General features: G+C 41.1%; 3 protein-coding genes and 1 long non-coding RNA gene across 8 annotated transcripts in view; 1 reads left to right on the top strand and 3 right to left on the bottom strand.

The window, feature by feature from the left end:
- The window catches only part of MEGF10 (multiple EGF like domains 10), a 108159-nt gene extending 8653 nt beyond the window's left edge, over positions 1–99506 (bottom strand). Inside the window, exons 1-22 of the mRNA XM_074856295.1 lie at positions 99427–99506; positions 71139–71272; positions 68274–68375; positions 66751–66851; positions 57801–57893; positions 41645–41891; positions 40903–41023; positions 38898–39034; positions 35238–35450; positions 29231–29405; positions 28358–28478; positions 25844–26007; positions 23428–23530; positions 13550–13696; positions 11090–11224; positions 10586–10714; positions 6668–6796; positions 4903–5031; positions 2975–3103; positions 2210–2446; positions 783–910; positions 490–613 (exon numbers count right to left, since the gene is read on the bottom strand). Coding sequence (XP_074712396.1) covers positions 490–613; positions 783–910; positions 2210–2446; positions 2975–3103; positions 4903–5031; positions 6668–6796; positions 10586–10714; positions 11090–11224; positions 13550–13696; positions 23428–23530; positions 25844–26007; positions 28358–28478; positions 29231–29405; positions 35238–35450; positions 38898–39034; positions 40903–41023; positions 41645–41891; positions 57801–57893; positions 66751–66851; positions 68274–68375; positions 71139–71254 — 2980 coding nt within the window. The 5' untranslated portion in view covers positions 71255–71272; positions 99427–99506. The remainder of the gene's footprint in view (positions 1–489; positions 614–782; positions 911–2209; positions 2447–2974; positions 3104–4902; positions 5032–6667; positions 6797–10585; positions 10715–11089; positions 11225–13549; positions 13697–23427; positions 23531–25843; positions 26008–28357; positions 28479–29230; positions 29406–35237; positions 35451–38897; positions 39035–40902; positions 41024–41644; positions 41892–57800; positions 57894–66750; positions 66852–68273; positions 68376–71138; positions 71273–99426) is intronic.
- Positions 99507–133517: 34011 nt separating this feature from the next.
- Positions 133518–243954, top strand: MARCHF3 (membrane associated ring-CH-type finger 3). 5 transcript variants are annotated; one of them, XR_012627125.1, is made up of 12 exons: positions 133518–133630; positions 134604–134720; positions 138901–139021; positions 139965–139996; positions 142360–142416; positions 143189–143235; positions 196045–196255; positions 198438–198645; positions 214867–215076; positions 216596–216730; positions 225798–225851; positions 227263–227322. XR_012627125.1 is itself a non-coding variant. In XM_074856379.1 (10 exons), the coding sequence occupies exons 3-10, from the start codon at positions 138905–138907 to the stop codon at positions 216611–216613; spliced, it is 900 nt and encodes a 299-aa protein (XP_074712480.1). In that variant the 5' UTR covers positions 133518–133630; positions 134604–134720; positions 138901–138904; the 3' UTR covers positions 216614–219399. The 5 variants fall into 5 exon arrangements, 3 of the variants coding, with proteins under 3 accessions (XP_074712480.1, XP_074712479.1, XP_074712481.1); XR_012627126.1 differs by lacking the exons at positions 225798–225851; positions 227263–227322 and adding an exon at positions 243906–243954 and having other exon boundaries at positions 216596–216710; XM_074856379.1 differs by lacking the exons at positions 225798–225851; positions 227263–227322 and having other exon boundaries at positions 216596–219399.
- Positions 171553–176301, bottom strand: LOC141938089 (uncharacterized). The gene is made up of 2 exons (XR_012627165.1): positions 176229–176301; positions 171553–172578 (listed from the first exon to the last, which is right to left on the bottom strand). It is a non-coding gene; the product is annotated as an uncharacterized LOC141938089 (long non-coding RNA).
- LMNB1 (lamin B1) lies at positions 237883–273939 on the bottom strand. The gene is given in 12 exon segments (XM_074856377.1): positions 237883–238820; positions 240046–240156; positions 240895–241014; positions 241454–241487; positions 241489–241556; positions 243847–244072; positions 250985–251123; positions 251126–251201; positions 253108–253233; positions 256735–256888; positions 273381–273477; positions 273480–273939. Coding segments are annotated over 12 exon segments (1422 nt in total). The 5' UTR covers positions 273721–273939; the 3' UTR covers positions 237883–238790.
- Positions 273940–288358: the final 14419 nt, after the last annotated feature.

The raw sequence follows: 288358 nt of genomic DNA, 5'->3' as shown, positions 1-288358 counted from the left end.
AGAGGAGGTTTAGCTGGGAAGATGCCCCTAGAATTTACATCTGAAGCAGCTCAGAGATGAGAATCTACTTTTTAAAGCACTGATTCCATTTGGTGGGGATTTAAAAAATGGATATGCAAGCTCTCATTTGTTTAATAAGAATATGTAATTTTGCCAAAGCAGACCTTTATTGTACAATACCCATTGTTTTATGAAATTAATTAATATGCAAATCTTTTTATAAAAATAGTACGAGATATTTTGCATATCATGTCTGCACTAGGCATCAAACTGATTCATTTTTCCTCACAAGGATTCACTTTTTTATCTCCAAGGGTACTGCCTTAAAGGAAGGTCAAACCCGTAACTCTGAACCTCATACACAGTCTAACAAGCCTGGTATTACCCTGAGTGGAGAACCAGGAAAACAAACATCCCTGCTTTCTAATCCATCCCAAACAGAATGAATAGCATTCACATTCTCCTTTTATTTTTTTTTTTTTTTGTTACCAAGCTCATTGAGGTAGCCACCATGTTTCCAGTCTGCAGGCAGTGTTCCTGTGTAGTCCATGACAGTCCCTCGTTTTCCAGGTTGCACATTTTTAAGGTTCACAAACAGCTGATTGTTTTTTGCCTATTTCAAAGAAAGACAGGTAACAGAAACTGAAACTGAAGGGAAGTTGCTGAATTTCCAGATTATAATCAGGGAAAGCAAAAATAAACCAAATATGAAACATTAGGGAACAAAGTAAAATAAAACAAATGCTAATTTACACAGAAGCATCCAGATTTTTATGCTTTACCTTTGCCAGGGTCAGTCTGTCGATGTTGTTGACATGAGGTGGGGTAGTGCATTGAGTTAGAGTATGATAACTAGGGTTAGAGAAATAGTGACTGTTAGCATTTCCACCATTACTGTGAGGGATGGTTTCTGAAAAGAAAAAGAAAGGGAAATGAACAACTAAAAATAATATGGCAATTCTTTCATAGGTTATGTTTTTGACAGTGCTGCACTGATTTGAGAATCTGATTTAGAGTTTCTTGAAAAAAAAATCTAAAAATCTTGCATTCATTTAAAGAAATTAAGAGATATAGAGCAGTAACTGACTAGTCACATCCTCACTTTCAGCAAAGAGCATTCACAAGTTCACTTGCTAACATCTCTTTCTGCTGTGGTCCCTTGCCCTCTTTTGCCTCTGTAGTCATAGCATTGTCCTAGTTATAGACACTTTTACCATCACGTTCACAGCAACGTTTTCTGGTGCTGCAAGCGCACCACCACCTTTGCCATCAGATATCACTCCAACAACTATTTCTGCTGGCTTCTTTGCCTGCTGCCTTCCTTAATAGCTGTGTGCCAAAGACAGCATTGCCTGAAGTTTCTTGTACTCATTGCATCCCAACTCACATGCACTTTCATAGGTCGAAAACTCCTGTTCTGTTTCAAGAGCACTGCTCCTTCCTTTCATTTGTTTCAAACCCCAGCCACTCTGCTATCTGCCTCTCTACAGAACCTTGCCACAGCTAGTGTGAAATTCTGATTTTCTACAGTTACAGCAATCTTTCTGTATTCAAGTGGTTGGCATTAAATTTAAAGTCTCAGTAGAAACCACATTTTGCCACACTTTCCAATTCTGTTTAAAAATAGGCACAAAGGAATAGAAATGTCCCTACTTCCAGTGTTTAATGCAGAAAAACATTTGAGGGTGCAAAATGTTTCACAGTAAAGTGAGATGCATGGTCACTTTTTCATTACAGTTAACACATTTTACCAGGGTAAACCACCTTCATAGTATCAAAAGCAGTGATTAAAACACTATGATGCAGAACAAACTAAGCAGCTATAGATGCTGGAGCAGAATCCTTCTGAACTTGCATGAACTGTCTCTGATAGCTGTAAGGTAAGCACCCCAGTCTACCATCACATCCCACTGGTCTCAATGTTCCCAGTTCACCAGCACCACTGTCAGTGTGGTCTCAGGGACTGCTCTCCTGTGAAAGGCAGTTGAGAGCAGTGTCTCAGTCTTCTTCTTACTGGGCAGAACTGTAGAAGACACCCTTTTCAAAATCAAGTATGTTTCTGCTCACAGCAGCCCTCACTAATGTGAAAAGGTGAAATGTGCACATGCAAGCCCTGCTAGGGACAGATCTGAACCCCTTCAGAGCTTGGCTAAAAAAGCACAAAGTCAAAAGATGGAGGAAAAAAAACCCTGTTCTAAATGTTACTTACCTGAAATGGTATAATCTGTATTGATGACCCTCATAGCGGGGGTATAGGTCACTGCAGGCATATTTGTTTCTTTTCCTTTCTGCTTATGTCTGTAAATGATGAACAGCACTAGCAGGAAAAGCACAACCAGGACAAGAATGATGATGCCTGCTATAGCTCCTATCTGGTAAGAATCAGCAGGGATGGCAGTACTGGTACGACTTAAACTGTTCAAGTTTCCCACTATAATTACACCAGCTGAAATACAAGAAGAAATTAAAATAGGCAGCATAAATTCAGAAGTTTATGTGTCAGGAGCAGAAGACAATATTTCACTTCTAAATTTTTCTGCTAATTTAACTGTATTTAATAATGCCAAAACAGAACTATGTCAGAAACAAATGTGAAGACAATCCTAGCCTTAAGAAAAAGCACAAATCTTCTTCACAGAAAGAGGTATTTTCATGGAGGTGAAAAAGTAAGGACATTCTTTAGGCAAAAGCAAAGAGAAGGTAAAGCACATGCTCTATCAGCAGCTTTGGACAGCACAGCACTGTAAAACATTTCATGCAATCTACACTTGAGTGCTTTGCTCCAATAAACTATCACTGAGGCATCTAATGCTTACAAAATCTACAGAACATACATAATTTAATAGAATGGACTATTTAAAACACACATGCCTTATCAGATTAATTTAATGAATGATACAGAGATGACATTTAATAGGTTAATCCAAGTTTCATATAAAACAATTATAATAATTTTATTGTATCTAGGCTTTACCTTGATCACACCTGGCCCCTTTCCAGCCTGGGCTGCAGTAACATGTTCCCGTGATGTGGTCACAGGTTGAGTTGTTCAGACAGTCACATATCTGCCGGCATCCATACCCATATGTACCTTGAGGACACTCTGCACAAAGTAAGTGCAAATAAAAATCAGACATAGTACTTCTTAAATGTTTTGCTGTTACAGATCTTCAGCACCATAAATGCTACCATTTGTTTCTAAAGCCACACGATTTTGTACGTGGCCAGCAGATGGCAATGTGTTATTAGTGGTAGAACTCTATGGAAAAGATTTTCTTAAGACGACCTCTCTGTATATATGTGTGTGTATATGCAGAGGAAAGAAGGAAAAGGAGAAGGAAATTGTATTCCGGAGTGATTTTCCTTTACCTGTAATTTTTCTGCCACTAAGGCAGTGAAATTAGGAAGGAAAAAAAAACAGAAAAGATTAAAAGGGTAGAAGACAGTGAAAAAATGGACAAAATGTGAACAAGGTGCTAGTTCTACACCAGAATGTTAGGACTCCCGGGTTACTCAGATCCCAGTGCTTGAAAAATCACGTAATCACGTGAATGGACCCAGATATCTGGCTGGTGTCATGTCATATGACAGATACGCTGATGTGGTAAAAGAGCAAGAGATAAAAGCCATAAGAATGAGACTAATATACGCCATGCATTTATATAAAAATAAAACTGGTCCTAGGCTGCTTGTAGCATACTTTGATACTGTAATGTATACATTGAGAAACCACCTACAGTACAAAAATGCTAAATTATGAAAAATAAGCTAATTGGAAGAGTTTTACTTGATTTTTTTATCTCCCAGAATTATTTGCATAAATTAGCATGGTAGAGAATTATCCTACAATGATAAAAATTATTTCTTTTATAGTGCCACCTCTGTTACTGTGTGGCTAGTTACATTATTGTAGTTCTGATGGTTTGAGGAAGTGTGGTATTTCTTCACCTTCTGAGACTCAATTTTCTGAAATCTCTCAGGAGTTTGTGACTGTATTAATTTGGTTTTGGCTTTTAAAAAAGTGTGTCTATAGGGACGGTAACCTTCCCCCCTTCTGTCACTGTGCTCCCAGGTGTGACACATGCTATCTTGCCCACTGCACAACCCTTCACATTCAGATGCAGCTAAATCAGTCCTGGTTATAGGTAGTAAGTAATGTCCTCCACACATCAAAAGCAAAGCCTTTTGCACAATGCTGATGCCAAAGACAGGTTTAAACCTTCACAATAGTGGGTTGAATGGATTGCTTTGCACTGAAGCATAATGCATGAAGTGTGGGAGCACCACTCTGTAGTGTTAGCAGAAGTTGGGACTAACAGTTCTGTGCCTATGAGCCTGATTATTTTTAATGTTGTACAACAGTATACCACCACTGATAACAGTGGTGTTTATTCTTGATTTTCTTGGCTAAAGAATCACACACATATGAAAACAGAATGCCATCTATTACACTTTTATAATCCAGTCGTATTGTAAAACCACATCGCAAAGATTAATTTTATCTACTAGGGTTGATGTGGTACTTCTTTAGTTTTCTAACTATTAGTTTTCATTGTGGTTTATGCTAATGACAATTACTTGGATTCATTTGTTACTTTTACATGACAGAGTTGTGGGGTTTTTTAGCATCATGTCCAAAGCAACTAGAATGTAGTACAGATGCCTCTTATATGTAGACACAAATTGAAAGAAACAGCCATCACAATCATAATCAGTCTGAATAACTAATTCTGCGGGCTTTTGTCTGTTTGGAAAAAGCCTAGGTCCAACTCCTGAAGCTCTTTCCCCATCAAAATTCCCACTGAAGCCAAGAGGCTGTATCACAAGACTGGCCAAAACAACAGAGTCAGCTCTGGGTTTAGTATTTGCTATCAGGCACAAACAATTCCTGTCCCTACTCACTCTGCTCGCAGTGCTTCCCCATGAACCCTGTGCGGCACGTGCACTGCCCACTGATGTGGTCACAGTCGGCTCCGTTCTGACATTGGCATACCAATGCACAGTCCTTCCCGTAAAACCCTAGGGGACATCCTGCAATACAAGGAGGGGGAGGGGAAAAGGAGTGAAACAACCGCTCTAGAAATAAAATACAAATACTCTGGTTAAGTGTGTTATTGAGAAGTCATTTCTGTAGCCCTGCTACTCGGCATGGCATTCTATAAACATTAGGCAAAAACTACATAAAAATGAGGTTGAGAAATTGTGTGAACAGCAGATGTTGAGAAGAAGGCAGCAAGAAGGGCTCCTTGAAGACATGGGTTTAAGAAGATATTTGAAGGATGAGAAAGAGAGAGGGCAGTTTGTGAACCACAGCAGGGAGTCTGTTCAGTGATGTATGAACCTTTGGACATATCTTCTGCACAGTTAATGTTGAAGCATAAAAAAATAAAAATAACAACATATTGTATCTCAGCTCCTCACCAAGATACCATTTCAGTATGAACAAGACATATCACCACAAAGAGATCATTATTCACCAGCAGGAAGCAAAATAACCATGATAGGTGACAGCTGAACCAGTATAGTGAATGTCTTACAGAGCTGCATCCATATGGCCCTATAATATATCTGTTACTTCCTGCCACTATGGCATTATTCAGTTGAAAAAGGAGAGTTCTGATTTTATGAAAAACATGTAAACAATGAATGCAAAACACATTTAGCAGTCTTATTTTTCTTGAGTTCAAAGGTAACGGCTGTGCCCAGATTACAGACAGTGGGGGTGTCTGGATTAGAGATAAACCAATTGAAGCTGTAATATGATAAAGAAGACAACTTTATCAATATCTATCTCTAAGAAATGTTTATTTCTCAAACTTTTACTCAGCATATAACAAGTGCCATATACCTACACTCAGTCAGTGCACAGCTTGTATTTTTATTTTAATGAAAAGCTCTTGGAAAAAAAAATCATTAATGTGTTAATTACATGAAGAAAATTCCAAACCAAATTATAACATTACAGTCTAGTGAAGTTAAATTTCTTAGTTCCAAATAAAGTAGCTTCTATATCAGTATTTGAATTATGGGTGCTGAGCTAGAGCCGTTGCAATTGCCCCCAGGAGGTAGCAATTACAGATGCAAGATGTACTATATGACCAATTTGCAGTGACAACAGGGACTTGCCTCAGTGACCACAGCCACAGCTAAGCCAGAAGCTATTCTCATGGCTTCAGTCAGCTCTGCGTTACCTTACAACCTTGGTTGTTGGGTCCCTGCTGCTAGAGTACTTCTTGGGGAGGTTTCAGAGACAGAAGGAATTAGATGGTACCATCATCCCACCCTGTGGGGAAAGCCTGCAGAGCTGACACCACCCATGCTTCGAACTGCAGCCATAACCACACATCTGCAGTGGCAGCTTGTGAATGTCAGAGTCATTCATTCTGCATATGTACATGCCAGACTCTTTCACAGGGATGCCTGGCTGCAGCCAAAAGTTGTCTTCCTCCGAAGGCTGGCAAAAGGGGAGCCCAAATGTAGTGCCCAGCACTCTCTCAATGCTTACAAAGGGGCCTCCCCTGCAACCATGGAGGTAACGTGTTGCACCTTCTGGATCAAAAAAGGTTCAGCAGCGTGGGAAGAAATCAATGAATAAAGTGTGAAAATACTGACGGAAAACTCTGTCACTGATTTTTAGACTAAGAATGGGTAACAAAAAGTCACTTACTTTGTGTACAATAAAGACCAGTCCATCCTGGGGTACATTTGCACTCCCCATCATAGGCACTGCAGTAAGCTCCATTATGGCAGTTGCACGTGTGGATGCAGTTTGGTCCCCAGTGGGAAGGTGGGCAAGCTAAAACAACTCAGAGCAATTAATGAATCTCAAATGACAAAGATCCTTGATACACATGAATAGAGCTACTTACATTCACATATGAGCCCTGCTTTTGTTTATCTTTTGTTGTTTGTTGTTTTTCTTTTAAACACATTTTTTTGGTAGCTACAATTCTGAGCAAATAGCCTCAGATTATTTTTTTTTAACTAAGGAATCATTTTACTCTAAATAAAAAGTGCTGAAAAAGATTAAATGTGTGGAAGAGTGATAAATACTTGATACTTAGTAACCAGGACACACATAGCATCTTTCTCATAGAGAAAGCCATGTAAGAATAGTAAGCCAAATAGAATTTTACTGACTGCTTTGAAAATGTCATCGTGAATGAATTTGATACTGTGTGCTGCCATTAGAATAGTGAAGTGGTTCCAAAATGCTAATTACTATTCAGAGACAGCAAAAGATCATCACAGAATCCTAGAATGGTTTGGGTTGGAAGGGATCTTAAAGATCATCTAGTTCCAACCCCCCTGCCATGGGCAGGGACACCTTCCACTACATCAGGTTGCTCAAAACCCCGTCCAACCTGGCCTTGAACACTTCCAGGGAGGGGACAGCCACAGTTTCTCTGGGCAATCTGTTCCAGTGTCTCACCACCCTCACAGTAAAGAATTTCTGCCTTATATCTAAGCTAAATTTACTCTCTTTCAGTTTAAAACTATTGCCCTTTGTTCTATCACTACTTTCCCCAATAAAGAGTCTCTCCCCATCTTTCCTTTAGGCCCCCTTTAAGTACTGGAAGGCTGCTAGAAGGTCTCCCTAGAGCCTTCTCTTCTCCAGGCTGAACAACCCCAACTCTCTCAGCCTGTCCTCATAGCAGAGGTGCTCCTCTGAATTCGCTCAGGCAGGTCCTTGTCCTCCTTATGTTGGGGACCCCAGAGCTGAACACACTCCAGGTGGGGTCTCACGAGAGCAGAGTAGAGGGGGAGAATCACCTCCCTTGACCTGCTGGCCACACTTCTCTGGATGCAGCCCAGGATACAGTTGGCTTTCTGCACTGTGAACGCACACTGCTGGCTCACAGTTAGTTTTCCGTCCACTAATACTTCCAAGTTCCTTCTCCGCGCATCGCCCAGCCCGTGTTTGTGCTTGGGATTGCCCTGACCCGTGTGCAGGACCTTGCACTTGGCCTTGCTGAACTTCATGAGGTTTGCACAGGCCCACCTCTCAAGCCTGTCAGGGTCCCTCTGGATGACATCCCTTCCCTCCAGCATGTTGATCGCACCACACAGCTTGGTGTCATTGGCAAACTTGCTGAGGGTGCACTCAGTCCCACTGCCCATGTCACCAACAAAGATGTTAAACAGCACCAGTCCCCACACCGACCCCTGAGGTACCCCTCTCATCACTGCTCTCCACTTGGACATCGAGCCATTGACCAACAGCTCCTTGAGTGCAACCATCCAGCCAACCCACCAAGTGGTTCATCCATCAAATCCGTTTTCTTCATGTCAGAATATCACTAAGTGCAGAGAGTACTGTAAGAATAGCCCCTTTCTATTGATTAGGATTCACAGCTTGGGGTCTTTGCTTCTTTAGTAAAGAGATGCATAGTTTAAGAATAGTTTTGTGGAAGTACAGCACAAGGAGACAAGACACAGGTCAGACATGGAAGCCTTAGCTTTATTTCTGTGTAAATTTAAAAAGGGCTGATAACTCCTTGTTGTTTACTGATTTGGTTGTCCAGAGACCTGTCTGAGAGCAATAAAAACTCTTGAATCCTTTAAATATTTGCATAATGACTCATCTATGTGTGGGCTGTATTTTTGCAAAGTATTATCTTTGCCCAAATTTCACTTCATTAAGAAATATGCTATGTTCTACTGAAAAAAAAGTATTGTTTGTTTTTTGTTGTTTCCACTTCAGTTGTGTCTTATAATGATTTTTATTATAGTTTTGTGTTTGAAATTAGTGGTCAACTAAGAAGGAATGTAAATCACATACAGAGAAAAGGTCAGAAGTTTCAAAAAGGTCACTAGTTCCAAAAGAAATTAATGGAATCATTATTTTCCATGTGAACGAAAGGCCTTTATACAAAGCGAATAAACTTCCTCTGTTACAGTCCATGAGCACAGCCTCAATAGACACTTCCATTCATATTGCTGGCACCATTTTCTTGTTATTGATTCAGTGAGTAAGTCCCTCCTCCTCCTAAATACCCCTATTCTGCTATGCTCCCAACTACCTACTTATTTTACCATAAAAACAGGGACCTTTGTTGCTACTGGCTTCCACAGGAATAGGCCCAAGATTTATTTTGGTATCATATTGAGTTGTGCATGCTAATCACTTTGCAGAATTTAGCCAGTAAAGTTTTTTTTCCAAACTGACCAGATGTTACATGGCACTGGTACAGAGCCAGTTAACCTAGACAAGTCAAATCGTAAATTATATAAAGCAATGAGGCATGTTATTAGCAAATGCACCTCCCTGGAAACCCCAGCACAATGCCTTTTGAATTTTGACATATCAGGGTCTGGTGCAGTTTCTTTTTTTCATAAAAATGGGTTGACTGAAATTTTGGCATGCATGTGTTTCAGACTGTATGGATTTTGGTACCTTATGGAATTGGGTATGATTCTTGTGAGAATTTTACTTCATTTATTTATTTATTTCCTGACATTAGTAATTTGTATAGACCCAGCAAGGCATCTGGAGAATGCCTAATTATTTAATAAAATAAGTCTATGGGACACATGCAAATTAGCGCCTAGCCCTTCTCCTTTTTAAGTCAGGAATGAAGTCTTCACTGAGTTTAGCATACCAAGACAATACTCATTGAGTGAGGTAGAATTACACTAAAAATGGGTATCTGGTATTTATAAAAGGAAGAAAGAAAAGGAAGAAAGGAAGAAAGAGAAAAATCCATCAGAAAGTTATAAGCACTTAAGAAAGTAATATTGAAAAAGCTCGTAAAAAAATGTTCAAATGTTTAACAAAAATAAGGATAGTGTTGCAGCCAGAGCACTAACTTCTATGTGAGAAAATGTTGGCTTTGTTCTGAGCCTTGCCAGTAGGTCTTTATGGAACTGTAGCAAGACAAAACACCCTGTATTTCAGTGCCTCAGCTTCTTATCTGTAAAATAGTACCTCTGTTATTCATAAGACTGTCCTGAGGATACAAGCCCTGGTATGTTCACAACACTACTGTGATAAGACTAAACAATTACAAACACATAAACAACAGGTCAAGAACCCTCTCTGCAGTGCAAGATTCATCAACTCGCAGACTTTTTCATGTTGGGAGAGACCTCCAGCATCACCTAGTCAAACACCCTACTCAAAGGACCTTCAACAATGGTAATTTCACAACCTCTTCCAGGCTGGAGACTTCAGAGCTCCTCTGGACAGTTGCTGAGCTTGACCACTTTCACAATAAGGAGTTTTTAACTTGTATCTAGTAAAAGTCATCCTTGCTGCAACCTGTGAGCACTGCCTCTTGTCTTTTCACAGTGCACTTCTGAAACAAGTCTGATCCAGCTTCTCTACAACTCTTCTTTGGGCAGTGGAAGACTGAAAATTGATTGCTCCTGTTGTATGCTCCAGTCCACTTATTAGAAAAATCATAATGCAAACGTGTTTCTGATAGTGCCGATGAAATGCAGAAGAGTTTAGGATCTCTTCCTTATATACTATGAAGTCCTTATTTCTGACTTACACAGTGTTTCTTTAGCAAAAAGTAGAGAATTTAAATAGCTACACCGTGATTAATTGTTTTAAAAATAAAGGAAAAAAGCGGATACTCACGCTGAGAGCAGTCACTACCAATCCAGCCAGGGTAGCACTGACAGGATCTATCAATAGGATTACATGTTCCATTATTGGTGCAGGTACATATTCCAATGCAGTTCTTGCCAAATCTGCCACTGGGACATACTGAGAACAAGTTGTCAGAGTTAGAACTCCTTACTAATCAGAACAAGATTGCATTTTCTTTATTTCAAGAGAAAACAACTGACATTTATATCAAGAAACATATCGATTAGTATAATGTTAAAGTAAGGCATTAGAAATTCTGGTAAGCCCATCAGACATACTCATTATACAAATAATAAAAATAAGAATACAGTGGGTTTCATACTTAAGGATCAAATGTTCAAACAGCTTAAACCTGCTTAAGAGTCCTTATTTATAAACTGCGCATACTACAACAGAAAATATTTTTGGTTTTATAGTTTCCAAGTGATGGAATGAAAATTATTACAGTGCTTGGTCTCTGCATCCCAGAAAAGTCTTTATTACGACTTGTACCTTCATTACAGAGGGCTCCTGTAAATCCAGGTAAGCAGTCACATAAGCCAGTAATATGGTGGCAGGGACCACTACTGTGTACACACTGGGGGCATGTCTGGCTGCAGCGGTGTCCATAAAACCCAGGGGAACAAACTGGAATCAGAAAGAACAAACTGTCATTGCATCCTGCACTTTCTATACAGCCAGGAACTACTCTCCAGTGCACTCGTTCCTGACTTTGAATTAGGTCTGCTTTCTGAATACACAAGAGTTGCAGTGGTGGTTGTTATTATTCACTCAGTTCAATGCTTGACACTCAAGAAAGGAGATTTGCTCATCTTCCTCAAGGGTTTACTATATTCTAGTTAGTAATGACCTAATTGACATTCTCTTATTTGTCTGGCCACACTGTACTTTGGCTATGTTTGAAATGCTTATATACTTTATAAATTATATTATACAATACATATAATAATATATAATTGGTATATAATGGTGTAATCTATTATAATTATATAATTTTATATATATAATTATAATATATATAATATATTATATATTTGGCTATATATTATACATCCTCTACAACATGAACATTTTTTAAAGCATATTTGAAGAAAAGTAATTTAAAAAAATAGAGTGGATAGTTTTATCTGTAGATGAATAGGGTCATTCCAGACCTTAACTTCTTATGTGTTTCCTAATTTGGAATACAAACAGCCATTACTTCACTGAGAGAAACGTACAAATGTTTTCCAATCATCCTTTCATTTAGGTACTCACTGTATTCATTACGTGGTACAGACAGCTACGCATCACCTAACTTTTAGAGAAGCTGATACCAGAAATACAGAGTTGTCCACTTAATTCTTATGCGAAAGGCACTAGTTTCTTAAAAGAAAGAAAAAAATGGGAAAAAATAAAAGGCTGTTACATAAAATTTCCTTCTTTGTTGCTCTAATCCCTTTTGGTGCTTATTTCCTGATAAATTAAAATATTAGGTAATGCATCAAGAGAAATACCTGTTGCAGAGCAGCAATTAGCACTGATGAAAACTAACTTGGAATCTTTTCAATATTTTAATTTCATTCAAGATTCAGTCTTTTAATTATACACTTGATACAAGTCATGTGGCCAGATCTCTCTAGAGGTGAACTTTTCCAAGTGAAACAGTGCCAAAAGGTCTTCCTGTTTACTGAAAAGGCACTTTCTGACCAGGATCCAAATTATTCGTATGACCTTTGTCTTCCCAGCCTCCAGACCGTGCATCAGAGAGGGGCTCTGAGAGCCACCGGACTGGAAGCCTCTTGTCCAGGTTATAGGCACAGTTCCAAAACACAGGGAACATTTTTACATGTAGTGTTAGTCTGCCTTTGGATTAGCTGATTAACTGCGAGGCCTTAAGAGATTAGATAGTGAGAATAATTACTGCACTTAGTTAGAAATGCTTAAGGAATACTAATGCCACACTAATGTGGTATTTAGTAGTGTCATAGGCAGTCACATTCTTCAGCTTGAAATCTTGCCATTCCTGGACTTTAGGACTTCATCCTCTTCTGGTTCTCCTTCTACTGTCTAGTAATCATTTCATGTTGTCTCCTGCCTTTTAAGCCTCTTTTGGAGGATCTAGTAGCATCTCTACATGGCCTTACTCCACCTGCTTCTTAACCCTGTTTCTGGGAGACCTCCTCTGAAAACAGGATTACCCTCCAGGTGCAGAGGACTCACATTTCTCTTCTCCGAACACTTTTCCATCACAGCTTCAACAATTCAAGCTGAAGACAGCTAGACTGCTGGCAAACCGTGACAAATCTTGGGAAGATAGATATTGTGCACACCATCTCATTTTTGCCTCCCCGTTTCTGGTATGATTTGCCTCAGTTCATCTGTATCTCTCTTCTTGTGACATTTAAATTTTACAGAGACAAATTTTTCAAATGCAACTGTGGGTACCTACGATAACCTCTACTTACTGTCAGGCCTGATCCCACTGGCCATTCTTTGCTGTTTCAAAATAAGTGTTTAAAAAAGAGCAATAAATAAGCCAATGATTCCTACCAGATTCAATGTGAAGCTAAGATTTCTAGCTTGTAAAACTCATGTTATGTTATTTACCTACCAAAATATGTATTACAAAATGAATGTTCACCAATGACATTTGGAAATGCTTGCCTTTAGAATAGAATCCTCTACCAAATTTGTTTCTTAGAAAGTCATGTGCATAATGACATAATGGGACAGACAGTGAATAAAAGTGAAGTTGTACCATAACAAGAGCAGAACTACTAGTTGGAAACATTTCTTAATTTCAGATGATACTTATTTCCATATATTCATATATTTTGACAAAATGTCCAATCAAGGAGTGCTTCACAGTACTTCATACTACAATTAACAAAGCATTATGGTATTATATCACATGTATTCCAAGTAAGGGAGGGAGAGACAAAGATTTTAAAGCATTTATTTTGTCCTTACTTCTCTGACAAGTGGTGCCTCTGTATCCTGGTGCACACTCACAGATTCCATCATCTGGAGAGCAGGATGCTCCATTTTTGCAGTAACAAGATAATGAGCAATTTGGACCCCACTGTCCCTCAGCACACACACTGTCACAGTGAATGCCTGCAACCATAAATAAACCAAACCGTCAGCCCCTGTAAAGAACTCTTATGCATAGTTAGTTTAAACCTTTGGTCCTTAAAGGACTTATTATTAAAACACAGTTCACAAAACCTGTTTATGAAAATATCACTAACAACAGGAAAATAGAACAAGGTAAACTTGCATCTCTGCTCCTGCCTTCCCCAAGAAGTGTGAATTTCTTTTCTATTCCAGTTCTGCCAAGATGTACATAAGGGCTGATCCTGAGTTCTGTAACAAGAAAGCACTTCTGCAGATTTACACGGAACATACAAGCTCCATGGGATGCTACCCCCAGGCTTCCTGCCTGCCAATACTTTAAGGTCTACAAAGATAAATGCAAACCTCTCAATACCATAAAGAGTTCCATAATTTTTGAAGACCTTTATACATATAAAAATAATAAAAAAAGGTCTTTTATTCCTTTCACCACCGGTATCAATAAAGAAAATTGAAAGTAGAGAGTCATTCAAATGCAGCAAAATAATGACTTTTGCTTCCTCCATAATGGCTGTTTCAAAACAGCAAAAGCTTATTTTCGAATTTTGTGTTAAAGAAATGGCATTTGCAGAAACTTTTCCTTCTGAATGTAAAAATTCTTAAGGTCTGACATAATTTTGTGTAAATATGGGGTGCAGGACACAGAATGATTTCTAATTAGTAGTGAGCTGATTACTGCTCAGCCTCATACCAAATGGAAAAACGTAGCGCACACAAAGGGTTTCTAAACACACCATGTGAACATTCCAAAATGCTTAGCTGCAACAGTGTTAAGGATGCTGGTCAGTCAGTGCTTTGTCTAACCATTTTTGGCATAAAATTGATTATAAAATGGCCACAACCAGAGCCCCCACATATAAATCATAACACAAACCACTAATTATAATCATCCAATCATGGGATGTTTTTTTTCTTTGCAATGCAGCAACATTAAACGTAACTTTCCTGTTTGTTTTTTCCACTACCTGCTTTTAAAAAGCATGCTGCATGTTAAATGCCAGCAGGCACCACTGTGGAACTCAGACCGTATTGTGTCTACAGTACTCTGCATTAACAATTAAGTATTATTGTAGCGTCTCTACTGAATGAAGCCCTTCACTAAGGGAAAAATGGACTGAATCCAACCACAAGCATGTCTTGCTTTGGAAGTATTTCCAGCAAAGTGTGTCACAGGTTCACTGGCTGCCAGAGTCCTAAAAAAGCAAGTTTCACATGTGACAAAAAAAAGGTCTTTTAACTTTGAAGAGCAAAACCTACTGTTTGTAATACTGAAAAATCATTACACTGTTTACTGATAGACCAGACTCTGATGTGATTCCTCAACCCCCATGGCATGTGCCTTCTAAAGCTGCCTATATCCAAAGACTAACTCTAATTAGAGGAAAGGTGAAACTCCAGACTCTCAAATTGTTTGTTTCTCTGCGAGACAATCAACAGATTGAATAATCAAATATGTGGTTCAACAGATTGCACCAACTAATGCCAGCAAGAAAGAAAACACTTGCCTTTCAGAATCCAGATGCTAACCAGCAGCAGACACTACACAGCCCACCTAAAAACCCTAATTGTACAATGATCACTGGTTAATAATGACCTAAAATAAATTTATTTTTAAAAAATGAAAGGCTTCTTATATCATAACTTCTTCATTTTTGCCTGCATAGGCAATGTCATTGTCCTATCTTCATCTACATTTGAGAGGCAGTGTAGACTTGCTGCTTCCCAGTAGCCTGGGTCAACTTTTTCATTAGCACCCTATTTGTGGATAAATAGATAACAGAGAGTGTTTTGATTTTGAGAGATGTTGATGCACATGAGTGGGATGAGATCACAGCATTTTTTTTAGAAACAAGTCCACTTATTTCAGATGGGTAAGATTGTTCTGCTTGAGGTTCCCAAATTAGAGAACTTTGGTTTATAAGTCTGTGAAAGCACAAGCAGACACATGCAGAGCATTTCAGAATTGAGCCTGGCATTCTGTTCACATGAGTGTTATCTGTCATATCATACATAGCTTCGCTCAGTGAACCCTGCTACAGAAAAGACATTTTTCACAGAGTCTTAATGGGTTTCAGTGGGCTTCAGTATACAATGGTCACTATTAACAAGTCAGGGGTTGCCAAGAGTTACCATAGTGCATTATCTGAAATTATGTAGACCAGTGACATACAATAACACCAGGCTCAATTATATCATCTCGATCTGTGCACAGAGGGTGCTTTATGACAGCATGGTGTCAAAGGGTGATACTGGGCACACTGGGATAGAAAAGACAATGGGCTCCATGCTGCGTATAGCCACGATACTTAAAAGAGCCAGCAACTACCATTAAAAATGAAAAAGTTCCTCCAGTACACATCAGGAAAAATTATGCATTAGGGAAACTGAAAAAAACACCTTTTCATTCCCACTTTCACCCCTTATGAGGAAGCAGTCAGGTGAAGAATGGTATCCCCTCTACCTAGCAAAGAAACAGTGTATCCTAAATATCATTGAATAATAATTATGACAATATAGCATACTGGAAGAGTGCTGAGTATTACTTCTGTTTCACTATAAAAGGAATTTTATTATATTCACTACTGATTATAAGCAAAATCAATTTCACTCCTGAGTTTGTCAAGAATGAAAGTAGCAAAGCAGAAATACTAATTCATTTAGTGATTTATTGCATCTCTACTTTTAAATCTCACTCGCTCACTGTTATTTGGAGAAATTCACAAGGCACTTAAAAACGAGAAACTGAGTTTCACATCTTACAGCTGTAAAAATCAAATATATGTATTTCTGAGAAAGAATAAGTTGGAAATATTAAAAGGCTTAAAAAATAAAAAAATAATTTTCCACACTGTGATGCTTTATATGAAATTTCAGCAAAGAAAGATATGCTTTTGTAGAAAAGCTAGAAATTAGTGAGGAAAAAGAAGTATCTTTATTAGAACTTGCAAAGCAAGATTAGACTCAGCTTTTACAATGATGGTATCAACAGCGTACTAACTTACAATTGCCACAATTTCAAGTGCGTATTAATCTCTTATGCAATAAAATTGGTTTTGATAAGTTTTCATGTTGATTTTGATACTGATAAGGATATCTGTGAGGAAATGTTTTTGCCAGAGCTCTGGACAAAGAGCTCTTTGATGGCCTTCACAAGTTGCTAGGCAATAGCTGAATGGTCATGATAAACTTCAGCTAAGCTGCTCTGAAGAAATGCTCATGCATTTGATGCCCAGTGCTTTATGCTGGGGGCCTCCCATCTAAATCAGCATTCCCCCTGCATTTGTAATTGCATGAATGAAGTAAGTAATTCTTTAGGGATACCAGTGTTTCTGTCCATGCTAGCAGAGTGTTTACATACTCCCTATGCTGTATTTTTAAGTTGAGACTCAATGATCCATCCAAGTCAGATCAACGGAGAGCTAGTTTGTTTTAGCATTTAGGGGAAAAAAAATCTCTTATGATCTTCCCTGGCAAATTTATTATTGGACTAAGTGCTATTTTCCATCTTATTATGTTTCCCTCAGTCTGATAAAAAATCATCCAAACTTTAAAAAGAATTATTGTTTTCTATAAAGGATGTGTATTTGCTATACAATTTATCTTCACAACACATGGAACTTTCCAGTATAGTCTCCCAGAATTAAAACCTATTTGTATGTTGGTGTACTTCCCAAATGTCAGAGCTAAATTTGATACACAACAGCCTAAACAATAGAAGGATCAAGCCCTCAAAACGTGGGGAAATCTTGGTGTCATTAAAACTAATGATACATTTCTATTATGTTCCAAGATCTCACCCTTCATATTTGAGAGAAATAAACACTAGATCACTTCTGTTCAAAGAAGCTGAGATTTTGAGGGTGAGAATGGCTTCCTTACTTCTCTGTCAAATGATGGATGAGCAGCCCAAGGAAAGGGGAGATATTGCACAGGGAAGTGGTGAAAAACTTCATAGGCACTACTTAGAAGTACCCTCATTGTCTTTAAGGGAAAAGAAGTACCTTGCTCCCTAGCTGAAGATAGAAAGGAGACTAATAAAAGTGTCTCAAATTAAGGAACTAATGAAAGGATCAAAGATTTTTCTCTAGAAGTTCAGACTGCTGCTTCCTTACTTGGGCAGCAAGCGAGTTGGTGCCCATAAGTTTTGGTAGGAAGCCAGCTACAAAATCTTGTCAACAAAAAAAGTGCTGTATCAAAGGCAAACATCACCATCTGCAAATTTTAGTGGAAGACTCACTTTTGAAATATCCCCTGTATCTTTCTGAAGGCCATACTGTTGCTGCATATTGTCATCTACTCCAGTAGTGCTCTTCTTTTTGTCTACCACATTTTAGGTAGCCACAAAAAAATACTTCTCCTTTACTAAGCTTCTTGATAGGTAGAAGATAAATGTACTTAATCTATAGATTTAAAATTCTTCTTCTAAAAGAGTGATATTTCTTCCACATAAAGATGCACCACAATGCATAGGCAATAGAGGTAGAGACACAATGAAGTCCAGATATAACGTAGGCTAAACCTCTTATTGAAGAATTCATCTCCCTAAGTTTGGATAGTAAATACGGTGTTTATCATGACACAGTGACCACATATGATTTCATTTTGCAGCACACTGACTATTCATGACTTGGGACCTTGTGCTTTAGGAGCCCTGGGGTAATCGGCCAAGGTAGAGAGATACCCATGCTCTTGCAAGAAGTTCTCTGCTTAGGTGCATCAGGGCACCAGCACCATGCATGCCATTCCAGCAGCAGATTGTTTCTCAGTCTTAAAGTGAGGGAGACCCATGACAGTACTCTTTTATGTCTTTTTTCTTCTATGTAGTAGGGGAAAAAAATGCATACACATTAAAAGCTAAGGAGCAAGGGAGAGTTCTAGTTTGTGCTTCCCAGGGGACGTGGTTATTTGCATCAGTGGGGCAGGTGTCAGTTGACAGTCCTCCCTGTTAGCACTCAGCAACAAATGTGCCTCTTAGAAATAACATCAGAAGCACATGGAAAGACGCAGCACTTCCTCACAGAAACAACACATCTGGTGATGGGCAATCTGACTAGCATCAGCAGGTGCCCAGCACAGCAAAAAGTCACCAACCCCCTATCTGCTGTAGCATATGGATGAATACTGTGCACACTGGTAAAATGTAGGCTGATATTACTGCATCTGTCTTTTCCATAAACCAATGCTATTGTTTTGGTACAGATAGCAGACTAGTGGTATTTCATAATCCCTGGCACTGCATAACCTTTAAATTGATTTTAAAAATAACTAATGTCATATCAGTATGACATGACATTTCTTCAAAAACAGAAAGGTCCGGCAAAACTGCACCCAAGAAAGCAGAACAGTAATGTGTTATCAGTAACACCCACATTACTGTAATACAGTAATACACTGTTTGGAGAAAAAACTTTGCCCTTTTTACAATGCTTTAATGTGAAATCTCAGTTTGCGAGAATATGGATTCTCTAATCTTTTAGATGATTTGGAAAAATTGTGTTTTGACAGCTGCTTGCCGAACAGATAAGATTAAGGGATGAAATGAACAGTTACCATGGTGCTTGCTGGACTGTGGTCATTGACAGAAGAGGTAGAGGTAGCTCTTTAATGGAAATTAACTTAAAGTTTTGGTATAAACTATTAGGAGAATTACTTATCATTACCTAATGGGGGAGTACATTTTCTTCATCTTTCTTCTGCTTTCTATTTTAATGGTTCTTACTCTTCCTCTGTCTAGCTATTGCGTTCCCTTCAAATGAAGAAAAGTTATTTATAAGATAGAGTGAAAATGTCAAGGGACGAGAGCATTCGGGGCAAACATCATCCTCTCTGTGTGGGCGGATATTTCTCATTTGTGCCATCCTGTCATGGGGCTCCTGGAACGTGATGGAATGGTCAGATTGCCAGGAAAAAAACATTACCTTTAACTCTTGCTTTTCTAATCAGAATTAAACTGCTGTATAGAGAGCACTTGGTATAAACTACAAAGACGGTAGGATTTCTAACAGGAGTCCTATAAACAAAGCCACTTGTTTGATGAAAAATCTAAGTATCCTCCTAGGGAACAGAACCTAAATTAAAACCAGAAATCCTGAATTAAAACAGAATCTAATTAAAACCAAATTTAAGTATTTCTTGAGTTTCTTGAGTCTTCATGACAATTCAATAGTCAATAACTGAACTTACACTTTCATTCATAACTAGGACCTAAGAAGGAAAAGATAACACATTGGGCATGTTCAAAAATAAAGGAAAAACTACTTAAGAAAGTGAACCATACAGCATCTTATTGTTGACCCAATGCTCAGCTACAGCTGTATCTTGAGAATAAAGTAAAGGATAGTATGTTGGCTAGACTGCTCTTTGATACACGACACTAGCACTTGTGCCCACTTCATCAGCTTGGAGCTACCTCACTACCCAAGGGAGCAGGCCCCGTACCACGCCAGTGACCTTCTCCTTCCCTGAGCAGCATGTTTCCTTTTCCCCAGCATTATGGTACAACTGTGTCATTCAGTAAAGGAAAAATCTTCCACCCTTATTTACTTCTGCAAAGTTATATAAACTATTCCCTCTGACGAAATTCCCTACGGAAAGGGTAGACAACTGCTCTGTTCACCAGGCTGAGAAAAACACTACATCTAAAATATCTTTTCATAAACTTTGTATCATTTTGGTGGCATCAAAACATTTGGGGAAGTTCAGCTTGGATTCATCAATTTATTCATGTTGAAAAAGAAAAAAGACTCACAAGTTCACATTTTTAAGCTTCTTCAAATGTTTTTATTTAACACTACCCTCCCAATGGTTTTTAAACAACTAAATCATTCATTTGGGTTAGATAAACATTAGACTGATCCAAAATCAGTTTCTCCCTCTCTTTGTTTTTTTACGGTAGGTAATATTAACCACCAAAAACTATTAAGTCTGATGGTTACTTTAACAAAACTATCAGAAAAAATCTAAGCTGTTCTAACACAATTCGTTGCATTTTAGTACCTTCCTATATTTTCACAAAGCCTCCATCTGCTCCTCCACCTATTATGCATACAAATATGTATACAACTTCTCTTCTTAATCCTACAATCTAATGCTATCTCTGCAATGTAACATTACAGTACAGCTATTTAAGAACCTGTTTCTAAAGTATTCTCTCCTTTTTTTTAATCATTCTAAATATAAGTATCTACACAACCACCAGATTCTTTATGGATATTGCTCTGACATGTGAAGTGTGGGAGGAGGATTTTTCCAGACACAGAGTATAAAGCAAACTATGCCGTTTATGTCATACTGTGTGTCTAGACAACACCAACATGTTGAAACTAGTCTGTTAACACACTCTGTTGTGATGACATCCTCCAGGGACGGATACGCAATTTTATCTATAATCACACATGAAGTCTCTTTCTAGTGAAATCTTTTTATTTTCTAAATATGAAGACAAAGTAAGATTTCACTAAAGGCAAAAATATCCTTTTCAATACCTGAGTTCAGGCACAGTCAAGGTTTGTGATATGCTTTGCCATACTCCAGGTTAGTTGTATCACACTGACTAGGTAATTTTTATAACCTGTTATAAAAAGTTGCTAGATTTTTAGTATAGCCTTTCAAAACTACTTACTTTAATCTGGCTTCGTTCATTTACATTCTTTTGGTCTCTGATGATTTATCCCTGTTTTAGAAAACTCATAAGATGTATTTTGAGCAGTATATCTGGAACTTGCGAACTGCCTACACCAGGTTGCTGCAATGTTCACATATTTTTAATGTGGGTATTTTTTGCTTAGTACATTTATTAATTTAAGAAATTATATTTTGAGCAGATCCAAATACAAGTTTGAGAAAGTGTCCAAACACACACACCAGACACACACACACACACATACAACTCCCTGAAATTACCACCCCCCGCCACACACACACAATTCCCTAAAACTACCTGAACAGTCAAAGGCCATGAACATAAAATGAACACAAAACCAAAGTAGTGTCTCACAAAGTAGATGGCATAATGCTAACAATATTTTTTCAAAAGTCACTCAAATAACTTTTATTATTTTTGCACTCTTGTGGTAGTCATTTCCCAGAGGTATCTGAGTGGCTGATGGTAAGTCACACGGCAGCTTGTGAGAAGAGAACAAAACCAACAAACTCCCAGCTCAGTGAGGTGAGCGCTGGCTCTGCAAGCCTTTCCTTTACACTGTTGTCAACAGGGATACCCAACAGTGAGACAGGCCTTCTCAAAGAAATTGGCAGAAGCTTGATACACAGACAGATTGCACAAATATTAAATGGGTCTGGTCTTCCAAAGCAAAGCAGGAGCCCTTCCTGCCCACATCTGTAACCCCTAGAGATTTCCACTTCCTACCCTATAATTATAAAAGTCATGTTCACCTGAACAGAAAGTAGAAAAAGCACCAGATAAGCTATAATCAGCTGCAACTAACCAACCTGAACTGCAGACACAGAATATTATGTACTTTGAACAAAATCCCTGTGATCCATCTACAGAGCTAGAAAAAAAAAAAAAGCATATAAAAGTCAGTTTGGGAAAAAACTCAGTAAAGACTCTGATGAAGTCGTAAGCTCTACATTAACTTTGTGAGCACAATGATTTGCTAAACTGGTCAAATAAATGACCTGCTGCAGATTTCTCACCTTCACCTACTATGTCTGGAAACACCAGAGAAAAAAGAAGACATATCATGAACCTGCAAGTCAATTAGGAAAAATAGTAACTTACAAATGACTGAGTAGATAATAAAAAATACTAGGTTATCTCTGAAATCACAAAAAAAAAACCCTCATTTTTTTTTTACAGCAGAAACATGTTTTGTTCATTTAAGGTGTGTTTTTCATGTTGACTTCTCACTACTAAATGGAAGGAGTCTATACTGACGGGTGACATGAAATCTGACCCTTGCAACACTACTGTATCACAGTGAGACACAAAGTCCAGAACACTCCATGAAGGGCAAACCTACAGTGTCAATTAATCCTTACTGAAGATGGAAGACTTTTTCCCAACACTTACAGCTTAGAAATCTACGTGAGAACTAAAACTACCTCCTAGAGATAAAGGGAACATTTCATGATAGCTTGCCCTTCTTCATAGTTTCACCATGTTTTCAAAAAATCTTGCTTTCCACAAGCAAGAGTGTGCAACAACAGCATCAAACACAAATTTTAATGAATAATTAAATATATATAGTTCTTAAAACCACAATGAAAGTGCTGGAGAGACTTTGTGAAAAAAGTGCAACAATTTTCATACAGAACAAAGTATGTGCAGACATATGTAATTTTTTCAAAACTTTAAGAAACTCAAATGGCAGCACAACTTCTGCACAATTTATCCTCTTTTCAGCTGCCTGAGCAAAGCATTCTGAGTTCCTGGATGTGATGCTTTACCTACCAAAGCTGCCAGCAAAGCTCTGAATATCTACAGTTATTCACCACTTTCATAAAGAAATCATACTGTGAAGGCACCCTCGTTTTAAAATTTCCCCTTCTATTCCCAGTTTTCTGTGAATCCCATGCTCAACGCAGTTTCCACACCTGTGAATCACAGAGGAGACACAGCAGCCACAGAACTGGCCCTTTTCTCCTTCCAACCCCACGTATTCCTCCTCTACCCACAAAACCAAAAGGCAAGACCAAGTCCCACCATAGCAAAAACTCTTCATTGTCCTTCATGACAGTCTGTTTTGTACCTGACCATCCTGGTAGACAGCGACAGTAACCCGTGGTGGGATGACAACCATCTGCATGGCTGCAGTCACAGCGTTCAGCACAATCCATACCATAAGTGCCGTCCTGTGGCAACAAAGAAAAACAACCCAGAGATGATGACAACTGAGAATTAGAAAAGAACAAGTTCTGGTCAGTCCTCAAAAAGCAACCACATATCTCCCCTGAATCCATAATCTGCTTCCTTAATATAAAATGCTTCTGGCTTTTGGAACATTTTAGCATCCTACATTTTAATTCTTTCACTGCAGAGGGGAGACAAAGAATTAATTACATTATCTTGAAAAATCCCAGACTAATGGAGCTGGAGATGGTGATTCAGAACGCAGTAACCTACACTATCAGAAGCTGCAGTGAAAGCTTTCTTGTACTGTCCCTCTAATTTCCCTTACAACTGAGCTCCTACTCCAGGACCTGGAGGTTCCTTGATGGGAAAGCAATTCAGCCTCCTTTCTGTCTCAGATCTTGAGCTTTCTATGTATTGCTCAAAAAGGATACCACATAAAGCCACAATTCCTTAAAAAAAAAGTAGTAAAATGTTAGATTAAAATGTATCTTCAGTGTGAAGTTTATTGTATGAAGTCCAAACTTCAGTCAAATCTTGAGAAACAATCTGGGAAGTGTACTAATTTTCTGAATTTATTGAAACAAATTGAAATACATTGATTTAAATAAACTCTCTGCTCAAACAAGAAAAACATCCAGACAACACTGAACACATTTGAAGGAGTTTTCTGTTTATTCTCCTGTTCTGGTATTTTCAGGCAGAATATGCATTTGAAATATGTAAACACTTATGGACATCATTTGACACAGAGAGAAAGGGAGAGCAAGACAATGAACATAGGCATGCTAAATTATCTGATATAGAAATGCTTTTAAGCATTATTTTGCTAAATCTGGAACAGTAAATGCCATGAAACAATACCTATCTTTTTTAATGTCAGTTTTGGAAGAGCTAATGGAGCTTGGGATATCTCATCATCCTTCAGAATCAGACACTAAGTGATAAACAAAGCTGCTTTAGAAAGAAAAAAAAAATAGTCTTCTGATGGAGATGCGCTGTTGGAAACACTACATAAACGTGCACAGATGGTACCCTGATCAGCTTTCCAGAATACTTTAGAATCTGCTTTCCACTTCACCCACTATGTCAATGTATGCTATACCTCATCTTAAAACCAAAAACAACCCCAAAAAAATTACTCGAGTATTCTGAGAGCAGCTCAACAGAAAAAAATCTCATTCAAAACAGAGGTGTGGTTTCCAGTCTTACATTGTAGTTCAGCTACTCCTATCATGTTATGGCTCAGCAGAGCTAGTCCAAACTGACAGAGGCTTGAATGCTGTATGGGAAGGCAACTGACAAGGTTTATGTTCAGTTCAGGTGATTCTTTACAGTTGCATTAAACCAACAACCTGCTATGTAGATAGTATTGCAAAAGTGAAGAAAAGAAAGTGGAGCAGAAAAGTTGAGCAGAGAGTTGTTTATTAAAAAAATGAAGTTTGTTAAAAATTTCCCAGAAAATTGAAGTCCATCATTGGAAAAGATGGACTCTGGAAAACCCATCTTTTCATAAAATATTTCTTTTTTTTTGTATGAAACGTAATTGAAACCAAGCATAATAAAACCAAACATAATAAAACAAATCAGTTTTGAATTTTACAATTTTAAAAATTTTGGAATTATATATTTTTATAGCTTCCCCAAACTACAGATTACAAAGTGGAACAGAACTGATGAGAAGCGTGCCTTTGTCAACACAATGATTTCTAATTTTGGATTTCTCAAAGTCTGGGAGATAGGGGAAGTCAGACCCCAACAGAAAGGCAAAAACCTGTCATGGGACCGGGTAGTAAGAGTGTCTTCTCCTGTCTGACTGAGGAGGAATGAAAGTTCTTCATTCATACTGAACCATAGACATAAGCTAATTTAATTAAAATTACATTGTCTGATGTGGAATATATTTTTGGTACCTTTTTTCTCTCCTCATTTCCACTTAAATAAGTTTAACAGAAGCAGTTTGGATAGCATTTGATGCTATCCAAAGTGAAAAATTTCATTCTGTGTTTTTCAACAAATTCTAAAGGAGCTGGTGAAAAGTTTGACGTCCAGTTTTAAAGTGGGAAAGCAGAAAAAGCGTTCATCTGTGCATCTTCATTTTCTGTAGTCACTTTTTGTGTACTTTGGTGTGCTGCACAGTAGAGTTTTTCCAGAATTGTTAGTGCACATCCTAGGTCTTGAACCCAATTGTATATGGGCTACCAGGTGCAGTGCTCCTTAGTAACTTATCCCCATGAATTCAGAAGAATGACACAGGTGCCCCTGCCCAGCATTATCCTACAGTGCAAAATTCAGTGAAATTTAAATTAAACTACCTGGCAAGGGAGTTCACATTTTTCTCCTCTCCAGCCCGGGGCACAGGTACAGGTTCCATCCAGAGCATTGCAAGCCCCTCCGTTAAGACACTGGCAAGTTAAGTTACAGCCAAGTCCCCAGGTACCACTGGGACAATTTATTGAGCAATCTACACCATGCCAACCTACCAAAAATAAGAATTAAAGTGACAAATTAATCAGGCTTTCCCCCATTCCTCTCTGAGGACATATTTCCCTCTGCCTACCATGTGGCATCTCTCAAAGATGTGCAATACCAGGGTAACGTTAAATGAAGGCTAGTATCAGCAGTTTCAGCTGAGAACTTGCCCAGGTTTGAACAAAGGTGCTCAAGAGCACCTTGTAACATCTGTGCCCAGCACACATTTGCAGATGGGTGCCAATATATAAAAGTTTTTGATGGGAGATCTGAAATGAAAACAGCGAGACACCTTGAAATTTCACTGAGAAACACTACACTGTACTGAAAGTTTTAAGCTATAGCCTGAAAAAAATTAGAAATGTTTTCTCTGCTGCCTTCATAATTCCTCCACGAGTGTTCAATACAGACAGTTCTGCAAAATGGTTTTAACAAAAATCTTAGACACAAAAAAAAGAGAAAACATAAAAGTAGTGCATAAGTTGGATTTCTCCAAGGATACGCACAAGACCTTTTAGATGATTTCTGTACTTCTCTCCAAATACAAAACAGAATATAATGGAAAATTATCCTGAAATGCAGGATTCAGCACTGATTATGCCTGATAGCAATGATTCGCAGACTGCACACTGGATGGATAGAAAAGTAAATAGATTTTTAAAAATGTGATCATCTATTGGATACAAGAGAAATAGCATGGGCCAGTCATATGTTATCATCAGCAATGACATAAGCCAAGTTTCTAATTCTGTACCTTGTTTACAGTAAGCAAAGGGAAAAATAGTTTTGCACTGAGCCTAATCAATAGACTATGCAAAACACATATACTGAAATTAAGTTACCTCATGCCCTGGATTGATAACTTCGAATGTAGGGGTCATTTCAGGAAAAAGAAGCTATACTACACTAGGTAGAAAATTGAGACACATTCTCTCAAGTGTCTTTCCAGGATTTATAATTTTCCTTAATTTATGTGACAAGTTTAGTTTAATTTCACCATTTGTTGTCCTTTTTCATGATAGTATGACTACAACTGCATGATGCACAAGAAGATAGGATTATGCATGGCTCAAGGAATAGTTTTTCTCCTCAAAACCTAGCTACTTAGCAGTAGCTACTTAGCTACTTTAACAGAGTTAAATCAGCTCCACTGTCTGTGGCAAGAGTAGAAGCTGGAAACTCTCCACATCTGCTACATGACCAATTTAATTGTATCAGTCCCTGACAAATTTAGTTGCTATTTGTCTAGGTAATTCTAACACTTCTCCCCCATTCTCAACCTTTGTGTATTTTTAGAAAAACATTTTTAGATGGGGGAGTCTGCAACGTAGGCTGGGCACAGGATTTGCTGGGGAGCATTCAGCAGCCTGCCTTTCTCTTTCCAGCAATCCAGCATCACAGCTGAGGGATGCTGGACTTTAAATCCTTCCTCACAGCAGAAGTGAAAAAGAGAACAGGTGTATTGCAAGAGTGGATGTTTAAGTGGAGTTTAGTAGCATATTTTGGGTTGAACAGGAACACCACACAGACCTGTACCTTTATATGGGAAAAGATCTCTGCAGAATCAGTGCTGGAGGATGTCTGAGATATCTGTTCCAGCCAAAGGCATATGCTACTGGGAGATGGAGAGGTGGGCAGGCACATACAGTTTTCAGTAAAGATACACTGACCATCAAAATTACTGTTTGGAGGAGAGAGCCAGGCAGAGTGGTCAAGGAGCGTGAATCCACTCACACTAATACTGTGAGATTCAGAAAGTTTCTTGTGGAAGCAGGGAACTAGCAGGAAGTAGAGCGCACAGTTGGAAGGGTGTTAGGCAAGGTTTTGTCAGAGAATTGCTGAGGAAAACATCATTGGAATAGAAAAAATTGCCAGTAAATATCAACATCAATTCTAAACTGTCAGGAAGAAGGCTGTGTCTCTGTGATGCTGAGAGGGACAAGGGTGGCAGCCAGAGGTGGTGCTCAGCCAGGCTGAGGGGGAAAAGGGCTAAGTAGGACTAGGAAGGCTGACATCGGATAAATGGCATATCAGTAGTTCTTCTTAGCAGACCACAGCACTGCCACAAGAGACAAGTGGTGGCCCATCTCAGGGTAGACACTAGTAATTCACCCAGCCACTGTTTTCAGCCCACTGAGAACTGTGTTGAGGAAACATGAACACAAGGTTTGCACATTCTTCTCTGAGCAGATGTTTTCCTAGTTTTCACCTTCCAGAGCAGCAGAAACATAGTCTCAAGCGATACAGCCTTTAAGGTGGTCAGCTTTTTATTATGTTTCTTTCTTCTTCTCCACTTCAAAAATTCAGTTTCATTTCATGATTACAGAAAAAGAAAATTAATTTGAAGAGACACTTACCTGCTTTGCAGGCACAAGAACCATCTACGGGTGAGCAGATGGCTTCATTTTTGCAGTTGCACACAGAAGAACAGTTTACTCCATATGTCCCCGGAAGACAAGGGGTACCACAAGCAGCACCCTGAATTAATACAAAAAGAGAATCTAAAAACTATTTGAGGAATTTCAGACAATACAACTAATAAATAACCTGAACTGACTCAGGTGCTACAAAAGCCAGAAAACATACAGCCCATGACTGTCTTAGGCTGTCACTAAATTTTCCTGAATTTAGGGGAGAGACAGTATGTTCACTAATAAAGAGCCCTTTTTGAAACCAAAACACAGTAAGACAGCAGTTTAACATAAAATAATGTGGATATGAAAATATTTTTACAAATTAATTTGGCTGAAGTTTTCACAGTTATTATTCTTAGAAGAACAGTCATACTGTAAAATGTTTTCTATGTTAGATTAGCATTCAATGCACAGGTACCAGAAAACATGTGTAAAAGCTGCAGAATAATCTGTCTTGAACTGTAAAAACAAATTCTAGTTTTTCTAGATGGAGCATGAGGAATTGGTGCAACAAGATAATGACTAAAACCTATCATTCCTCCCTTTATTTACACCTCAACAGCACACCCTTATTCTTATGATGTCTTATAAAGCAACTAACTTTTCTTTCTTAAAATGGCTTCATTTCAGCACTGAGAACCAATCACAAATTTTGCCTTTTCAGGTTCCTATCTTATAATACACCCAGTGGTACCTAAATATGCTTACACCTCTTTTACTGTGGAGGAGAAAGGACACTCTGTCATCTTGAAGAATTTGGCACCTAACTAAAGGCAGTGGAGTTGAAAATGGACTGTGAAAGTGAGACTTATTTACCTTAAATCCAGGGGCACAGGTGCATTTTCCAGTCACACTATCACAGTCAGCACCATTTTGGCAGCTGCAGATCTGCTGACATGACTTGCCGTAGAATCCCGGGGAACACGTCTCATTGCAGTAGAGTCCAGACCAGCCGGGCTTGCAGGAGCATTCCCCAGACATAGGGTGACAGCTGCCAGGAGGGTATGAAAGGACAAAATAATTCAGGACTAAATGGGACATCATTTTTTTTTTTTCCCCAGAGAACAAAATGCTGTTATAGATAGGTTGTGTAAAGGATCTTGCATGCTATGCTTAGAGATGGTTTTACTTCCCAAACCACAAAGCAAAGGGTTCTTTATATGTATATATAAATGCATGCCAATTAAGATAAGAAATGTAACATCATACAGTGTATAGACATTTTGGAAGGACATGGAAAGAAAAGAAGAGGTATCATTTTTCTGTAGCTAGTTGAAAATAAACCTATCTGAAACACAGTTTTTACCATAATACAGATACCCATGGTTACAAATATTAAGGTGATGAAACCATTAAATTCCCCAAAATGTATTGTTAGGTTTCCACTCCAAATATAATAGCATCGTTTTCATAACACTGCCCAAACTCAGCAGCATATTGTCTGAGAAATATGGTGCTTTGGTAAAATAGAGTGGCATCCAACACAAAATAATAACACAGCACCCAATGAGTAGCAAGCATGCTCTTTTCTTTAAATCTTTGGTTGAAAAGAGGACAACTGGCATCTTTCTGGGAATGATACACAATCATTTGCATTGGGCAGAAGACAGATATACCATCAGACTAGTGACCTTTTGGAGAGTAGTGACCTTTTGGCCTGTGTTGGCCATACCTGGTGGCATACCAGACCAGCTGTCCCTACCTGGAACAGCAGTTTCCTTGAAGGGCCAGTCAGACAGCTGTTGCCTGCTAACAAATGGACATCATCTGCTGTTCAAAGATATATGTGCTGGAAAAGTGGACACAATGGGGTACTCTGTAGCACTCTGGCAGACAAAGCACTTGCTTAATTCTCACCAAAGGAAAGCCTTAATACCTAAATCCCATATATTTACAATGGGAAGACTGTTTAAAGATACTTGTCCACCACTGATTGAAGTGAAGTTTGTTTAAGTGTGCTGGGAAAAAAATGCCTTTGTCCAGATGCATTAAATGACCCATGTCAAGAGCCTGATTTTGCAAGATTTTCTGACTCCTTGTCTGGGGGTGTTACTGAAACTGAGTATTTTTCTGACTACTTGAAAGTTTGAAAAAATTCCTACTGCACTTTTAGGTGCTATAACATAAGTAACAACAATATTCTCTGAAAAAGTTGCAACATAAAAAGGGAATGCAATTTTAGTTGCAACTGTTCTTGGACTCAAGGACTACTCTTGTCAAACTAAGAGTCATATTGCTGAATGCAACCAACTGACAACATACTGCTGATCAAGGAATTACAAAGGCTAGATTCTGCTTTCTATATATTATTGCATACACTATGACATCATAAGAATTTGGGGGTCTTGAAGATACTAAAATCTCTTTGACAGTATTAAGCTGGTTTACATAAAGTGAGAGGAAAGGTCTTTTCAAAAGATATATGCAGAAATGGTTCAAAAGTCATGGTGTTCATAGTCGATGGTCGTGGTTATTTGTTCAGTTATAAGTGTACCTGCCATGAAATAAGTAAAATGGAACTATTCCCATATAAAATACATGCAAAATTACGAAAACACATGATGCAGCAAGATAATCAGATTTGTCCCCTATTCCTAATTCCTTGTAGGCACCCAGTGGCATTTTGTATTCAGTCACCATGTTTTTTATCACTGGAAGAATACAGGGCAGGGAATAGGAAAAGATTTTCAATCCACAACTGAATAGTCATTAGGATATGAATTAGAATATATTTATAACATAAAATTAGTACCACTGTCATTTTAAGACATAAATCCCAGTGTTGTTTGTTACTGGTTTTTTTTTCCTTTCAAGAGAGAGGGAGACCACCACTGGGTATGAAGCAGAGGCATTGATATTCTTGTGCCCCCCAGTGAGTGTTACTAAGGCATTCTTGCACATATATTGATTGACATCAAAATTACTATTCTGTAATTTGTAATGAGATGTAGGAAGCTAGAGCACTTCTGAAGCTTTTTGATGGGTTCTCATGCAGTTATCCTAATTGGCAGTAAGATTTAAATATTAAGATAGGGAAATAAAGAGATGTTGAGAGATACTGCCAGTATCCACTTTTATTCCTGGCCTTTTGTTCATACTTTTTGGAAGTACAACCCTACTCTGTACAGAGACAAAAAAAAAAATACTTGTGGGCAGTTGATGTCATACATTTGAAGGACTTAAATGAACTTAATGTTTTTCATATGATTTATAAAGGTGCTTCACTATTACAATATCCAACTAAATTCAGTAGCACCCTATGCAATATAAAATTTCCACAAAAACTCTTGCACATGTACATACAAGTCCATTAGAAAAATACAAAATTGCAAAATGCCCTAATCTTGACTTTAGAAACACACCCAGACTATATGAACTAAGCATTTACCACACCATAAAATTCCACTCAACCCTATATATGTATCTCAGACAAGCATGAGACAAAAGAAACCCCATTAGAGCTCATGTCATGAATATACCTCTAATTCCAGCCTGAACTATACCAAATTAGTTGGTGATACACAATGACCCCAGATGATCTTACCTACAGGTGTGAAGCAGTGGTAGATCACCAGAAAGAGCTTACAAGAAAAAAAAAAAAACCAGGGACATCTCAAATTTAGGTTGGAGATCAACCTGAAACCAGTGCATATGCTGTAACACAGGTGTAACAAATATCCTTTGAGCTAAATATGCAGCTAGAGTCTGCCCTTTTTACATCTTCTGAATGATCATCAGGTGTCCCTTTAGTAAAGTCATGACAAAACCCAGTCTAAAAAACAAAATGACAATGCTGACAAAGGCAGATCAAGGTCTTTTTCGCTCATTCCTGCAAACTGGATTTTCAGAATGAGACTTTCTGTAAGCCCCACAAACTGTGGATGGCGGGGACACATGGATCTGCTCACAGCACTGCTGATGTACATACTGGACATAGTATATGTAAAACTCTGAGGAAGCGTGTTTTATGTGGTCTTAGTCTCAGCCAGCTAGCGCTCACTCTAGGGCTTTTTTTTTGCTATCAAGTAAAAAGGGAAAAATTGATAGTGTCACCTAGTCACAGAGAACAGAGGTCTCTGTCTGATTTGCACTCTAGCTCAAATCCTTTCATATATATCAAAAGATGCAATAGAGGAGAACCATTTGTGAAAAAGCTCTTGGCACAAGAGGGTTGTTACCTACTGCTGTCCTCTGAGCCGCTCAAAAAGAATAAAATGTCACAAGTATATCTATATCTAACCCTTTATGAAGCATTTAATAAAGGCTGCTGATACAACTAAGAACTTCAAGGATGGGCTTGCCTTTCATCTCCAGGAGGTGCCATCAAACAACAGTAGCAACAAAATCCCTGTATATTAGCTTACCCAAAATGCAAATTATGAATTATTGCCAAAGCTATTTTGATGCAATTTCCTCAATCACAAAACAGTAATAGAAATACATATACATTTTTGAACTCTGGTGTATCATAATGATTTTGTATCTTTAAGTATTTGAAGAAAATGGCTAGACACATACTTGTATACTGCAACTTATGTACACATTTTACAGCACTATTTTTTGGTGTTAAGCATTTTTTAAACTAACTTTTAGTTCATTTCCATCTCTATGAATACTAAGAGTGTAAGAAATAACCTAGGGCTCTAAGTCCAACAGCTCCTCTTTGAGGATATCTAAACTAGTGGTCATACCCAGATGAAAAAAGCTTTTATGATGGAAGAAGTCCTAACAGAATCCTAGGCCTACAGACACACGAAGTGTATTTGAAGAAGGAATTGTACCCCCTTTTTTGTGCCCTGGGATGACTGGTTGTTACATTGCTGCTAAATGGGTTAGAGCTATGAAGAAGATCCTTTGGCTACAGGCAGCCCAAACAGTACTTGTGTTAGGCAAGTAAGGAATAAGGATATTCCCTGATGTGCTTAAAAAGTTGTCTCCTGGCTGACTGATATTTAGTGATAGATGAAGACAGCCAGACACAACTGGATTCTCAAAAGATTTTCAAAAGCATAAAGTGTCCGCAGGGAGCTTTGTCTTCTACACCATTACTCAGATGCTCTTTGATTTCTGTTATTTGGTGGTCTTAATCACCTTCTAACCCAGGGCGAAGGAACCTATATATGAAAAATATACTTCTGTAGTCATGAAAATCTTTGTTTTCCTCACAGATCATTCTGCCCTTGCAAATATGCTCCCACACCTACGGGACTGTTAAACGCCTTTTGGTTTGTCATGCAGAGGGGAAAATGTTCAAAAAAAGACCAGCCGTATGCTGCTGTTTACATGTGAACATTTGTGATCTGATTTGACCACAAGCTGTCTTCCAGCAGTATAAATGAAGCAACAGCTGTGTTGAACATGAACCAGAAGTAATCCCTGTAATATCAGAAATACTATACACTGTAATGCGTTCCTGTCAAAAAAGGCTGCCGCAACAGTCTGCAGACAGATTTTTCAGAAAAGCCATAATTCATAATACAATAGTATTTGGTCTACTAGCATAATTTGAGAGACAGATAGGTCAGCATTATTGTGCCATTTATTCTTGAACACATTGCACAAAGAATGAATTGCTTGATTTTTATGTCAAAAACTCTGCATTTTTTCAAAAGGCATTTCAAGTAAATGGCATAAACAGAAGTGCAAGCAGACAACTATAAAAGCATATGAATGGAAAGGGAAAAGAATTCAGTTTGCTGTCACAGGGTTTGTCAATGAAAGTTATGTTGAACAACTCAGACAATCCACAAAGTAATTTTTCATAGAGGCCTAACAATAGGTATTTCCACATATGTGCTTGAGTGCTTTAACATCACTGCTAAATTCTGACTAAAGGCTTTTGTTTTATCTACAAGGAAAAGTGTATCTTATATACAACACATCGCAGCATTCTACACAACAGTCAACACTTTCTGCAAATTTCTTTCACAGCTATTTTCAACAGCAAAAATTTAGATTATGCTCACAAACCTTACCTAAGGTACTGTGATTAGTAATTCAATTAAGTGTAACTGAACGTGTAAGTGAATGCACAATGACCAAAGTATTTCATCAGAAGAACTGTGTTTTGTAACAAGAGAAAGCTGTCCAGAATTGTTCTATAAATACATTGGCTTGCCTCAACTGACATCTGACATTCCTCCCTCACATCTGAAAGTTTGTCTCCAAATAGCTAGTTTTTAGATTTTCATAACAATATGCTGAAACACTGCAAAATCCACAAAGACACACAAAACTCAAAAAATAAGATTCATTACCGCCTGAATAAGGAGACATGGTAAAAGGTAAGCCAATTGGAAACTATTTTCACTTGATTTCCAGGGATCAGCTTTTACTTGCCTTCTAGAAAAATCATTTAAATGACAAAAAAAATGTATTTTTGAAACCTAGATTTACAGCTGGCAAGGCTTCAGAAATTTTTTTATTTGTCAATACAGTTCTCATCTACAGTACACCAGAATATGTGAGGGATGTGTGATGTATACTGACTGTATATGCTGAACAATATAATGATTTATTCATGTGGTAAATACAGACGAAGGTCACACTTTATCTTAACATTTATTTCATGGGTCAGAAGCCAAGTACAGTGGTGAATATTAAGATCAAATATAGTTGCAAGCACTAAAATTCAGAAGCTCTTTCGGGTTGGTATTTTCTTTCTTGATATGGTTACACAATACCAAATACCCTTACAAGTCTTTAGCTTCTTCAGTTTGCATGAAAGTACTAGAAAAATCAGGAAATATTTATTATCAGATTATATTCAGATTTCTATGTTCTATACAGAAAAAGAAAACAGGCTAAAGGGTGTAAAGCCTACCTCCAGGTATTGGGCATGTGGCAGGGACACTTTTTATCACACTTGAGACCATAAATTCCCTCAGGGCAAAGCCTTGTTTCACAGTGCTCTCCAGTGTATCCTGGTTCACAGAGACAGGCACCACTAATATGGTAACATTTCCCCCTATTCATACACTTGCAGGTCTCAGCACACTGCACTCCATAAGTCCCCACTGGACACTCATCTTGGCATCTGTGAGAAAAACAAACAAACAAAAATTAGTTTTATTTCCCATAAACTACAGCTTTTGGACATTTAAGGGAAATATGGTTTATGAGGAATCTCTTATACTGGTCTAAAATGCCTCTTAAGTAGAGCAGAAATGTATATAACTTTATATTTAAAAGGGCCTGTCTCTCTGGTTACTTCTGCTGCTCAGCTGGACAGGCTTAGAAACACTGGCTCTGCAAATTCCTTTGGAAAAGGTGTCCCTTCTCTCCAGCAAGTCAACGTACATACACAGACCCTTGCACTTCGCATTCAGGAAGCAGAACAAAACTGAACACTCTTAAATCAGACCTGTAGTATGAAGGAATAAATTTTCCAAGTATTTTGTTTCAAAAGCCATCCATCTGTAACTTTGTAAAGTGATCTAGATTCCCCACTTAGCAACAGTGTGGATAGCCAGCAGACACCCACGCCCCTGCAGATGCTCATGTCAGGAAGTTCCCTGGCAATCACACTCAGCAGTCTCTGACAAGAATATTTTCTAAATGTGTTTCCAAACACGTGATGTTTCCAGAACCTTTCTTTTCAGAACTTTGCTCTAAACCTATTTTTTTGTTGATTTTTGTCTTCAAAAATTCATAGGATCACATAGAAAAATCTTCAGGAACCTAAACCCCTTCTTCTCATCTGACTTTTCTAAGAGATGAAAGTGAAAATTAATAAGACTTGACTTTAACCCATATGGGAGAGTAGCAATGATTTTTGTTGCTCCTTAAGGAAATATATCCTAATAAAGACACTTCTTCACCAAACTTTTCCTCTTTCATTCACAGAGCTTTTAGAAGATAGCTACTTTATGTAACAGTCTTATTTCCCTAATGTTTTACATATGAAAGATGTTATTTAACCTAAAGATCAGACTGTATGTTTAGCTGTCCAGCCTGACTACTAAAAGACAACTTTCAGTATTCTGCTTCTAAAACTTGCAACTCATTTACTAATGAGTTTCCAGATAGCAATTTCATTTGGTGATGTATTTAAGAGTTACAATATGAGTTTGATGTTTTCAGCTCTAATTTCTCTGTGGTTTACAAATGAATTGTTAAAATTCAGAATGGCAGTACTACTCCAGCACTACTAAAGGCTCCAGCACTAAGTGCACTTAAAATATTTGATTGTATGTATGAAAGCAGACCCCTCAGCTCAACAGGTTCATGCCTCAGAGCCAAGGATGACAACATTTCATAGCTTATGTGTCAGGGAAATCCCCACATTTTTCAGTATAAGCATCCTATAAACTCTGAATTATGTTGACACAGACAAAAAGACAAAACAGCTAAATCCCAAAGCTTTAGGGCCAGAACATGCTGGCACTGAAGACCTGAGGTATGCTATGAACTCAACAGGTGGTATCAGGCACATAGTATCTTCCACAATTTGGGGACCTATGAGATTTACCAAGTTACAGATTGTACAAAAATATGACTTGATAATACGGCTCATTATTAATGGTTTTATCAGCTTATAACCTGCTCAGTTCCCCAGTCCTATGAAAGAATTTCCTTGGTGGTGTCTTTCCATTTTTCTTATATGCTTGCCTTTTTTTTGTTTGTTTGTGGGGTTTTTTTGTATGATTGGTGGTTTATTACAGGAGAATTTCAAAGACACATGATACAAGGCACTGCAAAATGTAATAGAATTTAGCAGAGCCCTCTGACTGAGGTAAAATGGGTATACATGTTCATTTCATGCTTCTGCAGTATTTGCCTCAATCTGACACTGTTATCCAGAAGTTTCACGGTATCTGTAACTCTGCCCCGACTGAAGACAGTAACAAAATCCCCTTTCCTTCAGACGTGTAGCATAGTAATAGAGCTAGTAACCCTGTTTAAATGTTTGCTAATGAAGTTATACAAATAAAACTGAGAATTAATCTTGTCCAAATTTCAATCAGTAATCCCAGCCAAATTAGACAAAATTTAACCTTGCCATTTTTTTTTTAAATTGCATCTTCATCAGCTTCTGAAAGACCCTATTCCACTTCATGGTGAGGACAGGAATCAATCAGAAAGTATTAGGCAGAAGAATTATAAAGGTAGTTTAAAGTAGATTCCCTTGTGTTAACTCAGATGACCTAGAAACTTACATGCTCTAGGATTCCTCTTTTTCTTGCAGTATGACCAAGTTCCAGGAGTCACCACCACACCAAAATATTAGACAAATACTGTTAAGTTACACACAGAAGTGGAGAATAGCTTAGCACTTTTAAAAACTGTCCTTTTTGCTGTTGGTATTCATGTGCTATCTCAGCAAATGCCCACACATTTCTGGTAATGCTTCTCTACCTTGCCAGTTCACTGACATGAAATAAGAACCAGGTCTACAACCTTGCTTCTGATCCACTCCTGCCCTTGGAGTATCTTCAAAAACAAAAGAATTGGAAATACAGCCTGTTTTGCAGGAAAAGAGGGAGTTCAGACTTTCAAACACAACCAAAATGCTGCAGCCTGTAAAGCATTTCAAATTAAAGTCAGATTTAAATTCCAAGACAAATTTCATTGCTTTTAGAAACACCAGTGTGGTGCAGTGCATAGACTCTCATATGGATATTGCTTTGATTTTCCTGCTGACTTGTATGTGTCTCTTTAAATGCATCTACCACCTTCTGCACTGTTTCTTCACAGACACAAATTTAAATTTGGCATCCAAACGGCTCTGGACTAGTTGTTTCTCTTCTTCATGAGTTTTTTTTGCCCCTTATGTCTGGCACATCTCTCCACATTTCCTGTGAACACTTGCGTGGGAAGGGCATATGGTTATAATGCCTTCTACTGCTGACAGAGAACCCCTGGACTGACCCCAGTGATTAAGCTGCTGCTGACTTCAGCAGATAAGTTGTGTGCTGTTTAAAATATACACAGAAAACCACTTCTTTCCACACTTTCCACTGCCTTCAAAAATAATGTCTTGCTATATTATCTTTTCAATCTACCAAAGGTGATTTTTTAACAATCAAGTCAGAAAATAAAGAAGTTTCACTTCATTTGAACGAAATACTTTAGAAGACAACTCTCCAGCTTGCTCACTTTGAAGAGGAACTGAATGAGCCTCCCTTGCTACTATGACTGCCAAACATCTGCACAAAACCAAGAGCTTCCCTCCTCACCCCTTCACCATACCCCAAACTGCGTCATTCTGCAAGCCACTCAAGTGAAGATGCACAAGACACTGCCAGAGCACCGGCCACAGCAGGAAAATCCTGAAACCAAGCAGTTCCTCAGAGAAGGGTAATCACATAAGCACTTTTAACTTGTGACTCAGCAACAGGTGGGTGGCACGGCAAACATTTCATAAGACTCTTTTAACTGTATCACAGATATTTTCATTCTGCTTTTTACCAGTTTCCTAACTTTTTCTCTCATAACGGACCACTTGCAGGTTCAGCAGTCTGGTAAAGTAAGTTTTCCTTACCGTTCTCCTGTGTAACCTGGGCTGCAATGGCATTGACCTGTCGCTGAGTCACAGGTCCCTCCATTGTGGCACTGGCACTCCTGGGAACAGTTTTTCCCATAACGACCCTCAGGACAAGGCTGACCACAGACCATGCCCTGCGTGTGCAGAAAAAAACATCTTAATATTAGATTTGGGATTACAGCTTGAACGGACAAGGAAGAAAGCTTTGTAATGAAGGAAGATCAAGGAGATCTTGTGTCACTTGTCTAGGGCTGATCTTGGAAATAACAGACGCTTCTCCAGCTTTAAACATGGAGTTTGTTTCAGCACTGGAGGAATAATCTTCTAGGATTTCCATTTTGGAAGCCAAAGCTAATGAAAAACACTATCTCTAAGCAACAGTGAAAACACTTAGACTAATTGATGTCAAGCTCTTCACAATTTATTTATCAGGAGTAGCATATATCAAGACATCCGGAAATGCCCTTCAGTGAGTAGTGGTGTAGAAATCAGTAATTGCTGTAATGCCCCAATTATACTACTTTATGATAACGTGGTTTTTTCTGATGAAGAGAAAGAGCTGCTTGTAATTTCACTGAAAGCAGCGTATCTTAAAAGCTTAGGTAGGATATCTGCTTCCCTTCAACAGGTTTTGAATTTCTGTAGTTCTATTTACATCCTTGGAATTAGTTACACCTGTGTAGTGAGGGAAGCATCAGATCTTAAGACTTTTAAGAAGTCATTTGAAGAAAAGCATAATTACAGGCATTTCATCAGGTAAGAGAACTGCAGGTATTTCAGTTAACATAAGATACTGCAGAATTTATACCTGGCTACTTTAAACCTTCCTTACATGAAAAGCAGAAAAAGTTATACTGACAAAATTGTGTTTCACAGAATTGAAAAATCTAAAACTAACAAAGACTTATGCTTAAATAATTACTTGGAATGGAAAATTAGTCAAAGGGCTGAACACTGATTTATTAGTGAAGACACACACTAGTATAAAATTTCTGTCACTGCTTCATATGCTATCTCATTTTTCATTAGCTGTATTTAGGCAGGTAAAGTGAGTCAAGAATTTATGTAAACATTTGTATTCTATTCTATGACCAATTATTTCATTCTTCTAACATGAATTACAATAAAGATTAAAAATGGCCATAATCCAAGTTAGGTAGTCAGGTGAGTGGTGCTATTCAAACACACAAACAGAGATAATCATTTATAGCTATGTTCTCTAGTTAGTGCAAAACTGACCTCTTCCACAGGTTATCTCAACAGAATATCTCAATTATCATGAGATAATTAAAAGTTCAGTAAATGTGGATTTTTACCCAAAATTGACATTTAAATAGAAAACATTATTAACAAATATTACTGATAAATAGTATCTACAAATGTATTTAAAGAAATTATTTGGGCTTTGATAACCTTCCAGCCTTTTGATCATTTTCCAACTCCATTATTTGCCAACTCAGAGTTGGCAGCCTGTTAGTAGGGGAAGCTACTTGCAGCTCCGAGGTCAATTCTTTCCCTACCCCCTGATAAACAGGTAGAAAGTCTAAAGATAATGTCACCATTCTGATGTCCCATTTCCATCACCAAGTTTAACACAGTATCTAAAGGTTTGGGGTTTTTGCCATGCATACTACACATATGAAAACAGGCACAAAACCCACTGCTAAAATATGTAATGGTGTCACCTCCCTACAACATTAAATTATATCTAGAAATTAATGACTTCCAGACAAGATCTAAAGGATGCTGCCTTTTCATAGTACAATTCATGTCTTTTGCTTCCCAGAATCTGATATGGTTAAAAAGGCAGTGCAGAACTGGAGGATTTTCAGTAACAGATGGTTTTGCAAGTATTTTATTCCAGTCCCTTATGCTAAAATACATTTCCCATTGGTTCTGGCTACAGACAGAGTGCATTTGCTATCCTCATTCACTACCCTTTTCTGATGCTGCCCAAAATCTACAAATATGGCATTGTGTCTATTTCAGAAAGTGCTTTTACCATCCATCCTGATGGGCAGGCACACTCCCCGGTGACATGGTGACAGACGCCTCCATTCTGGCACGGGCACCTCTCCTCGCACTGCGGCCCATGCTTCCCAGGGGGACAGAGGTCCTCGCAGCTGGGGAAGTGGTGGTGTACAACAGAGACAACTGTTACTTCAGCACACGCTCCAGTCTCCAGCCACCTCTTTATTTTTAATGCTATCATTAACTTTTCTGGCCAAAAGTATGAAACAAAAAGCAGTCCAACATAAAGAGATGCACACTGAGTATTGTATAGCATCCATGCAACAAATCTGAGGAAACAGACCTAGCAATCTATGAATTATTTCTTCTTAAAGATATTTCTTTCTACACTGGTTGGTGCTCATTCGTGGTTACTGACAAAAGCTCAAACTATTCTGGAATGACAAAGCCAAGTAACTCCCATGTTTCAATGCAATTTTTCAAACTTGTAGCCAAACCGTTAGCATGATGTTCATGAAGAAGCTCCAGTTGACACTTTTTGTGGCTTTTACCTAGCAGTCCACACCAAGAGGGATTTTTCTTGGCTACACACCTGAATGTGCACTGCAACATGGTTTGCCCGGCTGCTTCTTAGCCATCAGCCTTGCCTCCCTGCATTATATAGCAGCCAGAACAATAGCACAGTGTTAAAAGTTAATCTAAACTTAATTTCTCTTGTTAGCGCTACGTAAAACTTGTATCTCTCCCCCATAAATAATATACCCACTGCTTACAAGGCACCAGTGTATCCAGGAGGACATGTGCACTCTCCAGTCACGTGGTCGCAGGTGGCTCCATTTTGACACTGGCATTTTTGATGGCAATCGTTTCCATATGTCCCTTGATCGCAGTGCTCCTCACAGCGCCAACCTTTGAAACCTGATGCACAGTGGCAGGCTCCAGTGATGGGGTTGCACAAGGCTCCATTTTTGCACTGGCAGCGGCTGCTGCAGTGAGGCCCCCAGTGGTCACTGTCACAAGCTGAAGGGGTAGAAGGAAAAATTTACAGCAGTTTTATAATAGCTCATGTTACAGCACTGAAGATACTATGAGTCAACTGTAAGAAAAAAAAAGTTATAAAATGGAAATAGTTATGTAGTACATCCTCAGTTCTCCTTGGTCCTCAAGGATCTTGGCAGGCAGACAGAACCTAATTTATGAACACAAATTAACTTCTTAAGCATAAAAGCAAACACTTTAAAATGTGAAGCTGTGAAGTAAATGCAAGTTCTAGTGTCTTCATTGTCAGAACTCTTCATTATGACTCTCTGCTGTCAAATAAATCATGATTGCAGTGAGCTTCCATTTACACAGGTCTTGCTAACTTAAAAAAAGTAAAAAAAATGTAGTCTAAATCCATAAACAACTGTCTGAATCCTACAAGGAAGTTGCAAAGCTCACTCAACATAAGATTATGATTTTTTTCAAATCCAGAAGTTCCTACTTGTCTAGATAACTGCAAATATTCCCTTTTCAATCCTGTAATATACCAATAGGACAAAAGAAAGCACAAGAAGTGTTTCAGCAAGAAATAGAAATTAACAACTATATGGTTGAATTTCATCGGGATGTTACAAATTTGGTTATCCAACGTGTCCTCACAATCATTCAAATGCATCTTTTCTTGTCTGCCCCAGTGCAGTCCATTAAAATCCTGTAAGAAAACCACTCAGAGGTTATTTCAGTATCAAAAGAAAAACCTTAATGTTAAGGAAGAAATTCTTAAGAGAGAAACATGGGAGTTCTGTAAAAAGCTAGAAGATTAAGGTCACCTAGAGTTCAAAAGGAATGTCATAATCATATGGTCAAGTGATGTGATGTTATTTTTATGTTCTGTTGATAACAGCAGTACAATGGGAAAACCTCAATTGCAGCAACTGGAAGCCTGGGCTCTCCTCTTGGGAGACTGACAACCATTGTCCTCCCCATCTTTTCCCGGGGCAAAAAAGCCAGGCAGAGAACAGGCACACTTTCCTAGACTAATGCCAAGTAATTCAGGAATCCTCCTCAGGGTAGGAATTATTCAGCCAGAGGAGCTGTTCACTCAAGCTACACAAATAAAAGGGGATTAAGGTCTTTTAAAGAATCTACTCCTTAAAATTACTTTTTTTCCAAGAGAGGTCACTAGAACATGCATCCATAATGGAGATATTGTGAGCACCTACAGACAATAAAATACAGAGAGACAGAAAGCATTGTATATATTATAAACACCCAGCAATACTGTCAAACTGACAGAACAACTGTTCATCTTGTTATTGGTCTCTCTCTTTGAAGATGTGTGGGTCTTGTTCTGACTACACTACAATGCACTGCTGTCTACAGCACACAGCACCTCACAGGTTGCATTTCCCCATGATAACCCACATTCATTCAGAACTGCTATATGTTTATTTTCAACATGTTTGCATGGAACAGAAAGTGTAATCCTCATGCTTAACCAGTCCTCAAATTGCTGTCAGCAAACCAGCTACTTTGGGATATATATAAATATATGAATGGGTGGTGAGAGGTCTGAGACAGCCATATGTTCTGTCATGATTCAGCAGACACCCCTACATTTTTTTTTCCTTAAAACATTAGTCTGGTTTCAGACAACAGTCTTCCTCCTGCTCCCAGACAAAACAATTTCAACTTCAGCCATTCCTCACAGTATAACTAAAAAATTAAAAAAACCACAACCAACCAAACAAAAAACCCAAACAAAGAAAACCCTGTCCTGGCATGTCTGATAAGCAGAAGAATTCAGACTGATCACCAGACCAGAACTGTTCCAGTGTAGAGCTCAGTCCAGGATGAATGTGGCCTGAACACACTCTAGATATAAAGACATGACAGGCAAGAGAAGATTTCTTGGTTGCTAAGTGTCAGCTTGTGTTTTTTCACTAATAGCTGGAAATGAGATATTTCGTGCAGTGCAACAACATTCATGTAGCTGCTTGAGAACCCAGCGTAATGAGTCTCAGAGTCACACAGACCAGAAACATCTACTTACCATGCATCTGCCAGCACATCCAGCACCAAGGCACCATAGAAACCACTTCACTTGTGAAGCAGCGGAGGCCTTGTCCTCCCTCTGCTCTTTCTACAATCCCATCCCCAGTCTGCCTCCCTGGGATGTGCCTTGCTGTCTTCTGGAGATTTGCTGATGTCCGAAGTGAATTTGCTGTGTCTGTGAACTTGAGCCTTTCTTGACTACTTATTGTAAGAGCATGTACCACACAGCACATAATAATTTATTAGTTTCCTGGTGTGATCTTCTTATTACGTCTGCAGGAAATCATTAAAATAAAAAGCAACATAGAGCTGCTAATAAGATTTCCAGTCTCATAACCATTCTCCTGACAACGGCCAGGTGGGTAACAAATATTGACTATGCAATTTTTCAATACAGCACAGCAGTGAGGCATTCCACCAGGACAATGGTGGCCCATGTACGACTGCACGATAGTCCTTTACGCAAGGTCTGTCACCATTTGTCATCTATCTCTACGTTATGGACAGAACTGTGGAGAAGTTTGCAGGACTAATGGGAATAAATAATAATTTTGAATGAGACGGATAAATCACATATTTTACCTCTGTGTCTGCTGACTGATAATCAACAATGTTCCCCATAGGAAAGTAAAGCAATTTTTCAGAAACTGATGCTCAGTTTACTATTAAAAAAAAGCAGAGGGCAAAGGGTAGAAATGTTTCCTGTAGTGAGTTTGATTTATTTTTAATTAGTGTTTGAGGCTAAATTTACCAACTATTACATCAGACATTTTCTGCTGCTTCCTAGTATTCAGACACTAAGAAAGCTGGGCTGGAAGTCACACAGCTGTTAATCTGTGGAATGGGATAGCCTTTGAGTTAATGACTATCGTCAGGTTACAGACTGTCAGCTGGAGTTTAATCAGAATAGCGGCTCTGACTGTCCTGACTGCATCAAGGTCACAGGCACATATGCAAATACTACATGCATGTACATGCAAAAGGGTCAGCTACTGGCTTCTGAACAGATTTGGAGCTGTAAATCATCTGTCTCAGCCCAGGTTATATGTGAAAAGGAAGCAAAGTATAGAGACAATAGCCCCATCCTCAGAATGGTTTCAACACAAGGATGATGCATCTCAGCCCCAAGAACTAATGGAAACAGTCCGAGTCCTGCACAAATGCAAAACCCAATCAGTAAAGCAGCATTAATTTTCTGTACTGATCATACAGAACTGGCCTAATGCTGCTCTGTTTTACATGAACCACCTTCCTTACAAAACTCGTTCTCCTTCCCCTTTTCACATATGTTATATTCACCCTCAGAACCACCAGCTGGCCACACTGCTCCCTATCAGCTTTCGTGGTAGACTCACAGGGTCCTTTCTGCCTTCACCTTACACTGTAGGGGAAAAAAAGTTAATCAAAGTACATGTTTAACAAACAATGTGGTATTAATGCCACATCTTGTTTCATTTTTATTTTCATATATTCTGTTCATCTGGGAGTATCTTTTTTGTCACTGCAGTACGTGCTGCGCACATCACACAATGCTACAAATACAGGACGGAGAACTTTTCTCTCAAAAGGCTACTCAATGAAAGCAAAAGTTTGCCTTTGGGAATAAGGGCACTGCACTGTATAAATGCTCATTTAAAGTGAGCAAGTATGGTATGAAACTCTAATACAATACAGGTCTACCATCATAAAAAGATGCTTGCTGAAACTGAGTGCCAAACAACAACTTTAGAAACATAGGATTCAGCAGTGAAAAAATCAACTTCAAGAAGAAAGTGAAATCTGTGATGCCAATTGCTATCATTCTGAGGCTTTTTGTAGCATCTTTGAAGATTTAAAGTTCTGTATTTCCTACATAATAACTTTAATGCACATCATTATTATGCTGGGCTAGATGTGGTTTTACGCACGTGGTTTCTGTGAGCAGCTGGTGATTTGCAAATTGGGATGGAAGGAGCCCTGATATTTTATAGCACAAGGTATGAATTTTTATAATAATCTGAAGCACATCTGAAGAATTGGTAACTCCTTTTTTGCTCCTTATAAACAAAGACATTTTTAACTAAATGTGGTCACATACTTCTAAGGGGATTTTTCTTTCTCTCTTTTTTGTTGATTTCATTAAAAGGCAACAAAAAGTGCAAACGAGTCTGAGTTTATTCCTGACAAACCCACCTTGATGACCCACAGTTCTGTACTTCTCTAAAGAATGGCATATAATGAGAACAAAATAAGACTATCAAATCAAGTCAAAGAACATTTCAGAAGAAAAACCTCCTTAGAAACTCTGACTTATAACTATCTTTTACATATGCTACAGTTTCCTTTATAACATGATATTCAAGTCAGACAATGTTTATTACAATGCTTTTTTTAAGATCTTTCTTCTCTTTTTGTCTTTCTTTTTTGCTAATGGAGAAGTGAAAACGAAGATCACAGCAAAACTAAGATTTACTCCTCTTGCTGTCATGTTTTGTAGCTGTCTTATATGTAGCACCAAGACAATAGAATGAGATTTTATTCTGCACCTTTTCTGCAACACACCCTGCTGTGTGTTTCTGGAAATATGTACCACTGTTGCCAAAAAAAGAGGAGATTCTTACCACAGCTTTAAGCTTATGTATTTTTATGGCTTTTTAAAACAAGTGAAAACAAAATTCCCTACCACAGACAGCAGAAACAGAGTGAACATTCCCTCACTTGGAAAGCAATATTGTGAAGTACAAATTTAAAATAAGCAAACAGTGGCAGAATTCCTCTCTCTCAGTCTCCTCAAGACTCCAACATAATTTCTTCAGATAGGTTCAAGGAGCAACAGCCTTTATAATTGAAAGTTGATTTTCCTTGCCCAGCATGTCAAACAAACTGAAGTTGCCCATAACTTCAACATCATCTTTGGCTGACCTTTTTTCCTTTCTAGGTTGTCACATCAAGGATAAGTCTAAATATTTGTGCCTTCCTTTGCATCCCTCCTTTGACTCTCAGATCTCTATTGCCTTGTTACTTTCATGGCCCTTACAGTCTGTCCCTCATCTATCATTTCTCATCCAGTATCCAAGTATCAACCTCCACATTTCCATCACCCGTGACATTAGTCCCTTTGTTGAGTTTTCAGACTATCATTTTCCCTGTTTCTTGTCAAGTTGCCCCTACAACTTGGCACAGTTCTCCATAACCCAAGCCATAAAACTTCCATGATGTCCTCCTCAAAACCCCTACTTTCTAACTCCTCCTGCCTGTCAAGTCCACAAAAAGTTGATGTGACAAGTGTGTCAAAACCACTACCTGTCACAGTCATTTATCAGTGTTTGCCTCCTTCCTCACCTCCTACTTGTTTTCAGCTTTGTTAATCTCTTTTCTTTTCTTCAACTACAAGTTCTCTGGGGCAGAGGCAACTTTCTATATTTTTACTTGCAGAACAAGCCCACAAATCCCCAGCAGGGACAGCCATGAGGTCCACCAAGGAACAAGAATGTCCACCATCTACCACTAAAAGTAGACCAACTGTAACATGCCCTGTTTAAAAACTATTCCAGTCTTTTGGAGCAGAGCATATAAATAAGCAAAGAGTAACATTTCTAGGCAGGCCCACAAGTGACTTGCATTATCAGAGAATAACCACCACTAACAACCAAGCACAGCCAGTGTAAGTAAAATAGGCCAATATTGAGAAAACTTTGATTTATCCAAAGGAGAAGCCCACTGACAATCTGTTATCATAAATTGCCCTAAGGTTGTCCAGAGTTTAGCATTGGGAAGAATGACTCTTCTGTCTATTCCAGAAGCAAGAAACACACTTAAGATAAATATACATTAGTGGAACTAATACTTTAGATATTTAACTGCCAGTAAGTAGAATCTGATGAATCTCAGTAAGAATTTCACAACAAAATCAAGAAACTTTTTATGAAGGCTGCATTTAAATTCATAGGTGAGAGGAGCCACTCACCTCAACTCTTTTTCTGATAACCTCAGTAAGGAAACACACAAGTTTCCTTGTCCTTTCTTTTCTCCACCAACAAGGGAAGCCCATCTAACTTTCAACTCTCAACAGAAGGGAAATCTAATTCTAATTCATGTGTTAGACAGTCTTGTATTTTGCATACCTGAGTGTTTACTGTTTTGCCCAAAGAGAGTGCCATAATTACAGTATGAAGGCTTACAAAGACATGGTGTACACCACACTCCACATTATAAAATTTTGTCAGAAAACTGGACTGATGTCCTTCTTGACAGGAAAGAATATATTTCACATACCATGACAACAGTCAAATACGTCATATATTACATTAAGACATCATGTACCTCTGGTCTACACAAAACTAAACTTGTATAATACTTTATGGATCCTCAGTTACTCTTCACTGATAAGGACATGAAAAGTCATGGTCATGTAGATGCTACTCTTAATGATCTTCATTTCTGAGCATGTTTGTGTTCAGAACAACATTCATTGATTCACTAAGAAAAACCGTGACAAAAATATGGATGTTGTCACTAACCTAAATCCACATCATCTTTATTGGAAAGTTTAGAGAGTATTCTTGAAACTACTCTCTGATACTATGATTTGGTTAGCTGCAGCTCTAAACTGGTAGCATTTGTTTCCCTTAGGATATTCCTGCAGAATAGGAAACAGATAATAATTCTCCCAACTAGAATTTATACCAAATGAAACTAAATTCCTGCTGATTCTGAAAGTTATAAATACTCAATTGTGTTCACAATTCAACAAGATGCATTAAGCCCCTTGTGACATCAATCTGTATGTCAGCCTGGATTGCAAGACAATAGATGTGGAACATGGCAAAGAAATTTCAGAGATGAATCAAAAAAGCCAGAAAACAAAGCCAGCTATTCTGAAAAGTAGAATAAAAACATCCTTTAGAAAAGTTTCAAAGTCTTATTTAAGAAAAACATAAGATTATTCGCCATATATTTTTTTATATGTGCTGTTCTAGTCACCTCAGCATGTTATGAAAATACATGCACATGCACATCAAAAAATAAATATTTTTTCCTTTAGAGAATCATTCATAATAATTATAAAATATCAATGCCTTTTAGTAAAAGACTTATCTTACCTTCATCCCACACAGAAATGCATAGTAGTGTTTTTTTCCAGAGCACACTTTATATTAAATCTGGATTTTCTTTGAGTCTTTTGTTTCTATCTGATTTTATTTGTTATACTCTAGGCTTTTCAACCTGTGGCGTATTTTTCATTCTTACTTTTTGTTTTCTGCATAAGAAAGGACCTTTATTCCAAATGCTAAGCTTTAATTTAATTTAGGGATTTTTCTTTTTTACTTCGTAAAAGCCTTTTGATCTGTGAAGTGGAAGAACAATGAAAATGTGTTTTTCAGATCCTATAAAAGACTGAAGCTATATGCCTTTCATATGCCATAAATTTCAGAAGCCTCTTTAAAGTGCTTTGGACATCAGAACACAAGGTTTGATAACTGCTAAGGAAAACACAAACACATGGTTCTTGGGGTTCATTTTACCTTGCTACTGAGATAAAACCCATTAAAAATAATCAGTGTTTTAGGAAAAGTTATAAAATTAAAAGAATCTGATTGTACTGTATAAAATGGACTATTGTACATGATCCTGATTTTGCACAGATGCCCTTGTAGGACCACAAATTAGCCTTTTTCCTTTTTTCCAATGACTTGAAAGCCACCTTAATTTTTAAATTAGCAACAAACCTTATCCCTCACATCCTTGAAAATCTGCCAAGTGAGCCATGATAACACATAAGTCCACCAATACGTAAGGCAGATTGAAATCAAAACAATACTAAAAATACTTTTTCACTGACTAAAAAAAATAATTACACAGATATTATTCAAGAAATCAACTTAGGTAAACACCACATATATACTACGTTTATGAGATGGTGAAAAGCAGAAATGAAAAGCTTCTCTGATTCAGAATATGTTTATAAATCAGTAAAATTATCACTATTTATTGCGATGTCTTCCTTCAGTAAATCTCATCATAAGTAAATTTAATAACTCAGTTTTGTAGAAAATATATTTTTGTTTCTGCTTTTGCTTAAAGATTGGAACTGTAATTCAGCAAAACACTGAAGCATGTTCACAAAATCTATTCATTTCCCTAGAACTTCAAAACCAAAATACTTATATGCAACATAAGAATAACATAATTTCAAATACATTGTTGTACTGAACTCCAGAAAAGCACAGCTGCTATGTAGCCCTGGGAATTTTGATACCACTTACCATAGTGACACTGTAGTGACTCTGTCAACAGTGAAGGTGATGGCAAATTCCATTAGTACCTGTTTTCCCTGTTTGCACTTGATCTAACTTGCTGGTAGGTTAGTTTCTCAACACAAAGATATTCAAGCTTCTTAGAAAATCAGCTGGCAAAACTGAGAAGTCAGGGGAATTACAGAAGTAATAATTACAGAAGAATTAAGGGTAGTGAAGAGTATGGGGAAGACAGATGTAATAAGAGAAGGTTAAATTTTAAACAGTTTATTACCTGCTGTCATTTTTGCTAACAGGATGCATTTGCGCATGTGGCTGCTTGGGAGTTGGGGTGGGAGGCAGTTCTGCATTACCTGAATGAGCTATTTCTCTGCATTTTCCATAAAAGCAAATAGCTCTCTGTCAGGATACTCTGCAGTTTCACTTGTGTGTTTAGCAGTTTCTCAGTTCTGGGAATCAAGCCCTTCTGGTGCAAGCACGTGGTTAAAACCAGAACCTATTTCTACAGCCTGTTGAATGGCTTGGAAAAATTAAGGATGAGTTAAGTCTCTAAGCATATCTTGCAAGCTCTGTTAGTCAAAATGCTTTTGACAAACAAAAAGGAAAGCAATGCCTTGGTCAAAGCTCAACTGAAGATTCACAAACTGCACCATCAGAGTGTACAAAATGCTCCCAGGCACCTTGCCTGGTACCTCCACCAAGGGGGTTGTTTCACTGGGGATGCAAGTATGTCACATCTACCTCTGCAGGGTTAATGGAAATTATAAGCTCCACTGAGAAACTCCAGTGCTTGTAACTCACATGAGTGTCTCACACAAGTTATGCCAAGGGATCCAGTTTCTGCCATATTCTGCATCTGTTAAGTCCCACGAAGAAAACAGTAAGATTTTTGTGGAATTTGCAAACTTTAAAAACACCCATGACAGTAAAGGAAATCTGACAGTAGCAGAGCTACTGTACCTTAAAAGTTTCCTTAACAAGTGTATTTAAAGGTAAGAAGATGTTTCTTTGAGACCCCAGCTTTAAAGGCTCAGCTTAATATATTAAGGAAAAAGACAGTTCTCTTCTCATGCTTTATAAAACCCTGGAGCCAAATTACACCTTAGTGCCACTTGTTCTACCCCCATGCCCTCAGACTATAGTCCCAATGAAACTCTATTAATCACCAACAGAATCAAATTACAAATTAAAATCCAGTGATAAAAAAACATCTCAGATTACTTAAATACAATAAAACCAGAAAATGCCTATTCACATTTCCACAAACAATCCTAACATACTTGTCATAAACCAAAACCATGTCATTCCTTTTTTTGCTCTACTACTCAGGCCAGCTGGGGGATCATGAAGGCTATAACCTTCGCAGACGAGTCAGTGTAATATTGATTTTGGCCTTTTGTCTCTGCTCCAGCTTATTCAGAAAGTGTCCTATTGATTTTGAAGGAATTATTTGTGGACTACTAGGCATGAGAAGAAAAACAAAGCGAATGTCCTGATTCCTTAGTGGCGCTCCATGTTAGGCTGCATGTGTATCTCTCTTGCACATGCATTCAAAACTGACAATCAGGTACTTAAATATTACAACAAATACTGTTGTACGAGTGTGAGCAGAAAACAGGCAGAAAACATATTTTACAAATTTAAAACATGGCTGGATCATCTCTACACATCTAGACTGCCAACTATCACTATGTGTAGCAACTTTTACAGAAGACTGCTTTATACACAACCTGTAGTCAAAAATGCTCTTATAACATGTATCAATCCAATCTGACACATGCAAGTTAAAAATTTGATATAAGCAATAATCCAGTTTGGGGGTGAGAGGTTGTGCTGGTTGGTTTGTTTTTCAACAGAACCTGTTTACATTTTTAATCTACAAACATACCTACCTTTACCACTATGTCCTTTTTTCTAAATTTTGTCCTTCTCCCCAGCCCAAAACCGATCAACTTATACTCCTGAAGTTCACAAACACTTCTTCAAAGGGTGCTGACAGCTGATTCACTCGCTTCAAGGCATAGGTTCAACACGTCTTCTGTCCACTCATTTGTCATTGACTACTGTGTTAGGTCAATAAATCTTTATTAGAATAACTTGTTTCGCTTGACTGTCATCTCTCCTGTTAGAATGGAAGTGTTCTGCGAATGAGTGATCTCTCAATACAAGTAGTATTTCTTTTCAGATATATGTACAGTATCATCATCTCCTTCATCAGTTCCCACTGAAATTCACTCCAAGCAAACACTGCCTAATGCAGTATATTTCCTTTGACTAAGGCTCATCCTGAGTACCATCACACAACACGTGCGGGACAACCAGATGATCAGGCCCAGTCAGCATGGGTTTATGAAAGGCAGGTCCTGCTTGACAAACCTGATCTCCTTCTATGACAGGGTGACCTGCTTATTGGATGAGGGAAAGGCTGTGGATGTTGTCTACCTTGACTTTAGTAAGGCCTTTGACACCGTTTCCCACAGCATTCTCCTGGCAAAACTGGCTGCTAGTGGCTTGGATGGGCACACACTCTGCTGGGTAAAAAACTGGCTGGATGGCCGGGCCCAAAGAGTTGTGGTGAACAGACTTAAATTCAGTTGGCGGCCGGTCACAAGTGGTGTCCCCCAGGGCTCGGTTTTGGGGCCACTCCTGTTTAACATCTTTCTTGATGATCTAGACGAGGGGATCGAGTGCACCCTCAGTAAGTTTGCAGATGACACCAAGTTGGGTGGGAGTGTTGATCTGCTCGAGGGTAGGGAGGCTCTGCAGAGAGACCTGGACAGGCTGGAGCGATGGGCTCAGGCCAACTGGAGGAGTTTCAATAAGGCCAAATGCCGGGTGCTGCACTTCGGCCAAAACAACCCCCAACAGTGCTACAGGCTTAGGGAGGAGTGGCTGGAGAGCTGCCAGTCAGAGAGGGACCTGGGGGTGTTGATTGACAGCCGGCTGAACAGGAGCCAGCAGTGTGCCCAGGTGGCCAAGAAGGCCAATGGCATCCTGGCTTGTATCAGAAATAGCGTGGCCAGCAGGGCCAGGGAAGTGATCTTACCCCTGTATTCGGCACTGGTGAGGCCGCACATTGATTACTGTGTTCAATTTTGGGCCCCTCACTACAAAAAGGACATTGAATTGCTCGAGCGTGTCCAGAGAAGGGCAACGAAGCTGGTGAAGGGCTGGAGCACAGGTCGTACGAGGAGCGGCTGAGGGAACGGGTTGTTTAGTGTGGAGAAGAGGAGGCTGAGGGGAGACCTCATGGCCCTCTACAACCACCTGAAAGGAGGTTGCAGAGAGCTGGGGATGAGTCTCTTTAACCAAGTAATAAGTGATAGGACAAGAGGGAATGGCCTCAAGCTGTGCCAGGGAAGGTTTAGACTGTATATTAGGAAGCATTTCTTTACAGAAGGGGTTGTTAGGCATTGGAATGGGCTGCCCAGGGAGGTGGTGGAGTCTCCATCCCTGGAGGTGTTTAAGAGTTGGGTTGACATAGCGCTGAGGGATATGGTGTAGTTGGGAACTGTTAATGTTGGGTTGATGGTTGGACCTAGACGATTCTGTGATTCTGTAAAAAGGCCTGAATAAAAACTACATTTCACACAGGAAATTTTATCCAAGGCAATATTAGATAATTACCCAAATTGTGAGACCAGAATTCAGGTTTTACTGACAGAGGAATACATCCAGTCCTATTTTCCTCTCAGGTGGATGTAAAGTTTTCAGAAAGGCAGAGGATATGATGGAGAGGAGAGTTATGGGTTGGGCTAGAATTAAGCACTGAAAGAGGACAGCCTCAGCAGTGTAGTCAAATCTTTATCTCTCCCCTAAACTGAAAGCAGCCACTGATCTAGGCTATTAGGAATTGGATAAGACTTATCACAAAAAGGAGGTAATGGTCGCTACAAAAGGAAAAGGGAGTCTCCCAAGAAGTTTAGTCTCTAGAAGGGTTATTAGGCTAGAGCACGCAGTCGTATGCAAAGACAGGGGAGGAAGCTTGCTGCTTCAGCTTTTAATGCACAATGCACAAATTCAGTCCATGCAATCACACTGTCATTTTTGGAAATAACATTACAGTGTTTAGGAAGCACTTGTGTGCAGTTACCACCTGGAAAGCCACTGCCACATAGAAGCCATGGCATATGGTTTAAAAATTTATTTTAAACACATTGGGTAAATACAGCTGAGAAACAATAGACAAAATCAAGCTTGGGGTTGGTAAATGGACAGATGCTGCAATAGGACTAACTATGTTCTCAGATACTTATCGATTAAATTCCTTTGTAAGGAGAATAATCAATCCTAACAGAGAAAGGATAGTACTTTGGAAGAAAAAACTTAGTTCTACAGTTTTACAAAAGGTTTAGTGCTTAGGTAGAACAGTTGCTTCCAACATGTTTGTGTCCATGAAAATGAACAGATCACTAAATCTGGAAGTTTGCCTAATATCTCACACTTTGAGAATAATCTCTCCCTTTCAGTAGCAGTATTTTATCTGGTGATCAGTAACCATTAAATCCCTAAGTGCCTGCCTTACAAAACACTGGCCTGCCTTGTAATCATTGTTTTCCATTATTCAGTTAAACAGTCATAGAGTTAAAATGTTTATATGGTAGACATTATTACAGTATGGCAATTTGCATGTATTTTTCAACAAATAATTTGCCATATAAACAAAATTATTTTTTTTAAAAAAGGATCTCTATATTTTGTCTATTCTACCTTTCTGTTACTAAAACTAATCAAGTTGGGAATCATGCAGAAAATACAGTTAAAGGCAAAGTATGAAAATCTCCTACATAGGGCAAGCAACAATAATATTCAGTGCCAGAGAGTCAAAACCCTATCATTTACTGTCTTTCCAACACTATCCACTGCTCTTCAATTCAGTTTGATCTGCGCTGTAGTTCTCAGACACATGGGTAAGGAAATCATGCACAGCTAGCGGCAAACAGCAGCACTCAAACTCAGAAGGACAATCTGGTGAAAGCAAGATCTTTCTTAAGTTTGTCCACATGGAATGGGCTAAATTCCAAAACAAATTTCCAGGTAGCACATGCACAAAAATATCCTCTTCCTCAGCCTATCCTCCTTGTCCTAGGACTACACTAGTGATCCAAAACCAATTTCAGCAGTTCCAGTTAGCTCTAACATCACGCAGAAGCTTTTAGAGGAACACCAACCTCTCCAGAGATCACACTGTTCAAAGGTACATGGACAAAGGCTCTTTCAGCTTTGGCCTGTTGTGTATGCACACCAGAAAGTATTTTTGCTATTGAGGCTGCCGCAACAAGTAATGAAAGGCAACCAACTAAGGAAGAAGCAGAGTGTGGTGGTTTAACCCCTGCCGGGGTCTGAGACCACCCGGCCGCTGCACCTCCCCCACAAAGGGAGTGAAATACAAAGCCCCGGGGCTGAGATAAGGAGAGGTTTAATAAAACAGTGCAACAGCAACACAGCAAACAACAACAACAACAATAACGATAACAGTAATAACAATGAATAGAGCAAGGTATGTACCAATACAGCAGTGAGAGAACCGGCTGCGCCAACCCACGCGATCACCGATTCTTCCTGCGCTCTGGCGCCCGGATGTGAGGTCAGCATGGTATATGAATAACCCGGCTAGAGCTTCCCCCCACTGCTGGGGAAACTTAACCCTATCCTGGCTAAACCAGGACACAGAGGAAAAGAGCTGCACATGTATTCAAAACGAATTATACCAAACAGGTAAGGGAAATGGACTCCAGACAATCCCGTGAGAGGAAGGATTATTTCCAAAGAGATTTAGAGGTTCCTGTCTTATCTAAAGTGCCCTATCAGTGAGTTTCAAACTTGGAAATCTCAATAAATAACAGTACCTCCCCATTCTACGTTGTCCAGTGATACACATTTCTTCTGCACATTTGATTAGTTACAGAAAAGCTCACTACATAAGGCTCTCTGAAAGAAAGATAACATTTTTTGACAATTTCTTCTGACAATTCAGCGCACTAGATTAAAATCAGTATTAAAGTAACACTGCATTGCTAACTCTTTTCAGTTTTATGCCTTACACAAAACTTGGTGTTTCTTTAGAGCTATTATATAAAAGAATCACATGTAAGCATATACAAGGACTATACAATAAATGTAATAATTTTAAAATGGTTAGGTTCTTCCTCATTTAATTTATTAGTAATTATTTTTACTCACTCTTTCTCTCAGATTTCACAGAATATGCTGCCAGGACAACAGAGCAGTTCTACATGAAGAGACACTATAACACCTTGTTTGCAAAAAAAATTTCCCTATTTTCGTTAAGCAGAAAAAATGTGGGTGAAAATACAACCATATTATTTTTGTCCTGCTGCTGATCTAGGTTTTTTACAGTTGTTATTTTTGTATCAATCCCATTCTAAGTAACCTATCAGCATAAAATCTTTGCAAGACATCAAGCTCTGGTTTATGAATTAGAATTTTATATGGTCTGTGAAATTTAAATTATAAACATTTTTTTTTATTGTTGACTAAAATATGTTCCTAGTGGACAGTCACTAGCAGTGACCCACTTTGAACTTGACTGTAACCAAATATATGGTTGTGATGTTAACCTAAACATTACCTTCCCAAAGACCTTACAAAGGGGAACAGAAAGATGGAATAAATAACAAATTATAACAAATAAAAAAATCAGTAATTACGCCGAGAAACTCTCTTCCAGACAAAAGGAAGAAAAAATAACACTTCATGGTCTGCACAAAAAATTACCTTTCACACAGGAATGGATAGTGCACAAACACACCAGCCCTGCCACTGAGGGGTTTCTGCCCTCTGCCCAGACCTTACTGCAGCCTGCAGTGCCTGGTTTTACACTCAAAGCATCTAGAAAACAGCAGCGACTAAAAAGGTCATGAACTGATATTATTTTATTACTTCACTTTGTGGTTTCGACATTTTACTATGTTCTTGCCTCCAGCATGTCATGGCCTTATCTTCATCATTTCTTTATTAAGTGTGACCACCTGCTCGCTGGGTTGCATGTGACTGAATCCACACGCCAAGCAGGAGAGGTGCCAACCTGCCCCTGCCTCCCACTGTGTGTATCCCTGATACTCCTATCTTGCCTCCCGTATCCTGCACATACTTTCATGGCAAAGAGGAGGAGAAGAAAGTTGGAGAAACTTGAATAGTGAGAGCAAAATAGAAAGAGATTGAGCAGATGGAGCAACTAATAATGCAAGAGGGGAACACAGTGAGGGGAAAAAAGTACAAGTTAGTGGCAGAGTGATATAGAAGGACAGGTTGTGAGGAAGGCTTTAATCATAGCTTTTAAACATGACCTAGCATCACCATTCTTTATGTATTAGAAAAATAAAAAATTAGAGATTTTCTTATAGTTAAAATATAATTTTATTTCCTTTACTCCAGATACTAAGTTCCCAATTATATTAATTATCTCCATGTTTCTGAGCACAAAACAGCTCATGACATTCAGTGCTGCTACAGGGTAATATTGTTTGCAAGTAAATGAAGAAAAATCAGGTCACGCAGAGTAACCTGATAACTGAAGAGCAACCCCCTGACCAGCAAGCAGGAGCCCAAGCACAGAATCGACAGTAATCTGCCCAAAAGAGAGGACAACACCATGGAAAGAGCATGAGACAGGCAGAAGCAGGTGGAAACTCACCACTGGAGCAGTTGGGTCCTCCCCAGCCAGGCTCACACTGACAGGTGTTTGGAGCAATACACCGACCGTGGACACATTTATCAGCACAATGAGCTGTCAGAGAAGGAAATAAAAAAAGAATTAAAGAACTCCTAGCACTAGGAAAAATATTATAAAATTATTCCTAATCCAGATCTTTCATGTCTCAAATATCTTTTAAAAGCAAAATAAACTTTAGTGTATTAATGTTTGATGGTATCTCTTCGAAATCAATTTTCTCCACTCTCTTCTATTTCTCCTAAGTTTGAAGGCTCCAACTAAAACCATGTTGGTGCTACTCAAATACTTCTGCATTTAACAAAGAGAAAACTGTCCACGTTTAATGAAAAAAGAATCATAATATGATTTAGGTTGGAAACCCATCTGAACATGGTCCTGGACAAGAGGCTCTAGGTGGCCCTGCCTGAGTAGGGCAGTTGGAGAAGATGACTTTCACAAGTCCCTTCCAACCTCAACTATCCTGTGATTCTCTGAAGGAAACTCTCACACCAAGAAAAAGAGGGGAACTTCTGCACACATAAAAAGAAGGATTCTTTTGCAGCAGCATGGATAAAACATGACTTGCAACACATCAGTATTTTAATATTGATTTTTCTGAATGGTTGCACAGTTCAAATGAAGCACAACAAAACAGCTATGATGATTAAGGTAAGGCATGAGATATAAACCCTATGGATCACTACAACCTTTATTCTAAGTGCTAAGCAGAGCTGCTTGAAATTTTTCTTTTTTTTTTTTTTCTGTTTCTATAGTTAAGGCTTATTTTGAAATAGAGCTTTTATTTGAAACTTTTAAGAAAAACTTGAAATGGCTTTGATACCCAGCACATCGATGTAACTGACTCAGAATACAATACACTGAAGAGGAAGAATCTGCAACCAGCTACAGATTGCTGGCATCATATTCATTACTAAATACCCTTAACTTTCCAAAATATATACACTGTAATACTTTCCTCCTAGTTTGAGCAACAATAAAACTTTAAAAATGTCCACAAGATAAGAATTTTCTTTGTGCCAACAGCCATAGGAATCTGACTGGTATAGCAATGAATACAAGGTGAACGACGGGAAAAAACCAAAGAAGTTGGTGTTCGCAAGTTTAATGGGACTACATGTGAATCATTTCTGAATGGACTGAAAATGGTCTATGGTAATTTGGAAATATACCTGCAAAATGTACTGGTTTTTTTCCTAATTAAACATGATGAAGCATGCTGGGTGTCTTTGTATTTTGTGTGGCCAAGAAAAAAGAAAGCCACATAGAGATCAACCATATGTATTATTAAAATCTTTGGCTATCTGGGATCCCAACCATTAATTCCATATTTTTACAGCCTTTAGTTTTCATTCTCAACTTTTATTTCTAATAAGCTATCTGTCAGATGTGCATTAAAATGATCTTCATTAGAAATCAACAGGGAGAATATGAATTTTTAAATGTTAGATGATACAACATACTATTACAAAGCTATTTCATTGTTCTCTATTTATTTAGTATGGTAGAATTACTTTAAATAATACATCATGATTTTCCATTAGTCTTAACTAGATTAATGGAAAATCTAGACTTTTTTAACTAGACTTTTCCATTAGTCTTAACTAGACATTAACTTCTTGTGTCTTTGAAGATTCTTGCCTAGTAGGTGCTGCCTTGGGCACTGAAGCCCTCCTTAAGGCAAATGTGTGAAAAATCTTACCAGTAAACCATAAGACAACAGACAGTAGCTGCACACATATATGTCTCTGCATGCACACATGTATGAATAACTGAGTGAATACCAACACACTGAACCCAAATTCCTAAGCACTAAGGCTAAATACAATAAAGTAGCATTCCATCACATACTCTGTGAGACAAATGAAAAAAAATACAAAAATCAAAATGTTGTAAGAAACTGGAGCAAGAAGCAGCTCTTTAAGCATCTCTTTGCACTACCCCTCATGCCATGCTGAGCACATAGGTTCTCCCTACAATCCCTATGTAACAGCACATGCTATGGCTCTGTGCAAATAATCATCAATTATTTCCAATAATAAAACAGAGTTGTCTTAGAACAAACATACAACAGATGAAACTTTGGGTTGTCATGTTTACAATGCAGAGTCATCTTGCAGATTAGAGCTGTATTCTTTTCTTAGCCACAATAGCATAAATCAACAGTAGCTTCTCTTCAGCCACTGAAGCGGTGTTTCAGTTTTCCAGTAGTAGAACATAAACACAACTCTTCAAAACAGGCTATCACTACTAAGTCTCTGTAGAAGTTATCTATGGGTAACAATGCTGGGGGTTTTGACAGCTAAAACACTGCTGACTCTAATGACAATTAAATATGGATAAGGACCACCAAAGGAAGTTGTAGAATATAAACATTGCTGCTTCCAAATAAATTCAGTGAAGATCAATTAAAATTATATATATATGGCATACAAATACACAAATTTCTTTCTCAAAAAAGGGGTATTTGCAATTCTTTGAAGAAGCTAAACTAAAGCCAGAAACATTTTAAAAAATTTTAAAGATATAGAGAAGAATTAAAGGCATCCAGTTATTTCCTTTTTTTTTTTTTAAAAAAAAGTTTCTTAATGCCCCAAAATATATCTGATCAAAGAATGATTTCTTTTTACATTCTGGATATACATTAAAAACCTATTTTGTAATCAAAATAAATTATTCTCTGGTCCCCTTATGGGCTAACTGATTCTGGGCAACTGAACCCTAGTTAACATCCCTAAGAGACATAATCTGTAAAAAAATTACCACACTGAACATGGGGATAAGAGAACCAAAATTTTACATGACCTACAAAAGAGTGTAAGGTAAGGACAACACAAAAAGCACTATAACATGATGAAAGACATCAGGGACAAAGAGTCTTATTTTCTCTCGGTTTTCTGTGGAATTGTTTGACATGGTATAAGAAAACGATGTGCAAGAGCAGGTGAAAAACTCAACATGAAGTCTTTTTGATACTGAGCAGTGTAAAGAAGCACCAAAAATTCACTGGCAGCAGTAAAGTTCATAAGTCATATCTTCTTTTGTAAGGGAAAAAATCAAACATCATATGAAAAGCAATCTGAGCCTACTCTTGCATATTTCTTTTTGCATCTTATTTCCCCTTTTCTTCTATGTCTTGTGGTTTCCTTCAAAACCTTCTTTAAAATCTTGTCTTGTCCAACTTAACAGTTCTATTTCAGTGGATCATATCCTTTCATCTTCTTAAAAAACAAAAGGTAGACTTGCTCTTTCTGATTATAGAGTATCAGCCAGCTTGAAGTATCTATAAAATATCTGCTGCCGTGTGTGCAATTCCCTGTAGCATCCCCTTCTGCACCACAGGAGGAGTTGCCTTGTCTCCTGGACACAAGTCCACCAGGCTGCTTGAGCTCTGTTCCCACCTCAGCTGCAGGCACTGATACTTCTGTAACCAGCTGAATGAACATGCCCTGCTGAGGAAGCTCAGCAAAGTGAATCAATGTGAAAAGGCATGTGTAACCCACCCAGGCCATCAACACCATTATTACAGCAAGCTGAAAGTGATGTGAGGCAAGGGCTTGTCCACCATGCTCACAGACATGCCTGCATACCACAGCTTCAGGAGGGGAGCTCATACCAGGGGGATTAAATCAGTCATATTAGAGGCATAGAATGTGTAACACAATTTTAGGCCAAGTTGCCACTTTCAAACACTAATCAAGTGTCTCATACAGATACCAATGAAGAGAGGGAGATGGTGCTCCAGCTCAAGAGAAGACGGCAATTCAAATGCCTACTTATATGCTGATGGCCTCCAGCATATCCCCTGCAGTGCAAACGCAGATTGCTCCTCCACTGCTATATCTACTGAGTGGAGTAAGTCCTGTGCCTCATATGACCTCCACTTCTGAACTAGAGCATATATGAAGAGTGGAACATTGCAATACTTGAAATTTCTGAATGGCATTTTATGAATCTGCTCTCTGTGACTGAGAAAGTGACATAAAGTTAGTTCATTATAAACCACCTCAGAGGACACTTAGACAGTTGTGCACTGCATTATCTGATGTTAAAAGATGATACAGAAAAATTTAAAAGAAGATACAGAAAAATTTCCAGTAATAACATTTGAAAAAAGATTTTTTCATCTTTAATGAAAGTTTAAGCATGCATTTTAGGATTTGTTGCTTTTTCATTTTGAAAAGCCAGACACAAATCAATTAACATAAACAAAGCTTGAAATATTTTGTCTGTAATTATGAATATAAGTAAATGACCAGGAGAATCAACTATGGTTCCACAATTACACTTTCACCTTTTAAACAAATTAATCACATCATCAAATGAGCAGATACCTGATTTCATGAGATTTCACACCTGATAATCTGTCAAATAAAATTCTTATCAGCTTTACAGAGAATTCATATTAGGAAGACTGAAGTAGTATCTGAACTGGGCCTGCTTTGGGATTGTAAGTAGATCTCCATATTATAACTTTCAGATAAATGACTTCCAACAAAAGAAGTCATACTATGTGCCTGACTGTGCTTTGTGTTTAGAATTTCTGCTAATACCACTCCATCCTGATTCGGATACCTAGACTTTGAAAAGAGCAAACTGAAGAAATACATCCATTTAACAAAAAAAAAAAAGCTTCTTTAGCTCTTAAAAGTTCTCAGAATTTTTTAAATTAAATTTGAATGCACAAACCACTTAAGACTAGAAACGAAAAAAAGCTCTTCAACTTCCTCAAAATTAATTAAAATAAGGTCTCTCAGCACTTATCGTGCAAAATAAATTTTAAATATCTTTTGCACTACATTATAAATGTGTTTTTTCAAATAAATTCTTGACTTCCTATAATAAACTCAATCTGCAAGAGAATATATCTCTATTGGCCAAAAGTTACACAAAAAAATGTGTCTAATATTTAACATCGTTTAAAACCTCCCCAAGAGGTTCCCTGGAAAGCTTCCAATGGCTGCAGATGGAGGCTGACTTCAGATGCCACTTTGTTGCTTACTAATAGTCATGTAAATGCAGTATCATTTCAACAAACTCAGAAACACTGGAAAAACGGTTATCTGAGTTGCTTAACAGCCTTTTTTTAAAAACTTATGATGGCTGTAGTGGGGTAGTCTTTTTCATAAAACTCTTAACAGATACCTACTTCTAGTGTGACTGTCTTCTTTTTATCAGTGGTATTAGTCAAAAGAAGAGGATGCTAAAATTTTGCATCAGGAGTTTGGACAGTTTACACTACAACTGTAGGCTTGTTTGTATGTTTTTTATATATATATAAGATATATACATGCTGAACCAAAGACAAAACACAAAAGGAATTTTCATCAAAAAATGAAAACATAACACAAGTTTCACCTATTGAAAGTCTTCAGGAACAAGTAGGGAGGTTAGAATCACAATTCCACAGAAATCTTGTATCTTAAGATTAATTCAAATTCATCTGTTCAGACTGGACTCCAAAAGATTAAAAAAAACCCCACTTACATTTCAGCTCGTGCTTTCTCTGGCTGTTGGTCATTCTTTTCCTTTGTGATTACAATATTTACAGATTTTAGCGACATGAGGCTGGCACATTCTTGAAATTCTTTATGCAGTGACAAATAATTCTCTTTCCACTATGCGCAGTGAAGTAGCATTACCACTAGTAAGTACTACCTCCAGGGGAACAGTGACTGGTGAGTATTCGCACTGTAGATTCCTAATTATATTTTATCACTGTATGCACTGAAGTGTTGAGTCATACCAAAATCAGCTACCAGTAGAGTTTTCTAAATGAGCCTTCTAAATTAAGACATCAAATAAAGGAACAAACAACAAAACATCAACAGCACCACAAGTATTTTAGCCTTTTAGAAGCATCCTCCACTAAGTAAAAAATAATATATACTGCATGGAAGATAAAACTACTGTAATGGAAACACTGTGCATTGTGGAGCAGCCACAGCATAAAAGAAGATACTCACAACACTTCAAGTGGTTTTGATTCTCTTCTGTCTTCAAATATAAAAAAGGTGGGATGTGTATGTGTGTTTTTCAGTGTGGTCACCATTTTCTGGCAGAAAAATATTTTGGTTTGGCTTTCTACCAGTGATATTTCTGCTATGACAACACAGGAGAAGAGTCCTCCCCATACCACTACCTCTTACCATTTGATGTAAGCTGACAGCATCACACTTGCTTTCCAAGTTAAACTGGATGACTAATATTGTCACAGTGTATGGAGGCATCATCTACTCTAGTACGTACAAGTTCACTACAAAGAATGCTGGTTGAAACAATGGAAAGCATGATGTATTTGCTGCCTTCTGTTAACTACTGAGCTCCTCCTTTGCCCTGAATCCTCAGCTCCAGTTGAAGATCATGAGGACTGAAGGTCTCACAATGCCTTCCAGGGTCAACCATTACAGAATCAAATAAATGCAAAGTTAGCTCCACTGAAGGATCTTTATTTTTACATATTTGAGGTCTGAAGCATTCCAAAATTGCTTCAAAAGTCAGAGCAGATATGTCCTGAATATCAGCATTTGGCATCTTTTTATGTAGTAACAGTAAAAAATTAGTGCATCCAATGTGATCTGAATTTACTAGGTTCTGAGTATTGCTGTGTTAATATAGAATGAATTTACTACATATACTATAGCTATGTAAAAGCTGTAGTCACATAAGAGACTCATCATCACACTTCTCATGATCAAACTGTTACATATTTCAAAAAGTATACTAATAAAAAATTAAATATAATATATGCTTAAAATAACCAAATGTACTTTGAAATTGGTTCTTATAAGTCTAATACATACACAATAAAACCAAAAAAGGTTAATAAAATTGCCAATCTGTTCTCAGATAGGACCATTTTTTTAAAAAGTTGTTTTTTCAAAGTATCATTTTGACCTTGCTTTTTCATGTGTGAAAAACACTTTAAACCAAAGATCTTACTGCTGCATTTTCAAATTCCAGGAAGTGCTGTAAAACAAAAATATGAATGAAGACAGTGTGATGTGTTATGAGATTCACAGGGTATAATTTTCCAAGGATACAAATAAATTCTGTCGGTCACTTTCAGTAGGCATCTCACAAAAAGCAGAAAGGCACAAATTGAGAAACTATTTTGCATTTGTACTGAATAAATAAATTTAATGTACATACTGATACTGATTTTCAGACTCTCGTTTATCGGTAAAGACCAAAGACTTATCCACCACACTGGCATCTCCTAAACTAGGTTGCAAAATCCAGTGGTAATGACAAATCCCTTGTTATCCGTTACTTCACAGAATGTTTTCCTGGTCAAGCTTCTCCATACCTTGATGGCTATGCTTCACCATTGTAATTACAGCCTTAAGGTAGACAATAAAGCAAGGAACGTATCTCCATTTTTCTAACTCTCAGCTGAGAAAAAAACACCAGGTAAAGCAGAGTCCCTTAGAGAGTTCAGCTGAAAACATGCTGTTAGAGAGCCTGCCTTTTGTACATGCCTTGGTCCAGGTCTCGGTCCTAGGAGTATGCCAGCAGGCTCCGTGCACAGCCCAGATGAGTTGTGGTTTGACTCAGGGACATGATGCAGAGCTTCACATGTGAGGAGCCAAAGCAGCCGCTGTTAACAGCCCACATGCCATGGCTTTTCCAGTAAGCTGGGCTTTTCACTTTTTTCTCTTGGCAAGGCTTGCTCATTGGTTGGTTACCTGTTCAGAACCTGGGCGGCAAGCCCAAGGGTAGCCCCTGCAGTCAAGAGGCTCCAGCCCCTTACCAGTCTGCTCTTACAGGGCCCCACACTTCCAGGAGGAATTCAACTATACCACCTCAATCCCTCTGACTTGTTCAGTAAGGTTCTGCAGGTTTTTTAAATCTCATTAGAAGAGCTGAAGCAAAACCAAGGAATGGATATAGCTGTTTTACACTATAATGCATGCCCTTTCTGCCTCCTAAAACTAATAAAAGTATACACACAGGTCAACATCATGATGTTAGAGACAAAAGATCATCCCTGATGAGCCCAGTTTTTCAGGGAGATGAAAAGATTAAGAGATTTGGTTCCCTGACTTCTGAAAAACTTACTGCTGCAGTCCATGCTGTGCATGTGCATTTACAGGGACAAATAATTTTAAATACTATTGAATTAATTTCATTTTTAGCCCTACACATTTGCCCATCTCCAACGATATGCTATCCTTCACAGTTCCTTACCTATCACAAGTTCCCTGCTGTCAGTCCTGCCAACTCGAGCATCTAGCTACCCAACCCACTGTCTGACTTTGAACAACCCTATGTTAAACTACTAACCATACACCTCCAGAGCTCTGGATGAACACCTCCTCTATTTTCATTCTGCCTTTCTACTACGCTCTTGAATTAATACTATTTTAAGAATCAGACCTTCCTAGGTCTGTACAAGGCTGTACAAGAGGGAGAAAGAGAGCTGAGCCAAGGCCACCCTCAGGCTCTGGACACAGTTCTTCCCTCTACAGACTTAGGAAGGTGTGGAGACAGGGCATATGCCACACAAAAAGGCACTGGTGCCACCTTCAATCAGTTGTTACAGATCTCTGTATCTGTAAGAGAGGCTAAGCGTGGGGATTAATTGGGGCCCACGCTAAGGAGAAAAACCTTGTACTTCCCTCCTTGTTTTGAACCTCATTATTTATTTACTGTGTTGGAAAATGCCCTGACACTTGTGCTGTGCATTTTCCATATGATCATCAGTTAGAATCACATCAAGGCTGGTTACTTAGACATCTAAGATCCAATTATCCTGTCATTTGCATATGCATAGCACCAACTGACTTCAATGAAAGCTGCACATGCACCACTGGTGAATAACTGAGACCCCATAACTCAGCTTCCAAAAGCTGCCCATAAAAGCATTCTGATAACTGTATGGAACTTCAAAGCAAAAAGAAGCTAAACTTACGGATACACATTTCCCTGCTTTCATAAAATCCAGGGCAGCACTGGGATTTACGCCTGTACATTGTTTTTTCACCATGTCTGTAGGCAGTACGGTAACTGATCCTAAAGAAAAGAATGAATGGTTGTTACATACAATTCATGGTTCATAAACAAAACAGTATGTATTCTTACAAAAAATACATTTTTTAAAAAAACATTCAGGTATCAGTAAGAGGAGAGAAACAAAGCTCAGAGACCTTGATTTATCTGTTCTGAGTTCAAGAGTCCTAATGGTTCCCCAACAAGCCTTATGTCCATGGGTGGCCAGACAGCAGGAAAAAATGTTAAGGATTTTGGCTACTTAACTAATACGTAAACCAGAGCATCACTGCCTTTGCCATTAGCATCTCCTAACGGAGGCTAAAGACTGACAATACAAATCAGATTGCGGGATCATTACAGCCAGCAGCTTCCAAGGGAAAGACTTCTGGGGATCATCTTCCCAAGAGTCTATCAGTTTTCTAGGGGCAGAGTTGCTGTGAGAAGTTCTGGTTAAGGCAAGAGACGGGAGGGCTCAAAGGAGAGCTTGGACCTCCTGAGCAGCAGGTACTGCTGCATGCCTCTTGCCAGGGCGGCAGCTGCATTTTGCCAACTGCAGCCCTGCAGGGCAGTGGTGAACAGCACACAGAGAAATCCGCACATAAACCCATCAAGAACTGCAGAAAATACAGCTTCCTCCTGACACAAGCAGGAATGATCTACCAGAAGTGGGCTCTCCCACTGCTCTCTCCTCTCTGCTCCTCGTGGTGCCCGTAAATCTCATTCCCCAGCCCTCCTGGCTGCTGACCATACACTCCACCAAGCAGTAAACACATCTCCACAACACCTGAGACAGTCTGAACTCCCAGCAAAGAACAGCTTGTATATAAATGGTGTCACAGGTAAACAAAGTGTAATCTCTCTTTGAACTCAGTATTTGCTTTTTACATACTATCCATAGTGACCTGCCTCCTCCAGCTGCTGTGCCCCAGGGAGTCTTTCCCACTGCTGATGGTTCATATGCATGGGCATATTCCTCTGAGGAAAATGCTTTTTACAGCTGTCACCAGTTTTTAATCATTCACCCCTTGTTTGCTTTCTGCAAGCACAAGGAGTTTCTTTTAACAAATCCTTTTATTTTCCTTTCAAGTAGCATACACTTTCCCCAGAACACAAGATTGCAAGCAGCAAGGGGTCTCTCATGACATTTCTGAACACATACAGCTCACAGGGTCTGAGGAATTTAATTTTGCGCACTGCACGCTTTTCCCAACCTGTTCATTTTCTGTTAGCACTCCGTGGGATGACACACCCCCACCTGCTAATAAAACATATGCGACATTGCTTGGACAAGCATTTTCCAGTTGACACAGACCATAGGAGTTAGACAGACTAGTCACTATCGCTAAAATATCCTACATATCATTCTTGATTTTGACAGACACAAAATCTTTACAGATATCTACAGTATCAGCAGTTTGACAATATTAATTAATCATACATCACCTGTGTCGTGTGCACTTAAACCAGTTTAGGATGTCAGTACAACTGGTGTAGTAAATTTGATCAAAAGGATGAGGATATGACTCTTGCACTGTAACTGAGTAACTGGGGAGAGAGAGAGAAATCACACAGATTATCAAGCAAGAACAGTCTGATTTCAGTAAGTCTTTTACAAAGTGATGGTATAGAAAGGAATAAATAGAACAAAACACTCATGTGCAGCAAAAACTCACAGAAAGTTCAAGTTTAAATAAAACATGAACCAGCTAACTTTATAAATAAACAGATATCAATTGAAAGGTTCTTCTTCTACCAAGCAAAGAAAAAACATACATGTGGAGAGCCATTATGTCTCTACTGTGTAATACATTTGATGACACAGTACTACTAAACATTTAAAGAAAAGTAATGTAAGCCTAAATTTAAAAAAAATACAAACGAACAAAACACCATGTCTCAAATGAGCTGCAAATTGAAGCAGTATGTAGTATGTCTTTTTCTGTGGCAATAAACTTTTACTAACATCACTGGATAGCTGGAAAACTTGTTAAGAGCCAGAAAACAAGGTTTCTGCTGTTACCATACAAAACAGAAAAATCTCACTGGATCTTCTGAGTAATTTCTTTTAAAACTATAGCTGTATCCATAGCAAAACATCTGCTTTGATAGTAGAAAGGTCTGCTAGTGTATTTAGATACTAAGTGGTTGTTAGCACAGAAATACACCTAAGCAGTAATTACTGAAAAATGATATAACAATTATGCCATCAGTCTATTCAGCAATCAGAAATTATAAAATATTAAAGTCCATAGCTAATTTTTAACAACCTTTTTTTTTTTTCAGAAATACTATACCAAGGTCCTATTATTATTTTCTGCCAAATTATAAGCGCAGTGTCCTAGAAATAAATCTATGCTCCGAAGTGCAGAGCCTCCAGAGCTGTCAGCAGAGCCAGAAGAACAGAGCCCTGTTGCGAAAGGGGAAAATATTGAATCATCCTAGAAAACTCTTCAGCAGGCTGTTTGTGCTGGCAGTCAGTCAGTCCTTGCACAAGGGGGTTAGAAAATATGGGAATGCATGGCAAGTTCCTGCAGTAGGACTAATTCCCAGGACCAGACAAAATACTTGTACGTATGTAGTCCATCCAGCTTTCACTCACTTTCACTCACGTCCTCTTTGACTTCTTAGCACCTATTGCAGAGTAACAGCCACAATCTCCTTTTCCTACTGTCATCACCTATACTGAGGGAAAACACATCCAGACCCACTTACTCTAACTGCCCAGAACTTACTCCCTGTTTTTCCTATGTCCCTATTAAGGCAAGCAACCCTAATCCATTCAGCTGTCTGACCTAGTCCAACAAAACACTGGTGGTGTGCCAATGCTTGCCTGAGGCTCTGCGCTCTGTTCAAGGCAGGGGACACTCTACCCCTTCTCGCTGTGATTGCGGTTCCTTTGTAAAGACCATTTTATTACTGGCTGGGGCAGATTTATTTAAAGCATATAGCATGGCCAGTGATGGCAGCATGAAGAACTCGTAACTGGGGTTTTTACTCTTTCATACTTACGCACCTTTGTCACCTGCTCTGAGCAACAGTGTGAATATTTCGGTACGTTTACTTGGAGTTCCTCCCCATTTCTGAGACCCAGCAGAAGAAAGAAAAGAGTTCATGCAACAAAATGGGTATATTTTCTAGATATATTTTTCCTTCTGCAGACTTTGATTAGTTTGCTTTAAAATACATTATGCAATGTAAATAGTTATATTTGAGGTTTTCCCATTTTGCTTTTGCTATGTTGTAGCTTCCCTCAAAACCACTTTTATCTGTAAAAACAGTAAACAAAGCATACACAATAAAGATCAGTGTCCAGTAACATCGTAGACACGTGCCTGAATACTGTAAGCAGTTATTTAGTACGGTAACTACTTCGTACACACATTGCTGTATACAACAATTGTACACAACAGTGTGGGCAGAGACTCCAAATGCTTCACATGAAGCTCAGATAAATTCTGGGGAAGGTCCTTAAGTGATTTTTTTTTTTTTTCATATAGAGACTTTATAAAGAAGTAAATACAAGCTTCACTTTCTTTGTAAAGATTCAGCCATAACAATCACAAATAAATGTATGGTGGCTTAGCAGCATCCCAGTGATTAAACTTAAAACACAGTTTACCTTAAATGCACGAAATACTGATGTCCTCAAGTGAACAGTTAGACTGTCTCAAGGACTAGCTGGACAATCAGAGGCACAATAATAATGACACAATAAGGCTTCGTTTCACTACTGTGACCTTAACACAAGAAAAGTACAGCAAATGCTTGTTGCCCAGCCTCTCCAGTCCATTGTGACACTCTCCTTGCAATTAATGTGAAACTGGGTGAACAGACCAACTAAATTGATTAATTTCTTTCTGTATGTTATAAATTTCTGAACATCATCAAAAAAATTAGCAAATCTTAATTCAGATTCTGTGAATGTGGAATAAGAAAGAATCAGCATAATCAAATTTGGCCACACTCCAATGTGGTTAATTATATTTCGCATATGTAAAAGCTTCTTTTCACTTCAACTGAAAAAAGCTATTTTTATTCACTTCTTGTACCCAGACGGTTGTGTAACATTCCAGGTGACACTGTAGGGTTTTTTGTATCCTAACCCCTACTGCAAATATGGCTGCATTTCAGCCTAGTGTGAAATAGTGTTTTACTTATCCATGAACTTACCTTGCCCATGCAGTAATGTGAATTTTTCTTCCCCGTTCATTACTCAACTAAAAGCTTTAAATCACTTAAAATGTGCCAAGTAAACAGAATTATTACAATCAGAATTCATGTCCTGTATTTTCCAGAGGAAAATATTACCTTTCCCAATGGCTACACACATTGGGATCTTCCAGATTCAAAGACAAAGTTGTCCCCATCCAGTTGTACAGGAATATGACAGGGAAGCCAAAATAGGAATTCAAATGAAGAACCATCTTTCCAAAAAAAGGTGGCTGTAAGAAAAAATATTTAGAATGCATTAACAATATTATACAAATGATAAAGGAGATAAAACTATTGACCCATATATAATCAATATATATGATATAAAGCAACAGGTACTTCAAGAAACACACACTGCTTGCTGAGCAGCAGCAATATCATGCCCAGTTTGGAGTAGCTTCACGTAAGTGGTAGGGTGGTCAGCCAGTGAATAAACCACATTTTAGAGATCCCACTGTCCCATCAAATTGCATGCAGCCAGGCTCAGTCTATTTAGTGATGGTTTCTCCACACTAAATTACAAGAGGTGCAACTTAAAATAAAGGCTGGTATTTGCTCAAGACACAAGAGTAGAACGGTTCAGCTGACAGCACACATTGAGAAATCCTGCACATCGCTTACTCACAGAAGGTGTTTGTGCTATTCCATTCACTGCCAGCAGCACCCCCAACGCCTGCAGCCTACATGGACCTCTTAGAAACCACAGATGCTGCCCCATCTCAAGCAGCATCTTTCTTAAAAAATTCTTCCCCAAAATTACACACTGGCTTCACTATGTGGCCTCCCTAAGGATGCCTGAGTACCTGGACCTGTCAGCAAGAGGGGAGATGCCCAGGGTCTGCGTGGGAAAGGCTGCACCTTAACACCTGGGCACTACCTCAACCTGGGTATCTCCATAAACTGTCCTCCTGCAGGGCCCAGGCAACAGCATCACACGAAGAGATGCAAGTCAGAGGGACAAAAAGCAATATAAAGATATTCTGCAGGACCCAGGGGTGGTGGTGTTTATTTTTTGATGCAAACATATAAATGGAATTGTACAGATGCATGAACACTCCCTATCAGTTCTTCAAGATGCTAAACACTATTGGAAGGTGCAATGTGAGCTCAGGACTTGCAAAAAATGGCACGGTGCTTTTACTAACTAACGGATAATTCTCATGCAAACTAATAAATTAATTGGGGAAAAGATTTAAATGACTTTGCTTTATATTGTTGACACAGTTTCACGTTATCCTGCATTGCTACTGCTCTTTAAAGTTGAATTTCCAATACAGTTTGCAAAAATAACCCCTCGTCTGCCAGTCATACAATTCCCAAATAGAATAAACATTCTGCTCATAAAAAAGTTATTGTAATAACATAAAAATCTAAAGGATTATCCTAACACTTTGACTAGGTCTATCTTTGTTTTCAAGCAATTATTTTTAATTTGCATACTGAAACACTTCTGATCCAACCTGTCATTAACCCACAAATGCCAGAATGAATGCTAGTAATAGGCAATCTGTAATGATTTAAGCTGCTATATTTCCCTTTCAGTGACCTTATATCCATATTTTCACACAATTTAACACTATGTGGCTACAGAGATCACAAAAAAAAATTACATTGAGTCTAATCTGTAGTATAATAATTTCTAATGAATGTTTTGAAATAATACAAATACTTTTAACAAAGTGAATTAATCAGAAATATAAATTTCTTACTTTAAGTATTATGGGACAGAATAAAGAAAACCACAGCAATAACTTTATTTTAAAAGAAAAAAGTCCACCAGGCCATGAAAAAAGATTAAATAGTCTTAGTTTACAATACCTTCTTCAGAAGTCAACATAAAAAAGCTCACAAAAAGAAACTACTGTATTTAAGATATCTGAGGATACAGAGATGATCCCATTTTGCTAAATCCCTCTTGAAAAATCAGGGCTGCTGAAAGACATTTCATGGTCTGTAACTGTTTCTCTGCATGCGCGCTGCATAGCACAGTAGTCAATGTGCCATTGTTTAAAAAGCAGTAAAAGCATCTGTATTTTCAGCTAATAATTTCAACAAAGTGGTGACTTCTCTCATTGAAAATAGTCATTTTGATTATGCAGACTGTAAACTGTATTTCCTTTTTTTTTTTTTTACTCTCAACTTCAGTAACTTTCCTTTTGGACACCTTTAACAAAATTTAAAATAAAAAAAGAATCATTTGCATGAACCCCCTAGTGTAAAACTTGATTGCACTCCAGATCTTTTGCTTAATTATTAAGTAAAATCAAAACAGAAAATCAGTACAACTGATTAGCATTGCTAAAGTGTTTATATTAGCAATAAAAAACGTAGATGATTCATTTAACTCTTGCTGTGTACAGTTTGCACTAAGATACACTGTTCAGAGACTTACTTTTCTCATTATATATTGCTTAAATTATCTCACCCAATAATACATCGGTATCTTTTCTATCTACATATACATAGCACCTGTGATTTAGGTACTGAAAATACCCATGTTGGCCAACACCTTCTCTATGCAAATTAGTGGTTACTAGATGTATGAGAGTAAATAACTCATGCTAAAACAGAAAGATCCTCTGACCTCCAACAGCATATTGTGTAATTTATGTTCCTGAGCTGCAAACAGGAATTTTGCTACCAGGTGTTGAGGTTTCTACTGTGAGTAGCACCATTGACCTCCATGAAAAAGAACTTCAAAGAGGCAAATGGTTGTTCCCAAAATGCTCTCCAATACCCAGCAACATGTTTGCATATATACAGGGCGGGGGGGGGGGGCGGCACAGGGAGAGGCATTTTTCAAACTTTATATGGGAGTTAGCAAAATAATTTTTCCAACCATTTTGATTGTTACCCAGATGTACAATTCTTTCAGTGCAGGTGAAGTCTCTGACTTCACAACCCGACTGACCACACAACATATTTAACCTAGCCCATGGCGTTTTACTGCCATGTCTTTCCTCCACTAAAGTACATGACAGAAAACGTATGTCTCAACAGAATGCTAAAATCTTCTTGCCCCTTAGCAATTCTTATACTATTCGAAGCAAAAACTTCTGCTGGCAAAGCTGCACCTTTAATCTCATTTGGGCAGGATCTTTAAGGCAGGTCCTGTGCAATATAGGGTCTGTTTAGCTCACACACTTCTGTGTTTCCCTAGAGTTTAGTGCAGGCCCATGGTTTAAAAATGTTAATAAGAAAGCAATGCAGCTGCATGAAGCAACTGTGGACTACTCCCCTAAATTTCTGTAATCCAATTAAGGAAATTTAGTTCATTATACATATGTTATATCAAAGGAAGATATTAATAGTCATCAGTAATAATCATACTAAAAAATTAATCTGATCATCCCAAGGCATATTATAATTACTAACAGGCTCATTTTAAAATGGTGTAACAGGTGTACAGGTATCCCAAAAATATACTCCCATCAATTACAGGTACTCCTAAAATACATTTTAATGTGAGCAACTACATGAACTACATTAGTCTTGCTAGTAAGCAGATGAAAAAGCCTGTATATGCACGATATAAACACAGACAGTTAACCATTACTACCCATCATCTGAGATTTGTAGGCACTTTAACACCACCAACTGTGTTGACAGTTTTGCACATATTTTGCTTTAGTTTGGGTTTTTTTCCTGTAGAGTTCAGGATCAAAACCAGCGAAAGAATAGATAACTAAAAAAGGCAAACAAATGCTTCTCCTATATGTAATGAAAATTGAGACATCTCTCCACCCACCCAGAGCAGAGCCACAAGCAGAAGGCAGGGCACACAGCTCTCCCTCAGATTTGTCATAACAAAAGGTAAATAAATATGAGTGGAACTGGGGGAGCAGGGGAAGGTAAAACATTGCAAAACATAAAAGAAGTGAACGTAACTCAAGGCTGAAAACAAGGTTTTTTTGGTCAGCAAAATCAAGTGCTGACAGTGAATTAAGCAGCATTAGAACTGCATGAGCTACAGAGAATAGTACGATACAGTTGCTAACATGACATAATGGACCCAAGACCAGAGGAAATGCTGATGTAGCTTTTTACCACTGCAACATAAAAAATGCAACAGAAACATGCCATTTAGTTAGAAGACAAACTTCAGAATAGTAAGACCTTTTCATACTCTGTATCTTTTAAGGTTTTACAACACTCATTTCTGCCTTTCTGCAGTGTACAGCACAGGTTATGTTGAACTGTTCTCTGTGTTGTAATCCCATGGGCTGTTCTTAATTACACTTACATTGCATTAACCTGCACATAGAGCAAATGCTATTTTAAAAAAATCTTCATTCTGTCCATCGTAGTTAAACTTTCAGACTACATTGTAAACTACACAATCATTACTGCAGAGTCCCTTGCTGGTGCCTCTACCTTCACACTCTCCAGACATGACAAAGCCAGCACCCCACAACAGATTTACTGACTGCTACCCACAACTGGAAATCATGTCTCCTGATGAGATAAAGGCTTTTTCTAAAGATTTTGTGGTGCAGATTTGTTTGGTCTTTCATTTCCCATGTAGTGTTTTTCATAGAATTATACTCTCCTCACTCTGAGGTTCAACTCCTTTACCAGGACTATATTCATTTGTAAAATCATCTCTTACACTACCGATGTCAAATGAAGCAAAATTTGAACCTGACCTAGTCTTGTCAATGATGATTAGTCCCATGTTAACTTCTGTGAAAAAAACTGATTGCTTTTATTGATTAGATAATTATTGAGTGAAGCGCAGAAGGCGTTTTGTAAATCAGTTTGATGCTGTGTTACATGAAACCTCACTCATAAACCAAATATGAATTAATGTGAATAGGAGTATTATCACACAGACCCTAGACTCTCTGAAGAAATACAATCACAGCAAATGTAAATTAAGTGACAGGTCTTTCCTCCAGTCCTCAGAATATGTCACTCTGAAGGCATCATCCCCAGTTAGGGGAGCTCAGAAGAGACCAATATGCAACCCACCTGGAAAGGCTGAAACTCTGCTTGACAGAAAATGTTTGGGATCTGGACAGCTAATATGACAGTTTGCTAAATGATTAAACCAATAGTGCCCTAAATTGAATCACCCTGTCATGCTCCCCACAGTCAGAGATTTACAAGGGCCCTTCCTGATGCAGCTTCATCAATTCTGACTGTTTTAGCCCATGTTTCTTCACTTTTAAACCTCACTGCTCATCCAAATGTGTGCTAACGGACAGATATTGCCTTAGCCATGTACTCACTGACAACCTGACCTGGCTGGATAAATTTGCTAAATATATGACTAGCCATAAACTGTACTATTCCAATCACTGAGCACTCCCTAAAAACAGTATTAATTTCCTTATTTCATACCCTAGCATACAAAAGTAACAGCCCCTTCAGTTTTCTTCTTCCAACATTTATTCTTCTGCAAGCTTTTTCACTCCCAAGGTCCCTCTGGGCATGGCAGCCATTTACGCCAATCAAGACAAGTTTAGGCCTACAAGCCACATCCCAGACTTCCCTACTCAAACACTAGCAGGTCTTGCATGAAAAAGAGATTATCCCTAAGTCACTGAAAAACAGTTATACCACAGACATAGTCTCAAATTCGAGTTAGTATCTAAGATTCAAAGTGAAACAAACTGCACATATGAAGAGTCCAAAGGCACTTAAGATGAACTAAGTGCATGAAATGGAAAAACAATTGATTTGGACTGGTACCAGAAAAATAACCAAATCAGAGGTTTCTTTATGGGGACAGACATACTGCTACTTTTTCAAGTGCCATGTTATTAAGAAAAAAAAATCATTCATGATTTGCCATTTTTCTTCAGTTAATACATTAAATAATTTTTATTTTTCTCTCTTTAATTATCAGAGGTTTCTAGGAAAATGAGGTTTATGTAATCACAATGTTTGTGTATGTGTTCTGGTCTCATGCCCAATAATTTCCAAATCCATTGGCCATTTAAACTGGAGTTAACAGAGTGAAGAAGTCTTGAACTGTCAAGTTCCAGAGAATCCACCGATAACCCACGAATCTGGAGGAGACGAGGCTTTATTTGCCCATAAATCATGGAAATACCTGTTTTGAAAGCTATGGCATCATGATCATTAACTAATTTTATCATCTCACAGGCTGCATATCTGTACCATTCCTTCTAAATATAAGTGCAATAATACATGATCTGATCTTAAATAACAGAGAGCACCTGTTAAACTGCATTTTGGGGAGGCATCTTCTACTTAAACACAATAACTTTCAGGTGGAAACCTGGAGAGATTGTGAGCTGTCACACTGCACGTTGTTTTACAAGTGTCAAACACAATTGTAAGGACAGCCCCATTTCCAGAATGAAATAAGGTAACTGCGAACACTGGAGGAAACAGAAATCTTTAACTGTCAGCAAACATCTAGCCTTATACCAGCAATACCACCCAGTGCTGCAGCACAGTCCCAGACGTCTGGCCCCTCCACAGCATGGCATGCCCCAGCATCACGCTGCAGTACAGATCGAAAAGCACAGTGCTATTCTATCACCAGCACAAACTGGGTCTTCGAGGACCCCATATTTCCCTGCAAGTCACTCAGCAGTATCTTTTACAAGATTTGTTCTTACTGTAAAAGACCAGATGTGAGTTTCCTTGGGATCTTCTGGACTCTTGAAAAGCAAGACACTTTTTGGCCCATCAACTTCACTTACTGACATACAACACTCTCACCATACAGTGAGTTTCCATACTCGCTAAGCTGGCAGGTATGATTTATCCATTTATCAGCCCTCTTCTCCCTCAAATCAGTATTAAAAGGAGAGGGAAAGAAAGTTCAGCAGAAGTCAAGTTTGCATAAGGCAAGGAGGCAGGGTAAAGGCAAATGCAAGCACACCAGATCCTTTGCTGATGGACTCATTATTCTTCAGGGGCAGGCTGCCAAACATCACAAGCATGGGTCACTTCACTGTAGCTGTCATTGTCCACTAAATCAGAGCACTGTTCACATTATTTTTTTTTCCAGGCAGATAACAAGTATAGGTCTTGAACATGCAAACCTGTGATTGTTAAGGTTACCCACAGCACGTGGTACTGTATGTTCAAGTTATTCACACGGGAAGTTGACAAGATGAACTGTTAAAAAAAATCTTTTGGCTAAATGGGCTGTCCAGTTATTTTCCACCCAGATGAAAAGTTACCAAATAAAGACAGTTAAAGCTGTCTAGAATCCAAACTAAAGTATCTGACAAGCACACTCTAACAAGATGAAACCCTGATATACTTCTTTTACCCAAGACACTTTAAGTGAACCATACAAAACTATGTCAGGTAAGAACACTTACCTATTTCTGGTCTGGGTATTAGTGGGCAATAGTTTATTGCTTTAACTTCTGGCTCTCACACCAAAATAAAAAAGGGAAAATTCCTCAAGATGCTTAGTGTTCCTTCATCCCAAGCCAAATAATGAAAAAAGAATAAGCAGTGGACAGAGAAGCTGTATGTGAGATGAGGAAGGACAAACAAAAGGAAATTGTTTCTAAGAAGAATTTATAAAAAACCAATTTTGTAAACACAAGACCACTGAAAATTTTCACAGGGTGTGTCTGTACTGTTGATGGTAGCATTGTCCCAGTCATATTTTTTGTGTAATGGCAACGTGCAGCTTGTCACCAGGTGACAACTTGGGACCAAGAGTAGTTCCCCCTTCCATGCATAGGGAAGGGCATGCAGAAGCCTGGTTTTAGAAAGGCCACCCTCAACCACCATCCCTTTCTCTTAAGCATGTGTAGATCTGAGGTCACTGTTTTCCAGCTGACTGCGCATTTGCAGGAGAGCTATAGCAGCTGTTTGTTGGCTGCACACTCCAGCCAGATCTTCAAGGTCTTTCTCCTCCCCTTTCAGCCCCTCACCACAGCTGCAGATTGCCCCTGGGCTGGCCAGCTGCCCCCAGGGAAGCCACAAGTCACATTTTGGAAGAAAACAGTGGTGGGATGCAGAGACACGTGGCAGCCAGGGGCTGGCTGGTGATGTCACCCAGCTGGGACATGCTGTACCAGCACAGGGACCAGCAGCTTTCATTCTGTACACAGATGGCACTTACCAGCCCTAGGCATCTTTCCAGGGTGGCTGTTGACAGCTAACGGTCAGTTAACAGTAATGAAAGCAAAACCACGTATTTTAAGAGAGGCTATACAGCATTGGGCTTGATACAAAAATCATATCCACACAGACTTCCTTTCCCCCGTCTTCCCCTTTTCTTTTCTTAATCAAATAATGTATTCCTTACTGGACCATCACGCTGTATATTGCTTCCAGGACTGTTTTAATAGTATAGGTGAAGGCCAGAAGGCTAAGAGTAAAAATGGTTGGATGCATGTGTTTAAGGGAAGTTACTTCTCAAGTTAGATGTTAGTGCAACATATGAAAACTGTTTATTACAGGATAACATGATAAGAAATCTGTATCGAATTTTTAGCATAGTCCCTTAAGCAGATAGCATCACCAAACATCTGATATTTTTTTTTTTCTAATGGGAATCATAGGAAAGGATATTATATTCATAGTTGCAACTGTGAAAACTCTGTGGTTGCTGACAAGTTGCCTGGGACAATCCTGTGGTTGCTTAAATACACCAATGTCCTGGTCTCACTGCTGCGGAAATTCTCATTCATGGTTTTACCCTCTCTTGACTGTAGCTTTTGTGACCCCTCTTGTCCTTTTATCTCGAGTACCAGCCTTCCAGACACTGTGTCACTTCCAGTTTATTGCCAGCACATAAAGGAGTACAATCACAAGACTCAGACAATTCCTTTAGCTTCCTATGCAATTTAGGATCCATTTCATGCCTGCCTTCCTTTAAAAGTCATCTGTTTTCTTGTTTCAGTCCTCTTCAAAGACCACCTCTGTCTCTCTCCTTCCTCCATTACATGCATATTCTCTTTTTCCACATACATTTCCATCAAACATTAGATTCTTCCCTTTCCCAGATACAATCTCCATTATTGTTGGCAAAATTCTTCAGTCTGCAGCTCCCCACACTTGTCACATCCTTTCACTGGACCCTTTCATTACAAAAATAAGACCTATGAACACCCTCATTTATCTGTAGCTTCTACTTGCTAACAAGTTGTTATAATTTGTGAACAAATTTGCTGGTAGCACTGCTTCAGTATATTTATCTTTGTAAATCATCCAAGGAAATGACATTTTGCATATAACACTCTACAGAAAATAAAGTTGTCATTCCAGTTAGCTCCTGTTTTCATGATTTAGACTGAACATTTCACTTCTATAAATCCTTATCACAGTACTTTGTTACAGATTTCAATTTTCAAATTATTTGCTTTTTTGGAAAAAAAGTTGATTTACTCTGATGCCATCTCATTTTAACAGCTTCTGAACATTTCAATGCATTACTTCCCAGCTTTTCTTTCCCACCTCCAGCAATCTAGTTCAAAGTGCAATGATTCATTGCACAAGCCTCCCACATCCTCTGCAAAGTAAATCCAAAACATTCTGGTAGGAATGGGGAACCCAGAAGTGTTCCCTTTGACACTTCACTCATTCTCTTCTTCCATCTTTTATTTTGGCATTGGCAAAGGTTAGAATGGATGTAGCACTCCTGCATTCTTTCCTCAAACAGGAAAATGGAAGATTGTAATGCAAAACCAAAAGAAATTGGATAATTCTAGTTTTTTAACAAAACCGCAATTAAAGGGACAAATCCTATTCCCGTTGAAGTCAAAGGGAATTTTGCTCTGAACAGCTTTCAGTAAGACTGCGATATAACCTGATGAGGCCATCTTACAGACTGAGCAACACGTAAGACTGGTTTTCACAGCAAATTGGCTCAACAACATTGGGAGATCCTTACAGTGTATCATTTGGAGTTGCTACTAGCTGGAATAAATGGAGGGAGCTCTATAGATCAACATGTACAAGACCAGACCCATTTTGCCACCTACTCATTTCATTTCTCAGCCATCTCCCTGTCTCTTTCCACCACAGTTAATTTACTACTGCTGAAGGCCCTAATGAGATGCCATCAAGTTATCATACTGTGTCCATTTATACTGGTGGCAGTTGTATATCATTGCTACTGCCCCAGGAGAACTGAGGCAAGACTGAAGTTTTATTCTAACTGTATACCTTTCATAATACTTGTTAGCATACACAGTTATGGAAAAAATGTTATATCTACAAGCCTTCTCCCTGGCCTTTACTTACTAGCTTGTTTGATTTGCACTGCTCCTTGACATTACAGGTTGACAGTTTGGTCTCGTTATCTCATATGTGCCCTGTAAGATCTACAGACGTAATATGAACAACAGGCCAAGGAGTAGCTGAATGTTTAGGACATCAAAACTCAACATTATATTCTTTTTAAAAAAATATTACAAACTTAATACCATGTTTGTAGTTGTGTAATTTTAGTGCTTAGTCTCCCCATCTGTCAGCAGAGAAAAAAAAAAAAATATTCTTGGGGAGAAATTCAGTTTACCAGGTGCCTATGTTGTCTACAGGTCTTCCCTCTTTCATGTGCTTGTGTGTGTGTATGTGCACATGTGCACCTGCACACTGATGCATATATATATACACATATATGCAGATAAATGTACACAGACCCAGACAGATACAGTATACTCCTAAATAGTTGAAGCTGTAAGTCAAGATGCTGTTTTAGTGAATAAATAATACCTCTAAGAAATAAAACTGCTACAAATGCTTGTGATGGGCAGTAAAAAAACGTGTTCTTTCCAACGATGACAAAGTAAACAACTTTGTACTTTATCCATAAAAACACTTTGATACTGAGTAATTTCATATCAAAGCTACCAGTTCTGATTTATATCAGCTTCAGTTTTCTCTTACCATATTTTTAAGACATCTCAAATCATTCAATTCTTAATTTCTTTAAATAATGAATCAGACTCTCCTTTAAAAAGAGTGCCTGGTACGTCATTAAAAGAAAATAATGAAGGCAAATGCCTTAGAATGTCTAACAATCAATAGAAGACATTTTTGGTTGCAATTTATATCTTTTTTCAAGATAATTTCTCTTACTAAAATATGTTCATTTACTTTGGTTGCAGGTTATCTGAAACCTTCCTAAACGTCTGCTGCTAATTCCAGCTGAAGGCAGTGTAATTTGAACGCAGAAGAATAGGACCACATTTTTATTAACTTGAGCACAAGGCCCTAAATCCCTCAAAATATTATCCTGCAGGACATATGTTGCCTTCTTTAAACCTGTACCTCTTTGCAGTATGGGTTGTAAAAGGACAGCAGTAGCACGAGGACGTATCTATCACTATAAAAATGGTCTATTCACAGCATTGTCTGACAAAGCACCTTTAGTAACACGGCACCCTATTCAGAGATCTAATTTTTGCAGACATTTGTATGCCAAATTAAAAATATCTCTATGATGGTGGGTTTAATGAGGTACTTTGTTATTCTCTGTAATAAAAATTAAAAGAGAGAGACAGAATTCTTCAGCTTAATTACCACATCTGTTATTAGGCACTTTACTGTGATTGACTGGAGTGTATGTGTCAGAGACTGTGCCAGAAAACAGGCCAACTTTGTAAGAAGACTTACAACTTACAGCCCAACTGGCATTAGCAGCATCTCTGTTACAACTTCTGCTGCCGCTCAGTTAAAACTACAGGAATGTTGGCCTTGGTTCAGTCATTCATTAAAAATAAAAACAAGTATTGCGAACTGCGCATGGATTTTTTTAAAGGGAAATTAAAAGCATTCACTGTTTTCAGAAGGAAATGCAGTGGTCATCTGGATGTGTGAATGTGTCTCTCTTTAACAGATGAGAGACATAAGCAATCCAGAGTTTGGAAACCACGGGATGAAATTTCATGTTCAGTAGTACATCCGCTGCTTTATTATGCTAGCAGACAAGCAACCAGCTGAGAAGACAGTGAAAAACAGCACAGCATTTGCAGAGGGACTGGACGATCACGGTGAGGGAGCTGCTGGGAAGACTGAAAACAGAATGGATGCTCTCCTCTGATCTCCATGGAAATTTGGGATGAAATCTGAACTCACTCATGAAACTGCTTGTTCTCCCGGAAATCCAGAGCAGTGCAACAGCTCAACACTGCCAATTTGCCAGGTCACCTTGCTGGCCACAGCAGGGACACTCCAGGCAGCTTAGCAGGGCGCTTCATGCAGAGACAGCAAACCCAACTGCAGCTCCCTGGCAGCAGACAGTGCAAATGAGTGGGAGAAAGCAAAGCCGACATAAGAGGAAAAGATCAGAGGAGCCACCCTGAGAGATCTCATGATGCCAGGAGGAAGCACATCCCTCCTTCTGCCCATAGCTGTATTCTGGGTGGTGCTGACAACGGACCTTTGATGACTGAATACTCAGATTCACTATCACGACACCTAGTGAAAACTCCATGCTTGGGCTGGGCAACAACTGCTATTGCATGGTTTTTACTACCAGCTAATCTTCTTTTGGCTCTAAAAACCAAACTCTTAGAATCTACCAGTCCCGACACAGCAAAACAACTCTGAGTTTACATGCACTTACTCCCTCGACTAACTGCTTCTTTCCAATTTCACACAGGCTTTCTACTAAGAGCGCAGCAATGTATGTTCCTATTGTCAGCAAGGAAGACAGACAGGCCAGCTGCCATATTGCTTAAAATTACTTCTCTTCATCCATTCTGTCCAGTAAGGAGCAAGGGATTATTTGACCTTCCCTACTGATTTTCTGCACTGCTCTACAGAGTGCAAAGAAAGGTAGCAATGTGTAGAAGAGCAACAAAAACTGCACCAATATCCACTGCATCCACTCCTAAAGGCAGAAAGATGCCCTTGTGTTGAAAGCTAAAGCATATTAAAGTCTATCATGGGCTGGGGCAAGCAACGGGTGCTTCGTCTGACCCAGCCTATCAGCTGCCCAGTGAACTAATCCATGAATAAATCTTTCTTCTCTCTGGAGGGCAGACTGTGACATTAATTCCCTCCCTCCAGGAGAGCAAGTGACCATTTTCTGGAGAGTCTTCCCCAACGGGTGAGATGAGCCAGGGCAGATGGTCTCTGTCACTGTCTAAAGGTCTTTGTTGTGCTCTCAGGACTCCAAGGCTGCTCCACACTGCAAAGGGTTCCAGAAAGTTTCCATATGCCTCTCTGTCCCGTCTTGCCTCCCGTGTGCCTTTTGCAAATATCTGATCTCCCTCAACCCCTTTAATTTAGCAAAAGATAAGATTCACTTACTTAAGCACCCTTCTTTTTAGGTATATGTTATGCAATAATCTCACATACAGTATTTTTATCGACATAACTCCCTATAAGATCTACAACACTTTTTCTAACACTATAAGCCTTTTTGTTCTTAAGACTACTCTTAATAACCACACTGTATATGGAAAGTATTTAGACTCCTGTCTAAATGTTTTATTTCATAAAACAAATCAACAACAGAGCTGAAAACAGAATTTAGGTCTGCTAGTCTCCATTTCAATCCTACTCTTAGGACCCATGCCTCCAGTTTGGTATTTTGCCACAGTGGCTATAAGATGAACATCATGCTTACAGTGCTTACTGTGGCTGTAGTGTCAGAATCATGAAATACAGACCTTTGTGTCTTAGACATTTACAAAGAAACCACCACACACAATATCATGACTGGGAGAATTTTTAACAGATTTGGACCACCTCTGAAGAGGCCAATAATGCCCTCTAATCTGGATGCTTTTTCATTTCTTTGTTTTTCCCATTGGTATTCTTGTTGTAAACTGCAATGAAGAAAAACACATGTATATATCTAAGAGAAAACCTCAGTGTACTACAACTTTGTATTTCCCTGTAGAGGTAATTTTTGGAAGTGTAGTGTGAGAGACTCCCATAGGAGAAGAGGAGGAAGATTAAAGTACATCCTAGGACGCAGCCTCCAGAGATGCTTCTGCATGACACCAGCCATTTTTGGAGTGACTGTAATGGCTTTCTACTTAATTCCAAAAACTTCCTACTGAAGACCATGATGCAGCAACCTCAGACTTTTTTTACATCTCCTCTCATTGCTAGATGAGAAAAAGCATTTCCTCTTTGCATCCCAGCACTACTTTAGCAAACCAACCCAAACCAAACCAAAATCTACTTTCTGAAGTTGATCCACTGGCAAAATAAAAACTGACTTGTAAAAGGGTGTGATACACACAGAAAGGTTGACAGTCTGCAAAGATACAAAAAAATACTTCTGTATTTTAGCGGTGCAGACCAGAACCCCAAATCATTGCCTCCTCTGAGGTTCACTTACCATGAACACATATCCTGGCTGTCATTATTTGTACATCATGCAAATTGGCATGAACTAGTGTTCAGCAAGAAAGAATGGATCATATCTTAAAAGTGCATTAAAGTTGCAGAGGAACAATATTGTTACAGAGATGAGATTAAGTCTCCCAGCTGTCTGAAATGGGTTATGGAGATAGAATAAAACTACTGACAGCAGTGGGGATACTTAAAGCAAGGAAACATTTCTCTTGTTGTGTTTTTGTTCCATTTTTCAACAACTACTCACCCAATCTTCTTACTCAGTAATTAAAAATGCACCTTTTTGTGGGGTCAGAGTTTAAACAACTTCCCCGGAACTAGTGAAACTCGTATCTATTCAGTACCAGCTTCTGTCTTAAACTGATGAAGCCCTGTGGCATACCTGCATAGCAGTATTTGCAACGTGTAGTGCCTTTAATCCAAAACAACCCTAAAGCATAAAGAGCACTAACTTTGCCATGCATTCTCAGCAGAGTCCATTACAGAGCTGGAATTTAGCTTTTTCCTAAAAGAAAATTTAATAATCTATTAAAAGAGGCCAGTTGTTCTGGCTTTGATGGAGGTGGCTTTGGGATATCTGCACAACACAGACATGTGTGTGTTCACAGATCCTATAATGCATTACCCAGGTGATGCACAAGGGATCCATGTTCACACACCTCACCTCAGTTACTCTGCAAGTCCACTGATTTCACTTGAGTTATTCCTGGTTTACTCAAGGCAAGTAAGAAAATCGGGTCTTCAGCTTCGGTTCTCTTATGTCTCTTTTAAAACAAAACATGAATCTAGCTAGAATTAATTTATAAAAAAACATAAAGCACATTCTTTGCACACAGCTAAAATCTTCATGAAATCTTCCCTTCAATTTAAAATACATATTTCAATCTCTCTGGCAGGTACCCTTCAGAAACAGTTGTTATTTACCAATATCACTCTGGGGACAAAAAAAAAAAAAGATTAAAAGATCAAGTTACTCTTCACTTCCAAACAAGCCTGGACACAGCTGTACATCAGCTTCCGAGCAACTGCTTCACAAAAACACAACAGGGCTTCTGTCTTCCCACAGGGTTTGCTCAGGTCATCCGCATGTGGCATGGATTAAAGCAACACTAAAGCTTCATTACACAGCAGGCGGAGCCACGACCTAAACGCACAAGCCGGGGGTGCTGCTGGTGCCACTGGTAAATGCCCCCGTCGTCGCGTCAGGTGGTCTGCCCGAGAGGACTCCTCCAGCGCCAGGAGGAGACCATGTACAGCTCTCACACAATCCGCAGCCAGGATGGAAAATAAGGATCTGAACGATTTTTCTGCTTTTACATTTTCACTGTCTAAGCAGAAGGAAGTTGGAGGGAAGTAGACAAGTGTGTTAAGAGGGGTGTTTGTAGGCAAAAAGAGGATAGGGAAGAGGCAGCCTCAGATTTCGGTGGTGATAGAGCAGCGGAGTCAGGCAGCCTGTGCAAATTGTAAAATTTTCTTTAGAAACACCATTGTCAAAACTGAAAACAAGAGGAAGGCACAGTCCCCATGTCAAACACCTGAGTATGCAGGGCAGAGGCTCCCCGTACACAGATGCCTCCTCAACCTGATGGAAAGCCAGAGCTCGTCTCTCAGCGCCTAGGTGGGCCACAGATGGAGTGCCCAAGCCCACAGAAGCCTATACCCTGGCCAAGGTTTAAGACCGCAATCCCCTGCACAGGAGGGGGATGAGACAGTTTTACCAGGGCTGATACACTTGGTAGATCATCAGCCTTCCGGCACCTCAGCACACAAGCAAAACAGTCAGCAGGTATGGGGAGGTGGGTTTTCTGCTCCTGGACTTACAGTTCCTTGAGAACTTGCAGAGTGTTAAGTATTTTTTCTTTCGTATGGCTCATGCCAGGAAGACAGTATCAGAGCAAAGCAGTGGCAGCAACCATCCAGCCACAGGTGCCCAGATTTTTGTCATGGCAGGAAAAAGTCAATGTCTTACTAGCATTCTTATGCATAAAAAGCAATCATGTGGTTAATCAGAACCCACATAGATAGATAGATAGATAGATAGATAGATAGATAGATAGATAGATAGATAGATAGATAGATAAAATAGTGCACTGCAGCCAGTGAAACACTCCTCAGCTGCAATATATCAGTAACTCCTACCAAAGGGCAAAGCCACACTGAATAATTGCACCAGGCTTTGTACTATGCCTCTCCTCCATGCTATCCAATCAACATACAGCCAACGCGGACAGGTATTAATTACTTCTCAGTCACTTCACCTTTCATAGAATCATAGAATTACAGAATCATTCCGGTTGGAAAAGACCCTTGGGATCATCGAGTCCAACCATCAGCCCTACTCTACAAAGTTCTCCCCTACACCATATCCACCAACATCTCATCTAAACCACCCTTAAACACATCCAGGGATGGGGACTCCACCACCTCCCTGGGCAGCCTATTCCACTGTCTGACCACTCTTTCGGTGAAAAATTTTTTCCTGATGTCCAGTCTGAACCTCCCCTGTTGGAGTTCAAAGCCGTTCCCCCTTGTTCTGTCACTAATCACCTGTGAGAAGAGACCAGCACCAACCTCTCTACAATGTCCTTCCAGGTAGTTGTAGAGAGTGATGAGGTCTCCCCTCAGCCTTCTCTTCCTCAAACTGAACAGTCCCAGCTCCTTCAATCGCTCCTCATAGGATTTGTTCTCCAGGCCCTTCACCAGCTTCATTGCCCTCCTCTGCGCTTACTCCAGTACCTCGATATCTCTCTCGTACTGAGGTGCCCAAAACTGGACACAATACTCCAGGTGTGGCCTCACCAGTGCAGAGTACAGGGGGACTATCACCTCCCTACTTCTCCTGGTCACACTATTTCTAACACAAGCCAGGATGCCGTTGGCTTTCTTGGCCACCTGGGCACACTGCTGGCTCGTGTTCAGCTGTTTGTCAGTTAGAAACCCCAGATCCTTCTCTTCCACACAGCTCTCCAGCCACACCTCCCCAAGCCTGTAGCGATGCATGGGGTTATTGTGGCCCAAGTGCATGACCTGGCACTTGGCCTTGTTGAAGCTCATCCCGTTGACGTTGGCCCACCGATCCAATCTATCCAAGTCTCTCTGTAGTGCCTCCCTATCCTCATGCAGATCAACACTCCCGCTTAACTTGGTGTCATCTGCGAACTTACTGATGATATACTCTATGTCCTTATCAAGATCATCAATAAAGATGTTGAACAGAAATGGTCCCAACACCACTTGTGACCAGCCACCAGCTGGATTTAACTCCATTGACCACCACTCTCTGGGACCGTCCATCCAGTGCTTGACCCAGCAGACCATTCACTCATTCAGGCCATGAGCAGCCAGTTTTTCTATGAGAATCCTATGGGGAACTGTGTCAAACGCTTTTTGAAAATCCAAGTAGATAATATCCACAGCTTTCCCCTCGTCCAATAGTCGGCTCATCTTGTCATAGAAGGAGATCAGGTTTGTCAGGCAGGACCTGCCTTTCTAAAACCCATGCTGACTAGGCCTGATCCCCTGGTTGTCCATTATATGACTTGTAATGGCACTCAAGATGATCTGCTCCATGACCTTCCCTGGCACCAAGGTCAGACTGACAGGTCTATAGTTTCCTGGATCCTCCTTTCTGCCTCTCTTGTAGATGGGTGTCACATTTGCCACCCTCCAGTCCAATGGGACCTCCCCAGTTAGCCATGACTTCAGGTAAATCATGGAAAGCGGCTTGGCGAGCACATCTGCCAACTCCCTCAGCACCCTTGGGTGTAACCCATCCAGTCCCACAGACTTGTGTGCATCCAAGTGGTGTAGCAGGTCTCTGACCACCTCCTCTTTAATTGTGCTGACCTCATTCTGCTTCCCCTCCCCATCTCTCAGCTCATGAGGCTGGGTGTCCAGGGAACAGCCAGTTCCACTGCTAAAGACTGAGGCAAAGTAGGCGTTAAGCACCTCAGCCTTTTCCTCATCCTTAGTTACCATGTTTTCCTCTGCATCCAATAAAGGAGGGAGATTTTCCCTAATCCTCCTTTTGCTGTTAACAAACTTATAGAAACATTTTTTATTATCCTTAACAGCTGTAGCCAAGTTGAGCTCTAGCTGTGCTTTGGCTCTCCTAATGCTCTCCCTGCATAGCTTCACTACATCTTTATAGCCTTCATGAGAGACCTGGCCCCTCTTCCAAAGGTCATAGATTCTCCTTTTCTTCTTGAGATCCAGCCAAAGGTCCCTGTTTAGCCAGGTTGGTCTCCTTCCCCGCCTGCTTGTTTTTCGGCACACGGGAACAGCCTGCTCCTGTGCCTTTAAGACTTCTCTCTTGTAGTATGTCTAGCCTTCATGGACTCCCACATCCTTCAAGGCAGCCTCCCAAGGGATTTTGTTAATCAGTCTTTTGAACAGGTCAAAGTTTGCCCTCCGGAAGTCTAAGGTGGCAGTTTTACTAACCCCTCTCTTTGTTTCTCCAAGGATCGAAAACTCAATCATCTCATGATCACTGCACCCTAGACGGCCTCCAACCTTTACCTCCCCCTCAAGCTCTTCCCTGTTCACAAGAAGCAGGTCCAGGAGGGCACCTCCCCTGGTCTGCTCACTCACCAGCTGTGTGAGGAAGTTATCCTCCACACATTCCAGGAACTTCCTGGATTGTTCCCTCTCTGCTGTGTTGTGATCCCAGCAGATACCCGGGAGGTTAAAGTCCCCCACAAGAACAACGGCAAGTGACCGCGAGATTTCTCCCAACTGTTCATATAAGGCTTCATCCACCTCACTGCTTTGGTTGGGAGGTCTATAGCAGACTCCCACAGCAAGATCTGCTTTATTGGCCCTTAACCTAATCCAAACACTCTCAACCCCGTTACCACTATACTTGATTTCTGAGCTTTCTTTGCTGCTTCAAGGAACGTGGCCTTTGTCCGGAAGAAGGGACTGTGAAGTAGCAGCAGGGGACACGCAGTCTCTGATGAAAGAACCACCCAGGGTTTGTGGATATTCACGTGCTCACTCCCAAAGCATGTGAGAACTCATAAAGGATGTGAGTAACGGCTCTGGAAGTAACATCACAAAATTAGGGGCAAATAGGACAATAGCACAAATGGGCAAATGGGACTCCCATTTAGGAGCTCATAAAAACTCTGTTTAGACTTAAGTGTCTGTTTATTCCTATTACAATTACTTAGATTTTCTATGAAAGTAAACAGTACTCTAGAGAGGATCTAAACTAAGACTTGTTGAACTCAACTGATGTATCTCCTTCCCATCTTTTCACAAAATCTTCTTGAGATGTTTAGATTCCTGAAAGTCTCCTAGGAGCATTGTAAAAAACAAAATTTCACAAGTTGCAAAGCTCCCATATTTTGATGTCACTGAATACAGTAATTTGGATGCTACCAATGCATCAGAAAATACCAAATGGATGGGAGCACCTGACAACATCAAACAGGACCATGAGAGCTTACATCATGAGAGATAGTGACACCTATACCAAACTATATCTAGCAGGCAAGAATCATACAGTACCATCTCTACATTAAGTCCTACCCATTACTTTTAAATTACATACTCAAATGTCTTTGTCTTTTGTGGTCCCAAAACCGAACATTGTACAGGTGGATGCGATTTGAATAGTAAAGCACACCCAGAACATGAGTTCATTTGTACATTAGTACTTGGACATAATTATTTCCTGCACTGAGTAACAGGGCCACATGAGAGATGGGATTTCAGATTTGGAGAGGGTGTTTGCTTTGCTGTCCTCAGGAGACAGACAGTGTGCTGTTTCACACGACATGCACTTTTAGGACATTCATAGTGACATTATAATTTAAGAGATTCTTATGCACAAAAAAGTAATTATATGGGTAATTAAAATCCACTGCTGTCATAAGGCTGTGCAGTGGCCTACATCCTTTAATGGCAGCACATACAGAGATCACAAGTATCATTTCCACAGTGTTTGCAAGAGAGAAGGAAATTCTACCTTCTATGCAGTCTGGCACCATTCCAACACAGTTTTAAAAAAAAGTTATTAAGAACTGATCCTTTTCTTGAGGACTGTTTGAAAAAAACTCTCTGTCTAGCCAGCTTTACCCTCAGCAAGCATTTATTCACCTGACTTTCTCAGGCAGATCACTGAATTTCTTAGACCAACAGCTGAGTCTCCCCTCCGACACCAGCTGGGCTGTATCCTCAGTATGTCCTTCCACTAAGAAGATTAAGGTAAACACTGGAGGAAGAATCTGGTCGGGAGTCTAACTATGCCAACCTTGCTGCCCAAACAAAACACCTCCTGGTTTTTTTTTTTCCCAGGAGCAGTGGCACTCTTCAACCACACTCAGGTTAAAGAAAGAAGCAACAACCACCAAAAAAACACCCAAGTGTCAGGCCAAAATTGGCTGGGATTTTTACTAGCATGTAAAATTCAGACAAAATCACTAAACTCTCAAGTTTTGATCCTCAACCACAAGCAACTTGACATAAAAAGGAATTTGTGAGCAAAAGTGCTAAGTTCATACAGAACCTGCAACAACTCCTCAGAGTTCTGTTTTTGGAGCGTGGCGGGTGAGTGTGGGGAAGGGCTGGCTGCCGGGGGCAGCCCTCAGCACATGCTGGATGGGGCAGGACTGAGCATGGCCCTTCATTGATGCAGGCGGGAGCAATAAAATCATCGGCTCTTCAGGCACTTGTGTTGTGTATTTAAATAGAGCTACCCATATACCATACTTCTTGATTTATTATTTGTACCTCAAACACAAAATACAGCCTGACCTTCTTCAGATTAATTTTTGATGACACAGATCTCTTAATATAGGCATAAGTAATTTTGGTGATCATCTCTCCCAAAAGTATAGACAAAAAAACCCTCCAAAGAAAAGCCTAATGATGGGGAACTGAATAAATAAAAAGATACATTATTTAATACTACTCTGTCACCAGTTGCAAAAATGCTTTCTGTTCTTCTTTGCAGTTCAACAGCTTCTCTAAAGTAAAATATTCACTAGGAAAGTGCAAGCGAAGTAGGAAAAATGTGTCAGTATAAACAAAACACAACTGCAGAATTTGAAATAATTTTATATTTTGAATTTCTGTATTCAGAAAGTGTAACAGTCAGAGCAAAATCAAAAAACGTATTTGAACCTTACATGAAATTAAGGAAATTGAACTCATTATACCAATATACCAACAAACAGACGAAGTGCTCTGTAAATGACATGTTTCCCTTGAGCTATGTGTTTAGGAGTAAATACTGTTCAAAAGCAAACACAAGTTTAATAAGATCCTCAATCAGAATAAGAAAATAGAAAAAGGAAGAGAGGGAAGGGAAAGAAAAAGGAAGAAAAAAAGAAAAAAAGGGAAAAAAGAAAAAAGGGGGAAAGGAAAAATTAGAAGAAAAAAGGAAAAATAAAAGAAAAAAAGAAGGAAAAAAGAGAAAAAAAGGAACATACAGCAGTAGCTAGGGAATGAGTCCAAAGTGCCTTTGCTGGGTAAGACCACCAGCGGCCATCATTGGGTGCCACCTCTTGTGCACTGGAGAAGACAATCCAGCCCTCAGGGCTGCAAAGGCGAAACAGTTGATTTTAAACAAATATATTTCTAATTGAAGAGCTTTCCACTCCAGATGCTGTATCCTATTTTTTAAATAGATTTACAATGACTGACGCAAGTATGCTGCCTTTGGGGCCAAGACTGCTGCAGCTCACAAGCTGTCAGGGACATTTCTTTATGCATCAAGTGCTCTTCATTCTTGCCAGTGGTCTTGAACCCTCTGAAGAGGGTTTATAAATCACCAAATAAATGCTTCCCACAAACACACACTGGCATTATTTGCACCTAAGTTCCAGTGATCATAACATGTGTGTGTTAACACACCAGTCTGGTCCAAAATTTTGTAAACACTTTAGAAGAAACTAGAACTCAGTTACACATGCTCAAAAGCACAATGTAGGAAGCAATCTTGGAGCACAGAACAAAAGAACTGGAAGATCTACTTGGCCTGTTGACATACTCTGTCTTATTACCACCGTGTCTGTCCTCAGTGCTACATTAAACGTTTTCTGCTGATTCCTGACAGCAGCTTCCAAAAAAACATAAACAAATCAGTTATGTCAATTTGTACTTACAACTTAAACAGACCTTGGCGCACACATACACATACGCGTGTGCGCGCGCGCACACACACACACACGTCTTTTTTTTTTCTTTTTTAGCATGCAACTGCTTCCAGTGTATTCATGTTCTCAGGGTGACCAAGCGTAGTCTGACTATTGGCTTTGGGAGGATCTGATGCCAGTCAGGCGTGCATAATGGCCTCTTTGTCTGGCTGTCACATGAACAGCATTGTGTTACAATCACTGTCACTCCTGGCTTAGACTGCAAGGCATGCTTTCACACAAAACATTCGCTCTGGGAGCTCTTTTTGACAGAGCCCTGTGATCGAAACTCTCTCGCTCCTCTTTAATTAATCAGTTCAGCAATTCCAAAACCTTGTCAGGATTCAAAAGCTCTCACCCAAATCAACTGATTCTGAAACTTCTCTATGGGTCACATGAAGAAAGGGGCAAGTAACTTAAAATAGCCATCATCTAAATCACTATACGTGAATCAACACCAAACTGAAGTGTTGAGCAACACAGTTAATAAAAAATAGACTGCCATAGTACAAAAGGTCTGAATGAAGCCCACAACAGTGAAAACATAGAAACAAATTTGATTTAGTTCACCTTTGCAGTATGTGAGGTCAGAAGGATACCAGCATGGTAGTGGGATCCCCCCAAAACCCAGTTTAGGAGAAGACAAACACAGCATCACAGCCACAAATTCCTCCTTTTTGTTCCACCAGCTAGCAACCTCACTGTTCCCACCTGTGTCTACAGTGGAAGCCAGATGCACCCTGTAACCCTGATCTTTAGATATGAATTAGGACGATCAAAACGAGACTGCAGTGCACAGCTTCCTCCAGCACATGCTGGCTCCCAATGGGAAACCCCAACGCATAGGCAGAGCCAGAGCTAGGCAGCTCTTGGGCAGCTCCCACGTTCTAGGTTGGCATGGCCGCAGAGCTGTGGCATGACTGCAGAGTACAGGCGGTACGCAGCACTGCCAGGTCCACTGTGAACCACGGATGAGGATCTCGTCATGACTTTTCCTAAACCCTTTGACAGAAGAGTATTTTGTTCCAGATGACAGTTGGGGACAGGAAAAATCTCAAGTCAAAGTTATCTCCACCTTGAACATTTTTCTCCTGTGCTTCAGAAAAATGTCTGCAAGATAAAATCAAAACATTTCCACAAGACAAATATGAGTAACTTAACAGGTGATAATGTTATTACTTGCTGTCTAAATCCTTTAAATTCACCAAGTGCCCCAAAAGAGTCCTGAAAAGTAGATAAACAAGATTTCTGTACATGGAGAAACTTCAAAAGATGCTGTGAATGTGCTGAACTCATTGAGACCCTGCACAGATGTCTTTGTTTTCATTAATGAAAAATATTCTCACAGGGCTAAGACCAAAATATGTTAAGAATGATGTCCTTCTGCCCTTACTGTCTCCCTGAATCATTCTGTGCTGAATGCATTTGTCTTGTACAGTTACTTATGGAATACAGTGCTACTCACTTTGAAGAGGGCTTACAGGATTTACCCCTGAAGGAGATAAGCATGATGCAGCACAAACTCATTGTATAGTGCTTGCGATATACAGAAGACTTTACAAAGCAGTGGCATCTTTCCAAAAGAAATGGGGGTGTGCATGGAACAACAAACTACCAGCTTGCTTATTGTTTTCTGTCCAAGTCATTCTTTTTTTCTTTGCAGTCCATCAAAGTAATGTATCTTCTGCTAAACTCTGGTTTGGTGTTCCACCCTGCTGCTGCTCACAGATGTGTCAGTCACCCTAAACTCACATTATCGCTCTCTTGATCATTTTTTCTTTCCTGAGCAGCCTTGACCAGCCATCCCTTTTCTCTACATCATCCACCACTGTTTCAAGCACTCTCTTCCAGAGCAGCACTGCCCATGGGAGACATCACCAGGCTGGGTCAGGGCCCCCCTGTCTCATGCCTGGACAACTTCACCCACACCACAAAGCGCTGCTGGTCTTCTCTTGTCCAGCCTGATAAATCCACCTTCTGCATTGCCCTAAGGTCATGGCTTGTCCAAGTCTCCCCTTGCCTTTCATGGGTCTCTTTCCATGCCCAACATTCCTCATACTCAACAAGATGTTGAGCCCTTCTTTGGCAGGGCTACGGTACTATCATTGATAATATACTGGTGTTTCAGAGAAGTAGTTCTACATCGTCTCCTACTTCAAGACTCTCACCTGAAAAAAAACTATCATTAATCCCTTTAAACATTTTAATTTCCATGATTTTTGATTAATAATGACTGGGGCTTGACAGTTGTTTTCATTATTTCATTGTCCTTCCTTATTTCCTACTTTCTTTTGTCTTAAATTTTAGACTATAAAAGGCAAAACCATTTTTGCTATTATTTCTGTGCTGTTGTACAGCTCCTGTGACTGGAGTGGTGGGACACTTACAGCTGTAAGAGCTAGTGTTTCTATTTTAAATATAAGACATATTGTTATGAAGTCTTCATATGCAAGTGTCTTTGCAAGAGTAAATTGGCATCTCTGCGTGTTAAACAAAAATAATTCGGTAGGCTTAGAAGAGTGTTCTTTTACAGCAGCAGAAAAAAGATTAAATTTCTTTCCTGAGGTCACACAGCAAGTCAGTGTCAAAGTTAAAATTATGCTTTCTGCTTCCCAATCTATATTCTTTCATTGTCTTGCACATCAAAAGGGCTCAGAATTAGCTGACTATGGGCTAATTTCTCTGACAATCAGATACAAAACATAGATAAAACATGAAGAGCTGGCTGTCTACATTTTAATATCAACCTAATGTGTACATCCAAAGGCATGAACCACAAATCCTTACACAAGCAAAACATCAATTAAAGACCGGACAGTTTGAATGGGTTAATTAACAAGAATGCTGACACAATCAATAGAGCTATTCTAGTAAAGCAAATCCCTCCCCAGAATAGTCCTCCTATTTTTCTGACAGATGGCTTTACATTATACATACGCTTTTCGTAAGAAAAACATTTGGAATATCAAGACACAGATTCTTCTCATAGATGAAAAAATAATGCAGTTATTTCTAAGTTCATGATATGCTGATTCTAGCATATGTTTCAAATCTTCAAAGGGAAATATGAGTATCAACTACTGGGAAACCCATCTCTTAATATTAAAAATCAGGGTCAAATTCCACTGCTGACAGTGAGCTGGTAACATAACTACTATATAGTGAAATCTGGTGCCACTGGCATCATTCATCAAGGAAGGCACTGCTTAGTGCAAATAAGGACGTAAGTTCCACTACACCATTCCACCCCACATCTAAAAAAAGGCTTGTAGTGGATTTTCACTGCTCTACGCTGTGTTCCATTTAAGACATGAATATTCTGGATCACATGCATGTTATGGTATTTTGTATGGAAGAATCAACGTATCTTTGAGTAAAATTGTAGCACATATGCAAAGAATCTGTTTATTTTTTTCCTTCCCCAAAAGCCACTTACTTCCCTTAATGAGAAGAATTGAAAATGCCTAGACAAGAAAAAGGTGTGTAGAGACACAGTGCAAACTCCTGCCAAGTAATCTGAATATAAATTCAAGGGATCCTTACCAGCTGCAGTCAAAAGCCCACTCCAAACTCTGTCAGATGTTAATCAAACTTAAGTGTGTTAATGCACGGTTTGCACAGATGAGTCAACTGCTTTTGTCAAACAGCATTTGCTTCCCTAGGTGCATGCCCCCATAGAGCAGAATACATGCTTTCATGGAAAACGTGGTTAGGAGAGTCACCACAGGACTGTTTACTTGGTCAAACTCTTCTGTTCAGCTGCAGGGTAGGAACAGCTCATTAACACTGTAACCGCTGGAAAAGGTCCTCCCAGTACCCACCCTGTGAGGACACAAACCCACACCTCCAGTCACATTCAAAGTGTTGGCATATTTCAGCTAGAGCAGCTAAATGGTAAAATTTATGGTATACGAAGGGCTAAAGCATCATGCTATTGAGGCAAAGGCAGTACAGTTTCTGTCTAGTGGGGCTGCCTGGGGGGAGTTGAAACTGGCGTGCACAGCCATGCCCCTGGAGAACAGTGCAGACTTTAGACCCTTTCACCACATGTTACTCAAAACAGGGGAAATTAAATAGGTACAACCATTTTACTTCACACAGGTCACTGAGCAGCCAGCAGTTGAGAATCTTCTGGCAAGACACAGACTGTAATCAGTGAGCAAGGCACAGAAAATTCATTGCCAGTCCTGTGAACTGCTCATCTTCTAGCAGAGACTTCTAAACACTCCAGACTTACAACTGCACCACCTTAAGAAGCCAAATGCAAAGCCATGTCATCTCCACAGCATATTAACAATCAATACTAACATGATGCAAGTGATCCACCTCTTGTGGGAATGACACACATTTAAATTTGATTGTATGACAAGGCCACATGGTGATTACAGTTGTCTGTGTAAGAAAAATTGTATAAATTTTACTAGATAATGCTCCATGTTTTGATGCTGTGCAGGTGCATGACTTACAGGAGCAAACAAGTAGAAACTTGGGCCTAAATTACGTTGTTTGTCCAGTTTATTAAAAATCTGGAGCATACCTGCCCAGCTGGCCTTTCTGACCTAAAACAGAAAATCTGCAGGGCCACTGAGTAGCAACCGATACAGATAATTTGGCCACCCAGGCTGTTATTTTCCTAAATTCTGTCTCCAGCTCAGACAGTTCACGCCCCTCTGCGCTTCAAGAAGAGCGCACATACCTAATTACGTATGCTTTCCTCCCGGTATTGTGTTATTGGGCACAAATGCCATTTAGGGGTGTTGACAATGAAACCAAAGCCTGAAGTCAGCTTGCAGTTTCAGTCTCACATCAGACATGCTGCTCGGTCAAAGCATCTAAGACTTTTCAGCATAGGTCTGTAGCTTATCTGCTGGGAAACAAATGTGACTCTACAGACTTGGCTTTTTGGGGTTTTTTGTTCTTCCAAGTTGCTGGATAAAAACATTTTTCCTAAATAGAGTCATTATGTTAATCTGCTTTCCAAACTGCTCCTGCCAAAGCTCAGTTACAAACCTGAGAAAGTATGCCATGAAACATCTCCAGTACTGGCAGCATGTTCCAAACCGAGGTTTTAACTCACTCTATAACCAAAAGTTGGCACTTGAGAAAAACTTCAGAGCTGTACACAATGCTGGGAAATACATGTCTGCTTTGACTACATTTAAGTACTCAATAACTGGCAGCTACATTTAAGTAATATGTAAGATTACCAAAAAGCCTCATTCTAGGAAAAGCAGCTGCTTATTTTTCCTAATTGACTTGTGCCTACATTTCCAGATCTAGCCTACTTCTTGGCTCAAACACAAAGTAGGAAATATTTACACTACTATGCCCGTCGCCAAAAGAAAATCTGTACAGGATACCACACGACTGAGAATTTCTCTCGGCAGCTTCTGCTGAAAGACACATGCTGGAACGAAGTTAAGTTATTAAACAGATGTGCAGGTCATGCTTATTTACATATACACACAAACATCCCTCTATCTCAGTATGTACCCTCGTTCCATTCTCCGTTTCGGACTGCCAAAAGCCTTCCGTGCAAACGAACGGTAACCTTTAGAAAAAGATATTTCTCGCAAATCCTTTGCTCTACGGAGAGCCTGAACCGAGCCGTCCCGGCTCCGGACCGCTGGCGCGGAAGAGGGAGGCGGTGCGAGCTGAGGGGAACGGGATGAGCCTGCCCGGAGCCCCAGCGCCGCCCCACCAGCCCGGTCACTCCCCAGCGCCAACGCGGAGAGAAACGCGCGGGCGCCCGGCTGCTCTGCCAAGGCGGCGGTGCCGACGAGCGGGGCAGACATCCCACCGCCACCCCGAGGGCGCTTCTGCCGAGGGCGACCCCCGCTCCGCTCCACGAGCGGGGCTCCCCCGCCCCGGGATGTCGCCGCGCTGCTCCGCCGCACCCGCGTCCGGCACCGCGGCTTGCCGGCGCCGCACCTGCGGGGCGGGGCGGGGCGGGTCCGTGTCTACCTGTCCCTGCCTACCTGTCCCGCGGGCGCCCTCCCCGTCCGAGCGGACGTCGGCTCCCGCCGCCGGCTGCCGCGCCGCCGCTGCGCCGAGCCAGGGGCGGTGTGTGGGGCGGTGTGTGCGGCGGCGCTGCCGGGGCGCAGCCTCTCCCCCGCCCGGCCCGCCCCTGGCCCCTGGCCCCGGCCCCCGGAAGCGTGGAGCCACGACGGACACGCAGGCAGCCAAACGGACGCTTAACCACTTACACGCTTATTCGGGCTGGTGTCGCCTGTGGGCCACTCGCCGGCGCGGATTGCTGCTCTCCCCCGCTCCCCCCCTCCCCGCCCGCCTCAAAATAGCCTCCCTCCGGTCACTTGCAGGCAAAGCGAAAGCCACGTAGGGCCCTCAGCAGTCATTTTGTTCAGCCCGGTGACGGATGGTACCGACCCGGCTGGCGACCGAGGAATAAAATCGCCAAAAGCTCTTTAGGTCCCACGAGCAAGAGCTGGTTCTCGGCTCCGTCAGGAGACCCAAATCCACAGAAAAACAAACGTCATGTGCTCCCCTCCAGTACTCCTTGAGAAAGGAGGGGCAACATCAGTTTTACGCTTCTATGTATTTCTGCATATTTAAGTGGAGATAACTCGTTATTCCCCAAATATTTCAGGTAAATCAGACCTATGAGCCTGCTTCATGACCAAAGTTGCAGCACGGAGCACAGGAAGGAAAATGTTTTGGGAAAGTAAACAACCACTGCTTGTGTCTTTAAACAAAAGAGATTCCAAAAGAGAGAGATGTCGCCCATTCCCCCCTCCCCCCGAAAAGCCTCTGGACGATAAACAAGTATGTTTTACACATGAAAAAGAGGACAGTAGCTAATCTACCAAATTAGCTTTTGCAAGGGGCAACCTGCCTTGCATAACCGCAAATATTATTTTGTCTGTAGATGGAATTTTGCTCTTTGCACTTCACGCAGTAGGAAGTTGTGCCACTAAAACATCTTTTTCTTTCCAGAGGAGCGGGTGGGTGTTACCGCTGCGGAGGGCTCGGGCGGGGCGCGGTTGGGCAGGGCAGGGCAGGGCTGGGGAGCGGCGGCTGCCGCGGGAAGCGCTGGACAGCAGAGACCCCTGGTGTTGCTGCGGACCTCGGCGGCGCCCCAGTAACGCCCGCAAGCACGGCACGGCAGCTGCACAATAGCTGTAAGAATATCTGCAGGTAGTATCTTCGATTTACAAATAAAAAATTTTAAAAAAAGGCGATAACGCAAATTTTCTGTCACATAGATTCCTAACCCCTGTAGCTAACCCTATTAGAACTAATGGCGGTTTTGCTCCAATCTCAAGCCTAAAAGCTTAAAAAACGCTAAAAAACAGCACTAAGATGGGAAAAACAAAAAAAAATAAAAAAATCCGAGCTGATTGAAATTAAGTATCCTAATTACATTTTTAAGATTTTTAAGGCAATCCAGGATGAAATGGCAATTGTCTGCACAAGGAGCTGATCCAGCCAGCTGAAGGTAACCAGTGTCGGTTGTATGCTTGTTGGTTAAATTTGGTTAGCTTCATGATCTTTCATGGGAGCATGTATCTGTTTTCTCCTTCTCAATGTGTGTGCCTTGAGACTTATAAGTGGTTTAAAACATTACAGTTTCTCCGAAGTGGTAAGTTTGTATTTTAGTTACACATCACCTTCCTGCAGTTTGGTGTCAGAAATACCTCCCCCAGCTAATATATTGAATGAACTTACGCCAATTGTGTGTTACTCCTTTTTGACAAGTTGAAGAACTTCCTGTTTAATCATTCGTTCATCTGTAATGTATGCATATAAATGTAAAATAGTAAGAAAACATTTATATTTTTCATCCTCTTTCACACCGAGAACCACATTCTTCTGTGAATTGTCTTCAAGGGAAGTTGTGGAAAAATAGGAAATTGTATTATAAGAACATGGCCCTAAGTGTTCATTTGAAGATAACTTCCTATGTAGTACACTTGTCATGAAAATACTCATACTAGATAGAAAATGAACCACCTTAGCAACAAATGATGTGTAGAGAAGGTGTTCCACCAATTAACCGGATCTCCTTTAATAAAGGAGTTCATTTTTTTTTTTTTTTTTTTTTTTTTGGGGGGGGGGGGTACCTCTTCAAACTAAGAATTGTTTTACAGATACACAAGAGAAACAAATCAAGGCCAGAGCCAAAACTATTTGCTTTAGAAACCAGTTTCCACATCTCTTCTCAGTCTAAAAGTCCTCACAGTTTCCTGGCTATTTGGAATGTTATTCTCAATGATAACAAATGGAGAAAACAGCATATCTTCATTTCCACCATCCTAAACTAATCTCCTTAATCAAAGTTTAAAACACTGTTCAGTGAATATGCTCAAAACCAATCTGAAATACAATTCAAGTGTCTCTATAAAAAAATATGAACCTGTAGAGGATCAAACATTATACTAAAATGTAGTCATCCCTAAAAGTTAAGCATCAAGTTAAGCTAGTCATCATTGCAAAGGGCAATTAAGCTTACCTGTCTTGGGATGGGGTGAACTAGCCTCTAAAGATGTTTGTCCATCACTACTGACTAGACATGACTTAGATTAGATACCTTGACTTTTAGACTGTGATAGGTGACATGAGATGAAAGCCACCCTGTGTTGCATACTCAGGGATGTGCTGGGTAGTGTATCCAGATTGCTGGCCAGCAGCACACACTGAGCTGCAAAGCCTTTCTATGAGGAAGCTGTCAAAAAGTCATGATTCTCAACAATAAATTGCAACAATCAAGAAGTAATTCCTGTTCTGAGTGCAGGAGAGTGCTACAGATCTTGAATATTGTGAGATGATAAAAATGTCTGACTCGTTAGTGAAGCCTGAATACTCTTAAAAATTTTCAGGACTACAGGACAAAGAATGAGACTTACTATGTCTGCACGCTGCTGTTATCACTAGCACCCTTCAGTTCAGCCAATAAGGCTTAATTTCAAAACACTCTAAATGTTTTAAAATATTATGATGCCCGTATATGGCCCACATAATTTATATGTAAGCATGATTATTTCTCCACACCAGTAACACTTTAAAATAAGTAATAGCCAGCCTCATGCTCTGAGTCCCTAAGAAAAATTAGTTGTATGATGATGTCTTTGATCTGGTTTCTCTCTGAGTATGGAAAACTTCTAAATTTTCGTGTGGAACATCTGCATTCTAGACATGGACCAGAAATCACAGGGGGGAATTGTCTTTGACCATATCAGCATCTCAAGGCCTTTGAGTATACCTAAAGAGGTTACGAACACACATAAATAACACTAGGTAGTAGTAATGCTTCAAAAGGAAGAGCATAGGTCCAGAAGAGGAAAGATGTTGAACACTGCTGAGAAAAAGAGTTATACAGGCATAAAATATGCATGTATATGAACAGCACAGAAAGTGTTATCTACAGATATACCTATCCAATATTTTCCACTTCTGTTTACCACTTTGCCAGCCAAATTATTTGATCTGAAAATAACTAGATGTGAAAATATATAATGACTGATCCAGCTGATACAGAGAAACGTTGTTGCATTAGAACACAAAACTTGCACTCACAGTCCACATTGTGTCGACAATTTCACACTGTCAGGAATTCAGATGAGCTATTCCTTCTCAGAAAATGAGGTATGAAGGAGAGAAGTCATGTGACTACGGATTACAAATGGTTTCATCATTCTTTAACTTTTAAGAGACAGAAACACAGAGTAACACTGTTGCACTCCCTAAGTGCCTCAGCCATATGCTGTCTTTCAGTGATAAGGGGAGTGCTGTTTGCTTTCAAACTGTAATTGCAGAGGAAAAGTGAAAAAAGGGGATCACTGAAATCAGGATGACTCTTCTTATGTGTGCTTTGGCCTTCAGAAGGCAAAGGTGAAATGAAAGGGTGATTGTAGGCTGGCCCTACACTTGAAAGTAAAAGGTTCTGAGGCATGGAGACAGGAGACTGGAAGAAAAAAGTTAAAAAAAAAAAAAAAAAAAAAAAAAAAGAAAGGAAGCAAGTGGAAAAAATACAAAGACAGTAAGGAGAAAAAGCCAAAATAATAAACAGAATGAGGAAGGAGAAAGGAATAAGCAAAATAATATGAACAAGATGATGCAAGAATGGTTTTTGAATTGTCAGGTTCTTCAAAGACATCCATCCCACATTTCAAGACAGGCAGTATTTTTAACCATTCCTTGTCATTTTATAAGACAAGTATTTAGGGCCTAGCTCTGGTCACGAGCACTGGTGGTAATCCTGCTATGATATGTGATAACAATGTGGTATCAGAGAGAAACAGGACAATTTAAAAATCACTAACTCTCCATTTCATTTTGGTGTGGCTTTGGGGACATATCATGACAGATTTTCAAATAAATCTATATGTGAAAAAAATGATGAAAACTTAAGTATGAAAATGGAACGATCTATGATTTGAAGACATAGGTAAAAAAGACATTCAGTATTGGACTTCATAAGTTTTCCACTGTGTAAGAATTAAAATACATTTTTGTTTACCTTTGAAAACAATCTTTCTTCACTTTAAAATAGTGACCAGGGACACTATCAGGTGGGAAAAAATACATGCTGTGGTCAGCAGACAACTACTAAACATTCCAAGCACAACGAAATACTCACAGCAGACACAAGTGGTCTTGTAAGGTCATCTCATGGCAACAAATTAAACTGAAATAAGGTATAATTTACAGTGTTGGCTTTTAGAGGTGTACAGCATTTTCTGTGTAGAAAAATTACCTTTACATCACAATGATCTTCAGAAAAATAATAGCATCGCCATGCTTGTGTTATTTAATGTAATGTAATAGCAAAACCCAGGATTGTTTGTCTTACTGCCAGTAAAAGGGCAAACAAAAATAGCTTAAATATAGTTCTCCAAAATTACTCTTTAGTCTTTCATAACACTATTTATCTAAAAATTCTCATCTTTTTGCAAGCATTAGTTCAGTGAGTGTTGAGATATGTTTCTCATATACATTGGTAAACTGAGGCTCAGACTGGCTGACTGGCAGAGCCTAAAACAGGCCCTAGATGTTTTGATTCATGGTTCCCTACTTGCCAGTACCAGACGACACCCTTAAACTGCTCCAAATGTAACTTTTCCCCCAGAGTTTAGAATTAGTTAGTCTTATGCTCTGAAATCTCGGGATTAAATTAATTGCCTTGTGTGTTTCTCAGCAGAACTGAGATTTTCACACACTGATAGAAGGAACAGCTCTAACAGAATCTTCAGTCTTATCAACAGATGTACACTGTGTTTAAAAAAACACTACAGCAACCTAATGGGAATGGTTTATTTTTTAAAACAAGATTTGGTTGTGTAACTCTCCAGTATGCAGAAATTTTAAATGCCCAGGAGAGATATGATACTCCATTCAGAAGCAACACCATTCAGGGGCACTTCTACCCTGCAGCAGTCCCATCCCTGTTGGACTGCTCTCCACAAGGTTTTCCCTTCCTTATCTTCTCACCATCTTTCTGCTATTAACTTTATGAAAGAAGAGCACTGAGCAGTACAGATCACTTTCACAACAGAGTAAAGCCTTTCCACCAGGTTACTGCAGCTCACAATAGTGCATAAAGAGGCTGGTGACAGAAGACAGAAAGTGATATCTTCCTACCACTTCAAAATATGTCCAAGAGCAGTGCAGATGACAAGCAAGGACGCTCTAAATACATCAACATAATATTGCGTTTATCTCCTTTAAGAGGCTGGCAGTGATAGAATAATCTGAACAGCTAATCTCAACACTAAGCATGGGCTCTGTTAACAATGCTTCAGGTCTTTCAACTCTAGCAAAAATGTTTAACTTTTCTGTTTCTTTTTTTTGGTCTCAGACTAAAAGCACTCACTTCCCCTTAAAAATCAAAGCAACAGTTTTGAAGAACATGCAATATGCAGTGTAATATATTTTCTCTATTCTAAATGATGATGCAGTCCCAAAGCATTCAGATTAGCCAATGTTCTGTTGTATCACAACAGAGCTACAGCCTACCTAAGAAAGAGTTTTCACAGAATCACAGAATCACAGAATTGTCTAGGCTGGAAAAGACCTTGAAGATCATCCAGTCCAACCATCAACCCAACATTAACAGTTCCCAACTACACCAGATCCCTCAGTGCTATGTCAACCCAATTCTTAAACACCTCCAGGGATGGGGACTCCACCACCTCCCTCAGCAGCCCATTCCAATGCCTAACAACCCGTTCTGTAAAGAAATGCTTCCTAATATCCAGTCTAAACCTGCCCTGGCACAGCTTGAGGCCATTCCCTCTTGTCCTGTCGCTTGTTACTTGGTTAAAGAGACTCATCCCCAGCTCTCTGCAACCTCCTGTCAGGGAGTTGTAGAGGGCGATGAGGTCTCCCCTCAGCCTCCTCTTCTCCACACTAAACAACCCCAGTTCCCTCAGCCGCTCCTCGTACGACCTGTGCTCCAGACCCTTCACCAGCTTCGTTGCCCTTCTCTGGACACATTCGAGCAATTCAGTGTCCTTTTTGTAGTGAGGGGCCCAAAATTGAACCCAGGAATTGAGGTGCAGCCTCACCAGTGCCGAGTACAGGGGGAAGATCACTTCCCTGTCCCTGCTGGCCACACTATTTCTAATACAAGCCAGGATACCATTGGCCTTCTTGGCCACCTGGGCACACTGCTGGCTCCTGTTCAGCTGGCTGTCAATCAACACCCCCAGGTCCCTCTCTGACTGGCAGCTCTCCAGCCACTCCTCCCCAAGCCTGTAGCAATGTTTACAGCAACGTTTACAGTTGTACAAGAACTATTTTTAATACAAGGTCTGAGGTAAAAAAGAAGTCAATAAGACTTCCTGTTGATTTACTATTTAGTCTCTGAAATCTATTTAATGCAAAAGCACAAGTTCAGTTTCATTCAAATTCAGTATTCCCATATAACATACTGAAAGACATGTAGTCGTTTTTGTAAGCTGAGCACCTTTTGACTTACTTGATTTGTTATTTTTCTGTGCTAGATTTTCAACCAGTTTCTGTTGTGTAGAACAGGCACGTCAATATAAACAGAAGGTTTGTGTGAGGAAACTAATTCTAGTTTATGCAACCAACCCAGCTACATCCCTTGCAGCAGTTAGGCCATAAACAGCACACAATCACTGACATAATCAATCAGATGTGCTTTACCACATATTTACACATACTGTTGAAAGTAAAGCTATCATATCTTCTTAATTTAATAGCTGGTATTATCACTATCTATAAGTTCCAAACATTCACTGGAATTTTATTTTAGGTCATAGGAACCCAAGATTGTGTATGTGTATATATATGTGCATATATATATAAAAATATTAGTTTTATATATCATTATATATAAATATTATTTATTATACTATAGATGAATACATGCACAACATTTCTGCAAAGAATTTATCTCCCCATCAATGCAGCATCCACAGATTTCAAATATGCTTTTGAATTCAGAGTTGTGATATAGAAAAGGAATACAAAACACTACCACTTTCAGTAAAATAGCTACTTAAACACTAGCTAACCACATGCAGGAAACACACAATCAGAATTTCAATAACTTTTCTGGCAATTCCTATTTCGAACATGTCAGTTTAAAAGCTTGTCTCTGATGGTACTTCTTAGTTTAAATTCCCCTTTTATTTTAAGACATCATCATGTAAATTAACAGACTACTGAGTAGAAATAAATACAATAGATTATCATCATTGCAGAAAATAAAAAGACATATTTTTTCATATCACAATTTCCCAATATCACATCCTAAAAATACTTTTTCCCCTCATTACAAGTAAATTTTGGTGCTTTGAAAAACAGCCCAAAATTTCTGATTGCACTAGGCTCTGATAACCTGCTATTTCAAATTCTTGAACGTTGCTAACAAAGTCTTCAGATTTTGTTTCTGGGAACATATTTGCTCTTCTGCAGCAATAATTGTAAGTTTTCAGCCTGATACATTACACGTGAATGGAAAAGAATACATGTAAACATCAGCCATATGAAGACACATCTCCAATCCAATAAAGTAATTTTCATATACATGATGACAACAGATGAATGTCTGCTCTCTGTACTTAGAAACACAGGATCATTTAGGTTGGAAAAGACCCTTAAAATCATCAAGTCCAACTGTAAAGAAATAATTAAGTGTTGTCTGCTCACTTACAAACCAGGGACCTTTTGTATGTGAGGCAAACATGATAACCACTAAACTACAGAAACACTCCTTATGTACTTGCTCACATACTCTGGGAGAAGTATCTATAGTCATGGCATACAATTTTATTTATTCAATGTCTAGTGTAAAACTATAATGTCTCCTGTTCAAATATTAGATCCTATGTGTATGAATGGTATATATTAGTATATTTGTTTGAGGTGACAGAAATAAGCTCTATAATTTTCAGAAAGTTCATTAATGTGTCTCTTTAACAGTTTTCAATTCAGAATCTGAAGTTAGTGCCATATTTGCATTTAGATCCCACAGCAAGGAAAAAAACCCCATTCACATAAATTAAGAGTTTTATTTGAACTTAGATCTGATTTGTGCAAGTAACATTTAACATATTTGTTGCACTACATAAAGACAAAGGGATCTCTTGAACCCACAAGAAGAGATAGTGCTTCTCTTGCAGTAGTACCTTATAAGTATATATCTATATTCTTATAGAAGTATATTCTTATATTAATTTTATATTCTTATAAGTAGTACCTTATAAGAATAGAAAATTAAATTTTCCTGTTCATTGTGACCTCTTGATAAGGTGGATCTCATTTGCATATGGAAACAAAGGAAACAAATTTGGTGGCAGAGGAATTCACATAAAAATCTTGACATGAAACTCCACTACAAAAACCCTGAGGTTGGTATGTTGAGCAATTTAACATTAAAGAGAATTTAGAAAAGAGATAAATGAGGCAAACCCATTTGTAAATTGGTGGTTGAGAATTTCTTCAGTTTATGTCTTTTTAAAAATCTAATCTGTTTTACAGAAAACTAAAAACAAAATAATAAATTATACACTTTTAGACAAATTCACCCTCAGAGTTTCGAGCTGAAAATTAAGGTGTTCAGAGCCTCATAAAACTAAGTGCAGTTTAAATCAATCACACCTCTTATATGCAGCAAACAGAAGAAAAGCATCACTCAATTAGGTCCCAGTGTCTGGAGCGCTATGAGCTGCCTGGCTCTGAATGCTGCCCTACTAACTTGCATCGGGAATTGTCAGAGATGCCTCATGTGTTTAGCTCAGAAGTTTAAATGTAACAGATTCTGTAGCATTTTAAAAAGTGGAGGGTTTAATTATCCCTCCTTAAAGATTTAGTGTTTTCTTATTTACTTTTTTAAGAAAATTGTGTTTTGGGATTACTTCTTTTGAATTGCAAATTTAGCTTAAACAGCTTATTAGTCTTCCTTACTAGAGGGATATTATTCAAAGTTAATGCAAGCTGTATCAGCAGCTACATTTTCTGGCAGAGCTGGGAATTTGAAAGACTGGATAGAAAAGCCTGCCAAGCTAGAAAAACAAAAGTGGGGAATACTGCCACATTACTTCCAATATAATTCAGTAGCCTGAAGTTCCATTGGATGCCACCTTTATCTGCTACCAGCACTTTGCTTTATCTCAAGTCCTGAATGCTCCTTTCATTATGGAGTTGTGCATTTTCAATTTTTTAACATGGGCATCTGGAAGTGTGGTCCACTGTCCTGAATGCAGCATACCAGGGATGGTTGTGTTGCAAAGGGTATATGGAAATAGGATTGAAAAAAAAAAAACAAACATGCAGATGTCATCTGCAACTTGAGACATTGTGGATGTTTAGCACAGCTCTCCTCTTCTGCTGCACACATTGATATCTAAGGGGAGAGAAATCAATAAGGCAATTTTATTTGCAGCTATGCAGTCTTCCCAGCAAAATCCCTATGCTGTTGAGGACAGTGGATCAGGCACAGAAGCTTCAGTGTGTCTCAGAATGGACACAGCAGCTCAGTATGCATTTATAGCATTATTAGTTAACCTTTTGGGTTTATTTATGGTTTGTTTTTTTTTTTTTTTCTTTTTTAAATTATGTAGTCTACCCTTATATCCCACTGGAAACTAGACCACAACCTTTGCTTCCTTCCACATAATAAAGCAGAACTGACAAATTATTTTTAAGCTTCAGCATTTGAAAGACGAAGAACCTGATGTGGTGCCTGTTAATGTGTGGTCCATCAATCATGTTGTGGAGCCACAATCAGAAAGGGCATAATACAATATGAGGGTACTTGCACGGTACTTTATTCTATAGTTCACTGCACTGTATCAAGACCAATCATAGCCACTCCAGACACTATAATGCATTTAAGTACACATATCAGACAAAGTAAATGGAAACCACAAGTCTTAGGGGCAAAATAGAGTCTTTCTGTAGTTTTTTCCAGGAAAAAGGAGTCAAGGCTATTGTGCAGTTTTAGGCACTTCTAGAGGAAATATCACTTCATACCCAACACTGCAATCAAAAACATCTAATGGAGGTAATTATGTCAGCATGAATATCTGTGTATTGATCTTTAAGTTCAGGTGACCTCTACTGAAAGCCAAATTTTAAATTGTAATTGCTCTCCTCTGCCTTTGCAGCACACAGTTAGGAGTGCACTGGTTGAAAGCCAGAGATACTCAGGCAGCAGCGACTCTCTCCGTATAATTTCTTTCTCCTGGCCACATTCTTGATGACAGTTTAGACAAGGCTAATATACGGCTACTCAGGGTATGTCTGAACGACATCTTTAAGCATTGTGTAGATTAAATCAGGCTATACACATCAGTGTAGAGCTTTGCAAAGGGCACCATCTGCAATGGGATATATTTATCTAAGCAGAGCATCAGATGAAAATGAAAATTGTTAGTATGCAAGAATCTGCCCAGAGCTGTCTGAGGTATGTATGCACGGCCCTGAAGTGACAATGGAAAACATTCCTTGATCCCTGTCCCTTGCTAGGGGACCAAGCAAAGCAACAAGCATGAGCTGAGCTTGGGTCAAGCACTTGCAACAGCACTTGCCTGGTAAGGAAGCCATGAGTGCCCATTTACTCAAAGACTCATTTTGTCACAGCCTTTTCCATAATGTTAAAATCTGAATTTTAAAAGTTACCTCATGTCCTGGACCTTTGGCCTGTATAGCTTCCAAAATACACTTCAAAGCAGATGTTCTTATCTCATGTAGAAGTCTAGGTGAAAAAAAGGTATTTGAGAGCAAGTGTTCTTATTTTGAAAGACATTTAGCATTTTGATACCTACAGCAAAAGGATACTTATACAGCTTTAGTCTCTGTTCTCTGCAAGAGTTTATGAACAGAATATTGCTACTAATAAAGAAATATATTAGAGCTTATAAAATCACTGTTATGGTGAAGCAGGAATGAGTCTATAGATAAAATTATACTCTGTTAAGCAACTATTTACATTTTACTATTACAAAATAAATATTTCCCTCCTGATATTTCTGATGTATAGACTTCAACTGAGTGAAGTCCTTGTGGAGGGATTTTTTAAGTTAAGACAAGACTTTTCCAAACTACCAGAGTTTAAGTTTTAATTTTCTCCTTCAGAACAGTTTTCTGTGCCATATAGTATCTAAAAAGAAAAGCTGCTTCTGCCTAAAATGTTTCTGTGCTTTACACAAACAGAGTTTCTGATGAAACCTCCGTCTTTTTCATTCAGTTCATTGTTAGCTTTCCTAAAACTGGATGTCCAGACTTGAATGATGAGCTACTCTCCACAAACTAGTATTTGCAAGTATTGTAACCCATACAACCCATTTACAACCAAATTGGTGAGATGGTGATACTTTACATACACCAATATTTTTTTTCCATATAATAACATGTTCAAAAAATAGCTGAGATTATGAAGGAAGCAAAAGTAATACTCTTCAGTTTTATCATTAATCAGGAAATTTTCAGAGATAACGTCTAAGACAGAGTAAAATTTATAAGTATTCTTTCTATTATTTAAAAATGCTTGAAGGTTAGAAAGCCGCTGTTAGGTTTATGGAATGGAGATAGATATAAAAATCAGATTATCATAAAATATTAATATTTTTTCAGATAGTAGGTTTACATGTTAGACAGCTTAAGAATCTTTAAGTTTCCAAAAATCTAGCCTCTCAGCTAGATACCCCTTGCAAGTTGTACAGCACAGGAAGCAGTACATACCTGTAAATGGTACAATATCTTTTAAAATTAAATGCATCACATATTTTGGGGAAAAAAAAAAAAAAAAAAAAAAAAAGCATACATCCTACATACCATATTTTGAATATTTGGATCCTTTTTTTTAAATTTCAGTCACTTTTGTACATTTTAAACTAGACACAAGCAGATTTTACCTAAAACTTTTCTATGCTATTTACATCATTTTCAGACTTTTGTTAATGTTGAAAGGACTTAATTATAGAGGGTCTTGAACCGGTAACAACTTCATCCCACACTAGCTACAGATAGGATATAGCACAGTTACTGAAATGTCATACTGACAGGTTTCAGTCATGTTTTCTCCTGATGTGTTAAAATCATTACTCTGTTCTGCATTAGAACTTAATTGAGTAAATAATTGCAAATGTAGTTCTGAAACTTGATGTTTATTTCAGAGGCCAAAATCATGTCTTCCTTTCAAAAATTCACTTGAAAGGTCAGGACAATGCAGTATTTTCTCAAGATCTCCTCATTAAATTTTCTGCTATATAATTGTATCATTCTAAAGGAGTTGTTTCCTAAGCCTTTAACAGAAGGTCTAACATCTCAAACCTGAACGACATTATTGGCATCATTGAATATTGATACTATGTACCCATTAGTACTATTGATAACAACACTAAGTAGCTATAGTACATAAATGTGTCAGTTAACTTCTCATTAGGGCAAATTCCCCACTGAGCTCTACAATGATGTAGCTAAGGTATTCAGTGCAGTCAGTCAGCTTAAAGCAAGCTCAGGTATCTCTACTGTGTTGCTGTCATTTTTCTGCATGGAAGGATAATCTGATAGATAGCTGTCAAAATTGAAAAACAGAATAAAAGGATCTTCTTTCTTCTCATTCATGCACAGGTACATCCACCAACCCATTTTCTCTGCCCTCTTCCCCTTTGTTTTCTTGTATTTGCCTGTCAAGTTGATCTGGGATTTCTTGCTTCAGTACTGTCACTTCCATCCCAGCCACAACCAGACTGTCAATTGCTCACTCTGAAATGGTAGTTCTCATTTGAATGTATCTGAGAAATAATGTCGGCCAGCAGAGGCTACTCAGTTGTTTTTTCAATATCTAAGGCAAACCCCTGAAATATGGGTGCAAAATTATCATGCACGGGATGTGAAATATGAAATAAGCACCTCTGGCATTACCAATATGTAAATGCAACAACAACAGATACTACTGGAAGTGTTTCAGAGGCTGGCCTGGTTTTGGGCAGCATGCCCTAGTTAAGCCCTACTTTCACCCATATAACCAGAATTCCACCCAAACTCAGTCCAGCTAACATCTTTTATACTTCTCTGGGTGCTTTAGGTGTACTTTACTTATAGAGAAACACTGCTTATTGTTTATACTGCATGGTCAAGATAGGATTTATAGGTCTGTGTTGCTGGAACAGATTCTATTACCTGGAACTTCTGTTGTTTGAGCCCTGCTGAGCACTGAAAATTTGGTGGATAGCAAAACAGAAGCACGTCAATGTTTTCGTTGTTTTCCAAGTAGAGCACCAATTTCTGATTTACTAATAGAGGAAGATAATCACATAGGTTGTAAAACAACTAGTGATTTTAGGGTTGATTTACAAAGAATAGATAAAACAATAGAGTAAGAGTACAAACAATGGCATCCTTTATGTCACTGCCTTACTCTTGTGGCAGGTGTGTCAGGATTTTCTCAAAATGCCATGAGTGACAGTGACACCCAAAGGTGTCACAGATCTCCCAGCCCTGGTCCCAGGGGTCAGTTACACAGGGGCACAGTAAGTGTGATACTGGAAGGTGCTCAGAATACGGTCTCATTGTTACTGATTTGTTATTAATTGGAGCTTATTTTAATGATTTTTTGGTGATTTGGATTTAAATCAGAAATGATTCAGAGTAACCACACAACCAGTTATGCTGCTACAAAGTCCTTTGTAAAGTCCCAGGCTAAGACTGCGTAGGCTGGTAATAATCATTATCCAGATTTCTATTCAAAGAATAAGACTCATGATGAGGTACCATTGTTAGACTGTTCAGCAGGGACGATTTATTGCCCTGTCGACCAGGTGTTCTAAAAGTTACATTGTGAAAGGGCCTCAAAGCATGTTAAAATTGCAATGTGAGCCAAAGTCCTTGAGTCAAGGACATTGGAGGGTCTTTTTTTGAGTCAGTAGTCCGTGGTGGTCGTAAAAGCAGCCCCTCGACTCATTTCAGGACTCAAATGCACATGACCGGAAAGAGGTGGGAATAAGAAAATGAGTTATGGTAATGATCATGTTTATGTATGAGAACTTGTTTATTATGTATTACTGTATCCTTTATTATTAGCATGCTACATGAGTTAGGTGTGCGTTAATAAAGGAGTGTCTGCCATTAATAAAGGAGTGTCTGCTTATCTGCATCACATTGGTGTCGATAAGTTCTTTTATCCCATTTGGTAACATTGTTATTGAGAGTCCTTTGCACTGGCAGAAAGAGGGGTACACGGGGCCTCCAGAAATCACTAGCAGAGCCCTTATTTCAGAACTGAGTTAAAATAATGCATATTAGCTTTCTAAATATCAGGAGACTAGGTTGACAAAGCCCTACCTGAGGCACTAGTTGAGGTTCAGGTCAATTTCTTTCATTGTAATCCATATTGTCAGATACATACAACCCTGTATATGATGTCAGTGACGGCTTCATAGCTTTGTGTGAATAACAAAAAAAAGTAGACACAAAGTAGTGAAGGTTAACAGCAGAGGGTGCAAGACAGATTTTAACAATTTTTCGACGATGGCGTCATATTCTTGCCCCGATATACTCTATCTCATATGCAGAGAATCAAGGTTTCTAAGAAAAAATCGACCATCTTTCATGAGCTAAAATAAATTAATTATTTTCATGTGTGTTATAATAATAACCAGCATGCATCAGGAGTCAATCAGAAATATATTCTCCTGGCATTCTCCTGGTGAAACTGGCTGCTCGTGGCTTGGATGGGCACACACTTTGCTGGGTAAAAAACTGGCTGGATGGCTGGGCCCAAAAAGTGGTGGTGAACGGAGTTAAATCCAGTTGGAGGCCGGTCACAAGTGGTGTCCCCCAGGGCTCGGTTTTGGGGCCACTCCTGTTTAACAACTTTATTGATGATCTAGACGAGGGGATCGAGTGCACCCTCAGTAAGTTTGCAGATGACACCAAGTTGGGTGGGAGTGTTGATCTGCTCGAGGGTAGGGAGGCTCTGCAGAGGGATCTGGACAGGCTGGAGTGATGGGCTCAGGCCAACTGGAGGAGTTTCAATAAGGCCAAATGCCGGGTTCTGCACTTGGGCCACAACAACCCCCAGCAGCGCTACAGGCTTGGGGAGGAGTGGCTGGAGAGCTGCCAGTCAGAGAGGGACCTGGGGGTGTTGAACATGAGCCAGCAGTGTGCCCAGGTGGCCAAGAAGGCCAATGGCATCCTGGCCTGTATCAGAAATAGCGTGGCCAGCAGGGACAGGGAAGTGATCTTACCCCTGTACTCAGCACTGGTGAGGCCGCACATTGATTACTGTGTTCAATTTTGGGCCCCTCACTACAAAAAGGACATTGAATTGCTCGAGCGTGTCCAGAGAAGGGCAACGAAGCTGGTGAAGGGTCTGGAGCACAGGTCGTACGAGGAGCGGCTGGGGGAACTGGGGTTGTTTAGTGTGGAGAAGAGGAGGCTGAGGGGAGACCTCAATCGCCCTCTACAACTCCCTGACCGGAGGTTGCAGAGAGCTGGGGATGAGTCTCTTTAACCCAGTAACAAGCGACAGGACAAGAGGGAATGGTCTCAAGCTGTGCCAGGGCAGGTTTAGACTGTATATTAGGAAGCATTTCTTTACAGAACAGCTTGTTAATGGCCTCAAGCTGCCCAGGGCAGTGGTGGAGTCCCCATCCCTGGAGGTGTTTAAGAGTCGGGTTGACATAGCGCTGAGGGATATGGTGTAGCTGAGAATGGTCAGTGTTAGGTTAATGGTTGGACTAGGTGATCTTCAAGGTCTTTTCCAACCTAGATGATTCTGTGATTCTGTGATATTACTTGTAGGATTTTAAATGTTGCAAAGCAGAGTCAAGCACAAGCCACACGGTGCCGCTATTCTCACTGTCAAATAACCATCATTTTGTGCCTTTTACTTGCTCAATAGATTTAGGACAATAGGAAAAATTGTAATGATACCTAGAAATGCAGTTAGAAGATCTGAGGAATAATTTTGCATCCTGATGACTCTTCCTGAGGAATTACAGGGTACGTTATGGTTGCTTCACTGCAATCAAACCCATTAAAATGATGAATGAAATTCAGCATGAACAGAATTACAGAAGGGACTACAATGCAGAGATAGAGCCAGACAAATTCCAAATGACTCTATGTTTCATTCCACTCCATCATCACACAAAGTTCTGATCAGGTTCTTTAGTCTATGGTGTAATTAGTTTGTACTGTATTTGGACAGACTCTAACATTTTGGAGTTGATCTCCCAAGATCATGGTGCTCCACCTGTTACAGTATTATGCACAGACTTCTCCTTAATTCAAAATCTGTTTCATTCTTCATCTGCAAAAGCATTCTGGTAGTCTTGTCCTTCTGTACCTGTGAAATATATGAGGTTACATAGTAAATGGCTCTTTCCAGTGTGTGCTTCAAGAAAAAATTGGTCTGCACTGATTGGTTTAAAATCCATAATGAAATGGCCTTGGCAGAGATTAACTTTCCTTAATCTATAGAAATTATTGATTCATTTCCTTTGTAAGTAAAGTTGCAAGTACCTTGTTGAGGAAATTATAATGCTTTGCAGTTGCTTCTTGCAGTAACCCAGAAATGTTGAGGTGCTTGATGAAATCTATGCTGACTTTGTAATAGCTTGTGGTGATAATTCTCAAGAATAACAGATTCTCCTGGCTTTTAGTAGCTACCTTACTGAGGAGTATTATTTTCATCTCCATCAACTGCTGTAGAAACATGACAAACAGAAGACTGTCCTACTTCAGCTCACTGTAGGACTAAACTTTTTTAAATTTTTTTATTTCTGTTGCTTACACTTCTTAGTTCTCAGCTAAGAACTGGAACCTATCTCCTATACCTTTTTCTGAGGTTCTAACATATGAATGGAAACCAGTCATCAGCACCTCCTCCTGGCAATGCAAAACCAACAGCAAAGCTAAATAGAAAATTACATATCAACTACCTTTACTACAGGTAGAACACTACAATATTTATTTCCAGAATAGCTGCTAGGAAGTTGTCATGAAGTGCTGCAGAGAGAGATTAGCTGGATTAAAATATAACAAAGCATCTAGGTAGGATTTGGTATGAAAAAAATTAAAGAGTGGTAAACACTATATTAAGTATTGAAGCATAAACAGATAAAATTATTTTAATGTTGTACTCATTCCTATATAAATATACAATAATCTTCTTTACAAACTTCCCACCTGTCTGCGCAACTACATAAATATCATTAAGAGAGCCTGTTCTTTGATAGCATTCAGTATAATACAGTATTTCCAGTATCATTTAATAAAGTTGCCCAGACCTCCAAGCCTATTAGATAAATGTTGAGAGTATTACTACTAATAACAAAAGCAATAGCCCATTAGGTTTTCTATGTGCACACCATTTCACTATTGAAAGTAATCAGGGATGGAAGATCAGTTGGTATGAAAACTGTTATGTCACTGAACAAGAGTGCTTACTATATTAGCAAACAAGATCAAAATGTCTCTAAGAAGGGGTGGACAAGTACAGTGAAGACAGGGTGGACTGTCTTTGCGTTAGAATCAGGGGGAAGGCCAACAGGGCAGATGTTGTAGTAGGAGTCTACTATAGGCCACCCACCCAGGACAGAGAGGTGGATGAAATATTCTATAGGCACTTAGGAGAAATCTCATAATGGCTTGCCCTTGTTCTTGTGGGAGACTTTAACTTCCCAGACATCTGCTGGAAATACAACACAGCAGAGCAGGACCAGTCCCGGAGATTCCTGGAATGTGCTGACGCAGCTGGTGAGAGAACCGACCAGAGAAGATGCCCTGCTGGACCTCCTCTTTGTGAACAGAGAAGGACTGTGGTGGATGATGTGGTGGTTGGAGGCCGACTAGGGCACAGCGATCATGAAATAATAGAGTTCTCTATTCTTAGAGAGGCCAGGAGAGGGGGCAGCAGAACTGACATCCTGGACTTCCAAAGGGCTGACTTTGACTTGTTTAGGCAACTACTTGACAGAAACCCTTGGGAGATGGTCCTGAAAGGTATAGGGGTCCAGGAAGTCTGGGCACTCTTTAGGAAGAAAGACTTAATGGCACAGGAGCAGGCAGACCCCAGGTGCTGTAAGAGAAGCAGGTGACAGAGAAGACCACCCTGGCTAAACAGGGAGCTTTGGCTGGAACTCCGGGAGAAAAGGAGAGTTTATGGCCTTTGGAAGAAGGGACTAGCCACTCACAATGATTACAAAGATGCTGTGAGGCTATGCAGGGCGGAAATCAGGAGGTCTAAAGCCCAGCTGGAAATTAATATGGTTTCAGCAATCAAGGACAACAAGACATGTTTCTGTAAGTATGTGAGCAGCAAAAGAAAGACCAGGGAGAGCCTCCATCCCCTGCTAGACGCAGGAGGAAACATGGAAACAACTGATGAGGAAAAGGCTGAGGTGCTTAATGCCTTCTTTGCCTCAGTCTTTAATAACAAGACTAGTTGTATTGAGGGAATCCAGCCTCCTCAGCCAGAAGACAGAGACTGGGAGAACGACCCCCCCCACAATCTAGGAGGGGATAGTCAGTGACCTACTGCATCACATAGACACACACAAGTCTATGGGACCAGATGGGATACACCCGAGGGTGCTGAAGGAGCTGGCTGTGGTGCTCGCCAAGCCGCTTTCCATCATTTACCAGCAGTCCTGGCTGACCGGGGAGGTCCCGACAGATTGGAAATTGGCCAATGTGACACCCATCTATAAGAAGGGTCGGAAGGATGATCCAGGAAATTACAGGCCTGTCAGCTTGACTTCGGTGCCTGGGAAGCTGATGGAGCAGCTCATCCTGAGTACCATCACACAACACGTGCGGGACAACCAGATGATCAGGCCCAGTCAGCATGGGTTTATGAAAGGCGGGTCCTGCTTGACAAACCTGATCTCCTTCTACGACAGGGTGACCTGCTTATTGGATGAGGGAAAGGCTGTGGATGTTGTCTACCTTGACTTTAGTAAGGCCTTTGACACCGTTTCCCACAGCATTCTCGTGGCAAAACTGGCTGCTAGTGGCTTGGATGGGCACACACTCTGCTGGGTAAAAAACTGGCTGGATGGCCGGGCCCAAAGAGTTGTGGTGAACGGAGTTAAATCCAGTTGGAGGCCGGTCATGAGTGGTGTCCCCCAGGGCTCGGTTTTGGGGCCACTCCTGTTTAACATCTTTCTTGATGATCTAGACGAGGGGATCGAATGCACCCTCAGTAAGTTTGCAGATGACACCAAGTTGGGTGGGAGTGTTGATCTGCTCGAGGGTAGGGAGGCTCTGCAGAGAGATCTGGACAGGTTGGAGTGATGGGCTAAGGCCAACTGGAGGAGTTTCAATAAGGCCAAATGCCGGGTTCTGCACCTTGGCCACAACAACCCCCAGCAGCGCTACAGGCTTGGGGAGGAGTGGCTGGAGAGCTGCCAGTCAGAGAGGGACCTGGGGGTATTGATTGACAGCCGGCTGAACATGAGCCAGCAGTGTGCCCAGGTGGCCAAGAAGGCCAATGGCATCCTGGCCTGTATTAGAAATAGTGTGGCCAGCAGGGACAGGGAAGTGATCTTGCCCCTGTACTCAGCACTGGTGAGGCTGCACCTCAATTACTGTGTTCAATTTTGGGCCCCTCACTACAAAAAGGACATTGAATTACTCGAGCGTGTCCAAAGAAGGGCAACGAAGCTGGTGAAGGGTCTGGAGCACAGGTCGTACGAGGAGCAGCTGAGGGAACTGGGGTTGTTTAGTGTGGAGAAGAGGAGGCTGAGGGGAGACCTCATCGCCCTCTACAACTACCTGAAAGGAGGTTGCAGAGAACTGGGAATGAGTCTCTTTAACCAAGTAACAAGCGATAGGACAAGAGGGAATGGCCTCAAGTTGCACCAGAGAAGGTTTAGACTGTATATTAGGAAGCATTTCTTTACAGAACGGCTTGTTGGGCGTTGGAATGGGCTGCTGAAGGAGGTGGTGGAGTCCCCATCCTTGGAGGTGTTTAAGAGTTGGGTTGACATAGCGCTTAGGGATATGGTGTAGTTGGGAACTGTCAGTGTGAGGTTGTACTTTTCAAGGTCTTTTCCAACCTAGATGGTTCTGTGATTCTGTGACATCCAGCTTTAAAAGGGCAAGCTTTCACAGATCTTAGCCTCACTTCTTAGATTTGTAAAGAGTGTACATGGTAAACCTTACCATACAGTTACACTATATAAAAAAATCTGAAAAACAAACAAGGATAAAAAATCTGACCGTTCCCAGGATGGCTTAGTTTTAAAGGGATCTGATTTTCAGACAAACTATTGAATGCTTTGTGGAAATCACTCTTGAAAATCTCCAGTAGATACATGGAATTCAGGAATTCCTTATTGTGACACGGAAAGTTTTCTTCAAATTCATGGGTAATATTTATTTTTTTTTTAATTCAGTAATGAATAATGATTGATTACTTATAACATGCAATATTCACAGGGTCTTCATGAACATCAGATATGTCAATGCAGTCAGTGCAATTACTGAAGAATGTGTTTGAATGAAAGGATTGCAGAAATGTTGGGCATAAAGTACAACTTACTAACATGTCCTGAATTTATGTTAAAGCTTTATGATGTCAAAACATTTTTAGGCATATCTTTCTATATAAGAATTTTAAAAGGAACTAATATTGGATAGTTAATCAAGTTTGCAAATGCATTTAAACTTTCACTTCTGCTTGGGCTACTTTATACTGTTTTGGCAAGGACACAAATGAAAATTTGCTGATCAAATATCAGGGTGAGATCGCTCAACATGAAAGGAGAACTTTAACAACTGTCAGACAGCTACAAACCTGTTATATTGCCTATATGGATTCAAATATAGAATTAATTTATGTCTCAGGAACAGACTATTTTGTGAAACTTCTTTTCACCAGATCACCTGCATCACAGAATGACCTGCAAGTAGATGTGACATATAAAAAGACATTGTAAAGGTACTGTACAAATCCTGAAGTTGTAGTAAGTAGGTCCTGCAAGTTGCAATAGGAGAAATATGTAATCTCTTTGTAGTTGCCATTTGAAGACTTTACTTACAAAAACTTTCATGTAAATAGTTTAATGTTAGCAGAAGAATAAAGTAACACAGTAACATCTCTTCTCTAATATGCAGTGTTAGAGCAGTAAATGTGGGACCAATAAGTAAGCCAAAGCTCAGATTTTCCGCAGCTTCTTTAAAGAGAAGACAGCAAATGGCTAAAGACACTTTAGGCACAAGTACTAGTGCATAAAAACCATTGTTCAAAGAGTTGGAGTTTTGCAGCCAGAGTATCTTCTTTCACAAAACAGTTTTCAGAACATTTCCCATTTCGGATTATATACCTATTGATTTGATATTTTTTATATAAAGCTTGAGACTTCCCATTTTCTTTTAATTTGTCAACTGGTCTACTTTGTGGTTTAGATTGAACTCTTCAGGCAGAGACCCTGCATCTGAGTTTGTTTGAAACACTGTAATTTGTTTTGGATATTTTCCACAAATCTAAATAACAGTTTCCAGTGATGCTACTGAACTTGTGATTTTATGTATTAAAAATAAGAATTCAAAGACTTTCAAGATTATTTCATTCCCAACTACTTAATTGTCCCATTTTTCAGACAATGCTACTTTATAACCAAAGAAAATGTCTGCAAGTCTGATGTCATTCTTTATCCATACGAGCACACTGTAATTATGATTAAACCTACGATTAAAAGTACTTAAAACTTTATATGGCTTTGTGAAAACTCAACAAATATGAGAAACATTTGGAAACTCACTACATGAAGAATTGTTAATTAAAATGAAATATTACACCTGCAAAATTTGATTGCTTGTTGCAAAGTCTTGGATGGATTTATATTGCCTGGCTGAAGAATCATCGGCACATTTTAAAAGACTTAGATCTGTACTGACTACAGCCTTTGAATCATGGTGTATTGTTCTGTTCTGACAAACTGGAAGCCCTTGAACAGATAACTGTACATGAAGTCTTGAGGCTCAATTTTGCCTCCTGACAAGCACTCCACTTAGCTGAAACCATATATTCTGAATCAAAACTGAACTTCCTTGAAACATGAGGAAAACTTTTTAAAAGAGACCCTGAATGCTGCATCTCACTCACACCAGTTGAGTTTTATTTTTCAGAGGAAAGTGACTACAACAAATTACTAACACTGCACTTCAAGTTTGTCATCATCATCATAAATCCAGATTTGTTACTTCATCTGTTATTTCATTTCTTTGATCAGTAATATTATATTAAGCATGTGAGTACTCATGCTCTATCCTTACATATGTAAAGCTGCATAAACTCATCCTGTCCATATTTAACACTGTTTTCCCAAGATACTAGTTTTCCACTGGTTAACAGGAAAATAGTAAAATCAGGCTGGAGTTCTTCACCTTTTACCCAAAATAGCACCTGAAGAAGTAAGTTTTGCAGCGTGTCTGAGATTAATAAATTAGATAAATCAAGGAAGTAAAGAATTTCTCATGAAGAAGCTCTGATGGGACTCCTTTTCCATGTAGACTGACTCACCAAATCCCTATCTATACAGTCCCACTGAAGCCAAAGTAAGAGTTATACATTTTCTTTTAAAAATTTCTGCCTGTACTGCTCAGATAAAGCTAGTTTGTCCTTTGCATTGCAGGACTAAAACCAAGTTACTTAATTATCCTTCCCTACTTAGGAATATTTTTACCTTGTTCAGAAGAACTCTTTCAGTATCTTTCCCTCTTTTTCTCTCACCAAAAATAAATACAATGCAACACACAATACGAAACAAAGTCTCATAATATATCTTCAAGAACCCTCTGCAGGTATTCTCAGAAATCAGTTTTGTTTAATATCTACTGTATTATTTAGATGCCTGTGCAGTATGCAGTCACATTCCAGCAGTGCTTAGCATCATACAGATGTACCAAGAAGACAGCCCCAATTTTTCTTGAAGCTACAGGCTGCCTGACAGCAGGATGCTTTTTTTCTTGAATATGGAACAAGAGTTGAAGGCAGTGGGAAAAAAAACACAGAAAATGAGGGCACGCATATGAATATGAAGGCACCAACTGACTACATGTTATGTGTCCAGTTAGTGTCTGAACTAATGAAAATAGCTGTCTGTGGGAGAGAGGCAAGTTGACATCGGCCTGTCAGCTCTGCGCAGCCCCTGAGAAGCAGCAAGGCTTTGATGAAAAACAGGCCTTGGGAGAAAGGTAAGAAACTGCCAAGTTCGCCAATGTGGCAGGGAAAAACAACGGACAGCTGCAACACTGAACTGTGAGAAGTTACCGCCGCGTGAACAGTGTGTGAACGAGAAGTTGATTGGTCTGCACAGCGTGTGTTAGAGTGGTCTTATGCTGATAGGAGAAAAGGTAGATAACTGTCTAATTGCTGATTTGCTAGTTATGAAGTAAGAGCTTTAACTATAGCATAAGTACGTACTATTGTAATAATAAAGGGTCTTTCCTTTTGCACTTCATGGAGAGTCCGTGCCTCAATTGCCACAAATGGTGCCCCGTGTGAGGTGGCGATAAGCGTGACCAGCTTGTATCACTCCGGTGGCAAACTCCTTGGAACTTAAGAGCTGCTGAAAGGAAGCAGGAGCCGGCATCAATCACCGTTGCAGGGTGAGCAAGGTGAGCTGTGGGGAAGCGATGGGTAGGTCAATACCCTTGGAAGAAAAGCCAGTGCTTGCACTGATGGAAAGACTGTTAGCTAAATATAAGGTGCATATTAACTCTCATGCCTTGAAGAGAATTTTAAAGTGGGTGGCAGACGTGGTTACTATATTCACTGTTCCAATATGGGATAAAGCAGGAGTAAGATTGTGGGACTGCGCAAAACGAGGGAATCGGGTTGGGGCAGAACTCTTGCACGCATGGAGAACTCTTTTTGAGATAATAAAAAGACAAGATAAGGAACGCAGCCAGTCTGTTAAGACAGAGGATAAGGACATAGAGGGTGAGGACACATGTTCTGAACCCCGGCGGCAAGCTTTATATGCTGGGTCTTTTGACTGCGACAATCCTTTAGACCCTTCCTAAAAGAGAATCTGGCTTGTGTCCTCCTGTAGCTGGGGATGATCCGTGGGTAAAAGTGAGGCAAGAAGCCTTGGCGCAAGGGGATGTGGACATGGCGAGAAAAATTGTTGCTCCTGTAATTTATGAACCGGGATGTCAGCCACATTGGGAAAGACTGCATTTTTCTGTTATTAAAGAACTACAGAAAAGCGTTAATGAGGACGGGCTTCAAAACTCATTTATAACAGGTATACTGGAGGCAATCGCTCATGGATATCAATTGGTCCCATGGGATTGGCTGGCACTTAAAAACGGTACTAACGCTGGCACAGTATTCTATCTGGAAAACTGAGTGTGTGGATCTCTGTACTCAGCATTTGTGCCCCCCCACCTGCTAGCACAGAATTGGCGGCAGCAGCCCCGGGCCTCCCCGAGCCCCACCCCCGCTGCGGGGCGACCACCTGCAGCTGAGCTCAGCACCATGCCCCCGGCCCGCGCCCACCCACCTGCCTTCCCCGACCACCAAAAGTGGCAGTTTTTACAGAAGGTGCTGACACTGTCATGTGGCGTCCCTTGTCTGTCACCATGAGAAATAAACTAATTAAAGTTGTCCCACTGGCATATAAAAATGTAATCATACCTCTTTTGATTAATAAGACAAAAATCCCCTTCTAATGTGGTAAAAAAAAAAAAAAAATATACAGCAGCTGAGTGACCTTGGAGAGTGCAGCCCCTGAAGGAGTGCAGGGAATTGAGACACTTGAGACAGCCCTAGCAAATATATACACAGAGAGGGCTGAATAGTTCTGAAACTAAGGATCCAGAGACAACTCAGCCTATGGCACCTCTTCTCAAACTGCAACGGGACCCTTCATCTGCTCACGGAGGGCCCCAGTGGGTGGATCAACAGTTCTGGGGGTGAAAGAGGATTGGGCATCGTTTTCTGACTTGTACTCTTTGCAGAAGGCAAGGGAGGGGAATCAATATTACAGTCCCCACAAACTGTAAATGCCCTGATTGACGCTGGAGCAGAAACTTCCTTAATATATGGGAATCCCAGGAAATTTAAAGGACAACCTCTAATTATCACAGGCTTGAAAGGAAAACAAAATTAAAGCTGTACAAACACAAATAGAAATGAAAATAGGAAACCTCCCAAGACAATTGTATTCAGTCATGATTCCCCCCGTTCCTGAATATATAATAGGTATAGACATTCTAAAAGGACTAACTTTAAATCTTTCTGATGGTCAGTACACTAAAGGCCTTGATTTTAAAACAAAAAAGGGACATAATCAACTGGCAATGGCTTTATATACTCTTAATTTCTTAAACAGAAATCATTTTTTTTTGACAACAGCAGAACATCATTTTAACACCACAACAGACTCTACAATTAAACCACAGGTCTTGTATAAGAATCATGAAGGAGACCCGACCTGGAGAGGGCCAGTAGACCTGCTGGTATGGGGGAGGGGGTATGCTTGTGTTTTATCACCCGCAGGTCCTCAGTGGATACCAGCAAGGAAAGTCAAGCCATATCGTGAGCTGGAAGGAACAACCCTCCAACCCGATGCCACAGACCCCTCAACTGATGATGCAGGAATCGACACACAGCCTATGTTCCCCTAGGAACTTGGCGACTGCAGCTATCACTTGGAGAAGTCTCAAACACTGAATGTTATCCATTATTAGTTCTTGTTAATTAGTAAAATCTGTATTACTATGAGCATTAGTTATTAGTATTTGATCATTAACAAAATATATAGGCTTACTAGTCACTAGTGAAAGATGTAGCTTAGACAAAATGTAGTTATTAATAAGGATGAAATGCTGTAAGAATGTCTGTATTCAACTTCCTTTGTTTAGCAATATTAAGAATTAAGAACCCAAGTGTTTAATCTTATTAGAAACTCCCTTGGTTTTCCCCCCTTGAGTGGTGGCCAGGCTCTGGGTGGAACTCAACAGGAGGATGAAATCAGATGTTTCCACTCAAAGAAAAGTGCCAGTTATTTTGGCCTGCTGATTTAGATATATGAGGCTGGACCTGCTTGCAGCGATTTTGGACGCCTCACCTACCGATGGACGCATCGCGTAGGATTTCCAACTTGCAAGGAAAGGTACTCCAAATCCTCGTTACACCAGAGTTCCACAGCAATCGCGGATCTGAATACTAGTATCCATTAAGTAAGTGTACTATTCTGTAGTTTCCTTACTGTTTATTTTGTAGTATTTAGTCATATCCTTTAATTATTGGCAGTGAAACCAGCCTACTCTTTTCAACTAGCAACTGTAACTGCTGTATTGTTTTTAGCCTTTTGTGGAACTATTTTATGTATACTGTGTTTTTTGAAGTTTGTCTAAACCTTAATTGATAAAGCTTTGAAGCAAGTCTTGCAGGTGCAGCTGTAAAACAAAGAAGGGGGAGATGTGGGAGAGAGGCAAGTTGACATCGGCCTGTCAGCTCTGCGCAGCCCCTGAGAAGCAGCAAGGCTTTGATGAAAAACAGGCTTTGGGAGTAAGATAAGAAACTGCCAAGTTGTGCCAAGATGGCAGGGAAAAACTGCAACACTGAGCTGTGGAAAAGTTACCGCTGCGTGAACAGCACGTGAATGAGAAGTTGATTGTCTGCACAGCGTGTGTTAGAGTGGTCTTATGCTGCTAGGAGAAAGGGTAGATAGCTGTCTAATTGCTGATTTGCTAACTATGAAGTAAGAGCTTTAACCATAGCATAAGTATGTACTATTGTAATAATAAAGGGTCTTTCTTTTTGCACTTCATGGAGAGTCCGTGCCTCAATTGCCACAGCTGTCTTCAATAAAAATAGTCTGATCTGTGGAAAGTCCTTCTAATGAACTGCGTCATTGTCTTAAGCAAAGTTGAGAACTGATTGCTGTTACACTGTCAAAACATGGATGTCTCTGTTGGCTGTCAGTGTACAGATAATTGCGGGAGTGTCAGCTCTGTGCAGCTGTGGGAGATTCAATACTTAAGAGCCAAATCGACATCGGCTGGTCAGCTCAGTGAGAGAGCTCAGCCAGAGAGCTCTGTTTGGGGAGCTCGGCGAAGGTGGAGAGCTCTGCCCAGAAGAACTCTGCTTGGTGAGCCAGGCAGGAGCTCTGTCCTGCGCTGGCTTGGAGAAGCGCCATCTCTACTCTGCGCCAGCCCGGAGAAGCAACAAGGTTTGGAGGAGAAACAGGCCTTTGAAGAGAGATACCAGGCTGTGCTAGTGCGGTGAAGAAAATGACGGGACCGAGACTGCCTGTGTGGTATGGAACTGTTTGTGGGATAAGAGTGTTGATGACCATCTAGCTGCTGATTTGCTTATGATGAAGTAAGAGCTAAGGTAGCGAGAGCATAAGTATGTACCATTTTAATAATAAAGGATTTTCCTTCTGCACTTCAATGGAGAGTCTGTGCCTCAGGTGCCACAGATAATATTATTCATATTAACATTACTGTAGCAGTTTTGGAGACCTAATCAAGAGTCAAGGCTGACTCATTTAAAAGGTCCAACATATGAAGTATATTTGCTACAAAGATCTAACCTAAGCATAAGGCCAGAGATAGATATGGATAGTTGGATAAGCTTGGATGATTAGTATGACCAAACCGGCCATCATCACAGCAAAGTGAATACTGGACCATATATAAAAATATTAAATTATATTAAAAATCAGAGATGACAGGTAAGCTTTGAGGGTTGTGCAAGTAAGGAAAATATTTGGATTTGATATGGCAGAGAACAAGAGTCATGGACTGAATGAAACTAGACAGGTGACATGATTAAAATAATAGGCTAAGGAAATTATATTTACATTGAGAATAGATGCATAGAAAACAAGACCGCATCTTTCTGCTTCTCAAGGATGAAGAAAGGCCTTTTTAGCAACCAAGTCATAAACTGGGATCCCAGACAAGAATCTTAGCTGCATAAATAAATAGGAAAGGCCACAGATTAGAGATGTTGTATGACAAGATCGAGATAGATCAGAGAAGTAACAACTGAAAAGAGAGGTCTGAGTTGAAGAGTTAGCCCAGTTACCAGCCTGAGTAACACACACTGTGGTGATATTTCACAGGGACAGAGAAAAAAAGGTGGCAGTGGAGAACCTGAAGGGAGATTGATGTTGTTTTACCTGCAGAGCTAACAACTAAGCAAACAGAAAGGGGAAAAAAAAATACTTAACCAGCTACATTTTCATTTGGACAGTAGAGAGAGGTCCAGAATAAAGAATTTTCTGTTGGAAGCAGTAGCTGAATCTGTGTTTGAGGATTTAGTCACTCGCAGAGAAACAAGGTGTTGAGAAAGAAAGAGGTGAATATTGTGGGACACTCCTTCCTTTACCTATTTTCAACCCGCTAACACATGCACACATGCACAAACACACAAGCTGATCAGGAGTTGAAGAGCCCAATGCTGAAGGAGTGATTGAAAAACAATAAATTCTTTCTCCCATTCTCCCTTATGCCTACTAAAAATCAGCCTTGCTGAATCTTATTTTTGGATAAAATCTTGACTTCTGAATAGAAAGGACAAAATGCCCACTCTGTGAATACGCATGCTCTCTTTTTAAGTTGTAGGATCTCCAGTTTAACCTAACAGTTCAAAGAAAGTACTGAATGGAGTCACAGAAATACTGTGAAATTAAGTCAAACAGAAAGAATAGGGGGGTTTTATATATCTGCATTGGTTAGGAATAGAACAAAAACCTCATTGTTGATAACATCTCTGCACAAATTACCATAGAATTGCTTTAATTGGGCAATGCTGCTGAAATAAAGCTGACATCCTTTCTGGATATTTATTTTACGAAGATCCCAGAGCAGCTGATAAAGCACAAGAGAAGCTTTACATCAGTAGCAATAATCCAGTGTCGCCATCATTGCACAACTTTCTGCCGTGGGATCATAATTACAGTAACACCCAAAGTATAAGTTAGCCCATCATATGTCTCTCTGTGATATCAGGGGCAGTACTGGTCTGCATCCTAGGGATATACCCCTTATTAGAAGTTTAGCTTTGAATACAGTTTGAGATCAAATCCACTCAGTGATCCACACAGCATACCATAACTGATTTTCTTCTGCTTTCTTGAGATGTCTGGATGATGCAGATCATATAGCTCAACATGTTTTTGGTAACACAAGCTTTACACAGAAAGTCAGCCCTCATCTATGAAAAAATCATAGTAACATTCAGCTAGATCACATTATATCGAAAGGCATAAAACAAGCAGCCTTTTCATCTAGGCAATCCAATTCCTTTAAACACACCAATAATAAGTTTATCTATATGGCTGTTGCCAAAATCAAGAAGCAGAGTAAACTTGAATGGGTTGAACTCATGATAGATCTGCTACAAGAGCCAGACAGCATGATTCAAGCTTGTCTGGGCATCTTCAGGCTAAGGAAGCTATTGCTGTGCAGACATCCCAGAAGACAGGCTTCTCCATGAACCCTGAAGCAAGCTTCTTCTTTTCTAGTCTCCCCTGCCTGACAACACCACATTAATGGTCCCCAGTTTCTGCAGAAAGGCCCATGAATTGTCACCCTGGGATCCTGGCACACTAAAATAGCTGCTGGGAAAAACAAAACAAAACAAAACAGAACAAAACAAAAGAAAACAAAACAAACATTTTACAGAGAAAAGCCCAGCTAAAGGGCCCAGAAGAGACTGATGAAGACACTTTTCCATGCCTTTAGGTACCTACTTAAGAAAAGAAGAGTAAATCCACAATGTAAGCATTCTCATGCCTTGGAATAGTTCTATTCAGGAGACAAGCTCTATACAGATTTTGAAGTTGCACACTTTTCCCTTTGTTCATCTTCCATCTTTTGAATGGAAAAACTTTTATCATAAAAATCATGCTTGTCACATCCCTAGACCTGGAAAACTCTTCTGCAGTTGAACTACTGTGAATAAATGTGGTTTATTCCCATTACCTCATCTGAAAACAAAGAACATGTTCTCTTTTTCAGAGAACATGGCTCCCTGCACTGTCCCTAGCTTACGTGCTCACCTGCACGTACCTTGCATTATTCAAAAGAGTTCTAGAAGACACATTCCTCAAAAAAATTGAAGAGTGAGAGCAAATGAGAAAATGTTATAGCCACTTGTGTGCCAATACTTAACGCTGCTGCTGTGGCTGAGTTTAGTTTAATGGCATTGCCACATCCCAGCAGTCTCACATGGAGGCAGCATGAGTGGGGCTGGCAAGGAGCCATGACTCTGTGGTGCAGACAAGACTGAATGACACATCCACAAATTAAATGCTGAAGGGCTTGGAGAGGGGATGTTTGCTTGTTTGTTCAGTATCGACAAGCATAAATGGAAGAGAGCACACACATCTACTCCTAAGGATCATGATCCTGAGGCTCCTATGATAGCTGCATGGCATCTTAGTGCTGCAGTTTGTATGACTCAGTATTTTTATTACAAAATGGGAATGTAAATGAATGGGATTACCGAAAGATTAAAGTGAAGTCCACATTGGATGAGCATGTTGCTATATCAGAGTTGAACTCCACATTGTTCCCCTATGTCTTGCAATTTTAAGTTTGAGATCAGTTTTTAATTGATTCTAAATCAACACAAAACACAATGTTGCTGCTGTTATGAACAGCACAAAACACTTATCTAAAGAAGTCCAAGGCATCAGAGGGGATGAGTTACAACACACACTAGTAGTGAGTCAATTATTTACTGTATAGCAAAGGAGGAAACAGTACTAAGAAACAAACCATTGCTGAAAAAAGATGTGAATAGAAGCATTTCTATGCTACATACAGCTTTTAATCAGGTTTTAGACTTAAAATAATGATAATTTCAATTGTAAAGTCACTGCTTTACTTTTTTACTCAGATGGAATTCAAAATAGGGAAGAATTTAACACTTTCTAACATTTCTTATTAGCTTTTTGTCAAAGGGACAGAATATGTTTGATTATAAAATGATTGATTGGAAATAACAGCAAAAATGAGCTTTTCCATGGTAGTAACTATATTTTGTGTGAATCCGAAAGAAATGTGTTAACAGTGTAAAGATACTGGGAGAAGACCTATTTCATTTAGAAACCTGTGTTATCAGAGAGAAAATAAAAGCCGCACATTTTATATTAGGTAGTACATCATCACTTAATAATTAATTACTTAATTACACAGTATATCATTACCCTGAGAAAGAAACTGTTTTTTCTTGATATGATAGCTGAGAGAAGGATACCAGATCTTCACATTCAATGGTTTTTTTCTCATTTTCTTTCAAACTGTACATGTTTTTTCAAGAGATGAGTGTTGCAGTGTGATACAAAGAGAAGGTCTTTTTGATACTGGATTTTCTGATTCTGACACGAAAATGAGCAGCCAGTGTCAGCTGTGAGCATTGCATCTCTGTTCAACAGAAGTGTACTGGGTCTGGCTGAGCCGGAATTGGTTTCCCCCTGTAGCAGCCCTCCTGGTGCTGTGTTTTATGTTGGGAGCTGGCAGGGTGTTGATAGCACACTGGTGTTGTGGCTACTGCTGAGTGGTGCTTACACAGCACCAAGGCTCTTTCTGACATTTCCCCCCCACACACACACAGTGGGACGGGAGGGGGCAAGATCTTGGGAGGAGACACAACCAGGACAGCTGACCCGAACTGACCAAAGGGATATTCCATACCATATGACGTCTGCTCAGTATAAAGCTGGGAGAAAGGAGGAAGGGGGTGGGGTCACCCTTGGTCCTCCGAGGCAACCACTACCCATATTGGAGCCCTGCTTCCTGAGAAGGCCCGACATCGCCTGTTAATGGGAAGTAGAGAATAAATCTGTTTTCTTTTTTGCTTCCACGTGCGGACCTTTGCTTATATTAAAACTGCTTTTGTTTTACCCACAAGGGTTGGTTTTTTTTTTTTCCTATCTTATTTTCTTTCCCCTATTTGCCCTGTTGAGAAAAAGAGGGGACGGGGGGGAAGTGACAGAGCGACTTGGTGGGTACCTGGCATTTAGCCAAGGTCAAACCACCACAAGAAGGGATTAAGGTAGTGGTTGAAAATGAATCACTAGAATCCGGAGCTGTCTAATCCTAATGTTAGTTTAGTCTGCTAGTTAATTAGATACATCATGTCAGCTGGGTAAGACTGCTCGCCTGGGGGCCCTTCCCACTACATGCTGTTGTACTGCTCAAAGCACAGATGAAGAGGGGAAGGTGACTTGACTCTATACCCCAGAAGATACTCCCACTCTCAGCCTAGGAACAACTACAAAAGCACAACCAAAATCCTGATGGAAATACAGCAACTAAAAGAACATGAGCCTACAGCTTTCATTCCCCGGAAGTGAACACCTCCTATTTTTTATTTAAAATACTTTTCTGGAGAAAGGAAAAAAAACCACATCTGACAACCAAAACACTGCGCAGCACTCAGAGCATCAAGAACAAAGAGGTTACTCTTTACTCAGGGCCCTCTCCCGTGGTCAAGTATCTGTCTCAATGGAAGGGCAAAAAACTCAGAGTTTCAGACAAGATTGTGGCAATCCATTTCAGCAGGGAAAGAGTTGTCCCTGGGACTGTCAGCTTGAAAACTTCTTTAAATTAATCTCTTTCCTGCTTTTATTGAATCCCATTGTGTTAATTTGAGCCTATTTCAATTTTAATTTGGATTTATTCATATACTCCAAAATGTTCTTGTTTGATCCCAGTTTCATATTACTCACCAATTTGCTTAGAATATGTACCATGTAATGCTTCGAGCTGTTAATGAAAATAGAATATCATGTTTAGAACAGATGTTTGTAGTCTCCCACTCTTTTTCCCAATGTTACGCTCAATCATGACTCTATTTGCAGCCAGCATTAAATTCTTAAATGTAAAAATTTTTAAAAAGCAACATATCACACCTTCGATAAAAATCTATTTTATCTACATTGCTGTTGCTTCACTCATATTGTGGAAGTGGAAAGTCTCACTAAAACTGAAATATGTACTGTCAAAAAGACAATCTAGGTCCATTGCTTTCTTTTATCACATTAAACATTGCAATTTCAAAGGAAAGAAATTAATGACCACTTAATTCATTTGAAGTCAATAGAAGCAGCATGAGCAAAAGAACTGCAGGACTCGCCTTTTGCTTTGGGGAAATTTCTGCCTTTCTACCTGTGCTGCCTGTAATTTTTCGTGTATTTTCCACACAGCTTTCGCTTATTATCCCTATGTGCTTTGGTTATTGTGAACCTTTGTGCTTTAATGACACACTCTAACAGTGGGGGGGTGGGTATGTTCCATTACATCTAAAGGTATTCCTTTGTCAGCCAGAGCGGGTGGCCAAAATCCAGGTCCTGCACATCCATCCAGGATGGAGGAAGGGATGACGAGGCAGGCGGCTGGCTTCTTTTTGATACACAACTCCAGGGCAACCGCCTCCACCGGCGAGACCTGCGAAGCGTTGCTTCTCACGGAAGGGAGGCACAGCTGGAGGGACATAGGTCCGGGGGCACCTGGGCGCCCTCACACAAGGGCCTGCGGGCGCCACCTCCGCTGGGGGCAGGCCGCGGGCGGGGCGGGCGGAGGAGGGGGGGCGGGCGGCCAGCAGGGGGAGGCGGAGCGGCGGCGGGCGCTGCCTCCCGCCGGGCCGGGGCCGCCCAGACCGCGCGTCTTTCCGGGGCGGGCCCCGCCCGCCGCCCCTCGGAGGTCGACGGGAGCCCACGCCGCGCCCCTGCGGGGCGGAGGGAGGCGGCAGGCGGCCGCGGCGAGGTGGGTGTCCGCAGCCCCGGGCCTTGCCGCCAGCCTCGCCCGGTGCGCGGCGCCCGCTGAGCGCCCCCGGCCCGCCCGGGTTAAGGCCTGCTGGTGCCGAGCGCCGCGCCGGGCCGGGCCGCGGGGGCCTCCCCGGCGCTGTCGGTGCAAGCGCGGCGGGCGCTGGGCTTACGGGGAGAGCGGGGACACGGCCCCGCGCCAGGACCAGGCCTGAGGAGGCCGTGCCGGAGGGCGGAAGGCGGGCGGAGGGGGGCAGGGGGGCGGGGGCGAGCGGGCAGCCGGCACTGGCGAGTCTCTGGCGCCCTCTTGTCTTGTAGTGGGCTTTGGCTCTGTGTAGGCGGCATTACTGATTTAGAAAATAGTATCAAAAGAAAACATTCTCATTGCAGGAGCTAATAGGACGGCCTCTGGATACACTCTTTACCCGATTTGGCTCGCCCCCGGCCCTGGGGGGCGAGCGGATCATTTAGCTGAAATGTTTTCAAATGGAGATGTTTAAAACAGGCTTTTAAACTCTTATCACAGTTTTACTTTATGATAATGTCCCACTGTGTATGCCAGTTCTTTAGTCTTCGGGAATGGTCTCGTGGCCTTTACCGCAACCTATTGAATGTTTCTAGATTGTCTGAAATTTGGAGTATGAGCCCCAGACCAGAGTCTAGAATGGATACCTCTGGAGGGATTGCTAAACAAAATTTGTTGCACTTTAGGATGAAATTATAATTTTAATCTTTTCTGAGATGGAATGCAGTGGGTTTGTGGCATTTACCCCAGGTTACTGCAGTTTGGAGGAGAAGATGTATAGAAATAGGCATTGATTGATATATAACATCACCTCACAAGTGGTATTGATGACATTTCTGAACTTTGAGTTGATGTAAAAACCTGATTCTTCCCTAAAGACCTTTACAGTTACATGTGTTTGCAAAAGAAGTTCAAGATTTTCTTCTATTTTGCATGCCTCCTCTGAAAGGCTGTTGGTGTAAAAGCCTTGCAGGATCTCAACAACTACAGAATTTGGTGTCCCTACTTACGCATGCTCCTTGGTCTCTTGCTGTGGCACTGTATTTCCTTGTTCAGCATTTCCCTGGTAAGTAATCAAACTGACAACAGCAGACTGCCAGCAGGTTTGCTTTCCTTGATGACAGTAGCTGGTTTTGAGTGGGGGACAACAGAAGGCGGCTGTTTTAAACTACCACTGACTTGGGCCGTCAGCACATATTCTTACACTTGCATCTGCTTACATTCCCCGTTCTCTTTTAGTTGATATTCCTTTGTCATACTAGAATGAGGATCAAGTGGAGGGTAGGAGTCAGTTTACTAGACACTTAGAAAGTTTGTTTAAGACAAATAGCTATGAAAATGCCGTTTTCTAGCTCTTTGTCTCAAAGAAACTTTGTAAGTGTCTGTTAGACTGAATGTCTAGGACATGTTCATGTAACGTTTTCCATGTTCCTGATGTGTTGCTTTTACCTTGGAGAAAGAGGTGTGATTTGTCCCGGCAATCCACATCATCTGTCAAACCCAGGTTAGGGTTCCAAAATCAAATACTACATGAATATAAATTGTATACAGACAAATGCCTGCAAGTTCATAATAATTTCATCTTTCTGTATATGCATACAAATCCATAGAAAACAGGACATAATCCTGTCCAATATGTTGGTGATTATGCATATAAAACATTCAGAACCACAGAGCAAGAGTATATTGGTGACTTGAAGCTGAGATTATTTAAGAGTATCATTAAAAAGTACACAGTTGGAGAAAAAATCAGCCATGCTTGTCTTTCCTTTATTAGTGCTTAGATAAGGTTTATAAAGATAATTATCTCGTCTAAGTAATGGCTAGTTTTAGTGTCACATTTTATTTTTCCAGCAGATGAGGATTTATTAGGTAATGGAAATTCTATTGACAGGAAATGAGTCCAGTTTGGCTTTGCAAAATACAGCATGGGCCAAGTCCAGACTCATATGTGTCATTTGTTAAATTATTCTGTAGCACTGTAGTATAGGGGAGGGTGAGTTCTGAAGTTTGCAAGCATCCTTCTTTACATTTACATATTAATTTTGTTCCTCAAACAAATCTTTATAATTACTTGGGGGTAGGCTAAAGAGAGCTCCAGGGTAATCATGTTGAAAGATTTTGTGTGTGCTTTTAGTGTTTCAGTTTCTTCATAACAGAAGACATATATGATACAGATGTGAGCAGGACGTGAATGCCATGGGGCATCTGTGTGACACTTTCTTTCTGTCAGTGATGAAATTGGCATGGAAATGACCTCTGAGGTTGGAGCTCTGCATTCCAGAAACGTGCTCATCTTAGCACAGGCCAGTGTTTGGAACCCGCTTGTTCACACAGCAGTAGTGTGTGTACACTAAACACCCATGTGTCTCTGGGATGATGTTCAGACAAATCGAGCTGCTGCAGTAGAGTTTAGAGTTGCCTGATGAGTGATTGGATATTCACTTTCATCAGCTCCTGATCAATAGCAACTATACTTAATCCTTCACAATATTAGAACTCTTCAGTGTTTGTGCAAAACCACTGCTATTTGGTTTTATCCAATAAAATAAGATTAGTAAATTCTACTGATTTAGAAGCAAATCTCTATGGGGGCAGAACCTTAGTTGTAGTCTGGTGAAGCTGAAGTTGCACGGTGTTTTAGCCCAGGTTAAATGCAGCAGGTCTGACTGATGATGCTGTCTGGCGACTTCAGGAGTGTAGGGAAGTCAAGCTGTATCATCTGTACTGATGATGCCATCTGACAGTGTCTCACCCTCCCTCAGGGCTAGATGTCCCAAGACTGCTTTATGGTGATGGAAGAGCAGAGCATGAGAGACTGGCATAATTTTATAGAGCAGGATTAGTCCTTCGAGTCTTTTTGTAACTGGCATTACAATATGGCCTTAGTATCATTCTACACAGGTGAATAAATTGACGACCAGAACTCTGTTTTCCTTATTTTTTTTTATAAAAACTTTAAGCTGGTCTCACACTACCTCTGGAAAAAGCAGACTCTTACTTCAGTAGGAGTACTGGTCAATGAAGATTTCCTCCTGAGTTCCAGAGACAGTGTTGCTTATAATTACTTGAAATTTGTAAGGAAGTAAGACACTGTGCTAGCTTGTTTCTTTTTGTGAGATCTTGAAGCCTAGGTACTGATATTGTCATATTCATTCCCCTTCAGTTAATGTTTTGGTAGGAGTTGTCCACAGGAGTCAAATTTACCAGAGGGTGGAGGGATCAAAAAAGGCAGTATAAAGGAGAGAACCAGACCCATTTTATACACGTATGTGTATATATGGGAGAATAAGATATGTGGAAATCTAGGCTTTATTCATTTCACTGTTCACAGAACAATTTGGGGACATTTTCCTTGTTTTGAAGGCAAAAAATTTGGCTTGCTAGGTTAAAAAAATTGCCAGAGTGCAAACTATTTGTTCTGGCATTTTTATCTTGCATGTGAGCAGTCCGACATGCTGCAATTTTTTTATGCCAAAAACGCATCCATTCTGGGCAGCTATTTACTGTGGACATAAAAATTGCTAAGTATGACTGAGGCTGTTTACTGTCATCCATATTTGCATTTTTCAAAAAGGTTCCAAGCTTATTTTTGTGCTTATTATGTAAAATCCCAGACAATTAGGCTTCCACCTTGCTAAGTAAAACCAATGTGGTAGCTGCCAAGGACTATGACCAATGTCAGTGTGTGCCGTGCCAGTCACCTGCAACTTTGCAGTGACAGCAAACGTACCACTCCGCCCCTGCAGCTGACTCTTACTGGTATCAGGCCTGACACGTGCAAAGGATGAATCCTTTCTGTCCCAAACTGAACAGTAAATCCAAAGCCTGTTTGTTGCAAAATACTGTATTTTAGACAACTTAATTTTTACGTGGTCAGAGAAAAAAACCCTGATTCTTTCCTAGCATCTAAAATTTTATAATTAAGGCTGTAATTTTCAAAGTGTAATACCTTTTCTTTGAATTTGCTGTGTTGAAACTTCTTCTGGAAACATGGCAAGTTACCCTTACCAGAGTCCTCTGGAAGAGAAAAAGGTGTCTGACGGTGCAGTAAGGCTGGTGGGGCAGTGTCATGTCACCCATTTGTTTTTTTCTTGTGGTTGTTGCTTAGAAACATACAGTTAAGTAGCTTTAAGTTCAGAGTCCGCTGCAATGTTTTGTTCCTCCTTAGAGGTTATGCTGGCTAAGCTGTCTCTTAAAAAAAACCTGTGTAATATTGGTACTGAGGAATGCACTAGGGTCTTTTTTTTACTGAACATCCTAAAACATGCTTATCAGTTGCAGTGTAGTTCTGCTCACACTTAAGTTGTTTAAACTTGTGCCATAACATTGTGTGTTTGTGGTTAACTGTAGTTAGTTGAACTACAGGTAAGTCGTGCCTGAACAGAAACTGAAGCATTTTGGCTTTATGTAAAAGGGACTTGATTTTCCTGGTGTAAATTCTGATGTCGAGTGTCACATCTGCTGATAATCTCCATGTAGACACCCTTTTGCTTCTGGTTTTTGCCTTTCAGTCCTAAAATCCCTTGTAAAGGTCCCACTAAGACACAAATTTGGAGGAAGCAGTGTTGTTATTAGTGTTATTATGAATAGGTAACTTCAGGACTCCAATATGGCACCCTTCAACATCACTAAATTTACTTTAACTCTACCAAAGAAATCAAATACCCATAAACGTCTTCCGTAAATTAATTTGCTGTTGTAGGAAGGACTCAGGGCAATGTGAATGCTTTTAATATTACCAAGTTAAATCATCTTGGATGCAGCTTTTTATTTACTGCAGAAAGCATTGTATTAATGTTCTGATTAGGTACAGATTAGTTTTTGGATGGAATAATTTTAAGTAAAATATGTCGAGCACTGCAGCAAGATTACTGAGGTTCAAAGCACAGCACTTCTTTGCTTTTTTTTAATATCACATAATTCTTACTGGCATCTATGCAGTTGAAATGGCATAATGCATTTATGTCAGAATTTGTGTTAGGGAATTTGAAAGAGGCATTTCAGCAAGAAAGCAGGGTTTTTTCGAAAATGGAACTACACTTTTTGATCTATGCAGTGTTTCTGGCCTGCTGCATAGTAAACCATTTTTCTGATTAATGTGTTGATAACGTGAACATAAACATCCTGGAGAGATGGTTTGATTGTGTTTTAGAACTGCGATTGAAGTATCACGTCTTAACATTAAATTTCATGAGCTATAACTTGCCACAAAACAATTAAACATTTTATTATTGCTTTAACAGGACAATGGTGCTTTGTTTTCTGAGCAGAACACTGCAACTAGCAAGACATTCATCCAGTCCACTGGGGAGACAACTCTGTTCAGCCAGCACAAATAAGCCAGTGTTGACTTTATTCACTAAGGTAAAAGTTGTTTACAGAATAAAGCTAGGCAAGACCGTGTATTTATCAGCTTTGATATACGTGACTCCCAGATGAAATGGCTTGGCCATGCTTTTTGTCTCCTTTAAATTTGTGTAGTATTGGGCATTTTACTTTGGGGGTGTCTTTTACACCAGGCTTTGCAGCACAGTCTCATTGTAGCAAGGAAGTAGTTACAACCAACAAATGAAGGTTAGTTGTGGCTCAGTGATGCTGCAGTCCATTTACTAGTAAAAATTGTTCTCTAACTGCCAGTGTTTCATTCTGGAAATGGAAAACAAAGATGAGTTGTTATACATAATCTGCCCAGGACAGGCATCGACAGCCAAAGTAGGCTCTTCAAAGTGCTTGTGTTTAATTTCAGCACTACCTGTGAGACGGAAGATATATCCAAGTAGTGCTAGTAGTGCACAAAGAAGTAGATTGTGCTTTATTGCTTTATATTTTTTTTGCTTTATTGGCCGTGTAACACTCATGGGGATAAAATGCAGGCAAAGGTTTGCCTGTGGCATGAGCAGATAGGATTCTTAAGTATGTTTGGAAAACAGATGTGATGAGCAGGAATGGCCATTTGTGAACTCTCACCTTCCATGAATTATCATCAAGAGCCTGTGTTATCTGCAGAGGTCTCCTGCACTTTTACATAGGATGGCACACAGTGAGCTGTGCTGCATTTATATGGTTGATGTAGCCTTCAAGAGGGGATTAACTAGAAATGCAAAGCATCGAGAGTGTTGACATCAGTATGGCGGTCCTGCACAATGTTTGTTCATTCCATCCCTAGCTGTAAAGGAGTGTTTAAACTGTGTAACTTATGAATAGGTTAAAAAATAGAAGGGTCACCATCTGTTTATTAATCAGAGCAATGCATGCTATAAGAACTGTACTTTAAAGTTACAGCTCTCTCTCCCTCTGCCTGATACAGCATCAACTCATTCATAATCCAAATGTGATAAGGTAGGGAATAATGAGCTTACCTTTGGGTTAATAATTGGAAAAAAGCTCTTTGTATGATTTTTGTGTCTTAAAATTTCTAACTAGTAAGACACTGTATGAAATCACATTTTCTAATAGCAAAGTTCAGGTAGTTCTCTAAAGTGGCGTCTTGTTGCATGTGTTTTTAACTTAAAATGTTTTTCATGACTGATATCACTGGCAATTGCAAAGCAAAATGCAGACTACTTAAATCTAATCTGCACTCTTAGTTTAGGCTAACTCCTTTTTCCTTCCTTCCAATTCTTAAGAATAAGGAGAGAAGAGGAGGAGAAGGCAGGAGGAGGCTATGACTTCTGCAGCCACTTCAAACTGATAGAAGCTAGCACTGCCAAATGGCTTTCCCCTCACAGGCTCCTTTTATGCCAACACAAGCATTCATGCAACAACTGCTCCAGGTTAAAAGAAAAACAACTCTTTTTTTCTTTCTGCATGGTTACTATTAACTCAGATCAGTTCTTCTGTCTAGCTCTACTGTGCAGCTGTTTTGAGTGCTTATGCCAGCACAGAAGTGACATACAGCACAGTGACAGGAAGATGGGTCTGCTTCCTTCAGCATCAGTGCCAGCTTAAAATGACCACAAAACTGCAATTTAAGTATGCAGCGTAAATGGCAATTATCGGTAGAAATAAAACTGTTCCTTCCACCACGTGTATTGTCTAACATAATCTAGCTATCAGCACAGCATATGTCACTTTGAGAAGGAACTTTTACTACCTCAGCAGTAGGAGTCCTTTTTGCCACTGCAGTATACACCTGAGAGAGGTTGTCCAAGACAGCTTTATCCAGGCAGCCCTATTACAAATGAACATAAAGCAAGTGATGACAGAGACCTACTGTTGCACTGTTCTGTGGAAAAATATGTCCTAATGTAAAGTATTATTACTATAATAATATTGTAATGCTATTCTCTGTTTAAACAGATTTCACTGTTAGTTGAAATAGCTCCCTATCTGATTTTTAAACCAGTTCCAATCTTACTAGTACCGTGTAGTGCTTAAACTTGCCATCAGAGCAGGAGTAAAAACACATTCTTTGCTAAGAGTCAGCTTAGTTTGTCAGATGCTTTTATGTGACTGTTATGTTAGAAAGCTCTCCCCAGGCTAGGGGAACCGAGTATGTCCTACTTTAACTGTAAGAAGCCTGGCATGTTACAAAACTGGCGTTCAGGATTCTGGGATGTTCCTTTCAGTCCCTAATATCAGGCATATCAGTCCAACCAGAAGTGACAAGAACTAACAAGAACGCAGCACTGTTGATCTTTAGCATGTTGCATAGGTTTTCAGAGCATAAGGACTTGTCTGTGTAGGAAAAACAGATTAGATGTGAATTAACATATTTAATCCAAATTAATTCACACGCAGGAAATAAGAAGTTCCTGTTTCAGATTAACTCCATGTTTAAACAAGCCTTAGGAAGACTTTAAGTGTGAGGGAGAGGAGAGGGTCTTTTCCAGCTATGAGAGGTATTTTGTGGCAGACGGACAGAGCCATCACCTTCACCACTGTATACTTTGCTATGTGAATTGTAGGCCAAATTCTGCCATCACTAACACTGAAGGAATATGCCTTCATGTGAGTCACTTCCTCAGGTATGCACTGCTCTAGTGATCATGATGCATGATCAGCAGAAGTCAGCTGTATAACTGTAGTGGAAGACCAGGGAGTTTTCAAAAATTAGAGGTTTTCTTTGACCCCATCACAGGTCAAAACACTGCAGCTATTTGCCAGTTCTCCCTGCAGGAGGTTACTGTTCTCCCAGCTCTGCCAGTTGGAGGACCATGCTTAATTCCTTTCAGGCAAAGTCAGCCAGGTTATCTTAAATCACCTTCTTTTGCTATTTGAACTGAACCAAGTGACTTGATCTGAAACAGATTAGAAATTACTCATGTGACTTCCTCATTCCCCTTCTATCAAGGGAAATTCTTCTATCAAGAGTGGTACCCACAGTTGTTTTCAGCTGGTGATGACTATGCATTGAATATTCATTGCTGCTGACCGAAAGAAGAAAGAAGTCATTGTGCATGACCTTCCACACCATGCCCTTGAATCAGCCTTTAGAAGAGATGTTGAAAACTGTTAATTTGCACCATGAGAAAAATAATAGCAAATGAGAAATTAATTTCTGTGGCTGAACAGTTTATTTTCTTTTCATCCATGCTGCACTTATACAGCAAAGATTTAGAAAACAGTAAGACAGGATGGTACAGGGGAGAGAACCCACATTTACAGTAACAATCACTCCTGTCTGTGTATGTTACTTTATAGTAGAAATGATCTGTGTGTTTTACTGTATGCTTTAAGATGGTCTGAATATTTTCCTTTAGAAACCATGCCCTCTATGTGATGATGCAAAAGAAGTGCTTGAGCCATATAAGAGAAGGGTAATGTATTGCAATACTGTATACATTTTTTATATAGAAAGAACAGATAATCAGCATGCTTTCTTTGTAAAAGAAAATTGCTTGGATTTATTTGCATGCATTATTCTTTCAAGGATGACCTCTTCAAGATAATTTCAGCACTGATTTGCATAAAACTCATTATCCAAAAGCATTTTGCAATAATGCTACTCAAATAAGTATTGGCAGACTAAACCAATATACACCTCGTTCCAATAGTTTTTACACCCACTGCTTTTGTAAATAGTATTGCCTTGTCTGATAGAGGAGTTTGCAACTTTTATGAGGTAGGTAATGATATCATTTGGGAAGGATGTTAGTAAGTGGGGCTTCAAATATACAAACTATATGTGCTTGAAATTTTTGCTGTTCTTCAGCCAGGTTTTGATCTCTTTCTTGAAGGAAGAGACTATTAACAGAAGCATTAAGAGGTGTTGCATTCAGCTGCCTAACAGGCAGCTGTTGTGTTGCCAGCTGCATATTTGTTGTGGTTGGTGCTCACAGGAGAGTGGTTTTTCACAGAGGATCAAGAGTATTGTCCTGGACTAGGGAGAGAGTTCTTTGTGGACACATAGCCAAGGATTGTGACTACATAAATTTTGTATCCACAAAATGAGCAATTGTCTACAACATGGAAGAACAAATCAAAAAGCACCAAACAGCCTTGCATTTCTGAAAAAAGTACCGATCAAAAGACAAGCAGGTAATTGTTTTTCAGTGTCCAATAGGTACTAACATTACTTTTCTGTCACAGTTTATTTTGCAGGAGGTGGATATTACCCTTCCAGAGAACTCGGCATGGTATGATAAATACAAATATGATATACCTGTTTTTCATTTAAATGGGAAGTTCCTAATGAAACATCGAGTAGACATTCAGAAGTTTGAGGACCAGCTTATGAAGCTGGAGTTGCAAAATGATGGAAACCAGTAAAGAAAATGCAACTGCTCTCGTGTGGATCGGAAAGGACTGTGCAATATAAATTGTGTGAAAAAGTAGGATTTAATATCTGGCCTTACATTTCTTAGAACATACGGTACCAGTGTCCTGAAAACTTGAGTGACTTGTGTTCTATTTTGTATTAATCATCCACCAGCAGCAACATTTTCTGTACCATTCATTTGTTGCTATCCTAGGCTGGCTTTTCATTGATAGAATAAATGCTGCTCTATAAGAGCAGGTAAACTGAAATGTGTTTGGATTGGCTTTGCATGGCAAAGTTTTGGTAGCAGGGAGGCTACAGGGGTGGCTTCTGTGAAAACCTGCTAGAAGCTTCCCCCGTATCCGATAGAGCCAGTGCCAGCTGGATCCAAGACGGAGCTGCTGCTGTCCAAGGCTGAGCCCATCAGCGACAGTGGTAGTGCATCTGGGATAACTTGTTTAAGAAGGGGGAAAAAAGAGACCTAGGCAACTGCAGCTGGAGAGAGGAGTGAGACTGTGTGAGAGAAGGAACTCTGCAGACACCAAGGTCAGTGAAGGAGGTGCCGGAACAGAGATTCCCCTGCAGCCCATGGTGAAGACTGTGGTGAGAGGGCAGGCTGTCTCCCTGCAGCCCATGGTGAAGACTGTGGTGAGAGGGCAGGCTGTCTCCCTGCAGCCCATGGAGGGCCCCACGCCAGAGCAGGTGAATGTCTGAAGGAGGCTGTGACCCCATGGTAAGTCCACGCTGGAGCAGGCTCCTGGCAGGACCTGTGGACTTGTGGAGAGAGGAGCCTACGCTGGAGCAGGCTCCTGGCAGGACCTGTGGACTTGAGAGAGGAGCCCACGCTGGAGCAGTCTGTTCCTGAAGGACTGCACCCTGTGCAAGAGACCCGTGCTGGAGCAGTTCGTGAAGAACTGCAGCCTGTGGGAAGCATCCACATTAGAGGAGTTTGTGGAGGACTATCCCGTGGGAGGGACCCCATGCTGGAGCACGGGAAGAGTGTAAGGAGCCCTCGCCCTGAGGAGGAGGGAGTGTCAGAAGCAATGTGTGATGAACCCCCATTCTCTGTCCCCCTCTACTGCTGGGGGGAAGGAGAAAGAGAAAATCAGGAGTTAAGTTAAGCCCGGGAAGAAGGGAGGAGTGAGGGGAAGGTGTTTTTAAGATTTGGTTTTATTTCTCATTATCCTATTCTAATTTGATTGGTAATAAATGCCAATTTCCCCAAGTCAAGTCGGTTTTGCCAATGATAGTAATTCATGAGTGGTCTCTCCCTGCCCTTATGTCAACCTATGAGCCTTTCATTATATTTTCTTTCCCCTGTCTAGTTGAGGAGGTGGAGTGATAGAGCAGCTTTTGTGGGCACCTGGTGTCCAGCCAATGTCAATCCACCACAGTGTTTCAAGACTGTTAGTACTTATAAGCTGTAAATCTGTAAGAGACTTCCTTGAAGAAGTCTTGGGGTCTATCCTAAGTGCTCATTTGAAATGGAGAAGAGGGCATTTACTGTTAATGAAAAGGACACTTGATTAAAGACAGCACACTCTCACTGAAGCAGAGTCATATCTGTAGAACAACATCACAACTCGATACAGCTGTTACATTAACCCTGAATAGTTTGTTTTTCTTCTAATGGGATGATCATATGTTGCACTTAAGTCTCTTTTATCTACTACAGCAGGCTTTGAGCTCTGTAGTACTTGAGTCACAAGAAAAAGTAAAAATAGAGTGAATTATAATTGAGCCAAAAGAACCAAATCTGTAATGAAAACAGCATTTATTAGCAAAGCATTTGAGTGTGATGCTTTCCCCATCATGAGAAAAAAAAAAAAAGGCAAAATTTGAAATAGCAAGATGCTTCTTGAATAGTATGTTGCAGCATAGCTTTCCCCTATTCACAGTGCTTTTCATCACCATTGACAGAACAAGACCCTAGAGACAAGAACTATACTTCCAGCAGTTCCTAATGCTACAGTCAAACTCTTAAGTGTACATAAGTTACTGTTAAATAATAGGTCTGAACTACCTCTGTATCAACAAGCAAGCCTTTTGCTTTCCTTCTATAATCTGAGATGGTTTCAGAAGGCCCAGGTTTTTCCTTACTGAGGTTTTGTAATAAAAGAACTGGCATACAGCACTTCTCAACCATAGTTCAAGTGCTTTTCTGAAATACAGCAATATTATCTCAAAGATATGGAGGACAGAGGTCATGTGAGCTTGCCCCATTTCCCAGTATACATCACTGACAGAGGCTGGAATAGCCACTAGAGAACGATTTGCCTTTGTTTTATTTTTAATAAGGCCTGTTTTGGGAAGAAAAAAAAAAAAGGAAGTTAAAAGCAAACTTCTGATCGTATAGGAGACAATGAATCCCCTGTTCCCTATTCATTCAGACTGTGGAGGTTTTCTTCCGTAGCCAGTGTCAGATTTTTTTTACCCCCTTTATTTTGTAAAGTGAATGATAACAGGGTTTTTATAATAGTTTTTGTCTATGGTGTGGCCTTTAACAGTGACATGGAGGTTTTACATTATTTCTAGCTGTGAGTGCTAGTTGCATATAATGTACAGAGAAGGAGTGGCTGCTTCTTCCAACTCTTCTGGTGTACAGTCAAACACAATCCTGCATTGTGCATGCCTCAATCCTATTTTCCTTGTCAACACAAGCAGCAGATTCATCTGTGTAAGAAATGTCATTGTAGACAAAAGTGCAAGCAACAGGCCTGGACTCCAGGGTGAATGTATGGAAACATCACTGACAGACACTCCTCTCCAAACACCTCCCTGTCCTTCCAAAGCGAAAACATGGGATATACTGCCAAACCTTCCAGTGGTATCTGAGAAGATATTACGGTTCTACTGTTTTAAGGGAGTGGAAGCCCTATTCTCATCAGTTTGGACACAAAGATAGGAGATGGAAACATGTCAATATGGACTGTTGGCGGCACATCTCAAAGAAGGAGCTGTGCTATAATCATTTCCAGATAAAAGCACTGCAGGACAAGGTGATCAACAAGAGACTGACAGTTCATTTTGGACCGTAGGTGCTACTGCAGGTTTCTTGTTGCCAAATTAGGTTGTGTCAAGGTTGCTGAGGATTTTATTCCCTTCTCTGTGACCTTCTCTGAGGAATACAAAATACTGAAGTAAAAACTCCAGGAGGCCACCTTCTCTTCTGAAGCCAGTGGCTCTGCTCAGTGGAATAATAAGGCATTCAATGACTGTCTTCACATGTGAACACTTAAGAGTTCACATCTTCTAAGCAGCAGATCAGAGAAGTGTTTCAGCATCATCTTCCATTTCGCTGCCATTATCAGTCCTAAAAATAGTCATACTAATTTTTGATCCCATAGGCAAAATAATTTATTAACCTCAATGGGATGAGAATTTTACCTCAAATAGTTAACTACGTTCCATTTCCTTTGACATGTGGGGAGACTGAACAAGTGCTTGTGTGACTTGGCATAACTAGCAGGTCTGCCACCTTCATTTTCCAAAAACAAGAAAGTATGAATCATAAGTAAATTTGAGGGTTTTTTCTTCTTTTTGAGTATAATAAATGCAGCAGGCTCCCAGCACATGCATCTCTCTAATCAAATGTGTTAAAGTATAACCTTAAAACGAGAAGGCATATGCCCTGCTGAATATATATTTATGGAGGCATATGCAATTTTGTGAAAATTGGCAATTTACTCTTTTGACAGTGAATGTTGGCAGGAGTGCAAAGCTCCATAATGTACTATCCGTGAAATGTAAAAAGAGCTTGAATACAAGATGAACTTATCTCCTATTTCTGGCCAATTAAAAAGCACATACACAATGTCCTATCTTCTTCCAGTAACCATAAATAACAAATACACACCAAGCTTGCTTGCTCATATGTTCTACTTCTCCAACTATTTGTGCCTTTAAATTACACACAGTACAGAGAAGGGATTGTCTCATTTCTTTAAGCATAGCACTCCTAGCACAGTGTCTTCCCATCCAAACTGGCCTGTGACACATAATCTCAGATTGCCTCCTAGCTCCTTAACGCTCTTTCTGTAAAGTATGGTTCTCATTTATCTCTCTTATGTGCATCTAAATCCCCACCCCCACCCCCCCACACACACACACGCGCGCGCCCCCCCACCCCCCCTCCTTCCTGTAATGAGACACAACTACACCCGCTATTTCTGCGGAGAAGATGAAAGAACAACATGGGACATGTATTACTGGAATGTACCTAGATACTGTGGTGATCAGGGCATACCAAACTGTCAGCTTTAATTCAGGGCATTACTATAGGCCATATATTTTCAGCCTGTCTCCTGAAGAAATGAGACTTGGACTGTGTAATTATGTTATCAGTCCAATTCTTCCCCTTCCCTGCTCCCCTTCCTCTCTGACTCCTTCCTAGGAACATTTTACCTGGGGACCACTTCAACAAAGTGATCCAGCTGGTTGGTTGGTGGTTTTTTTTTCCACTATTACATTACTACAGGTTTCCTGAAGATCTGCTCCCAGGAAGGTGACAAATTTCTCCATCCATGTCCCCCAGTGGGGAAAAAACTGTGCTGAATGAAGCCACCATGCATTTTGGCCAGCTGACTGCTCCCAAGCAAAGAGCAGAAGTGTAGCTCTGTACTGACTGTGACATTTAACATCTCTCATCCAGAAGGCATATGACAGCAAATATGCCAAGGAGCCACACTGCTGCAGTGGAAGGAAGTTTATGGGATAAAGGACACCAATCCACTGGTAATAAGTCTCATTAATTTTGTTTCTCCCAAAACAGTCTGTTTAGTTGTAGACAAGTGCTTGATGAGCATCACTGCAAAATTCAGGCACTTAAAAAAGTGGTCAGAAACCACCTTTATACACATAGAGTTGATGTCTGTATAGGTCTAGATGCATATTTAAGCTTTTACTTGAAGAGGTGATGCATCCATTGCAACAAAATCTCCATGGTGGTAAGGGTTGTCACTGCAGATCTGTTTGCAAGGCTAGGATCCAAGTGACTTTACTGATGTTCCCACTCCAGTGAACATCTACATTTCTGCTTAATTTAATTTGCCTGCCTTTTGTCAAAGTTTACTGAGTGACTCCAACAACCATGGCCCTAACCTTTTAATACACAGGTAGCACCTGTATGCAGCTTCCATTTCTACACGGAAGAGCACCTGTGTCACTGGGGGTAAACACACATCCAGGCACAAAGATAGGTGGGGGTTTTTTTGCTCTACTGATGGGAAACCAGATCAGAGGCAAAACTGCCATGTGATCAGGCTTCTAGAAAAATTTAAGTGTATCTTGGTGTTTTAATGTGCAGTTGTATGGAGACAACACAGCAGTTTCACCCAAATACAGCAAAATCGATACTATCTCAGCCCTGCAATATTCATTTATTTTTGAACAAAAAAAGCAAGGTTGCTTGAGAAAGGCCATGAAACCAAGAATTAAGCAAACAAATATATTGGCATTCAGGTTATTCCTTTAGGTTACTCGTTGCTATTTTAGGAACTTTAAGCTGTGATTTTAGATACAGCTTTAACTGATTTTCAGTGACTCGGACTTTTTCATTGACATCGGTGTGAGCTTCACAGGCACAAATGTGCAGCAGGCTTCGGAAAAGCTGCTTCTCTCAGACTGCCGTGAAGTAGGTATTTTGAGGTTCTAACTTGTGACAAGAAACTGATGAATTGTTTTTCCACGTTTGTTTTTTGTTTGCTTGTTTGATGTTGGTTGGGGATTTTGCTTGGCAGTTTGTTTGCTGTGGTTTTTTGTAGATCTAGCCTCGGGTCTCGCACTGTCCCCGTTAACACCAAAGACTTACCGGCGGTTTTCGCTCCCTGGCGGCTCCCCCCCAGCCTGGCGCTGGGCACGGGACGAGCCCGCGTTTAAAGCCGGCGCAGGGGCCGACCGCGGGGCGGGTGAGGCCGGAGGTGGCCGGGCCGGGCGGCGGCGCTGCCGGGCGGCGGCGCTGCCGGGCGGAGGCGGGACCGCGCTGCAGCCCCCGCCCGCCCGGCTCCCGGCGGAGGGGGAGCGGGAAGGGAGCGAGCGCGGGGCGGCGGGACGGGCGCCACTCGGGCGTTCCGGCTGCCTGGGAGGCACGTCCCGTGTTTGCAGGTGGCCGCGCAGGTCACGGCGGCGGGAGGCGGCGGCCCGGCCCGGCCCTGCCGCGAGAGGCGCCCGGCCCCCCGGGAGCCCGTACGACCGCGGGAGGCGCGGTGCTGCTGGACGGCGGCGGCGTGACCGTGGCGGGGTGGCGGTGCCACCGCTCTCCGCGTTTCTGCCCGCGGATCTGCCGCCTCTCCGTGCAGCCATCCGCGGCGCGGCAGCCGTCCGCCTCCCCGCGCACCTGTCCGGTGTCCCGAGGGGGCGCGGCCGCCTCCCGAGAGCCCGGCTGCGTCCCTGAACTTCGCCAGGGCTCGCCTCGGCGCCCGTCCCCGCCGCTGCCTCACAGCGCGGCTGTGGAAATACGCCGCGGTCACGGCGGGGAAGGCCGGAGCAGAAGGAAAAGACGCGTCCCGTCCCCGCGAGGAGCGGGGCGCGGTGGGGCTGTGTCTGTGCGTGAGCGTCTGCCCGCGTGTGGATCGATGGCAACGAAGCCCCGTGCCGCCAGCGGAACCGAAGGCACGGTACGTGGGTCGGTGGGGTGTTGACGGCTTCTGGTCGTGGCTTCTTTGCAGTTTGTTTGGCTGTTTAGTTTGTGTTTTGGAGGGACAGCTTGAGGGTCCGGGTAAATGAAGTAGGTGTAATTGGACACATGCAAATAGAAATGTCTGGCTCGGGGAGGAGGGCGTTAAGGTTTAATTTTAACTCTTATCATCAAAAAAAATCAAAACCCAGTACCAACAGTAAAAACGTCCAGCTAAAGTGATCTAGCTGGACTCTTTCAGCCAGAATTACGTTGAGGACTTTCCGGGGTCAGGATCGGGGAAGAAGACAAGAAAGACAGTTTCTTTCTGTTACAGAGGTTGTGACAAACCCTAGCTATTTCTGAGATTCAGCCATGGAGTTTCGTATCTTTTTGCCTGGGGTTTTTTTTTTGGTGTTTGGTTTTTTTCTTGTTTTAATAGTCACGTGTTGTATGGTTCTTTGCAGATATAAGGGATTATGAAACTGCTCAGTAATAATGCCTGCATATGTCAGAGGAGTTAAACTTCCAATGTCAACAAATTTTTAAAGTTAATTTTAACCCTGTGTTGAACTCATTTTCGGATGTGGGCTGTTGATAGTGCATACAGGAGGTATGCCGAGTAATGTCTCAACTCTGGCTGTACAGAGTAATTTAGCCATTTCAAAGTCAAGAAACCAGTGAAAGCAGAGAATATATATCTATTAGAAATTACTCGTTTTGTCAAGGATATTTACAGCTCATGCAATGCCCGTTGAAATAAACAGAAAAGCTCTCACTGCTGATGACTCATGTCACAGAATCACAGGTTGGAAAAGACGTTGAAGATCACCTAGTCCAACCGTAAACCTGAAGCCATGTCCATGGGCTTCAGACCAGGCTGCCAATGCACGATGTTGGACACCATCTGGTGCTGATCCTGGGCACAGCAGTCCTGTAGGTAACTCTCCTATGGTCCCCACGGTTTGTAAAGGGAGTGGGATAAAGTGGAGAGCGGCAGCTTGAAACAACTAGCGGGATTATGGCTTGCTTTATCTAAGTGTGTTTGCCAATTATAAATAGTCTGGGATGTGCGTTCTACAGGGTTTTAAATGTCATTGACCTTTAATTAATTGCTGATGTCTTAGTCTCTTGCTGTCTGTTAGGCTGATGAAGCAGCCGACTTGCAATTTGTCTTTCCGTGTTAATGACTGTTGTGACAGTGTCTCGAGGTGTATGATGTATGTTTTGAAACCTCCAGATGATGGAGTACTTGTGTGCGGTAGCTACAGGTTTACTTGGGCAGTAGACTCCTCTGGGAACATATGGATTAGCTGGTTGCCAGATTTCCTAGCCGGAAGGGACCTTGTCTCTTCTGATCTCTTGTGGCCTATTACAGGCCACAGGATTTCACAGGTAAATTCTGTATCAAGCCCATACTTCAGTGTGGTCTTCACTTGCCATTAAAGATGGGCTTCATCTGCAGCGGGAGTTCAAGCATGTTTCAAACTGCCTAGTGGCTCACAGGCTTGAGCTCTGAGTGGGTGAGTAATATCTACTGCTTCAAATGTCTGTAATTAGGATGAGAGCTGTTTTGGTCTATCAAAATGCAATTTTGCTTATTAAAACCCATCAGGGTAATTGTACTTCTTGTGGCATACTTACAGAAGGCAGATCCGCCTTCTCCTCTTTGCATGAAGATGAAACATTCTTGGGGGCTCCTCAAAGTGACTTTGGACTTGCCATTGGAATACCTTGGTTTCTGCTGGTTTCTTCTGCTTTCCTGAATTTGCCTGTCATGCAACAGTCAGATTCTGGTGGTGCTTTCTGCAGAAAGAGGAGAAAGTCCTTTGGGTCCCACTGAAACTCAGCCCTGCATAGGGTTGGGAAGGTGGGCTGCTTCTGCTATCCCGTGGCACGCTGCTGATGGCCGTTGTGGCTTCCCGTTAGATGTAGTTTGTAAGGTGGTTCCCACAGTTTTCCCCCCTGGGATGAACCCTGCTGTAGAACATTCATCTAAGCAGACAGGGTGATGTAATACCACCTCTATATGAGCAGATAGTTAAGACTTATTGGAGCACGTGGAAATGGCATAGGGCAATGGGTATTACCGTACCCAAGAGAGCTCCTTCAAAGATAGCACAACTAATTAATGGAGATAGGATAGCACACTCTGTGTTGTAGCTGCAAATTTTCTTCTAAAATTCCTTCTTCCACCACTGGTTAGCAGCAGATACTGCGGATACTGGCCTTCAGGACCCTGCCTGCGACTAGTCTGTCTGCAGTGACTGGACAGTAGAGTGGAACACTATTTATTTTGCATCCTCTTTTGACACTACTGGAGCTGGATTAGCTTCAAATGTTTCATTGAAGATTAAAGAGGTAACAACAGCTGTATAACGCGGCCCTCTGGCAGAGTCCTGCCAAGCAAATATCACAACCTTGTGTCACGCTGTTGCAGGGGACAGCCCTGACTGTGTGAAACAGGAGGAGAAAACATGGAAAATAAGGGAGACATCAGGGAGACAATTCTCTAGCTTGCTCAGTTGCTCTTCTGCACAGCTAGGGGCCAGCATGGCATGTGGATGAAGTAGGACCTCCTGGAGAGAAAAAAAACCAGTCGTGCTTTGCCAAACCTCTGGCTGCAGCACTGGGTAGAGATGGACAAGCTCAGGTACTGGCTGTGCTTTTACCATGGTCTTCACACATGCTAATTTATCCTCTGTATTAATGTGCCTACACTGTTTCTGGTGTCTCAGCTGACTCCTGTAACACTAGTTGTAATGTGTATGTTCACAACCTGCAGGGTTGCCCTGGAGAACATCAGAATGAGAAGCAGGAGAGAAAGAAAAAACAACACAGAAAGTGGGGAAGAGGAAATCTGGCATGTTGCTGCTGAAATATGTGGTTTATCTAAAAGGAAAATCAACATATATCTGCTGTCTTCCAACACCTTCCTGAATTTGTACAGAGTATTACTTGTTCCTTCTCTGCAGTAGACAGAAACTCTTTCAGAGATGTGTGTAGTATTAGAAACTTCATCTACACTTGGAAACACAGCTAGCATCTGCATAGCTTGTTCTGTGCAATTATTTTTTTCTCCAGGTCCCTTGATACAAATTTTAGAAGGTGTGTTTTTGCCAACCTTCTGAATGGATTCATCCTCAGACTGTCATTGATTGAATGACATATTACCCTAAAGATGACTCCAGCTAGCCAGGGCAAGCCTGGAAGAGCCAGTGTGGGCATCCTTTGTTTAAAATAGAACACAGATTATAGACTGAGGAAAAATATGTGAGAGCATTACAGAGGTAGGCACAGCAGATTTTCACTGCTGAGGGGGATGTCTTCCTTCTGGAAGCTGGCAAGAAGAAATACTGCTGCTGCTTAGAGCCACAGTCTTAAAGGAAGGAAAAATATTAATGACACTGTTCAGGAAGGCTTGTCACAAAATCGAAGTACTGAAAATCACCAACGTGATAATACAAAGTAGAACGCTTATCAAGGAATTCTTGCCTTACCTGTATGTCATCCTTGCTCTGTCAGTCCACTCAGTGCTGTGCTATAGTTATTCCTCAGTTCCCTTACTATGATACACCAATTCCCACAGCACAGTGTCTTATATCTCTCTTTCTTCTGATTACTGAACCTGTTTTCAAATTAATCTAAAATAACAGGAAGGGGGAAAGAAGCTGGTATCTCTCGCTTTGCTCTCAGTTAAGCTTCATGCGAGGCACTATAGACCAGATTGAATTATTAATTACAATTATATTTTGTGTCTTGGATATATTGATGATATTTTCAATTCCAGATTGATGCCTCTCCAACTTCCTTTTTTTTTTACTGCAGAAACAAAGACAGCAAAGCTCTTAAACACATGCCTATTTTTAAGCCTGCCAGCAGTCCCTTTGACTTAATTCAGCTGAATGGCCCAGTGTGGCCGAGGGGAATCATTTAATATAAAATTCTCGCTGGCCTGATAGCAGTCTAAGTTGTGGTTATGTTGGGGTTTTGACAGAGGAGGAGGAAGGGAGAATGGGAGGAGCTTTTTCTTCTTAAAGACTCCCACGACTCTGGTACAGCTGTCCTGGGTAAACTCTCAAAATGGGGATTCTTGTTATGATAAAAATTCTATCTTGTGTCCTGGTTTAACCAGGATAGAGTTAAGTTTCCCCAGCAGTGGGGGGGAGCTCTAGCCGGGTTATTCAGATACCATGCGGACGTCACATCCTGGCAGGTCACATTTTCCTGGCGCGGAGCGCGGTGCACTCGTGGTTTTGTACATCGTGCTTCAAACTGCTGTATTTGGTAGCTATTTTGCTCTGTTCATTGCTGTCACTATTACTGTTATTGTTATTGTTGTTGTTTGTTGTGTTGCTATTGCACTGTTGTATTAAACCTTTCCTTATTTCAGTCTTGGGGCTTTGTATTTCACTCCCTTTGTGGGGGAGGGGCAGCGGCCGCATGGTCTCAGACCCCGGCAGGGGCTAAACCACCACAATCTTGATACTTGCTTCCATCCTGAAATTAAAGTCTTTGGTAGGAGAGTAAAAAAATGTCCCCGTGGACATATCAGAACATTTTGGTTTGGCATTTCTAAAGTGAAATGTTTAGCTACCAAACTTTATGTTTGAGGTCACAATTAATCACAGCACAACTCCATCTCGGCACAACAGGGTGCTTCTTGAGTCTCTTGAGTACCCTTGGTGTCCCCTCCCAGTAGAGCTCCCAAGGAGGACTGCCTTTCCTGTGGAACACTGGGATCTTACAGATTGATGGCTCCCAGAAACTAAATGCTTAGATTCAGGTTAAGACTTGAGATGAAATAACTCAGTAAGTTCTTCCCAATATAAGGATGTGATATCCTGTGGGGGGACTTCATGTTGAAAAAAACCTCAGCTTTTGACATGAGACCCATTCATGCAAACTAGTTTTACCAGGCCTTGTTCATTCCCCTTGAAAAATCAGAGGAACAGCATTATAAGATGGAATTTAAGATGGTAACATCCACACAACACTTAATTGTAACAAAACCACATGTTAAATCAGTCTCAGGAATGTCTGTTTCTGATCTGGAGTATGTCTGCATCCCCAGTCTTGGCACTTCAGCATCCTTCCACACTTCCTTCACCTTTTTTCTGCCTTGAGCTCTTGCGCTTTCCTGTTTTTCCATTTTGCTGGTATGTACCCTGCACTTTTTGTTTCCTTGCTAGCCTTCCCCTTCTAAAATGGAGGTGGTAGAACCAGTATATTTGCCAACATCATCATTCTGCCTTTATGTTTTCCTTCTTTTTTGCTCAGTGTCAGCCTGTGCACTCTAAACAATTCAAGACAAAGATTTTAATTGCACTTCTGTGTTTGTACAGTGCCTGGTGCCATAGGTCCCTATACTTGGACATCAGCATGCACTACTGTAGTAATCATGGTGATATCTCTTTGATTATGTCAGGGAGATCAGTAAAGGAGATAAACTTCCATGTTCTGTATGTGTTTGCTATATTTCCCCTCATTTACAGATTGTTTTGCATTGTGTCCCCTTCTCAGAACAAACAAACAAAAACTTTTATTGTGTGGAGAAATGGCAAACACAAAGCGTGTTGTGCTTGGGGCTATTGAATTAGAGAGATTTTCAATGCCCAAGAAATTTGTACTTGTAAGATATGAAACAGGAATGAAACAATTTGGCATCATGAATTGACTGAGGTCAACATACCTGATTAATACGTGGCTCAGAGAATGGTGCCACCATCGGAATTTTGGGTTCTTTGATCATGGTGAGGTTTATAAGGCACCTGGTCTTCTGGCAACAAATGAGACAGGTGGGATGCAGCTGTCCCACAGGGGGAAAAGGATTCTGGGGCAGGTGTTAGCAGGGCTTATTGACAGGGCTTTAAACTAGATATGAGGGGGGACAGGGAGATAACTGGGCCTGTTAGGAATAAGCTCAAGGGAAGCATGCCAAAACTTGGCAGATGGTGGACTGGTGAGGGCTCTCCCTCTGCCACTTCGTTTGAGAGAAGGGAAAGATGTTTAGGAACCATAGAAGCACCTGAGAAGGGTCTGGTAGGGAATGGGGCCCACACTAACAACAAGGTGTTGGATTCATTAGCTCATCTCAAGTGCATCTATACCAATGCACGCAGTATGAGCAACAAACAGGGGGAGCTTGAAGCCATGATGCAGTATGAGAACTGTGACATAGTAGCTATAACAGAAACGTGGTGGGATGCCTCACACGACTGGAGTGCTGCAATCGATGGCTACAAGCTCTTCAGGAGGGACAGACAGGGAAGGAGAAGTGGTGGAGTGGCGCTGCATGTAAGAGAATGCTATGACAGCTCAGAAATCAAGAATAGTGATAACGGGGGTTTAGAGTGTTTGGATTAGGTTAAGGGCCAATAAAGCAGATCTTGCTGTGGGAGTCTGCTATAGACCTCCCAACCAAAGCAGTGAGGTGGATGAAGCCTTATATAAACAGTTGGGAGAAATCTCGCGGTCACTTGCCGTTGTTCTTGTGGGGGACTTTAACCTCCCGGGTGTCTGCTGGGATCACAACACAGCAGAGAGGGAACAATCCAGGAGGTTCCTGGAATGTGTGGAGGAAAACTTCCTCACACAGCTGGTGAGTGAGCCGACCAGGGGAGGTGCCCTCCTGGACCTGCTTCTTGTGAACAGGGAAGAGCTTGTGGGGGAAGTAAAAGTTGGAGGCCGTCTAGGGTGCAGTGATCATGAGATGATTGAGTTTTCGATCCTTGGAGAAACAAAGAGAGGGGTTAGTAAAACTGCCACCTTAGACTTCCGGAGGGCAAACTTTGACCTGTTCAAAAGACTGATTAACAAAATCCCTTGGGAGGCTGCCTTGAAGGATGTGGGAGTCCATGAAGGCTAGACATACTACAAGAGAGAAGTCTTAAAGGCAGAGGAGCAGGCTGTTCCCGTGTGCCGAAAAACAAGCAGGCGGGGAAGGAGACCAACCTGGCTAAACAGGGACCTTTGGCTGGGTCTCAAGAAGAAAAGGAGAATCTATGACCTTTGGAAGAGGGGCCAGGTCTCTCATGAAGACTATAAAGATGTAGTGAAGCTATGCAGGGAGAGCATTAGGAGAGCCAAAGCACAGCTAGAGCTCAACTTGGCTACAGCTGTTAAGGATAATAAAAAATGTTTCTATAAGTTTGTTAACAGCAAAAGGAGGATTAGGGAAAATCTCCCTCCTTTATTGGATGCAGAGCGAAACATGGTAACCAAGGATGAGGAAAAGGCTCAGGTGCTCAACGCCTACTTTGCCTCAGTCTTTAGCAGTGGAACTGGCTGTTCCCTGGACACCCAGCCTCATGAGCTGGGGGATGGGGAGGGGAAGCAGAATGAGGTCAGCACAATTAAAGAGGAGGTGGTCAGAGACCTGCTACACCACTTGGATGCACACAAGTCTGTGGGACTGGATGGGTTACACCCAAGGGTGCTGAAGGAGTTGGCAGATGTGCTCACCAAGCTGCTTTCCATGATTTACCTGAAGTCATGGCTAACTGGGGAGGTCCCATTGGACTGGAGGGTGGCAAATGTGACACCCATCTACAAGAGAGGCAGAAAGGAGGATCCAGGAAACTATAGACCTGTCAGTCTGACCTCGTTACCGGGGAAGGTCATGGAGCGGGTCATCTTAGTGCCATTAAAAGTCATATAATGGACAACCAGGGGATCAGGCCTAGTCAGCATGGGTTTATGAAAGGCAGGTCCTGCCTGACAAACCTGATCTCCTTCTATGACAAGATGACCTGACTATTGGCTGAGGGAAAAGCTGTGGATATTGTCTACCTGAATTTTTGAAAAAGCATTCAACACAGTTCCCCATAGGATTCTCATAGAAAAACTGGCTGCTCATGGCCTGAATGAGTGAATGGTCTGCTGGGTCAAGCACTGGATGGACGGTCCCAGAGAGTGGTGGTCAATGGAGTTAAATCCAGCTGGTGGCTGGTCACAAGTGGTGTTGGGACCATTTCTGTTCAACATCTTTATTGATGATCTTGATAAGGACATAGAGTGTATCATCAGTAAGTTTGCAGATGACACCAAGTTAAGCAGGAGTGTCGATCTGCATGAGGATAGAGAGGCTCTACTGAGAGACTTGGATAGATTGGATCGGTGGGCCAACGTTAACGGGATGAGCTTCAACAAGGCCAAGTGCCCGGTCCTGCACTTGGGCCACAACAACCCCATGCATCGCTACAGGCTTGGGGAGGTGTGTAGAAGAGAAGGATCTGGGAGTTCTAATTGACAAGCAGCTGAACATGAGCCAGCAGTGTGCCCAGGTGGCCAAGAAAGCCAACGGCATCCTGGCTTGTATGAGAAATAGTGTGACCAGCAGAAGTAGGGAGGTGATAGTCCCCCCGTACTCTGCACTGGTGAGGCCACACCTGGAGTATTGTGTCCAGTTTTGGGCACCTCAATACGAGAGAGATATCGAGGTGCTGGAGTGAGTGCAGAGGAGGGCAACGAAGCTGGTGAAGGGCCTGGAGAACAAATCCAATAAGGAGCGATTGAAGGAGCTGGGACTGTTTATTTTGAGGAGGAGAAGGCTGAGGGGAGGCCTCATGACTCTCTACAACTACCTGGAAGGACATTGTAGAGAGGTTGGTGCTGGTCTCTTCTCACAGGTAATTAACAATAGAACAAGAGGGAACGGCTTTAAACTCCAACAGGGGAGGTTTAGACTGGACATTAGGAAAACATTTTTCAGAGAAAGAGTGGTCAGACTGTGGAATAGGCTGCCCAGGGAGGTGGTGGAGTCACCATCCCTGGATGTGTTTAAGGGTGGTTTAGATGAGATGTTGGTGGATATGGTGTAGGGGAGAACTTTGTAGAGTAGGGCTGATGGTTGGACTTGATGATCCCAAGGGTCTTTTCCAACCTGAATGATTCTGTGATTCTGTGTCCTTTCTACATTGCAACAGAGCTGGGCTTCTGGGGGTGGGAAACAGGCTTCCTGATTTTCCTACATGAGGAATGCCTTTTCCTGTTGTGGGGAAACATACACAGGATATAAGCTGATGGGGAAACTGATGGAAGATGCTTGTACCACGAGAGCAGACTATGGCTGTTCCTTAATCTGTTCCCCACAGACTCCCTTGTCTTGCTGTGATGGAGCCAGTCCTGCAACTTTGTGCGAATTTGAATGGAGGGTGTATGCCAGACTTCAGCTCTATGCTCTGAGTTTGTCTCCTCTCCCTGTGAGCCAAGGGAGCCTTCAAACATCATCCTGCTCCAGGACACCTCCACCACAGCTGCCTAGAAGGTGACCCTCCCTCCTTTCCGCCAGGTGCTCAGTGGGGCTGGAGCAAACTTGCTGTGCCTGAGGCTTTGCAGAGGCCAGAGGACTCACAGCATTGCTTGCAAGAAGCAAGCTGGCCCCTTATAAGAGGGAAGGAGCCTTGTCAAAGGAGCTGATCTGGAGAAATGGGCCAGGACTGCTGCTCAGCTGGCTTAGTGGTGAGCTGGTTCAGAGAGGTACACCAGCAGAAAACTGCTTGTTTATTTTCTAATAGGACTAATTTGGGGATAATTCAGCACCCAGAGTTGGATCATTGTAAGTTACCAATGAAAGGGAGGGAACGAGAATCAGTACCATGGTTAAAGGGGGGGAGGGAAAGGAATGTAATCCTAACACGGCCATGATTTGGCTTAAATAGGGGAACTGTAGCCCATGTGGTTTGCTGAATCTACCTAAAAAATTTTTCTCCTGGGATCATGGTGCTTTAATCTCTAGCTGCACCTTCCTATTCTTTTTTTCCTCTCAGTAGTGACGTTATTTAGAGTTGAGTTGGTGCATGCTGACAAATAGAAAGCCTGTTTGCAAATTTATATTGCACAATGCAAAGTAATGACTAATAACATCATCCATATGGTATTCGTGGATAAGGTGGCTAACAACCTGACTGCTGAAACTTAACGAGCCTTGCCATTTCCACTTAGCTACAGAAAGCAAGACTGAGAGGTGACAGCCTCATAAGTCCTATGTATAGGTCACTCAGCTCTACAAACAGCAGCTGTCTAACGAAGTTGAACAAGCTTGGGCCCTGAGTTGGGGTTAGGCTGAAAGCGGCTGCGGTGTGTACATGAGCTCCTGACTTACTCCTCAGGCCAGTTAGATTTTATCTACATAGGAGTGGAAATAGTGTTTATTTGCTGGTGAAAACCACAACTAGGCTTCAGGTCTTCTGCAAGGACAGTGTGTCTATAAGACTGGTGGGTATGGGTACATCCTCAGGTACCGGCAGGCATCTGCTCACTCTCACTCCCCGTGCTCAGAGCTGCAGAGAGACGCCAACTCTGTTTCAGAATCTGTATAGCTGTGCTAGCATGCAACCCAGACCCATGTAATGGGTCCTCAGGGTACATTTAAGGATTTTTTGCAGGTAGGGGCAAAATTGTTCTGCCTCTACTGCAGACTGCATTGGAGTTATTACCTCATACTTGCCCACATGCCAAAAACCGGTCATACAGTTCTGGCTTGGTTGGGAGCATTCAGTAGAGGTTCCTCTTTGCCCTCAAAGCTTGTGTAAGCATAAACTCCTTTGTCATCATCCCTGCTGTGGTGTCCCACAATGACCCCAGACTGGAGATTTTCCAGGGTCCAGTAGCACCAGAGCAACAAGCAGGTATGCATATGCCCATGAGCACCATCCTACAGTTGGAGGTGTAGGGCATTTACCCTTTGGAGATCATGAAACCCTGCTAACCCTGTTGTCACATCTGGCTGGTCTAATGAAATGTACAGTAAAGAGATGGGGCAAAAGACAGCCCTGACCATAAACAGGAGAAGTGACCATTTTAACTGTAACCAAAATGTAATTTTCACATCCTGGATATATATCCAAGATCTGCAGCATGCCCAGCAACGTGTGCATATGGATACAACACTGAAATATGTAGACAGAGTTTTATAGTTGTCACAGCAGCATCAACGTATTTGGAGAGGGTTCTCCTGCAGAGACACACAAGTTGATGTCTCTGCACCTGGGACACCCAAGACTGGACAAAGCCATAAGCTGGTCTGAAGCATTTTTTGGGCCCTGCCCCAGCATACATAAATTGTTCTGTTATTGTGCTTTTCCTAGGGTTATTTCACTCTGTTATTGTTGGTTCTTATGAGACTATTATAAGCTGATTTTTTTTTTTTTAAACAGGCCACAATTGTGTAAATGTTATTTGATATATCAGTATTGTAACAAATTCCTATCTAACAGCAATACATTCATTATGTTTTGTTCTGAGAAGTGCTGATTATTGGCATGCTTGTTTCCTGAACAACCAGCTTTCTCTTCTAGTTGTCACTTAGTTTGATTTCCTTATACCACAGTTAATCGTTAACAATATCAGACTTATTCCTGCTGACAAAACACAGTGCTTGACTTCATGATATCTCAATATAAACAGAAAGGACGAGGGATCTGTTTATAAAATAGATTATAGCCAAAAAATTTGTAACCAGTATGGACTGACAAAGAAAACAAGGCATACTTGAAAGAAGCGATGACAAAGGTGTCCACAGTTTATCAGTCTTTAAATTCAGTATTTTCATAAATGGAGATTATGAACAAATCTGTCCCTGATAGCTGCCACGTTTGGTAATACGCACAAATACCTGTTAGTCTTTTGGCTCATTTGTAAAATCATATTCAGGCCTGAACATTGAAGCTATCAACATAAGGTATCTGTGTTCATTTTAAGAATATCTCCATTCATTTTAATTAAATTAAAATGTTTTTTGCAAATGGAAATTATTCTTCTGGGAACATTGTTCTTCTAGGCATGCAGATTTAGTGTTTTGCCCTTTTGTTCCACAATATCTAGCAGACTGAAACCATTTTTTGTGACAGAGAATAGCAAATGCATTTTTCCAAATCTTGACAAGTGGAGTATTTTCACTTCTCTCCAGGTTCTTGAGCTTGCTGCCAAAAATGATTGTATACTTTTCTTACTGTGTCTGTCAGAGCAGTTTAAGGAACAGCCTCTTCTTCATGAGGGTCATAATTCTGGGAAGACTGAACATAGGAGGAAGAGTTAGAGCAGATTGTCTCAACCACACATATTTTGTGTTCTGTGATGTTATGGTTTGAACTCAGCTGGCAGCCAATCACCACATGGCCAGCCGTTCACCTTCCCTCCCCAGTGAAATAAGGGAGGGACAAACAAAGAAAATTTGTAGGTTGAATATATAAAAAAAAGAATTTACTAATAGTAACAAGAAAAAACTGACAAATGTAAATCCAAAATGGGTAAAACGCAGCAGTAGCTTACCGAGCGTGGCGACAGGCACACAGCCCACCCCCCGCCAGCATCGAACCGACCGCACCAGAAAATCCCGCCATGCCAACGGAGAAACTGAAAACGGTGTGTGAGAGAGCACACCTCTGCCTATATACACTGAGTGTGATGTCACATGATATGGAATACTCCAGTGATCCATTGGGACCCAGCCCTTCACCTGTGCTCCCTTTCAGCTCAAGGAAAGTTAACTCTATCCTGGCTGAAACCAGGACATGTGTAATGCATATTTCTTGCTTACCATGTTTTATTTGATATCCAGCTGTCACATCAGAGCAAGTTTAACCAAAGGGCATTAGAACTTGGTGTAATTTGTATAGGTTTCTGATCAGAATTTCCAGTCATTAAATATATTATGTGAACAGTTTTAAAACTCCATTTCCTCATGAGTTTTGTTAGAAAAGACAAATACTGGTGCACTGGTAAGAAAATGGTTTTCTGAAGAGGACGCCAGCCTCTATGTACATGTCTGCATTTCCGTATCTGGTAAGATGGCCCTGTAAAGTTTGACAGGAAGGTGTTTTCACTTTGCAGCCTGCATGGGTGAGAAACAGCAGGAGCTGATGGAAAATGTGTAGCAGAAGCAATTGCAATTAGAAGGAATCCATGATGGTTACACACACATAGCTGAAGTAACACAAGTGAGTACTCTGCTGGAGCCAGAGCTCATCATGCGCTTTCCTGTGCGTGCACAGTGTGCTTCGAAAGCTCTTTTGTGATCCACAAAGGCAGCTGCTTTCTGGCAGAATTGGCCCTAGGTGTATTGCAAGCTGCTTCCATCTTGTTTTGAAGGTTTGTGAGAGTGGAGTTTTGGGAATGCATTTGTGCACTGGCAGCAGTGGCATGGGAAGTACAGTATCGCTACTCATTCACAGTGAAGTAGTAATTTCTCAGCTTGCTTAGGGTCTGCGGAAGAAAGCTAGCAATAAAACACAAATTTTGAGTAGGCTTTGCTAGATAAGTAATCAATATAACTTCAGCAAGTCTTCAGAAAGGTAATTTGCGTTCAACCAGGTATTTAAAAGAAGGGGAGGAATATTTCTAAACTACAGTTCTTCAGATGACTCTGATAAAAAGTATTAGCATTTAATGCAGTCTTTTAATGCCAGTGATTAATTAAAATTAGTTTTTAATCTTGTCATTTTGCTTTCCAGGATTGTAACTCTTTCTTTTCTTTGTACTTCTGCCCCTTTGGATTGAATTTTGCTGTCTGCACTTCCAATGACTGCGCAAGGAAGTTTGCTTTTGTGCAGCCATATCTTATGTAATCCCAAGGAACAATTTTAAGAGTTTAGAGTATTGTGCCTATAATACTTTTTATCAAAAACACGTGAAAATAACAATTCTGCTATCTCCGTGAGGATAATATTAGCAGAGTTCTCATTGTCTTTACATTGTGCCTACTTGAGTCTTCGCTTTGTGTTAAGAGCTCTTGTGGAGGCATTCCATACAATTGAATGGCAATTAAAACTAATTGGTTCCTGCATAAGCCACTGTAAAAATTTGAATAATAAGTTGAAGAAATTGTCTTTCTATATTTCTTTTTTCCTGCTGTTGAAAAACTGTCATGGAAGAGTTATTTTCCTCTCCCCTTTCTACAAGACTTTTCATAATAGCAAAGATCATTCATTATATGTTTTTAAAAAAATAAACAATGGGAATAAGAAGTGATGTGATTATTAAGCATCATTTATATCCCCAAAGTTTCAGTGATGCAAAAGCTAATTACAAGAGCACTTCCAGTATCTCAGATGAAAATTTTACTGGTACATACTGATACATAGTGGGTTTCTGGTCAAGAAGTAGAGATGATGTAAAATGCAGTTTTCAGATTCCAGATCTGAGCTTTAGGCTTTGAAAATCCCATGTGAATATTGAGCAAGGAGGTTACTCAGTAGTGTAACATGAGACAGAAAACGTCACAGCTTTTAGAAGCCAAACCAATGCATCTTGCCACCCTTGCTGTTGTCTATTGTGCGTATCTGAAAGACTGCGTGGTCTGAATTTCTTAGTTTAGGAAGAACTTTAGGAACAGCTTTAGAAAGAACTTTTTGTTGTTGTTGTTCCCTGTTGTCTCCAGACAGCTCAATTCCATAGTGAGAAAAAATTAAAGAGTTGTGTAGGTTTGTCTGCTGCCGACCAACTCTCTATAGCAAAATCTTCATTAGGCCCTCTCTGGTTTTAAGTCTTCTCATCTCTGTCTCTGTTTCCTTGTAGGACAGCTGAGCCTTAGTATTCCTATCTGAAAATACATTTAGAAGGAATTAGTTAATGCATGAAAGTCCAGACACTTTTGAAATGCATAGCCTTATCATTGGAAATTAATTCTGTGCCCGTTAGGAATAGTTTTTAATTTAATCTACCCATTATGAAAAATATGGAATATGATATCAGAGGAAAAATTACTTACATCTAATTGCGTAAAACTTATGTAGCTACTTTTACTTAAATTCCCAGGTTGCCTGACATACTGTTTTACTTAACTGATCTTAACTGTTAGCCTTCTGTTGCCCACCCCAAAAAGATGGCTCATGTGTTTAAGTTGAACATGATGACTATAAATAATTTGTCAGTGTTTTGTTTGCTCATTGTTTAATCAGAGAATCCCATAATTTTTTTCTGTTTTTTTCTTTAAGATGTATGAATCTGTTAAATGGAAATCCTTGCTAAAAATATTTTTATATTTAATTTCCATAACGGACTACAAATTGACCTGTGAGCCAGAAAAGGGAGAGGTAAGAGACACATACTTTCACAGATCCATGTGAATCTTCAACCTTCTATAGGAGAATCCTCAAGCTTTTATAGGAAGGGAAAAAAACCTGACTCATTTATCTTTGAAAATTGTAATTCTTAAAAAAAAAAAAAAAAAAAAACAAGCAAGCTTGATATTAACTTAAGCAGAACTTTGGAGCAGAACAGAAAGCTTTTTTGCATCCTGTCTACTTACAGGAGTACATTTGCTAATGCCAGACTGAGACCTGGCTTTGATTACTGACAGGAACCATCTCCTCATGCTAGATTAAGCAGTTGGATACATGCCCAAAAAGCCTAGGGTTTGGCTAAGTAGATAGGCTCATGCAGCGATGATTGAATTTGAATCTGTTAAGAGAGCAAGTATTCACTCACTGAAAGTCCTGAGCAGAAATAACCTAAGCTTTATAAATACAGGGTATACCATGCAGATGGCTGCTGCAGTAACGTGCAGAATCTTCTAGGCTCACATTTTCACGTACAGTTCTCTGGATTAAACACTTTTAACTTCAGGCAACAGGACTCAAATCAGTCTCTCACAGCCTTTTGAAAGGAACATTCAGGGGATGTTTTTCTTGTTGGGGAGCTTCCAACGGCATGAAGCTCTTTCGTTAAGTTTCAGATCCATAATCTTTGTTAGGTCTATAGGTGTGACCTGGAATTCCCTCCATCTCCAAGCAACAGATTTGTTTTAGGACTGTTAGATGAAGCTTGAGGTCCGACAGAAACAAGTGTGGTACAGGTCATAAGCGACAGTGGGATTTTGCTGCGTGTCTGTAGTAATTAGGCTTCTCTCAGAGAAAATAGGAAGCAGGTCAGTGGTGCTCTGCCCATGAAACTCATGTATGGACTGCCACTGCCTTGTACCACTCCCTGTGTGGTGCAGAACTGTGGTGTGTGATACAGCAGTGCTCCCTGGACACAATCATCCTAACTGGGATGGGGCCACTGTAATCACGTCTGTGGCTGGCCAGTCATCTGCAGTGAGGTTGTATGCTACTTCGTACTGCTTTTCATGTTTGTACTGGGTCTGGCTCAGATGGAGATAACTTTCTTCATAGCAGCCTGTAAGGTGCTGTGTTTTGGGTTTGTGGCTAGAACAGCGTTGTCAAGGCTTTTGCTCTCTTCCCCCGCTGCCTGCCCTCTGCCCTGGCCTTGCAGTGAGTAGGTTGTAGGTTTTTGGGGGACGGCTGACCTGAGCTGGCCAAAGGGATTTTCCATAGCACATAGTGTCATGCCCAGCAATAAAACCTGGTGTATGGGAGGGTGGAGTGGAGGTGTTGTGGTCCAAGGTGGCCATTGCTGGGCATCCGTCTGCCTGTGGGAGGTGGAGACTGACTGCCTTTGCATCACGTCTTTCTTTTTTTTCTTTTTCCCTCTTTCCTTCACCTATTAAACTCTCTTTATGTCTACCTGTGAGTTTTCTTGCTTTTGCTCTTTGTGTCCTCTCTCTCATGCCCCTGGGGGCAGGTGTGGTTGGGAGTGAACAAACCTGTATGGGCATGTGGCTGCTGGGCAGGGTCAGTCTACCACAATGCTGTACAAAGGGATTAAGAACAGGAGCATTGGGCGGGTAATAGTATTGGTCTCCCAGGAGGATGCCACTCTCTTTGCTGATGTTTTTTTCTTAATGGGACAGAAAGCAGTATGGATGATAATGTCATTTGGGTAAGGTAGAAGGCTCATAGTATCTCCTTGAATGCAGATGTGGAAGTCATTGGCTGGGGGTAGGAAGCACATGGGGATTTTTTGAGTCCTGTCCCATGATCCAGTGCCATCTAGGATCTTGCTGGCCTCTGCAGCACCTGGGAATCACCCTGGGAACATGAAGACGAAACAAAGCTTTGACTTTCTTTGCTCTAAGTGCTACTGGCAAACACAAGCTAAAACCTGTTTCTGTTCTGTGAAGTGAGGTACTGGATGACAAGTAGTTACATAAATTAGTTAATTTGGATGCTGTCCTACCTAGTGTAAATATACATTTCCTAATGAGGAATAACTAAGTTCTCCCTTTTGTGTATACTGCAGTTACACTTATTATTTATAAAAGATACAACAGTTTTGAGTAACTGTGGCTATTTAATCAACTCATTTTTTGATTTCCCTATTGCAAATTTGCTTGGAATGCAAAAACCAGAGCCTTAATTCGCGTACTTTATATGAGGCTGCAATGAAAGAGTGACTGATTGAATCGGTGGCTTGGGCTGCATTAGTGATCTCTTTAAGCTTCATCAGTGCCTTCATTCTTCCCCAGTTTTTCAATGGGAAATTTCACCTTAGCTAGTTTCGTTGTTTTGACCTCCTAAAGCATTTGACATTGTCTCCAGTCCTAAAAACAGAGTTGCTATCATTAGCCAGAGGCATTTGTTGAATGAAAAATTTGTTGCACGGTAGATGAAGATGGCAAAGTAGGAGAACGAGTTAAAAACAACTGCTTCCTCAGATAAGCGAAGACTGAGAAGTTGCAGACTTGTGTGCTTTTTCCTTTAAGAATATACTAAACCAAGAGATAACGGTTTGGTTAGATCACATAAAAGGAGTCCCCAAAGCTGAATTTCTGATGTTGGTGTCACCAAAGCCTAATGGAAATCACTCCATTTTAAACTAAGGTCTTAAATGCATTTTCTAGGCAACCCTTACCTTTTGGTCCCTCCTTGCTTCATTGAATGATATTTAGCTTCCTCATCATATTGATAGGAGTTTCTGGGGTCCTCTCTAGACATCCCAGTGTCTTCTCTTTTAACAGACTATCATCTTTCTTTTTCCCTTGGGTCTGTAAATTTGTCAGCACTCAAGGATAGACCTGGTTTCCCTTGAAAGAAAACTTTGCAGGCAGGAGGGGTAGTGCAGTGAGCTCCCAGAGGTGCCCCAGGGTGACTGGCCAGCGTGGCTGGACTATGGGTAGTACCTGTTTCATCATCAGGGTGTGCTGGTGCGTGTAGAGACTAAAACTGCAAAGCACAGAAAAGAGCAGTTCTGCCCTGCTCTGCAGACACACTCTGTTTTGAGTCCTTTGTGGTCCCATCCCTTGCCCTCCACTATCTTATTTTAGACGACCCCTGCAGTTGTCACTAATGAGTACCAATTAAACCTGTCTCTCCTTTCTTGGCATTTATCCCTCTGTTATTTCCTTATTAGCCCATCCCTCTGAGACTTTGTGAGTGAGGGTGTCTAAAAACTGGAGCACAAAAAATTAGACCACTTATCTTTTGCCTTGTATGTGAATTTGACTACTGATTTGTTTCTCCTTATTCTCAGTCTAGCTTGTCAGACTCGTAACCAAGACCTGTAATCTCCTGCTCAGTTGTACTGCATACTGAGAGCAGTGTTTTTAATTCTTCTTCCATGTTATCTGTGACTGTTCATTTTCTTTCTGACCCTGTCCTGCAGGCAATTAACTGTGGATTGCTCTAAATTTATTCTTCCTGATGTCCACAGCAGTCCTTGACACAGATTTGTCACCTCCTCTTTGGGTGTCTCCATGGAACCGAATTAAAATCCTCTTCAAAGTCCCACATAACTTTACCTCCTTGATACCTGTCTTCTGTAGTATGCTATAGCCACTTCTATCATCTGTTGACCATTCAGGCCTGCCTCATTACATTGTTTGACCGAGTCTTTTGTAGTCATGTCTGTGTTTTCATTGTGCTCCCATATGTGGGAAGCTGTTCATTACTTTGTCCTCAGAAGGTTCTTGTCTCTTTTCCTCCTGACCCTTCTGGAATATAAATGCCTGCCACAATGCCTACAAGGAAACTTGCTGACTATTAATGACACTTGAAGGGTAATTGTAAATAGTTAATATATTCCTGCTGGAACTGGGGGGATGGACAAGATGACTTCCAGAGGTCCCTTTCTACCGCAGCCCTTCTGTGATTCCACTTGGAAGAGCTATCCTTGACCACTTACCCAGTAGTTTTCAATCTTACCTCTACATAATTAGAGCTGACAGTCCATTTTAGTTAAGGAACAGCCCTATCTCGTGAATAATCACTGTAGCACTATAAAACATGAATTATCTAGATGTGAGCACATTTTACCTAAATAACTCTTCTTATTCTCCTCTAATTTACATTCTGTTGCTTTTTTATATTTGGATTATAAGTGCTTTAGGCCAAGGAGTTTACCTATTTTTCCTGTTTGGAAAGTTCTTCGTATATTAGCACAACTATTAACAAACAAACAGTAAATCATCTTTGATTATAAGGACACTATCAAGACAGACTAAGTAGCTGTGGCATTCCAGAGGAGTTTTGCTGTAATTTTGCGTGTGGTGTCCTTGTTATCACATGCTGATAGATTCTCGAAAGCCAACACAAAACTGCAGCTTCAGACCTAATCAAGGCTGAAGGTCTGCATGTGCACTGTTACCCACCATGCTGTCAGATAACAAACTGCATCAAACCAATTGGGTATTCTGAGGCTCTGACTTCATATGTTACCAAGAGGAATGCCAAAGCTAACAAAGACTGATACACATTTCTGCAAGTGGTAGTTTCCTCTTACTGTCTAGAAATTTGAAAAGTCGCGGAGGAAAAGGAGGATGTAGTTTAGGAAGAGTGACTTCATGTTAATGTATGTGTCCTACCCTAGGTGCCTAATGTTTTGGATAGTAAAAATGGCAGGATCTCATTTAACCTGAAAAAAGGATGATTGAGTTCTCTCTGAGCTGTTGATTAGTTGCTTTAATATTTGAGATTGTTAAGCAGCAGCATACAACAGAAGCATAACATTACTTAGAAATACAACTTTCGAGGCTATTCTGTTGACTTCCCAGCAGCCTGTTTTCATTAACTGTACTGCAAAAGGCTGAGATTAAAGTTTTTTCGCTGAGGGGGTTTGTAGCCTGAGGGTGTCTATAGGTGATCAACTGTAATATGAATATTCTCTATTCTGTGCGTATTCTGTAGAATATATATAGTGATCTGTAAACATGCGAACACAGCTTTTCTTTTCTTTTTTTGGTTCACTTGCTTACTATAATAAAAAGGTAAAAATCATTATCTATTTGCCTTCCTTTCTGTACTTGACAGTAATACTAAAATCAATTTTGACTTGGTACTGTTTGTACTAGATTAGTTTTCGGAGGGGAATCCTTATGAACATAATGTTAGTACTGGTTTTAGGATTTAATATATTTCTCAGTTGCAGGCATAATGTTGAAGAATACTCACAGTATCCCTTGACTTTAACTTGAACTGTGGATCCCAGACAACTTCCAGAGCTGCACATTTATCACAGTGTAATCAGCATTGTCAAGCAGAGATCAAGGGTTTTCTGGGCATTTGTAAATAAGGCAGAGGAGAGTGCTCTTTTATCTTGCCTAGAGAGTTTGCAGTGGAGCCATAAAAATCTGTAAGAATTTCAGCAACAAACCTTTTCTGCAGTGTCCTTGCACGTGTGAAAAGACCAGTTTGTGGCCTGAGTTATAGATACTTTGAATTTACTGTCACAGCAGCTGCAAGTTATAATACAAATAGACTGATATGCCTCACCTCATTAAATGAGCAGTTTTGTGTGTTGTGTAATCCAGGTGGTCTATTAATCAAACCCTGAAACTTCTCCTCTTTTGTGTCAGTTTATTTTTGTGCATTGTATTGGAGCAGCCGCCAGAGAGTCTAGCACCAGAGACAACATGGGCTTTTAAAGTGGGATACAAAATCTTGTTCAGAGAAAGTCTTTCAGAAAACTGTTAATTAGTATAGGAAGAGGCTCTGTGAACAAAACAGCCCTATTCTCCAAGGAGAAGTTAAATTCTGACTCTCTCTGATATTTCCCACAATTTGTCATGGCTCTATAGATATGTGGGAAACAGCAAAATGTAGGCGTTTCTCCTCTAACCTGTGGTATATAAATATTCTCAGCCCTCTCTCTTTTCCTCTCTCTCTAACAAGGGAAATTGCCAGTATTGAATCTAAGCCTCTGCAAATTTCTTTTTCATACATGAAGTGTAGTGGTGGATATTTTTCTTCTCTAGCCTCTTTCAGTTCTGAAACTGAAGCTTCCTTTTGGGAAAGGGCTTCAGATCAGACATGTGTGATTTCATCCTGAAAGGAATCTGAGGAAGCATGTACAGACAGGCTGGCATGGAAACTGGAGTTTAAGCTTAGCAGCAGTGAACATGAACTGTGATCAGTAAAATTTCAGGTCAAAAGCAAGGCTCTGCCTATAGATGCTTTGAATTTGACTCTAACATTTGTTTCACAACTGATCTTAATGGGATCCTGTGCCAACATTTGGTTGTGGTGTTTGGAGCACAGTGCAGGATGTGTGTGGTATGTGGTGCTCTGAGGTGCAGCCAGTGAAAGTGATGCTAAATCGTCCTTGTAAGTTGAAACAGTCCTGCTACTGTATAAACTAACTTACTTTTACACTTCAGTTGTACTGACTATTGCTGCTGTGGCGGCCTAGCCTCTGGAGAGAGCAAGTTCAGCCTAGTAGTTAAAAGGGGAAACTTGGCAGCCAAGGCTTTCTATTTCTGCCATTCCCATTCATTCTGTGTGCAAGTGGGAGAAATCCAGGCAGTACTTCATTTCACCTTGGTTTTATTATTTGTAAAATGAAAATGACTGCTTTAAAATAATTATTTGAGTAATATTTTAGTACTGTTATAATTTGCTAGAAAGGCATGTTAGATTTGCATGCTGCATATAACTTCAGTAAACTGACAATAGCAGCGTTGTTTGTCTGTGATGGTTGAAGGATCAGATTCTGTCAGGATGTCTTCTAAAGTTGTACCAGCTATGCTGATTTACTTCAGGTAGCCTGTATGACACATCTGTTGGTAGATTATTCCTTTTGGCAGTGATCACCAATCACTAGATTTTCCTTAATGATAGCCAAAGAGAATAGTGATTTGTCTTTTTTCGAGTTTTGCATTTTTGTTTCCTATGATGAAGCAGTTACGCACTTCATTCCGCTTCAAGGTGGCTTCAGTCTTCTACGTAAAAGATTGTGACTAAAGCTTCACTTCAGAAAGGAGTTTGAAAAGGTCATTAACAAGGACAGAATAGTGTTTCTTGATTTTGAAGCTTTGCCAGCCCTCACTTTATTTTCATAGTCTTACAAATTTATTTTCCCGTCCAGAAAAAGCTTTGTTTTTTTTTTTCTTCCCCTGAATTCTGGTTCGGCTTTTGTAATTGATGAGTTTCTAATGGTTGATTGCCATTTCTTTGTCGTCCGTTTCTCTCTGTATCTTCCTTGTTTTGTTACCTGCTTTCTTTACTGCTTCCCCTTATCTTCTTCTCTGCTATCCTTGGTGGTCTTTGAATCCACACTCCTCAGGGCTTCTTAGCATCAGCTACTACTAGCATCTTTCACTTCTAACTCCAGTAATGCATGTTGGCTAGGTGAGCAGTAGAACAAAAGGCTGTCTGCAGAGCCTTTGCACTGCATTTTTCATGCTGACAAAGAGGTTCTTCAGGTGAACATGGCACTCACCCGTAAAGCTAGTTGCATATTCAATAAATAACAGGGGATAACACTGTGGTCTTAATGTCTTGGACTCTTGGAAGCAGAGCTCTGGAGCAGTATGCAAAGGCTGTTAAATTACACCTGGAAAAATAAATAAATGCAAGTTGAAATAGCTTATAATTTATCTCTGTTGTTAGCTGAAATGAGACAAAAAGTCTTTGAAGGTTGAGGAGAATCTGACAGTGAATATCAAAGGTAGCTGACACTAATGATCTGCCTCTTTAAGAACTCAAGATGCTCACAGAAGGGTATTGATGTGTTTTTTGGCTTCAATGTGCACACTCTGTGAGAACAGACTGGCAAGATGGAAACCTACTCTGGAACACTGAGTAAACCTTTTTTGTAGTATATGCTAGTGCCTTATCCTGTCAGAAACACTGTGGTAAGCAGAATTTATTTCATTATCCATTGGGGAAAAAAATTGTCCTCTATAGCTGTCTCCTTCTGATAAAATCCAGTTATGGATCTGTGGACCGTTCCAGACTGAGGAGTAGAAATATGAACACAATGTCTGCTTCATTTAATGTGGTCATAGATCTGGGCAACCCTCCATAGAGAATTCACTATTATGTATGTAAAACTCCAGCCATCTGCGGTAGGTCTGTTCACGTTGAGAATAGGTAAGACTCTGTTGTCACAGAGTAGGGATTTGGTCAGGTAGAGAGGAAGCCAGTAGATAAGGAAAGCTCTCCCAGCAGACCTCCTTTTTGTCAAGAGGGGCATGTTGCTTGTTATACCACCTTTGCCCTGAACTGCTGATAGGCTCCAGAACTACGGGCTTTTTCACCTGAAGGGGGGAACGTTGCATGTAAGGAAGGAATGATATTCTCTCTCTAAGGCTGCCATGAGCATACACTGAATCCTTATATGAGAGGGTTAGGCTTTTGGTTTGTAGGTTTAATTATTTTCTCTCAGCACATGTGCAAGGTGAATTTGTCCCATTGCAGCATGCAAATGGAAAGCTTGGTGCAGTATTTGTCATGTTATCAAGGTCAATTATTTTTCTTACTGCATTTTGAATATGAATTCATAAAAGATGACATTTTAAGTAGTGAACTGATTCTTGAATCTCAACCTTACAGGCCTCTCCTCTTGTGTCACCGTCATGATGCATACTCCAGTACAGAGGGCAGGAGAGCAGAATCTCCTGCTCTAGCAGGTGTTACCAAAAGTATTTGGGTACTACTCTACTGTGATGCAGTTTGCCTAATGGTCATTCAGCACAAATTGTTGAAGTGTATGACTGATTATCCAAAGGGAGATGATATTTCGAAGAGGTCTTGAGTTGTTTTGAGTTATTTACAGGAACAAGAATAACACTTATAAATCCTAGGCTTTAGAGTTGTAAATAAGCAGTAGCATGCACATGGTGTTTGGTTACATCTGGTTATGGATCTCTGACTGGAAGTTTGTCGTAGCTCTATAAAGAGCCAAAAGTGAAGTAATTAGCCTTGCACCATGTGCAGAGGTAAAAGTATTTGCATGCTTGTATTGCCTGTTCTGGCTCAGTAGCAGGAATAGAGCCATTTCGTTACAACTGTAGGTGTTGGATGAGGAACTAATGCTTGATCTTTTACACTGAGTAAACAGTTTTTCTAGAACCATTAGTGTTTTCACAGAAAGTTAGGTACATGGCTTCTCCATATTCCACATGACATGAATAAAATACCACTGGCAGAAGCTATAAATTAATTCAGAATGGTCATTAGTACACAGAAAAATCTAAGGGGAGTTATGCTAGTTTGGTGTGTTAAGGCTGCACTCTCCTAGGCACCTTGGTCCCTCTGGGGAATGTATTTAACAAGGAACATAAGACAGCACTAATGAATATGGGGGAAAGCAATAATGGAAGTAGCTGTCAGCTGTTAATTTTTGTTATTTAAGAAAGACAAGTTTATATCATATTAAAGATTTTTAAAGTGTTATGCAATAATACAGGAGTGTTTAAAAGTGTACGTAAGGATGCTGTGCTGTTGCTGACAGCATTTCCTTAACAAAAGAAATATTTTTCTTTCCCTTTGTGTTACGTTTTATGGTTTGGTTCACTTTATCAGTGCTACTGGCAGTTCTCCAAACCCTGCACTCCATCCAGAAGAAACAGCCAAAACGAAGCTGTGCCAAACCAGAACTAATTCAGTGTTGGTTTGTTCAACTTCCTTACAGGTACAATTTACAGTATTTAGCAAGCACTCATTCATTGACATTCACAGCAGTGGCTTTCTCAGTATATATACTGAAATTAAAAAAAAAAAATCAGGAGAGGCCTGTAGGAAAGTCTTGGACCTTAGTACTACCTGTGTCTTAGATATGATCTGAACCTGAATCTAATCCATGATTTTGGGTCTGTTCTGCTTTGCCAAGGGAGGAGAGATTTTGGAATTTTTTTTTGACCAGACTCCTTCCAAAAGCTCATTTTTCTTGTGTTTGATAAGATGGTATCACTTGTAACGTTGGGGGAAAAAGATATTGCTCCCTTAAATATCTTTTGTTCTACCCCATGTCTCCATCACCCTGCTGCTGTCAGAAAATAATAGGGTAGGAATATGGATCAAAGGCAGCATATAGTAAATTCTTTTTGTTATTTTTAGTAATAAAAATATATCTTGAAAAACACACTGACAGGTTTTGTCACAGTTTGAGAAACTAGTCAAAATATTTGTACGTTCACATCTGAGCATTTAGTATCTGTGGATTATTATATTTTATTTATACAAAGCTGTCTGAGCTAATTTAAGGTAAGGAGGAAATATACTCAAAATGGATACATGGAACTAAAAAAAGTACCTCTAAATAAAAGTATGATACTTAATTCACAGATTGCCTGCATCTTTGTAATCACTGTGACAAGTGCTAAATGGCACTGTGTTATACCTACTTTTCACATAAAGGGTTATGCAGAGATGTGTCAATAGTGGCTCTAGTCCAGTATTTGTTCATATAGAAAGTAGCAATACTTATATGAATAATTAAAAACTATCTTCCAGCAGTGTGAAATAATTTTATTTTTAACCACTACTCAGAATTGTAAATTGATGCTGATTTTCTTGTTATTTGTTCCCCTCCTTATTTTTTTAAGTGTGTAACCTTCGATAAAGAATGAATCATTGCTGTTTCTAAAATGTTTTTTCTTAACACACACCCTCACCCCCACACACCATACCCCCCCCCCCCCCCCCCCCCACTTATCTTTAAACCATACATCAAAATACTTTAAACTGATTTACAGGATGTCTCAGTGTAAAATATGGGGAATATTCTTGATTTCCCATGAAGTCCTGATCCTCATTGAGCTTATTTTTTTTAGAGGCATGGAGAGGGTGTCACGGATGAAAGTATTAACACGGTAATGATTTGACAGGAATTTTAGATTTATTAATAAATAACAGCAATTGATAATTCACAAAATAATTTAAAAGATGTTATAAAAATAGTGACTTATTTACAGATTCTAGGATGACAAGATTCACACTAACTTACTTCATGGTATCTTAATTTATACATATGTACATGCTCATACAGAAGCACAAAACGTACAAACACACATACAGAAACAGAAGTATTTGGATCCAGTAGAATGAACACAAAACGTACAAACACACAGAGATAAAAGTATTCAGATCCAGTAGAACAAAGTATGTACCCACACACCAGTAAGCAGAGAAAGAGCGGGTGAAAGAGAAGTTAGCCCAAAGTAAATTTTCCATCTTCTCAAGTTTAGAGTAAATACTCACAATGCCTTGGCATTCCTCAACGGGCTTGAGACTCGAGTGGGTTGACTTCGCCCTGGCCTTCGGTCAGTTCTGGCAGCAGATGACACCTGAAGGGTTTTGGTACCTGAGAGGCGTCCCAGCTCAGGGGAGGTGCTGGTCACAGGCCCGCTGCGATCCAGGAGAGCTCACAGGGTCTCCCTTGTGGTCACAATTTATAGGGTCCAAGATAATTGACTTTTGTCAGATACCTTCTGGTGCCTTCCAGCAGTTGCACAAGAACTTGATGAATGTGCAACTCTGTTATTGTTCCCATTTGACCACATCCCAGGCACAGGTGTGCCAGGCCCTTAGGAGTTGATGGGCCGTTATAACCGTTTCGCAATCGGATGGGCAGGAGCCAGGCTTGTTAACGTTATCAGTCCTTATCTCCACAGATTGGTGTATAGCTCGGGGGATGTGGGTGGAATCATACCTAGCACCAAGCAGCCCAACAAGCAGGGGAGAGGAGGGGTATGAATTGCACCACCACAGAGGGGAGAATAGCTTGGATAGTAGCAGATTTTTAGTACATGCTACCAAAAAAAAGTGGCATTCTCTCTACATGCAGACACAGTGCTTAAAGGAGAAAAAAGAATGCATTTTGTGTCTTCCTCACCTCCTATGCCTGAAAATATTTTTATTAAACATCTGGGGAGTAGATGTGGTATTTCTTTTTAGTCTCCTCTTGTATTTTTTATTGTCACTGAGGGTTCACTGAAATATTCGGAAATTGGAGTAAGAGTTTGGTCAGCCTCTGCTTGCAAGAACAGGGGAGAGTGTCTTTCATAGACCTTTCTGTGTCCTTTATTTTTCATTACAAGCTATTCAGATTTAAGAAGTGCAAACCCAGTGTTTAAAATCCTTCACCTCTTATTTGTTTGGGTGTCATCTTTAAAAAGTTACAGTCAAAGTAATTTGCTGAGGTTTCCTGATTCAGAAACAGAGAAGTCAAATGTCTAATATTTCTAAAAGCAGAGATAAATACTTTCACAGTGATAAAGCTGGGTCTCTCTGTGTGAAAAAAGAGACTGAGTGCACGAGCACATTTTCCTGTCATTTGTGCATCTTTTTAATGGGCTGAAATCCATACTGGCAGCCTCGTGTGTCAGCCCAAAGTCTGGGTAATTTCAGTCTTGCCTCACCTCTGTTTTCCCTGGCAGTGTTAACATTTGTCATTACTGTAACAAGGGGCAGAATCTTTCAGTTGTGTTAAAAGTCTTCTGATTTTCACATGTAGCTTTTGAAAAAGAAAAAGCAAGGGGTAACTTTTTAACATAGAAAGATTTGTCAGAATGCTTTCTGTGTTTGCAGAGACTACTTTCCTTGTGTGATGAGGTCAGGCAGTTACATCTTTCGGAACCCAGCTCATCCCTTCCCAACATCTCTGTAAGATATTAACTAAGCAACAGTAAAGATTAACAGGAGTTGCATGTTAGAAACATGATGGCAGCAGCAAGCCTGACAAGAGGCCAGTCATTCCCCTACCTGTCCTTCCAGCTAATTGTGTCCTCCTCCAAGATGACCAGTGTGGAGCTACCATTAAGCTGAAATAAGATCAGCAGAAGCTGCAGAAGCTGCAAGTTTCATTGTTTTTAATCATTCACAGGGAGAATGATTAAAACCAGGCTGGGAGAAGGCAGCATGGTGGAGGCCTGTCCCCCCCCTCCTGTGGTGACCAGGAGATTTCGTGATGGGAAGGCAGGGCGGGGGAAAAAGTGGAGAAATAAGTGATCTGTGTTGCAATAGTCACAATGTCAGAGGTTAATTTTTCCTGGGAAATTCTCCTTCCTAGCTGGAGGGTTATGGGAAAGAGATTTCTACAAAAAAAAAAAAAATCCTTGGATACAGTGTAAACTGAAAACCTATTTTTCTTTTTCTAGAACTAGATGGTGAGAAAGAGACAGCTTTACAAATGTTTTCAAACCTCTGTTTTCTCACTAGATGAGTTGATTGAGCTACCGTGTTCTTAGACGCCACCATTTGTAGCTCTTCTGTGTACAGCATGTATGGGAAATGGGTGGAAAGAATAGCTGGTTGAAGATCAGAGGGGAAGAGAAGATACCCTGCAAAAGATACTTACAGCAAACTGAGATGAAGTTTAAGCTTAAGATAGGAATGATCAGGGAAAAGAGAGGGTACAAAAGTTGTGTGTATCTAAAAGGAAAAGATGAAACACACTGAATTCAACTGGGAAAAAGCCCCCCCCCCCCCCAAAGTAAACCTGGGAAGAGGAGTGAGAAATGCCAAGGTGATAAATTGATAAATTACTTATCTCTTTCTGATTTAAAGAAAGAAGTTATTTACACTGTGTTGTTCAACAAGTTACGAAGAAGCCTTTAAACTTGGAATTCTTTTAAGGATTTTGACCATTAAATAAAGAGCAGGGAAGATGTCGATAGGAATGGCAACAGAGATGATTCTAGGTGCTTTCTGATCTTACTTTCCTGGAGTCATAAGTCCTGAAGTTACTCAGTAGTCCTAGTCTTCCTGTTCACTAGTCCTGAGTGTTGTATTGTTGATAGTACTTCAGGTTGTTTTTAAGTACGTTTCCCTTTCTGTGTGTTGTAGGGGAAGGTTCAGGTGTGACAGTGCTCAGTGCTCCTCTCCACAAGAGATGAAACATCATTGCTTCATTTTTGCTCATCTGCTGGGTAGAGATGTTGTACAGAGCAGCTGTTTCACTGTGCCTTTAAATTAGGTGCTGACATTTACCAAGTGCTGGCCTATCAACATCAGGGGAGATAATGCTGTGTATGCTTACTATTCTTTAAAATAACAATTTGTTTTACCTTGTATCTGGGATTTTTCTCTCCTTCTTTCAAAGTGAGAGACAAAGAATGACACTGAGGATTATGGCTTGTTTTACAGTATAGACTTCTCATAGATATGCATAGCAACTTTTCATCTGAACTTTTTTTTTTAAATAAATAGCCACCTCAGAGTAAACTATTACTACTTGCTGTTCAGTAGCTTTTGCACTGCTTAACGTTGCAGGATAGGAAATGATTAAGAGTGCTATACCTGCTCTAGTCCTCAAGGTAGCTTATGGCAAGTGAAAATAGCTGTCTAAATTACAAATTAAAAACAACATAAAGGTTAACAACATATTCCTATGAAAAATTCTTTGGCCATAAGTAGTAACAACTCATTGTGTTGTCTGTTTGTTGTTAAATGACCTGTCAAAGTGAGTTCTTCTGGTTAAATTCCCATCATTCCCACCACTATACAGCACCTCCTGTGTTTAAATATATGAAAACACTTAAAATCAGGCTTTTAACAGCTGAAGCTATGTGTATTTCCAGTGCTTTTGGGATGTGTTCGCAGTGTGTGAGACAGCACAGATTCATTCAGTTGCTAGAAAATACACTTTGGAGCTTGCCCTCTAAATCATGCTCTGTGTAAGTTACTGTCATGTGTGCTGGCTCAGTGGCTAGGTTATAAGGAAGGTAGAAGACAAATGCATTAAGTCCTAATGCATTCAGTAGTTTTCTGCCACTGGAAGTTATGCTGACAAACATGTACATTAGGCAAGCTCCATACAGCAGGTGAGTCTCTCCATTTGCTGGAATGCATCTTTTATGGTCTCAGTTAAAAGAATAAAGGTTTTGCAGTCTTTTTCAAGAAAATATGTTAACTTTAAATTTCTTTTAATTTTGTAACTTGGAGCTGTCATGCAGTCATCTGTGTGATATGTACAGTCCTTAGCATGATAGATCACCTTGATTGCTACTGGATGAACAGTAGGCTGTAACAGTAGGTTCCAAAACGTGCTCTGAGGCTTTGGGGATGAGTTATGGACAGGGAAGAGACATTATGAAGAGGCTGAGAGAAAGCAGGGAGGACGGGTTTTAATTTGCTGTTCAGACTGGCTAACATGACTTGTTCTGTCGGGGTGGTATGACTTGAACAGCTCTGGTGTAATACTTTGGGTATGGTATGACTGCAAAATATCTAGTGATGAAGGGGGGATTTTTTTTTGTTTTTTTTTCTTTCTAGGTGGGAAGGAAAATGACCAACCTCTATAGACAATGATGCTAAGAGATGCACTTACTCTCTACGACAGAGAATGCTACATTTGTCTTTTGCCTTTTTATGGCACTCTTTCTGGTCATGCAGTTTTCTTAATGGAGTCACACATCTGATCCTTTCAGCTGAAAGAAAAATTGCAGTATTAATGACTAACAAGGAGGTAGGGCTTTGCATGTGCAAGTGAGAGCTTTAGGAATATAGTGGAAGACAGCTGTAAATGCTCAAATGATTGTGGCTCTACTAAAAGGATGAAAATTCTGTAAAGATGGAAGAGGGTAACAAAATTTGAAAGTGTTTAATGGAATAGAACAAGATTGCAGCTGACTTATGTGGGTGCATCACAGACATCTTTGGTTTATTTTTTTTAAATATTTTTTTAATACTAACACAAGCTAGGGATCCAAAAGAGCGTAAAAGTGCTCCCAGCTGGAAGAGTGTGCTCCATTGTTTCATCAATTCTGTCCTTTCTGGAGCACCTTATAACCAAACCCACTGAGCTGTTAGTTAAGATACCTGTGAGCTAGAAGTGATAGAAAAAGTTATATAGTAGTAAGCTGTTTCAAAATCCCGAGTTATTTGGAAGAGTGATGCATTTCACAATGAATTACTTTTTCTCTGTTTGAGTACCTCTGTGGGAATAAGTTTGCATGCTGTACAGTCTGTGTGCACAATTAGTCATTGCAGACAATTTAAAGGTACATTTTGCCAATTTTTTAAGGTACTTAATTTGTGAAGCAGCGTGGAGAAAGTTAAAAAAAAAAAAAAAAGAATAAAGTTACCAGGGAAGCATATGTTTGTTTTATGAACTGCTAGCATCCAAAGGTCCACAGGGAGCTATAGCACAGGTATTGTCATTTTGGGTTTAGAGGAAAAGAAGAAAAATAAATCCAGGGTGATGCCCACTTCTTGATTTTGTTTTGCATGTATTGCTGTTCAGATATTGAAGTATGTGACTGTGGTTTGGAGAGCAAAGGATTTGTACACAGGATTTGTATTTGTTCTTTTAAAACTTCACTATATGAAAGAAAATGGGTTATATGCAGTCTACCAAGATATCTGAGAGAGCACAGGGTGCTGTTTCTGGAAGTGGAAGGTGCTCTGTTTTTAGGCATGCTAAACTTTGAAATCTCCTTGCGAAGTTTTCATACTAATTGTGTCAAGATTCTGTGAAAGTAAATGTAATAATAGCTTTGAAAGACAGAAATCACAGTTACTGATAGCTGCAGCATTTGAAAGTTCAAAGCTGAAGACCAGACAGAGAAATAATAGTGATGTGGCTACATGGCTTCACTAAGGGGAAATCGTGCCTGACAAATTTGGTGGCCTTCTACAACAGGGTTACAGCATTGGTGAATACAGGAAGAGCAACTGATGTCATCTACCTGACTTGTGCAAAGCATGTGACACTGTCCCACATGACATCCTTATCTCTGAATTGAAGAGACTTGATGGATGGACCACTCAGTGGATAAGGAATTGGCTGGATATTCACACTCAAAATGTGCTCAACAGCTCGATGTCCAAGCAGAGAGCAGTGACGAGTGACATTCCTCAGGGGTTGATATTGGGACTGGTGCTGTTTAACATCTTTGTTGGTGACATGGACAGTGGGGTTAAGTGCACCCTCAGCAAGTTTGCCAATGACATCAAGCTGTGTGGTGTGGTCGACACGCTGGAGGGAAGAGATGTGCCATCCAGAGGGACCCTGACAGGCTTGAGGGGTGGGCCTGTGCAAACCTCATGAAGTTCAACAAGGCCAAGTGCAAGGTCCTGCACATGGGTCAAGGCAATCCCAAGCACAAACACAGTCTGAGCAAGGAGTGGATTGAGAGCAGCCCTGTGGAGAAGGGGGTATTAGTGGATGAAAAACTGACTGTGAGCCAGCAATGTGCACTCACAGCCCAGAAAGCCAACTGTATCCTGGGCTGCATCCAGAGAAGTGTGGCCAGCAGGTCAAGGGAGGTGATTCTCCCCCTCTAGTCCGCTCTCATGATACCCCACCTGGGGTACTGTGTCCAACTCTGGAGCCTGCAGTATAAGAAGGACACAGACCTGTTGGAGCAAATCCAGAGGAGGCCATGAAGATGATCAGGGTGCTGGAGCACCTCCCTTATGAGGACAGGCTGAGAGAGTTGGGGTTGGTCAGCCTGGAGAAGAGAAGGCTCTGGGGAGACCTTCTAGCAGCCTTCCAGTACTTAAAGGGGGCCTATGGGAAAGCTGGAGAGGAACTCTTTGTCAGGGGGTGTAGTGATAGGATGAGGGATAACAGTTTTAAATTGAAAGAGGATAGATTTTGATTAGCTATGAGGAAGAAATTCTTTACTGTGAGGGTGATGAGACCCTGGAACAGGTTGCCCAGAGAAGTTGTGGATGCCCCCTCCCTGGAAGTGTTCAAGGTCAGGTTGGACAGGGCTTTGAGCAACCTGATGCCCCCCATGACAGGGGGCTTGGAGCTAGATGATCTTTAAGGTCCCTTCCAACCCAAACCATTCTATGATTCTATTGTATAATGTATAAGCCTATGTAAATTTGACTACCTATGTATCATCTAATCATTCTCTGTGTTTTGTAAAGGCTCCATTACACTGTGTCTGCTCATGCAATATGCAATAACTACAAAAGTATATTTCTTAAATGCTCAAAATTTGGGAGGGTGGATAGGGAAACAAACTTGGCATGCTGATTTTTTTAGTTCAGAGTCTCCATGGAGTTGTACATGCTCTCCTCTTGATTCTGTTTAATATGGGCAGGAAACACTTTTCCTGTAGACATTAATGAAAAACTTAAACTAAAATTCTCAAGATGCTTTTTCAGGTTTGAGGTGTCCTTTGTCACCTGGTAATTGGTAACCACCTCATCCGCTCAGAATTATAAAGAACTCCTGCTTGGGTATGTTTCTGAAGCTCATGTGAAAGGATTGGAGAGGACACATGCCCAAAGTATCAGACAAATGAGAGTATTAGATCCTCTCCTGGTAGAAAATGGTACCTCTAGGTAGGAGAGGATGGGTTTAAATTTTGTACATTGAGTAGTTACCTATGTGTTCACAACATAAATAGGAACTCTTTATTTGAGCTTATAATAATCTTGAGAAAACAGTATTTTGGGGGTGCAAAGTTACACAAATCTAAGTGAAGGAGAGATTTGTGCAATGTTAGTGTAGGCATATGGCTCTGTACTCCTACTCAGACACAAACTCAATGCTTCAGAGTTTGGGTTGTCAGAAAAATCTTCTGGATACATTTTACTTGGTTTTAGTAAATAAATACTTGCTATAATACTGAACCACTTAATGCTTTCCTTGAGTGCTTGGAATTCAGTTAGTGGAAGAAGAAGCCCCCAAAAGGCAGCCCTTGTCCACAATGATTTCGCAAGTAACTTGACTATGTTTAGCCAACAAGATCTCTCTGCGGTTTTGTGGGAAGTGCTAAACAACCTTTTGATTTTACCACCATAAGTTCAGAGAAGTCATTTATCAAGGATGGGAATAAACAAATGGGTTACGAGTACTTGGTGCTTTCTTTTGCATCACACAGCTGAGTGCACTTAAGCTTCGGCAGAATTGAGTTGGGATGTTCTAGTAAAGCAATGCATTCAGAAAGAGAGGTACTGATAAGTTTAAGTCATTTCTGTTCTTTTCAACAAGCTATGGTCAAGCAACAGTACAGTTCATAGTTTCCAATGCTATTCCGAAGCTCCATTATGATTTCTAAACAAAACCAAATATCAAAAAACTGTATGTCAGCTTTTCTTGTATTAAAACTTTAATAGTAAAAGGGTAGCCAGCTGTTCAAAAAATCTGTCTCTGTGGCTTCATGTTTAAATAGTTGCTTCGAGTGTGCTAGGGTAACGCGTCACACAGAAGTCTGTTCTTCCATAAGCTGGTCTAATGGTACGTTAAGTTATAACAAAACGTTCATCCCAAAGCCTTGAAATCTTGTGCCCTGTATCACATCATGATCCATTTCCTTCTTGCATTCACTCAGAGCTCTCTTATCAGTCTGTAACTTTGTAAAATGGTTGCAAGACTGTGATGTTTCAGGGTTTTTTCCTCGTGTGTCTTTTTTTTTTCTTCAGGCTTTTCTTCCTTTCAGTTCCTTCCTTTCCCTTTCCTTTCTTCTGGTATTACAGAGCAGAGGGTATGGAATTGGTCCCCTGAGAATGGAAATTTGCTGTCATTTAAGTACCCACAAAAGTTCATGCTGTAAAGCCTTTGCCAGTGGAAGAAATTATTTCTCCCCAACTATATGTATGAATGTCAAGACATTACACTAAAACAGATTTCTCTTTTGGATCCAAGAAATCCAATCCTCAATGAGATGGAGACAAATAAAACTTGTACTTCTTCCTCTTTAAAATGCCTCTCATTTTGACTTTGAGTGTTTTATTTCTTTAGCTAAGAGTCAATACCATATTATAATATATTAATATAGTCAATACCGGGGAAGCTGATGGAGCAGCTCATCCTGAGTACCATCACACAACACATGCGGGACAACCAGATGATCAGGCCCAGTCAGCATGGGTTTATGAAAGGCAGGTCCTGCTTGACAAACCTGATCTCCTTCTACGACAGGGCGACGTGCTGATTGGATGAGGGAAAGGCTGTGGATGTTGTCTACCTTGACTTAAGCAAGGCCTTTAACACCATTTCCCACAGCATTCTCCTGGCAAAACTGGCTGCTCGAGGGTTGGATGGGCACACGCTTTGCTGGGTAAAAAACTGGCTGGATGGCCGGGCCCAAAGAGTTGTGGTGAATGGAGTTAAATCCAGTTGGAGGCCGGTCACAAGTGGTGTCCCCCAGGGCTCAGTTTTGGGGCCACTCCTGTTTAACATCTTTCTTGATGATCTAGACGAGGGGATCGAGTGCACCCTCAGTAAGTTTGCAGATGACACCAAGTTGGGTGGGAGTGTTGATCGGCTCGAGGGTAGGGAGGCTCTGCAGAGAGAGCTGGACAGGCTGGAGCGATGGGCTAAGGCCAACTGTAGGAGTTTCAATAAGGCCAAATGCCGGGTGCTGCACTTTGGCCACAACAACCCCCAGCAGCGCTACAGGCTTGGGGAGGAGTGACTGGAGAGCTGCCAGTCAGAGAGGGACCTGGGGGTGTTGATTGACAGCCGGCTGAACATGAGCCAGCAGTGTGCCCAGGTGGCCAAGAAGGCCAGTGGTATCCTGGCTTGCATCAGAAATAGCGTGGCCAGCAGGGCCAGGGAAGTGATCTTGCCCCTGTACTCAGCACTGGTGAGGCCGCACCTCGATTCCTGGGTTCAGGTTTGAGCCCCTCACTACAAAAAGGACGTTGAATTGCTCGAGCGTGTCCAGAGAAGGGCAACGAAGCTGGTGAAGGGTCTGGAGCACAGGTCGTACGAGGAGCGGCTGAGGGAACTGGGGTTGTTTAGTCTGGAGAAGAGGAGGCTGAGGGGAGACCTCATTGCCCTCTACAACTCCCTGACAGGAGGTTGCAGAGAGCTGGGGATGAGCCTCTTTAACCAAGTAACAAGTGATAGGACAAGAGGGAATGGCCTCAAGTTGTGCCAGTGAAGGTTTAGACTGGATATTAGGAAGTATTTCTTTACAGAACGGGTTGTTAGGTGTTGGAATGGGCTGCCCAGGGCAGTGGTGGAGTCCCCATCCCTGGAGGTGTTCAAGAGGCGGGTTGACATGGCGCTTGGGGATATGGTGTAGTTGGGAACTGTCAGTGCTAGGTTAACGATCTTCAAGGTCCTTTCCAAGCTAGATGATTCTGTGAAATTCTGTGAAAACCTCTCCTTAAAGTCAGTAGATTCAGACGTCTGCTGTAGGTGCTGGATCAGAGCTAGTATTTTATACCTATTCCAAGAGAAGGGAAGTTAATGATGGAAGATGATGAGGCCTCAGTGAGAGTTTTAGGAAAAAGCTGTTGCACAGGAAAAGCCAGTGAAAATTAAATACCACCTCAGTGGCTGGATCTAGAGGATAGGTGGAGAGCTTACCACCTGCAATCTAGATACTGCTTCATGTCATATGGGGTAGAGCCATTTGAGCATGTGGAAACTTAATTAGTGCAGTAAAAGTGAAAACTTTCTTTTTATTATTACTTTTGGAGAATGTTTAAGGTATGTTAATGTGCTGTGCACCAAAGATAACTTGAATGTGTAACTGGGTCTCTCACACCTGGCTCAGAATAGGGGCAGTGCTGAATCCATCATGTTAATTACAGGCCTTAGTGACAGCAATGTGTTTGCTAGGAGACTTATCATTTCAAATGCTCACAATGGCAGATGTGCTGAAGAGTAATACCAGGACTTGATATCAGTGCCTCTTAAATTAGGAAAGCAAATGGCTGGCAGCTTCCTGCCGTGGTGCTCACACCACATCCCTACAGGAACAAACAGCCCTGAGTGCTGCTGGAAGTAGATGGAAGGCCTCCTGGTGAAATATCTAGGCTTTATATGCTGAGCCGGTCACCAGGAAAGGATGGTTTTCTTTCTTCTGCTTTTGTTACTGTATTGGATTTGCGCCTGACTAAACTCTCTACTGCTGAGCATGCCTCACTGTCTGCTGCTGTGCTTTGTTCCTGTCACACACTTTACAAAGATCTGGGGTTTTCCCAGTCTGGAGCTTTAAAAAATGCTGTCGTTGTTTTCAGGGGTTATGTGGCTAATGCTGTTCTTGGGCCAGTCCAACAGCATGTCACAGGACAAAGCTGCTGGGTCCCATTTGGTTGCAATAAACTTTGGAAGCAAACATGTCTGTTGTTCTATATCACATTTTATTGTATGGTGCCTAGGGATACAATTATTTAAAAATATAAAGTCTGAAATTTAAAATAGCATTCTTTTTATTAACTTCAGCCCTTGTGGAAAATAAGTAAATACTTACATATTTTATTTAAGAGTTTAAGAGTAGAGTCAACATAGCGCTTAGGGATATGGTGTAGTTGGGAACTGTTAATGTTAGGTTAATGGTTGGACTGGATGATCTTCAAGGTCTCTTCCAACCTAGACGATTCTGTGATTCTGTGAAAAATTAGTTAACTGTGGGCAGAAACAGCCAAACCGAAATTGCCCGATATCAGTGGGGTTCCATATTACACTACTTTCTGTGTGTTGACATGCTTTAAAGTGAAATCTTGCAAGGTGTGTAAGTTTACCACCCTCCTCAAGATGTAAACAAGTATTACATCTTCCTCTTGTAGCATTCAATTGTCTCTCATAGCACTTTGGGAGGGTTTGGTGGTGGTGATGTAGTTGTTACAAAGTAAATGCTGTTGACCAGGTTTTATGGATTCTTAACAAAGCTGTTCTTCAACATCCTTCTCCTGTCATCATGTCCCAGAACTGCTGTACCCCGATGCTGGTTCCCCTCTGCCTTTCTCACTGATGGCTTGGCTTGATGCCAGTGAGTGCTTTGCACCTCCATACTGTACAGGTTAGGCAGCATCCTATATGTCCTCCTATATACTAAGCCACATGTAACTATCAGATGTAGGAGTTATTTCATCTTCTTGAGTTGCAGAAATTAATTTTTTCCTCTTGAGAACTTAAGGGTTTTATGTGCACCTCCTGCGGAGTTAAGATCTTTTTGCTGAAAGTTTCTATAACTTTTTATTTTCTTTATTTTTTAACAAACAGAGCAAGTGTACCAATTATACTGATCATTACATCTACCAAGGTTGTAGGCAAGATGGCATTTCCCATTTTGAGTTCTGGGCTTAGCTGCTGTAAAGTCTTACTTCAAAGAACAATCCTGGTACACACGAAGGATCACACAACAAGACTGGAACTGTGTCCAGAGAAAAAAGTAAGAGTAGCTGATGAGTTGAGGTCTTGGGTAGTCAAATGCAGAACGGACAGGGCATGGCCAGATGCACGCCACAGGGAACAGGAGCAGCAAGTTGAAAGCCCAGAGGGTGCCCGCCCTTCAGGCATCTCCCATGGTGCAAGGTTCTGAAGCTGTAATTATCAGCTGATAGCTGCCAGCTGATTTCTAGAAAACATACTGAAAGAAGTACGGACCTATCCCCAGTGTTGGTGAACAGTGTCTAGGGCTACAGCTGGAACAGCCAGTTACTCCATTAGTTTCTTTATTCAGTAGCCTCAGTGGGATTGAAAACAGGAGGGGATCCATGCAGCTCTGTGTGGTGGAGTGTGAAGGGAAGTATCGAGAAACATTTAAAACAGTTCCAGCTATGAATGCCTTGGAACTGACGTACAGAAAACATCTTCACGAGTGTCAGAATTAGTAAAATAAGAGTTTCAGGTGTCCGAGAGTGTCTTAGAAAGGTTCTGGTCATGCCATCTTCACAGTACCCTGTATCATTTCTTAATAGGTAAAAAGTTTAGGAAGTTTCACGGTACTCTGGAGTTGAGAATTTTGGTTCTTCTTTTGTATTTTTCAGTGGGAGGGTGAATATAAAAAATGTTTCTATAAATCCATTAACAACAAGAGGAGGATTAGGGAAAATCTCCCTCCTTTATTGGATGCAGAGGGAAACATGGTAACTAAGGATGAGGAAAAGGCTCAGGTGCTCAACACCTACTTTGCCTCAGTCTTTAGCAGTGGAAATGGCTGTTCCCTGGACACCCAGCCTCATGAGCTGGGAGATGGGGAGGGGAAGCAGAATGAGGTCAGCACAATTAAAAAGGAGGTGGTCAGAGACCTGCTACACCACTTGGATGCACACAAGTCTGTGGGACTGGATGGGTTACACCCAAGGGTGCTGAGGGAGTTGGCAGATGTGCTCACCAAGCTGCTTTCCATGATTTACCTGAAGTCATGGCTAGCTGGGGAGGTCCCATTGGACTGGAGGGTGGCAAATGTGACACCCATCTGCAAGAGAGGCAGAAAGGAGGATCCAGGAAACTATAGACCTGTCAGTCTGACCTCGTTACCGGGAAAGGTCATGGAGCAGATCATCTTGAGTGCCATTACAAGTCATATAATGGACAACCAGGGGATCAGGCCTAGTCAGCATGGGTTTATGAAAGGCAGGTCCTGCCTGACAAACCTGATCTCCTTCTATGACAAGATGACCTGACTATTGGCTGAGGGAAAAGCTGTGGATATTGTCTACCTGAATTTTTGAAAAGCATTCAACACAGTTCCCCATAGGATTCTCATAGAAAAACTGGCTGCTCATGGCCTGGATGAGTGAATGGTCTGCTGGGTTAAGCACTGGCTGGATGGACGGTCCCAGAGAGTGGTGGTCAATGGAGCTAAATACAGCTGGCGGCCGGTCACAAGTGGTGTTCCTCAGGGCTCGGTGTTGGGACCATTTCTGTTTAACATCCTTATTGATGATCTTGATAAGGACATAGAGTGTATCATCAGTAAGTTTGCAGATGACACCAAGTTAAGCAGGAGTGTCGATCTGCATGAGGATAGAGAGGCTCTACAGAGAGACTTGGATAGATTGGATCGGTGGGCCAACGTTAACGGGATGAGCTTCAACAAGGCCAAGTGCCAGGTCCTGCACTTGGGCCACAACAACCCCATGCATCGCTACAGGCTTGGGGAGGTGTGGCTGGAGAGCTGTGTGGAAGAGAAGGATCTGGGGGTTCTAACTGACAAGCAGCTGAACATGAGCCAGCAGTGTGCCCAGGTGGCCAAGAAAGCCAACGGCATCCTGGCTTGTGTTAGAAATAGTGTGACCAGCAGAAGTAGGGAGGTGATAGTCCCCCTGTACTCTGCACTGGTGAGGCCACACCTGGAGTATTGTGTCCAGTTTTGGGCACCTCAATACGAGAGAGATATCGAGGTGCTGGAGCGAGTGCAGAGGAGGGCAACGAAGCTGGTGAAGGGCCTGGAGAACAAATCCAATAAGGAGCGATTGAAGGAGCTGGGACTGTTTAGTTTGAGGAGGAGAAGGCTGAGGGGAGACCTCATGACTCTCTACAACTACCTGGAAGGACATTGTAGAGAGGTTGGTGCTGGTCTCTTCTCACAGGTAATTAGCGATAGAACAAGAGGGAATGGCTTTAAACTCCAACAGGGGAGGTTCAGACTGGACATCAGGAAAACATTTTTCAGAGAAAGAGTGGTCAGACAGTGGAATAGACTGCCCAGGGAGGTGGTGGAGTCACCATCCCTGGATGTGTTTAAGGGTGGTTTAGATGAGATGCTGGGGGATATGGTGTAGGGGAGAACTTGTAGAGTAGGGCTGATGGTTGGACTTGATGATCCCAAGGGTCTTTTCCAACCTGAATGATTCTGTGATTCTGTGAATCTGAGAGGCAAAGCAGCAAGCCATCCAGTCACTGCAATGCCTGTTCTGGACTCTGGAGCATCTTAACATAGCTGCAGTGGGTTGGGGCTTAGTCAAAGGTAACTTAATTGCCTAAGTATTTAGCTTCTCACAGAGGTTTACCAACCAGTCCTGACTTCTGTTTTCCTGTAACTAAACCCCCAATAGTAGTTTAATTAAAACAGAGGTCTTTTGTGCATAGTGGTTTATCTCTATAAGGATCGTGCAAAGTAAGGATAACTGGAAGTTGGACATGTTCTATATTGAGAAACTTTACAGTGTAGAGGTAGGATGGCGTAAAAATAATGTCTAAACCTCAGTGATGGATAGATGAGTTCCTGTTTTCCATTTCAAAAAACAAAGCATATTATACACTGTAATACTTGTTTAATAGGTTTGAAGCCAGTGAAGAACACCTTTTTCACACAGCCTCTGATAACTATATTAAAGACAACTTTTGAAACTGGTAATTTGTTCATTAGAGTGCAACAATTTGCATTCTGAGTAATGAACTAGGATTGATAGAAGAAATAAAGGTGGAAAATGTTTCTCCATGAGGTGCACCATTCTTCCAGATTGCAGTACAATGCAGAATTTTATCTATGCTCCAGATCTGCTAACCTGTCCTGAAGTAAAAATCTGTCCATGAACACAAGGCACTGGGGGCCAAACTGCTACAGTAATCTGCAAAAGTGATTGGTTTGTACCTGCAAAATCTGTTGGGCAGACTGAGGCGGTTGTGGGCCCATGTAGGAGACATGGTCCTATCAAGTCATGCAATATCACTGCATGGCTTGGTTTCATTTCTGGCCTTCAGGACTGGTTTGCCATTTCTACTTGGTACTGGATTGTAATTTTAAACACTGGGCTGTGGATAAAGTGAAAAAGAGAAATATTCTTCTGGCATGTGAAAGTACATAAATAGGAAACAAAAATGCATTTCCAAAAGCTGGGGCTTTTTAATAATGGCGGTGATTTTTTATATAATGCAGTATTTCTTGGGAAAATGTCTCCAGATGGTAGTGGGTTTTCATGCGTGTTTTTTTTAAGTCTTGAAGCTGATTGATCCATGCTTGAGTTGCATTTCTTGAATGTAATAGGGAATCATGGGAATGTAGAATAAGAAAGGTGAATGGATTTCCAAGTTTGAAACTACATGACTATGAGACATGCAATATGTGCTATTCTTAGCAAAGATGCTGAAAAAAAGGAAAAGCGAGCAGTTCACACACAATCTCTACATGAATATTTGTTTAGCTTTTGGAACTCACTGCTTGAAGTGTAAGATCTTTTTGTGTCATGCAAATCTAAGCCACTCACAGCTTCAGCAGAAAAGCACCAATGCTTAAAAAAGTCTACTGTGATAATTTAACTCATCAGCATGATAAAGCTTTATAGGTTTAAGAAATTAGGTCAGTTCACCACACTAGAAAAGAGTGCAACAAGGATTCCAGTTGTAGGTGCTTATTGTAAATGCGGATGGCTTCTTCTTTAAATTCCTTTGCAGGGCAGTAATGCTAGTTTTTAACATCTCAAATTTAAGTGTAATTCAATAAGACTAGCAGTGCCTTACTCACTGGCATTTGTTGAGTCTCATGGTTTCTCTTTGATACAGAAGTCTTAAATCTCTTGAAAAGAAATATAAGCATGGGAAAGAAGATATGCTATAAATACCTTGCAGCATATAAAGAAATATTTGTTGAGCTCAGTGGGGACATATTATTAACAATAATCAGCGGTTGATTAAGCCCGGAAGTAGCTTGTCTCTGAAACAAAGATTACAAGTGTTTAGTGGCATTTGTTTGTGGGGCTAAGCCACTTTTCCAAAATATTTTAATTAATTCATATAATGCTTCCAGATACCTCTTAACTATTGAAGCACTGGAAAGCACTCTGGACTTTGGAATTATTTTAAAAATGGGGGGAAAGGGCAGAGAGAGGCAAGATATTCAGATTATGTTGATTTATGTTTTAACACTGTGGGTAGCAGCCAACAGATCAGGAGAGGAAAAAGAGTGTAGGTTATTCCTAACATTTGCTACAGTAGCATCCTATAAATTACTATGGGGCAAAGGATGTAGGTTGCACTTGAATCTTCTACCCATCTCCAACATGACCCACAGATAATTTGCTTGAGTACACTGCATCTGATTTCATTCTGTAGTTTCTTGCTTCACAGTGACAGCGAGGTTTAATTTACTAACTGAATATTTACTGCCTGCACCTTTTTTGAGGAAATAGCATAAATAATCGCAAACTGCTGTGATCATCTGCATCTGTAACTGTGTAAATTGAACAAGGGAGTAGACTTGTTATTATGAGACTTGTGCTTTTCATGTCTGTAAACCAGAGCTCTGAATGCAAAAGTAACAGGAACATATGTGAAACTTGCAGTGTTTGCTGAGGGATATTTACTCCATAAATCAGTGAATGAAGCAGAAGGCATAACTCACAACTAGGACACTCTAATCAGCGACTAATAGAATGCAGTTCCACTATGTCCTCCCACCAGGAAAATCTGCACTGACCTCCTCCCAGCATGGAATTTTAAATTTCTGAGGACATGGAACAGCTCTGAGAATTTAACAGCTTTTTTTTTTTTTTTTTTTTCCCCACACACTTCTGGTACAAAGAAAATACATTCCATATCTTTACTTTTACTCTGATACCCATGAACCCATATATATATATATATGTATAAACTGCTATATATATAACGCTAGAAAGTAATTTATTCTTACCTCAGGATTTTTCAAGTTGTGATCATTTAACAACCCTGAAAATGGAATTTTTATATAGCTGATTGAAGTACTTGCACAAGAAAGTGAAGAGAAGAAACATACCAAGAACTATACACTTACCAGTGATGTTTGGAAGATAGTGCTGAAATTGGAAAGTAACTCTAAAAGACAGTTAGACTTTGCCACTTCCCATCAGAAGATCTCATGTTACGAAGGTGAGAAGAGGGAGTTCAGAGACTGCTACCACGGGCAAAGCAGAAAAACTAGAAAAAGGAGAAGATCTGGTTTAAGTATTAAAATAGTAACATAGTCTTAAAATAGATTTTGGATAGACAAGAGACATGCAAGAGGAGTGGGTGTAGTAGCACAGAAAAGAAAAAAAGAGCTAATTACTAGATTTCTGCAAACATAGACACATCATGCCAAATTCAGCCACTTTTCTGTGAATTTTTGGGCATCTGAAATAAATGTTGATATTCTGGCTTCCCCCATTTAATAGTCCATCTCTTCCTAAATACCATCTAAACACATCTTCCTGCTTTTGTTCCTCATTTTTCCTCTTCTGTCAAGATATTTGTGACAGATTTTTCACCTCTTTCAGATGAAAAACCTTCTGACAGAGCATAATATGGGTAAATTGTGGTTGATTTTGTGGATATTAAGATTTACAGTTCCTTAATGTCAGCTTTGACATCAAATTTGCTTAGTATCTCTGTGCTTCTCAGGACAATTAATCTTCATTATTTACCACTGGGTTCAGTATTAAAGCATATATTATTTAATTCTTTAATTGTATTACTTTCATGCATATACACTGATTTTGTGTGAAAATGATTCTTCTGAAATCAGGAAAATATGCTAAACTTCCAACTTTCTTTGGAAAAAAAGAGTTAGGTAGAAAGGTGTTACATATATTTGCTGTGTCAAAGTGGGATATCAATGCAGTACTGTACACAGAAATTTGAATTAACATCATTGCTGGGATACAGCTACATTATTCTGGTGTGCTTTAAAGCTTTGCACTTAGTTGCATCATCTGATGCATCAGCAAATGCTTTGAGCTCATCAAGTGGCTGATGGATGTGTTTGTAAAGGCTTGGATGGTCACTTTATATGCAAGGTAAACCCGCTGTTGTACTTATGAGGTCAGTGAAGCAACCAGAAAGAAAAATATAATTCTGTAGCATGGGTCTGTAAACATGGTGCTACCTAGGCTTTTTACGTTTAATGAAGCAGCTACTCAGCTGCTGAATATTCTTGTTAAACAGTCTCAGCATGGATTTTAAAACTAAAATGCTGCTGATAGCATGGTCTCCTTGGAGAGTCGTGGCTCTTATTCTCTTAAAAAATCTGGTTTTTATGTGTTAATGGTTTTGAAATCAGCTATTTGCTTCATTTTCATTGTAAATGAGGGCCAGAGTCTGATTTCCTTCCCCATTCTCTGAACACTATATCCCCTGTGAGCTGTCTCATTGGCGTCCAGTTTGCTTTCTGGGGTATGCATGGTCTGAAAATAGCTGAAATAATCCTGTAAAACAAACACTTTACCAAGCATTTTCCCATTTTAGATGACTTTCTGAGAATATAAGTCCCTGTGTGAAAACTTGTGTGATACAAGTAGTCCAGCACTTGTATCCCCAAGTAGTAGTCCCCCCAAGCACCAGTAGTCCCATCACATCCTCACATGCTACAAAGTCTTACTGCCAAAGACATCCATTCAGGAGACTTCAGAAAGTTAGCACTGCCACTTGCTCAAATCCAGTGAGATCATATTACAAGATTTCTTTTAAAACCCAGAGTGGGTTAATGTTTAATTTTTAAAGATTCTGTTTCCTGCTGCAGTACTGGTACTACACAATTAACAGAGGTGTTAGCACTTTTTTTGAGGGTTAAATGCAGTGCAGACAAACATGCCTGATTTTTCAACCTGTGAATTTTGTCACAGTAACCCATAGCATTTATGTGTGACTGTAGCCAAGTGTCTCAAGGCATGCCAGGAAGTCTTTCTCACCTTTTGCAGAGAGATTAATCCACCCCATACCTGTGCTGTTGGTGACCGACCTGGAGAGCAATCCTGCAGGCACATAGCCTGGTGTTCTGCCTGTTGAACCACACAGCCAACTCTCACCAACAAGCACAACCAGTAAGGAGCATTGTATGAATGTATCAGGAATTTATATTCCTCATCTCTTTGTTACCAGCATAACCCTTGCTTTCCAATTACTGCGGTTCAAAGAATCATACAAAATACACTGTAAGTGATGGGAGAAAGAGCAAAGCAGAGAAGACACAAGGCAAGCTGTGATTTCTACCTCACCTCCTGGCATAAATTATTACTGCATGGAGGCTATTATTAAGCAGGTCTGTGTGACAAAAGCCTTGCACAGGATTATTTGCTGGGTCCTTGCTCTGCTGTGGGTTGGTGATGGAAGGCATTTAGTAACAGTGGAGTGTGTTCACAGGGGATTTGGAGCTGATCGGCCACTTTCTCCTCTGATACATAACTTTTCCTGTTGGTGAACAGGGGCAGCCTTTAAGTTTAAAAGCACACAAGATGAAGATTGTATATTCCTTTGCAGCATTTGGCAGGGGAGAGACAAAAAGGTTCAGTCTTTCCATGTATCACACCTGACTTTAGGAGTCAGCGGAGAAAAAAAGCAGCGCAGAGCCCTGGCTTTCTGTTTCTGAGACATAGAGACGGGGGGATGTTTTTTCTCACACCTGGTATCAATCAATGCAGCAGAGTTGCAGACAGGGAGGGACGTGATATTTCCCACCGCCCTGTCCTCCCTTCTCCCTAGATGGGGACCTGCTGCCCACCACCATGAGGATGAGCCGCTGCAGTCATTTGCCAGAAGTCCTGCCAGAGCGCCCACGCCCACCAGCACCTGACGGCAAGACCCTGCCTGGTGGCAGCGGCCCAGCCGGCAGCTGCCCGCAGTATGTCATGCAGGTGTCAGCCAGAGATGGGCAGCTGCTCTCCTCCGTCGTGCGGACGCTCGCCATGCAGAGGTACATGGGGGATGGTGGAACGGGCTGGGATAGGCCTCTTCCCTGTGTGGGCTCCAGTGCATCCTCCCCAGCTGCCATCCACAAGTCCCATTCGGCTCTTGAAGGGAAGATGTAGCAGTGTGCTTTATGAAGGCTGACCACGGTGCACTTGTAATTAAACCCTCATCCAAACTTTATAGTGATAATGCTACATATGTAATTAAGCCCTCACCATTACTTCTTCACTTGGTGAAGAAGGGGGAAGGAAGCTGTCTAGGGATGCTGCTGCTCAAGTGCACCAGCTGCAATAATTTGCCCTGATAATTTAGCAGGAGGCTTCGGCAGGCACTGGCTGGTACAGGATGCTGTGTTTAGCCTGCGTGCTGCTGCCAGAACTTCTGCAGCACATTTCCTTCACACCTTTCCTTCACACTTCCCAAGCCAGCACACTGAGCAGCCAGACGAGCTGTTTGTAGCAGAGGTGCATGCACAAGTGTTGCTGTTTCAGCCGTCATCCAAGTGATTGAGAGTGGCTCTTTCTGCTGTCAGTTTAGAATGGCAGATTAGTGGTGAAATATACATTTAAACTATACCCTTCAAAACACTAGTCTGCTTCAGGTTTGCTTTGTTTCCATTAGAAGCAAGAAAGAGGTTGCTATGCCTTGCCCATATCCAGACTTGATACTTGGGTCAAAATGAAGTTCCAGTTCACTGGTATGAAGCTGGAAAGACTGCACGTGTCTGAAGTAGCCCTGGATTTTCACAAAGCAGCAAACATAAACTGATCCACTGCACCGATGTGAAGAGCGAGATAGTCAACTGCTGCTGCATGTGTTATGTGACAGCCTGAAAGGGCCATTTCCCCTTTACTTGTAGCATCTTTTTTAAACCCTGTGCATTTTGTACAGCTCAGATGTGTGTGTAGAGCATGAAGCACAACTTCAAACTGTTTCACCAGGCAGGTTGAAAGGAGCAGACTGGCTTCTTTACACTTTGCTATAGTTACACTTAAGTGAGGTCTACGTGGGGCAGCCTGCAAAGAGCCAGAAGAGGAACAGAGGGAACATCTGTGTGCCACCATACACTATCTGCTAACAAGGTTTTTGTCAGTGACAGTAACAAAACCAGCTTTTCTGATATCACCTGAGGTGGCATATGAGGTAGGAAGAGTTTTTGTTTCCAAGACCTCAGCCAAGAGGCTGACCTTGTCAGCCTTGGCAGTTGGGGTGCTGAGTTGAAGCTACAGTGAAGTGGATCCATGGTTCAGCAGCACTGTGCTCACAGCCTGCTCCTGCTTTCTGCACGCTGCCCTAAGCCCGAGCACTCTGGAAAGCCACATGACTGCTTTGCTCTTTCCCAAAAGATTCCTCTTTAAAATGGAGAATCTCAGTAATTAAAATCAGAGTCTTTAGGTTTTCACTGGCAGGAGGAGCATCTGTCCCCCTTTGCACTTTAGCACCCCGCCAGCAGGAAGGTGGGTGCTTTGGGAGAGTCAATACAGGAGAAATAGCCACAGGCAGCAATGCAGGAGGGATGTGTTTGGCACACTCCTCCTTTTCATTGCTGTTAATATCACTCATTGAGCTGCATGTGGGGTGTTGTCCCAAAGAGAGTGAAACCCTCCCCAGGGACAGGAGCTTCCTGCCTGCACACACCTGCCTGAAGTTGCAGCCCTGCCTTCACACCGCTACAGGGCAAGGTGCTGATGTTTTAGATTCAGTAATCCTGTGCTGTTTATCACCAAAACCAGCTTACGCTATAGGTCAGGGGTTCATCACTAGCCTAAGAGATGCTACCCCATAGGTCAGGAGTGATGGCATAGATCATCACTAGAATAAGAGGTGCCCAGCTGAGGCAGGTTTAAAAATTCCCTGATGCATTTAGAGATTTCTTGAAGTGGCTGCTCTGCTGCACTTTAAAGAGGTGGGAAATACAAAGGTACAGGAGCACTTGGTTGTCTGTCTCTCATGTGCCACTCTGATGTTTTTCACTCTCCACGTTTTTCCCCCCACAGAAGAGGTATTTTAAACAAGAATACCAAGGTGCCTGCAGCCATTACCCCAGCAGCTTTGTGTACTAACTACAGAGCAATGTACACAAGCTGCAAACGTTTCCCACATTGTTAATTTGTGATATACAGAGAGAAAGCGAGAGAGACTACATCACAGCCCTGTATACTGACCAGCAATTTTCTCTTCTCCAGCAGTGCCTTCAATGACCGGCCGATGTGCAGGATCTGCCACGAGAGCAGCAGTCAGGAAGACCTGCTTTCTCCCTGTGAATGTACAGGGACCCTGGGAACTATTCACCGCAGCTGCCTGGAGCACTGGCTGTCATCTTCAAACACCAGCTACTGTGAACTCTGCCACTTTAGGTTTGCAGTGGAGCGCAAACCCAGGCCGTTGGTGGAGGTCAGTATATGGGGCACATCCTCAAAAGCTTATCTTTAATGAGCAAATCATGTTTGTTTTTATATAGGCATCGCAAAGCCTTTGCAGCTCCGCCAAAGCAAGCTGTGAGTTTTGGACTTGGCAAGATGAGGGCAGGAGCTCAAGGAAAGGGCAGGAATAACAAAACCCTTATTTTGAACTAAATCAAGACAAGCGAGAAGAATGGGCTCAGTGAGTTTGCTTCACTGTAAATGTGAATGAAGATTTGAGGAACAGTGTGCAGCTAATTCCTAGTATACCAGCCAGCTTAGTAGAGGATGGCAGAGAGGTAACAGTTTTTGTGGAATGTGAGACAAGAGTCAGTATTCAGCATGTTAAATATAGGTCAGGAATATATTTTTTTTCTTACTTTTGAGAGAGAGGTAACAAGCTGAGGAGCCTTTGAAACCTAGTTTCCATGTCAAGCCCACAAGAATGGATTGTTCTTGCTCAGTGTCTGGCATGTTCAGCCATTTGTGAGTGACCTTTTGGCCTCCTCTTGCCTGTGTACCAGACTCAACAGTGAATTGGACAATTGTTTCTCCCTTATCAATTAAAATTCAGTTTTTGCCAACTATAGATGCTATAGTGGCTGCATGAAGTTTGCCAGTAGGTTTTTTTTGTCCTCAGGAAACGAGGAAAAAAAAAAAGAAAAAAAGACAAAATCATTATCTTTATACTGTTAACGATCTTTCTCTTCTGCTATTTTAATTTGGAAAAATAAAAATTATGATTCGTGTTGGGATTAAAAGTGAATTACAAATAATAACATTTTAGAAAAGTAATGAGAAGCATCTTATTGTACCAGTTGGTGACACAGGTGCTTACATGCTGAGCTTGGGTTCAGGACAACATGTCTTTCCTGTGCATCTTCATTGTTTCTGTAAACTGTAGCAGAACTGTTTGAAGGAGATATGGTATTAAAAGTAAGGGAGCTGGGTTTGCATCTTGTTTTGCTCTTACTCACAGATGAGAAGATACAGGGTAAAACTGACTGCTGAGAAGTGGGTCAGGGACCTGTGCAGAGAGAAAATGAGCAGTTATTGAAGGCTACCAAATTTTCTTTATGCTGGATTAAGTTAGGCATGTGCATTTTGTGTCTAGGCCTATCTTCAGCAAAAAAGAGATACATGACATGGTATTTAGCCCAAGACTGGTAGTCTTGTCAAGCCTTAACCAGCACAAGCCTAGGTCAGCTATGTTCATTTGCCTCTGGCGTGTTGTTTGGTGTTTCTAGGCAGGACTCCAGCCTCTCTCAAGAAGCTGCAGTTTGAGAAACACTGCTTTTGAGTGTTTTCAGGCTGGCTGCGACTGAGCATCAAAATCTTTATGACTGAGCATTCTCCAATGAGGATGATAACATCTTCATTCAGCCAGCTGCTCCAAGCCTGCGCCAAGCAGTTTTTGGTTGTGGTTTTGGCATGAGGACGATGCCACTCTGAATTTGCCTTCTGAAAAGAAAGATGCTGGGACAGTGCAAAGTAAACTGTTCGATTTTAGAGTCCAGCTTCTTCAAGTTGTTCCCTTGCAACAGCTGCTCGTGAGGCTTGCTGTGCACAAATGGGACATGACATTGTTCAGAGCTAATAATGATTGAAGAACTTGAAAGCGAAGCTAACCCTGCCCATCATTCCCTGATCAATTGCGGCTTCTTTCTGGAAAAAGCAGTAGTAAATAGTAGCAACAACAACAATAATAATAATAACAGTTATAATGATAAAGCTGTCTTTTGTTTCTCAGCTGAGGACAAGTGAGAACCAGGTGCAAGAACATTTCTGAAACATAGTACACACTGTTAATTGATGTTTTTACTGCCTAATCTTTTCTTTCTTCTTAACTACTATACTCACAGTATTTTAGTGCAGTAATTAACAATTTAAACAAAAATTGCTGGTTGTTCAGCCATATCCCTTCCTCCCCTGTGGACATTATTATGGAAGTAGCAGAGGATTTCTTGCTGTGCTTCATGATTTGATCAGAAGAAGCTAGTGAATCCATAGGATATCTCCCTGCCCCCCCCCCGCCATGTTGCTAGTTTGCCATTAGTTCATTATGAAGTGAAAGCAAATGCTTCATAAAAATTTTTTGCAAGATGGCTTTTTGCCTTCTTTTAAGCAGTTGCCCATGTTCACACTAAGAATGCGGCCCCATACATTCAAGCAGGAGATCTTTAGCTCAGATACATCTCTACATATCAACAACGTAGATCTCTACATCTCTACATATCTATGCCTCCTGCATACATCATGCATAGGATGTAAAAATGCAGGGAGCTCACATTTGCTTTCTCTCCCTAACTTATGTTATGCACAGCAGCCTGTTTTTCCCTTGATTTCTTTTGCAAGGAAAAGCAAAGGAAAAATAGTATTCATCTTGACCTCCAGTTTGTCTTTTATCCCTCTTATCTTTTCTCCATCATAAGCTCCTCCCTGGTCAACTGAATTTCAAACTGTACTTTGCAAGGGAAACATTCCTTTATCTATGCCACAGGACATGTTTTTGTTTTCTGGGGGAGATGCGTCTCCCAAGAAATGTACAATCTGTTATTAACTGTTTGACACCCGAAACCCAACCAGAGAGGCAGAAAACAGTACAGTCTGTCAGACAGATCCATCCTCTCAACATTGCATTTGTGAAGCTTCAGACTTTCTTGATCCACTTCTTTTTTTTAACTCAGATTGTCTTCCCCAGAAGAACTTTGTTTCTGAACCACAAATCAGGCATTACAGTGGGGACTAAACCCTCCTTCAGTGTTTGAGGAAAGTGATTTGTCCATTGCCATCCACCATTTATGTCTTTTGCTTCCTAATGCATTGGGTGGAGGAGCTCTATGACTTGTTCTTTGTCAAGTCAGAGAAGGACACACCAGGGAATGCACACATTTCACCTCCTCCACAGGTGTTTTTCAGAGATTGGTCAGCCAAAAGGAGTGGTCCTCTTTACCATTTTTTGTCTCCATACTGTTGGCCTGCATGTGTCAAATGTGCCCTGTGTGATTTTACAGTTGTGGGTAAGAATTGCTTTCTGTTGAGTCTTCACAGAATTTGTTAAATGGGTGGCTAATGTGCTTCAGGTAAGTGCAGAGCCCACTGATGGCCTACCTCATTTTTGGCAGTTACACTGCCTTACTTATGGACTGAGCTAACTGGGAACTGTCACACTCCCTCCAGATGACCCTGCTTCTGGTGGGACTTATGCTCAGAGTCTGGGCTGATGCTCCTCAGCTCTGCCTTGGAACCTGGGACTTCCTCACTTCTCAGTCACTTGTGAACTTGTTCACAACAGCTGCACTGGAGAGAATGAGATATATTGTTGTAAAAGAGCAAGAGATGGATTGTGATGAAAAAGGGTTTTTCATACCAAACATCACTGAGTCCTTCTGTTTGTCTCCCGTCTGGAGGGCACCCAGCAAGCTCTGGCACAAAAAATTGAAACCACCAACATAAATCAGATATAATCTCTTTGTCATAAGCTTTCTGTAGCATCTTTGGAACTGCCATTTGAAGTCACATTTTTGGTAGACAACATGTTGCTATGAGGCACTTGGCAGGCATCAGTAGAGGAAGTCTAGTCATTTCCCGTGATTTCAGAGCTCCTCCTTTAAATAAGGGGATTGTTTGGAGACATCCACAGCCCTGCAGTGAGTTAAAAGGAGTTATTTGCCAGTAATCCAAAAGATGCTGTCCATTTACACATTACCAATACATGCACATTCCCCTCAGTCCCAGGGCTCATGATAGTGCAAAATTCAATTCAAGAAGTACAGGCAAGGTCTGGAAGTACCTCTTTTACTGTGTGCTAGATGCACAGCAGCCGTGTACTGTCTGCTGGAAATTAGAGGTATGCAGGGCATGCTTGGGTGCATGGATGTCTCATTATGAGTGTGTATTAGGGATGATGCATCTCGAATTAAAAAGCAACTGCTACTGAGTAGCCCTTCTTCTCTCTCCCATGTCTTGGTGACCCCACTGCCAGTGAGATCCTGGCTACATTTGACACAGAGGACCCAGGCTGAACCAGCAGAAACTCTAGACAGCAGAGGAAAGAAAAGTGCATAATATGGTGGTTGATATGCGTAGACATGATGTTCTTTGTGACAAAACTGGAAGGATCTCAAAGCAAACACGGTGAAGTCAAACTGCAGTAGTTTCAGTTAGTGACTTTTATAGACTTTCCACTTTTATATACGCTGCTTTTTTAATGCTGATAATCTACAGAAGGAAATCCACTCTAGAAATGTGTGACATGATTCATGTAGATGCTTTTGCTATGTTTCAGCATAAAGACTAGGCAAGCTTTCTATGAGTATTATATGTCATCTTCATTTCAATTTCCATATTGCATCTATGTTGCTTCCACTTGTCTTAGTACAGAAGCAGACACAAAACATGGCAGTACAACTGTATTTATGTGCAATAAAATGTCGTTAGAAAACAACTAGCTACAACATAAATATGGTATAAGAACATTATGTGACCATATAAGTCAGGCTTGTATTGCTTGTAAGTTATTTACATGTTTTAAACCAACCAGGATTTGGTATCTGTTGGTTCATTTTTTGCAGACAACAAACAAACAGAAAGCACTTAATTAACAATATAAAACTTATAAGGAAAACAGCAGAACTAGGAGAAGAAATAAAGTCAGGATAATCATCACAATATTGGGCAGAAATTAACTTTAGTTTTTCCTAATCTATTGCTGGTAAAGAAAAGTAAATCTTAAAAAACCCTAAAACCTACATCTATGCATGAAGTAGTTAAGATGAGCTTACATTATAATTTAAAACTTCCAGAAGCCTTACACTGAAAAACAAATTTACTTTTTGTGCAAGACTTTGAGTCATACTGGTTTTATCTGTTGGGATTATTTTTACTTATTTTTCCTCTTCACTGATCAGTGAAGCAAGTCATTAGCATTAATTACTATAATGAAGAGACACACCAGATTTGCTGCACATAGTGTGTAGAAGGATCACTCTTAAAGCCAGAAGGAAAATGGGGACTCTGCATAGTCACCACAAGGAAAACTTTCTGAATCTAAATTTGGAGTAACTGCAGCTGTCGATACAGCAGGTTAGAGCTGGGAGCAGATAACTTAAGTATGTACATCCCCCCTGCCTTATGGACCCAAAAAGGGTAAAATAAGAAGGGCAAGGTGATGGAGATGCTTTTGTACCTTCAGCTGCAAAAATGCTCCCCCTGAGACCCAAGTCACACAGGAAGAATTTGAAGCACCCATGTAGATTTCCAGTAGAAGTATGAGTTAAGAAGGTATTGCAAAAATAATTAATAAACTCCCCAAAACATACAGTTTTAAAAACATAACCTCTTCAAGATGCACCTTTTACACCTAGAATACCATATTTTATTCACAGAATCGCAGAATCATCTAGGTTGGAAAAGCCTTGAAGATCACCTAGTCCAACCATTAACCCAACACTGACCATTCTCCACTACACCGTGTCCCTCAGCGCTATGTCAATCCGACTCTTAAACACCTCCAGGGATGGGGACTCCACCACTGCCCTGGGCAGCCCATTCCAACGCCCAACAACCCGTTCTGTAAAGAAATACTTCCTAATATCCAGTCTAAACCTTCACTGGCGCAACTTGAGGCCATTACCTCTTGTCCTATCGCTTGTTACTTGGTTAAAGAGACTCATCCCCAGCTCTCTGTGACCTCCTGTCAGGGAGTTGTAGAGGGCGATGAGGTCTCCCCTCAGCCTCCTCTTCTCCAGACTAGACAACCCCAGTTCCCTCAGCCGCTCCTCGTACGACCTGTGCTCCAGACCCTTCACCAGCTTCGTTGCCCTTCTCTGGACACACTCGAGTAATTCAATGTCCTTTTTGTAGTGAGGGGCCCAAAACTGAACACAGGAATCGAGGTGTGGCCTCACCAGTGCAGAGTACAGGGGCAAGATCACTTCCCTGTCCCTGCTGGCCACGCTATTGCTGATACATTCCTAATTCATTCCTAATTCTGATTCATTCCTAATGGGGAAAAATCCAGAGACCAAAACAAGCTGTTCTCGCTCCTTTGAAGATAAGTGAAATAGTTGTTTTATGTTCTTTACAGAAAGTTTTCCCAAGCACAAATCTTTCTCAGTACTGACAGCAAGAGTGCAAACAAGACCAACCTACCCACTGAAAAAAAAAAAAAAAAAAAGAAAAAATTACTTGTCAGTGAACAGACTGTGCATTCAAACCATCACATCTGTAACTGCTGTTTCCTCAATTTAAAGGACTAGTGATCACGGGCAAAAAATGTTGAGGAAGGTTCTCAGGAGAAAGTAACTGAACAATCGGAGAGGAAATAGATGCTTTGGAAAAAGCCAAATGCTCTTTTTAAAGGCCTAGCAAGATGAGGGAAGTTCCTGTGGGTTTTCAAGGGTACAGCTATTTTTATTTTAGATAATGGTATTGGTGACTTTTCTTTGGATATCATGATTCTGCAATACATTTCTAAACTGCCTGGTTATCCTCTCTGCCCTGCTGGTAGCATTTCCTACCACCAGTAGGAGCCAGTCAAAGTTTGCTTTTTCTATGAAAACCAAAAAGTGCTAAGATAAAAGAGTTTTATTGCATCTTTTTGGAGAGCTGCTAAGGGTTTATTATCTATCATGTCTTTAGTTTCCATATATTTGAGCTTGTAGATAGGTCATTTGCAATGTGTTAAAATATGTGTTGCCAATAGCAAATCTGCTTTGCTTTTGATTTAAAATGCAAAACATTAGTTTTGTTGATTGATTTTCTTGAATGCATACATTTGTCTGCCTAATTGGGAATACATTAATCCAAAATAGAATGGGAGCTTTGATAAACATAAAGATAAAAGGAAATACTGCTTCTCCCAGAGTTCCACAAAATCTTTTTTCTTGACACATCTTGAAATCTTTTACCTGATACAAGCATTGCCTGAAATATAAACTAGAAGTGGATAGTAGCAAAACAGAATAGGAGTACAACAGACTAATATTAAAGAATACCATATTGTTTAATTGGACCTGCAAGAAATTTCATAGGTTTTTATAGCACAATTTAGCAAGCTTCATTGTTTGTTTTCACTATCAGAGAATTACTGATCCTGGCTTTAGACAACAAAGTTGTATAATCCAGAAGCTGAACACCACATCTTCTGGCCACTGCATTATGGCTACTTGGTGCAGCATTCTGTACCAAACTCCTGTTTTTCAGCTGGCAAACTACCCAGGGTCTAGACTGCAAATTCAGTTACGGTGTGATAGCAACAGCCTGCAGTACTCTCCTTAACACTTAACTACCACCTAAGGTTGGTTCCTATCTGCACTGTGGTTTATTCTTTCTATAAAACAAAAAAAAAATTAAAGGTGTATCATACACCACACTTACAGTGAATAACATATTCTTTCCACTTACAAAAATATGCAGATAAAATTTATTTGCTATTTCAAAAAGTATCTTTGGCTCATTCAGACATCTACAATTAAAATATTCCCTGAAACCTGAGTTAAAATAAGGGTTAAACTTAAATAAGAGCAGACTCAGTTACAAAGAGTCCATAACATTAGCACTGTAAAGTTACAGAGATAGATCGTTTAGTTTCTAGCTGTAAAATTGACAGGCCTCTGTCTCAGGGACCAAAGGAACATCTCTGTGAGCTGTCGCTATGGCCTTTCTAAAAGCACCCACTGAAAACAATAACACTGTGCCAGTAACTGAATGTTTGATCTAAGCAGGAAAACAAAAAACTGAAAGATGAATATTTTTTCAACTGTAAAGTAACTATCAAATATTTGTTTTCCTTGACAAAACAGTAACCCAGAAAAGTTTTGAGTCACCTGAAATGTTTCATTGCACTGAAAACAAACATACATACCATTCTGGTCTGGGAGACTTTTTTTTCGGTTTTAGACTGTTTTGCATGAAAACATAAGTCAGTTTATATAGTTGGACAAAGAAACTGAAAAAGGGGAAGTAACAGAGTGAGGGAAAAGCTGAGAGTAAGTCCAAGTGAGGGCAAGACCGGATTGGCCTCCATTTTTGCTGTTAAGAAGACACAAACCCGACCGTTGGCAGCAACCCAATGGGTCCAGGGATAAACAGAAAAATGTGCCATACCGGACCTCACTATGGCAACTGGCTTTTTCCCCTCATTTTGTGTGTTGGCCTCGTGATGGCTAAAAAGGGTCAAAACACTACCAACTTATATGACCCCTTTGAAGAGAATGAGTTTGTTCTGTTAGCAAAAACTATAAGTAAAACTTTCAATTTAAGTCATTGTTGGGTTTGTGGGGGACCTTTAGGATTGTCAAGTTGGCCGTGGGTTTCTGTACCGCTTTCCCCATCACAAATTGTAAGTAACTATAGTGATGTTAATAATACTACCTGGGAAGATAGTGAAAAATGGCCAGTTCAATTTCCTAACAAGGGTAAATTTTGTCTGAACCGAACTCAGAAAGGAGGAGTTGATGTGGGAGAGAGTAAGTGTCAATGGACACTTACACATAAGTTAATTAACAAAGATAGAGGTATCTATATATGGTTGTGGCTTAACGAACAAGGACGCAGCAAAGGATTCAAGGGGTTCTGGTCAGACAAAAATGAAACCGAATATGCCAAACTACAAGGAAACAGTTTTTATAATCGAACTTGCGAATGGAAAAATGACACTGGGTCCTGGTATTGTACTATACGGATAAATAACAATTTAAACGAAGTTTTCAGCCCTTTGGGTGACAAAAATATTCCATGTTTTATTAGATTGATTCATTCAGTTGTTCAAGGGATGCAAATCTCTGCAATACCAATGGATCCTGAATTAGCCAAAGGAGGAGAGGTACACCCACTAATGATAGTTAAAATAAAGAAAACAGAACACCCAAATCCCGTACAACAAACCCTAACACGTTTTGAAACCGAAACACGAATCAATTTAATAAAACAAAAGGCGAGGGATTGTGAAGAATGTGGTGGTGATTCGTGTTAAAATATGATGACTTTGTTAAGAATTTACCATGTACATAAGTTAAAGGAGATTTGTCATGGTTTTATTGTTAAAAGGAATTTGGAGGTTTTTTTCCTCAGTGACAGGTGCTAAGTAGGTGGAAAATTACTGGCGGGACCCCCATCAGAAGTCCCCAGCAACACCGGATTGCGCAAGTAAAATATGATTGAAGGAATCCCGGCCAGGAGCCCCAGCAACATCAGAAAACCCGGGAAAGTTTGAGGGACCCTGCTGCGCATGTGAAGGAGGGACTATAAAAGAGAGTGACGTAGCACCACCCGGTGCTCGTCGGTGCGGAGTGGGAAGCCCCCCCCTGCCCCCCGGCGTGCCTAGTTTTTTTTGCTTGTTCTTATTGCAAATAAATTTATTAAAGATATTTTCGCCTCTGCCTTGGCATTTATAACAAAACCGTTTCACTGAAAAAAGTTAAAACAAATTTTTCAAGTAAAAAAATATTTGAACAGAACTGTTCAGATGGTTTTTGGTTTTTTTTTTTGACCAATAGATGGTCCTCCTGGTTCATTCAAGAGAAACACCCTAAAAAAAAAAGGCAATATCAGTCTTTCTTTGCTTAAAGCCCAAGGCAAAATGCTCCCATTGGTCACTGCTGGCATGAAACCAGAAATGACAATAATTGCTAGCAGTTTTGCTTGTGTACAGATTGCTTTCTTCAAGAATCACTGCAGAGCTATCAGCGTGAAAAGAGTGAAATGAACTGGTATGTTTGATGTGTAATAAGCTATTTTTAGTTCAAAGGGAAACACATTTAGGATAGACAATCACTTTCATATCTCTGCCCCCCCCCCCCCCCCCCCCCCCCGCTTATCTTTAACTAAAAAGCAGTGTGATGGATTTTCTTAATACTGTGTGGAATCTTCTTTGCTGCTGGTATAACTCGAGCAACAATTATGTAAAATCAATTTTGCAAGGAAAATGTAGTGAACTGAAAAGGACTTCCCTGTAGAAACAGGTTGTAGCCTTAGGATCTGATCTGGAAAAAACTATGCACATACTTTACTTAGCATCTGTGAGTCATCTAATTGATGATAGACCTACAGAGGTAAGTCCTTCCAGGATTTGGCCTTTGGCAATGGTGAAGTAGCTTAAACCTGTGGAAGTGTTTTACAGCAGTTTTCTGCTGGCACCTCATTTTGGTTAGGTTAAATAATTTCTCAGTCTGAGCCTCTCCAGGGTGTTCTGACCCTTGGTTGCTGCTTGTTCTGATGATTTTCTTCTCCAAATGTAAGTCTTCGCTTTGCTTTGTGGATGCCTCAGCCTGTCTCCCCTTTCAGATGAGCAGTTCTCCAGTCTCCAGTTATGTTTGCTTATGCCAGATGAAGTAAACTAGTTAAAAGGAAACTGAGCCCATTTGCTCATCTCAGGAGTCTAAAGTTTCATATTATTTGACAACATCAAATAAAGATCTCTATACATTTGCACTGAAAGGGGATTTTGGACAGTTTCATAGATCTGGTTTTGCATGCAGTTTTAAATATCAGGCAAAATTTTGGAAGCCAGTAGTGGGCTCATAGACCAAAAGTCTCTCAGGACTGTTGCAAATCCACATTAAGTTCCTGAACACTAGAGTTTGTGTTCAGTTGAAGAAAGCATGGACACCCTCTGATGAAGGTCAAGAGATCAATTTAATCTTTCTAGGGCAGATAATTTAAATTCAACTCTGCTTTGTGAAACAAATCCTTGTATGTGTATTACACGTGTCAGCGTGAGGGGTGAAGGAGCCTCGGGTGTGTTAACAGTGTTTTCTCAGGTCCAACGTGGTACATCAAAAATCCCTTTCACAATGTAAGCAAGTTCCTTCATAAAACTGTCAGCTTTGGGGGTTTTAGTTTACACAGCTCTTCTTGGGAGGCTGTTCCAGAGCTGGATCCTCTGAAGACTGGCAATTTTTCTGATTCTTACCCTAAATTTATTTATGGCCAACTATTACCCATTTGTTCTTAAGCTTAAATGGCACTTTTCCTTCACCAATGCCCCCTTCAGTTCTCCCTTCTTTTGGCCATCCCCAAGATACATTTAGAGCATGACTTTGCTGGGATAAATGAGTCAAGCTTTTAAAATTCCCTCTTGTGGTGTGGACTTTCCGTTTTCCTGATGCCCTTTCTGTTTTCCAGCTGAAGTGATCCTGTCTGAGCACAGGAGGAAATCACCAGTGTGTCTCAGAGGAGCTTTTGCCACTGCCTGCAGGCTTAGGCACACATTTGCTGGGCAAAGATACATGTGGCCAAAGATGTTGCCCTGCCCAGACCAACTGCCACAGCTGCCCTTTGGGGAGTGCCCATTCCCTGGTGGACGGACAGTCTGGGTCATTTCAGCAACACCTGCCCAATTTAGCTGAGCTTGGCTGAGCGGAAAGCCCCTGGTGCTGGAGCAGTGTGTATGGTCTGTACAACTGCAGCAGCAACACCCACTGCCAAAGAGATGGCGTAGACAGCTGAGGGAGCAGAGAGATATCATGCAGCCAGAGCCATTAGCTCAGGCTTTGGGGGGTGTTTTGCTTCTGGGCAGTCCCCATTTGGTATGTGTCACCGTGAGGGGCAAGGTGGAACCCCACGTTTCTGCAAGGGGCTGGATTCTCATCAGGTGTGTATTAGTTTCCAGACACAGGGTTCCTTTGCTTGTGTCAGTTATGTGCCAATATTGAGTTGTGTATCAGGTGCTGCACTGACCTGTTCTTGAATTCCTGCTTGCTGCCATTGCTAAAGTCAATTCATGACTTGTTACTCTGGCTCTCCACATGGGCCATCCAGGAACAGGAATTACTGTTCACTGTAAGATAGCATTTGATAAAATAGTGCTTTGCCAGGCAGGTCAGCATTTTGCTTCAAACATAATCCTTTTCATGACCTCTTTTTTTTTTTTTCTTTTTCCCCAAAATGGAAATTATTACTGTGAGAGTCTCAATTTATTGCCGAAATAATTGACCACATTGTCACATTTTAATAGGAGAGAATTCAGAGTGTCATAGTGCAGGTCTGACAGTTGCATCTGGCCTTACATCTCATTCTTTGCCAGCAGAGTAGTCCCTACTGTACTGCCACAATTAATCAGCTCAGCACTTTGTTGGGATCATTGTGTGGGTTTCAGTTTCACAAAAAGATTTGCTGACTTGTATATTCAGCTCTAAAGTAACAGTGCACATTTCCAAAACAGAAGACTGAAACCTAGAATCTAAACAGAAGCAGATTTAGAAACAGTATGCACTACTTCAGGAGAAAAATACATTCTGTGACTGAAATCCTTACAGACACTGAAATTACTTATTCATTGTTTCTGGATTCCACTTCAGAACTAAGTAATGAAATTTCTCCAGCTTTTAAGGTTAGACTGTAGAATGGTGGGGATTTTATTTGTTATTTAATACTACCCTTGTCTGTGCTAGACTTATCTAATATTTGAATGCTTGGGATTGATTCTTTGTTCATACGGGTCAGACAGGACATAAGGAGGACAGGGAGCCATCAGCCTGTGAAGCAGGATTTAAGACCATAAAATGTGGTCTTAATTCATGTGCATTGCACTGTGTATCATCAAAGTCATAGGACAGAGATAGCAACACATGCCTTAATGAGCGTGCTTCCTCACATGTATGTATTCTTGCTTCTCATTTAGGATCAATAAAGAGTATTTCTTGCACTAGCTGAGCTGCATGGATGCCAGAAGGACTCTGAAATGTTGCAGTGCACTCATCACTGCCCAGTTACAGGGGGGACAGCCACCACATAGCACTGAGATAAAGAGATACTGGCATTTTAAGGGCTGCCCTGGAAAAGTGGTGAACACCTGCAATTCCCATTGAGATCAAGAAGTGCAGGTGCTTAGTTACTCTCTTGCAGGTCACCTTTTAAACAAATACTTTTCACAAAACCTTTTCACAGTCATCTTTAAAAGCAGAATCTCCACTACCAGGCACTTTTAGTTCTTCTCATTTTCCTGTCAGTTTCGCATTACAGGGATTACTGGAAGTTGAACAAGGTGAAGGTTGCCTGTCTAGAAGCAACCAAATATAACCTGAAACTGTTATGCATGCACCCTTGCGGATGTTTCTCTAAGTAAATGGAATGAAAGCCCAAGGAAAGTTGTGTGAGCCTTTCACATGACTTTATAGTGTTCTCTATAAAGTTACAATAAAATAAAAAGCTATTCAAATGTAAACATATGTCTCCTTGTTTTGTACAAGCTCTACTGAAGCAAGCTCTGCTTGCAGCCTCTTCCTGTTCTCTCCCCCATACGAATGGGGTGGGGGGATGAGCAAGTGACTGTGTGGGTGCTTAGCTCCTGCTTGAGGTGAACGCACCACACCCGGTATTCTGGTATTTTAAATAATCTTGAGTTTGGGAGAATGCTTGAAAATGAAAAAAAAAATATTGAGCCTCCCTCTTTAACCAGTGTCTTCCATTACAACTTCTTGCTTATAGTAGCACGTAACAGTTATGAAGCACTTCCCACTTTCTTAGGATTTTAGAAGTATTCAAGCAAATTAAAAGACTACATCCTGCAAAAAATGTTTATTAATATATTTTTGTGCTCTCCTAAATTTCTGAGTCATACATGAAAATGGATCTTAGGCTGCTGAGTTACTGTGTTGCAGTTAAACCTCACAAAAATCCTGTGAAGCAGGTAATTTATTATTTCCATCTGAGAGAAGGTGAGGCTGAGGCAGACTCATCTACTCATTTGTGTTTTTCTGCTAGTGCCAGATTAGTGACTACCTGTTCCTGGTTGCACTCAATTTCTTGACTGTTGTTTTACCCATATGAAGAAGGAGAAATAAATGCTCTATTTATTTTCATGGTGGGGGCAAAGCAGGAAAAGATGAAGCAGGATCTGAAAATAATAGAGGGGCAGGATACCTAGGTGAGAAATATTCATTAGCTGGCACAATGCTCTTAGCCTTACCTTCTCTTGTCAAAACTTGAGTCCTGCTGTTCCTCTGGGTCATTGCTGTAGCAGTGTAATAGGGAAGAAGAAAAAAACCTGAGGTATCTGGGAACAAAGGGCATTAACTGGTAAAGGGATGAAGTTGCCTCCCCAACCTTAGTTTCTGAAGCTAAAGAGACAGGACTTCTACTGCCCTGTATAATACACTGGAAGGAAAGAGAGTTTAAGGATGCATGAGTCTGTTACCATAAATTCGGTCTCAAAAGAACCCCCTAAGACTTAGTTTGAAGTTTTAGAAGGCAGGCATTCTTTATTGCAGCACTGGAAGCATGGGGGAATCATTCCACTTAATGTGCATGCCCAAAGACAAAAGCACACTTGTTATATACAATAAAAGACATGAATATTCATGTAATTTCCGAGAAGTACACACCTATTTCCAGAGGATCTAATGCATCTGTTAATACATTGCGCAAGGGTACTAAAATTTGGGGAAGGGTCTCTGAGCGGTTTCCATGGGGGTTTTCGGTGGTCTGTGGTGGTCCCTAGTGGTTGTTGAAGAGGTGTCTGGCACAGAGCTGCAGTGGCTTTGGTTTCTTATTGTGCCAATGACAAATAATGCAATAGCTCCATGGAGGAGCATGTTTTTTCTTACCTTCAGCATGGCCTCCGCACTGAGGTCCAGGGGCTTGGGAGGTACATGCCAGACTGAGAATTGATAGCCTGCCCTGTGCCCAGTTCCAGCTGTGAGAAACGCTCAGTTGCCAATTATCCATAGCTCAGACAGGATGCGGTGTGAAGCACTCTTTATTACGTTCTTGCAAGACCGGGCGCCCCCATCAAGTGGACGCACCTAACAGCCATCGTGCAATGGTTTATATCCCTTTCTCCCAACCGCCAGTTCCCTCCCCTGATTCCTCACTGGCTGAGTACTACAGGGTGTACAGGCTTCCCGAACCGCCTACCGATACGCCCCTTCATGTATGTGTTCATACGTCGCATGTTCATGGAAATGAACCTTGGCTTTCTCCAGGGCGGAGAAGTTAATATGCATGAGCTCATCACGCAAGCGTACTAAGACGGAAATGTTCGAAATTCAGGTTCACCGAGTCTTTCGGTATCTGCATCCATCTAAAGCCAGTTCCAAGTACTGGGTCATCACAGTTGACGAAAAGACCACTTGTCTTCTAGCTCTAGGCCAGGGATTTCAATGGTTGTGAATTGCTCTCGTTGATTGCTTTGGTGAATCGCTCCTGCCCTTCCCATCAGGCTTATTATGCGAAAACAACATTCTTTCCCTTACACAGCCATGCCAGCAGCTGGGGTTATGACAGCCACTCTACTTCTGCTGTCCATTCCCAGCTTTGACTCCTCTGCTTAGATTGTGGACTGTCTGGGGAAAATGCAGTCCTGTGCAGTACATGGTGTGTTTGTCCTTAGTGGCTAGGGTAGTATGTACAGCTTCCAGGCTTGTTGCAGTTCCTAGGTGCCACAGGAAGAAATATTTGCTATTCTTGGTAGTACGATGCATATGGTTATATGCTCAAAGAACAAAAAAAAATAAAAGGATGCTGCAGACCAGTTTCGACCAAATCCTATGGCTTATATTGGCAAAAATCGCAGGGCTTGGTGGCTTTCCTGTTCAAATATTGAGTGATGAGAGTTTTTTATTAAAAGGTCTCAGTTACTGAGTTTCTGTTGCAGGCTTACTTCTTTCACCTCTGCTATCTAAAATCCTGTTTATAGAAACACGGGCATGTCGGCTTGATAGATGTTCAATCAACCTTCATTTCAGCAGCTGACTTTCAGAAACTGTTTTGCAAAGTTAATATCCTTAGTAACCTTGTGTGCATTCAGCTGTGCTTTCATGTGGATATCTGAAAGCAAGTTTAAAGTGGCTTTGCCAATATTATAAGTAGAATGTAAAAAAAAATCTTAACATACAAAATATTAACAAACAGTTTCTGCACTCCTGAGTTGTCAGGAGTGCATGTGATTCTTTCCACATTAAGAAGGGAGTTTCTCATACAGTTCGAATGCCAGGGGCTGTCTATGCAAAACACTTCCCCTTATCAAGCAACTTTTACCTCAGCTGAATAAATGATACAGTAGGTACGCATGGCTAGAGGTGCACGTCAGCAGACAGCAAGGGGGAGAATTTCTGGTGGGAGCTCTCTAGGGACAGCCAAAGCCATGTCCTGCGTGTGGTCCATGTTCCCTCCTCAAAGGGGCAGGCCTCTGTTTTGCAAGCAAGCAGCTCATCTCGGGTAAAACATCCTCCCTGTGCTGACACTTGTTTTGTCTGCGTTTTGCCTGCAGTGGCTGAAGAACCCAGGCCCCCAGCATGAGAAACGGACTCTCTTTGGAGACATGGTATGCTTCTTGTTTATCACGCCGCTGGCGACCATCTCTGGCTGGTTGTGTCTACGAGGAGCAGTGGACCATCTGCACTTTAGTAGTAGGCTAGAAGCTGTTGGCCTCATTGCACTCACTGTCGCACTCTTCACTATTTACCTCTTTTGGACCCTAGTAAGTACTAGTTTTCTATTCAACCCACAGGAATAAGGGGAAAGAACTGTTATCGTAAATTCGGTCTCCAAAGAACCCCCTAAGAATGAGTTTGAAGTTTTAGAAGTCAGGCATTCTTTATTGCAGCACTGGAAGCATGGGGGAATCATTCCACTTAATGTGCATGCCCAAAGACAAAAGCACACTTGTTATATACAATAAAAGACACACCTATTTCCAGCAGATCTAATGCATATGTTAATACATTGCGCAAGCGTACTAAAATGTGGGAAAGGGTTCGGGGGGGGGGGGGGGGGGAGGGGGGGGCTTCCATGGGGGTCTTCGGTGGTCTGTGGTGGTCCCTAGTGGTTGTTGAAGAGGTGTCTGAGTGTCCTTTCCATGAACTCTGAGGTTTTTTTCATATAAGGCCTCGTCTTGGCTCATTGCTCTGTCTGTAAAGTTTCTCAGCTTTGTTATCTTTGACTGCCACAGGTGTCTGTTGGTTTCTCTGCCCTCCCCAGGATGTACCCATCACAGTTACAAAAATTATGTCCTTGGGTACATTCTTGTCTGAGGCGCCTTACAGCAATTAGCACCAACTGCTTGCAGGCATCAGCTAGCAGGCATCAATTCCCCCCTTTTCTTGAGACTTTGGACTCATAAATCCAAGGTCTCAATACTTAATATCCATGCCTTATTTTCATGTAGAGTTTGCTACAACAGCTACACCACTGAATCATAATGCGAGTTAAGATACAGATGCAGACCACTACTATTATTATTACAAACAGATTTTTAACCATACCCAATTCGGTAGCCGTGAGGTAAGTTTGTGCCATGTATCGTCCTTGGTGGCAAAACCTTGGTCCCACATTTCTGCCAAATCTGTGGAAATTCTACCATTCTGATCTACATATACACAACAGCTTATGTAAATCACAGTTAATTAATCACAGACACCCCCTTGTGAGGCCAATAGAAAGTCAAGGTCATTCGATTTTGTGATATTACCTGAAATAAACTGGACACTTCAATTTGTAACGCTTGTCTTCTATTTGGACTTCTTGTTGAGTAGTCATCTTAGCACTGCCCCACTGAAAGTCCGTACTCATTGTAATGTGTATGTAGCTCTGGCCTCGAGTAATGGTAATATTATCATGTAAGGGGGTATTGTCAGGCATTGGAATCCCCATGTACTTTGGTGTTCCTAGAGAGTGTTCTGGTAAATGTGTATAGACCCAACAATCACTTCTATGTAGTATCCGAGTAATTTGTTGTGTCAAAATTAAAGAGAGATTCTGATTCCATTTTGATTCTGGCCAGACTTCACCCATGGCTATCATAATTGTCACAGACCAAACATAAAACTCTATCATGATCTCCTTAATTTCAATTTAAGAGGAGACTGCTGCTCCACTACCCATGGGGTGGGAGCTTTCTTGATTCTTGAATAATGAATCCAAGGGCCTTTGCCCCAAACCTTGACTGCCGTATAGGTAATTAACAAAACTTGAAACAGTCCTTTTTACTTTTCTGTTAGAGGTTCAGTGATCCATGAATTGACGTAGACCCAATCTCCAGGCTGGAAAGGATGTGCTGGTGTGTCAAGTTCCAAAGGTCTATTTGTCGCAACGTATTTCTGGAGCTTCTGTAAGGTATTCCCTAAAGATGTCCAGTAAGTTTTAAAATTTAGTTCTCCCATGAGTGGCGCATGGCACATGCGGAGCCTGGTACAGTCATCCATATAATAGCTCATATGGACTCAAATTACCCTTTCCATGGGGCTGGATTCTAATTCTCAGCAACACTAAGGGTAGGGCCTATACCCAAGTCATAGATGTTTCCTGACAAAGTTTCCGAAGTTGCTGTGGTTTATAAGGAGTGTGGTAATCCCAAATTATAGACAAAGCGTTGCTCAACTGTTTCACAGTTCCATCAATAAAGTGAGGCCCATTATCTGATGACATACCCAAAGATGTAACAAATTGCGGGATAATTTCTTTTAGCATAGCTTTAATTATCTCTTTTTCTTTGTTGGTGTGACACGGGAAAGCCTCAGACCACCCAGTAAAGGTATCAACTAAAGCCAAAATATATCTATACCCACCTTTTCTAGGTTGTTCAGTAAAATCTATTTGCCAATAATCTCCATAAGAATTTCTTCCTTTGGTAACCCTGAATACTAGTTTATTGCTAGTGATCAGGTTATTTCTAAGACAAATTTCACACTTCTCTGTAATGGACCGAACAATCTCTGTCATAGCTCTTCTCACAACCATTTTTTGAAGGTGTTTCACCAAATTCTCTGTTCCCCAGTGTACTTTATTATGTTCTTTCCTACCAGTTTCTCTCATCAAAGAGGGTGGGATAATTACCTGTCTGGTGGACAAAATGGCCCACCCATTCACCTGCTCCTTGGCCTGTAATTTAGTTATCAACTTACCATCCTTTTTATCATACTTGGGTGGTGTGTCTGGTAAAATTGTTTCTTTTTGGGGTACCAGGGCTAGGATGCCTTTTTCTGCAGCCTCCTTTGCAGCTTTATCTACCAATTGGTTACCCAGTTCTGATGCTGTTTTACCTGTCTGGTGGGCTTCACAATGCATAACCTGCGATTGCCAATTGGTGTTGGTTTTTGAATGCTTTCCAGTAATGCTTGGATCTGGGGGGCATGTTTAATCAGTTTCTGGTGCTGATAACAACCCTCTTTCTTTCCAAATAGCCCCATGGGCATGGACTACCCCAAAGGCATACTTGGAATCTGTCCATATGTTGGGTCGTTTTCCTTCATTCAGGTCTAGTGCTCTCTTGAGGGCTATTAATTTGGCTTTCTGGGTGGACACCTTTGAAGACAAAGCTCGTGAATCTACTACCTTTGTCAACAGTGGTTATGGCATACCTGGACATTCGCATTGCATCTTGAACAAAGCTGCTTCCCTTGGTGTACAGCTCCCAGTCCGGGCTCTCTAATGGGGTGTCCTTGAGGTCTGGTTGACTGGAGTAGACGTCTTCGATAGTCTGCAAACAGTAGTGCTGTGGCACTCCTTTTACTTGGTCAGTTGAGAGAAACACAGCAGAGTTAACAACTGAGGTGGTTTTAAGCTGAATATTGTCCTGTTCTAGCAACACCACTTGGTACTTTAACATGCGGGTGGGATCCGGCCAGTGCCCCCATTTTTGTTTTAACACAGTAACCACCATGTGTGGAACATACAGATATATTTTGGCTTTAGTTGATACCTTTACTGGGTGGTGCGAGGCTTTCCCCTGTCGCACCAACAAAGCAAAAGAGATAATTAAATGTCTCAAAGTAAACTTGCGGGCTTCTGGGATTAGCAATGCTGTTGCTGCTATCACTTTAATTGCTTAAATGTAGTTCTGTCGTTATCAGTTCAATCAAGATACTTATCGTGGGAATCTTTTAACATCTCATCTAGAGGTTTCACCAGTAATCTATAGTTAATGATCCATAGGCAGCACCATCCCACCACTCCCAGGAGTGCTCGTAATTCTCTCAGTTTTGGGCTCAGGTAGGTTGCAGATGGCCTCTTTGTACTGGATCCTAGCTGTCTCTAGCCTTCCAGGATTTCAATTCAAATCCTGGGCCTTGTCCTCTGACACTCGCTATCTGCTGATGCCCGGGAAATTCAAAAGGCTTATGGTCAGGGCAAGACAGTCTCTGCTGCAATCAAAATATCATCCACATACTGTAATACAGTTCTTTGGTGATTTTCTTTTCTCCAAATTTCTAACTCTTTTGCCAATTGATTTCCAAAGATTGTCAGGCTATTCTTAAAGCCTGGAGCTAAAACTGTCCAGGTATATTTCGATTTTCTCCCTGTTTCTGGATTTTCCACTCAAAAGCAAAGAGCTCCTGACTAAGGGGAATGCAGGAAAAGACATCTTTCAAGTCTGAGGCTGTGAACCAAGCATGTTCTTCAGTGAGGGTTGTTAACAATATATATGGATTTGCCATGACAGGATGAATATCCTGGGTTATCTGATTTATTGCCCTCAGGTCCTGGACCAACCGGTAATCCTTACTTTTGGCCTTTTTAACCGGCAAAATGGGGTGTTGTATTTTGACTCACATTCTACTAATAACTTGTACTTTACTAATTTCTCAATTATTGGCACCAATCCGTTTCTAGCTTCCAGCTTTAGAGGATACCATTTAATTCTTACCAGGGATGATCTTGGTTTAAGGTCAATTCTTACTGGTTCTACTCTTTTGGATTTTCTTGGGACTCCTCTGGCCCATACAATAGGAATCACAGCGTCTTCTACTTCTGAAGGTACCTCCTGTAAGTCAGCTTCCCGCTGTAACATAAAGACTTGGGCATCCAAAGCTTTATTTTCAGGATTATGGATTTAGATTTTCCTTTTTTCAAAAGTGATTTATGCATTCAGTTTACTTAATATGTCCTGTCCTACTAGCGGCATAGGGCAATCTGGTATATAAAGAAATTGATGGGTTAACACCCTGTTCCCAATTCTAAACTTCAAAGGCTGGAAAAACAGCTGTTTTTCTTTCCACCCTGTCGCACCAATCACTGACAAAGAATTTGCTCATGGGTCTTTTACAACTATTTAGTACAGAATATGTTGCCCCTGTATCAACAAGGAATTTGACCGTCTCATTCCCCAGCTTAACTGAAAGTGGGGAGTTTTAATTCCTCAACATCTGGTCCCTGTCAATCCAAGTCTTCTGTATCAATCATAAATAAGTCTGCCTCCAGAATGGGTGCAGACAGGGATATCCAATTAACTGATTGTCTCTTTGGGCATTCATTTTACCAGTGTCCCTTTCCCTTGTAGATCACATACTGATCCCTGCCCACAGGGATTCTATTTCTCATATTTCTTCCTATTCTTCATCCTCTCAGGAACCCTATTCTTCCAGAGGAGCTTTGTGCTTAAGCAAATGCAGTTGCTAAAATTGCAGCACTTTCTGTTAACTGAGGTGTTGACATTCCAGACATGCCCTCCACTTTTTTAACTTTCTTCTTATATCTGGTGCTGACTGACCTACAAACAAGTAGTCAACTACTGATACTGTTTATTCATCAATCTGCCTGCCCCTGTATTTAGATTCCAGTCTGGCTCTTGTGCTGACATAAAATGATCTGGACCATCCCTTGTATTTAGCTTCTCTTCCTCCTCCTGAGCTTTTTCCAGCACCACTCTCTTTTCCTCAGGCAGGACCCAGCAGATTCAACCAATCTATCCATTCCTACTGCTTGTTTGAGAGGGGCTTGTATATTCTGAGCATTCAATCTCATTTCATTTTCCTTCATGTCTAAAAACCAACATCAGTTGCAACACAGTATTATAGTTTATACTTCCACTCTTAGGCCATTTCTCCTGATCATTTAAAGTATATAAGGGCTATCAATGATTACAATATTCAATCAGTTTCTTTCAGGTCAATGATTCTCCCTCCAGATCTCCCAGTGTTTCAATAAGCAGCCTAAAGGACCAGTCTTTAGAATTCTTCCATTCTGTGATTGGACAGAACCCATCACAAAAATAACACACGAAACAAAACAGTACAATAACAACACATAAAATAGTACAATAACACAAAACAATAACCTAACACAGAATTACAATACATGGCTTAGTGTATTAACCCAAATGGTACTCCGCTATTTGTTTCCAGTTCCTTAAAATACATCCTAATGAAGACTTTTTTAAAAGATTATTTTTAGTTTGTTTTCTGCCCATCTTGGTTAAACCTTATCAATATACAAAGCCAAAACCCGTAATCCAATACACAAAGTCAGAAACCATGATCCAGTAAACAAAGCATGCAATCCAGAAATCGTAATCCAGTAAACAAAGCACGTCATTCGAAATTACTAACATTAACAGGTGGGACTCAAACCCACAATTCTCCCAAAGGGGACTTCAACCCCTATACCAGTTTCAGACCAAGTGGGGCTCAAACCCACAATATTTTCAGACCAGGTGGGACTCAAACCCACAATATTTCAGACCAGGTGTCCTCCAAACTTTTGTCTGGTAGAACTCATCCAGGGGACTCGAACCCCTTGGGTACCCTTCTGGCCCAACCCTGCGAGGCTTTCATCACGTCTGACAGGCAGGCAACTGGAAATCCCGAAAGAATGCCTTTAATCTTACCAGGGGATTTGCTCCAAGCTCTTAGGTTTGGGGATCAGAGGTTCTCCCTGAGAATCCCTCGGTGCTGGCTGGAGGTCCTGCGATCCCACGGATCCATCGAGATTCAGAAGCAGGGTCCCATCTGGGGTGCCAAAATGTTACTGTAAATTTGGTCTCCAAAGAACCCCCTAAGACTTAGTTTGAAGTTTTAGAAGGTAGGCATTCTTTATTGCAGCACTGGATGCATGGGGGAATCATTCCACCTAAGTGCATGCCGAAAGACAAAAGCACACTTGTTATATACAATAAAAGACATGAATATTCATGTAATTTCCAAGAAGTACACACCTATTTCCAGAGGATCTAATGCATATGTGTCCCGATCCAATGTCAGGGGAGGTTTCGATAATGATCCCATGAGCGAGATTAAACGAGGTCAAATGCCGTATACCCAAAACAGGTTTTTATTATTAAAAAAGTGAAGAGGGGTAGCAATAGGACAGAATGGAAGGAAAAGACAGAAGTAAAGCAAGGATGCGGGATAGGGCTGCAAGAATAGTCACCACCATGAATCCAGCGGCATCCCATTGGTCCTCAGTCTTCAGTTCTTTGGTGGTGGGTGCACACGGATCTGGCTTCGATGGTGGATGCACACTGAGCAAAGTTTTCTGCTGCCTTTTTAAGTTTTAAGTTTTGTTGCATCTGGCTTCAGGGCAGGAACGTTTGCCTCTTGTCAGTTCACTGGCAATGCATGCATGGGGTCTGGCCTACACAATAGAGCCACAAATGGCTACAGGATGGGGCCAACTCAGCACACCTCTGCCCCTTGGAAGCTTGTCTAAAGAGTCCAACAATGCAACCTCAAAGAAGTGGGGGTTGCATCCTTCAATACACTCCCGCTTCTCTGGGTGACACTCCCCAGACCAATTCACAGGCCGCAGCAGCTTCTCTTGGAGGTTTGCACAGACACAAGCAAGCTTTGAGACAGTCACATGGCATTTCAGTCTCTCACAGTATGTTAATACATTGCGCAAGCGTACTAAAAATTGGGGAAGGGTCTCGGGGGGGGGGGGCTTCCATGGGGGTTTTCGGTGGTCTGTGGTGGTCCCTAGTGGTTGTTGAAGAGGTGTCTGAGTGTCCTTTCCATGAACTCTGAGGTTTTTTTCATATAAGGCCTCGTCTTGGCTCATTGCTCTGTCTGTAAAGTTTCTCAGCTTTGTTATCTTTGACTGCCACAGGTGTCTGTTGGTTTCTCTGCCCTCCCCAGGATGTACCCATCACAGTTACAAAAATTATGTCCTTGGGTACATTCTTGTCTGAGGCGCCTTACAGCAATTAGCACCAACTGCTTGCAGGCATCAGAAGAAATCAGAAAATTAGAGTGCTGTTGAGCAGGTGGATTACTGTACAAAGTATTGCTTACATTCACCTTCTGTACTGATAAATTTAAGTTACATCTGCAAGAAACCTCTTGGTTCCACACCATTCAAGTTCTCTGGAAAACCAGAAAGGCCGTTTGTCTTTGGGGTCAGTAACTCCCAAATCCTAAACACCAGAGGGGAGAGCAAGAGAGAGGCAAGGAAGTAACATGGAAGGGTTCAAGACATACTACAGGAGAGAGTTTCATCAAAGATAACGTGCAAAAGTTGAAGGCATAGCCCACAAAAAAGCTTTAGGTGAACATCCTGGCTGCCACAGAGGCTTCAGATTTTATTCTAATCCAACAACTGGCCAGTTTTACAATTCAGAAACCTTGCTTGTGGGTGCATCCCTTGCTTTCCTCATTCCTTGTGCTCGTGGCACTATGGGAAGTCCATGGCAGAACATGCCTTGTACCAAAGTCTGTAGAAATGTAGCTGCCTTTGCAGGGCAGATTAAATCGCTACCTTATTCCCATCCTGTACCCAGGTGTGCTGTCACCTGTGTGCCAATCCATCCTAAAAGCCACTTGTTTTGTGCCAGGTTAAACTGAAATCAGTTTCTGGTCCCAGCGCACCAACAGTTGGCCCAGCAGAAATGAAGGGAACTCAGACAACAGCTGCCAAAATAAGTGTTTATCAAGCCCTGGTGTGGCAGTTCACTGAACACCCGAGGTTACTGTTGAGTTTGACATTTCACACCTCTAGCTCTGCTGGGGGAAGGAGAACAGAACTACAGATGCAGAGAGGGAACATTCACACTAATGCTTGTGCCATGGTGCAAGCCTTTGCTGCTGTGAGAGGAAGAGCTCATCTGAGCCTGTGCTGCCCTGAGTGGGAGCAAGACCACCCTCCCAGAGGTGCTGGTATAACCACTAATCCCACAGGGCCAGCACCCAGCTCTCCCCATCAGTTAAGGCCACACTGTATGGCTGACTCCTTCCAGCAGTTTTTGATCAGTGTAAGCTGCTGAGGAGGTGGCACTTTAAGAACTGCATTAGTAGACCTATCCCACAGCAAGAAACCCCTATGCTGAGCCCAGAGTAAACTTGGAAAGAGGGAGGTGGTGGGGAAACACAAAACCCCCACACTATCTAACAACTAGCTCCAAGAAAGCAATGAAAGGCAACATCTCATTTACTTCACTCATAACAGTGAAACCTGGTCTCATCCATAGAGGGCTGCAGGCTAATTTTAGCAGTGCACAACAGTAGGGTAACTTGAAATTTCTCCTCTTGTTTCTGCTTCTGTTTTTTGTGACACAGCAGCACTCCCCTTTGACAGGATGGCCATTTACCCCAGCAGTGAGGTGGCACCTTTTTTCCTGCAGTACTATGTGTCAACATGTCTGTCAGGTATTCAAGTAAAGGTTCAAATTTCCTTTATGTGTGACTGTCTTAGAAACCCAAATGCTGTTCAATTTACCTAATATACATAATTTACAAGCACCAAAATTGTTGGAAGTTGGAAAGGGTAGTCTGGCTAAGTAGTTGAATTTAATTACCCATGACATACAGACATAGACATATCTGACCTTGCTCATTAAGAGTTCTGCAGCATCTCAGTTAGTCTCTAACACCATCTATTGTATTTGCATTGTTAAGTGGCAAAACCCCCTTCTATCCACTTCATAACTTTTACCCCTTCAAAAGCATACAAGGAAATGTGTTATTTGCACATGAAGAATACAGTGGAAGTGAGCCTGATGTAAATGCATGCCTTGGTTGATTTAGTTGAAATACAGTTTAATGTCCACTGAGTTGGGGAAGGTATTCTACTTTAATCTATTATTCAGACCAGCAGGAGGTGGATGGGCTAATGAAGCTGATGTACATTAGGGAAAGGCAAGGCAGGAAACATTTCAAGGCACAATAACCCTCCTGTCCAGTATGGGGTTAATTCAGTGGGCAAAGCAGAGAAACACAGTGGGAAGGACTCTCAGCCTCTCTTTAGAGTACACAAGGTGTCCACATTGTTCTGACAGCAGTAGTACTGCATGGAAGAGGTTTAAGTATATCTGCAGATTAAGTCAACAGGTTTGAGTGACAGTGTTTTCACACACTTTCTCAAAGGGCAGATTTGCAGTGTCAAGGCAGAGATTTAAAGCAACTACTTCAGAAATAGCACTGAGGACCCTACCCTCAGCAGCCGGAGACTCATCAGCCATGCAAGAAAGCCCCAGCCTGTATTTGCCTTGGGGAGGCTCCACCTCCTCTTGCATGCAGCAAGGAATGGACCCACATGCAGAAGTGGTAACCACAAGTATTTCAGCAGCACCTGCCCTTTAATTTTTAGAAATGGGAGAATCCTGTACCACTTGCTTAGTTATGGCTGTGCAGGGAATATATTGAGTGCTGTGGGGTAAATTACACACCACATGTGATATAATGCTCCTTTAGGCCCTAGTGATGTCTCTAGGAAATTTTCTACTCTGCTCATTCTAAACTTGTAAATAGAACAATGACTGGGTAAGTCACTGATTTAAAAAAGTTGTGATCAAAAGAAGGAACCTGGAAATAAGGTAGTTACTTCAACTTAGTATAAACAATACATGTCTGGTTAATGTTAAAAAGACTGATAGGAGAAGATCATCCTGCCCCAGGTGTCACAAAATGGATGATTTGGCTCTATAGCTTCCAGTATAACATAACTGCTGGTTTAAAACAAAGGCTAGCCCAGATTAATTCAGAGTAAGTTAGAAAGATACACACCCCCCTTGCTATCCTGTTGAAGGGGCAAACAAAGGAGTTTAGTGTGCCAAGGACCAATGTAAGTCTGGCCTTTGTTTAGTATCTCAAGAGTTTTGCATCTAGTGTAACAGTTTAGGGTGAGTAACCATGGCTCTGCTGAAATTCAGTGGCTGATAGCACTTGGAAACCACGTCCAGGCAAGAACCCATTGTAAACAAGCTGTCAAAATTCACTAGGATATGCCATGAAAATGCCTTAAATACACAAGCAGTTAAAGCCTGGTTTAACACACCCATTCCTCAGAGAATCTCATGTGATGCTACTTGAAAACTCAACCTAAACTCTAGCTCACTCCAAAGCAGTCACTGCATTTTGCATGGCATTCGCCTTTGCAGGTGTTTTGGGTTTCCCCCCCGCCTCTTCCTTCTACCACTGCTGATACTGCAGGGCCTTTTTTTTTTTTTTTTTTTTAAGAGGTTTTTCTTGTTCTTTCATATACGATCTTCCACAGAAATGAAGATGCAGACTGCTTTACCTTCGGGGGAGCAGAGGAGATTGATAGGTGGTGAGTCAATTCATCTGTTAGAAGAGCTGTCTTTGGGCAACTGCTTAGTGAACAGAAGCTCTATAAGTTTCCCTCATTAACAGCAGACAGCTGTATAAAAAAACCCAGAAAGTCTTTTTTTGTCCCTAGTAGGATTTTATGGAAAGGTAAATAATTTATTTAGTTAAAAGTACCCTTTTTGCAATAAGGAAAGGGTTTTGAAGGAATATACATTCATAGGCATGTATATTACTTAATATTCCTCCATACTTCACTGGCAGCCAGCCTGTTATTGCTGTACGGGTAGGAAAGCAACACAGCCCCTTTTGACAGCAGCATGCACAGCCACTTCTCTGCAGTCAACAGCATCTTCCACCCACCTGTGCAAACCAAGCATGTTGCTTCCAGCCTTTATGGCACCCTCCACCCTCTGAACAGCAACCTACAGAAGTGGCACAGGTGCATAAAAATCAGTGACAAATGGCCAGTTGCACATGAAGATAGAACAACTAACAAAACAAGGTTCCTCCTGTGCTCACTGTGTGGGTCCCTCCCGCCCACAGCTTGAGAACACAGTAATTGTCATGTGGTGCATTTCACCCAAAAGGTCCCAAGCAAGTTTACAGTGTTTTTGCTTTTCTTTTTTGTTGTTTTTTTTTTTTTTTTTAAAAAAGAATCTGCACATGTACATCATCTTACACAGACATAACTCTCACTGTACTTGGCTGTTACCAGAATAAGCAGTAAACTATTTTTAAAAAATATAGGGCCAAGGCTATCTTTTATCTCCGTAGCAGTCAGTCATTTCTCTTCCACTATTAGCAGAACCACACTGAGGCTGAAATTGGTTAACTGGCAACAATAAGAAAAATTCAAAGATAATCTAAATTGAGATACACACATGTTGGCAGATGGCTCACAGTCACCTTGTTGCATCTGTGCAATCTTGAATTTGATGCATTCAGCAATAAAGAATTACAATGTAGAACATACGACCCTGTTAATGTTTGCACACAGCTTAGCTACCTGCAAGCATTCACCATCCAGCCAATTACATTATTTGCCAGTTTAACTACTTGCAGCATGATAGTACCCCAAACTCTTCACATGGTAAGCAGCTGCCAGTAATTCTAGTTCTTGGGAAAGACAGAATGTCCAATTTTTCATGTTACAAAAAGGGAATGAGAGGTAGGCAACAGCAGAAGGTAGAGCACAGGCTGCTTTTCTTTGCTGTGGCAACTTGGGAAACAAGCCATCTGCATGGTAGGTCTCATCTTTGCTTGCCCCTTTTTGCTTATTTTTATCCCACCCACAGTCAGGCTGCTTATCAGCTTTTTGTACCACTTGAAGGCATTTCTCCCCAAACCTGATTCCTTGGAGGACCACTCCTTGGAGTGACTCTAAACACAGTACATCTCTCTTCTCTCCCCAGGTATCCTTTAGGTATCACTGTAGATTATACAATGAATGGCGTCGGACCAATCAGCGGGTGATACTCCTAATCCCAAAGTCTACCAATGTCCCCTCCAACCAGCAGTCCCTGCTGGGACTGCAGTCCCTCAAAAGGAACTCAAAGGAGACAGTCGTCTGATTTGGGCAGTTTCTGCACAGGTGCCGTGCACTAAAAATACTTTCCTCAAACTCACTGGGGGCAGACACTGTCCAGAACTCAGGAGCATGCTATTCTGATTTACAAACTCTTTGCAGAGGAATAAATCACTATTTCAATTCAAATCATGGATGCTGCAATCATGAGATCTGCTAAACTGCCAAACTTGTTTCTTTAGCAGATAAGTATGTATAATTTCATACAGTGTGCTACTTCTTGCATCATCAAGTGATGCAAATTTTTTTATTGTTTAAAATATTGAACTGTGATAATTGACAATGCAAAACAGGTTTAAAAAAATGCTTTGTTTTCATCATTTCTTGTTCCTACAGTATTATTTCTTTAGGTAGCTGGACAGTAACGAGTGCTGCTTTTTCATTCCTAAAGCACAGCAATGGCATTCCCCCAGTTGATTTTATTTGAAAGTCCTTTATACCAATATTTTGGATTATTAAAATGTGTGTAATTAGTTCCACAAATTGGTATATTAATTAAACACTATAAAGGGACTAGAAAATTCTCTTAGTTGCCTATTTGGCAGGGAAGTTCCAACAGGAAAATTCTGCAGTAATAAATTTAACATGTGCAAAAGAAAGAAATTATACAAATTGCAATAATCTTCCTACTCAAAAGGATTCCATTACACAGCACTCAAAAAAATAACTGTACTTTTTCCACTCGAAAGCAACAAATTAGGCACCACATTTCGCGCTGAAGTGCACATTCTGCTGGTGTGAATTCAACCTTAGCCAATTTACTTTGCATTTACACCAGTCTGATTTTAACCCTAATTCTAAGACTTATTTTTGTAAGGAAAACTGCATACATAATGAGATCATTAGACATGTTTATGGAAGCTGGAACTTGTCTCAAAAATTAGCAATATTTTAAAGCTGCAGAATTTTCAGCTTGACAGGTAGATTTAGCAGACTAAGTAAATCCTGACCTCTCATTGTAGCACTGAGACTAAGACTCTTTTTAAGAAATGTAATACACAGCCTACTATGGTAACCAAACTGAATTTGAAGTGTAAAGACTAGACTTTATTACTGGGTGATACCTATTTCCCCTTGGTTTTATGCCCATTTCATTCAGCAATTCTTCACTCTCAGAAGACACACACACTTACGTACACAAAATTTCATTAACAAATGCTGCTAGAATTAGAAATTGATACATAGCCCCTTTGAACAGATGAATATTTTAGAAATGTGCACAGATGGCAATGCCACCATGTGCTTTGTTTTCCAAACTCTACAGGAACTGAAAGTAAAGAGAAACACATATTAAGAAGGCTAATAATTTATAATTCAGATAGTTCAAGGTATTATGGGTGTTTACCATCAGACAAGAGCTTATTTGATGTTGTGTGTGCTCTGTGGGAGAAAAAGCTAAGTACATAAGACCAAATCTGTTAGCTTCTTTATTCTGTCTTTGAACCAGTCTAGCTGTAGTCATGTTATTTAACAATATTCTTTGTAACTGTCAGTTTCATGGGGATATAAGAATCAGCTACCTGTATAAATCAATAACAGCGCTATTTAGACATAGAACTAGTTTCACAGCAAGCCAATATATGTAAGAAAATCAAACCTGCAGATCTATACTCATTAGTCTGACAGTAAGGTCAGGGGATTGGTCATATGTTTGGCAGTGAATACTGGCTTCTCTTCCAGAGAAAACTGTACAAGATTGAGAAGACATGGGTATCACAAACTCTGTGATGGCCTAAAACCCATAGTGCCTTTTTTTTAAACCCCTTCCCAAAGGCAATTATCTGGACAGAAAACTAAACATGGACATAAGCAGAGAGTTCTAGGTTAAAAGAAAACCTACTAGCCAGTGAATGGCCCAGAAATAAAGACACTGCCAGACACTGTTTTGATGCCTACACATTTGCTTTAGGTAAGCTTTCTTCAGAATTCTGTTACTACTTTTGCTTCTTTAGGAGGTGCCGTAGAAAATTGGCCCACAAAAGAAGTGTTCTTCTTTGTTTTGTTTCATGAAACAAAAAACTAGGATGATGATATGGAATTAAGTAGCAACTAGGAAAACAATTATTCAAATCAAGCTGCAAGGTATTCAAATCAAGCTGCAGACAGATTGAGTGACTTGGCCCAGCTCATCTATGTTATGTAAAATTTCACTTTTTGTTTAAAGATGACTTAATCTGAAGAAGGCATAGTGAAGCAGACAGAAGAAAGCATGGTCCAGTTTAGCAAATACATTACTACTATATTTTCTCTGCTTGCTGCAGAAGTACAGCAAAACTGACTGGTGAAGTCACTAACAATAATCTACCATGCATTTTCTTGAGAAAGAAGTGCCAGAAGAGATCCAGCCACACACTGATCCTTTTGCATTAAGCCCATGGAAAAAAGCAGACTTCGTATTCTTCCTTGTTTTCCCTAAAACTTAAGAACAGGAAGGTGGGCGATATTCTTATTCCCACTTCTGTTCTGAACTAAAGACTTGCAGACAGAAGGCTCCTCCTGACGAGCATTACTTTTTCTTCCACTAGTTGAGGCTGTTGTTGCCACACCAAGTCCAAATATTAATTAACAATTTTAAAACTGGGTCATTGCAGCAAATACTCTACAACAGCAGCAATACTCACTTTCATTTGAATAGATGTGAAAGACAAAATTAACTGCAGCAGTAGCTACAGCTAGCAAAGCTCCTGGCAGTACAATGACATCTTTGTTACGTTATCTTTAGAGTTCTCAGTTAAGCAAAAGTTAACTAATGAAAGGATAGAGAAGGTCTTTTTTTCTTTTTTTAAAATAGTGTCACTCAGTTTCTTTTTCAGCAACATTATGCCTTCTTCTCATAGAGCTGGTCTTGCCATTTACATTCCTTTTCCATGTAAGAAGTTATACAGAAGGAACAGTATTCAAGTCGGTATTTTAAGCTGCCAGTGATAAAAGCTGCAGCAACATAAGTCACCCCAAAAAAGCTTCTAAGCTACAGACATAATATAGTTTTGTTCCTTTCTTTCACGTCCTGCTTACTGATTGCCAGCCTAAGCATATAGATTTAAAGCCACACAGATTCCACTACTACTCTTTGTGAACAGAGAAGGACTGTGGTGGATGATGTGGCGGTTGGAGGCCGACTAGGGCACAGGGATCATGAAATAATAGAGTTCTCTATTCTTAGAGAGGCCAGGAGAGGGGGCAGCAGAACTGACATCTTGGACTTCAGAAGGGCTGACTTGGTCTTGTTTAGGCACCTGCTTGACAGGATCCCATGGGAGGCAATCCTGAAGGGTATAGGGGTCCAGGAAGTCTGGGCACTCTTTAGGAAGAAAGACTTAATGGCACAGAAGCAGGCGGTCCCCAGGTGCTGTAAGAGAAGCAGGTGACAGAGAAGACCACCCTGGCTCAACAGGGAGCTTTGTCTGCAACTCCGGGAGAAAAGGAGAGTTTATGGCCTTTGGAAGAAGGGACTAGCCACTCACAATGATTACAAAGATGCTGTGAGGCTATGCAGGGTGGAAATCAGGAGGTCTAAAGCCCAGCTGGAAATTAATATGGTTTCAGCAATCAAGGACAACAATAAATGTTTGTATAAGTATGTGAGCAGCAAAAGAAAGACCAGGGAGACCCTCCATCCACTGCTACACGCAGGAGAAAACATGGCAACAAGTGATGAGGAAAAGGCTGAGGTGCTTAATGCCTTCTTTGCCTCAGTCTTTAATAACAAGACTAGTTGTACTGAGGGAATCCAGCCTCCTCAGCCAGAAGACAGAGACTGGGAGAACGACCCCCTGGCAATCCAGGAGGAGATAATCAGTGACCTACTGCATCACATAGACACACACAAGTCTATGGGACCGGATGGGATACACCCGAGGGTGCTGAAGGAGCTGGCTGGGGTGCTCGCCAAGCCGCTTTCCATCATTTACCAGCAGTCCTGGCTGACTGGGGAGGTGCCGACAGATTGGAAATTGGCCAATGTGACACCCATATATAAGAAGGGTCGGAAGGATGATCCGGGAAATTACAGGCCTGTCAGCTTGATGCTGGTGCCTGGGAAGCTGATGGAGCAGCTCATCCTGAGTACCATCACACAACACATGCGGGACAACCAGATGATCAGGCCCAGTCAGCATGGGTTTATGAAAGGCAGGTCCTGCTTGACAAACCTGATCTCCTTCTACGACAGGGCGACCTGCTGATTGGATGAGGGAAAGGCTGTGGATGTTGTCTACCTTGACTTTAGTAAGGCCTTTGACACCGTTTCCCACAGCATTCTCGTGGCAAAACTGGCTGCTCACGGCTTGGATGGGCACACGCTTCGATGGGTAAAAAACTGGCTGGATGGCCGGGCCCAAAGAGTTGTGGTGAACGGAGTTAAATCCAGTTGGCGGCCGGTCACGAGTGGTGTCCCCCAGGGCTCGGTTTTGGGGCCACTCCTGTTTAACATCTTTCTTGATGATCTAGACGAGGGGATCGAGTGCACCCTCAGTAAGTTTGCAGACGACACCAAGTTGGGTGGGAGTGTTGATCTGCTCGAGGGTAGGCAGGCTCTGCAGAGAGAGCTGGACGGGCTGGAGCGATGGGCTCAGGCCAACTGGAGGAGTTTCAATAAGGCCAAATGCTGGGTGCTGCACTTTGGCCACAACAACCCCCAGCAGCGCTACAGGCTTGGGGAGGAGTGACTGGAGAGCTCCCAGTCAGAGAGGGACCTGGGGGTGTTGATTGACAGCCCGCTGAACATGAGCCAGCAGTGTGCCCAGGTGTCCAAGAAGGCCAATGGTATCCTGGCTTGTATCAGCAATAGCGTGGCCAGCAGGGACAGGGAAGTGATCTTGCCCCTGTACTCAGCACTGGTGAGGCCGCACCTCGATTCCTGGGTTCAGTTTTGGGCCCCTCACTACAAAAAGGACATTGAATTGCTCGAATGTGTCCAGAGAAGGGCAACGAAGCTGGTGAAGGGTCTGGAGCACAGGTCGTACGAGGAGCGGCTGAGGGAACTGGGGTTGTTTAGTCTGGAGAAGAGGAGGCTGAGGGGAGACCTCATCGCCCTCTACAACTCCCTGACAGGAGGTCACAGAGAGCTGGGGATGAGTCTCTTTAACCAAGTAACAAGTGATAGGACAAGAGGTAATGGCCTCAAGCTGCACTAGGGAAGGTTTAGACTGGATATTAGGAAGCATTTCTTTACAGAACGGGTTGTTGGGCGTTGGAATGGGCTGCCCAGGGCAGTGGTGGAGTCCCCATCCCTGGAGGTGTTTAAGAGTCGGATTGACATAGCGCTGAGGGATATGTTGTAGTTGGGAACTGTCAGTGTTTGGTTAATGGTTGGACTAGGTGATCTTCAAGGTCTTTTCCAACCTGGACAATTCTGTGATTCTGTAATTCAGTATTAATGAGTGCAAAGTGAGGAAGTTATACTACTTCTCCATAGCCCTTTCACTGCAAGACTAATCTTATCACATTACATGAAACAACAAAGATGACAAAATTAAAATACGGTTAAGTACTGGTATTTAACAAAAGGATGATGCTGAAAAGGTACAAGATTCAACAGCAGGAAGCTATGTGACTGCTCAATTCTTATTGTGGTGAGGAGAATTAAAGAGGAAGCAGCAGTATAAACCACTTAAGAAATGGAGAAACTGATACAGAAGGATGTAATTGAAAATTTAGAAATACCACAACATTCTCTTCAACTGGAAGGAAGTCACAGCACAAGTAGGATTAAAGATGCTTCAGGTTTATCAGTTTGAGTTGGGTTTTTCTTGACTATATTTCTGCAAGACTGAGATTTCAAACTCATTTACATTTCATTTATTAAAAACAGCTTTACATCAGTTTCACAGTAGAAAGGCTCACAGGGCAATACAACTCAGTACATAAAGCGTATCAGGGCCAATATATGCAACTGGCCTTTGATGCGATGGATACCATCAGAGATAGGAAAAGCTACTGTGAGAAACACTTGAGCACTAAGAAAGCTAAAACACCTTGCCCTTTCAAGTGAACGTTAAGTTTTAAGAAAAACTTCATTAAGCTCTTAATGTTACTGTTTCTGAGAGCAAGCTCCATTTAACACACATCTGGTTAATTAAACAAGCATCTTCCTTGGAAGCAGAATTGAGTATTGCCTATTTACTGGTTTGGGGTATTCAAAAGTATCTTTATAAACTGTTAGACAATGCAAGATGTACAACAGAGGCCCCTAGGCTTTATAAATATCTAGCAGGCCCATAAAACAAGCAAGCCTATAGTATGGGTATATAGTATGTAACATATCATGTAACTACATGATGATACCACACTGTGTACTAATTCATTGCTGTTATTCCCCATTTTGAATTTAATTTCCACATAAGAAAGCTTTTTCAAAAATCAAAAGTTACATCTCAACAACTGCCAAGTTTGTTAGTACTTGTGACTGCTTTCAGTTCTTAAATTTTTTACTCTTACACCTCATTTTGGCAACACTACAAACATCTTTTCCTCCCTTTGATGTTGAAAGGTTATAGAACTGATTGTGATTTTAGTTCAGTTCTGTTGTAAGTGTACAAAATACTACCCCAATAAAACTTGTTAATACAAAACCCATGTTGACATTCTATCTACAACATCCCATTAAAAAACAGCACAAAACACACTGCCTTCAGAAATGAAATGCTACAGTTGCAGAGAAAACCAATTCCATGATTTACATTATGGAGGTCATACTTGCTTGCCAATAGTATTTTCTGTTCATAAAATGCAACAGTCAAACCAGCTATGAAAATTCACGTCCAAGAGTTAATTGATAACTGTAGGAAAATCCTATCAGTCAGCTCAAGCTGAAGTATGTCTTTATTGATGCCACCAAATGTAACTTCTCTTTCTTCAGGGTTAATCACACAGAGAACAAATCCTGACACAAACCCATAAAGGGAAACCAGAGGAGAGCAATAAATGCACACTAAGCAAAGCATGAGACAAAACAGCTAGCTTTTGCCATAGCCTATGATGGTTCTAGTTGAATATTATAAATAAGCGCCCCAGTATTTCCTTGCGGTTAACCATCATATACCAGAAAAGGCTAAATAAGCATTCACATCCATCATACAGAGCCTCCATTCACTTTATAAAAATCATGTTAGTACCAGTTGTCCTATTTGGGACAAGAGCTTTAAAAGCTTTTAAGCCCCATCAACTTCTTTGCCTGGAGAAAATATTTCCTAGTCAGTTACCATGTGGCTATTTGTGCAAAAGCTGCATTTTTATTTCTACTGTACTGCTATCACCTAGAGTATAGTACCTATACTGCTTACAGTACAATATGAATATAAAAGGCACTGTTTCACATATCTGGAGTTTCCCCATAAAACACCCTTTTCACCCCAGAAACCCTCAAATTAGTATCGAAATGATACACTGCTAAGACAGTGAAGTGAGAAACCTTAACAAAATGGATGCAGGCCTCTCAGCAGGGTGGGCTCTCAGCAGGGTGGGCTCTTGAGATAAGGGAGGAGCTGCAACTACTGAGTCCCAAGATAAGGAAGGGGGATTCAAAGAATGCTAAATTGACATGCTGAAGAGACCTAATTGGGTGAAAAGTCACGAGAGGAAGAGGACGCATCTTCAATCTTCATCCTGAAGACCCCCGCCCAAGACCACCAGGAGACATTGCGCAGGTGCAACGGGGAGGGACTTGGGGCGGGATTTATGATAATGATATCTCAAAACTAATTGTAATATCTCTCCCTATTCTCGGGATTATCATGAATATGTAAACACTTTATGCTATAGACAGGAGCTGCTTTTCGCTCCAAAATGTGCACGTTTGTGGAGGAGCGATCCCCTGTGCACCCAGCGCTGAATAAACATACCTTCTTTATAACCTTACTGGTTGTAAAGTCGTGACTCCGCACGTCAACAGTTAAGTTCATCCATGGAAATTTAAGACAAAATTGCTTTTTACAGAAGCAGACAATAATTAGCATCTATTGAACAGAAAAGGTATTTACATTATTTATGTATTTATTTCTCTTTCTATATTTTGCTGTCTCCTTGGGCAAATACAATGTAGGTATACACAGCAGGGATTAAGAAGCCAGAGTCATGAGACAATTTGCAGCATAAAGCTACAATTGACTACACTGTGTAAAATAATTTGTACCACAGGACTACAGTTGATTACACTGGGGTTTATTAATGAACTTGTCCACTATAAGCAAAGAATGCAGTTTACAGGTTTACTGCTTTTGCTGTGAATCAACCCAAAAATGAAACTCTAGAGAAATAGGACCAGCTGACAGGAATGTGTACCTTGCCTCAAGAGTGTTCATCATTCGATACTAGTGCTGTACAAGCCAAACCACTTATTTCCTAAACAGATTCTTATTCTGGTTTTCACAGGAATGAATGCATTTGAGCAGATACACTTCTGGTGAAGTGTTTTTCTAGTTGCAAACAGTAAGTTACTGAACAGTTTTCATCTGCCAGGATGATACAATTTGTATCTCTTGTCAACTGTGTAACAGATCATTATCAGATAATGATAATCCCTATCTGTTACCAACTCTACAAAGGACTGAATGTACCTAAAAACAATCTTCATGTATTACTATAACAGCAGTAATAAAGACATACCAAAATTTTAATCACAAGTTGAACATGTCTACAGAGCTAACTAAGATATGATTTGCTTCTCCGGCTCATTACCTAACAATCTTCAGAAAACATGAACACATTTCATGTAACATTGCATATAGCCATTCTTCAGTGGTCAGATACCTTTACCAAACCCAGTGTGCCTCTGTAACAGAGACTGGTGTATATTATGGCAGTAATGGCAACAACTCAGTGTATTTTGAATGCAGTTCCAAACTAACAGGAACAAGAGCTCTCCTAGACATTGTGTGACAGAGAAGAAAAAAAATTACGATTTGTCATAAAAATTTGCATTTGTTGCATACAGTGGCACCATGCGTACCCCTCCACAAGCTGGTGTTTTGCAGTACAGCAATGAAAAAACCACCCTACCTTGTGGTAATCAAAATGCACTTCTGGATTTCCATGCGGGAAGATGGGGAAAGTGTAGAACAAAAGCTGTTCTGTTCAATAAAGAAGAAACTTTCAGAAGTTATTATGGAATTCACAGGGAAGTGTAAGAAGTTTTGGGTTGCTTGGTTTTGGTTGGGGTTTTCTGGGTTTTTGTGGTGGTTGGTTTTCTTTTTTTTAATATTTGAGTAGCAAGATCTCCACCTGGTGGTAGGATGTTTCAGCTCTAAAGGTTAGAGTGAACACATGCACACACACTCCCCAGAAGGGTCATTTCTGTTTCCCATCACTATGCTAGTTTACAGAAGTATGTGTAACAGCAAAATAATTTTTCTAAAAATCGGCATTTCTCCTATTGTCATCCATCACAAGAGTGCTGATTTACCAGAATATTCACAAGACTCATGTAAAAGCTCTCTTTAGAGAGAAAACTAGTTTCAAGTAGCAGCTCCTAGCTACACATTCAGGTACTGACAGAGCACTGATCATCACCCTGGTGACAAAAACCAGGGTCTACAAAAGTTATAACCAAGAATGCTTGATTATACTGGCAGGTTCCTACTATGAATTAAGAATTACGTTCCCAATGTCTACATACAAAGTATTTTTCTTTATTACTGTTTGAAGATACTAACAGTCCTATGGAACTGGCCCAGTCAAGTCTTTATGGGAGTAAATTGCTAGCCTGTGCTATTAGTTTTGAAAACAATAAACAAGGAATGGAATTAACCCTTTCCTACAACATACATATTTATATGGTATATGCCTACAGATACGTGAGACTACAATGAATAGAATGCCATTATTCGCACAGATCAAATTGAGGAGTATTCAAAATGTTACAGGATACACAGTAATGCTTAAGTCATGAAAGTATTTATACTATGTAAAATAGTTCAAATATAAACAAGAAATTAGATCAAGTATTACATTGTGGTTTAATGCAGTTTAATCCAGCATTACTGTCAAAAGCAGCAGTCCCCCTAATCCTCATACTTCTGCATAACCATTGGCCACCCCTGCCTCCCCTTCTGCTGGCACAAGGTTGAAATGTCACCCTGTAGTTCACCTGAAAAGGGAACTTACTCAAGGTGAAAGACATATTAAAAAGTCTTAAATTTGTCATGAGGCTAATGCTAGAAAAAAGCTCAAATCAACTTCCAAAATTCTGGCCATACATTTAAAAGTACTTCTAGACTAAGACAAATATTCACAGTATTTCTGAATTTCTATTTATGTTATTATGCCATGCTTAAACTATTCAGTCTGGTACTTGTATGATGTTGTAAAACATATGTATGATGTAGTTAGTTCTTACAGTCGAGTAAGAACCAACATATCAGCAAAGATGCAGAAACAGTTATGCAACAGTTTGAATAAACCTCTAAAGAATTAGTTTTCCAAACAAATCTTTACAAGTCAATCGCCCTCATTCCATATACATGGACGTTTCGCCAGCTTCATTCAACTTTTAACTTAGTTCTAGGAAGAAACAAATTCCAAAAGCTTTACTTGATAGAAGATTTTATTCAAAGCTTTTTCAAACATTAAATTAGTGCAGAAAGGACAGAAAAACTTTCGACATTGACAAAATTACAGTTGTTTTCCATAAAAGTGCTGACTAAACCCCTAACACACTTGGTTTGTTCCTACAAATTGTAAGCAATTGAGAGAATCCACATTAAAACAGCCTTCTATTTGGTAAAAAAAAAAGTAAGAAAATTTAAGCTGGTTACACTATCTTAAAAACACAACTAACACGTTGAACCCTCCTCCAGCATAAACAATCTGAAAGGAAAGGAGTAGTACCAATAAGTTTTACTTCATCCTTCATCCTCTGAGTGCTTACATGATCAGCTGGACTATGTTTTTTTGTGTATGTTGTTTTTTGTGTGTTTTCATTTGGTTTTGTTAGTGCACTCTAGGAAAAAGTATAAGAGAGTTAGAAGCATCGAAAATGCTTTCCCCTTCCCCAACAGCACCTAAATATAAAGAGGTCAGCAGCAACTGACTAGTCTCAAGTGGTGTAGTCTAAGAAAATTGATCCCCAAAACACAGCAGAATGTTTCTATTCCAGCTAGGTGTCAACAAAAAGAAACTAGCATATAAATCTGAGGGACAGGGACATCTTTTTTTAAACAGTACATTGGTCAGTTAGCAACATCCTGCAAGAAAGTTAGAGACTTTTACAACCTTTCAGTGGCGAAGGATATTAAGGCCATCAAAATCGCAGGTTAAAAATTCACAAACAGAAAAATATATTGTGCTTTTGAGAAGGCTCTGTTCCATAGCAAGCATTACCATGATCTGAGGAACCTGGCTGCTGAAGTTTACATGATCTCACAGTTTGTCAGATGTCCTTGGGCCTGCCTGTTGTGAATAGGAAGAGTCATATTTGGAAAAATATCTAGCAGTAAAAGATTTAGCAACTCAAAGTGGTATACTGTACATTTTTAATATATGAAATTATTAGCCTGGTGTGGTCTAAGCAAGAGTGAGCATACAAAGCTGTACAACCTGTTGTCCCCTGTTGTCCCCTATGAGAGGTAACAGAGGACAGGTACCAGAAAAACACAACTTAATTACTGTATTTGAATCTCAAGTCAAAAAGCATCGTTGATTTTAGACAGGTGGTGAATACTGCAGGTAGCATATACAAGTACTTGGACAGTTCTTATCTGAAGAAATCTAATCTAACATTTTTGTAAGTAAAGCTACTAAGACACACATTTTAGCTGAACTACACGATTCCAGAAACCACAAGAGCATCTGGATGCACTTCAGTACTTCTGCGTAACTGCAATAAAAACCTCTGTATTAAATGCCACAAAGTTATGATTTAGTTATAGGCCAAAACTCATGGTTGCCAAAAAATGCAATTTCTAACACAGCCAACTCTTCTTATTTTTTATCTGTTTACATACGCACACTCAATTACTGTTCTGTATTACCTCTTCTAACTGACTTTAAGATACGTACTAACTGAAACACAGCAAAGTTTTAGGCAAAGTAGCAATGAATGTTGCCTTACAGGAACTTATGTCTGTTACATTTCCTTTTTTTTTTTTTTAAGAACTGGTCAAAACAGTAAGGTAATGGATAAAAGTCAGAATGGGAACAATCAAGTATGTTATTACCTCAGTATTTTCCCTTATATTGCAAAACATTTTACATTGTCACTGCAAGTTCACACCTTTCCACTGACCTGAGTTGCATTTCTTCAGCATTTTCTCTGATAGTATCTTCACTGAGAGTGAAGGTCTCAAAACTTCAGGTAAATTTAAGTGTTCCTGCTTAAGCCAACTTTATCATAAACAATTGGCCTGGGGGAAATCTTATCAGGAACAGAGTTTAAGAAAAAAAAATGCTTACTTTAAGAAAACCTTGTTTTAAGAAAAATCTATTTCTCTCCATCAAGGGAATACATGATGTAATATTTTTTATACTGGTTTTAGTAACATGGCTTCATGCTTTCAATAAATTACTGATTAAATAAAACAAGCCACACCCAAATAGGTATGGTATTTTTTTAAAAAATTCATGACTTATATGTCTGTTTTTTCAACCTAAATAACCTTAACCTAAAACAAGATACCTGCTCTTGGTGGTCATTTTCCTCCTCAGATTCAGCTGGTTCTTCCTCAACTTCCTGCTCTTCCCCTCCATGTCTAGTTTTTTTAAAGACAGTGCTTCTCTGAGCAACCTCCTGCAACAGAGTTTCATTTTTAAGATGTGACACCTCTAAAGATCTGGTGCTAATCTACTCAAATTTTGAGAAATGGGGAGTTCTAGCTGTTGGGAAAGCTACTTGTACTGATTTTGTCTCTATACTTTACATGTACTGCTGTGCATAAACAGCATTCAAAACACTTTAGGATTAAATTTCTTAATGATTAAAAAAAGTCTAATGAGACTCTCATTAAGTTCTTCCAAAATTTGCTTTTTAATATATTTAAATACTTTCTTTCAATTGCAAGATATCTTAATGACTGTCCTACCCAAAGTTTTAACTCTCGTCTTACCAGAATTAATGCCTCTTGCTTAAAGTGAGTTTCATGGTAACATTCCCCACCCCACCAGACACAATTTTAAGCAAAACTTATTTAAGAGGCAAATCACTGAAAAGCTTACTAAAACTTTTTCTTCGCAGAGCATTCTAAGGCACTGCCCAATTCCTGGCATGAGGGCAGTGTCTGAACAAGTCGTTCTTCTACTACTTAGGTTCAACATGGGGAAAAAATTTCACACACTTCAATAGATTGCATTCCTAAATTGCAGTTAAGACAGACAGGAGTACAGTATGCTTAGTTGAAAAGCAAAAGAGAAAACTTTACTAAACACTCATGTGCATTCACATGTAAAGTCCTAACAATGGTTCTACCAGCATCTTTATACGGGATGGCACCACAGAAAGGTAAGTTTAACCACATCTGAGGGACTTTACCTCTCCCTGAGAATTTTTCAATACAGCTTTCACATCTTTACCAGTGCCCCAAGAATTCTGGTTCTTCCAGATGAGGTCAGTGGGAAGGCTAGCAGTTACTCCGGCATTTGCAGCCCAGATCTGTTAAAAGAAGTCACACATGAGCATTATTTGCTAGTCTTATACATTTCCATGTTATTTATTGAGTTAATGTATTCCATTTAAGTGATACTGGTGAATCTCCTCCAGTTAAGAAAATACAAGTCTCTGCCTACCTACTTCCAAAGTTTCTTACAATAAAACATACCTACATTTTTTAATGCAGAAACTTTCAATTATGTAAACACACCTGTTTATGGTCAAAATTATTCCTCCATAGAGAAAGTAAGTTTCTGAAAAATCGTGGCTCTGTCTAACTTCCACCCAGTAAATGATACAGCTAATGCCCAGTACAGATATAGGAGATTATTTTCTGAACATGTACACAGAAAGAACAAAACTAAAACCCTTGCATCTTACTGACACACACAAGTTATCCTAAAGTCTACTTCAACTGAACAGCTGAAGCTTGACAACTTACTGTAACAGTTTGGCCTGCCTTTAGTATATATCGAGGTATATCTGTAACTAGCAGAAGTGTCTCCCATTTTTCGGATCATCTCCCAGCCTCCCATAGGTTGATCCTAATAAAAAGGAGAAAAAATTCTATCAGTAGTGATTTTGTTACACATGTAGGGTATTTTACATATAAGGCTGTAAGGCACATAAAATGTTCATTAAAAAGTTTTTTATCGCACGATCTTCAGCATGCAATTAGAATAATTTTAATTAAATTTGTCTTACCTCTTATTTCAAGTGAAAGCTTAATACATCCAGCCTGGTGTTATATTAGCTAATGTTTACCATTTGCATCATTTGTTATAGATCCCCTTATAAATATATAATACCTTTTTTGAAGCACAGAATGACAAGCAGGCTTCTTAGAAAACAAAATATTCCTGTCAGTCATTTTAAAATGTATCTCTACATACGCACACCTCCCACTACATATTCCTTTGCAAGACCTACATTACTTTCCCTTTCAATTATTCTTTTGCCCATCAACTACTTGAAAAGCACTAGGAAAATCTAATAGAAAAACACATACAAGTCATCATTACAGAATGGCTACTTCAAAACAAGAGTAGATCTTTAAATTGTCCCACCAACAGTTTCCAAACGTTAAACTGTTGCCACTGGAGTCTGAAAACAGACAGTTAAGATCATCTAACATAAACAATCTTATTTATCTTAATGGATGCTGACATTCAGTTGGTCATTGCAACAAAACCTACCATACTTAAAGAGAATTTTACATATTTTCTATCTATTTTTAAATACAAACTGTCAAACACTTGTGAAAATTCCCCAAGTATACCTTATTACACTGCACTACAAACAGTTGCTCTGGCAAAGTGCTATGTATGTCTATGCTATAACCATAAGCTATCAATGGCTATTGGTGACAGAACTCAAGGTCCTTCCATGGACGAATGAATGTGTAGTTAAATAAGAGGCAGGGAAATCCATGTGGTACACAAAGTAGAGAGGGAAATCCCATAAGCCTGAAAAACTCAAAAAGATAAAAAATGGCAGGTTCTGACTCACTAGAAGTAGTCTTTGATTTGCCTGAATTTAGTCATCTAAGAGCTTAGCTGTCTAGACTAAGACAGTTGTCAAGGTTTCTTCCATTCAGTAAATGAAGTCAGCACTCTCAGCCAAAAGCCCAGGCAGATAATTAAGATACATATGTATTACCATCTGGAGCAGTCTGTCCCTTCAGTGATTGGAGGAGACTGAAACACTTGGAATCAGACCAATCTTTGTCATCTAAAACATCAAGATGAGCTGGCTTTTAGTGAAGAATCTGAAGACATTAGACAAAGCCTATGTGTCACTGGAAACAAAGAACGCAGCTAACACTTCTACACACAGATGAGGCGCAGACAGCACAGGAGAAGGCAAGAATTACTTAGACCTTCTCTGAAATCAGGGCTGTCTGTGAGAAATTACGTCTTGTAATTCTGGTGTCCTAATGAGACAGTGCACAATTCTCTCTTCTCTCAGACAAGGCTCTAAGATATTATAGTCCCCACTTTCCAACCCCTCCTGTGATGACCTGCAGAACTTCATATAGTATAAGGCTTTTTTTCCTTAAGTAGAAGTTATAAGTCGGGGGGGGGGGGGGGGGGGGGGGGGGGCGTGAGGGGCAGGGGGAAAATGTACTGTATATAACAGCATCATTCTGAGGGCAACATAAGGAAAAAACTTTATTATTACTCAAATGAAGTACCACTTGGTAAATAGATATGTGTTTCCCACAGTACCAACTCCAACCTATTCACAGAATGAAGTAATCTGAGTAGCCATCATAAAGGTGGCTTTGACATGGGAACTGAGGGCTCCTAAAAAACTGTGGATGCAGCCAAGGAAGAAGGAAAACTCTGATTTAGAGAAGCTATATAAAAGAACAAGGGACACTGGCAATTTATTACATTCAGACATTTATTTTGCATCAGCATGTATTTCCTTCAGGGCTTTTTAAGGCAAAGAAAGTTCTTAAAAGGCTTCTGAAGTAGCCTAATGTTTGCTTGCACTATTTCCTATCAGTGACAACGTTAATCTGTAAAGCTTGACAAGGCTTTCGCTTGCAAGGCAGAAGTCTTCAGAGTGATTTAACATTCTGGTGGATGGGCAACCTAGCAATAAAACAATTGATACGAAAAGCATTAAAAATCATTAGGAAGAAGTCATCAATGCAGATAACTGTATGAAAGCTTATTTTATGACACACTAGTTTCTTAATACCATCTATTATACAGTGGGTTTTAGCTCCAGGGTCAACATGAAGCCTGAAGGCTGAAAGGGTGTGAAGGATGTCTTCTACCTCTAAGCAGACCATTGTAAATTCGTGATATGTGTGCATTTTCAAACCTGTTTAGAGGTGTTCTTCAAGTGGATAAATTTTCCATCAACGTCTATCTCCTCAATAGAGACATTTCCAGTGGCAGAAGCTGAGTGGGAAATGCAAACACTACAGCTGGCCTCAGATTCCTCCACGTCAATCCTTCTCCTCTTCCCTCTGGTTGTACACATACTACAACTCGATGAAGCCCGTGACGCAGTCATTCAGGAAGATCGGCTTGAAGAAAGTTGCAACCTATATTGAAGAAAGGAAGAAATACACATACATCATGCTTTGGTTTTATTTTTCAACCTTTCTTTTTATATAAACTTTCTTCCGCTCTTCTCTTCTTCCCATAGAATTATACAGCAAACGGGTACAGGAATACAGTAAACAAAGCATGTTACATGAAATCAAGTGAAGCCTTTGGTACTTTTTGAAGAATTGAATAAAATGTTAATCAAACAGCTAATTACTGCTTTTGGACCATAGAATACTGATGGACTGCTACATTTAAGACTGTAAAGACATCTCTATGCATTTGTCAAAGACTGCATTCCTGGGTAGATGGCACAAGTAGGGAGACTTAAGCCATTGTAGGAAATTTTTGCAAAACCCAGTGGCACAAGAGCTTTTGCTGTTTCATCCCCACACTTGAGAGGAATGATCCTGGACCTGAAGGATGTTATTCAGAAGGCACTGAAGTATCAAACTACTTTAAGTGACACCTGCAATTTATCAGGCAAAAATTCTCAACATTGATAAACTCTGGGGTCAGATGTGAAAAATGTAGCTAGCTGATAACCTGGGCAATCATAACAGATACTACTTTACTAAAATTATTCCATACATGAAGAAATTTGGCTAACAATTAAATAACACTGAAAAGAATATTAACCATGTGTGGTGGTTTAGCCCCTGCCGGGGTCTGAGACCACGCGGCCGCTGTCCCTCCCCCACAAAGGGAGTGAAATACAAAGCCCCAAGACTGAAATAAGGAAAGGTTTAATACAACAGTGCAATAGCAACACAACCAACAACAACAATAACAATAACAGTAATAGTGATAGCAATGAACAGAGCAAAATAGCTACCAAATACAGCAGTTTGAAGCACGATGTACAAAACCACGAGTGCACCGCGCTCCGCGCCAGGAAAATGTGACCTGCCAGGATGTGACGTCCGCATGGTATCTGAATAACCCGGCTAGAGCTCCCCCCCACTGCTGGGGAAACTTAACCCTAGCCTGGTTAAACCAGGACATAATCCACCCCTTTATTCTATACCATGTGCGTCACATCCAGCTGCCACTTAGCAATTAGCATTGACAAAGAAAAATTAACAAAAGCACAGTATAACTCACGGTGTGTTTTCACCCACAATCAAGTCCCCTTGTGGTACGCATCGGACCTCTCCGTCCTTCTGCATCACCCACCAGGTGCACCCAGGTCCTTGAGCAAAAACAATCCCGTGGATGGGTTTGCCTTTGCCCGGCGCAGGACTAACCCAGACCATTTTTCCCAGCAGGTCCCTCATGCGCACCACAGGGACTCTATCCCCGTCCACAACACGTGGAAGTTTTGACTGAGCCGGGCCAGCTCGATTGGCAGATCCTCTTGTGTTCACTAACCAAGTGGCCTTTGTCAGATGTGTGTCCCAGTGTTTGAAGGTTCCACCCCCCATTGCTCTCAATGTAGTTTTTAACAGTCCATTGTAGCGCTCGATCTTCCCGGAGGCTGGTGCGTGGTAGGGGATGTGGTAGACCCACTCGATGCCGTGTTCTTCTACCCAGGCATCTATGAGGTTATTTCGGAAGTGAGTCCTGTTGTCCGACTCAATCCTCTCTGGGGTGCCGTGTCGCCACAGGACTCGCTCTTCAAGGCCCAGAATGGTGTTTTGGGCGGTGGCGTGGGACACTGGATAAGTTTCGAGCCATCCGGTGGTTGCTTCCACCATTGTGAGCACGTGGCGCTTGCCTCGGCGGGTCTGTGGCAGTGTGATGTAGTCGATCTGCCAGGCCTCTCCATATTTATATTTCATCCATCGATCTTCATTCTGCTGGGGCTTCACCCGTTTGGCTTGTTTGATTGCAGCACATATCTCACATCTGTGGATGATCTCTGCGATGGTGTCAATGGTGAGGTCCACCCCTTGATCTCGAGCCCACCTATATGTTGCATCTCTGCCTTGGTGGCCCGAGGTCTCATGGGCCCACCGGGCTATGAACAGTTCACCTTTACGCTGCCAGTCCAAGTCCACCTGAGCCACCTCAATCTTAGCAGCTTGGTCTGCCTGCTGGTTATGCTGATGTTCATCAGTGGCTCGACTCTTGGGTATATGGGCGTCCACATGGCGCACCTTCACAACGAGGTTCTCCACCCGGGCTGCAATGTCCTGCCATACTTCAGCGGCCCAGATGGGTTTGCCCTTGCGTTGCCAGTTGTTCTGTTTCCATTGCTGCAACCACATCCACAGGGCACTTGCCATCACCCACGAGTCAGTGTAGATATAGAGCCTCGGCCACTTTTCTCGCTCAGCAATCTCCAAAGCCAATTGGATGGCTTTCACCTCTGCGAACTGGCTCGATTCCCCTTGTCCCTCAACAGCTTCAGTGGTTTCTCGTGTGGGATGCCACACTGCAGCCTTCCATCGTCGATGTTTTCCCACAATGCGACAAGACCCATCAGTGAACAGGGCATATTGTTTTTCTTCCTCTGGCAGCTCGTTATATGGTGGGGCCTCCTCAGCACGTTTCACCTCTTGTTCTGGTGATATCCCAGCATCCTTGCTCTCTGGCCAGTTCATGATCATTTCCACTAATCCTGGGGGGTCGCGGTTCCCTATTCGAGCCCGTTGTGTTATCAACGCAACCCATTTACTCCACGTGGCATCTGTTGCATGATGTGTGGAGGGAGCCTTTCCTTTGAACATCCATCCCAGCACCGGCAGTCGAGGTGCCAGGAGGAGCTGTGTCTCAGTGCCGACCACTTCTGAGGCAGCTCGAATTCCTTCATACGCTGCCAGTATCTCCTTCTCAGTCAGGGTATAGTTAGCTTCAGAGCCTTTGTATCCCCAGCTCCAAAAGCCTAGAGGTCGGCCTCGGGATTCCCCAGGTGCTCTCTGCCAAAGGCTCCAGGAAGGGCCATTCTCCCCGGCTGCGGTGTAGAGCACGTTCTTAATCTCCTGCCCTGTCCGGACTGGCCCGAGAGCCACTGCCTGGGTAATCTCCTGCTTAATTTGTTCAAAGGCTTGTTGTTGCTCTGGGCCCCATTTAAAATCGTTCTTCTTGCGGGTTACGTGGTAGAGAGGGCTCACAATCAGGCTGTAGTTTGGGATGTGCATCCTCCAGAACCCCACAGCGCCCAGGAAAGACTGAGTCTCCTTTTTGGTGGTTGGTGGGGCCATGGCTGTTATCTTGTTTATCACCTCCATTGGGATGTGGCGACGCCCATCTTGCCATTTTATTCCTAGGAACTGAATCTCCCTTCCAGGCCCCTTAACCTTCTGTCGCTTGATGGCAAAACCAGCCTTCAGAAGGATTTCAATTACCTTCTTTCCTTTCTCAAAGACTTCCTCAGCTGTGTCCCCCCATACAATGATATCATCAATGAACTGCAGGTGTTCTGGAGCCCCACCTTTCTCCAGTGCAGTATGGACCAGTCTATGGCAAATGGTGGAGCTGTGTTTCCACCCCTGGGGCAATCGATTCCAGGTGTACTGGATACCCCTCCAAGTGAACGCAAACTGTGGCCTGCACTCTGGTGCTATTGGAATGGAGAAAAACGCGTTAGCGATGTCAATCGTGGCGTACCACTTGGCTGCCTTCGACTCCAGCTCATACTGGAGCTCTAGCATGTCCGGCACTGCAGCACTCATGGCTGGCGTAACTTCATTCAGGCCACGGTAGTCCACAGTCAGTCTCCATTCGCCATTAGGTTTTCTCACTGGCCATATAGGGCTGTTGAAAAGGTGAGTGAGTCTTGCTGATCACCTCCTGGCTTTCTAGTCGACGGATCAGCTGATGGATGGGGACTAGAGAATCTCGGTTAGTACGGTACTGCCGCCGGTGCACCGTCTTGGTAGCAATTGGCACTCGCTGCTCTTCGACCTTAAGCGACCCCACCACCGAGGGGTCCTCTGAGAGGCCAGGTAAAGTGGACAATTGCTCAACCTCCTCCAGGGCAGCTATACCAAAGGCCCACCGGTACCCTTTTGGGTCTTTAAAGTACCCTCTCCTGAGGTAATCTATACCTAGGATGCACGGGGCATCTGGGCCAGTCACAATGGGGTGCTTATGCCAGTCCTTCCCAGTTAAGCTCACTTCAGCCTCTAATAGGGTCAGCTGTTGGGACCCCCCTGTCACTCCGGAGATGCAGATGGATTCAACTCCACTGTGGCTTGATGGCATCAGAGTGCACTGTGCGCCAGTGTCTACCAAGGCCTTGTATTCTTGTGGTTCTGATGTGCCAGGCCATCGGATCCACACCTTCCAGTAAATCCGATTATCCCTTTCCTCCACCTGGCTGGAGGCAGGGCCCCTCTAATCCTGCTCACCATCACTCACTTGATCTAAGAGTGACTCCTGCAGGAATGACTTACTGGTCCCCTCAAGAGGGTCAAGCATACTGCTGGCCATTCTATTCTGTCTGGGGGATTTCTGACTAGACACTGGAGCTGCATCTCTCTTGGAAGACTCCCCTTTCATGGTGGTCTTCCCTTTCAGTTGCTGTACTCGTGCAGCTAGGGCGGAAGTGGGCTGCCCATGCCACCTTCTCATGTTCTCCCCATTGTCGCGGAGGAAGAACCACAGGGTGCCCCGTGGTGTGTACCTTCTACCGCCCTTCTCTTGGGTGGGGAAACGTCTGCCTCTAATGGCTGAGACATCGGCCCGTGCAGGTGAAACATAGGACATGTCCTGTTCCATTTTTTGGAGCCTCTGAGACAGTTCCTCTACGGCTGAAACCAAAGCATGTTGGGAGGAAGGGAGACTCCCCTCATAGTGCCGGAGCTGCATAGTCACTTCATCCACTGTCTGATTGTCTCGCCACCAGGATGCTGCTGCTAATGCTTTGGAATGTCCCTCTGGTCCACTTTGCAGGAACTTCCGCCACATCAGCTGTGTGCAAGGGACCAGATCTGGATCCAATGGTGACTGCTCATCATTCAGATCACCATAGATCATATCAAACACAGCCATTTCCCTGAGGTTTTGGATGCCTTTCTCCATGTCGGTCCACTTGCCTAACCGACACAGAGAATCATCCTTGTAGGGGTACCTCTCCCTCACAGCGAGCAGGAGTCGCTTCCAAAGGCTGAGGGTTTGAGCCTGTTTCCCTATTGCCTTGTCAATACCAACCTGCTTGGCTAAATGTCCAACCTGCTTGGCCTCTCTCCCCTCCAATTCCAAACCAGCAGCTCCAGTATCCCAGCACCGGAGCAACCAGGTGCAAATTTGCTCGCCTGGACTGCGGCTGTAATCCTTCCGCATATCTCGCAACTCACTGAGGGATAGAGATCGGATGATTACCTCCGGCTCTTCCTCCTGCTCTCGTGATGGGCCTGGTTCATTATCACCCTGTGCACTGCGAGGGGATTTTTTGGTATATTTGGTTTTCCGTATCGGGGCAACTGATACTGGTACTGCTTGTCCCTCCGGCTCAGCTGCTGTGCTGGTGGAGGCGACCGGTACTGGCGCTGCCTGTCTCCCTGGCCCAGCTGCTGTACCAGCAGGCTCACTTTCAGACCCTGCATCTCTTTCGCCCCCTTGAGGGCAGTGAACAGTGTTAAACATGACACGGTAAGCATGGGCAAGCCCCCAGCACATCGCAAGGATTTGTGTCTCCCGGGATTTGTCAGATTGGCAGCACACCTCTTCTAAACACTCCACCAGTTTATCAGGACTCTCCATTTGTTCAGGAGTGAAATCCCAAAGCATTGGGGGTGACCACTGACTCAGGCACTTGCCCATCTTCTCCCACACACCTTGCCATTTATAACTATCTGCCCTCGGGGCAGGTTTCTGGGTGGTGCTATTGTTGGAGAAGTACCGCATGGCCCAAAACAGGATCAGGCAGACATTTAGAAAGCATTGTGCCGCGAACACAGTGGCCAGGAGGCTCCAGGGATAGCTGAAACTCTCAAAAACTGAGAGAATCTCCTCCCCTGGCTCACCCATAGAGGGGGTGAGACCCCAAACAAAAGACCAGGCAGCAAACAGGTAGCGGTGCACCCCCACAAGCAGCGAAACGAGCCCATTATAAGCAGACAGTAACCAGTAGAGCAAAACAAGTCCCTTGATACATTTTCCACCGCGAACAAATACCAGCACTGGGAACACACAGGGGATATAAGGATTAATCCAGCCCCACCACGCAAGCAAATTGGCCAGCATTGTAAACGCTTATCAAACAATACAAGTAAAACCAGAAAAAAAATTACACCTAACAGATTGCTCTAACACTTCTCCTTTTGTCCTTATTTCAGTCTTCTCCAGCCTCACGTTGGAGCGCCAAAGTTGTGGTGGTTTAGCCCCTGCCGGGGTCTGAGACCACGCGGCCGCTGTCCCTCCCCCACAAAGGGAGTGAAATACAAAGCCCCAAGACTGAAATAAGGAAAGGTTTAATACAACAGTGCAATAGCAACACAACCAACAACAACAATAACAATAACAGTAATAGTGATAGCAATGAACAGAGCAAAATAGCTACCAAATACAGCAGTTTGAAGCACGATGTACAAAACCACGAGTGCACCGCGCTCCGCGCCAGGAAAATGTGACCTGCCAGGATGTGACGTCCGCATGGTATCTGAATAACCCGGCTAGAGCTCCCCCCCACTGCTGGGGAAACTTAACCCTATCCTGGTTAAACCAGGACACCATGGCACCAAACAGATCTACAAATCACAATTCATTATGTCCTCAGTGCTGAATCTTAATAGAAGAATGGTATTTGTTCCCTTGAGAGCTCTTGGTCTGATACTCAAGCAGCTTGGTCTCCTAGAGACTTAGAAGTGTGTCAGACAGGAGGGGGCAAAACCAAACAGTGCCCTGGAAACTGTAGTAAAGCACCTAATCAGTGCATTCTCAGTAAGAACTGCCTTTTAACAGAATGAGACAAGTAAGGGAAACACACAGATACCAGCATTTGTTGCTACATTATTTCATACTTCCTCTCTTCATCCTCCAGCAATTTCTGGTATACATTGATTTCATTATCAAGTCCCAGTTTAACATCCAGAAGTTGTTGGTAGTCACTCAGCTGCTCCTGCATCTGATTTCTCAACTCCGACATTTCTTGCTCATTCTTAGTGTTTTCTGATGGTTTTCCTTTTCCTTGGCCAAGTTGTCCTCAAGCTCACGCACTCTATCTTGCCATGCTCTAGTCTAGAAAGCATTGAAAACATCAGTGATGCAGAGAAAAGCTCACCCAAACCTCCATGAACTCTGCCATTCAGGTGACATGGAATTCAGAACACTAGGTAAAGCATCCTCCCCCCTTTCTGAATTCAAACTTGCCCATATTCAACTTCCTGTTCTCCACCCCATCTACTAACAAACATAACACCTTAAATTCCAATGAAACTTACAACATACTTCGAAAGGGAACTACCTGTTCCATTTTTTTGAGATCTAAAGATATGTTACTACACCTGAATTTACTCATGTCAAGAAAAATTGAGCTTAAGAGTCAAAGCGTTTAAGATGTGCTGGACAGGACACACAGAATCAAAGTGCAACTCAGTGTACTTCAGATCCTGTGGCAAGTCTCAGAGCTCAGTGCTGGTAACTCAAACCAAACCAGCAGTGGTAAGAGTTGTCTTCTTCCAAGAGAACAAAGCTAAAGTTAGTGCTAGCAAATGGAAAACAAAACTCTTCTAGTTGACTAGCACTAAAAAAGCCCCCACAGCACCAAAATGGGCTTTTTGGTGGACAATTACAGTCAAACTGGCAGAAGTTGATTTTGACAGCCCTGAAGTTAACAAACAGCACCTCTGCAAATGCAGAACCAAGTTCTCTTAACCTAGCTGTCACTCCTAAATAAGCAACAGAACACAGTTAATTAACTAAAGAATGAAAAAACTCCTCAGAAATGTCTGTTGACTGAATCACCAAAAGAAAGATGATGGCTATGTAAAGGCAGAAATAAGATCTAGACAAAACTCTCAGTCCAATTCTTGTGTAACCTCAGGCACATTTATTACATCACCTGATTTGTTCCAGAGACTAATTTGCCTATGTAACAGGAAAACTGGGAAAACTCAATACTAGTCTCTGCCAAGTTATTTGGAAAATTTTGAAATAATGTCCCCTGCATTTATATTCTTCACTTGAAATACACATGATTTTGAAGTCCTACAAGAGTTTGCTGTACAGGAGGAATACAATTCGAAGTGTATCACAGAAAGCATCAAAGCCAAATGTTACTCATGTTTGTAAAAAAAATGTTTTGTTGCATTTTCAACTCATTAGTAAGTTACAAAAGCTCACTTCAGAACCAACTCCTAACATTTCTCATTTTCACTCTAGACTTTCCACTGCAATGCACACAACATTACTCCCATCAAATAAACTAGTACTGAACATTCAGCATGTCATAGGTCATGTCATACTTTTTTAGGTGTGAGCTATGTGCTCTGTGATCTAAGTATAACTAGTTTCTGCTCAAAACCCTGCTCTACAAATGCTCAAGTAGAGTTATTTGATATATTTTCTCAGTCTCACATTTCATCCTAATCTGGTAAAATCACTCTGTTTTGAGTGTTTGTTGTTTTTTTGGGTGGGTTTTTTTGGGTTTTTTTCGGGGGGTTTTGGGGTGGTTTTTTTGTTTGTTTGTTTGGGGTTTTTTTAAGAGCTCTAGATGCTAACTGGATCTAGGATGAAAAAAGACACCAGACAAAGACCGCATATTCCAGGTCTGGCTTTGAACGTTGCTTTGTGGAATCCTATGCTAGGCTGTCCAATTGCTACAAAACAGAACTAAATTGCTTAGAATGTCAGGAACTTTTAATACAGCGCTCTAGTCTAGAATTGTCCCATCTATGAGCAAAAGCTTCCACAAAAGCCAGTTAACAGTACTACCTTTCAAATACCCACTCTAGCAGGATACTGACAAAAAATTCAACTTTCTAGAAAGGAGACATTAAGAAATTTGGAAAAGTACCAAAATATAGAACAGAAGACAAATTCAAGTCATGATACTGAATATGCTCATAAGTTAAAGGAAAGTCCTTTAATATAAAAATCAACAACCATAATTAGAAAGACTGAAGAGCCACAAACAGCTTGTTACCTCTTTCTGAAGGCTGGAGACATAGGAAAACAGGCTATCAATTCGCGTGCAACTTTCATTCAGTGGTTCTCTTACTGAGTTGACTACAGAACTGCTCATCTCAGAGGACAGTCTAGCATTCTCAAGCTGCAGTAGATCAAGTTAAGACATCAGTTTCCAAGTAACTTTTAATAAAAGAAAAATAAGTCACTAAAAACCACACACAACACTAAGTCACAAAGTTCCTCTCTGCATCCCTCTTTCTATAGGGATTAAATATGGTTGCCCAATTACCATGCTGGATTGCCCTACCTGAAATCACAATCCTCTCAATATTTATTCTAGGATTAAAAACTTAAAAGTTTCCCTTGTAGACATTACTGAAGTTGGACTGCTAAGTTCAGTTCTCATGCTGGCCAATGTTTAGCCTTATATATTTCATTACTGTAGCGCTGTTTTTGAGAATGCTTAAATAGAAGTTACCAATTCTCGAAGAACAAGCAAGTTTATGTTAATTTTCAGCCAATATAAGCAAATTGGTAGTACAGCACCAGTGCCATGAATCACTGCTTCATTCTACCACAACTTCAGTATCAAATAGTTTTTATTTTTTCAGACTGGCTACATCATTCCTGCTGAACACTACCACATCCACTTGAGCAGTAACACAGACTTACTGAACTTGCAGCTGCAGATGAAATGGAATCTAAAACCACTTTTAAAATAAGAGTCAAAAAATACAGAAACAGTATACCTGAAGAGAGGGAACAAGAAAGCCTCAATTATGAAAGGATTTTTAGACTAATATAAAAAGTATTTTTGGCTAGATCTTATTTAAGATAAGATTTTTCAAGTCAGATTGAAGCCCTGAAGATAAGCAACTGCGCACTGTTAAGACTATAAAGACTAAAAAGACTGGAAACTATTCTAATAAATTCAGTTTGTATCAACTTTGCTGCTGCAACATCCCATGTTTTTAAAATACTAACTGCAACTAGTATAGTCACAGAAACCAGGTTAAGTTGAGACATTAGAATACCTCCTGTCAGAAATGCTGAATCATAGTAAAGGAAGTAAGTTATTAAGTATAGCTGATTTCAGCTTGATTATGCTTTCTCTCTAGAAGAGTAAAAAGCAGAAGTCATTTGGTGTGGTAAAACTTCCACATGTTTTGTACAGGGTCTGAGAACTCAGGATGCTGTCTTCTCAAAAAACTTATTAAATAAGTTTTATACAAAATATGGGACACCTTATTGATCATCAAGACTACGATACAGTTGAAACATAGTAACACATGAACTTTCCTTGAACTCATAGTAATCCTAGTACTAACCACTTTTTCCCCACAGTACACCTTCACATGGTGCTTCCTACTCTTATAATTACTGTACTTCCTGAGGATTAAACCTGCTCCCAAAATGAGACCTGAAAATGCAAATTTACATTCAAAAGCATGGTAATTTTAAACCAAGCTCCACAATAAAATCCTCTGAAATGCAAGTAATTAGGGTATCTTTCCATTAAATAAAATAAAAATAATGTACATCAGACAACTGTATGAAAAGATGTTCTCACTTTGGTGTGGTTAAGTCTGTGCAAGCTGTTCTCTGAACAGATACACTTGTGCATCATTCTGCTCTCTCATTTCACAAAGGGCTTGGGTCAGTTTATGTTTCTATTTAGTTTGACACCCAGAATCAGCCTCAGCTGAGCAAGTTTTACGTTGCCTTATTGTTTCATTGATTTTCTAAGAAAAACAGAAAAATAAAATAACAGTAAATGAGACAAAACAAGTTTTAGAAGACTATACACTGAGCAGATAGTGACACAGATTTTAGCTAGCTAGCCTTGTTATCAGCATTAGATTAGCTTGACATTGAAACTTTCAGTAGAAACACGGAGCCATTTCCCCAGTCTGATCTGCATAGTACCTTATTTTGCAATAGCCAGTCATCAAAATAAGAGCTAGGATACCATCAGCATGTAAAGTCACGTTTCCTTCTGAGAGTTGTATGCATTTTCAACAAATAAACCTCATGCTTAGATTTTAGAAATATATCACCCCTTTCCTTAGGTATCTTCTATGCTCACACAAAATGAAAATACTGTAAAATTAAGCAGTCATTTTCACTAACCAACATTCTCCATATTTATTTGTATGCTTGCCTGTGGTCTCTGGAAAAAAGGATTCAAACATGAACAAAGCTGAAAACACAACTAGCAAGGAAATGTGCACCCAGAACAAAAGACAGTATGGTTAGGTACTTCCATTACTGCTCTAAGGTTTCTCCTGAAAAGTCTCAAGTACCACAAGTGAAAGGGAGGGTGGCAAGAAAAAGCTCTGAAGGGCAAATATTCACCAACTTCTGTCTCCATTATTCTAAAGCATCTTATTAGAAAGTTCTGAAATTAAAAACAGTACAAGTCAGAGTCTGTTTTGAGTGTCTCTCTCATAAAGGGATTATGTGAGAAATTATTAACCTACTTTCTCATTACTATGAAAAGACCTGTACACTGCAATACTGTGGGCAGAATTTAACATGAAACATGAAGCTGTTTTATCACAAGATCTCTGAGTTACCATAATATTTCCTAGAAAAGAATTTGGAAATCTTCTAGATAGAATAGAGGTAAACCCGCCTCTGAATGGGAGTTCCAACAGGACTACTAGAATACTAAAATAATTTAGGTGGGGAGGGCCCTCAGAATGACCCTCCAAGTTGTCTTCTTCCCTTTAATAATGTGAATTCTTGAGACTAAAGCATTTACCTCCTCATACATAGTTTTATGGAATTCCAAGTCCTCAGTGAGAGTCTGACAATGGTTTTCAAGATCAACCTTCAGTAAGGTTTCATTTGCAAGCTGTTCCTTGGTAGCAGCTAAAGAAACTTCAAGCTTTAAGAAACAGAAGAACCAACACAACGATTATGCAGCAGAACTCACGTAACAATGACCTCAGCTACCTAGAAGTACAGCTCACTACATGTTATGGTTGAATTTGACAATCAAATCCAATATTTACACCTCTAATGTCTCTCTCCCTACCATTTTGCAATTGCCTGCACAAGTGAGTTCTAGGTATTTCACATTGGTAACTGCCATTAAAATGCTACTTATCGAATTTCCTTACAAAACTTCCAAGTTTTCTACATGGCAAATACCAGCTTCCTGGTCTCCTCAGCTTGTCATCTTGAGGTAGTGTTGCTTAAAAGCACAAATCATGTGTTTCAAAAGGTTAACAAAACTAGCACAAGACTTCCCCACCCCCCCGCTTTGTTCTATCAGATGCCCAGAAGATGGAGAGCAGAACCAAAACTGATACTTGTCCATTATTCATTATCTGTATTTGTGAAGTCAGTCTCTCCCCAAAACAGTTCTACAATTTGACAAGTTTGACTCTTGACTTGCTTTCTTCAACATAAGTACCATCCCTTGCAATTTCAGAGTCTGCAATTTTAAAAGCACTCTATTCCACCACTAATGTTTATTAATAAACTGCACAGTACTGGACACAGACACCTACCCAATACCGCTTCCAGTGTTGACAGTGAACAGTAGTTTGTTCTAGTTGTGACCAGATGACAGGTTTTGCATCCATTTTTTGGCTACAAAGGTTATGGTTGATGGTTAAATATTTCTTCTTCTCACCTTTACAACTTTATCTTTTAGACCCTCATCTTCGGCCTCCAGATTTCTCTTATCAGCAAGGGCTGTGGCCAGCACAACTTCTTTAGAATTGAAGGCTGCTTCATACTCCTGAAGTTTGACTTGAACGTTAAGATCAGATTCCTTTTTTCCATAGCTGGAATAAATCAGAAAGGGCGGTAAGGAAGTCTAGAAATGTCCCCAAAGTAGACTGCTGACTCATAAACAAGGTGCATTAATTAAACTTGAGAGACAACCAACAAGAACATTTTGTCTTGGCTAAATTTACTGTTAATTTAGATCAACTTGGTTCCACTTTCTCATCTGATATAACAATAGCTTAATATTTTGCTGGGCTGTAGAGACCTAAATATATAGGAAACTCGGTGTCAAACAAGTCTGAGACGCATACACAGAAAGGGGAAACTGTGTGTTTATTAAAGGCACCTCTTCTTTGCTCTTTTGCTAGCCACTGTAAAGATGTCCTACCTTCACCATAATCTTAACAGTAAGAAGTAAGTTCTCTGTCCTGGTTTAACCAGGATAGGGTTAAGTTTCCCCAGCAGTGGGGGGGAGCTCTAGCCGGGTTATTCAGATACCATGCGGATGTCACATCCTGGCAGGTCACATTTTTCCTGGCGCGGTGCACTCGTGGTTTTGTACATCGTGCTTCAAACTGCTGTATTTGGTAGCTATTTTGCTCTGTTCATTGCTATCACCATTACTGTTATTGTTGTTGTTGGTTGTGTTGCTATTGCACTGTTGTATTAAACCTTTCCTTATTTCAGTCTTGGGGCTTTGTATTTCACTCCCTTTGTGGGGGAGGGGCAGCGGCCGCATGGTCTCAGACCCCGGCAGGGGCTAAACCACCACATTCTCCCATCTGAAACCTCTTTCCATTGGGCTGAATCAAGTAAATTATCTTCGTTGCCTTTTATCCAGCAGGAACTTGTGCATATCCACTGTCTAGGCTGCAAAAAGCCCATTCCCCATTAAGAGACCAACTTCTTAATGAAAATTGATATTAACTATTTATAAGCCAGTCCTCCATTAGCAGAAGCTTTACAGCACCCTTCTAATCACACATAATGGCAAAGTTCCACAGATCTGAGGCAAGATCTGTGACAGGGGGGAATGGAGTCAGGTCCTTCCTCGGAAAGGCAAGCGAAAACCTTCTCGGCCCCCCTCACCTTCCCAGTTGTCATTATACAATAGGTATGAGGCTTTGGAACTAGACGGCCAGCTGAATGAAGATGGAAACGAGGACCCATCTGGTGAGCCATCCACACCTTGTCCCTCAGCCCCATGACTTGAGACTTCTTCAATTAAGAAGGAAAGGAGGGTAATTGTAGTGGGTGACTCTGTTCTGAGGGGTACAGAGGGGCCCATATGTCGACCCATACCACAGAGAGGTCTGCTGCCTCCCTGGGGCTTGGGTTAGAGACATTAAAAGGAGGGTTACTGCTCTGGTGCGATTACTACCCTTTCTTGGTTATCCAGGCAGGTAACGATGAGGTGGCAGAGAGAAGTCTTAAGTCACTCAAAAAGGACTTCAAGGCACTGGGGAGGCTAATTGAAGGCTCGGGAGCTCAGGTCGTGTTTTCATCAATCACTCAAGTGGAAGGGAAAACCACTGAAAGAGGGTAGAAAACATATCTGATTAACACGTGGCTCAGAGAATGGTGCCACCATCGGAATTTTGGGTTCTTTGATCATGGTGAGGTTTATAAGGCACCTGGTCTGCTGGCAACAAATGAGACAGGTGGGATGCAGCTGTCCCACAGGGGGAAAAGGATTCTGGGACAGGAGTTAGCAGGGCTTATTGACAGGGCTTTAAACTAGATATGAGAGGGGACAGGGAGATAACTGGGCCTGTTAGGAATAAGCTCAAGGGAAGCATGCCAAAACTTGACGGATGGTGGACTGGTGAGGGCTCTCCCTCTGCCACTTCGTTTGAGAGAAGGGAAAGATGTTTAGCAACCATGGAAGCACCTGAGAAGGGTCTGGTAGGGAATGGGGCCCACACTAACAACAAGGTGTTGGATTCATTAGCTCATCTCAAGTGCATCTATACCAATGCACGCAGTATGAGCAACAAACAGGGGGAGCTTGAAGCCATGATGCAGTATGAGAACTGTGACATAGTAGCTATAACAGAAACGTGGTGGGATGCCTCACACTACTGGAGTGCTGCAATCGATGGCTACAAGCTCTTCTGGAGGGATAGACAGGGAAGGAGAGGTGGTGGAGTGGCGCTGTATGTTAGAGAATGCTATGACAGCTCAGAAATCAAGTATAGTGATAACAGGGTTGAGAGTGTTTGGATTAGGTTAAGGGCCAATAAAGCAGATCTTGCTGTGGGAGTCTGCTATAGACCTCCCAACCAAAGCAGTGAGGTGGATGAAGCCTTATATGAACAGTTGGGAGAAATCTCGCGGTCACTTGCCGTTGTTCTTGTGGGGGACTTTAACCTCCCGGGTATCTGCTGGGATCACAACACAGCAGAGAGGGAACAATCCAGGAGGTTCCTGGAATGTGTGGAGGAAAACTTCCTCATACAGCTGGTGAGTGAGCCGACCAGGGGAGGTGCCCTCCTGGACCTGCTTCTTGTGAACAGGGAAGAGCTTGTGGGGGAGGTAAAGGTTGGAGGCCGTCTAGGGTGCAGTGATCATGAGATGATTGAGTTTTCATTCCTTGGAGAAACAAAGAGAGGGGTTAGTAAAACTGCCACCTTAGACTTCCGGAGGGCAAACTTTGACCTGTTCAAAGGACTAATTAACAAAATCCCTTGGGAGGCTGCCTTGAAGGACGTGGGAGTCCAGGAAGGCTGGACATACTACAAGAGAGAAGTCTTAAAGGCACAGGAGCAGGCTGTTCCCACGTGCTGAAAAACAAGCAGGCAGGGAAGGAGACCAGCCTGGCTAAACAGGGACCTTTGGCTGGATCTCAAGAAGAAGAGGAGAATCTATGACCTTTGGAAGAGGGGCCAGGTCTCTCATGAAGACTATAAAGATGTAGTGAAGCTATGCAGGGAGAGCATTATGAGAGCCAAAGCACAGCTAGAGCTCAACTTGGCTACAGCTGTTAAGGATAATAAAAAATGTTTCTATAAGTTTGTTAACAGCAAAAGGAGGATTAGGGAAAATCTCCCTCCTTTATTGGATGCAGAGGGAAACATGGTAACTAAGGATGAGGAAAAGGCTCAGGTGCTCAACACCTACTTTGCCTCAGACTTTAGCAGTGGAACTGGCTGTTCCCTGGACACCCAGCCTCATGAGCTGGGAGATGGGGAGGGGAAGCAGAATGAGGTCAGCACAATTAAAAAGGAGGTGGTCAGAGACCTGCTACACCACTTGGATGCACACAAGTCTGTGGGACTGGATGGGTTACACCCAAGGGTGCTGAGGGAGTTGGCAGATGTGCTCACCAAGCTGCTTTCCATGATTTACCTGAAGTCATGGCTAACTGGGGAGGTCCCATTGGACTGGAGGGTGGCAAATGTGACACCCATCTCCAAGAGAGGCAGAAAGGAGGATCCAGAAAACTATAGACCTGTCAGTCTGACCTCGGTGCCAGGGAAGGTCATGGAGCAGATCATCTTGAGTGCCATTACAAGTCATATAATGGACAACCAGGGGATCAGGCCTAGTCAGCATGGGTTTATGAAAGGCAGGTCCTGCCTGACAAACCTGATCTCCTTCACAGGTGATTAGTGACAGAACAAGGGAGAATGGCTTTAAACTGCAACAGGGGAGGTTTAGACTGGACATTAGGAAAACATTTTTCCCAGAAAGAGTGGTCAGACAGTGGAATACGCTGCCCAGGGAGGTGGTGGAGTCACCATCCCTGGATGTGTTTAAGGGTGGTTTAGATGAGATGTTGGTGGATATGGTGTAGGGGAGAACTTTGTAGAGTAGGGCTGATGGTTGGACTGGATGATCCCAAGGGTCTTTTCCAACCTGAATGATTCTATGATTCTATAATATGCAAATCCTGTGTATACAATAGTCTGTGCCATCACTGAAACTGCACTGGTGCAGAGGTACAGGTGTCTGTCTTTATGCAAACAAACACACACAAGCTTTTCAGATCACCACTCAGATTAGGTTTTGTGTTGAAACAAAGAGGTTCACTGAACAGTCAGAATTCAATATAATTTTTAAGCAGGTATTCTTTATTAGCAGCACTGGGCAGCACTGGGGATCACTCCACCACAAGTGCCACACCTACTAACAAAACACTCTAATATATACAAAAATCACACATTCATCAGATTTCCTGGAAGAGGCAGTCTTATGCTAATGGGTTCTCAGAATTCATTTACATAGCCTGAGCACGCATAGTAAAAATAGAGTGAGGGTCTTCTCCCCTCCTTAGTGGTCCACACAGCCTTCCTCACACTGTCTGTTAGTTAACTTGAGGTTTCCCGTGTCCATACATGGTCACAGAGTTACCTCATCTGTCCTTCAGCTCCTGTTTGTTTCAAGGGAGTTAGTTTAAACCACCTTCCAGTCGCTTATCTTGACACTGGCATTTTATCAGGCACTTGTCTTACATTTTTAGGTCCCTGTTATCAGGGATGTACTCAGGAGTTTACCAGACTGTCCAAGGCCTGTTTTATCCCCCCTAGGCAAGGAGTTACAGGTTTCAAAACATTTTATAAGTGGGTAAGACTACACAGGGTAGTGAGGAAAAGAGTGTAAGTGAAATTATATATATTGCAGTAAAATACGGGAAAAATAAATGCTAGTAAAACACAAGTGATGGTTAATGTTAAAACGAAACGTTCTATTTTCCTGGTTTCTCTATATTAACAAGGTCAGAAGCTCTTATAATTTTAAGTATACTTGCAGCCACTTCCCTTCAGTGTCTACACAAGCAGTCAAACAGTTTCTAGGGGTTTATTCTCTAAAACAGTATATACAAAGTCAAATGAGAAAAGGAAAGTAATGCCACATAAACACAAACCCACATTCTTCAGCCTGAATTAATTATCCACATAAAGCTACAGTAGGCTGCTATCAAAAACAGGGGAAAGAAAACCATATTCAGGAATCAAAATGACTGCTGATGTTACAGAATCAGAATCACAGAATTGTCTAGGTTGGAAAAGACCTTGAAGATCATCCAGTCCAACCATTAACCTGACACTGACAGTTCCCAACTACACCATATGCGCTGAGGGATATGGTGTAGTTGGAAACTGCCAATGCTAGGTTAACGGTTGGACTAGATGATCTTCAAGGTCCTTTCCAACCTATATGATTCTGTGATTCTGTGATTCATATCCCTAAGCACTAAGTCGACCTGACTCTTAAACACCTCCAGGGATGGGGACTCCACCACTGCCCTGGGCAGCCCATTCCAACGCCTAACAACCCGTTCTGTAAAGAAATGCTTCCTCATATCCAGTCTAAACCTTCCGTGGTGCAACTTGAGGCCATTACCTCTTGTTCTATCGCTTGTTACTTGGTTAAAGGGACTCATCCCCAGCTCTCTGCAACCTCCTTTCAGGTAGCTGTAGAGGGCGATGAGGTCTCCCCTCAGCCTCCTCTTCTCCACACTAAACAACCCCAGTTCCCTCAGCCGCTCCTCGTACGACCTGTGCTCCAGACCGTGCACCAGCTTCGTTGCCCTTCTCTGGACACATTCGAGTCATTCAATGTCCTTTTTGTAGTGAGGGGCTCAAAACTGAACCCAGGAATCAAGATGCGGCCTCACCAGTGCTGAGTACAGGGGCAAGATCACTTCCCTGGCCCTGCTGGCCACGCTATTTCTGATACAAGCCAGGAGACCATTGGCCTTCTTGGCCACCTGGGCACACTGCTGGCTCATGTTCAGCCGGCTGCCAATCAACACCCCCAGGTCCCTCTCTGACTGGCAGCTCTCCAGCCACTCCTCCCCAAGCCTGTAGCGCTGCTGGGGGTTGTTGTGGCCAAAGTGCAGCACCCGGCATTTGGCCTTATTGAAACTCCTACAGTTGGCCTGAGCCCATCGCTCCAGCCCGTCCAGGTCTCTCTGCAGAGCCTCCCTACCCTCGAGCAGATCAACACTCCCACCCAACTTGGTGTCATCTGCAAACTTACTGAGGGTGCACTCGATCCCCTCGTCTAGATCGTCAATAAAGATGTTAAACAGGAGTGGCCCCAAAACCGAGCCCTGGGGGACACCACTCGTGACCGGCCGCCAACTGGATTTAACTCCGTTCACCACAACTCTTTAGGCCCGGCCATCCAGCCAGTTTTTTACCCGGCAAAGCGTGTGCCCATCCAAGCCACGAGCAGCCAGTTTTGCCACGAGAATGCTGTGGGAAACGGTGTCAAAGGCCTTACTAAAGTCAAGATAGACAACATCCACAGCCTTTCCCTCATGCAATAAGCGGGTCACCCTGTCGTAGAAGGAGACCAGGTTTGTCAAGCAGGACCTGCCTTTCATAAACCCATGCTGACTGGGCCTGATCATCTGGTTGTCCTGCATGTGTTGTGTGATGGTACTCAGGATGAGCTGCTCCATCAGCTTCCCGGGCACCGAAGTCAAGCTGACAGGCCTGTAATTTCCCGGATCATCCTTCCGACCCTTCTTATATATGGGCGTCACATTGACCAGTTTCCAATCTGTCGGCACCTCCCTGGTCAGCCAGGACTGCTGGTAAATGATGGAAAGCGGCTTGGTGAGCACCCCAGCCAGCTCCTTCAGCACCCTCGGGTGTATCCCGTCCGGTCCCATAGACTTGTGTGTGTCTGTGTGATGCAGTAGGTCACTGACTATCTCCTCCTGGATTGCAGGGGGGTTGTTCTCTCAGTCTCTGTCTTCTGGCTGAGGAGGCTGGATTCCCTCAATACAACTAGTCTTGTTATTAAAGACTGAGGCAAAGAAGGCATTAAGCACCTCAGCCTTTTCCTCATCAGTTGTTTCCATGTTTCCTCCTGTGTCTAGCAGGGGATGGAGTCTCTCCCTGGTCTTTCTTTTGCTGTTGACATACTTATAGAAACATTTCTTGTTGTCTTTGACTGCTAAAGCCAGATTAATTTCCAGCTGGGCTTTAGACCTCCTGATTTCTGCCCTGCATAGCCTCACAGCATCTTTGTAATCATTGTGAGTGGCCAGCCCCTTCTTCCAGAAGCTGTAAACTCTCCTTTTCTCCCTGAGTGGCAGTCAAAGCTCCCTGTTCAGCCAGGGTGGCTTCTCTGCAGCCAGCTTCTGTTACAGCACCTGGGGGCTTCAGATAGCACAAGCAGCTGCGTTTAAGTGTGTAACACAAGTTCTTCCACCTTGAATTTGATTCTTTTTTCTCTCTGGGATACACAGATTTCTCTAGTAAGGACAGTAGCATACAGAAGTTCTAGATGCTTCTAATCAAACTCTGAACATTTACAAGAATGGACAGATTCTGGCTCAGTAAGGCAACAGCTAGCATATTCTTCTTCAGTTTTCACACTTCTCTTTGCAGAAGTGAAAAAAATCACAACTGAAAACACTAAACTGTTGAGACTGAAAATTGGATAAAAATTAAGAACAAAATTCAAAAGTGTTAAAGCATTAATACATTCACTACTTTAATCACTGTACTGCTTAAAAGAAACAGCATTGCTTCTCAGCAAAATAAGACTAATTTAAAATCAACACAATTTTAAAAGGAGAGACTCTCAAATTTAAAAGATGCTTCTCCCATATTATATGCAAGCATGTGCAATTAACATTGTGCTCGAGAGGTGTGTGCAAAAGGCTTGCAAAAAAAACACCTGTAGAAATAAAATTAATGGATGTTTTAGCACTACAGCCACAAGATGGCAGGCTTTACATCACAGATCCAGCACTAGCTAATCCTGCTCCTGCTTAGTAACACCACAAAGTGGTAGACTGCAAGAACCTGTGACACATACGCTCTTCTATACTCAACTGTATTTTTCATTTCTCCTGTTCAGTGCTATCCAGTCCCTCCATGGCATTTTACATATCACTTCTTAGACCCAACAGTTCAGATCAGTTGGGTCCACAGCTCAGACAAAAGCACAGAATTTAGGTTTTGGCCACATGGGCTCCTACTTCCAGCTCTCTGCATTATTCACAGGAGGCCTCCTGTAGGAACTGCAGCACGCAAGGAAGCAGCACAGCAGAGGAGGAAAAGAGGAAAGGAAAGGTGTCTTGCTGTGGTATGTCTGTAATAATCTCTTCATCATCTCTTGGGAAATATGAGGGCCCACATCATCAAGCCTTTGTTGTTTGATCACTGCTGCAGGAAGCTTTATTCAAAACACTGAGAATCTGTTTCACACAGGCTCTCTGGCAAGACTTCCTGCTGAAACCAAGTCTGTCAGGTTGAATCCTGAAACTTGAAAGTTGCACATACACAGGGCCATAGTGTGCCACCCCTGACTCTGCTCCAAATTATCCTGGACTCTGAAACAGGAAGACTCCCCATATACCATAAATTTACTTTGGTTTTCTAATTCTTTTAATGTAAACACCTCTATCAATTACAAACTGGTAGACACCTGAAGATAAAGCTCTTGCAATTGGGGTGACAGAGAAAAAGATGTATAACATGGACTAGCAACAACAATATGATTAAAACCCAATACCTAATTTAGTCATACAGGTAGTGTATTATCAGTTACATCAGCCCCATTCCTTGCTTGTTTGCAACAAGATAGGTTGCAAAGCCATATTACAATTTCATGCAACTGAAGTCACAGTAGCAGGGGAAAAGAATTAAAATTAAGCACTGTTTGTTGTTAGTGTTATGAGTTGTCCAACTATGAGACAGCTCATCTGAACACATTCTCAGAAGGAAAACAGAAATTGGAGCTCAACACTTCACACTCTGAAAGACAGATGAAATCTCAGCAACTCAGTGTCATCCCAGTCCTAAAGAAATGGGGGAAAGAAGTGAAACAAGATCAGAAAAACCTCTGTGACTTATAAAAACACACACCAGATGTATACAACATACACTTCCCCTTTAAACCTAATTTTTACCAGGAAGAACTTCAGCCTCTTGACAATAGCTAGCTTTTTCCTCCACAGAAATCCAAAGCTAAATTTCAAAACAACAGATAAAAAGCTCAAACACCTTCCTGTGGTTGTGTTCAGAAATTAGCCAGAACTGTATTCCTTCAAGTAGTTTGGCTCATGAAAGAAAAATAAAAACAATGAAATAATTGCTGACTTGCAGCTTCCTCAAAGCAGCAGCTTGTTTTGCTCTCTTTTGACTTCAAAGTGTGTGGATCATCTTAGCCATAGAATTGTAATTTATTTTAAAATAATGTAGAATTAGGATCTGCTCACAAACCAACCAGTTCCCGTTCATTTTCACTGTACTTCAGGGAAAACCTGCACTTCAGAGATTTCGCTCACAACATTTAACTCAACACAGACACTAAGGACTGTAAAGAACTGTCTCACTCCTACCTAGCATTACCAGCACAGCTCTCACTGATGGAGTTACAGCCATGTATACTTTAGAAATGGCTCAGCACACACTGCAACAAAATAGTGCAATCTGTTTTCCCCAATATCCTCCAACCACTCAATCAACCTGACAGCAATAAGCATTCTACAGTGCCACTCTCTGGAGTACATATAACCCTGATAGCTGCAGTACATCTGCTGCAGTACATCTGCTGAAATATAAAAATAAAAAACCAAACTATACTCATTAATGCTTTATTTTGTTTAGCTAGCAGTCAGTTTTCCACTTTTTCCCCCTACAGCAGACAAAACAGTAAGGCTATGTTTTGCAAGGAAGTGATTTACAGTAACATAAGAAATATCTGTCTAAAAGCATTCAAGCTTTTGTATATAGATCAAGATGACAAGAGTAATTGGACAAGCTTGCCTTTCCTGTAAATAAATATATGTAATTTTGTTTCAGCTTGTCTCATGTCACCCATTTTATTTGACTGGAGACAGCTGCTGAGTGTTTGAAATCAACACTAAACATTCATCATCTCTAGCCACCTACTGCTCAGCAGTGACCCTTCCCTGAAGAGCTCAACCATGGGAACCCTACTACTCTAACCACCAACCTAGGCAGAACCTTTACACGTGCAGTGCATACATATCAAGTCACTGCCCATTACCATGTTGTTATTACATGTCCATGTATTTGAGACCACCATTAAACCTACAGCAAATTGTTTCTTGCACTGTTACATCCTACATTGCTTGGAAGACACTCTTGGATAACTTACATTCTTACATTTCAATTGCTTTAATTATTGTGCAACAAGTCAATCACTCCTCTCCTTACTTCTCTAGGCACTCTCTACAGTAGACATTACAACAGTTATAGATTTCAGACTGAAGCTCAGCTGTTCCCCAGCCACCAATCTTCACCCGACCTCCCAAAACCACCTACAATAATGAAAACATGCTTCAAAAAGTTTCAAGTCAGCTTCCTCAAAACAGCTTATCTAGCTCATTACAGCATACCACATAAACATCACAGGAAACCCTGGAACAGCTGTTACAACTTCACTTGCATTAACACAACATGGTTCTTTTGAGTAGTTGCTCTTGGTCCTAACTGCAAAGTGCCACACACTTGCACAGTAATTCAAGACACTGGCTGATACCAAGGTATTGCTAATATTTAGTTTACTGCCTAATCCCACTGCAGAAATTAATTTCAGAATATAGATAAGATCAACTGAAGATACAAAGCAAGAGAGCCAGAGAAATAGTATCTTAAACACTAAAAATGCATAAAACTAGTTCCTTGTCACAATTACATTTACTATAAATACTTACACTCTATAAAACAGTTGATGATCAATGACCATTGTATATCCTTTTCCAGTAACTTCAATAAACCACATAATTTCTCTCAAAGTTACTTTTATCACATTGTCTCCTCTTACAGGAGAGCAGATTTACTTCAGTACTGAAAAACTACCACAGTGGAATCTCAGCCTGTCAAATACAAATGTAAACAAAGAGTTTCCTAAATGAAGTAGCATTAACATCAACTCATGCTTCCTAAACACAACGACTACCTCGCATGACAAATCAGAATACTGACAACTCCAGTCAGGGATTCTGCCCTGCTCTACACTTAAATAAGTCCCCATAATGAACATTCACCTCACCAGTGGAAGTCTATCCTGAAACTTGACCCATAAGCAGACTGAGTAACACAACAGTAACAATAAGCCTGACTTACTGAACTGCCCTTGTTGAACACTGTAACACAGAGATAACACAGCTGTGTCAAACTTCACAGTGTAAACCATTGTTACATTAATTGCTCGAGTTACACATCAGGATTTTTCCTCCACCACCTTGGCTCTACAGTTCTCCCTGGTTTGCAGCTATTGCAAATGATGAAAGAATGATAGAGTTCCACCCAAAAGCAGAAACTTAATCCAGTCTGTAGGATGCTGGAGTGACGGAGCAATTTAGAGCTCTACTCTGGTATCTGCCACTTAAATGACATTATGAAATGCCTAAGGATCATATCTTTCACTACTTTGCCTGCATTTTCTATTTCGCTCTTTTCTAAAGGAACATGACATCTGCAGTAATCTGAAGTCTAAGGCAAGGCCACACTGCTCTGTTGTAGGAAGGGCACTACCTAAAATTAACAGCTAGGAGTTTGGTGTTAATTGCATCATCACACACTGAGACTTTAGCTGAGGATTCAGCTATTTGCAGGCAACTACCTGCTTTCACCTTCATAAGCAAGTCCAATAGTTGGAAATCCATTTGCACAGACATTTTTTCTATGCAACATTAAAGCTTACATGCCCAGAATGCCTTTAATCCTCCACTCACAGACAGATCTTCATTGAAGCCATAATTCCTCACCTCACCACCATCAATTTGAATCTAATGATAACCTGATACCCCTATTTGAAAGGACAGTCTCTGTAGTAGTCTAGCTACCAGCCATGGCTATCCTGCTATAGTGATGAAGGCACACTGCACTCTCGTGAATCCCAGCCATTCTCCTGCACCACTCTCTCCGGCCAACAGTGCCCATACTACAGCACGGTGACCAGGACTGCAGCTAGTTTCCCAGCCAGATCAGTTTCTCATTTCAGTTCACTGTGCAGTCACACAGCACAGAAAATGGGCGACTATGAAAGTAAGAGCAAGAATCCTGAAGTTTCCAAGACCAATTTCGATTAGCAGCATGAGCTTAGATTGTTAAAACTATCACTCACGTCTTCTAAAGCCCTTAAATGCAGAAACACAGCAATCACAATTGAGCATACTATTTGAAGGAAGGAAGTAGAGGAATGTCTCTACAACAGCTATCACCAATGGGAAAGCATACAGTAAAGTCTTGCCTTATCAGGAAAGAGAAAATTAACTGGAAATACTGTCAAATTGGTAAATTGTTTCAATTCTTTCACAAATTAGGGAAGAGACAAGACTGCCTTCTTCACCTCCTAAGAGCTATCCAAGAGTTCTATATGCCTAAACTCAAAAGTACATGGATTTTTTTCCACAATACAGTCTTGAGATAAGAGATTTATTTTGGCTTATCTCCATTCATCCTGTCACAAGCACCCTTTTACATTCACAATCATGCATATCATTTCCCCATCCCTTCCTCAGAACAGAAATAGGGAGATTTTTTTTTTTTTCATCTCACTTTTTTCCTAGTTCTTTAAGATCTGAAATATCCAGAGAAGCCTTCATACTTATTTAGCTACAGCAGTACCCAGTGCATGGCAGGCACTCTAGAAGTGAAGTATGCAACAAGTCCACTATACATAGCAGTATCAACTACAGAAACAATGCAGTTTTTCTTGAGGGATTAAAAATGTGGACAGAAGCTTCTTCTAGCACTTAAATTCAGAAAATCACACCATATATATGAGACTGAAGCTGGAAAAAATCAGAGAATCCAACAAATAGGTGACTGGGCCTTAAAATTAATTTTGATAAAAAAAGATAAGGAAAGTCCTACAACACTTTGAAAGTAACTAGAAGCTTGAGTTTGATGCACTAATCAAGCAAGGGACTGAAAGAGGATGTCTGGTAATAAAATAAATGGATAAAGCACTTCAGAAGAATGTAGCACTAACTAGAGAAAGCAGAGTTGCATGTGTGTCTGGGGAAACCTGCAAAAATATTCAAACAGCACAGGAAGGCCAGCTAGAACACAAATCATTTTGCCCAACTTCAGCCAACTAAGCGGTGAATCATCTATGCTCCCTCCACAGACCCAGGACATCCTGAGAGCAACTTTTCCCACAATTTATCTCCACTGACTCTAAAGGGAACCAAATACCTAGCCACCACTAATCTGACTCTTATGCTGGGACTACCAGTTATACCCAAGTCAAGCAAACAGTTTGCAGTTTACAAAACAGTCCCAACTGCGGCAGGTGCACCTGCCCAACAAACATAGAGCTTCTTGGCTGCTGAAGTGTAGCAGCTCCTGACTCGTTGTTCTTGGGGCTTCACGGTAGTTGGGGCTTTTGGCCAATGGGAGCCGCTATTGACTACAGATCAGATTCAGCCTGGGTATAAATGCAGTCCCCTGGGGGAGCCATTTTGAGTTTGTCCACTGGAAAAGCACGCTGCGGTTGAGGACTCTCCCCTTGGGTCAGGATGGCGCCCAAGGAAACTCCTCGAGGTGACCTGGGTCGGGACGCTGTCCTAAGCAGGTCCTCGAGGTTGAGAGCCCTCACTTGTCAGGTGAGTGACAGCGTTTTGGGTGGTCGTTAAACCCTAGGAAGTTGTTCTGTTCTCCTCTCACAGACATTCAAACCTGTAATTTGCAGAAGGCTAGTTAATGGTGTTGACAATAAATTTTTAATTTTTGGTGGTTGCTTGTTTATTTGAGACCCTCCATAACACCAACTCACCCCACTACTTTCCCTTGCTCTCAAGTCTTATCTGCAGGTGCTGGTACTTCTCTGTTGACAGAAAAGGAGATCAGCAGAAGTGAGCATCTTTCTACCTTTTTAATGATCCAAGTTAGCTAGTTAAACAACCAAGACAGTCAGAGCCACAAGTAGGATGGTGATGAGAACGCAAGGCAATTGTTTGCTTCCATAACAACACACTGCTAGATTGGCTCAGCTGTGCATCTGCCAGCAACCTTTAACAACCAAGGATAGATGAGACAAACCTCACTCCAACCATCAGCATGAGTATTTTGCAAAGAAGGGCAAGATAAAGTTTATTCTGCGAGAATCTAACAATGACACCAAACATGCCAGAAAACTCCCTGTTTTTTTTCAGGTGGCTCTGTTAGTCAGATCCAAACTACTACAGTTACCCTACCCATATTTAAACTAAAGTCAGTGCATAGACCATGCTGCACTTCAGCTTTCTGAAAGGGCAAGGAAAATTCTGTTAAGAGAACACACGTTCTCATCATACCTTGCAAACCAAGACCTTTACGACTACCAGTACTCCTGTGCACCCTTGTGCAAAGCATTTTAAGAGTATTTGTCAGGTTTTAATATTACTTAACAGCCTTAAGAAAGATGCCATCAGGGAGTGTGCTCTGAAACAGGTGGAAAAACCAAACTTTATTCTTAAGACTCTGTAAATAGAATTACAGATAAGCTTAGATATCCCCAAGATATCCATCTTAAAAATACTCTGAGGCAATTTAAGAAACTGGATGTCATAGTAAGGTCTGCCACCAAACAACAACAAACAGCCACATACAAGTTTATGTAGAATCTAGTAGCCATAAATACCATTAACCATTTGTTTTACTAAACTATTCAGGATTTCTTGTCCTGAACTATAATTTGTATTCTGTGTTGTACAAAGATGATCTGCTTGAGACAGGTACTGACAGACTATCAAGCAGTAAGAATCACTCTTCATAAGAGGTCATAGCTGTATAGCACAAGAGCAATTCCCTGCTCCCCCCCAAATCATCAGGTTTCTGCTGAGTATCACATCACAGGAACATGTAAATAAGAATATGAAGAACCTCCACGTTGACATTATTAAGTGACCCAACTACAGCCACAGAAAGGGAATCTACTATAGACTGATTGCACCTCGAGCCTAATCCTCCACATACACTCTTCTGAGAAGCTGACAGAAGAGCGTATCTTTCTCCATAAAGTCACCAAGAGATGGAAACTCCTGGTTTGACTTTCAAGTCATCATTTTCGTGCTCATCCGCAGCTACACCTTGCTTTCCCCGCAACTGCCAATAACCTCTTTAAGACCTTCATGGGGCACTGAGAAGTAACCACAAGAACAACTAGACTCACTAATTAGAAGCTCATGGTTTGTTTCTGTTTAAATAAAAAGAGCCCAAAAGATATTGGAGCTGTCTGCAGACACATGAAAACATCAGTATGCTGGTTCACACATGAAATATCTTTTTATTATGAAAAACAAGGACTTGAGAGTGTATTTAACTGAAAATCAAAATTAACTGGTTATACAAAAGTAAAGCAAGATTAATAACTCTGCTCATTTCTTTCCCAACATCAACACATTGATAAACTTTGTGGTCCCAAGAATGGTAAGTGGAACCTAACTACAGAAAAAAAAGCCCAAACAGAAGATTCTCTTTTGCTAATGGAAAATGACAGCAGCCACAGAAATAAAATTTAAGGTAAACACAGACAAGGAAGCAAAACACATAACTGAATCAAGTCAAATGTGTAAGCAGCAAAATCGAGTGGCAGTTGGTGCTGGTCTCTTCTCACAGGTAATTAGCAATAGAACAAGAGGGAACAGCTTTAAAGTACAACAGGGGAGGCTCAGACTGGACATGAGGAAAAAATTTTTCCCAGTGGTCAGACAGTGGAATAGGCTGCCCAGGGAGGTGGTGGAGTCACCATCCCTGGATGTGTTTAAGGGTCGTTTAGATGAGATGTTGGTGCAGGGGAGAACTTTGTAGAGTAGGGCTGATGGTTGGGCTGGATGATTCCAAGGGTCTTTTCCAACCTGAATGATTCTGTGATATCATGCAAGAGTTGAGATCCTAGAGCTGTGTCATAAAGCTTGGAATCTTGAGGCTATCTGGTCACAAATCTACCTTCTGTAACATCTGAATGTCCAGCAAAGTGGCCAGAAATTACAGTGATATTTTGTTTTAAGTAAACCCTTCTTGTTATCTACTCATGTATTTTCGTATGTGAAGTTAACATCTTCCAGAAAGCACATTTAAGAGCCTAGGCCCCTAACAGCCACTACACAAACTGTCATCACTGGGCATTTTTCATCCTGAAGCAGCTTAAGCCTTACGGACAGAGTCTGTGCAGAGGAGGGTAGTGGTGAAGGAGCAGCCCGACTCAAACCCCGGGGCCTTCCAATCTCAAATTATGTCAGGGTGAACTCGGACGAAGTTTCGAGGGTGCCGCCAACACCGCTCCACCCGGAGGACTCGCCCTCCGAAGCGATGGGCACACGGCGGCGGCTCTTGGGCAGCCGGGCGTCCGCCACCGTCTTCCCCAGGGGCGCAGCTCGGAGGCGGCGGGCACGGCGGCGCTCCGGGGGCCAGGCCCGGGCCGCCGCTTCCCGCCGGGGCGGAGCGGGGTAGCGCTGCCTCCCGCTCACCCCCTCAATGCCGAGGCGGCCGGCGCCGCGCTGCCCCCGCCCTCCCGCCGGGTAGGAACGGCCGCCACTGCGGGCACCGCTCAGCTCGACCGCCGGCCCCGGCGTGACCCACCCACCACACGCGTGGGCCACCCACTCGTGTCCCCGCTCACCAGCCCAACAGCTTGTCGTAGTCGGCGCGGATCCTGCTCAGTCCGATCCGCAGCCCGGCCCGCTCCCGCGCCGCGTCGTCCAGCACCTGGCGGGCGTGGCCAGCTCGGTCTCGTTCGCAGCCCTCAGGCCGGTAGTGACCTCGCAGCCGCGCACCCGGTCCTGCTCGGTGGCCTGCTGCTGCAGGGCGCTCTTCGCCTCCAGGCCCCGCATCTTGTTAATGGAGAGCGCCAGACGGTCGTTCAGCCGCCGCAGCTCCTCCTGTTCCTGGAGCCGGGAGATGCGCGCGGGGCTCAGCGACGCAGCGGCAGTGAAGCCCCGGCGCCGTGTCCCCACCGGCATGGCGACGCCATGGCGGGGCGGCAGGAGGGACGAGCACGACCTACAGGGGAAGCGGAAAGGAAACGAGGAGAAGTAAGCAGGAGGTGCCACGGCGGGAACAGAAGAACCAGGCCGACACCAGACCGGTGGGGGCCGAGACACCGGAGAGGCGAGCGGTCAGCAAGGCGGCCGCGGCCACCATCCCAGCAGCTCCGCCTCACCGGCGGGCTCCGCGCTGCGACCCAATGTGGCCGCTCCCGCCAGCCCTCGCCCCGGCTCCCCGCCGCCAGCTGAAGACTAAATTCCAAACCCGACACCGCCCGCGACTGCCCTGCGGGGCGGCTGAGGCGGCGGCTGAGGCGGCACGGGCGCTGCAGCCCCCCCCTTTGTTGCCGGCTCCGGACAAAGGGAGCCGGACCCCGCCCCTGGCTCGGGACGGGCGTCCTCAGTAGCCCTCCAACCACGCCCGGTGGGTCCCCGCAGTGTGAGGGAGTCACAGCGGTCGCGCTGTCCCCTTGTGCGGCCCTCCACCACCCCTCCAGTACGCGACGGGTTCCCCAAGGCCGCCGGCCTGTGCCCCCTTGCCCCCAGCGCCCCTCGTTTGCCGACCTCCTCGCCGGCCTGCAGCGACTGCTCGGCCCGGGGGAGGTGCTCTCATTCGGCAATGCAGCTTCTGTCTGCGAGAGAAGTGATTTTGCTGTGCCAGGTATTTCCTATTCCCAGTTTACTCTTCCATTGTCTGTAGGCTGCACACTGTAATTTGAAAACGATGCTTGACTGCTGATCCTGCATGGGCCTGAGTTGCCTCAGATGAGTACTCTCATTCCAATATTCAAAATGAAATTATTGGGATTCAACCCAGGTTAGCATTTGAATATTCTTTATCTGATGTTAGTCTGGCTCCTGAAGGTTTATTTAAAGTGAGATGTTGTGTCTTTAATCACAAGTTGAATGTGAATTCTTCAGGAAAAGTATGAATCCTTCAGTCCTATGAGTGCAATGAATGAAAAAGTCACATTCAGCACTATCCCCTCACAAGTAATTAAGTAGGCTGCATCTTCTGGAGGTCAGTTTACATTAGGACCACTGGGCATTGTCAGCTCAATGTTAGAAAGTAGAAACTGGAAAGAGGAACACGGTGAACAGTTCAAAGTCCCGACTGTAAACCCAACTGTCCTTCTCACAGAAGGTCCTGTAGAGAGGGCTTGTCAGTAGGAAAACACTAAGATTTCCCCCTACTCATGTTTCTTCAAAGTCTTTTAGTAAGGTTCCTTCTAGAATGAGCCATGACAAGATTCCAGAAACTCAGTAGTTTTCCACCAGACATGAGATCACCCCTATGGGAGGTGGGTGCCCCCTCTCAGTTCCTGGACATTCATTCTCAGTTCAGTTAGCTTAGCAAAACAATTTTTGCAAATTTCCACCGTTAAATGACATCCCCTCAAAGGAAAAAAAAAAAAAGAGTATTCCAGCCACAGGAGTGTGTATTACTAAAGGTAATTTAGCTGTAGCGGGGAGCTCCTGCTTTTTCCCACATGGTGCCTTTGTTGACACCAACCATTATCTGTTTCTCCTTTTTCCTCCTCTGCCTGTTACTACAATTTGTTCTTTTCCAGCCCACTGGAAAAATAGCAAAGCTGGTTAAAAAGAGTGATAGCAGCTGGGAAAAAAAAAATCTCTATAGGACCTACTGCAACATAAAATTGTCAACAAAGTAGGATTATGGTCCAAGGTAGTTTTACACTGCAGCTGGCACTAGAGTGAAAGGATCTGTATTCACAGGCAGTACAAGAGACAAAGTTTGTGAGATTTTATTGGTGTACAAACTGAGCTCTCTGCAGGTGTTTAGTCCTGGCCTTGATTCTGTCTATTCCAGGATTTACTTTAGTGCTGGGTTTTAAAGTCACTGAGTTTTCCTTTAATCATAAAAATATATATTATTCTTCCCTCCACACCCCCCAGTATTTGTTTTGCAGTTAATGTGCCTGAAGCCAAGCTTTTTTTTTTTTTTATTCCCAAAAGAGTTATGCATAGCATGTGTTTCACCTCCCAAATTAAAAGGATATATTTATAGTCCAAACTATTTGTAAGGAGGCCTTCCTTTTTCCTCAGAAGCTGCAAGCTTTAACTTTTTGTTGTTGAAACTACTGCAATTTAGCTTCCCAGCCTATCACATGAGATGAAATTAGATGTGTCTTCCTCAGCAGAGTAGGCTGGCTAACACCATAAAAATTAAATGGAAACAAATACTGTAGTAGTAGGGGCTGGCCTGATCAGTTTGCTTATTATAATTACCCAGTGAAAACAAAATGTTTATCTTGCCAATTCTATGCTTAATTTCCACCAGTGTGTGGTTTTAGGTTGTTGCTTCCATTTAATTAAAAAATAAATATTGATGTAGCATTTCCTATATACATTTAAATATATATATAAAAAATAGTGGAATCTATTAAAATCTCATTATTAAAAATATAATATTTTGTGTGGTTTCAATGGGAAGATTAGCTTCTATATTGAAGTTAATCTTCACTAATCATGCCATCAGATTTCTCTGACATTTGCTTACATGTGAGATTTCTTGCTGCTACTTGTGTGATTGAATTCATTTTGCTCTACTAGGCTGAAAAAGAAATTAAGAAAATAATTTGCCTTCAAACTGTGCCTCAGTTGATGTCAGACACTTTACTTGTGAAACTGAGGATCAACATTGTTCCTCTTTGCTCTTGGCAGCTTTGGCCTGATAGATACAGTGTGCGTATGTAATATACTTCCTTTGTATAGAAAAGCCTGTAAGTGCCATTGTTATATCAGCCAGAAGGGTGTCCTGGTTTCGTCTGGGATAGTAAATTTTCTTCCTAGTAGCTGGTACAGTGCTGTGTTTTGGATTTGGTGTGAGAATAATGTTCATAACACACTGATGCTTTAGGTGTTGCAATGTAGCGCTTATCTTAACTCAAGGATTTTTCAGTTTTGCCAGCTCTATCAGCAAGCAGGTGCACAGGAAGCTGGGAGGGAGCATGGCCAAGACAGCTGACCCCAACTAGCCAAAGGGATACTTTATACCATAGAACATCATGCTCTGTACAGACAGTGGGGGGAGTTGGCTGGTGGGGGGGTTGCTGTTCAAACATTGTCAGCGGGTGGTGAGCAATTGCATTGTGCATCACTTGTCTTTTCTTGGGTTTTATTTCTCTCTTTTTTATTATATTTTCATTACAATTATTACAGTATTTTATTATTGTTGTTCTTATTATTTTATTTTAGCTGTTAAACCATTCTTATCTCAACCCACGAGTTTTACCTTTTTTTTTCGATTCTCCTCTCCATCCGACTGGGAGGGGAGAGGAGTGAGCGAGCAGCTGCGTGGTGCTTAGCTTCTGGCTTGGGTTGAACCAGGACAAGGGGTCACTGCTCAGAGGCACAAGGCAGCCCTGAAGGACTCTCACACCTCCAGACTGCTGCCCAAGGGAACCTGGAGTGTTTTCTCTACCTCATGAAACCAAACCAGAACAGAGGAATGTGATGTTTACCGTGTGGCTGACAACCTGACTGAAAACATTTTCAGCTTATTAAGTATGACTCTGGTACACTTTACTGCTCTTAGAGCTAATATTTGAAATACACACGTACTTTAACACAGCTTCAAAATACCACTGCAGCTACAGTTTAATACCTTTACAGTCAGCATAAATTGTATATATCAGGCATGTGCACATCTCACAGACACAGCAGGCTACATTACATTTAGACTCGCCTCCTCTAATCGTGGAAGGAATTTCACGACTGAGACATTTTTAAAGAAAAGCCTTCCAACATGCTCCATTTAACAGCAAAAGTTTTCTTTGTACACTGACTTAATGTGGGAGAGAGGCAAGTCGACATTGGCCTGTCAGCCCTGCACAGCCGTGGGAGAGAGTCAAGTTGACATCGGCCTGTCAGCTCTGCGCAGCCCCTGAGAAGCAGCACGGCTTTAATGAAAAACAGGCTTTGGGAGAAGGATAAGAAACTGCCGAGTTGTGCCAAGGTGGCAGGGAAAAACAACCGACAGCTGCAACACTGAGCTGTGGAAAAGTACTGAACTGTGAGAAGTTACCGCCGCGTGAACAGTGCATGAACGAGAGGGTGATTGGTCTGCACAGTGCGTGTTAGAGTGGTCTTATGCTGATAGGAGAAAAGGTTGATAACTGTCTAATTGCTGGTTTGCTAACTATGAAGTAAGAGCTTTAATGAGAGCATAAGTATGTACTATTGGAAAAATAAATGGCCCCCGCCCTGCAGAAAGAAAGAAGAACACTGACTGGTTATTTTGGCCGCTACAACTTAAATAACCAAATTTCTAGAATTTGGAAAAGTTTCTGGGAAATTAACATAGATTCTGTAATTCTGAGTACATGAGACATTTTTACTGTTGTGAACTTTGTATTGTTAAAATATATTTTTTAATATGTAAATAATCATTTGTATTTATACCATATTTACTTTTAAAGTGGACAAGAATCATGGTGAATACATTCTGCAAATGTGTCAGTACTCTGACGGTTATGTCAGGGATTCAAATATGACTCTTCTATAGAAGAAATGGACAAATATTTTAGCTTCATGTTACCTAATCTGAGTATTTATCAGATAATACTGTCTGTCTGTTTCCACTTGGGGAATGTCCGCTGAAGAAGAGTCAAACAGAGTAAATGCTGCAGTCTGTGCTTTCAGGAAGCAGAACAACAACAAAATATGAATACAAATGTTTTTCTGTAACAGCAAGAGTTACAGAGAATATAGTTACAGTCCTGCAATATGTAGCAGGGCTGTTGTTCCCATCAGCTACATTCAGTGTTAAACAAGTGAAACTTCACTCAGTATTTTCATAATGTCAGAGCATGAAACAAGCTTGTACATACATGACACCATACCAAGACCAATCCAAAGTCCAATTAAGTTTACACGTCAGTGCTGGGAAAACTCCCTTTCAGGAGATCTTCTTTTTTTCCTCTGTTATAGATACTACAGTATGTAATTCAGGTAAATCATCCAAAATACTAATTTCCTTGCTTATCTAGTGCTGACTAGAGATCACTTCTGGGGACAAAACAGCTAGGAAACAGAATCTTACTTTATTTTTCCCTTGAGATGTTTCTGCAGCAGGAGGCGGGAGCACAAGGTCACCTGCAGCTGTCTAGAAAGATAGCAAAATTTGCGGGCTCCTCACATGAGCACATGGGATAATAGTAATACTCAGCCCTGTTTTTTGGCTTCAGTAACACAAAAATGTGCCAGTGAGATAACTGTAAGAGCTGCCTGGTCCATTTGTTTCTAATTGCAGCTTTGTATAATAATAACTCTTGTATTACTTTTAATAGGTCCTCTCATGTATAACTTGAAGCCTTGCCTAAAAAATATAGTTAAAATATTAATTTTGTACAGTATCTCACCAGGATTCAAACAGAGTTATCAATATTGCTTGCAGGCAAATGATATGAAAAAAAAACAACAAAAATTCAGTGATTCTTTTAGATTACTGTTTAAGGTACTGTAGAAACTCAAATTTTCATTTCTGCTGACTCTCACACTTAAACTTTTCTTAGAAAACTTTATTTAGTGTTCTGTGGGATCTCTTCCTCCAGGAGAAACAAAATTGAATGCATAAACATATTTGGGATGCAGCTGCACTGTATGTGCATGCCTATGACAGGCTGCAAGATCGATGAGAGCAGGGGCAGGAGAAGGGAACATAGCCTGGAGAAGCAGCGCAGGAAAGACAGAAGCAAAACTAACCGTCACAAGAACTGCAGTACTCCTCGATATTCGTTATCGAAACCACCACTCTTCCGTTTGCCTTGCTTAAGCAGTTCCTAAACAATGCAGGTATGGATGTTTAAAGGAATGCTCACATGGGGGTGGGTGGTTGATTTTAGCTGAGATAATGTCCAAGGAATAATCTACCTACACTGCTGAGGTACTGTTACTGATTTAATTTGAGCTGATTTTAATGATTTTTGGTGACTTAAATAAGGAATGATTTAGAGTAACCATACAACCAGTTATGCTGCTACAAAGTCCTTTGTAAATTCCCAGGCTAAGGCCGCATAGGCTGGTAATAATCATTAACCTGATTTCTACTCAAAGAATAAGACTCATGATGAGGTACCATTGTTAGACTGTTCGGTAGCGACGATTTATTGCCCTGTAGACCAGGTGTTCTAAAAGTTACATTGTGAAACGGCCTCGAAGCATGTTAAAATCACCATGTGAGCCAAAGTCCTTGAGTCAAGGGCATTGGAGGGTCTTTCTTTTAGGTCAGTAGTCTGTGGTGGTCGCAAAAGCAGCCCCTCGACTCATTTCAGGACTCAAGGGCGCATGAGGTGGGAATAAGAAAATGAGTTATGGGAATTATCATGTTTATGTATGAGAAATTGATTAGTATGTATTACTGTATCCTATATAATCAGCATGCTACATGAGTTAGGAGTGCGTTGTTGGTGAGGCAACTCCCCTACGCACCCCACCCGGCCATTCATAAAGGAGTGTCTGCTTATCTACATCACACTGGTGTCGATAAGTGCTTTTATCTCATTTTGGTGACAGTTCCCTTAGGGGAGATGTAGTGACATGACTGTTAGTCCTAACTGAAGTAATGTCCCCCAGTGATTGCAAAACCCCAAAGGAGAAAGAAACTGCAGATGGTAAAGGAGCAGCAGAACTGATACTTATATGGCTCCACATGAAGATATGATTAAGCTCACTTTAAAAACGATTGGGCAAAACTAGAAATGTTGCATTTGTGCAGAACAGGCTATAAAGCAGATTACAAATACAGGATCTCCTTACTAAGAATACAATTGTTAGCACTGATGCCTTATGCTGGACAGTTTTGCCAGCTCTGTCAGCGAGCAAGTGCACAGGAAGCTGGGAGAGAATGTGGCCAGGACAGGTGACCCCAACTAGCCAAAGGTGTCACCCAAACAGGATAAAAAAACTTATCGATAAGCATAATGGACAACCAGGGGATCAGACCTAGTCAGCATGGGTTTATGAAAGGCAGGTCCTGCCTGACACACCTGATCTCCTTCTATGACAAGATGACCCGACTATTGGCTGAGGGAAATGCTGTGGATATTGTCTACCTGGATTTTCGAAAAGCATTCGACACAGTTCCCCATAGAATTCTCACAGAAAAACTGGCTGCTCATGGCCTGGATGAGCGAACGTTCTGCTGGGTCAAGCACTGGATGGACGGTCCCAGAGAGTGGTGGTCAATGGAGCTAAATACAGCTGGCGGCCGGTCACAAGTGGTGTCCTCAGGGCTCGGTGCTGGGACCATTTCTGTTCAACATATTTATTGATGATCTTGATAAGAACATAGAGTGTATCATCAGTAAGTTCGCAGATGACACCAAGTTAAGCGGGAGTGTCGATCTGCATGAGGATAGAGAGGCTCTACAGAGAGACTTGGATAGATTGGATCGGTGGGCCAACGTCAATGGGATGAGCTTCAACAAGGCCAAGTGCCAGGTCCTGCACTTGGGCCACAACAACCCCATGCATCGCTAGAGGCTTGGGGAGCTGTGGCTGGAGAGCTGTCTGGAAGAGAAGGATCTGGGGGTTCTAATTGACAAACAGCTGAACATGAGCCAGCAGTGTGCCCAGGTGGCCAAGAAAGCCAACGGCATCCTGGCTTGTATTAGAAATAGTGTGACCAGCAGAAGTAGGGAGGTGATAGTCCCCCCGTACTCTGCACTGGTGAGGCCACACCTGGAGTATTGTGTCCAGTTTTGGGCACCTCAATATGAGAGAGATATCGAGGTGCTGGAGCAAGTGCAGAGGAGGGCAACGAAGATGGTGAAGGGCCTGGAGAACAAATCCTATGAGGAGTGATTGAAGGAGCTGGGACTGTTTAGCTTGAGGAGGAGAAGGCTGAGGGGAGACCTCATCACTCTCTACAGCTACCTGAAAGGACATTGTAGAGAGGTTGGTGCTGGTCTCTTCTCACAGGTAATTAACAATAGAACAAGAGGGAATGGCTTTAAACTCCAACAAGGGAGGTTCAGACTGGACATTAGGAAAACATTTTTCAGAGAAAGAGTGGTCAGACAGTGGAATAGACTGTCCAGGGAGGTGGTGGAGTCCCCATCCCTGGATGTGTTTAAGGGTGGTTTAGATGAGATGTTGGTGGATATGGTGTAGGGGAGAACTTTGTAGAGTAGGGCTGATGGTTGGACTCGATGATCCCAAGGGTCTTTTCCAACCTGAATGATTCTGTGATTCTGTATGAGTCGGGGGGCTGCTTTTGTGACCACCACGGACTACTGACCTAAAAGAAAGACCCTCCAATGCCCTTGACTCAAGGACTTTGGCTCACATGGTGATTTTAACATGCTTCGAGGCCGTTTCACAATGTAACTTTTAGAACACCTGGTCTACAGGGCAATAAATCGTCGCTACCGAACAGTCTAACAATGGTACCTCATCATGAGTCTTATTCTTTGAATAGAAATCAGGTTAATGATTATTACCAACCTACGCGGCCTTAGCCTGGGAATTTACAAAGGACTTTGTAGCAGCATAACTGTTTGTATGGTTACTCTACATCATTCCTTATTTAAATCCAAATCACCAAAAATCATTAAAATCAGCTCAGATTAATAACAAATCAGTAAGATTTCCCCCCTTTGAAAGTTTTGAATAGCATTTCAATACTTTCATACCAGAGTCTACAACATTTCTGTCTCACCATATGCTGGTGGAAGTCTCGGGATTTCTTGTATGATCATGCGATTGAATGCAATTTTTCTCTGGATTTGTTTCTTCAAGCAGGAGTAAATCAACGTTATCATCAGGAAAACATCCAGCAAATAAATAATGTACCAATTAATGATTTTATCCATGAACTTAAATTCCAACCCAATCCACTAAAATTTAGTCTATCCAATCTTCTGACATATCTTCTCGGACTTTTTCAGTATCTTCCTTAATTTTTCCAGGTAAGCCTAGGTCATGTTCTACATCTTGTGTTACATTTGGGATAGGTATACAGCAATGTTCTACTCTAGTTTTGAGCAAGAGCATATCTAGTGCCATTCTGGTTTGCAAAGTCATTCCTGAGGTTGCCTGTAATTGTAAATTTAATTCCTTAAATCCTTTCCTTGTGACATTTGCCAGTCTTTCTACTTGTCCAGTCAGTTGATACAGCCATTGCCTGTTTCTATATGATGCCATGGGATTCAAAAGGGATTCTAGACCCAGCCAATTTTTACTCCCATCAAGGGTTCATTCTATGTTTCATCTGTCTCTGATTTTTTAACCTGCTTTAATTTAAAATTTTCTAAGGAGCCTTTAAAGGGATATTTCTTCCAAATTGGACACAACATTGGCATACCTAAATTTGTTTTACTTTTCCATCCAGGGGCATATGTGTTGTCTGTGTTCCGTCACTCATTGCCCAAACCAGATGTCCTGGGCTCTGAATTGCAGATCTTCTACAGATAAATATTGTTCTTCCTTTGGGTGTATAGGTTTTGGTTAAATTAAGACCATCTTTAAGTCCTTGGGAAAGACACCCATGTCTTAAGACAGCAGCCAAAGGAGGAATTGTCTGTATTATTAGGTCTACATTGCTGCAGTTATATACCTCCTCACATTTCCACCAAGACACTAAATTTTCCTTTTCTCTCAGTGTGCTTCCTTTATCATTACTGATGGAAAGGCTGCAAAAATTGTCCCATCCCAAGTAAAACACCAAGGAGTTCTAGCCATATGTTGTAGCTGAGAAAATATAGTCATGGACCATATAGAATCCCATTGCTCCTCTTCCTCTAGTGCAGTCTGATTGGTTTTGTCACACTTCCATTCCATGATGTTTCTGCTCACATTATTTCTAATTTGTTCATCATAAGAACACCACCCAACAGTTCAATATCTTCCCATTTTTGTGAAAACACCATTTAACCATTTTCCACAGCCTGCTTTATTTCCTGAGGACTTCCACTGTTTCCTGATATTTTTCACTTGTTCATACCACTGAACACCAGGTTTTGTGTTCGCAATGAGTAGTCTCATTTTTGTGTCTTAAACTGGTCAAATTCATGGTTAAAATTCCCCATGGAACAGATTCATCTACTGTTCTTGGTATCGGTAAACAAGCAGTAATTTGTGTTACATTCCGCAAATTGGCAAATTCCTTAATTAATCCCAACATCAAATTTTCTTCTGGTGTTTTCTTTGGGAGGTATATTAGCTGTTCTGTTTCTACCTGCCTTCTATTCCTCACCTTCAGGTCTAATATTTCCTCATAATTCTCAGTCGTGTTTTGTCTTTTGATTGTTACCTCTAACCAGAATTCCACCAGCATTAGTTTCCAGATTAAAATAAAATCTAAAACAATTTCCAATCGATATATAAAGTTAAGTATATTTTAGAGTCAGTTTTGAAGTTCCTGGATCCCTACTAATGATCTTCCAGGAAGGGGGTGCCTTCTCCCCTCTAGGATAGTGTATCCACGCATCTGAGTCTGCGATTTTGATAGCTGTAAAGGTAGTCAGCAGTATTTGAAAGGGTCCTTTCCAGCGGTCTTGTAAGGGTTCAGGAGTCCACGTCTTCATGTAGATGTAGTCTCGAGGTTGAAAGTCATGTACTGGATTTTCCAGGGCAAAGGTCTGTCCCACACTACTGCGTTTTGGATTGCAGATGGGGTTTTTCCTAAGAAGAGTAAATAATTACACGTATCTTGTTTTCCTTTTACATGCATATTTGGATTTGGTTCCAGAGATTCATATGGTTTCCCATATAGTAATTCATAAGGACTAACTGATGTGCCACTTTTTGGTTGTACCCTGATTTGCAACAATGACAGTGGAAGTGCCTGAGGCCACTTTAAATTAGTTTCTTGACATATTTTGCTAATTTGCCTTTTTAGAGTCTGATTCATTCTTTCTACCTTTCCGCTGGATTGTGGCCTCCATGGAGTATGTAAATCCCAAGTAATTCCCAGAGTTTTACAAAAACTTTGTAGTACTTCAGCAACAAAGTGTGGGCCTCTATCTGAAGACATCCCAATAGGGACTCCAAATCTCAGGATTATTTCTTGTAGTAACCATTTTACAACCTCTTTTGCCTGAGTAGTATGACAACGAAAGGCTTCTGGCCATCCTGTAAAAGTATCAACCCCCACCAGAAGGTGCCGATACCCATTTTGTCTAGGCAACTCTGAAAAGTCTACTTGCCAATAGTCTCCTGTTCAGTTCCAGATTTGAGTTTACCCATTTGAACCTTTTTTCTTTAGTACTGGATTATTTTTCAAGCATGCTTTGAATTTTGCAGTTATCATTTTGGCAGTTCCTAGCATCTTAACTGATACTACTTGTCTTTTTAAAAGGGTTACCAAAGCCTCTATGCCCCAATGACATTCCTGATGTTTTACCTGAATTATTTCTCTCATTAGAAGAGGTGGTACTATTACTTGTCCATTAGACATCACCCACCATCCAGCTAAAATTTTCCTAGCATAAATAATTGCCCCAATTTATCATCTTCTTCTGAATATTTAGGTTTCTCCCTTGGGAAAACTACTGTCTGGGTTGGAATCAATGCCATTTGTGATGTTATTTCTTCCGCTGCTCTTCTGGCAGTCCTATCTGCTAAGTCATTTCCTCCGATTTCTTTTGTATTCCCAACCTGATGTGCTTTACAGTGCATGATTGCTACCTGAGTTGGTTTCTGAACTGCTTGCAATAATTGCGAAATTTCATCCTGACGTTTAATATTTGCTCCCTAAGAGGACAATAATCCTCTTTCTTTCCACAAGACTCCATGGACATGTACTACTCCAAAAGCACACTTTGATTCAGTCCAGATGTTTTTCTTCTTTTCACTTAATTCAAGAGCTCTAGTTAAAGCAATGAGTTCTGTCTTTTGAGCTGAAGTGGTGCCAGACAATGCATTTTCCTCTACAATCGAGTTGTCTGTTGTTACAGCATATCCAGAGTATTGAACTCCACGTTTCACAAAGCTGCTGCCGTCTGTGTATAACTCCCAGTTGGGATCTTCCAACAGTGTGTCCTTCAAATCCTGTCAACTGGAGTACACATGTTCAATGGTAGTCAGGCAGTCATGCTCCAGCTGCCCTTCTTCTTGTGTAGAACTTAAAAAAACTGCAGGGTTTACCAGGTTAGTTGTTTTTAAAACCACATCATCTTGTTCAGTCAGGACCACCCAGTACTTCATCATTCTGCTTGGGGACAACCAATGCCCCCCTTTTGTTCTAAAACAGTTATCACCATATGGGGGACATATACTGCTATTGTTCTTCCCAAAGTCAATTTCCGGGCCTCTTGAATAAGCATTACTGTAACAGCAACTGCTCGAAGGCAAGCAGGCCATCCTTTACTCACAGTATCCAACTGTTTGGAAAAGTATCCACTGGTCTCTTCCAACTTTCTGTTCTCTGGGTCAGCATGTTGTCTTTCATAAACAAACAACAGATGTTGTCTTTCATAAACAAACAACTGGAAATCTTTGGTTAAATCTGGAAGTCCCAGGGCAGGTGCAGACATTAGAACTTGTTTTAAGTCTTTATAGGCCTGTTTCTGATGCGGGCCCCATAAAAAGGGAAAGTTCTTTTGAGTTTCATACAATGGCTTAGCTATTTGGGCTTTATTTCTGGATACCTTGTACCCATTTAGTCCGAAAAAAAATTTAAAAGTTCTATTGTTACCTTTATGCAGGTGGATCTTTCTTCTGTAGCAATCAGTATGTCGTCCACATATTGCAAAAGTAAGTGTCCAGGCTTTGGCCATGTAACATCCTGTTTCCATACTTCAAGTTCCTTCACCAGCTGATTTCCAAACATGGTCAGGCTATTTTTTTTTAAATCCTCGGGGTAGTCTCGTCCATGTCAATTGCATCTTTTGTCCCGTTTGTGGATTTTCCCAATCAAAGGCAAACAATCTTCTGCTTCCCTTCTCCAGACATATGCAAAAGAAAGCATCCTTTAAATCAAGCACTGTAAACCACTGTTGGGTCTCTTTTAATGCTGTCAACAATGTATATGGATTTGCCACTACAGGATAAATGTCCTTAGCTATCTGATTTGGTGCTCTTAAATCTTGTACTAACCTATATTCATCTGAAGGTTTCCTAGCCAGTAAAATTGGAGTATTATATTCAGATTCACATTCGTCAAGTATTTTATACTCCAGAAATTTGTCAATCCGTTTCTTAATTCCCCATCTAACTTCTGGTTTAATCGGGTACTGTTTAATCCTTACTGGTCTTGCACCCTCCTTCAATTCTACTTTCACAGGTGGTGCTAATTTTGCTTTGCCAGGTTTATCTGTTTCATATACTGTAGAGATTACTGCTAGATCTACTTCCTGCAGAATTTCTTGGGGTTTTATTCTTTCTTGTATCATCAAGATTCCTCCTGTCTTTGACTCAGGTATTTTTAGAAAGAGTTCCCCTTCCTCAAAAACAATTTGTGCATTTAATTTGGACAACAAATCCCATCCTAACAAGGGTATCGGACGTTCTGGTACATACAAGAATTCATGTGCAATTACTTTGTTCCCAAATTTTAAATCCAGGGGTTGTTTTTTCTTCTTTCCCTGTTGCTCCCCTTATGTTTGCTGTTTTCATTCCCAATTTCCCTTTACAGGTATTCAATACTGAAAATGTTGCTCCTGTATCTACTAAAAACTTAGCTTCTTTTTCTCCCAGCTTAATTACAACCAGATGTTCAGCTGGGTTCCCCTCTGGTCCCCTTCATGCATCTAGGATCATTACTCTTGCTGCCTCTTGCTGACCACCCCTCATCTTTGGACGTTCTCGTTTCCAATGCCCTTCTTCTCTGCAATAAGCACACTGATTTATTCCTAGGGGTGCATTAAAATCTTGGTTTCCAGAATTCACAAATCCTCCTCCAAAGTTCCATTGGTAGGCCACTTTTTGTGATCTTCCAAAAACATATAAAGGCCACCAATGATTATAATACTCTATCATTTGACTTTTATATAAGTCATCATGTATTTCTCCCCAGTGTGCTAACAGACATCCTAATGGGGAACTCTTTGGTACCTTTTCATCAAAAGCCAGATTACCAACACTCTCACTCTTGAACAAATGTGTTAGTTTAGATGTCATTTCAAAATATTTTAAAATTCACACACACACAATCACTCAATCTTTTGCTTCGTTCTTCTCCAGCTGCACCCCTTGCAGGATAACAGAACCGCGGATCCGAAATCCACACTCGCTTCATACTTACTTCTACATCTCAAACTCACACAAACATCACCAATTTTTTCTCCAAAATACAAATACCAATAAAAACCTACAGCATATAGGTTTTTCCAATACCCAAATTTGTCCAACGCCGCAATAGCTTTTGCTTATGTCTTATGGGCAGATGCCTAGGATCCCAATCCAAATGGGTACCCTTTGTCCAACCCTGAGCAGCTTTCACCATGTCTGACAGGCAGACTTTCCAAACCAAACCAAATAAGAACTGTCTTACCAATTCCAGGGGACGTCGCAAATAGCCTTATAGATCAGGGATCGATGGTTATTCCTGAGAATTCCTCGGTGCCAGTAGGAACTGATCAGGTCCCTGACTCCTCCGGTCTCTTTCAGCAAACTCCCATCTGGGTCACCAGAAACTGTCACCAAAATG

Source organism: Strix uralensis, chromosome Z, assembly GCF_047716275.1.
Source record: "Strix uralensis isolate ZFMK-TIS-50842 chromosome Z, bStrUra1, whole genome shotgun sequence".
NCBI lineage: Eukaryota > Metazoa > Chordata > Aves > Strigiformes > Strigidae > Strix > Strix uralensis.
This window is presented reverse-complemented; position numbering and strand designations above follow the sequence as displayed.

What these genes read in the sequence shown, in the direction of transcription:
- MARCHF3 (XM_074856380.1), top strand. Translation starts at nt 138,905, where the DNA reads ATGGTGCTTTGTTTTCTGAGCAGAACACTGCAACTAGCAAGACATTCA. An exon ending in CATAATCCAAATGTGATAAG is followed by an intron (nt 139,997 to 142,359) that starts GTAGGGAATAAT and finishes ATTTTCCTTTAG; the next exon opens with AAACCATGCCCTCTATGTGA. An exon ending in CGGACGCTCGCCATGCAGAG is followed by an intron (nt 196,256 to 198,440) that starts GTACATGGGGGA and finishes CTTCTCCAGCAG; the next exon opens with TGCCTTCAATGACCGGCCGA.